This window comes from Zonotrichia leucophrys, chromosome 1 (genome assembly GCF_028769735.1).
Source record: "Zonotrichia leucophrys gambelii isolate GWCS_2022_RI chromosome 1, RI_Zleu_2.0, whole genome shotgun sequence".
Lineage (NCBI taxonomy): Eukaryota > Metazoa > Chordata > Aves > Passeriformes > Passerellidae > Zonotrichia > Zonotrichia leucophrys.
The window spans coordinates 21,040,582-21,328,939 of NC_088169.1; the positions used below are offsets into that span (position 1 = coordinate 21,040,582).

Here is a 288,358-nt window from a genome sequence, read left to right on the forward strand (position 1 = left end):
CTTTACTCTCAGACCTGAGGCCATTCATTGTGCTGGACATCACAGTGTCAGAAGGGCTTTGTTTTTTCCCAGAAGCCAAGAAATTTGAGAGATGTAGAGGCTCCTGACTCATAGTTACAGAGTAAAGAACTGAGGTGAGGTAAGGCTTTACAACCTCCCACTTTGTCACCAGCCCTTCCGGAGCTAACCACCAAACATCAACAGGCTGGTGAAGAGACAAAGTGCCTCTGCCTCAGCCATACAAAATCAAAGGCTCATGCCCTGCAGCATGCATAGTGCATTGACAATTTAAGTTCAGATGCCAAAAGAGAAAAGCTGATCCATGCTACATATTCTGAGAGAAATACAGGATCATGGAATGGTTAGAAGGGTTGGAAGGGACCTTAAAAGATTATTTAATCCAAAGTCCTGTGGGAAGGGACTTTTTTCACTAGATCAGTTTGCTTAATGCCCCATCTAACCCAGCCCTGAACACTTCCAATGATGGTGCATCCACAGCTTCTCTGGGCAGCCTGTTCCAGTGCCTCACCATCCTCACTGTAAATGATTTCTTTGTAATATCTACTACCTCTTCCTTGCCTGTCCCTTCTGAGTTTACAACCACTGATGGCAGCCCTCCAGTCATGCAATTCATATTCACCACATTTCAGTAATAGTGATTAGACTATAGCTCTCTAGTTGCACAGTGGCTTACAGCTCTTTCCTGTTTCCAGCTCTAATGTCTTTGAAAATTATCATCACAAAGACCAAAACAACTGAAATAGTGATAAGAAGTTCCTGCAACAGAAGTGGATGGGTTTTTTGATCAAGCAGTTCAAGGTTTGTCAAGCTGCTGGCAGTCTGTTGTGGAGTCTGAAAGTCCTGAGAACCTGGAGAAACAGGTTGAGTAGCAGCCCGACAGACAGACATGCTGGCATATCTGGGAACCAGGAGGCTTTCCTTTGGAAACCTGCCATGCTGCTTCTGATGCATTCAGCATAATCATGCTCTTCTGCAAAACACTTTGATTCCAACAAATTACCCATTTTCCCAGAATGAAAAAGACCATGTTGTAAAGTTCCAGCAGGATGTCTCTGATTTAGTCACCTTAAAAACCTTTCCCAAGTGTGTCTTGTTTCTCCTGTATTGCAAGTAAGGCTTCATCAGCACATAATTAGTGCTGGAGAAAACCTTAGAAGTTCTCAACCTTTCAGATATATATAACTCAAATACTTGATGAACTCTTTATTTCTTTACAATTAAAATAAAATCTGTGTTATTTATCTAAAGCTTTCTATAAAGGTGAAATTCATGCAAGAATACCAGTTCAGATGATGCTCAGATATTTCTGTCTCCCATGATGATTTTGATTCAAACTTTGTTCAATTCTCTCTTATTCTCACAGCACATGAGCTTTGTACCTCAAAGCAATTTTCTGAGGGTGACAACATGAACTGTGGAAGAAGGCTGAGAACTGAGGCTGTGAATGGCCAAGAGAAAAAAATATTACAATTTGCTACAAATAATATTCTTGACTCAGATCTGGAGACCTATTTGACCTGTAGACAAGAAAAGGGAGATGAGTATAACACAGAACTCCTATAATCCATAGCCTGCTTAAGGACTTATAATTTTCACAACACTGCATGATAAAAAGACTGAAAATCAAAGAAAAGGGCAACTCCTCATTTGGTTGCAGAGTCAGAAGATAGCATACAGCTAGCAAGAGGAGGTGAATAGTAACCAGTTTTCCCTGGAGATGTAGTTTTCAGCTTATAGTCAAGTTCAGGCGCATGTTAAGTCCTGCCTTGGGCCACATTCCCTCTGGTATCAGTGCATTTGTTCCCTTTCCAGTTCCTACATTATTGCCCTTAATCAAATCATATTACATCTCAGAGTTCCACTTTACAGAGAAACCAAAGAGCAGAGTGAGAGCACAGAGGCTGAAATACTGGTACGTGACAGTCCTTACTGTTTCATTGTCAGCAGGCTAACTAGGCAGCACTTGGACACAGTTGGGGGGATGATGTGGGCCAAGGACCATTGCTGTGAGGCCCTAAGGATGCCGTGCTTTTTCAGTTGTGGAAGAGAGTCCAGCAGCATATGCATATATACTGCATTTGATCATATGTATGTGCATTACAGCTTCATTAACCTGGGAATTTTTTTTTTGCTTCATGAAGTTTCATCATTTCAGTGAAGCATCATTTGTAATATTTATTCTTGCTACCAAGTTTCTGATCATTGTACATTAGGGAGTGCTTTTCATGGTCCATCTTCTTTGATAACACATGTTACATGATAACATTCTCTGTACAAACTGTACTGTGCTGCTTCCTCTCATGTACCATAAAACACTGACCTATTTTAAATACGTGAGGGATAGTCTCAGAGGCTAACAAGAGTCTTTAATGCATTTAAGCTCTGCTATCACAGCATGTTATATCTGAATTCTTGCTGAAGATGGTAAGTGGAGCCGAGATGGTCATGGAAAATGAAAAGGGAGGGTTTCAAATGCTCTTTGTGCAGAGAATGCTCCCAAGGCTTTTAAAAGGTAAGATAAATAGCAAGAGGCTGGAGTATGCATGAGAGTAGACAAAAGCCTTGTAATCTGGTATTTTTCACTTGGACTTTGTCTTCATTTGCTAGCTAGCCCCAAACAGACTTTTTTCTGCCTATCAGCCATGTATAAATAAATCTCTCAGTGCTTTCTATAAACAGACACAGTTTCTGCATTACAACTGACCTTTCTACCCTCAGCTTGATTACACAGAACATGCACCATGTCCAGGTGAAGGTCATAGGATGCAGAACCTTGTGAGAGTCCATCTAAGCATGCATAAGGCTTGAAGTGCATGTTCTTTTTTTGTTGCAGTGCCATAGAGTTTGCCCTAAAGCATCAGGTGTGCTCAAGAGGCTGTGGTCAGCAGTGGCAGATGCAGGATATTGCATGAATGTGGTGATATTAAGGATGATGTAAGGCTGGTTTGGGCATGCCCAGGAGTCCAGGAGGCAGAAGTTCTTTCTATGCATGCCTCTTCCTCACAGACTGCTATGCCCCTTTTTGCTGAAGGTATAGGTGTGCTCTCCTCTCAGTTCTGCTAACAGATCTGCTAGCAGTTGATAGGATATTTGAGGGAATCCTTCCGAGTTATACACATGAGTAAAAGTGCAACATTCAGATTAGCTTTCCCTGGCTGGTGTTTGGCTTAGAAAGGATGAAGCTGTAGAAGGTACTGTTTCCTTAGCTTGAATTTTGTGTAAAGCAGACTCATGGCAATGGAGCATTGTTAATAAAGTCCTGAGGAAACAGCTTTGGGGTGGGGATATATTGCCCCTCTTCTTTGTTAACATAGATCCTGTCAGAACCTCAAAATTTAATTTATTTTGAAGATCTGAATTTGTGGAATATTAAAGGTATGCAGAAGATTACTCTCAGAACACTGCTTTTCTGAAGCTGTTTTAGGACCAATCAATTTATTGGAATTGTGCTCACAGGAAACTGACTAATAGAAGTAGCTGATGTAGCCAAACTGTAATAGAAAAGTATAATGTAGCTATATTGCTCACCTAAATATATATCCAGTAAACTACATTGGATGCTCATTACTTTTTCCTCCCTGGACTGTGAAGTCCACCTCTGACAATGGAGTTGTGATCTTTAGTCCTGAAGAGTAGAAAAGTCAAAAGAGTGGATCACAAATCCTTTCTGCACTACAATGTTTCTGCTGCTATTACTGCATTTCCTCTGGATTCTCTGAGCAAGCTAAGCTGTGTTTTTTAGCTATCTGCTCATTTCAGAGACTTCAAGACTGCAGTTTGTGGAATAGAAGGTTGAAACTTTCCTTCACCCATTCTCAGGATGCTGCAGGTCTGACTGCTGGCCATGCAACCGCCGCAGAGTTAAAATCCTGGTGAAGCTCATGGGGTTTCCAAGAGGAACATTGTCTGGTGTCTGTGGTCTGGACCTGGACTGTACATTTTGTCTGATTTCCCTTCAGTTACACCTGTTTACAGTGTCCAACAAGACCATCAATTAGATGGCTATGGTACACTGACATTTTTATCATTCAATAGAACCCTGGAGAGTTCTTGCTCTGTAAGAGCAGTGAAGTTAGTGCTAAAGTATATTTTGATTAGATTACATAGACTGGGCTGAGGACACAGGTTTTATAAGAGAAGTTTTTGGTGTTAATGGGCTTTGAAAATATAACTGCTGGATGGTGGGAGATGTAATCTAACAAGATCCAACCATCTAGCAATTGTATCAGGGATATGAGAGTGTCCTACCTAATTTGTCCTGAGGGAAATTATTCTTCCTTTGGAAGACACTGAGGACAGGATAGGCATGCAGCTTTTGTAGGTCGGGGTACATGCCTACAAACATTACTACCAATTTTCAGTATCACAGTGTGTGAGAGACAATATTCTTTCTTTTCACAGTCTTCTTCATCAATCATTTTCTATTCAAACTGGGTCTTGTGGTGTGCATAGGTGTGGCACAAGGTCTCTTTATTACACATTTGCTGAAACTGGGATATTTTTGTTCTGTGAAAAAGTGTAACAATGACAGTGACTAAGGGTGGAATTAGTTGAGAAATGAGTCTGGCCCCAAAAATCCATCTCAATGCAAGTTCAAAGACTGTAATATTCTCAGCATTGGCCTAGAGAATTGGGGATTTTTTTTTTCTTCTAATCTCTAAGCAAAAATAGTTTTCTTCAGTTTTATGGACACATTTTTCTACTCAGTTATTTTGTACTTCGTCTGTATAAATCTTGTTTACTAGTTTAAATACATTAGAGGTACACTTTAAAAAACTAATTTGTGTATGTTTCTTCACAAAAGCCAGATAAGATAACATTTCCCTGGAGAAGGTATGTTGTAAATCCATATAATACAAGTAACCTGATTGCACCAGTCAAATACACACAGTTATTTAGATGCTCAAGTGCACACTCATTTGATATATTTATGTTTTTATTCTTTGAGAAAACAAAAATAACTCAAATATTCTTACCTTTATGCAAATGAGATACATTTATCCTCAGCCTTTGAAATTAATATTCACCATCCTTAAAAGTAAATTGTTATTTTACAATTCTATAATTGTATTTAAAAGACAGAGGGAAGGAAAACGATTCCTGTTTTTCTTTCAGTAGTTTTTAATGGAGGCAGTAGCTGTTATAATCTGTTATAAAATGTTACACCTTGAGTATCACTATTGTTCCAAGAGCCCTAATTTTACAGACAACTAGGAATAGCAATAATGGAGTGTGAATTTCCCCATTCATTTCAGTTATGCATTAAGTTAAAGGTTTAAAATTACCTTTTAAAAACTAGTACAGCTAATTATGGGACAAACATGTCTCACAGTTTTTTCCAAATTAAATCTAATTGCAGGAGGTCTGGGTAGATAAAATAAAGAATGGTGCTAAAGCATGTGAAAGATTTGTATAAGGAACATTTTGCAGGATCTGTTGCAGATATCATAACTGCATCCATTAAGCTTGAAGACTGACCTAGCTTTCTTCAGTTTGGGAAATGTTATGTCAGGTAATGTGTAAAAGACTATGAGATCCTGAACTTTGACAAAGTATAGCTTTTACATTTGTGAGGTGGCTAAGATCTTTACTGGGACCTGTCCTGCAGTGGTGCATTGAACTGTATGCATAAACAAAACCAAACTATCCTCTGTCTCTATATCCACAAATTTCCTTTTCCTTTGTAAACCAGTGCTATAGTCCCAGACTTAATTAAAACAGTGATTAAAGTATGTGCAGCTGCACACTCAAACATAAGCCATACCCACACTCCTTAACAACAGAAGTGCATGCCTGTCATATTTTTGTAAACCTGTTGCTTTCCCTTTGAAGCAGGCAAGCCAGTGTTTCATCTTAGCTGGTCACAGACTGGGATGAAAGGTTGTGTTCTGGGTCCAAGAAGAGAGTGAGTAGATATTTCTAAAAGTATGGAGCACATAGCTGTTTCCAAAGGAACACAGTATTGTTCTCATCCTTAAGCACACTGTTGCCAATGTCCAAAATCGTGACTGGAATTTTCAGTGCTATGCAGTGTTGTGCAATGTTGTACTTGTGCTGTGAGTGTGATTGATTGCTGTTTGCAATGCCAGGAGGGGTTTATTTTTAGTGTTTCTTGTATGTGTGCTAATGGTTGTCTCCAAGCTACATCATTTGCTTAGCTGAGATCCTGTCGGTGCAGAAATGAGACATACCATGTCTGCCTTCCTCATACACAGGCAGAAATGAGAATTGTTTCAATAACTTCAGAGAGTAGGGAATTAGGACCTGTAGAACGATGTAAGTTTTGTAGAATACTAAATAAAGGTCCTTAACAAGAAAAAATAAGTATTCTCTTATTTGTTTCACTACTTTTTCTGTTTCCTTGCCTTTGTCCCCAGCTTTTATCCTCTTATTTTCATAATCACAAGAAGCCAAATTAATCTTGAGTATAAGACTGCCAAACCAGTTTTGAATTTCTTTGACTGTTCTACCTCTCTATACTTTCAGCCCAGCAATGAAAACCAGAGACTAGCTAGCTCTTACCAGCTGAGGTATTGCATGGCTCATTAATTAGGTAGATGAATCTCCCACTCAGCCTCAAATGTTGGTGTATTTTAGACACCTCTACTTCTATCATGGTAAGTATCAGTTCATTCATGGGTCACTTAATTTTCCTTTTTGCATTAGGTATGCTACAGGTCATGTGCTTTGCTTCCAATAAAAACCACGTACTCCCTCTGAAAGAACTATGAAATCAAGTTCTGAGAAATTACAGGAGGGAAGGAACCCAGGAGAAGAGGTTAAAAACCAATGCTCCACTCAGAGGAATAAAGCAATAAAAGGAGTGGGCACAGCTGGCAAAACTGTGGCAAGAATAGAAGGGACATATAAAAAAATTAATCTCCAGAGTACAGGAGTACAATTGAGTAATGAAAGTAGTTTCAAAGTGGCTGAAAAAAAAGGGAGAGAGAAGTTATAATAATACAATGGTAAATCCACATGGACAGAGTAGAAGATCACAGTCAAGATCAATGAAAACAAACAATAAGCAGAAAAAGCAAAATACACAAAACATTCCTATCTGTAAGCCAGAACAAACTCAAACAAAATCAGGATAATGACTTGACATGCTTTTTAAATTTTAGAAAGAAAGAAAATGGCTACAGAAATAGTGAAGGGAACAATTTTAGAAACTGATATTGGGAATGAAAATCTTTTATTAAACAGTTTCTCTCTAATATTTCAAAGCTTTTATCTTCTAAGTATAAGCCAAGCAGTATAAATTTTCCTTCAAATTAGAGCAAATTTTTTTTTTATTTATATGTCTTTGAGTTGTGTATGTAGCATACGATGGCCTAATTTTAACAAATAATCTGTGGACATTAATTCCTTAGTTCTTTAGTAGCCAGGGAGGTTTCAATGCAGTATCTTGACAGAAATGTGGCAACTCCATGCACTACTGCTCTAGCAGAGGTGGAATAAAGTCTGAGGAGTCCCAGACTTGTACTGATGACAGAGCCCTGTATTGACAACCTCAGCATGAGTTTGTATTTCTGGAGCAGAGCAATCTGATTTTGCAATCTTGCTGTCCCCAATATGTTTTTGTATACATGGTAGCAACAAACTGTAGGATTGCAACATCCAGCTCACTCACCTGTCCTCATCCAAGGAGCAGGGAAATCTCTTTATGCTGGAAAGCAGCAAAAACACTTGGCAAAACATTCAGCTCAGCTGCCTGTGTTTCAGAGTCTTTGATGACATGTATGCCTAAATTCACATTATGGTCACTGGAGCCTCCTCAGCTCACCCTGTGCATTTATTTTCAAAAGATCTGAACAGCTCTCTACAGAAAGTCTAGACCATAAGCTTTGCTGCCTAGGACCTCAGCTGACTGCAGCAGGAGCCCAAACACCTTGTTGATGTATGGCCCTGCAGTGTAGGAGCCTGGCTTTGCAGGCTGACACTCTGCTCGTCGAGTGCCAGTGCCCGAGCAGAGCCCCGGGAGTGCCCTGGCACCAGGATGGCTGGGCACACATCAGACCTGGCAGCTCCAGCTGCCCCCTCAGCCCTGCCACCACAGCCCTGCCACCCCAGCCCAGCACTGGGAGGCTGCACAGCCCCCACCAGCAGGCTGAGGAGCTTGGTGGAGTTTGTTCTTTTGCTGGGATTGAGTGCATGAGGTCTCTTGGCCAATGTGTGCAGCAGGCACCATTTCACCCAGGGCTGCAGCTGATTTCCCTGCTGAGGGCAAACTCACTTGTTCATAAACATTGCACACAAAACATTCCACTGTCATTCAGGAGCCCCTCATAATTTCTGCCAAAAAATAAGCCAGACCATTGGGGAAAAAAAAAAAAAGGTTAGGTCATTTGTTCTTACAGGGACTAATTATAAAATCCATGACTGTTATTTAACATGCTGATGACTTTGAGTCTTTTGGCAATGTTCCTTCCTGTGTTTCCTGAATGTGTCCCTATAAACAAATTTTCTGGAAGGGTGAGGGCTGATACAGGGAGTTTGAGACTTAGTTTAAAGGGAAAAATTACTTTTTGTGTTTATGATTGTATTTATTTGCTGCTGTATCTAGCAGAACCCCTGTCATAAAAGATATTGTCAGACTTATAAAGGAAAAACAAATATTGCAGGTCAAGTTCCTGTTTTCATATTAAATCCTTACCAAATTAAAAAAAAAAATAAAAAAAGAGAGAGACAGAGAAATATGTTATTGAGAAATCCTAAGTCCTGGAATTTTCCCTGTCAAGCTGATCTAATGCAGACAGTACTGACCAAAGAAAGGATTTTTTGTGCTTGCAATTTAAATAGGATGAGGTTAATATTTTCTTCCCGAGTGTAATCTCTTTCTACAGTGATAGGGTATCGTGCTTCTGATTTTATTTACAGAGATGGGTGGGTTGGATCACTAAAACTGAGATTTGTGTTAGGGTGTGGATTTACATCCCTGCTCTTCCCTGTAAAGACTGGGACTGCTTGTGTCTGGACTCATCTTTTCAATTAATTTGAGGTAATTAAAGGGTGCTGTGTGGGATGGGGCTAAAGAGAAACACAATTAAAATGTAATGCTTCCACTTTGGTATCTGCATCCTTATTTATTTTAAACCATCTTCAATGCTCTGATGAGTTTAAGTCTTCCTGTATCACACACTGTGCAAGCAGAACTATGTGAGTGAACTGCTGCCAATGGCTCTGAGCGAGCATGGGGCATGGTTCAGATTACACTGTGGTTTCTTGTTCAGATCTGATCTCCTTGCTAGGAGAGGCTGAGAAAGGCAGCTCTAGGGGATTTACTTCCAGCAGCAGCAGCAGCAGCAGCAGCACATGATCCATCAATCGCGTGATTCTCACCACCGAGGACTAATGGGGAGGGTGAAGAAAAAGTGAATGCTGCCTTGGGGAAGCAACAGCATTTTCTTCTGCTCCTGGGGCCCCTCCACCAGTCGGACTTTCCATGGCTTCTCCAAGGTTAGAAACCTACTGCTGCCCAAACAGGGATGCAGCCACACAGCTGGTGATGCACTTCCAGCCTGAAGTCTTCTGTGGAGTCTGCATTGGCAGTGCCTCCATCAGCCTGCTACTGACCATCCTGCAGCTCCTGCCAAAGAAGGGACAGAGCCCACGGAAGATGCCCAAAGCCTCCTCCTCCTCCACCATCCTTCTCCTTATCTCCATTTGTGACATCCTCGGGGGCGTAGGTAAGTGCCAGCTTGATGGCCTTGCCATGGCTGTAACAGGTTCTTTTTGCTCTGAGGTACCACAGACCTCAGAAGCTGGTGAGTGGACAGCAGAGATTTCTGAGGGAAGCTGTTTGTGTTCACAGGAAGATTTGGACTAAGTGAGATCAGGAACTTATGGATTCTTGGGGAGAAGGTTCTTGTTTAATAGTTATGCTGTGGAAGGGAAAGCTCCTGACAAATCTACAACAAAATCTCTGCTTTTAAACAAATTAAAATCTAGAATGGCAAGTGCTTCTCAGAGTAAGGCATAAAAGTGGAGGTGATGCTGCACGTTGGAAAATAAATCTGACACCAAACATTTAGCCAATCCATAGGATGGCATTTGAAAACCACTGTCCTCTATGCCCTCAAATTCTTGTGGACCAAGTGTGCCTCTTGCTCATGTGCCAGCTGCTTCTCTGGGCACATCACATTGACAGAAAATGAGTTTGACTTGCAGCTGCACACAGATCATGCTGGGCACAGGCTTTTGAAATGTGAGTAAAGCTACCTTATCAAGGGCAACCTGCTGCCCAGACCCTGGTGGATAGTCTGGAGGAATAAACCAGTGAAGACTAAAACAGAATGCATGAGTCAAAATAAAACTCGTATGTGTTGAGCTGTCCCATCAGTCATTTTGTAATTTTTCCCATCAATCATTAATTGTCAAATTTGGTATAAATTATCATGACACATGCTATGAAAATACAGGACAAGTTTGTTTCTACAGTAGCATTTCCCACCTCTCATTAGGTAATAGAAGTAGCAGTGTTTTGTCTCACTGCTGGGGGCTGTGTGTGAGTCTGTGTGTCTGTGTGTCTGTGTGTTTCACTTCTCTTCCCCTTTCACACCCAGCCAGGTTCTCTCACAGTACCTAATAAGTACCAATACTAAACCAAAGATTATAAAGGAAGTAAAGAAAGAGATATGGAAAATACATATGGCCATGCACCTGGCAAAGGTCCTTTCAGTCAGATGAAGCCAACAAAGTTATTTTTCTCTCTTCCTCTTTCACTGGCAAACTCAAACCAGTTATCCATTGTTGTTTTTGTATTAGACTCACTTCAGTGGGTGAGTCTAATACAGTTCATTCTTGGTGGGAAACCAGGTCAATTTGTTCTGTTTCCTGTTGGTACTTTATTTCAAGCAAACGCAGAAAACCTAACTAACAAACTCTAAGTTCATTTTTTAAAAGAGCCTTGTTGTTAAAGCACTAATTCAGAAGTGCTGCTTTTTTTCAGTCCTGTGACAGAGGAAAAGGGCTGTTTGTAAAATGAAGGCAGAGAAAAATGAAAAATAACTCTTTTTCTGCAGTGGGGGGGAGGGGTTTATAGAGAAGTGAATATCAGTGTATTAATATATGCTGGTAAACAGTTATTTAGTGTTTATGTTGAATGCTACCCAGTTTATGTTAGGGAAGCATGTGACACCATCTCTAAGTGAGATCCTAATCTCTGTAACTTTTAAGTCCCAGCAGCTTCCAGCTCTTGGGGCTGCTTTCCCTGGATGATCCCACTGACATTTAAATAGCACAGTTGTCCCTGCTGTGCTCCTCTGCAGCCGTCGCCTTCCTGTAGACGCACAAAATCTGGGCTGCGATGTGAAATATGTGGCCAGGGAAAAGCATGTGACTCAAATCACCCCAGCAGATTCAAAGCATTAATACATTTCTTTTTCTTTAGGTATAATCTTCAGGTCAAGTGTATGGCTGGGCTTCCCAGGCTTCATAGCCAACATTTCTGTGGTGAACGGGACTGACGTGTGGCCTTCCACTTTCTGTGTGGGGAGCGCGGTAGGTACCCAGATCATCCCCCCTTTCCTCTGCTCCCAATTAAGGGTCCTTCCACAGGGGGAATCTGAAAGGAAAACTGCTTGCTGTGTCCAAAAGGAAATGTGGCTGTGACTCAGAGCCTGGATAAGACGGATTCAGCCTCTGCCACACCCCTGCAAGTGCATTCATGCCTCCCTCTGCGAGCCTGGGTCAGGCAGGCAGGTGCTGATGGGGCTGTACGGTGGGCAGGGATGTAGGGCAGCTGGGTCACACTGATCCCACGAGTTCTGAGGTGTTCACTCCTCCAGGAGTGCCAGGGCAGTGGAGTACACCAAAGTCAGGGGTGTGGAACCAAAAGGATACAAGCAGCCCCAAAAGGCTGTGAAGCATTGTTGGCTTTGTGCTGGCACAGCACCACCAGTGCCCCAGTGGCTCTGTTGCACTGGCAGCACGAGGTGTTCTGTCTGTCTTCTCTGTCAGAAACTGCAGCTTGCGTGGTGCAGCAAGGACCTCCTGAAACCAGCGACGTGGGCAGCTCAAATTAGCTTTTGTGGCAGGAGAGTCTGTGTTTTAGACAGAAGGAGAAATATACTCATAGCCACAAATCTGCTGGCAGGTCTGTCCCTGCCATGTGGGCTTGCAGCTCAGATTGCTGCGCTGCATCTCAATGACTGCATCTGCCCAAGTCTAATTAAGTATCTTCTGGATTAAAATGCAAGAATAAGAAAATGTAAATGCATTCCAAAAGTACACATTGAAACTCAGTTCTAAATTTTATAATAAAAACACTGGGAAATAGAATTTGAGCTCACTGTAAAAGAATAAGGTCACAATTTTTACCAAAACATTGACAATGACAAGTAAGACAGATCATCACTCCACACAGATGCAACAGGAATGTGGGATTTCATATGAATTAATGCATGAGCAATAGCAGTATAAGCTTTGCAATTCAAAGCTTACAATGTAGAAGGGGATAGGTTGCATGTAAAGAAAATTCTTCAGCTCCAGTAGTTTTAAAAGCAAGCAATGTGTGCCAAATTGAACTCAGTGTGCTTTAAATTCCTATATAAAAGCAGCTTCAAACAGGATAGTTTTGTGCCATGGACACAAATATAAATTGTATACATCTATCAATTCTCAATTCTATCACATCTCTTTAAGTTTTGCTTATTAGATGCAAATGCTGTTGTTTTTTCGTTGAGAAAGAAACAACAATCTCAATATCATGCAGCAAGAATGTCCTACTAAAAACCCATTCCTCCTCATGTTTCACTTTCTTGCCCGTAACACATAAAAACGTATTTTTAAACACGACAGAGTACTGTATGCAGACTGTTTTTCATTGGAATTTCAGGTTAGATGGTGAGCAGTATAGTGGTCTACCACAATTTTTATTTTCCCTTACTTGTGCTCCAGGAAAATGCTGTAATTTGAGTCATTTTAAATTCAGATTCAACTATACTGGAATGAAAAATAACCCTTCTTCCACTCATTTCCCCTAACGTATTCTCATGTGAGTTAATAAAATGTTTCCGATTCTATTTTATTTTTCTTTTAGTGCTGTTGTTTTATTTCTCTTAACCACAAGCCTATACAAACTGCAAATAGTGAAACTTTCAGATATCTCCCTTGAATGGTTTGCAGAGGGGTACTCTTTCAGCAAGCTAAAAAGTAAGGTATCATATGAAGCTTTACGGTTTAAGTGCATCTGATTTATATTATTTTTGGAGACAGTTTTGTCTGTGTTGGATTTTCTGAAAGCTGCAGTTTATTTTTGTATATGTGTGTTTATGGGTAGTAAATTGTGCATTTTCGAAGTGCAGCAAATCTGTCCATGTGATGATGAAGTTACATGCTGAGTTCTGTGGGTAAAGTGCATTAGAAGGAAGACTGGGATTTTATTTTCTGCCTCCTGTGCACTAGGAAAATATCATGATGTTTGAATTAAATACTGAATAATTCATGCCACAAATTACTAGAGGTAGGGTCTACACCCATGGTGAAAGGAAATATTTCCCAGCTTGATTTGCCTTTTGGAGGAAGGAGTGCTAGATCTCTATTCATCAATCTTTGGCTTAGTAACAAGTATGTTGATTTCCAGATGTAAAATGATGCTACTATGGAGCTGTGATAAAGGATATTCAGATAAGAACTGAGAGACAGCTTGGAGGGAAAATAGCATGAATATTAAAGCACTCCCAGACTACTACAAAGAGCCAGCTCCTATGGGGAAGAAATGTGGAATTTATATACAGTGGCAAAGAAAGGTCACTTTTCCTATATAAGCTCATGGGAAAAATGCATGGGGTCAACTCAAGAATGCTGTGGAATTTGGCTTGACTTGAACCTGTTTGCTTTGGATTTTTATTGAAGAAATCACGCAGGGAGTTCAGTAGGTGTATTCTTCCAGAGCGTGAGTGATTTTCTCATTAATGAGTTTTTCTCTTGATAACCATCTTGTGCATGGAGAAAACACCCAGCACATGCAGAACCCACAAATGCATAGGCACACTGTGGTTATGACTGACCTCAGTTATATTTTTATGCCTCAGTTACTGGGAAACAACTGCAATTTTAACCTAAAATTAAAGCATCCTTGCTATAAATTTCTTTGGGCTTCACTTACCACGTTCAGGTTAGGAACAGAGAGGTAAATGAAGGTTTTCTAAACCAGAAAATGAGCTGTGAAAGCACATGCTGTTCAACTTACCTGCAATTTGACCCATAAGCCACAACAATGCTGTTCCTGTGATTTTGAGTAAGATTTGATACTTCATAATCTCATCTGTAAAATGCACACATTTAAAGAACAAATCAGCAGGCCAAGGTTTGAATCCCTTCCCTGCCCCAGTGGTACTGGAGGAGCAGCTGTGACATTTGGCACTTCTTTCCCCTCTAGATGTGGATCCAGCTGTTATATAGTGCTGGCTTCTGGTGGTTGTTTTGCTATGCTGTTGATTCTTACTTGGTGGTGAGAAGATCAGCTGGACTGAGGTACCAGAGTTATAGCTCTGAATTTGTTTTTTTCCCTCCAACACTGTATGTCTCTGTTTGCAGCTGCCTAAGAGTATAAGTGAGTCTTGTACAATCATCTGATGCTCATATATAGCTACCAGGTAATGATAGGGATGTGTGGTGTTCTGAGTGCCTAAATTGTCAGGGCAATGCTCAAATACTGACTTATGTCCAACTTCAATTTAAATGTAACTGAATTCATTTAACCTTTGGAAAAAATATGGTGCAAATTGTAGTCTATAAATTTTATGGCAATGAGATGACTATTTTTGTCCCTACCCTGCATCTGAAATTGATTTTTGCAGCAAAAAAAATAGTGTTATACAGAAAATGAAAATTTGGAAGGGGAAAGTGCTGAACTTCATGCAGTTAATTTCATATAGTTAATTCCGGTTTTTTCTTTTTCTCTGATACTTTTTATTTTATCAATTTCTCAGTGAGTGTGGTCATTATTGCCCTTCTGATCACACTTTTAAAATCCCTCAGAAGAAAAATATGTATTTATCATATATTTTTCTGCAATGCCTGTGACAGAAGAGCCTAAACCCTTTGGAAAGTACCATGCTTTAATGCCAGACAGGAAAAAAACCAAAGGAGTTTCTAAGTTGGTTGTTAGAACAGCAAGATAACCTTCAGTTGCTGCTGATAAAAGTGGAATTATGTGACTCTGTTCCCAGATGATACAGAGCAGTCAAATACTAAAGATGTGATTCTTCTGCAGGTGCAAACAAAATGAGGCTTTTTGAGTTAACATTGCAAAATCAAGTTTATCCTAAACAGTCTAAAGCCCCATAGTTCTAGTCAAACAGCTGGGACCTGCCTCCTTCCCCCATCCCTGTTAACCAAAAAAATCATGTGTATTTGGGCTTGATTCTGAGATTAGAGTAAACAGCAAAAGCTTTCTACAAACACAGATCTGAATCTCCCTAAGATGGGAGCAGTATCCAGCTCTGAAAGTTAAATATCATTTTCTACAAATCACAAAAGGATGGTTTATTTGACTGTTCATCTCCATTCTTAGATTTTAATCAGCTACTTTGCTCTCTGCAGGAGAAATGAAAGATGCAGGGGTTCCTTCTCAATAATAGGGGTAGGGAAGAAGTCTTGTTCCCTCCACCCTGCAGGCAGGAAGGGACAGGACTTCCATGTGCAACCCTGAATAACTGCTTTGGCTCATTCTTTTTCTGAAGAACTGCCCCCACCCACCTGCTTTCCTGAGTTTAATGTATTGCCAGTGCTGTTCTGCACAATTTCCTGCCTGTAAAGCTCTTTTTCAGTGAGGGTCCTGTTTTTACCTTGCAATGTGGGCATTGTGATGCTGGATGTCTCTAACTGTGCCTATGGTGTTTGGTGCTTGCAGTACCATTGTGCTGTACCACATGATGACCTGGGGCCTGGCAGTGATGCTCTGTGTGGAGGGGATTGCTCTGCTTTACTACCCCTCTCTCTCCAGGTAAGCAGGCTCTGGAAACACACTGTGAAATCAGGGCACTCTCTGCTCATTTGGGTGTCTTTTGGTCAGCTTTAGAGGCAGATATTCAAAAGTTGAGCATTTTATTCTTTACCAAGGATGTCCCACTGATTAATTTCAGTGATTATGCTTGAAATACCTGCCTGGGCTTCAGGGGGCCCTGAAGGAATATGCAAGGCAATCCAGGCACTTGGGCTTGCAGTGACACAGCTTCTGTGAGCCACCCTTCTCCCACTCCTGCCTTTAGCTTTCCTTTCAATTTGAGAAAAACCCACTGACAGTGCATGCTTAAAATCAACTTTATGTCCCATGTCAACTGGTGGTAAAGATCCATAAATTAAATTTTTTGCATCTGTTTTCTTCATTCTTCTTTTTTTTTTTCCTAAGTTAAAGCTGACATAGATAAAATAGGCAGAAAAGCGAGCTGTGGGGGAAAAAAATGCATAATCTTTTAATGATTTCTTCTCAGCTGTGAAAATGGCTTGGAACATGCCATCCCACATTACATCACAACCTATGCCCCACTCCTGCTAGTGCTTGTGGCCAACCCAATCCTGTTTAGGAGGACAGTATCAGCAGGTATGTTCCTAATGGCCAGCAGCAATCAGTCTGTGTTATTTAGCAACACAGTACTGTAGAAATCATGGCTTTGTACTCAGGGATGTGTGACAGCTCCTTGGGAAATCATAGAGACACAGCAAAGGGTGGGAAGCAGTTGCCTGTGGAAATGAAAGCACCATTTTTATGGGGAATTTGCCCCAGAGAAAAATTCTGGTGACACAAAATCTCTTCTGTTATTAACCTCTAACTGCAGGTGGGCAAACATGTTTCCATGTTACTTGATTTAAAGCTTTTGAGGCAATGTACTCTGGATGCTTAACTCTACTGGAGTTTTGGTACCAACCTCAACTTTGAAATGTAATTTATTCTAGCTGGTGAGATCAGAGAGTTGGTTTAACTTCTTGGCAGCCCTAGAGCAAAAAATGTAATAAAATGTGATCAGAATTTTGTCACTTCTGAGATTATGAAACAGATGGGAATTGTACACAACTCAGATGGGATCTTGACCTTCCAGTTCAATTTATTATCCAGTGCTTGGAAGAAGTGAGACTGAAAAAAGTCACAGATTCAATGCATTCTTTGCATGTAATATGATCATGCCTGGATGTTTGCAGTACCTGAATTCATCTATGCATTGATTATATAAAAAAGCAGGAGAAAATAAAGTATTCTCAGTTCAATCTTTATCCCATTCATTCTCTGTCCCTCAGCTATACTCATTTTCAAAGAAGCAGTTGTTCTTTTAAGAAGACGTTTCAATAAAATGTTGTTCTTTGTATATTTGTGCTTGCTTGCATTTTTATATGCCTTGTGATATCTGAACAACATGAAGTGTAATTTTTTGCTGACAATCCATCTTCCTGTTTTAGAGGTGTAACTAATGCTGTATCAATGACACAATGAAAAACAATGTGCATAATAGGATAGAAGATTCTGTTCAAACATCACATTATAAGCATATAATTATGTCACACATTATATAGAAGGTGCATGGTACCTTTTGTTATGAAATAGAATTATGTAGGTCATACTATTTCATATTTTCAGTGGGATTAAGAGAAAAAAAAATAGTGAGATATCTTTCATTTTAGGAATCCAGCTGTGTGTAGTTATTTTCCTAAGTATTAGGCTACATTTCCTTGAAAATGGTCCTTCCAGTTTCTGAACAGCTGCTGGGGACAAATCCATCTATTCATTTGTTCCCTCTTTAAGGCTTCTATCTTCTGGATTTTTTGTGCCTAAACTAAGAAGATGTGCATACATTAATGAACATAATTGTATAATTTTCAGTTGCCTCCTTACTGAAAGGCAGACAAGGAATTTACACAGAGAATGAAAGACGTCTGGGGACAGAGATCCAGATGCGCTTCTTCAAAATTATGCTGGTATTTGTCATTTGGTAAGAGGTGCATTATTTTCTTTTAAAGTGCCTTTTTCCCAGAGGGAGAGAGTCAGGGATAGGAGAAAAGACTGATGGGTTGCTTCATTTGTTTGTCTTTATGCTTGGAGGGGAAGGTATCGAAGGAAGAAGCAGTTCTAAACTAGCTCACAAAGGAGCTGAATCACTCCCAAGGCTGTGAGGAAATGATAAAATGTTTAACCAACAGAAAAGCAAAAGCAACAAGAAACAATAGCAAAAAATTCCCAATAGGTTGGGCATTGGCTGAAGCTGTCTGGTAGAGCAGGCTCCCAGCTCTGTGGGCTGGTAGATGGTAGCTGGCTTTCTGTAATCAACATTTCTCAGAGCCTCTTGGCACCAAACACATCACTACCTACAATAGAGGACCTACAATAAAGATGTTTCTAAGTCTGGCTTCATGGCTCTGACCATGATCATACAGTGCAGCCACCTCTGTGCTCTGCAGTTTTCAAGTGCCTGAAAAACACATGGATACTGACTAGAAAATGAGGAAATGCCAGAAAAGAAAACTCCATATGATTGTGTGTGAAATTTCTTATTATTTCTTTTTTTTTATATTTCATCTTTCCCCATGAAAATAGTACTTTGGCATAGGACAGAAAAGAGATAAGGAGGAGAAGAATGGGACAACAAGAAATGGTTCTGGAGCAGTGAAATGAGAAGGCCAAACTTAGCAGTCTCTACATCCCACTTAACTTCTTTACACACAGGTGTATTAATGCATGTTACATTGCTTTAACAGGCTGAGCAGGGAGAAAGGCTGCCTCTTTTATCTTCTCTTGGCTGCTGTCTACTGGAGTGCTCTGGAAGGAAATGATTGTCTTTTTGGGGGAATAACAGTGCTCTTGGCTTGGAAGTGAAGTTTCCAATGTGAAGGGTGGGGTAGGCAGCAGAGGAGGGAGTGAGAGACAGCAGCAGGGGATCCTGCAGCAAGGCTTCCTGGAAATTGCTGAAATAATAAGGAGCAGAGATTCAGCCAAGCTCCCAAAGCTGTGGAAAGAAAGAGCCCAGAGGCACCACAGAAGTGCATTGCAACCTAAGGGATGCTGGCCAGCTTGATTATCTGGGAAAAAGCATGAAAGGAAGGGCCAATTTCCCATGGACATTGTGGGGACATTTGTTTATTTCCATTCTGTCTCATTCTGGGGTTTCCTAATAAAAAAATAAAATCACAGCTCTGGTTTTGGATTTTGCTCTAATAAAACATAAGCTCTGGAGTGTAAAAACTTTCTCAAAGGTTACTGGAGGGAAAGACTGAGGCAGTCTCATCTCAGAAGCACAGGGAAGATTTCCTTCCATCCCAGAAGTCAAATATGGAATGCTTTAGTGAGAGACAGCAGGTTGGGGCAAAATAGGATAGAAGAGATGCCTACAGATTTGGCAGAGCAGGAGGTTTTACATTGTAATAAAGATATAATTGTGCAGAGGACAAATATTAAACCCCTTAGAAAGTATGACATGAATGCTGATGGTTTCATTTCTGAAGCCACAGTACAACTATAAAGAAAAAGAAATGCTTCTCTCACTGTTTAGTTGCCATAAGAACTTACAGCCACTTGCTATAATCTCTATTGAAACACACTCAGTTTCTTTCAGTAAATGAGGCTTGATTATATCATCCTTATTTGGAGACAGATATTATTAAATTGAATAATAAAAATAAAATTAAATAATTAAATAATTTTAAAAATTAAATAATTAAAATAAAATAAACAATTAAAAATAATTGTTAACATTTTCAAGGATTTAAAGGTCAACTTTTGTGTATTTTTGGTGTTTTTAATGGACATCCTGGAAGTCTTTAATCTAACCCTGAAATTCTAACTCCAGCTGGAAATCCTGCAGCCTTTTACAACAACATGTGATGTGTCATATATTTGAGTTCCTTGTCTGTGAGCACAACTCTTCTAAGGCACAAGTGAAAGAAATCAGCATGCATGATATTCCCATCATGGGTCACACTTCCTTCTCATCTCAATTTTATTCTGCAATTTACTGTTCTGCAGCAAGTTAAAATTATCAGATTTTTAAAATATTGATTTATATTTTCTAGGCCTGGGTGAGTAGGTAGGTCCAGTCCTTGATTGTGATCTCATAGACCTACAGGTCACTTCAGATTGAGATTTAACAAGAAATCCGACCATCTTGGACTTGATCATCCTAGAGGTCTTTTCTGCCCTTAATGATTCTATGATTTAAAAAGTCTCACTGTCCTTAGAGTGATTTTAATTTCTATATTTCTAAGGTAAAGCATATTTTGCATGCCCATCCATATGTAACTGTCCTTTTCTTCTTTGCTCCTGCCACAGCTGGTCATCTAACATCATCAATGAGACCCTTCTGTTCTACCTCGAAATGCAGCCAGACATCAATGAAATGCCCCTGAAAAACATCAGGAGTGCTGCACTGATCACCTGGATCATCATGGTGGGTCAGCTGGGACATCTCCTGGGCTTAGAAAGGTGTTGTAAGACTGGTGGAACAACACCTGTGCAGTGTGGGGTTTATGATTTTGAGGCATATAAACACTCTGAAAATCAAGGAAGAAAAGTAGAAAATAAGAGACAGGAATGAACAGTCAATGGGAGGGTTTTTCACATGTAAACTTTGCCCAAAAAATGTCCTAGAGGCTAACTTTTAACTGGAGTATGCTTCCTCTCTGTGAGAGATCACTACCAGTTTAAGGTCCAGAACAGATAACTACAATGATTTCTATCCTCACCTTGCTAAACTCTGCCTCAATGCAAGCTGCAAAGTTTTAGCTCACAGTTCCTGAAGGGATTCCCAATTAAATGGCCATTTCATGGAAATTCTCTGTTTGCAACTAGGGTGGTTTTTTTGTTATTATAAAGAACGATTGCATGTTATGTCATGAAATTTGGATCATTATTTGGGAAGAAATAGGTGAAAAATCTTTCAGACAAGGAACCAAAAATAGCTGTGAGATGCTGGTCTCTTACTGTAGCCTCTTTCTCCTATTAGAATATTTGACAAGGGATTTTTTCAGTGGTGACAGTGCAGGTTCATTTTCCTACAGAATTTATTCTGGAGTTGTTAAACACATGTAAGGCCTGAGCATGATTTGTGTGATTAAGCATTTGAGCAGTTTGATATTGGAGGATTAAGTGATGCAATGATGTGATACAACCTCCTCCTCTGACAAGGAGTGAACGCATTCATGTGGCAGGGACCTTGCCCTTGCTCACCTGGAGAGCAAGAGGTCAAGTCTGGGGACTGACCTCTGCTTTAAAATGGCTGTAAAAAGAATTGCCTTCTTTTCCTGTGAGAAAAATAGAAGCATCTAAAGCCATTAATTTGTTAAGCCTCTCATGGCACTGGGAACAGAGACAAATTTTTTGGCAATCACTTGGGATTTTCTTTTTCAGTGCCTTTCCCAATTTTTCCATCCCACTTTGATGGCCATTTTCACTGGCTCAAGAATCTAAAGCAATTCCAGACAGATCAATTTCTGCTATTTTTAAAAGCTTGACTGTCTATGCTAGTGTCTCCTCTCATATATTTGACTTGGCTTGTAATGAAAAATACACGTGCTTTTGTGAATAAATTAGTCCAGAGCTTGTGGGGAAAGTTAAAAGCACACCAAGGGATTGACTGGCTAAACTTAATGCTAAAAAACCATTCTGTGCTAACTGCTTACTGTTATGGCCTCAGCATTTTGGAAAACAGGTCGTGGTATTTTTCTCTTATTTGTTTGTGTCTGTGCTGACTAAATTTTTGAGTGCAAATAGTGTATTTTAAAGTCAGCAATCATTCAGTGAAAGGGAAGATTTTAATGCATGCAAATCATTTTGCTAGAGTTGAGGATGAAGCCTTCCTTGCTGGTGTAACTCATGTTGCCCTTCTCTTTCCCAGGGGGTTCTTAATCCCATGCAGGGCTTTCTCTTCACATTGGCTTTCTATGGCTGGACAGGATGGAGAGTGGACCTGAAATGGAGAAAGAGAGAAATACCCTGGGAATCTATGTCCTCATCAACTGTGGGGGAAAATGCCTATCCCTCCCCAGTGAACTACCAAAGCAACATCCACGACTCCAAGAAGATCTCGACCACTGACAGCCAGCAGACGGATGAGGCCATCAGCATGTTGTCTGAAGGTAACACCAGCAGTGACGAGAGGTTAACCAGGAGCTCTCCCATCTACCAGGGCTGGTAGTTCCTGTGTGCACAGCTGGATCTAACTTTTCCTGGATCTAACTTTTCACATTGTCAATACTCACAAATCCACGTCAATGTGTGAATCATTGTGTACTCTGGAATTAGGTTTGTGCTAGGTGGCTTGATGTCATTTCCTGTAATTTGAGACACTGTGTGAGAGAGTGCGTGAGACAGAGATATGGTCAATGTCTTCATTTCCTTCTAAAACATGTATAAAGACTTTTTCAGCAGGAGTATATCTCTGCAATGATATTTGTTACTTATGATTGATTTTCATTCATTTTCTTTTAATCTCTCTTGTAACCTCCTTATGGTAGAAAAGTCTTTTGTTTTAATAAATGGACTATTCATATGTTGGGTTTTTAAATGTGTTGCATTGCTTGCCTTGCTCAGCATAAAATTCCTCATAGAACACAGCTCTAGGATTTCTGAGACACCTTCATTCCCAGCCTTTACAGTCTGGTAAAGCATTAGTGACAGCAAACTTTTGACTTCAGGACAAATATTTCCTGTTTGTGTTGACTCTCACTGACATAGTCTTCTTTTAGCTTCTGTATGTGAATTTTTGGTGTGGTTTTATCCAGGGAGCTGAAAGGCTTTATTTAAAAAAAAATTGAGCCCAGCACAGGCTCCACAAACACTTCAGAACAAAGATTCCAGTTCATGCCAGGTTCAAGAAAAAATAAACTCTCTAACTATTTTTTAGTACAGATTCAGTCTGATCTTTATGTGTAGTTACCTAACAGGAGAGTGGCTGCTGGGGCAGGTACATTAAGAGACAACATTTGCATTAAACACTTCCCTGCTCTGAGTGCTCATCTAAAACAGAACAAGTAGAATCAATAATCCCTTCTCTGAGGAGGATTCTGTTTTATACCTTCATGTGCTGAATGAAGAGACATTAAGTCCATTCTCCTTATCCTCTCAGATACAGCTCTTTTTGTGCAGTGCCCTAGGTACCTACACCCAAACAATTCCCCAGAATGGCTGAAAGTTAAGAAACAATAATTACTATGTCTACCCTAAGCTTTTGACTTCGTACCAAAAATAGAAGTAATCTGATTTGTCTGGTTGTGCTGGAAGCAGTTTACAGCACAGTTTACTGATGGCAGGGTGGAAGCCCCTTGAGCCCAAATAATCACCCTCCTCTTCTTCAGCATGTGACCAGGCCTGGGCTTTCAATTCTGCTAACATCCACTTTGGCTGAACTTTCCTGGCCGTTTCCAACACAGGTCAGTTTCAGCTGTTGTAAAAAAAAAAAAAAAAAAAAAAAAAATTATAATAATCATAATAAAAATTAAAGGCAGCTGAAATGTTAATGCAAAAATAACATGAGGCTTAACTTGCTGCGTTACTCAGAGAAGTCTTGGGAAGGTTAGAAATTCAGGATCATTCCTTCACTAAGAAATATTGATTGGCTAATTAAAATAAATCAGCTTCTTGAGCTAATTGTTTGATACAAAGGTGTTAAACAATGATTGGGCAGCTATTTAGGCAGATCATGACAGAGCTGTGCTTGGTTTGTAGCAAGTTTTACACTGTGCCCTTTGGAAACCTTTGTGGCTTTATGGCTTTTTATTGCTGCTCTCCTTGTCAGAACTACTGGCAGATCACCAGACCCTTTATTTTAATCACAGTCATTTGTTACCTACCAAAGTATGAAGAGACAGCACACTTATGAGCAGATTATATTGAGCCTTTTGAAACAGAGACAATTTTCAGTGCAATACTCATCACAACCGGGGTCAAAAGAGCAGGAAAAAGGTGGAGGTGGATTTGTTAGTAAACCTTTTCATATGCTGTGGTGTGGACCAAGCAGTAAAACCCTAAACCAAAATAAACAGTCTCTGCCTTCACTGGAATAATTATGTGGCATGAAAGCACTTGGGAGGTGGCAGGCTGTAGCAAGAGGCCCTGTGAGATGAGGGAATGAATAATCGCCCCCTCCCATCCCTGCTCAGGGTATTTGTGTGGGACAGGGACAGGGGAGATGCCGCAGTGCTGCCCCCCAAGCTGTGAGCAGCCCCTGGCAGTGCCCTGGAGCTGCTCTGGGACAGCCTCCTGCAAGGACCAGGCTTTGCTCCTCTCCTCTTCTTGGTCTCTCCAGGCTGTTGGTGGGGTGAGTATGGTGTGTCTGTGTATCAGTTATCTCTGGGACGTCATCAGGAAAAATTAGGATTTGTCTGAGCACCTAAGAAAGAAAACTGACCTAATTTTGATGTATCTAGAAATTGATATGGGGCATTGCATAGCACACTGACAGGGGGTTTTGACTTATTAAAGAATTGTGTGTGAGGAGAGTCTCCTTACCTGCTGCTCCTTACCTCCAGTGGACATACAGGAGGATTCCTTCACAGCTTAAAATTGGATGATAATTGATTCTACTCATCTGTAACCATGGCCACATTTGATTTCACCTTACACAAACCTTGTTCTTGCTTCAGTATTCAACAAATCAGGCAAAGCATTGCCTTCTTCAAGGACTGCAGCTGATGCCCCTCCCTTCCCACCAGGAATATATTTTTGAGGTCCATCTCCTGACTGTCCCCACTCAATGTGTTTGCTGCATGCATGTGAGGGAGCAGCCACAGGCCAGCGTCCCCCAAGGGTCAGCCAGGGCAAACTACAAACATAACATCCTGGACAGTCCAGCTCTGCCACCACCACTGCCTTCTTCAGTGTGCCACCACTGCTGAGAGACCCTTGTGCTCATCAGCACACAGAAACACATCCTGCCTTCCATTCTGATGGTGATTTCTATCTGCTTAGCTGTCATGAGGGCTGCCCTGGTGAGTGCAAGAAGTGCTTGTCTCTGGCCTGCACATTTGTTTTCTAGGATGAGTTTCAAACATGGCTTGGGCTGACAAGTGACAGCTCTGGTCAGTCCTGAAGCCCATGGTGCAGTCAGACTCTGGTCTCCATCTCACACTGCGGGAGGAATTGCTCCCAGTCCTTGGGCAGGAGGGCAGCAGCTCCTCTGGAACAGCAAGGTGTGACTCAGAGCAGGAGCAAACAGAAGTAAAACTGGATTAAATACTGTTTAATAAAATACATGTAGCTAAAGTGTTGTTTCATGAGTACAGCAGTTGTCAACTATAGCTTCTTGTATTCTGGGTGTATTAGAGCACAACAAAGCCTTCCTGGAATTATCAAAAGGAAAAAAAATGTTAATTAGAATAAAAAGATAGTTGAATCCATGCACTGAAATATAATTAGTGTAGTGGAATCACATAGAGAGGATATCTCTACATGCAGTGTGGTATTGCCTCCATTAAACACTTTCCTGGCCTCCCAGTCAGCTTATCAAACCCAGCCACACACAGTAACTTCTCTCTGTATTCACCAGCACTTATTTTTAAGCACTCCGTATTTGACCTGCCAGCCTCATACATTTAAGTACTATTTTATTTGGCCAGATGTTCAGGCTAATTACAAAGCTGAAATATGAACACTAATAAAATAACAAACAATGTGAATAGGCAGATTTCTTGCATACCACAGTTCTGCATTTATGAGGTGCACCACATGTCTGAGTAACAAAACCCTAACTACATCTCTCACTAAGCCCTTCCTGTAGCCTGAATACATGGAGCTAGAAAGTGAAATATTAAATGTGATCCCCCCATCCTCTGGATAACCATACTTGACTTATACTTCAGTGTTTCCCTCTGTGTTTCCATGATAATAAGTTATCTGATCTCCAAAAATTTTCAAATTTTTATGGAATCTCAAGTTCACAGTAATCCCAGAGGAAGATCAATAAACCACATGATCAATAAACCACAACAGTTGACATAAGACAGGTCAGATGGTGTCTGGTTGTTAATTTTTTTAAGGAACAGACATGCACATGTGTGGACATTGAAACTGGCAGCTGAAGAAGATGCAATCTTACTGAAAGGAGAGTAGGGAACAGAGTCCAGTACAGGAATGCAGGCATGAGTCTGTTCTCCTGGTTAATATTCCCTAGCATGTGCTCTGAGCTGGATGGAAAGTTGGTTTCTTCCTGCACCTTTCTAAGCAAACTCTTGATCATTCAGGGCACTAAAGCCACATGGAGTTTTCTAGGTAAAGCTTTCAAAAGGCTGAGAAAATTTGAGCATGCAGCTACAGGGAAACCATTCAGTGATGAAAGTGATGGGAAGACTTTTTGCTGCTCCAGCATCTCTTGGTTGCTGGGTTTCTGTTGTCATTACGTTGCAAGGGTTCCATATGGCTAGAGTTTTGTACCTTCTTGATAAGTCTCACAGACAGCTCCTCTAGGCACTGCCTCTTCCTTCTCACAGCAGCCAACTGACTCCAGTTCCCCTCAACCAACCAATCCACTCTTTTATAACACTCTTCTTATTGGCTACAGCTGTGGCCTGCTAAAGTCAGGCCTGCTCCTAATCCTTAGTAATTGGCTCAGCTGCAACTCTTCAGGGGGTAAGATTACTTTCTATACTACCTTTATTTACTTATGTTCTATCCCCCTACAGGTTTCATCACATTTTGGGGCAGCAAGAAGCTTTTGAAGCTTTCAGGCTTCTCCACAGGGCACATTTGAGTCCTTGCACAGCCAGTGCCCGCAGATGAGAAGGCTGGCAGGGTGGTGGCCACCATTGCCCTGGCACTATTGCCTCCTTGCTCTGTCCTGTGGCACGTGGCAGTGCCAAGGGCACTGTGGGTCTCTTTGTGCCCTGGTGTCACATTGGGATGAAATTCAGGCAGATTCTACCCTCAGTTCTATGGGGAGGAAATTGGGCCTTAAGGGGTGAGAAGAGCTGTGAGGGATTGAGGGGTGCTCCTTCCTCTGGGGAGTGGGACACTGACAAAACTGTTAATAGAGACAAATTGTGTTGATGAATCCCTCTCCTGTCATAGTTTTCCACCAGCTTTTCCATAGCTGGGAGGGACTCAGAGGGTAAAGGGAGGCCTTGGATCCTTGCCCTCCAGCTGGTCCCACAGAGTACCCACCCACCTGAGCATCTGTGAACCTCCTGGAAAGCCTTGAGAGTGAGGAGAACTGAACACACTGTGGGTGTTACTGAGCTTACTGAAAGAGGCACATTTTAAAGACATGGGTGTAAAAGAACATGCTGGGGTTGGTTTTGTGCAGTGTGAGGAACCAGCTGCGTTGGGTGGGGTGTCCTTGCAGCATCCTCCCCCCTCAGAGCGCACCACAACTCAGGACAGCAGAAAACACTGGCAGCCATTCATTGCAGCTGTGGCCACATGACAGCATCTGCTCCTGGTTTGCTGCTACAGCAAATCCTGAGTGAATTTCCTGGAGGAAAAGAAAAAAAAAAAAAAAAAACAGGCAACAACACAAGTCCCTCCTCAGGCAAAAGCACTCAACTGAGCACCATGTTTTATGTAGCAATGAAAGTCCTTCCACCCTGCCTCTGGTCATGTGGCAGCATGTGACAGGGAGCACAGCATTCCTCTCTTCTCACCAGCCTTTCCTCAAGGCTCCAGACTTGGCTTGCCAAGGATCAGAAGCTTTCCCCCAGCCACACTGAGTGCTCTGGGTAACAGCCCAGCTCTGCTAATGCCCGTGTCAGGCAGTCAGCCATCCCCATGGAATGCAATCACACCCAGAGCAATGCAGGGGAGGCCAGATAAGGCAGCTTTTCCTTAGTTCCCAGGGGGTATTTTATAGGCTGAAAGCTGATATACCCAGATTCTTTCAAGTTAATATCTGAATTTAAAATGGAAAAAAAAAAAGTCTACCTGAGCAAAATACATTTTGCCAAAGACATTTTTTATAAGCATCTTCAAGTGTCACAGAGGCCTTTCACCCTTGTTTGCTGGGCTCTGTCATAGTGAGTTCCACCACATCACTGGAAATGGGGCCAATGCTGAGTAACTGGAAACCTGTGGAAGGCATGAATGAGCGAGCTGCAGACACAGGGGCAGGCACAAGGCTCCAAAGGAGAATTGTTCCTCTCTTCCAGATGCCTTTATCATCTCACAGGGAATGGGGCAGTGGGAGCTGCTGCCCCTCCACTGTGCTCACAGAACTAATGTTAATTCTGTGCTCACAGAATTCATTCTCTGCTGGGCCAAAAGAAAGGAGAAATGCCAGCAATACTGGCCTTGGTGGCAGGACACCCCTCACCCCAGTTTGGCAGTGTTTTTACAGGGGAAGCCCCAGGAGCTGCAGCCCCTGCTCAGGGCTCCCAGTGGGGCTGGGGAAGATGCCTGGGTACTGCCTGCCCCTGGCACCCTGTCAGCAGAGCTGTCTGAGCACCAGCCTGCTAGCTTTGGGTCTGCAAAACCTCAAAAAAAAGTGTTTGTTTTTTCATGGCAACATCCTCAAATATTAGCTTTATTGGTACATTACTGGGAGACAAAAATGGCATGTACTGTCTGCATTTATTTTGTGAAGATACCATGCTGTAGATAGTCACTGAATGGATTCACTTTATTCCTGATAAATCATACCTGTGAAATTGTGGGTTGGCCTCTTGCCTTGCTTCTGCTTGTGAAAGGAACTGGTAAATATTCAGGTACAACTACCAAAAAACTCTGATGTCAGAGAACACCCACATCACAACACACACATATAAGTACTCCCTAGGTTTTCAATTCATAGAAACATGGTTTCTGCTGATGGATAAACAATAATTTAATTGGCTTTGGTTTAGAATTTTTTTGTTTTTCTTCTCCAAATGTTATTGTATTTTATTAAAAAACAAGCACCCCAGAAGATACTACCTGAAGCGATGAACAAATATTCTGTTTAAGAATATTTAAACTTTCATAACAATAAAATTCATAAAAATAACTTTCATAAAAATAAAAATTCAGTTCAGGGCTCACAAATATCCTTCAAACACACCATCAAAAATTCCAGCAACATTTTCTCATAAAATTGCCAGTGCTTTGCCTTCTCTAATTTTTTTTTCAGGGCTATTTTCCAATGACAGTTGGGGTGTTTGGTTGGTTTTGTTTTATTTCAACCAACTAAAGCAATGATTTACTACATGGGCCTCCAAGAGGCCACTATATAATATTTGTCCAAATGGACCTTCCATTTCAGAAAAAATCCAGATACACAGCGCTAACTGGGTAATGGTATCTCCCCCAGCCCAAAGCATGCAGGGTATAGCATGGAGAAAGAACATATTAATGAATTAGGCCAAAATAGTACAGGAGAAAGCAAGATGGTTTTCATTCTCTCAAATTAATTTCATTTTGGGAGCTGATCAGCTTATCATTCCACCAAAGGAGGAATGAGCACCAACCCTTTTGTGATTCAGACTTGGGAAGGAGTGGTTCAAGTGGTGATATGTAATAAAATTAAACAACTTCTTTTCTGCTAGGAGTGCTGCTCTTCAGTTCCTACTGGAACAGACTTGGCTCAAGAAATAGATCAGGCAGTTGATGGTTGTTTTTAAAGTAAAAGTTTTGTAAGGTTTGGTGATAAAAGCTGTGGGACAAGTTCTCAGCTCAGAGCTGCGCACACACCAGTCCCTCTCTCCCCACCAGCTTGCTTCTCTGTCAGTGCAGAAACCAAAACCAGGCAGAAATGTGCTATTTTGCACAGACAGGAATGCTGAGGTTTGTATTGATCAGGGGTCTGCAGGGATGGATGCAGTTAATCTACTGCTCCCCCAGTCTCCAGGGGCTGGTGGAACTTGCGCAGTGATGAGAAGTGCTGGTTCTTTCCCATATCGACATCTTCAGTTTCCAAATTTGTATCTGGAGAAATACTCCTCAATTTATTAATCTTTTGCAGACTCTCGTACAGAGTCCAGAGCTTTTTTTAAAAATTATTTTGTACCAACACATTTTTTTACTACTCTATATAGAAGATCTATAATTTTTATCTTAAAAACTCATGTTGCTTATGAATAGATTTTTATAGCTCTTACTACAGTCTTCATCAATGTCTTTGTGCTGAAGCAGACCTAAGTCAGGATGCCACTCTAAATGTTGGTGGATTAGAAAGGTTGCATTTTAAAAAATTGCTTTGATATGTATTCTTTGATCAAGTCATGAGACATGGACTTTTAATGGGGATATTAAAGAAAAAAAAAAGGATGTCTGTGTGAACTGACTGGAGCACAGGCTCTCTGCCTTGGTCATCCTCTGTGGAGGAAGGTGAGTGGTGAATGATTAGACACGGCCATTTCATGGCACACAAATTTCTCATGATTCTCCCCAAACCAGCCTCTGGGAAAGAAGCTGACAAGCAGCCACTGTCCAGGGCTTCAAGGAAGGAAACACCAGCTGAGGGCTTTTCCCATCAGATCTCTGTCTTGGCAGTCTGGGTTGCCTGTCACATGGAAAGGGGAGGTTTTCTCAAACCCTTAATGTTTGATTCCTCTGTCAATGCCCTTGAAGGACTCACATTAACAGGTTACAGAATAATACCCTTTATTAACGAAGCTATGACAGGGTTCAAGGATTGTTGGGGGATAGTGTCTGACTGAAAAATATATCCAAAGCAATGTATAATTAAAAGCAACAGTGACAAGCTCCAATACTAACAAAACTTAACTCGAGAAAATCATTCCATGAACATGGAATACAGATCTTGCCCAACAGGTGTCTCCTGTGGGAGAGAAGAAGGTTCATCCCATCAACTTGCTGTCATCATAGTGTGAGAGATCTATTGTCATTGCATTACAAAGGTTCCATATTGCTAGAGTTTCATACCTCCTTGATGTTTCTTGTAGAGAAGCTCCTCTAAGCACTGACTCTGCCTTGTCCTCACAGCAGCCAACTGACTCCAGCTCCCCTCAGCCAACCAATCTCCTCTTTTATAGCACTCTTCTTTATTGGCTACAACTGCAGCCTGTTAACATCAGCCTGCTCCTAATCCTTAATACTCGGCACAGCTGCAACTCTTTAGAGGGTAAGGTTACTTTCTATACTACCTTTATTTACCTAGATTCTACTCCCCTACATCAACTGATCCCAGAAGTTACTCTGGAGACTTCCCTGACTTCTTCCCATTCTTAACTTACTTTTATACTATTTCTTTATATTTAGGTGGAGATGGAGTGACTTGAGCCACACACCTCACTCACTGAGGGTGTGGGACCTTGGGGGTGGGAATGTCAGCAGAGTACCTGAGATAACCTTGGGATGGGGATGTGTCAGTGCAAGGAGAGGGATTTTGTCATGGTTGCTAATTCAAGGGCTTCCTTTTTCTCCCTTGTTTTTCAGGTGCTAAGCAGCTTTTCAGCTAGGAAGTACCACTGAGTTCCCTTCTCTGCACAGGTTTGAACAAACCCTGGCTGTGGTCTCTACTCTGCTCCATGCTCTGTTTAGTTCCCCTTAGACTGTGTTGTGTGTGGGAGGTCAGATGTGCTCACCATGCTCATTCCAGGGAGCAGCAGCTGCATTTTCCCTGTAATTTCTGCACCGTTTCCATTTTACCCTCAGTCATCTCCCCATAGTGCCCCCACTGACACTGCTCTCTGCAGGCACTCAGCCACTTTTCCAGTCCAGCTGGCAGGACACCATGACTGTAAGGATTGCAGGGTACCTCAAATGCCCTCTTGTATTTCCCTTCAAGAAAATACTCAGAATTTTTTCAGGAACACAGCGTGTAGGGATGTGATGCTCACTTGACACCACGGATTTTCAGAAGCCTAGAGAGGTAATTCTCAGTTTTGGAACTGCAAATGGCAGTGCTTTGCAGCCAAATCCATTTTTGTCTGTTGTGCATTTGACTGTGATGAATTACTCTGGTGAAGGACAAGGATGTCAACTTTGTCCCAGTATTTAATGGGAAGGATAGCAAAGTGATGAGCAGAATCTTTTTTTGATCTCTTGTATTGAAATAATGACTAATAAATCACATGGTGAAGTCAAGGCTTCTTCTTTGAAGATAAATGATGTTAGACCTTGCAGCCATGAAAGAGGATATAGCTGCTTTCCTGCAACCATTAGGTTTTGTATTCTTTTGGTTTTTTGAGTATATTCAAAAGGAAGTGGAAAAAACCTATCTCTAAGGAAACAAAAGATCTTCCTTCCTATTGGGAAAGAAGTCAGCAATGATGATAAATTCCTTGCCAAGTGAGTAATTTCTTCACTTAAAAGACTTCAAAGCTCTAAAAATTATTTTTTATACCACAGAGCTTCAATATGAAATTGCATGTGCTCTTAATGGTCTGTGCTGATCTCACCCTTGGCTGGAAATGATACACAGAATGATGGCAGGGAAAGGAGTTGTTTTGTGTGAGATGCTGCAATATTACATCTTCCCAGAATAGCTCTAGAAGTGCCCTTAATTGTACTGCACACTGACAGAAGTGAGAAGCAAATGTTTGGGACTGCTCAATGCTTCCACTGTTAGTTGTCACATAATTTTCAGGCTAAGTAAATATATATATAGAGGATAAATGCAGGAAAACTAAATGACAATTTTAGCTTGACAGTCATACATTGTCTGAAAACATGCCTGGAAAATAACATGACTAAGAATAGGACCATGACATAGCATTTATTTAAGAAGCAGGTAAAGTGAGAACTTTTATATAGCACTACCCCTGCAGCTCCAGCCCCACTGTAGCTGTCTCCTTGGCTCTCATATTTTTTATTTTGAGAAGCTGTTATGAAGATGTAAGTGCTGAGTCAGAACATGAACTGACACAAATGTCATGGAAGTGCATTGCATCCTCTTATTTTGAACATATGATATGTTGAGGTGCTCATCACCAGCACACCAGCTTTTCTAGCCCCTCTGTCTTTCCAAATGTTATATATCAATCCTAACTTAATGCTCTGGGTCCTTAAACACCTCAGAGCTGGATGATGTGACACACAGGACTGGTTTTGCTCTGAGCACTAATTCCTTTTGAAGGCTTTGGACAATCAGCCTTAGCTCAGGTCAATGGTTCAGCCTCTTACATGGTCACAAAGCCAGAACCCCAATTCATGCTGAATCCCCCCAGGTACCATGGAAACCATTTGCTGGAATAAAACCCAACCAAAATCTACACAACACTCAGCCTGTTAATGCTGAGCAATCCCCTCCCCTTGCATCCTTTCAGGTCAGTGCCTTAAGCCCTAAGCAGAGAAAGAAGCCCATGGGAGCTCCTGACACAGAGGATGACTGCAACAACTTCAGAATATTCCACTCATATCCAAATTCTTCAAAAACTTCCAACTGCTGAAGAAAGGTTGAATTTTAGTCTGGGTAAAGAAAAATTAACGATTTACCTTGATCAGAACTCGAGTTCAATTTATTTTACATGGAGAAATGTCCTTTTCAGGAAACTTATTTGAAGGAAACTTTAAAAAGTACTTCAACAACCCAATTTTACTCAAATTGATTCCTTACCAGCTGTATAAATTTCCAATAAATACAGCATTGGAGGAAATAAAATCAAACAGTAAACGTGTGATGGGAACAGCTACAAAGGTGACCTGATTCAGAAGGGAAAAGTACTCAACAGGAGAAGTCTGCCAAAATTCTGGGAGAGAAATGACCAGCCAGCCTGGGAGATGTGAGCCTGGGCACCAGAAGCTCTTGAGAAGTGCAGCCAGCATCTCTGAAATGCAGCTGGGTACCAGAGACATCCTGAGATACCCTCAGAAAGTGCAAGTCCAAGTAACATCACCTGAAAAGCTGAAAAATAGTCTGGAAAAAGGGGATAACATCCTGAGAAAGAATGTATTGGTAACTTCCACTGTTTCAACTGCAAGAGCAGGAGAAGTTCCAAAACAGAACTGAAATAATAATCTGTCAGGTGTCCCAGGTAAAAAACCAGAAATTAACTACATCCATTGACTGCTCAAAGTGGTGGCATCCTGAACCCTCCTATGTCTCTATGATAGAGATGATTTTCTATCCAAATCAGCTTCTCTTTCTCTTCCTGCACTGCACATCCTTGTCCCTTTCCTACACAGGTCTGCAAGACCTTGAATCATTGTTGGGGAAGCCTTGCTGACTCCAAAATCTGTGACATGGATTGCTCCTGAAGGGAGATCCTGCCTGTTCTACTGCTCCCTCACTCAGCCCAAGGCTGGGGCTGGCCTCTTTCATCCTCCCACCTCTGGGATGCCCCTTCTGAGATCTACAGCTTGGTGTCCAATCTGTACATGTGATTAACTTATCCTAAGTTTATCTGCTGTTGTATTAATGCCAAGTTTCAGCAGTAACAACTTAGTTGTAACCTGTAATTAGTTTATATATATATATATATATATATATACACTTAATTGCTACTACTATTGGGTGCTGCTATATTTGATTGTTGCTATAAATTTATTGCTGCTGTATCACTGATTGTTGCTATATCAATGCTGCAGATACTACTCAGTAATAGTAATATATATATATATATATATATATATATATATATATATTTGCTTTCTTTATTATAGGTGTACTTGCTAATGGTGAGTTGTGGTGTTTGTGGTAATCTGTAATAAAGTAAAGAAAAATAGAGGCTAAAGTGTCCATGTCCTGTGTACTACAAAATCCTAAACCCATGGTCAAGGTTTTTAAACATCCACAGGCCAGGGACACCACATCACAACTTAAGCTGTGACACCACATCACAATTTCAGTCACTCAGCCCCAGCTCTTATGTGCAGGATGCAAAACAACCAGAAAAGAATAAGGAACAACACGCACAGAATTCTCTAATATCAAAATATAGCAATTTATTCAAGACACTGAATATGATCTGTTGATTCTCTCCTTAAAACAAATGAGCTACAATACACAAGGTGAATTTGAAGAAAGTGTGGGTGGGGGAGAAACAAAATAAGGGTTGATGTTGTTTCAACAGAACCTGGGAAATGCTTAAATGAGAACCAAGTCTGGCTGCAAGTCTGACACAGACAATAAAAACTGCAGAAGCCAGAATTCAGAATTTCAGTGAGTGGCTGAAAGAACATTTCTGCAATTGACAAAGAACCACATCTTTTAAAAAGGCAGTAAGAGGAAAAAAAAGGAGGAAAAATTAAAAAGGGAAAAAGAAAAAGAAACCCAAAAACAAAGCAGACCCTTACATTTGACAAAGTGCACTTCACTTGGCTCTAAAATTAGCTATTTTTTTCTTTTTTTTTTTTAACAAATTAAAAGGAAATTTCTAAGATGTAGCATGGGGTTAATGTGTGTATAACCCTGTAAGTCAGGCCCTTTATTGCCCCATAAGGGACCCAGTGTTTCCTACATAAAAGATTCAGTATCCTTCTAACCCACAGAATATAGTGGTTTTTCAGAAACTGGGTTTTTTTTCACTCCCAGGCCAGTTCCAGACAGCCAGCAATAATAAAAATCCAGCAAGTCTCTGGATGGTTTCACAATCCTGTTTGGTCACTTAGGTTTTCCATTTCTCTTCTGTTACAAAGAACTCTAAACAAAATTCTAGGAAGAAATCTTAGCAAGTGCCGTGGGCTGTTGCTTTGTGCAGCTCTGCTGCAGGGGAGTCACGGAGAGGCTCTGCCAGCTTGGGAATGTGCTGCTGCTGGAGGGAGGGAGGGAGGGAGAGCTCCCAGGAGCTCAGTGCTGCAGGCTGGGCTGAGACTCCCACCTGGAACTGCAGCCTGGAAAAGCTCTCTCCCCCCACTGTTTGTGTCCTGAAGAAACCATGTCCTTAGGTTAAGATTAACCTTTGCAACCCCACCTCCTGCCTTCCTTAACAGCTCTCATTTCAGTTGAAAACTAGCTACAAAAATGCTACTACAGCATCTTTCCAGTCTTCAGGATTTTGTGGAAGGTTAGAAAAGTGAATTTTCTTAGCTCCTCACATACACTGCTTTTAATTCTGATGGTCCATCTAGAAAACTTTCTGGAGCAGCAGCCTCTCTCACACATGAGTTTTGCAAAACAATTGATACTCAAATTTTGTTTCTCTTGCTTTCTTACCTCCATGTAGGCAAGCAAAGTGGTGTTCTGACAAATTAAAAAAATGTTAAAAAAGGAACAAGTGTCACAGACACTGCCCTGTTTTCTACAGTAGCTATCCTGGGAACAACTGTGAAGCACGGGCTGTGGAGCCAGCCAGCCATGGAGCACTGAGCAAATGAACCTCTTCAAACCCTGAGGTCTGGCCTATTCAGGTGTCACTCAAGGGACAGAGGCAAGGTCAGAGCCCCATCAGTGCTGCCCTCCCACAGACCAGCAACTTCTGCTTGTTATTCTCAGAACTGCCCCAAAAGCAGCGCAGGAATTTAACCGTTTACACGCAATGACTGCAGTCAGATCATTGTCCCAACAACGCGTCACAAAACCACATTGTGCCTTTGTATTCAAGTTCAAGACTCTTTGAGCAAGTCCTCTTTTTTTCAAAAAAAGGAGTGACTTTAAATTAGCAGGTACATGTGGTTATTAGGAAAGAGTGCAAAACTGCCACATGGTGATCTACAGCCATGCTCTTGGTGCAAAAAAACTAAAACCAGCACATAAAAGCATTTAACACCAAAAATAATCCTTGATACTGCCTGGCATCCAATTATTTGAGATAAATTACAAACAACCTTAACTATCATTAGTAACCATAATTCCACATAACTGTTTTCAACTAATACTTTCAGCAGTTACTTCTTTCCATTCTTTTCAGCAGTTACTTCTTTCTATTCTTTTCTCCTTTCCCAAGGTGTATCTTTAGGAAATGCAGCTGAAGCTAGCAGTGTCTAGTTCCACTAGAAGGAGTAAGATCCCTACAGATGCAAGCATACAGAGAAGAAAGCTCCAGAGAAAAGATGGTGTTCAGATTCCAGGATGATGCCCTGGAGCTCAGCAGGTCTCACATCACCAGCTCAGTCCGAGGGCTCTGGATTTGCTCAGATCAAATCACACCTCCAGCAGCTGTGGTCAAACCAAGGGGATGATGCTGTGTTACAGAGACTCTGGGCCACAAAGTTCTACATTTGTTAAGAGGTTTGTGGCCTGTCTACTCTCTCCTACAGATCCTAGCCTAGGCTGTAGAGAAGACACCTGCATGAGTCAGCCAGTTCTCAGGATCTAAGTCATGCCTGACACCACCCCAAGGCTGCCTTATAGTTTACAGCCCTTTCAGTAAACTCTGCCTATGTGTCCTTCTTTGCATTTGTCATTTCCTCAATTAGAGCAGTGCAGTCTTCAGCTGGCATCTGTGCAGGTGTCACAGCTGCAGTAAGGAAATCTTGTCCACAGTGGATTGGATTCGTGGTGCTTTGGAACTCTCCATTGTTGTTCTGATCATTTCACCTCACAACTTTCCAGTGGTTTACACGTTGAGATGGAATTTATACAGGATGTCATAAGCTAATGAATTCATTGCTCCAGAGCACCACATTGAGGACACCCTCGAGGCCAGACCAGTCTGGGCAGACCGTGACCCTGCAAGTGCAGACCCAGAGCTTTCCCTGCAGGATGCAGCACACACGTGGTGACAGCAGCATCACCCACTGCAATGACAGAGCCTTTGGGTGTGTGTGGTCCATGGATCGACAGGAGCTTGGTGAGAGTCCATTCTTCAGCAGTGACAGATGCAGTCAATGGATTTCAGTCCACCTGGTCTCATTAAGTCAGTGGCAAAGCCCCACTGACTGGCTGGAATAATGAACAGTGGAAGACAGCACTGCTCAGCAAGGCCACCGGCAGCAAAACCCATATTCTGTCAAAATCTGAACTATCTCTCAAGGAAAGAAGACACACAAGCATTTTCTCCTGGTTTCTGAAAACAAACAGAAATACAGACTAGAGAAAATGAATGTTATAGTCTCAGGCTTCTGAATCTCTTTGAATAAGTTTACATCATCAAACAGCCATAAAAAAATGGAATGAGACTATGCAAATGGCTGGCTGCTGGAAAAGGACTTTAGTAAAGGACTGGTATTTCTTGTATCAAACACCATTTTTTCTTACAGCACTTTCTGAGAGAGGAGAGAAAAAGGATACTGCGCCTTTCATGTTCCCTGGACTCTGTCATTCTTTTTGCTTGAATTACACAACTGGTCTACATTTTGTGGCCATTTAGGCTTTTAAAACTGTTTAACATAAAAAATATTTTTTTTCCAAAAATACACTGGGTTCTTTCTGTTAAAAGTCATCTTTCTCCTGTAAAAATCTTCCCCAGCACTGCATTCTTATATAAAGCACTTATTACACAATTTGCTGAAAGTGCCCTTGAGACGCTAAGATCTGAAGCATGGAGGATTTTTTTTTCTTTTAAATGGAGAGAAAGAAAGGAAAAGGAAGTTATAGAGGAGAGGAGAGGAGAAGCAGTCTGTCAAAAATTTTCATTGTCATGTCCACCTGGCTGCATCTACTATGGGCATACAGGGAAAAGAAAAAAAAAAAAGGGGGCAAAAAGAAAGAGGAGAAAAAAAAGGAAGGAAAAGCTGGGAGTGGAAGGGAGAAATAAAAGGAAAACAAAAGTTTCATCCTAAGCCTGGGATCCTCCAGGCTGCAATATTCCAGCTGATAGAAAAACCACTGAACAAAAAAAGTAGTCTAGAAAATAGAAAGTGTTGTGATTACAAAGTTGAGCATTTCATCAGTACAAACTGGTCTTTGAACGTCCTTTGGGAGAGCAACTGTAGTGTCCAAATTGGAAGGAAAAAATACAACACCGCATGGAGGAGGATTTTTTTCCCTTTTGGTTTATCACAGCATTTTTCTTTTTTTTTTTCTTTTTTTTTTTTTTTTCCTTTTTATTAATTTTTTTGGCACAGCTTTTTTTTTTTTTTCCCCAGCCATCAGAGCAAGTTCTCAGATGCAAACCAAACAGTGCAATGCCTAGCTGGTGGCTTCATGCTTCCAAGGCTGAATGTTCCAGGTGGAAACCATTCCCTCCCCCTCTGAAGTGACTGCGATTTTACTCCTTGATGAAGGTTACGGACAAAATACAAGTCACCTGTGGCCAGGGAGAGTCGGTTTCACGGTACACTCTAACTTTCTTCAAGTTTGTACAGTTCTGGAGCTGTTAAGAATAGTTTTGAAGAGTGCTTCTCCCCACACATTCACTGCTGGTCCATTTGAAATTTCTTCTAAAACATTTCACTTTTACTTCCGCAGGTCTAGAACACAAACCTGTGGAGAGAAGAGCCCGTGTTAAGAACATTTGTGAAGGTGATGTGGAAATCCCAGTCATGCACCCTGTACACAGGTGGACCAGCCAGCTGGATGTTACACTCCCCAGCCTCAAATCAGCACACAAGTAAAGGGACAAACTGACATGGCAGAGAGCCCACACATTTAACACTTAGCTGGGCTTTCACTGTTTACAAACATTTTGGTGTAAGATTATGGGATCTATTCAGTTCCTAAATATCATGTCCACTTCCACTTCTGAAATATATCCAGAACAGACGCAGGCTTGGCAAGCATAAGAGTGGACAGGTGCCCATTTGGAGCAGCTGTTGGGAGCCAGGCATGGCACTGAGAAGGCACAGCTAAGCTCAAACGACTGAATCATGTCATAGCTGTTCCCTTTGTTAAAATCAGATGAAAAATACTCTCTGAAGTAGTTATGCCAGCCAGCCAGGTGTGTCCTGCACAAGCTGATCATGCTACAATTGAATTTTTTTAGAAGTAACATTAACAGCAAAAAAATAGTAAGGAATAATCAGTACCCATGGCAGTATTTCTCTTTTACCACATGACAAAATCTTTGGGTATCATGCTGAAAATTTCCTCCTTTATCTATTCCTATTCAAAGGAATAGGAATATTTTTCTGTAGAATCAAACTCTGAAAGCCCCAGGGTAACTATTTGTTGCAGAGTTGACTGCTGTGATCTGCTCTTCATTAAAGCTGACAGATAATGATAGAAACAACACTACTGTTGTTTTTGTCAAATACGTATTTAGAAGTCATTGGTATCTTCAGGAGTATTCACCTATTCCACAAGCATTCTTCATTTCCAACAGGAACACCACCTCCTAGCATTCAAAACCTTTCAAAGCAGGAGCATTTTTAATACACCACACAGAGCAACTTATTGTGTCTTGAGCTGCCTCTATCTTCAGCTCTGTCCCCAAGAGGCAAATACAGCACCCTGCTTTTTGTTCATGCTCCTAGAAAAGAAATCTCCCCCCGCTTTTTGCGCTGCTGATGATCCTTACCGATCCGTCTGACGCGCTTGCTCCCACTTTGTCTCCTCTAGCATTCCAGCAGACTTCAAAGATGCCCCCGGTGCCTCTGTAGCTATGGACTAGAGTTCCACTCTACAAAGCAAAACAGCATGCACACATTGGATACAGAAGTTCCCCTGCTTTTTCTCTGTCATGTGACACTGTGTTAAAAGGGGGAGCTTTTCACATCACCCAGCTATGGCCACCTCCATATTGTGATGGAAACTTGTTAGGAAACAGTCAGGAAAGTGGTCCTTGCAATGAAGAGCAACAGGCTCCTCCAGAAACAGTAGGACTCAAGACATCTTTTTTTGTCAGCTCTGTAACAGTAAAGGCCTGGGAAGTTAGGTTGATGTGTTCTTCTCTAGAGTTTGCTGCTAATTCAGGTTGTGAGGTACCAGTGTTACATCTGTGGAACTATGACATCCCACTTTTCTCCAGAATATCACCAGTCCCCTGCCTGTACATTTTTGTATCCATAGATCCTCTTCACAACATCTAAGCAAGGAGCATTAGATTCACAGCTGAGGTCAGTTTGTAACTAAATAAAACTATCCCTTATTTCTAACCTACACCTTTGCTTCACAAAGCTGATGACCCAAAGCAACATACCTATTTTCATGCATGCTACCTGTTTTAGCATACAAAGCACAACTGTTCTGGGCAGTCACCTCACTGCACCTGAGTGACTCAGCTGCCATGGATTTGTGCCAGCCAATACCAGCAGGCTCACCCTGGCAGGCAGGTCATGCATGACCTAGGTACACACATTCTCCATTTAAGCTTTTGCTGTTAATGTGTCACCTAAACCAGATGTGCTTCACACGAGGCAAAACAGTACCTGAGTATTCCATATATGGACACATTTGTCAAAGGATCCACTGGCTAGATATTTTCCATCAGGACTAAAAGCTACACTGTAGACAGGCTCTTGATGCTTTGTTAATGTGTGGATGCAGACGCCTCGGTCAACGTCCCACAGCCGAACCGTGGAATCAAACGAAGCACTGCAAGAAGCATTCAAACACGAGAATGTAATCATCTGGGTGCTAATCAACTTGTACTGTGAGACTGTAGATGGTAAAAGAGAATACCACAGGGTTTTTCTTTCCCCTTGGCTAAGCAAAACATAATGTTTCAAACAGAAAAGCTGAAATGTACCACAGCCTGTATGTTTTTCATCTTAAGAACTACAGCTGTAGAACTGAATTCTTGTATGAGGACCCTTAAGGCCTATGTAGGTGTGCCCTATGTAGCCCTAAGAAGGCCAAACTCCCCACTTTTGAGATTCTGCCTCCTGTTATTCAGGAAGGTCAAATATATCTTGTCATTAATGGGCTAAATGAGTCCAGAGAGATCTTATTCCTAATAGATTCACCCTGTTTAATGAATTAGCATTTTATACTTCTCTAGAACTGTGGCTCTTTTCACTTTGTTTCAGTGATATTTTTCATATATTTTTTGCTACATTCCATTTCAATCCCAAACTGTGGGCTTGGAGAAAGACAAAAGAAATAATTTGCATTAAAAATAATATTAAAAGAATAACTCCAGGAAAGTGAGGTTCTTCCAGGTCCACTCCCAGACTAAGGAGTTTTGATACAGCTTCTCCCCACACTGCACACACCATGAGCTGATCTGATAAACCCACTGTACTACCATCAATTGGCATTCTACAAGTAAATGTATTTCCTAAGCTCAAAGAAGAATTTTGCACAGATTTTCAAGTGGAACTTCAAAGACTATCCAAGCTTTTCTCTATTAGCTAAGAAGGCTAAAAAAATTTTCTCCAACTGCCCAGGTGAGTTGCATGACTCCAGTTACAAACCATTCCAGCTGCCTGAATCCTGAGAGCACCTGCCGCAAGATTTTCACTCCCAGCAACGCAATGCTGGATGTGAAAGTGCAATGCCAAATTCACAACCATTTCATCAAGGCAGCTGAAAAGTCATACCACATGACTCAATTTTCTTTCTTTGTTCCCCTTCTTTTTTCAAATATGAATCTTTTCCCTTTGTATCCATCCTCCTGACTTACATACACAGATACTTTTCAGTGGAATTGTCTGCAGGAAGACTGATGGCGAAGTGATAGTAGGGTTACATGTCAGAACGATGATCCTTCTTGGCAGGCTAGAAAGAGAGGTATTTTTTACCTTGCTAACATGATGTTGGAGTTTGGGTTGCTGGTGCCTGGTCCTGTAGGGCTCCATTTGATAGTGTAAATCTCTTTGCTGTGAGCCTGAAGATCGTGTACACAGGTGTCTTGCTTCATACTCCATATCTAAATCAGAGGAATAATGGAGGAAAATGGCAACATTATTAATCTCTTCTCAGCTGAATTATTTCAGTTCTATGTTATTCTTACATTTGTTTATTTGAGATCTCGACTCACCTGAATACACATTAATATAATTTATTAATGCAGCAATTTGGCACATACATTAAAATGATTCCAGTAGGGAGAAGAGTTACACATTTAATAGTATTTATTCAATAGATAAGAACTAAAGAGTTGCTGTAGTTCCAAAAGGCTGTAACTATTTTCACACAGAAGTTTATCTATTTGAAGAAGTTTAACCAGAATTTTATTCATACATTGCAACAGCAGTCATTTTAAAGGACAAGAAGAAAATTGCAGCAACTGCTTAGAACACAGCAATTTTCTCTTATGCTAGCAAAATTTTCCTTTTCCTCCTGAACTCCATTTGTCTTCCACCTGTTTTTAACAGTATAGAAGAAGGAAGACAATCAGCTGTTTCTGTAGTGTTACATGGCCAAACACTTCAGTGTAAGATGAGGAATATGCTCAACAGAGATGACAGGTAATTTAGTACCTCTTTTTCTCAGCTAACTCAGAAAGTAAGATGAAGGAATTCACAGCACGGAAAACAAATTTAGTCAAGTTGGTTTCAGAGACATACTGAAAATGTTGTAATGATTTAACTCAGTTGCTCTAAGTCTGACCACAAGAATGATGTGCTCTTATGCTGAATTCCCATCAGTGTACCTGAGACTGCTTTTGGAAATGCTACACAAAGCTCAGCCATGTTCTACAGCTGACAGCACGTTCCAAGAAGTTATAGGAAAAGCTTGTGAATTCCAAAAATAGAGAAGAAAAAAGTTGGAGAGGACTGATTTACAAAGGAAAAGGAAGAAGAATAATGCCTTAATTTGGAGCATTTGCTGTCTCTGTCACGGAAGGTTTTATAAACAGGTGAGGCCAGGGATAGCAAAGCACTGGCTCTTGTGCCAAATTCAGTGGTCAGGAACTTGAACTGGCAACAACACTGAACCATGGTGGTTTTTAAAACACAGCATGCAACTGGGCACCAAAGAGATGTGTCACCACTGGGTCAGGATGTTTCAGCACAGCAAGAACAGTTATACAATAGTGCATTGTGGCAGCGTGACAGGCAAGCTGCTGCCTTTTGCCCCTGTTTTCTGTAAATCTCCAGCTCTGTCACTAGCCTGCAATAACACATCTGGAATCCAGAATGATGAAAACCTCAGTGGGTATGTGGCAAAGACAGAGCAGAAGTCAGTCCACCTATGAACAGGAAATATTCATAATGCTGATATTCTCTTAGCTCTCATCTGCAAATTCTGCTGCTGTCTCAGTTTCAGGTCCTAAGCTTCAGCTGTGTCAATCAGCAGTGCAAAGAGATCTGAGTCTTAATTAACTCAACCATACTGCAAGGAAACTATTGCTGGTACAATTCTAGCCACAAAGCCAAATCCTTCCTGGGATATTTGCTTTCGTCAAGGAACCAGCATAAATCAGCAGTCCAGCAGGAGGGCTTTGCTATAACATCATATAGCTACTCCTACACAGACAGCCTTCATTTGATGTGGCTGGAAAAGAAAAATGAGAAAGGGTTTTGAGCTGCTCAAGCTTTACATTATCTATACTTAAACTATGACTTTTTTGTGACAATGGCATAGCACTCATGTAACACTTATTTGAACAGGATGCCTCAATTTCCCCTGTGTTTGCTTCTCTGCCTTCAATCTTTCAGATTTGCTTCAAGAAATAGAGGACAAAGTGGAAACTTCTGTTCATGCAGAATTTGAAGTGATACACTAACATATTTCTGGAGAATACTGAAAAAGAGACATAGTTTTTTCTCCTCACTTCTTGAAAAACAGGAATGGAAATTGTTTTACCTTTAATGTCATGTCATCAGAGCAAGATGCTAGTAGCATGCCAGATGGGTCCCATTTGATTGCATTCACCTCGTTCTGAAATCAAGAGTGAGATTATTAAGCAAATATTCCAGTCACTGCATTGTACTGGGCACTCAGCAGAGGGCACTCAAGGTTTATGCATGGAACAAGTTCACCCACAAATTACAGTGCTGGTGCTTTTAGGGGTGAACAAAAGCACTGCTGCCTCCCCAACATGCTATCTAAGTGGCATTTTGGAGTGGAACCATCCTGTGCTTGTGAACAATATACACAAGCAATCTTCTGACGTGTGTTCTGGCTCAAAGTTACTCCTATCCTTTTATCATTTCCTAGGATTTAAATAAGCCCAGACAGATTGATGATGTAGCATTACCTTCTTTTTAAAACTGGGGCATTTCTTTCATTAATGTTCTGTAGACTTGGTGATACAAATTTTCAACAGAAAATAATGATACTGGTGGGGTGTTTTGTTTTATGGACTTGACAATTCTTCATATTGTAGCTCTACAACAGTGCTGATCTCTCTAAAGAGAGGTTTATGTGTAAATGAATTCCATGCTGGAATATTAAACAGTTTAGGATGCTTTCTCTATCAGTCTTTCTAGCACTTTGTAATTTACTAAGCCTAGTGTATCCCCTTGGTAATGAGTAAGTTTCCCATGCTCTTTCACAGCTATAAGTAAAGAGAAAAAAAGTGTTTTATAAAAAGGGAAAGACTATTTCTTAAAAATATAAATTGGCCCAGGGTCTCAGTGAAAACAATCCTGGAATATATTTAAATTTTTCTTTATACATTTTACAAGTTTCAGTAATAATTAAAAACAAGTATAGATATATTTGAAGTGAAAATCTGGATCACGTACAAAGCAGGGCAGTTCACATAATAATAAAAAGCACCAGTCTATTGTTAGGAATGTACAACCTGTCACAAAATATCAGTTTAACCACAGACTAAGATAAATGTCTCCAAATGCATAGTTCTGGAAGCTAACATCTGAATTATGGATCAGTGAATGATCACAGTTTTTCTCACAAATGGAACCTAGAAAAAGCAACCTCTGACATCCAATAAATTCCACCAAGGAAAGAGTGGGGAAATCTTTAATATATCTTATTAGATTAAATTGATTCTAAAACTGAACAATGGCTGGAGGTAAACTGTTCTCTCCTTGTTCATAAGCTGTCATTTAGTAAAGGACATTAAGCCAGTGGAAAACAGAATCTTATTTATCAATGTGCCTTTAAGTCTGCAGCTCAGAAACACTCTCACTGTTTAAGCCAGAGGTGTTGCCTCCTGTAGTGATTTAGAACATTTTATCCCTTCCACAGGCAGTGAATCCCTCATTCCCAAGGAATAAATATACTTCTAGGGAAACAAAGGGGTGTAACACCTTTGCTGCTAGAACACAGTGTGCACACCCATCATCTGCCATCATTGTAACATTTGCTGTGACTTTACCACCAACATTTTGGACTCCTTAAACTTACTGTGTGTCCTTGAAAGGTTTTCACGGGACGATCACAGCCAAGTCTGCACACATGGATGCACATGTCAGTACTGCAGGAGGCAAAAGTAGTGTTGTTCTGCCAGTCTACATCCAGAGCAGGAGCTGTGAATACAAACAACAGAAGGAATATCAGGGATCACATAAAAAAACAGCTCTCCCAAATAATTTTCCTCCCATCTCCTATCTGAAACAGACTACAGGCTAGTTCTTGGTCTGTCACCTGCAGCAGTTACAGGGCTGACAGGGACTGTCTGAAGGACACAGAGTATCTTTTCTATTCCCATGGATAATCTGGATACTTGGCACAGCATCTACTTATGAGAATCTTTTGGGTCAAGTTACATGACGGGGCAAAACACTCCCTCCACCCTCTCTGCTCCCACCTATGCGTATCATGGGTTATGTCTAGCATTCATCCCTCTGTAACCCAGTTCAGTGATGAAACTGAAAGAAAACTAACCCAGAAAAAGTGTGGATAATTCCATCTGGGTTAGACAAGCATGTTCCTGTGAATGCCAGACACAACACATGGGAAGGTGGAGGAGCAGGTGGCTGCGTCCCTTTGCACTAGAGCTTTATGCACCCTTTATACAAACCTATCATTCTGTGCAGGCACATGGATTAATAAGACTAAAATTCAGTTTAATTTGCTTGGGGACTGGTTTTAGGCAGGTACATTGATCAGCCTCATCTGAAATGAGAGGAAGGGTTTCTGTAGAGGGTTTGGCATTAACTAGCACTGACCTAACAAAACTCTGTGCACGGAGAGCACGGGAGCGTGTGCATGTGTGCAACACACACACATACACACACTTTGCAAAAGAATGGGAACAAATCCCCAACAACTCTCCCAGCATGTCAGTGCAGAGTGCAAGCAGGAGCAGGAGGAAGCTCCTGACAAACTGCCTGCTTGTGTCTCTATGATTGCTGCTCAGGCTTTTTCCCTCAGGATAGAGTTTAGCTGCCCTCCAGAGGATGACATAAGACTTGCTAAAATAGAGAAATCTTCATTCACACTCTTGTGAGAAGCAAATGTGCTGGAATGAGACCAGCATATAGGAAACAAACTTGGATCTCTTCCTGGCAAAGATATAATGCAAATTCGTCCTTAAAATGAAACCAAGAAATTCCTTACTCAAACGTGTTTAGAAAGATACTTTGGTAATACAGAGGTGAAAAGATATCTGTTCTGACAAGCCTGTTACATTTAAATATGTTTTTCCTATTATAATTTTTATGAACTACAAAACAAAATAGATCCCTATCACCATCTGAGTCATCAGGTAGCTCCCTAAATGAGAATGAAGGGCTGACACTGTTTCATAGAAAGAGCTTTTTTCAGTATTAATGAAAAAGCTCAATAATTCTCTATGACAGGTAAGGAATTACTATCTTGCAGAAATAGAAAGGAAAAATGTGTGAGGAAAGCAGACTGCTTTTGAGTTTTCCAATGAACATGAATGAGGATTAGGAAACAATCAAAGATCTTTCTTTAACTGCCTGTTTGCCTTTCTTTTTATGCTACAAGCTTTGTATTACTATTTCAAAGCAAAAAAAAAAAAATCATCATTAATAGCAATATGCCTTCAGGGCTAATATCTAGTATGAGATGTATGAGTCAAAAACTAATTTTCAGAGAGCTACTGGCACCTAAAGCTATGGATTTACATTGCAGCATAATTTGAATCATAAAGTGCTGATAATTAATACTGATTCATTTATTGGTGTACTCAGTCATATCTTTACTGGATATGTAACTACATAAAAAGGTTTGAAAAAAATCAAACAAACATGGCTCCTGATGCAAATAATCAAATTGTCAAAGTATTTCCAGAACCACAGGATACCAGCCAATTGCATAGAAACAATTAGAATATCATAATATATCATAATAGAAGCAGCATAAATCCTTAAAAATTACAGCTAAAATAAAAACCATAAATGGAAGTGTTACAATAATTATCTGGCATTTTAGCCTTTTTCAGAACGAATTTAAGTGTGATTCAGAGCACTTAGATCACAGACCTATAGAATGGGTTAGGTTGGAAGGGACCCTAAAGAACACCCAGTTCCAGCCCCCTGATGTGGACAGGGACACCTTTTATTAGACCAGATCATCAGAGCTCCATCCAACCTGGGCTTCTCTGGGCAGCCTGATCCTGTGCCTCACCACCCTCCCAGTACAGAATTTCTTCCTGATATCTAATCTAAACCTTCTGTCTTTCAGTTTGAATCCTTTCACCCCTTGTCCTGTCACTACACATCTAGATGGTTAGAACTGGCCACACAAATACCTGTTTTAGTGTCTATTTAACAACTTGCTCCTGCAAGCCTAGACATCAGTCTGTGTCAATCAGTAAATGTCAAAACTGAATTACTTAGCTCCTTTTTAAAGAAATAAGTTTAGTGAATATGTATTTTGATCGAATGCCCCATGATGATTCATACTTTTGCAAAAAATAACGAAACCCTAGAAGCTACTTATCTGCATAGTTACATATTTTGAACAAAAATCTTAAAAATTACATGGCAACACCAATAACATGGAGGCCTTCAACACCCAGACAAAGAACCATTTCTTCAAATACTTTAGGATGACAGTTTTGTCCATGTGGTGTAAACTAAACCAGTTGTTACAAAGAAGCAGACAGTATAAAAACCTTATGTTTTTTCAGGTCAACTACCTCCAGACTTCAAAGAAGTATATGTTAAAGGAGGTGCATCCTGCCTAGACTAGACTTTTAATTGTTAAAATCCACCTTTAATCCTAGTGTAGACAAGGTTTTCAGATTCCAGATATGGAAAGGAATTTGCTGTTAGTTTGTCCTGGTGATGCAAAGAGGACAAGGTGAGGTTTGTGGCTTTAGACTTGTGAGAACAAAGTGAATAGAGAGTCTGGCTGATTTTAAGAAGGTTTTGTAGGATACATGCTTTCTCCAATCAAAAATTTCCTCAACAGCATTTCCTCAATAACTGCTTTACTTCCTTATGAAAACATATAAGAAAGAGTGAAAAAAATTAAAAATATTAGCTTCTCCATATCTGCATTTCAGTTGTGTCTCATGTTCCAAAGATATACAGTATGTGCAGTAAGAATTTTTTAAAAAATCTTTTCATGCACAAGGACATATTGCATTGGTAGATACAGCTGAGCTTTCAACTTGCTAAGAAGGGGATGGGGTGATTTGTCCTTGATGCACATCACTGCTAAGACAGCTTATGTGTCAATGAACAAGATTCTGAAGGGGCAACCAAGCTCTGAATCCACAACTACTTAGATTACTAGTTAGGGATCAGAGGATTAATATCTCATTAACTAAATCACTCTATGTGCACAGTTTGCTGTTATGGTAGATAAATAAATGCCACAGTGAGAAAATCTGTCAGCAGACACCAACTCCTCTAAACCAACAGCTGCATTAATAAAAGGGAGACGAGTGACAAAAATGCAGAGTATGGATTTGCTGTGCCCATGGACACACTTTTTGTCTACTGCTGAATAACCATTTAGATTGCTACTGGATATTATTCACATCAGTGTAAATGTGAGAATAAGAACAATTTGAGTTGAAAAGCATGTGCAAAATAATGTTTTAAAATTAGTATTGAAATGTGTTTTTAAATACCATTGTGAAAGCTTGTTGTATTTAAAAATGGATTAGTTACACCTCTAACATCAGAATCCAGAATGTTCTCATGGTTTTAAACTCAGTTTTACTATACCCCTTAAAATTCTTCACTATGCAAATGTAGCCACTTTAGTTCATGAATTCAGCCATCATCTTACAAGTCTGGTCTCAGGTGAATTTCAGATTTTGTCAATGACTGTCTGTTATTCAAGATTATTTAGTATCTGTGACATCTCCTGTCCTCTTAAAACAGTTCTACAAGTGACCATCCTAATAGCATTTTGGAGCAACAAGGTTTTGAAACTCAAGGCTGGCAACTGATTTCCAATAATCAGAGAAAGCAAATATTGAAGAAATTCAAGTTAAAATTAAGAGTTTGTGGTGAATGAAAGGTGCATGAGAGATCTGCCTGCTTTTGCCTCAAATCAGCCTCACTGAAACAGGAGCAGAGAGAATTGAAAAGATCCCAGACACCTCCACTGAAAATTCTCTTCATGAATCCCCACCTGGTATTATTCAAGCACATAGATAACAACAGGATTGCTCAGTTAGGTAGACATGGCTGGTGTACAAGTCCTCTCCTAAAATCAGCTTTCAAAGCTGATTTTCACAGAACTGTGTCTTTGTGAAATGAGAATAAACCAACAAGCCATGATATTCAGGATAGTTAAAGCACAAAAAAACGTGATTGAAACTTTTCTGTGGCAGATATGGATAAAGTACATTGACAGAATTGAAAACTGCATTTCATTTTCCTAACAAGAGTTACATGAAAAGTACCTGAATGGAAAGGAAATTGCTGTTTAGCTTCTCCTGTGTGAGCATCCCAAATTATTGTTGTCTGCATCCAAATAAAGGGTGGAAAAAAAAAGATTAGTGGTTGTTCAGCTCAGAGAAAAAAATCCAAATAGCACCCTCACTAAGTAGCAATTCTAAATGATGAACTGATAAAATTATTGACTACAGAGAGCCTTGCGTGCTTAACAGTGGGAAAACCAGAAATTACTTCTAGGTATTACAGAATAATAATCTAAGTGTAGATAAAGAAGTATCATGCCTACAAAAGAAGCAATATAACTGTGAAGAATGAGCATAATCTATCTGAATAATGTTAGAAGACAACACTATACATTTTTAATAAGCTTATTGAAAAAAAAGTTTCAGTTATGATCTTTAAAGAACACTTTTTCCCTTTTCAAAAGATGCAAGTTGCATTCTACTTCAAAATGATGCTGAACCCCATTTGTAACAAGGCAATAAGCGAAATGTTTTTCTATCAGCAGAGTACACAGCACTTCCTGCCACTGAGGTGGGACAGACTCAGGTGTAATTGGCTTACTACAGGTTTAATCCATACCCACAGCACACGTGAGTGTGTCCCCTCTCAATACCATCTCCTGAGAGAATTATCAATTTATTGGGAGTATGTATGTCCAGAAAATAAATTAGGGATGCATCATCTTGCTGATAATGGATCACCTAAAGAAATGCTGCTTTTATTGAGAATGTAAGTTTGCCAGAGTAATGGAATTACAGTTGGGAGATCAGCTGAATATAAGCCAGTATTAAAGCTTCCATTTTCACAAGGTTATGAAAATATAGGGACTCACTGAGCTTACAAAGTACAAATCTCAGCTGGGCTCCCCTCTGCCAGCTACTGGAGAGAAGCACTGTCAGTGCATCTCACTGGAACATAGGCCATGCAGCTTATCCTTGGAAGTGACATTTTTCTCTCTGAATTCTGTACAGGAAGCCAAGGATGACATATGCATCTAATTTTTAGACACTGAAAGTTAGGCAAGATGAATGCTGTGTACTTTCCAGTTTCAGTTTTAATGGATCATCAGTCAGCTGTTCATTTTAATCTCTAAAGTGCACTTAGCTGTAACTACTGTGTTTTGCTTGATTTTCAGTCAGAACCATATTTTTTTGCATATTTCTAGAGGAAGTCATATATATTTTATTCAAATAAGTGTTTCAACAATTAGATGAGCTAAAAGGTGGGGTATGTTTAAGATCCCTTTCTTCCTGTAAACAGCTGATAAAACTACAAATATAAGTACTGGAAGCTGTTCCTTCTGTAACAGAAACACACTCCAGATAACAATTTCACACATTTTTTAAAAAGTTAAACATTTTCTATGAAAATAGTATACATTCATGCAGCCTCAAAAATGTAATCAACATGCGCTAAAATATATTAAAGAAATGTAAACTCTCCAGGGTGCCTGGAGAAGAAGAAACTAATCTTAAGGAATTCAGCAGCACAAGCACACTCATCAGCATACTTATATGTTAGAATAATGTATTTTTAAAACTCACTTTATCAACACCAGCACTTAAAATATAATTCCCCTTTTTGTTCCATTTCAGGGCAAATATTGGACCTTTATGTTGACCTAAGGTGCTTGCAAGGTTACCTGGAATAAAGAACAGGTTATTATTACAATTTCTTTATAAATTGGTCAAATTACAGATCACTGCTGTTTGATGCCTAAAGAACAATAAATGTTTGACTTACCATCTTCTGTCCATATTCTTGCAAAACCATCATATGAGCCTGTAGCCAATAGTGTTCCATCACTCTGTTGGAATATATAAAAATGGCAAAGTTGGCTATGAGATAAAGTCTGTTTCAACCAACCTTCTTCTTTCTTTTTAAAGGTTTGCTAATTGTGATTTATGATTTTGAGTCCACTCATTGGGAGAGATTATGCTATGATTTGAACTAAAGGTTATTACTTCAGACAGCACAGAGGAAATAAAATCCTCTAACATACAGTGAAATACTAGCCTATACCACCAGATATGAGACATTTAATCAAAAAGATTAGAAAAAGAAAACAAGATAGAACAAGTTCTGTGGGCTTCTTCCACTTAACAAACAGATACTACTTCTTAGACATAAAGGACCTACCAAACATCAACAGATGACCTAAACCAGACTAAATCCCAGTTCAGTGAAATTCAGGCACCTCTACTTGAAAGAAAGCCCTAAGCCACATACACTCAGGGTGGACACCTCAAATGTTATCCACCACCAAGGAATTGCTTTCCACTTGTCTAAACACAGACCCACGTGTGCTCATGGGCACAGTACCATGATGAAGAAACAGATTCATGGGTCCCAATCAGGAGGAAAAAAGCCCATGAATCTGATCAGCAGATCATATGTATTCTGGAAGGAACCCTTCACAGGATATGTCCTGTGCAGCCAGTGAAGCTGGTGTGATTAGGCCAGAATAATTAAAACACAACTTTGCCATCTGGTGACACTGTTGAAGCAGAGTATTTAGTTTTTCAACATTTTAGAACCTGGATTAAGAGTGAGATTCATCCCATTTATCTGCAGACATGCAGAAGTTGGGAGTTAGTTCAGGAGTGCCCTCCATTACTAACAGCATCCTGTCACCACAACTCTGAAGTGTAACTCATGAACTTGTTTGCTTTAGATTATGCCCAGTTCAATATGAAGGCATGTGTCTCTGTTTCTGCTGACTCAGGGTGAGTCTAGAGAACTAGTTTAGATGGGGGTGAATCCTACCCATGGTATCAAAGAGCATGATCTGAATATGACCTCCAGAAATAACCTTTCCTATAACCTTTATGACATGTAAGTCACACCAGAAGAGAACTAATTCAATACCACCAGTGTGAAGATTTCACAGGGAAATATGATTAATATTGTGGTTCTAAATAAACTATAAAGGCAGATGGCATTTCTAGCTTGATGAATAGAAAATTAGATAAAAGCATGAAATAATCCTTTAAAACATATGCCCACTCCAATACTCCAAAAACATTGACTCAGAGCACTTTTAAATTTAACTTAAATATATAATAATGTAGGGGGGAAAATATCATAAGCTAAGTGAAGCTCACTGTGATGCACACTTCTCTGGACCACTGATAAGAAGAAAGGTGATAAAGGACAAAAAGAGAAAAAAGAAAAGCTCAGGAAATTAGACATACAGTTTATCTAATTTTTTTGCTGGTAATTCACATTCTTTGGGAAATTCAAAGTAACTTGGAAGCACTTGAAGTATTTGAATTAGGAACATTTCCCTACCTCAAGTACTAGTACAATGCAAGGGAAGTACCAACGAAGTCTGGAAGGTAAGAAACTACTACAGGAAATACTAGAGGATGCCCTATGTTTTGGACAAATTTTCTCCTAACTGTTCTGCAGTCATTGCATATTTTCCTCTTAAAATTTCTCTTTTCTTACTCCTAGAAGAAATTTTTTTCACAACTATGTTTCTTCACTCTAATATCCACAGGAAACAAGTAATGAACATAAGCTTGAGTTTTATTTGCTTCCTTGACCCACCTCTACTTTCTGTACTATTCACCAACTTCTTCCACTGTGCAAATATAAAATACACAGGGGAAAGGTGACTTGTGCAGTGGCCTTATCTTTTACTCTGTGAAACCTGAAGGACAGAGTAAACTAGAAACCTAGCTAGAAACCTAGCTCACCTGAAGGACAACACTGCAGTAAAGATTAATCGAAACTTGATCTCTGGCCAGCAACTGAGACTCTACATAACTGCTGAAAATCCCTTCTGGTACTTAATTAATCTGTCTTCCTATGAAAACAAGACTAATGTGATCACTCTGTCTGTACTAGTATCAGCAAAACAGGCAGAATGAAAATTACCTTGAAGTAATTAAGTTTTCTGTAGGATCTTGTAAGTTTTTTTGGCAACAATTAGAGCTGTCCAAAGGCACTGCCCAGAGACTGGGGATTCTCAACAATACCTGTCCTCTCTGCTTACTTCAGTATTCTTTGTGCATGAGCACATTATCTAAGATAGGAGGTTTTGCAGGATGAATGTAAAAAAGGGATCAGACAAAACAGTTTCATCCAGAAGATAAGGACAGAATAACTACACATGCTCCTACCAAGACAAAGAAAATAATGTAAACAGATTTTGCTGTGCACAGCATAATTCAAATGAGAGAAGCTGGAGTCCAACCTCAGAAAAAGCTTCACTGGTGCTTTTATCTCCTTACATGCCAAAATAAAGTATCTATGAGATGCAAATACATTATTAATGAGGCTTCAGTATTACATAGATTGTTTGTTTAATCTTGGTTCTTAAAGCTAACCAAGTTTATTTTTACCCATGCTCCTAAAATAGAGATATATCATTGTTAAGCTTGAAGATGGCCACAGTCCTGGAAAATTACAGCATGTAGGAGAAAGTTCAGCCTGCTATGAGTATTTGAAACAAGAGGTCAGTAGGTTAGGACAGCGCTTCTGGTCACCTCAGATATGAAAGATATGGAGCAGAAACTGTAATTGCCTTGGAATTAAATTTAGACAGTTAAAAACCATGCAGAGTCTTAGAAGTTAGCTTACATTCCAGTCCAATGAAGTCACATCCTTATTGCTGGGGACATCATGTCCTCCCTCTCTTATGCAGTGCCTCAAAACCAGCTGAGTGGAGCCGCTGTTGCTGTTCTCGTTGAGATTCCATATCCTGGCCGTGGAGTCTCCGGATCTACAAAGCAATTATGCAAATAAGTGGAAAACTCCTCATGTTGACCCAGCAAACAGTGTAGAAGCCTGTATTTCTGTTTTCATTGAGACAACATGACAGCCTTGCAGGAGATGGGAGGAACAAGAGCTGCTGGCCTGGACTGTAACGGGACCGTCTGACTGCACGGGGCTTCTGGGAACCTCCTGGCTCTGTGCAAAGCACAGGTCTAAGGCTTTGGTGCTGGAATTAGCAGAAGCTCACCCACGGGAGGGCCCTATTCTATTGAAATGTTCCAGATTTTGCAAGTAGAAGTTGTTTTGAACCTCCTGAGAATTTTGATGTTTCTCCTGTGCACTGCCCAGAATAGATCCAACCACTCTTCCCTAAACCTGCTGAACAGATCAGGGCATTACAAGCCTTTAAGAAGTAAATTTTATTTCCAACTCTTTGTGTACTTTTCTAAAAATGCTAACACATATTTAAATTATACCTGTCATAATAATTTTGTTTATTCTGGTAAGTTCTATCTAAAAACATGTAAACTCCTGTCTACATTTTGCACTACATACCTAAAGCTGGCATCACCATAACTGAGTTACTCTGGGGCAACTTACAGTAACTGTCTGTAGCTTGGTGCTTACATCATACTGTCTGAAAAAATGCAAAATAAGCACTGCCATGATAGAACAAGACCGAGGCAGCATCAGGATTTTGATCTATTTTTTAGAACAACTATTCTCTACAGAGGTGTTTTTAACACAGGCTGAAACCCTGATTTTGCTTAGAAAAGGTTTTGAGAAGGAAGAGCTCAGCATTATCTACTTGTAAATAATATATGTATTTTGAATTTCCATAAATCTTTATTCTACTGAAAAATGTCTCTGAGGTTCTGAGATAAATTTGCCATGGAGTGGAAGATATTCCACTTTAAAAGTTTACTGGGATTTTTTTTCACATCCCCTTTCCTTACGTTTTTGAAACAACAACAACAACCAAAACCAAGTTTCCTGGATTGCTTGTTTTGTCCAGAAAGCAATTTTCATTTACATGCAGTTAAGTAGAAGCTTGGAGTGGAGTTAGCAACAATACTTGCAAGAATTCATACAGTATAGATGAAATTTCATTGTTGATACATCTGATGTGTTAGGTTTTCCTTTTCTTTAAAGTAATGACAAAAAACTTTCTTTCCTATGCACTATCAAGGAGAAAAAGTCTTTCTTCAAAGATCCATTTTTGAAGGAATGGATCCACCTGTGACCCATTTTTGCTTTGATAAGCCATGTTTTACTGAGAAAGAAATCCATCACAATAGAATACTAAATTTTCTTTTGGTCTACTAGTAAAGCATTTTAATTATTGATACTAAGAATACCAGGCAAACTTTCAACACTTGACATGTCTTCAAATGCAAATATTGACCAAGCAATTATCGAACTCCATTGATCTCTGGGTATTATTTTACTAATAATTTAGCCTAATTTTATACAAACATTTCAACTGTAAAAGCAAACACCTCTCTGCCTGTATCAGGAGCTCTGAGCTCCTGGGGAATGAGCCCCATCTCCTGTGAACCTTTTCTGCCAAGCTGAGATGTGATGGCTGGCCAGGGTTTTGAACCCAGCTACTCCTGTAAAGCCACTCTTTATTTCTGAGACATATCTTTCACATTAGTAATTAAGAAATAATTCAGATCAGGGTAATTTTTGCCACCACACCGCTGTGACTGTAATATGCATCCTTATTTCTTCAGAGGTCTGGAAAATTGACATTTTTGCATATGTTGGCTAGAAAATGAACCAGGTTAATCATGAGACTCAGAAGTTAAGAAACATTTTAAACTGTGGTTATTAACAATGATGGGAACATAGATCTTTAAAGGACTGCTCCACTGGTTAACATGCTAAGTAGGAAATTCCTTCAGGGCTGGCTTCTCTCCTATATACAACTGCAGGACCATCCTGCATTCATTGTAATAATTCAGTTTGTTATTGCACTCTGTGAATAAAGTACTCAGTCACTCGGCCATCAAAAGCAATATCCTATTTGCTAGTTCTAAAAGGGTTATGTTTTGTTTTTCAACACTTTTATTTAGTCAGTTTTTTGGCAAGGCCTAGGCAATCTTATTTTCCAGTATTTTAATTTTGTTTTTTCCCTTTTCTTCTCCCAAAGCTACATAAGCTATTATGTGTCCCTGCAGAGAGGCTTTATAAGTCTACCAGTGTGCAGCAAGGGTATTTGTGTGTCTTCCCTTTTGTTGCTGGGGATAAAAAAAAAGAGTCCAGAGAATGCTCTGGAAAGTATTCTGATTTCTGGTGAATGATTCAGTGAACCCTGCCTTATTAGAGAAGCACAGTTCAAGCACAATTCAGAAAGATATTTAATCTCCTTTGCCCACAGAAGCATTTCTATCTACATGATAAAGCAGCTCATTCCAACATGCAAGTCACGAACACTTGAGTAATAGGTATACTCCTCTGCCCTGTGGAAGAGTACTGCCAAATTTTAGGAAGGCTAGCTCTGAAAGGATTTTATTTCATGCTCTCCTGCCCCAGTATGTTCACGAATCAAGGTGGAGAAATGTTTGTGGAATGTAATTTGTGACATATAAAATTACCATTCCGTAACTGGAAGCACAGAGGTTTTAAGTGCTGCAGCTGGGTAAAGAATTTTGCAAGATGGTTGTTGAACCTTGGTATTTCTAATCTTCAGCTACAAGACTTTAAATCACTGTTATTATGAGATGCAATATTGCTAATGTGTATTTAATACTTCTGGCTCCAACAGGTTAGAGGTTTTATTTTTTTATTTTAAAATATATTATTGAAAGAACTATGGGAAGGAAATTCCTCATTTTTATTTTGACATCTAACATTTCCTTAATAAAGCTGGTTTCTTAAACTAAGTGCTTACTCCTCCTAGGCAGTTAGTAGAGGGAAGTGCCTCACAGGTGTCCTGAATAAGATCTCTGCCCCACTGATTCTACAACATTATTCTCTGCTAGAGGTTATTCAAGTCGACCTCCCCCAAGAGCTGACCATTTTGCATTCATGGATTTGATGCACTGAGGAAACCAGTCCAAATAGTCCCCTGCTAACAAATAAGCACTTAGAGTTAGCAGAATTAGTATCTGGCACTGACACTGAGAAGTGATGTCTGAAATTAACACCCTCAGCCTGGTAAGTCAAAAGGATTATTCTGAAAGGTAATTTACAGTGGATCCTAAACCAGTGATATGAGGACTGCAGTAGCCTGAAGTACTAAATATATAAAACCCAGAAATGATGACAGCAGATAGCCTGAAAACATCTTCTCTTGCTTCTGAGAGACACAGCAAGAGCTGAAATATCTCAGACAGCAGCTTTTATGGATAATTACTTTGCTGACCAGGGAGAGCAAAAGGTGCACAGAGTGGTTTGGAAGAGACAAGTCACAGCCTCTCTGTGTGAGAGAGGCTGCCACAGATCAGCTGATAAGCAAAGAAACCTACTGCTGGTTTTGGGACTGAGGCCAGGTCCCTCTGCTTCATGGCTGTGTGAATTACTTGAAGGGCATGGCTGGATGTCACAGAACAGAACACTTTTGGAAGCAGCAGTGGAACACAAGGACAAAAACATCCTAAGTTGAACTGAAAAAGCTTTTGGAGTTCAAGGCTCTAGCAGCCTTGACATTCACAGTCCATCCACTTCCACACTGGGAAATTCAAGCACGTTCAGAACTCTGTCTCACTGGACCATGGTGACCTGTGCAAGCAAACTGACAGGTTATTCCCTGGCCAGAGTTTGGCTTGTTTTAATTAGCACTCTTGCTTGGTCTCTGATGTTCTCTCTGAATAACTCCTGGGCATGGCTTGGTGGTTACAATGTCCAGAGATGATTCCCATGTGCAGTTTGCTTGGCAGCCAGGGCCGTTTGCTAGCACAGACAGCAGCCATTCTGTGCCAGCTGGCCTCAGTGCCCAGCAATATTCCCAGGCACAGTTACTTTACTAATGTGGATGCAGCTCTAATGGATTTCTGCACTACACAGGGAACATAACCATCTGCAACAATTTAAATGTGTCATGAAATTAAAACTTAAGATATTGAAAGATAACTAGTGGAAGATATCAGCCTTTGGGTTTATGGCTGGGAATGACCAAATACTGAGATTTAACCAAGCACCTATTTTTTTGGGTATTTCTTCACCTGTCCAAAACACTCTATGCAATTATTTGCTTTGGAATGTTGACTTCCTTCATAAAGTGCAGTTAATCATCTCCCATGTCTGTATGCACACACTTCACTCTATTATTATAATGCTTCTGTTCATAACATCTAAGCATTCTTTTCATAGGCATCTGGTGACAGTCATGCCTTTGATAGCCTTTACTGGTATTTCTAGTCTCCCCCATCCTCAGCTTTAAGGGTTATGTGTGTGGTGGAGGGGGAAGAGCAGCTGCAGAATATATTTTTCTAGCTATTTGATCAGAGAAATTCCTGTCTCTCTGTTTTATTTTGAAATAGCTGTTTGCAAAGCCTGAAGAGTATATATTACTGTGCTAGTTTTCACACTCTAGGAAAACAGCAGCTGAGTAGATATGACATTAAACATCAAAATCCCTTTCTCTCAGTGGGATAGTCACTAAATCTGGAAACCAGTGCTCTAGTTTTGGGTAATTCATTCTACATTTCTTTCAAACAGCTTGCTTCAGATTAGGTTCTGAACCTGCATTATTCTTTTAGCTGAGGATTACATCAGGTTGCTGTCTAAACTGCTGCTGCTAGTTGTTAGAAAAATCTATTGCCTGTGTAACAAGGCTTCGGGAAAATACTTTGTCATTAACTGAGATTCAATTAGTCACTTTATAAACAAAACAAATATGTTATCTTTTCCTGTATTTAATAGCTAGGTTTTGAAGTGTATTTTTTAGATGGGTACAATCAAGCAGATGGGAAACTCAAAGAAAAGTATTGACTGGGCAGCACAACATGGCTGTTACAGAATCTAACAATCTGACACACATCAGACTAACTGCAGTGTTCTTTTTTTAATCATTACTTTGTAAAGGGCAAACAGAGCTGCAGAATACTGTGGATCTCAGGGAATTTCTCTCCCTTGTTTAACTGGTGCTGTAACATGGAGTTCACCTGTAGATAAAAGCTTGCACTGTTATTACACGAGACAACGGCTTCTTTGTGCAGTGGCATAATCACTCACTTAGCTCTCTTCCTTCAGTTTCACTTTCTTCTGGGCATTCTTTGCCATTTCAGTCACTCAGCTTCACCAGGCACTGGCTGCTGTTACCCCAATTCCAGCTGCAACCCTATCTCATTTCTTACAAGCAGGCTAAAATCTGACCGAGATGCACATGGATTTAAATTATTTGCATTGTCAGTGCACTGCTATTAGTCTGCTAAAGCACATGATTGTACTTTGTAACCACATGTGTATTTATGTGCCTCCACGGTCACTCGCAAAGCTCATTACAAAAGGCCTATTACACTGAAGGGCAAAGCTTAATGGAATGGCTAGTGAGAGGGTATTCCTCTGGCTCAGGTACCTGACTAATAGTTCTGATTATCATCCTCCAGGTTTACCTGTAAGATATCACAATCCAGGCATCCATCCACCAATGCTCAGCACCCTGAGGCAAAGTTAAACACACACTGCAACACATACTTTGGTTTATGAAATGCTCCACCATTTAAATTAGCACACTAGGACTGTGCACCAGGGATCCTAGGGAAGCAGTTCACTGTGGCAAGCACTCACTTGCTTAAAATTGATAAATGAAGATATAAGTACTACAGATAATAAAAGTAGTATCAGACCTAAATATTAAAAAAAAAAAAAAAAAAAAGCATACTCAGCAGGATTCTGGTTCCCAAAATCCCAGTTTGTATGAAATTATTTTTTTGAAATTTCTATCTTCACTCTCTTGGAGATCTCTGCTATTCATCCAACACAGAATTTATTTTATTTTTCTTTTCTATTTATACTGTAATTCCTTGTTTTCATATACTAAATGAATTAAGTAAGAAGAACTATTCTGATAATCTTGTAAAAAAGCGAGAAATAAAATAAGGACTCTCCTCGTCCTTGTGAGGAAAGTATCCTAATACTGATAAGTAACTCTGATTTATCTCCTCAAACTATGACCAGCTTTACTCCATGTTCTCAGTTAGATTTCTTAAATCTAGTCTTCATGTTAAGGTTTAACTTTAAGCATGAACAGGGTTCTCCCAGTGCCTGCATACAGCTCCTGGGGTATGTTTACAGCTGTGATTTTGTTTGGATCAGAAGTGCTTTTGTAAGTCAGTCTCCTGATCATCCCACTCAGGATGCTCTGGTGGTCATTGCAGAGCAGTCCTGCAGAGGATAAACTGGGCTCTCTTCCAATGACACTAAAGCACAACACTCCCTTAAACCACTGCTTACTGCTCAGCTCACTGAACAAACTTAGGCCCAGTCTGAAGCACCCCTATCTCCACACTTTTGAAAAAACCTGGTGGATGCCAATGACTTTCTGAGACCCCAGTGTGAACCAATAACTAAGAGCAGTAGACTGCATGATCTCCAAATATTCTGAGAAATTATCCAGAATGATTAAAAAAATATTTCTAAAAATTTGTGTGTATTTAGGGCCACAGAATTTACATCTTAAATGTACAAATTCTTCATATTTGTCATCACCTTATAACTATTTAGCAGTTATACAGGTATGGTACTGCTGAAAAAACACCGCTGCAGGCTGATAAAACACCCCAGAGAGTACTCATTCACATCCCAAATACATTTGCAAGTTCTTGCATCTCTAAATATTCTCTAATTGCAGGAGCTGGTTTGAGTCACTGTCTGTCTTACCCAGATGCTAGCAGGTCACTGACAGGGTTCCAGGCACAGATGAACACTTCTGATTCATGGCCCCGAAGGACTGTTGCTTTGTTAGGAGGAATTTCAACATCCCCGTCAATTTCCATTGGCTTTGAATGATTATCTGGAAGGAGATATATCAGAATAAATAGTTTACAAGATGCAGTTAGTTTTAAAATCATGCTACCTTCCCAAGGCCTGAAGCTTACAGCAGCATATACACCAAAATTAATACTGTGCTGTGTCACTGACACTATTACTCTATTTGCTTCTCTTCAGCCATTCAAATTTATGACAATTCCCCAAAATGCAGAGCTTTCCAAAACATTCTGTATAGCTTTTCATCCCCCAAATACTCAGGATTTAGTTCAGTGTAGTTTTTCTTTTGAAGCTGGCCTCATTAAAAATGACTTACAGATTTATTACAATAATTTTTTAAAATAACAGAAAGCATTTATATTTTCTTACACAGTCTCCTATAAGTAATATCTCTGCTACTCACAGACAAAAAATATACTGAGGAGGGGCTTCATTCCTGGAGCACATCAGGGCAATGGTGAATGATCACCTTCTCAAGGATATCATAATACATACAAAGGTACTAAATGAGTCATAGATCTACTTAATCTGTGTGCTGTAACTCTGCAGTTCTTTAGACTCATCGCTTTTATAAAAATCCTTTATTGTCTTAAGCAAGAAAAGTGAATTTAAAATGATGGATTTCTCTTAGTAACAACAATTCATTCCAACTTGCATCATGAACCATATTTTTATTCCAGGCTTCCTCTGCTTCTGTATAAATCTTCCTCATTAAGCTCTGGACACACTTCCTGGCAGCATTACAAGATTATTATTCTCTGCAAACATGACACCATCCAAGGACAGGTGACACACTGAAACAGCAGACACCAGATGCTACTCTGCACACAAGTGTGGCCCATTTTGCAGAAAGCACATCCAAGAGCAGGTAGCTGGCAGCCTCCTGTTACCCAACCAATGCTTTGGCCAGCTGATCAGCTCTGACTGATCAAAATGCAAGTTCTCTCTCTGGGTTAAGTCTTTCAGTTAGTCATTCTTCAATCACATATGAAGATCCATAGGTTTGCAAGTAGAATAATTATGCTCCATTATTGCTGCATGTTTATGGCATTTAAAATCAGCCATCTGTCCTGATACTTCAGCTCTGCTAAGCTACTGCCCATCAGCTGGTGAAGCAGACTGTGACACTGCACAAGTGCCATCAGGAGGAAGATCTCCAGATTTCCACCCTTACCTGGGCTCTCACACACCTGGTTTGGCTCTGCCTAACTTATGCTGAGTCACACAAATAGCACTTCTCACTGCATATTTGGCTAGCCCCCTAAAACTATGTCTGTGCCACATCTACACCACAGATGGAATTGAATCTAGATGAGTTATACAGAATCAAGTATTAAAATCAGGAAACAACTAACAGTAGTTTGACAGCTTATTTTTAATGAAAAATATCTATATTTTAGCTACACTCATTACCTACAGACTTGCTGCATGAATACTGGAAATGCCTATTTGTAAAATCCATACCTAGGCTGAGTTCTTATGTTAAGCATTGTCCTTGGCAATTCTCTGTGTATGACTACTAAACTGAGTACTGCTGAGATACACCAATACTCAAGATTTAGCCTGACACCAACAGCTGGGATCTTTGATTCCAAGCAGTCAGGCACTGAAGAGTGTTAAAACCCATCAGAAGATACAAGCCTAGAACTCACAATCCTTTATTGCTCAGCACAGCACAGATTCACCACACTTAAAGCATATTTTCAAGAGAAAAGCAGCAGCATGACAATGGCTATGCATTCATCTGTGTCCTCTTCACAGTGTGAGCTGGAAGCTGGGGGTAAATCAAGATGTTTCAAGCACTTTAATTTGAAAAATTTAAATGAGATGTTATGCTTACAATACAGGATCCTACTGTCACCTGCCTGGCTCCAAGGGCAGGGCTGCTTTACACTCTCCATTAAAACCAAATGACAGCTGGGGAGCAGCATTTCTCCAAGGTTCCACAGTCAAGAGGAGCTATCAGAGCAAACCTATCTGATACTCAGGAATATTTTTCGTTTGTATGTGGCCAAATGGAAAAACCTAGACACACACTTTGAATGCTATTAACTACTGTGAAAAACCTCCACGAATAGTCATGCTGTTAAAAAGAAACCTTGATTAGCTGATACCTGAATTAGTACATGCAAGACCAACTGGCCTCTGGGAGAATGAAATACCTGCAGAATTATTTTGTATTGTATCTTCCAGTAATGATTTTTACAGAACAGTTTTGGTGGTTTATGAGAAAACAGAGGGAAGGATGAGAAGCCTTTAAAAATAATTTGCCACTGTTCACATTTTATGTGTTTTTTTCCTACTTGCATCAGTAGTCAGGAACATCCATATTCAGAGTGTTACTGTTCAGCAGTAAACTTAAAATGCCCCATTGAACAAACAGGACAGTTGATGCCTCTGTGATACTGCCTCAGGCTCTTACCAGATTCACACAGACACTTGCAGGATATGACTGATATGATAATGGTAACAACAAAAAGCTGCAGAAACCCCTGAGAACAAACGGGGACCCTCTCAAGAGTGACAAGTTCCTCACCCAGAACCAGCTCTTGGGAGCCATGGTCTCACCTGGAAATTTGGCTTTCCTATGGGTGCAGCTGCAATGTGTGCATGGGGAATGAGAATGAATAGATAAGAGAGATGCAGTAACCATCAAGAACAGGCCTCTTTTGTTCTGAAGTACCTTCCAAGCAGAAAGCTTTCAGTTAGGATCTTATTTGCACAAAATTGCCCTGGGGGGGTTCTCTGAAAGAGAAGGCATTTCTGCTAACTGCAGCAGAGCCTCAGGTGAAAACCGAAGTCTGCAGGTCACATAGGGAAGGACTCTGTCCAAATGTTAACACAAAACATTTTCTAAAGGCCAGGGCATCTTTGATAATAGTCTACATTATAATTCTTTTCCTCAAATGTATTGAAAATCTCAAACAACTGGAAATTAGAAGTCATATTACCCCAAAGTATTAAGATTGAGGGGGTTTTTTTTAGTCTAAAAGGAAAAAGTATTACTTACTTACTGGTAAGTAATACTAACTATTTCCTCCAAGGAAAAAAAATAGATATTTTTAAGATCTTGTGAGTGCTAACCCTGTCTTTTTTTCAGGAAATACATTTTTTCTTTTTTTCTTTTTACTTAAATATTCAAGAGGCCTTTCACTAAATTTGTTCTTTATGGCTGTAGTTTTAATAAAGGAACACAGCTTACTCCTCTTTCCAGAGCTTTATTTTTTATAAACCTAAGCCAATCCTTCCAAATATAACGAAACAAATTACACTAAAAATATTTGTGTTGGAAAACAATCCAAAGTTTGGCTCCATTTCTACATGCTGACTTTTATTTTTTCCTGTAACATTTGAAGTGACTTAAAACTGAGAACATTACTTGGGAAGCAACAAGAAAAGGCAGCAACATTTTTTATTCAGTATTTGAATCTGCACCTCAAACTATTGTTACTGTTTTCTGTCTCCTCTCTTTCTTAAATCTATCATATTGTATTGGTGATACTACATACAAAAACTTATCATATAATATTAAATATTTTAAAACCTTTTTGGAAAGATTTAAGGGTGTCAGGGAGAACTCCATGCCAGAATAAATGCGAACTAGGTAATTTCTCAAAGACATCTCTTCCTCCCGCTCCACCCATTCCACCTTTTTTGAGAGCCTGGTATTTGGGTGACTTCCAGGTTATGACTAAGGACTAGCACATTGTTTAAATCTCTGCCAATACATGCCAGGTCTGTGGAATACAACAACAGTAAAAATTAAGGTTGGGAAGTTTCTCACAGCTTTCATATTAGCAGTCTTTTCCACTCAAGATTATTTCTTTCTCCCAGGAAAAGTCCTTCTCAATACTCCAAGAAAAGATCTGCAACTGTTTGTGAAAATCCCCCTATTAAATATAGCTGTGAGAATTATTTTTCGTTTTAATTAGAAAATGTCAGATTTGAGACATCAAGGCTTACAGTGTGGCTGTAAACATGAACTGATCTTTAAGGCTTTCCTTTTGTTAATACAAAAGTAGGTATATTTTTTTGGATCAGAAGGAAATATATCTGAGTGGTTCTCTTTTAGTGATGAACCGATGGATCAGTTTTCTACCTTAAGAATTTGGTTTTTTCAGGCCCTGAGACAGCAAGACATTCCCCTAAAATTTTCACAGATCAGCTGAAGATGTGTCAACAAACAAAATGTCAGCATTTGATACATTTAACAGTACTTTTATTTCAGTGTGTACCTCTTCACATATAAAATTATTAAGGTTTCAAAGCAGAAGGTTAGTTGAAAGTAAAACATACGCAATCCATAGTTTGAGAACAGATTATATTTTAAAAATGTTCAGATCTTTCTTACATTTGCTTTCTCAAATAAAAATGTTATTTAAATAAGTGCAGTTTTACTGGGGGAAAAACCCTGTCTAACTGGAATTCTCTGAAGGAAAACCGGTTTTGAAAGTTTTCTCACTGACCCGCACAGGAATCTATTCAGATCAAAGAGAAGGTGGAAACTGATAACTTTATCTACATTGCAGAACTAATAAAATCTGTTACATGACTATAGTCCTGACCTTGTCTAAGCCAAAGAGCTGTTAGGACTTCCTACAAAACCTGCCATGCATGTTCCTCTGGAGTTTTCTTGTAAGACAACTGGGCAGTAAGGGCTGGTTTCAGAACTCAGCCAGTATGCAATGGGCCTTGCACACAGAAACCAGAACCAGTAATCCATCTGCCCCACAGTGTTAGCACAGGCATCAGGATCTAGTTACACAAGCAGGTAGGACCCACTCCATGCTGGAAATGTCTGACTTTGGATGATTAATATATAAGTGCAGTGTTCCTTAGTCACCCATGAACAAAGGTGAATTCAGCACTCTTGAGAACCAACTGTTCCCAAAGACTAAGGAAATCTCAGGAAGGTGGGACCTTGAAATTGATACTTGCACTGAATTTATGAATAAGCACATGCTATTAAATAAAAGGCCAAGGAACAATTTTGCTCTGTGTTTTCAAGACAGGTTGGCTGCTTCCAAGCAGTTGGCTGGGAATGGTCCTTGGCACATGTGCTTGGCAATGCTGTTTGGGAATGGACAGCTGGTACAGTCCAAACTGGACTAATGACCATGACACTAAGGATAGGGATGCTCCTGTGCTTGGCCACACCCTACACAAATGGAAGCTGGAACATGCCAAACTGGGCCATGGACCATGCCAAGGCTATGGATAATCACAGGACAGCTACTGCACAAGGACAGCTACGCACTGGTCACACAACAATTACACAGATAGGGCTTGTAGGGCTGTTGGAGGTTAGGATTACTCCTTTTGTTTTCTTTCTCTCAGGGAATTATCTCCCACGTGTCCTAAAGGGACAACAATAACAGGCACTCAAGAGAGACAAACGAAGTTGCCACAATACAGGGGAAGGGTGTGGCTGGCTACTCTATTAGCTGGGTGGTTTCTCTTGGACCTGCAGAAATAGCAGGAGATTTGGGCTGGGGGAAGGGGCTGAGTGCAGTTCCTCGCTCTCTCTCATTTGTCTGCATAAGAAGGGAAACAGGCCGAGATCGCTGCGGGGAGAATTCACCACCACTGTGAGGCTCTGTCTCCTGCTGTCTTCTCCTACCCTTGCTGCTTCCAAGGTTCCTGCAATAGCTCATTTTGCTCTCCAAAGAGGTACAGGGAGCTACTGCTCCTGTGGGTTTGTAAAGCAGGCCCCTTTTCCCATCCCTTCTGTCAGCTGCCATCACCGTGTGGAGAGGCGGCTGAGCTCGGCCCCTGCAGGAGCGGGGGAGCCATCGCACCCGCCCTGCCCTGCCTGGAGCCAGGAGCGCCCCTGCCGGCCGTGCCGGGAACTGCACCCACAGGGAAAGCGCCTGACAGCTGAGAGAAATCTGTCACCAGGTTTGTGGGTCTGTCTGCTGCTGCTGCCAGAGTGGTTGGTTGTTTTGCCTGTATGTTATACATACCAGGAAACAACTGTTACTCTTTTTCCCATATCTTTGCCTGAAAGCCCCTTAATTTCAAAGTCATAATAATTTGGAGGCAAGGGGGCCATATTCTCCATTCCAAGGGAGGTTCCTGATTCCCTTGGCAGATATCTGTCTTTCAAACCAAGACAAGGTCCCAGCCTCTCAACCCATCTCTCTCCCAGCCTGGCCAAAATGACAAGCTTTGGCTATAGCCCAGTTTTTATCCAATATCTAAAAGCATCAAGAAGGCTCATAGTAAAGTCTGGGTAGCCTGCTCCAAGGTGAGAGTATACAGCTCCACCTCTTGATTTTGTCTTCAACTTGCGATTCTGAACATATCTGAAGTTTTCAGGTTGTTAGATAAACACAGCCCTGTGATATGAAACATCATTTTTAATCAACATGCCCTGGAATGATTGCCCTTAATTCTACCACCATGCAGAAAGCACACCTTGCACCCCATGCCGTAACTAAATACAAGAACATTATTGAAACACAAACAGCCCAGTGATGGCAGGCAGCTGCATGTTGGCTTACTTATTGCATGTGCCCCATTCTCCTCTCCATTCACAGTGGCTTCTCCATTCTTTGGTGTGTTCTGCTGGGAAACAGCAGTCGTCGTGGCTCCCGCTGTGGCCGCCGTGGCCGCCGCGGCTGCTGCGGCGCTGGCCTGCTGCTGCGCGAGCTTCTCTCGGAACGCTTGCTGCCGCGTCTGGACGACATCAGGCATCACCGCGTCTATCAGAGACAGGGACTCTATAGGCCTGCCATCAAATACTGTACCATCCTGCAGGGAGAACAAGCACAAGGGAAATCCCAGGGTTAGGATCTTCAGGCGGCAAAGAATCACAAAATGAGCCCGTGTGAAAACACTGCACTTTGACTGAACCAACAGGACCACAGGACTAAGGACTGCCTCTCTCTCAGATCTGTGATGGTGGCACTCATGGTCCACTCAGAAATCTGATTGGTCAAAAAGTAATTTGTTGGAATTTTATAGGAAGTTCTACCATATAAATGCTTTATAGATGCAAAAGAAGTTAAGCTGTATTAAAAAATACCTCTGACCAATGACAAAAAGTTTCACTTTGTTTTCTGTTTGAAAAAACAAAGTCATGGCTAAAGCCATGACAAAGGCAAACAGGCTTTGGTTAAACTGTTTGTTTCCTACACTTGTGGGAGCATTGGGATGGAATGGAAGCAGATGATGTATAATGAACCTCAGCCAAAATATGATGTATGCATAAATTCAGTGGTTTTTTACGCAGTGTTTTTCAACCCAGCATCACCAGTTGTAGCTGATCATACAAGACAGCCTTACCATTATTTTTCTTTTATTCCACTATATTATTAATAAGAGTTATGACTTTCATTTTGATTTCTGTAAATTCAACTTCAGCTTCAACAACCAATTGAGTAAACTTTTAGGGGCTGTTGAAGACTTAATACAGACTATATTGACTTAGCTTTTCTTCACTTTCACTCTCCTATTATCTTAAATATAGGGGAAAGATTGCAGTAGTCCTTGTAAAGTGCAATTTTGGCAATCTTTGGCAAACCCCCTTTAATTCTTTGAAATAATAATGATCTGTTGGTGAAAGATTTGCTCTTGAGAAAGAGCAAGTAAGAATAGGATACAGACAAGATGATGTAGCTGATAAACAATATAATCTTCCATAGGTGAGAACAATTAATTTAGAAAAACAGCTGCTTGCCTGACTGGTATGTTTCCGCTGACCTAGTTGTTGCATTACCCCTTATAATTACAATATTAAGATCATACATATTTGTTTCCTCATGGGGAAGAAAAAGGAGGAGACAGTCATTAGAGAAGAAACCATAATCTCTTCTGCTCAACATTTTTTTATGTGTCTGCCAAAATTTATTTGAATCTTGACTCAAATTCTTGCTACACAAGAAACAAAATATTTACCAACAGATCCTGACATCTTACATTTTCATCTGTAAATGTGGTCACTGGACTACTTACATGACTGCCCTTTAATAGATCACAAACAATAATTTTATACACACTACTTTACAGACTCACTGATTACTTGTCACTCCTAAGTAATACACACAGAAAAGTAACACATAGGGAAGCATCTATGGTAGCCCTTCCTGGGATTCAGATGTAGCAAGAATGGCCTTTGCTTTGCTGCAACATACTTAACAGTATCTATTAGAACAGGATCAGAAAATGGCTTGGGTTGGGTTGGAAAGGACCTTAAAGGCCATACAGTTCCAACATCCCTGCTGTGACAGGGATACCTTCCACTAGATCATGCTCAGGGCCCTGTTCAACTTGACTCAAACCATGATGAGAGAGCAACATAAATAAATCTTAATGGTGACAACAGGAATATTTTCAGATTATTCTCTCATTTTAGAGAAAGTGTTGAAGCTGGGTAATGCAGGACCCTACAATTTGACCTAAGTGCTTCAGAGCTGGAACTTTTTAACTGTGTAGCTCCAATTTCAGGCATGGGGCAAAATGTTAAGTAGCAGCAAATTAAGACAGCTTCCTAACACTGGTTTGTTATTACAACTGCATCAAAGTGCAGCTTGGCGTGAATGTCAAATGTTATTGCCCCATCTACAAAATAACACATATACAAATCTTATACATGGTATTGAGTCACAAGAAGAAAATACACACAGAATGTCTGAATAAAACCAAAAGAGTTTCCAAACTACACATTGCAAACAACACAGCCTTTTCTCTATTTTATATTCCTTTGTTCTCACCCATGCTGTTCACGTGCTACATTCAGGTGTAGAGGAAAAAGCAGTAGCTTCTCTGTATTAATTTTTATTTCCGATGTTTGTCAATCTATCATAAAAATCTTGTAATGCAGCACTTGCTTATCTGTCAGGCTTCATTCCCTCTCAAAGCACCTCTTCTTTAAGGTTGGAAGGGCAAAACCACTGGCTCTTCCCACATCCCCTCTTTGTTTCCACTGGCAGCTCAAGGAGAAGAGAGACAGTCTGTGGCTGTTCATACAGTATCTACAGAAAACCTGCACCCCAGCCACATTGAGAATTTACATGCAACTGTTTCACCATGTACATGATGCCTCATCTCATATGATCTAGGCCAAAGTCACTGAAATCACTCTCCGGTGACCTCAGTGGATTTTTGATCAGGCTTCTCATGGCTTGTGAACAGTGCTGCCTGTTAGGAGGTGTCAGGGAGGGATGCTTTAACCCATGCTGCAGGTTCTTCCTGCCAAATTCTGCTATGACCTTGAAAACACAAGGCTGTAAGCACAGGCACGTTTTCTTGTTTGCTGGAAGAACCTGTACATCCTGGATTTGTTGGCTGGGGTAGCAGAAACACCATGAAACACCAGGTAAGGAGCGCAGAGAACACCTCCCTGCACAGCTGAAAAACCAGGAACACGTTTCCATCTCAGAGCTTTCTGGCTCTCTGCCGGGATGGGGCAAAGTATGAGGAATAAAATGAAACCAGATGAGGAGAAGATGGGCAGTAGCTCGTACTGGGGCTGCTGGGGTGTCCTGCCTGGCACATCCCAGCGGTGGCAGCGGTGGCAGCTGACAGCAGTGGCACTTACTTCGTTGATGCTGATCTCGGCCTCCACATACTGGAGCCCCTTCTGGAGGATGGAGATGAGTGCAGCAGGTGGCACTAGTGTTCCGTTGATGTTGGACTGGCTGATGTGGCTCTCGATACCGAAGGTAAAGGCCGAGTGGGAGAAACCTGAGAGCAGGAAAAGGAAGCCATGATATGAAATCTAAATGCACCAGTCAGATACACCTTCACGGTCTAAAAATAATTCTGTCTTAAGATCTAAGAGACGCTGCCGTGTAAGCAGGAGGGTGTGGGCTGGCTGCTCGGAGCCGGGGAGGTCAACCTCAGCCTGCCCATCCCCCTCCCTCCCCCACACACAGGGCAAGCCATACAGAAATGGAAATGCATGCACAGAAAAATAACTGCACTAACCGAAACGCAGCCCCCCAGAACACGTAAACACCAGCAATTGCCACAAGGGCAGTTCCAGCTAAGAAAAGTGCCTCAAATCTCCATTTCCCTTGCTGAATTTCAGTGCTGGGTGTTTGTGAAGCTGCACACTTAAATCCCTACTAGCGTGCAAGTTGTATAAAATCAAGGCATAGATGCAGCTGACACAGAGGAGCCATTCCCTTATACCAGCGAAAAGATTTCCAATACTCTGCTCATTTATTGCTTAGTACAATATGATGGGCAGAGCACTGCTGTTAAAACGTGAAACCACAGAAAGGCCACCTCTGTAAACCTATTTTCTGTATGTGAACAGCAATAGCAAAAGTAATTAACTGGGATCTGCCACACAGCAGATGACAAGCTGAGGTGGCCTGTACTTCAGCCAGAAGTCTCTCTCTTCCCTGTTTCATTTTTGTCATTGTCTGCGTAAGTAAGTGGCAATGAAGGCGACAGCACTAAAAATTAAAGAATTTTGGCAGACAAATTTTAAAGAGTGCTGCCTTAAATTCTGTCTGAAGCTGCTCAGAACTGTTGCTGGGTATGGAGGCGAGCGCTGCAGAGAGACTGTACAGAGGGGCAGCTGTGGGAGGGGGAACAGGATGTAGATATAACTGTAGGAACCCATTTATCATCACACTGTCTCCAGAGCATTAATCTAACATAAAAGCCTTGGGGAAACCACCCATGCACTGCCTCAAACAGGAAGAGCTCTCATCGTCTCCACCAGCTAGACAAGAAAAAACAACAAACAACAAACCCCCCCAAAAAAGAAAAAGAAAGAAGCTTTCAAATGAAAATACTTCCGTTAAATATAGCTGTGCCTCTTCCCCTTGTCAACACCAGTTTCATTTATAGTTCTGTCCGTTAAGGGATTTCCCCTATATCACTGCAATGTCCAATTGTGTGCAGGCTGGGATGTGATTTTGGGCTCGCTTGACAGTAGTGCTTTCTTTCTCTCTTTTCAAGATGCTTTTCCCAGCTAGCTCAATTATTAACACAGATAGCTAGCAAAAACAAGCTCAGAAACAGAATGCCTCCCACATTTGAAACCAAGGTATGTATTTCTCTGATTCTCCCCCTCCCCCTACGCAATTTATTTTGCTGCTGCTTTTCTCTTTTTCCTGCTAACAGCTTCCACTCTCTCCCCTCCCACCCTAATTTTCCTTCCTGGCACTCTCCCAGTTTTGGGGGATGATTTGGACACTTTTTAGGAAATGGCAGGTCCACCTATGAACAGAATTCCATAGGACCACATGGCATTAAAAAAGGACAGATAAAAAAACCCCACTGAAAAACTGCAGTATCATTTATGTAATCCCTAGGCCAATTTCTTATTCTGTATTGCTCTTTATGTCCTGGTCTAGTTTATGAGCTACTGGACCTCCAGCTGTGAAATAGACTGTAAGATCTGCAGGGCAGTGTTTTTCCCTGGTTATTAGTTTTGTAGGACATCTAAGCACATTACTGGGAACCACAATGAGGAAGAGAAATCAAGCACTGAGCATACACAGCCTTCACCTGAGAGGTCTATGGCCTAATCACTGAACACTGAAACCTCTATGTGTATCTATAAATATATGGCATAAATCTAGCCAGAATTAGAGAATCAGATTCCTCTTAATTTATATTTATGTGTATTTGAGTTAATCAACAATGGTAACACAACTTTCTTAAAACAGAATGAACATAAAAATACACAACAGATAAATCGTAAATCTAGGAAAATTGAGATGCCGTACAAGAGCACTGAAGGTGACTGCTAAAATGCCCAGCAGCTAGTTTCCAAGTCAACAGCTCAGAAAATTGTAACATGGTCTCTGATTGAAACAACAGGAGGATGGCACAAAAATGGCAATCAACAAACATGGAAGGAAAAAGTAAAAACGTGGAAAACCATGACTGTGGAGCTATGGCAGACATAAAATCTTAACTATGACATTTTACATCTCATTATTGTATTTTGTGTCTTACAGATTTTTTAGCTGGCTGCTGGCATATCTCAAGCCCCATCTTTGCCAGGAGACAGATGACTGTGCACACAGATAAACCTCTTTGTTCAGTGCTGATCCCCAGAGAGCAACACAACTCACCTCACAGCATGTAAGAGAAGAAACTTCAGTACAAAATTCAGTTGTGTTTTTGCAATGAAACATGTTATTTTACTGTTTCTCTGGATGCTGAGAAACTGTCACCAAAGCACCTGCTGGATGAGCGAACACAAAACTCCTGGTACACTGTCACTGAGGAGCAATCTCACTCACACACTTCCAGCAGCTGTGAGCAACTTTCCTAAGATTTTATCAAACAAGATCTGATTAACAAAAATCAATGGCACAAAACTATTTAAGTAGGTGCTGCTGGACACAGCACTCCTCATACCTCTTGGAAAAAAAGCAACCAATACAATTGTAATTAAAAAAAGAGCCAAAAAACCAACAGAAATATGCCGACCAGTCCTCCAACAGATAGCTAATTCCCTCCGGATTTCTTGTACTACCACAGCAGTTATGTAAGGCTCATTTGAAAATAAACGGTTTTATTACCACCTCACACAGTCAAAAAAAAAATCCTCAGTGAAGCTGTACCTACATCAGGTTTCTGATAACACTGAAGAATCACCTGAGCTTTACTTTTATAGTTACCAGATGTCATCAGTTCTCTTCAGGGCTCTGCACTGAACTACACTAAATTACACAGCAAAGCTGCAGCTCCATAGTTCAGTCTTATGAAAAGGTGATTTCTATCAAACAAAGGCAATTTTTAAAAAATGTTAGCTTGTTAACCTGGCCCTCCTTCTAAGATTGTGAAATACACTGGGGACGCAAAGCCAAGACACAAGCACCACCCCCAGCCCCAGTCTGCCAAGGCAGTTGGGAGCGTGAGCAGAGACAGAAGGAGCTCTGCAAGTGGGGATCTGAAGGAAGGATGTGGTGGGGGAGACATGAAATTACAGCAGACAAACTGAAAATGCCATGGCAGCAGTGAAATGAATGAAAATTGCAAATCCGTGTCTGCGTGCATTCCTTCTCATAAATTCTGTCATTGGTGACTGCAATAATCACTCCACAAAACAATAATTTCCGTTCAAATAGCACCAGTAAACAAAATCTTAGTGCAATATATCCTTTGAAGACACATGCAGTGAGACTATGAGCTTTTGAGGTTAAAAGCATGAACACAAAAGGCTGAAGAGGAGAAACAGGTTTCATAGCAGTGAGCCAGCTGCTATTGCTGTGACACGACCAGTACCCTAAATGGCATCTTTCAGCAGACTTGAGGGAATGGCTTCCAGGTTTTTTCAGCCCCAAAAAAGATGAGAAAACAGAAACCATCAAGCTATGCATAATTTGTAACGACCCTATCATAAATGAAAAATATACCCATAGGAATAGTGCAGAAAAAATTCTTGTGCAGAAAAAGTTCATCTTGGGACGATCTTGGTACGATTGGAGGTGACTTATAGTTGGACTTGAAGTAAAAGCGGAGAAGAAATAATGAATGTAGAAAACAATTAATTAAATGACCCCCCCAATCTCAAAAATTGTTACACAAGTCAGAAACAGACTTGGAAACTGACTGAAATTCCTAATTGAGAGATTCCCACAGTTTTTTTGTACTGACAGTGGTAACAGGTCCTGGTTCTGTGCTATATCTTTTCCCACACTGAGGTGTCTGTATATACTCTCAGTGGTACATACACAGCCGTTTGGGAATTCTTGCCCTAGGCAGTGCCAAAAAATGCATATGTAGGACTGTGTTTTGCAAAATTTCACTGATAGGTTTTGCTATAACTGCAAAAACGGAGATGATGGAGGGTTTTTCCTTTGGCTGTTCCTTTTTCAGTTAGAAATGGCTTCCCTTTGAAGCTAGATTTGTCATTGATCATAAAATGACAAGGTTTTATTTAATGAACATAATGACGCTTGTTGCATGCTTGTTTGATCTGAAGGCTACATAGTTTTAATTGTTTGCAATATGCCTGGCTCACATCAGAAATGCCTGTCAATGTAGGTGTAGAAAAGGCAACTGGGGAGCCACACAGCCCAGGGAATGACTCTTCTTCTCCAGTGATGTGTCTCATCTCTTCTGCGAGCAAAGCATTATGCCTTCTTTTAGACTCACACCTGGGGTGATGCTGAGTATTCCCCACGCTGGCTCATTTGGCACTCACAGCTCCAGGTAAAACTGACATCTACCAAGTGTTCCTTTCATTTTCCAATCTCTTTAGCACCAAAAAAGCTTGTCTTTGTAAAACTACAACCTTGAATTGTAGCAGCTACAGTACCTGCTGCTGTATTTGTACAGGTGAGGGGAATGACGAAGAGGGGTCTGTAAAAGCAAAGAACTTTGAACTGTTTCAGTCCTTACTGGTTACTGGGGAGTTACTTTGGGGATGCCCTGATGAGCAATAGACAAGTGATCTGTTGAACAAAGTTTTCTGTTTGTGAGCTAAGTGGTCTTAATTTTCTCTGGTTAACCTAAATAGTTTGCTGTACAGATAATTTTTAAAACCCAGGTGTTTTTCAGTTATTTGGGACTTGGTTCAATTACTCACACTGTAAGATCCTTCACTGAAACATTTGCTACAGTACAATAAAACAGAGAACAGAGAATTATGAAAATCAAATTGCCTTTTTCATACACTTTGGGCATCTTGATGATGAACACCCTCTATCCCAACATTGAATACAAGTAACAAGCCACTACTACAAATCTTTGTATAACTAATGCTGAGTGTGGCCCTCTTTTCTGAAAAATAGTGACATTTCATATGGAGATCTGTGTCATTTCCTTCAATAAATTTTCCTATTTCTTTAACTCAAGCAGTCCAGACTGAGGTTTGCATATACAGAGATCTTAACTTCAATTTCTGGAGATCACTAAATTAGTGATGCTATTACTTTAAAAGAAAGAGAGAAGAAAAACAAAAGAAAAGGAATAAACTACTTGACAATCCCTTCTTTTTCTCCAACAATTAAACATCTCCACATGGAAACAACCAGCACTTCTTCCTTAATTGATTTCTCTGCCATTGTGTTGCCTTTCTTTTTTGAAATTTCCAACACAAGCTCCTCCAGTCCTCACCTCTGAAGTAACACAGTGTTCCCTTTTAAAGTATTTGGCAGGTAGAGGAGACAAAATTGAACAAGGCTTTAGACATTATTAAAACGTCTGGCTCAGCAGAATCAACATGAAGCTGCTATAATGGGATCCACCCGCCATCTCAAGTTTTCTGGCTGCAGTAGAGCCTGTCTTCTTTAAGGTAAGTCTTGCACCTGGCACTACTGCTGAGACTTTGACCAAAGGACAATTCACACAAGAACAGAAGGCCTGTACAGCTATACAGGCTGCAGGGCAAAGGAAAGTCATCTTTATGACCATAAATGGGTATATGGGCAAAATTCCCAGGAGATTCAGACACATCAAGTAGAAATATTCCACTGCATCATGAGTCAAAAGAAAATCACGCGCAGGAGGAGCAGACGTCCACCCGCAATCCCGTCAGCTGCTCCGCCGCCTTACCAAACCCAAGGAGCTCCAAAGCCGCCTGCACAACTGCTTGCCAAAGAAACCAGATGCAAGCAGTGGAAAAACATTCATCCCAAGTTTGACGTCTGGTCCTGGGAGTGCCATGGGAGCAGGAAGGCAAGAAGGGCAGAGTGGTGCAATGTGGTGTTTTGAAATAAATTAGAGCTCCAGCACAGCAGCTAAAAGAAGGTCCAAAAAGTACAAAAAAACCCAGTGAAATATGACCATGAACAAAATAATTTCCTCCAAAAACTAATGATGGACAAACAACACAGTCAGTGTTAAATGAAGACTTTTGTAGGTCTAGATTTATCAGTGTACAGAAGCAAGGCACATGTATCACTGAGAGCAGATTTGAATGCAATTTCTGTATGCAAAACCAAGGGCAAACAACTTAAGTTAGAGCAACTGTATTTTCTTAATTCAGGGCCTAGCACATGCTAGTTCCTGAGGCAAATGATGTAATTTCTTTCCATTGCCTGAGAGAATGCAGTGATGCTCTTCACTGTACTTGACTGTAGTTGCCATTTATATGATGCACTGAGAACTGAGAATGCAACATGGATCGCTATCCCTGCTTTTCCTGAGATTTTTTGTCTAAACTGAATTATGTATCCATAAAAGTATGGCCATAAACTCCCAGTGTACATATATGTGAAAGCTTTACAAAAAGGGCAACTGGTTTCTTGGAAATATGTTTGGTCACACTAAGTGTCTGGTGCCTTAAGCCACTGGTAAGATTCTATTAACAATTACAAAAAATAACAGTGGACAAGAATCCTCTGCCAGTTCTTGTTTGTCATTCACAGCAGACTGAGATTCTTCTCTTAGTTGAGGTTTCTGTTTCTCAGTAATACATCCCAAAGTATCTCTCTGTTTTTGGCAGTGTCTGCTTATTTTGAAGACTTACCTTTGCAATTACATAAAGGGCTTAACAAGGATACACATTAGCAATTTAAAATAGAGAACTGCAATTGAAATATATTTTTAGAAGAACCAGTTGAACAATAGGGCTTGCACATTCGTTTCAAGATTAGGATTGCTAAATGATTAAAATTATTTCCAGAGCCCTGGGAAATGTGTTCAGTATTACAAACTCTTTCACAGTCACTGGGAAATATAAAGAAAGGATTCCTAGCTGTAGGTAAAGTTACAGTATGTCTAGCTACCCAAAGTTTTACAGTCGTGATTATTCACTAATATTAAACGTTACGCCCTTTTTTCTTGGATATTGGACCTGTTCACCTTCTGCCAAGAATTCAGAGTAAATGTCTGCTACCCAAAATTATTTTATTATGTGCCAAAGAATGTTTTTGGCAGGTACTTTTTTTTCTTTTTCATGCAGGAAAGTATGTTGGAAAAGATTAATACAACTTGGAAATGATCTTTTGATGAGTGGTACTTGGCACTTGTTGTTTAAGCCTTTCTGAGGGCTACAAATTAACAAAGAGAGAAATACGATACAGACAGAAAACAGAGCACAAGCAATGGAAAGAGGAACTTATAAAAAGCTCTTGAAAACAAGGTCTGAAGTAATCCTGTTTCACTCACTCTGTGTAAATGAGAATGAACAAGTAAGTATCAGTACAGATCTAGCAATTTACTGCAACCATGGGCAAAGTTTGAAACAGCTTACGAAAACCACAAGAACGAAAATAATCTTTAATTTCTGAATTCATGGGATGCTGTTATCTTTTAGCCCTGTGTGTGCAACCAAACATCCAAAGAAAGAGACACACATAAAATTAGGGATCATGTTTATAGAACAGACTTCCACAGTCGTATATACTTTCCTTAAGCTATGCTCTAACATACACCTCTGAGTGGCGGCAAGTGGGACACCTCAGGTGACACTCAGGGGACACTCAGGAACCTGACACCAGGAAGGGTTTTGTGGATGGTGACTACAAACAGAGCCCTAACACAGGATGGCTGTGAGGAGGGGTGTCTGTAAGCACCACAGCTGAACATTCTCAGCACAGAGGTTATTAGCAAAACTTGCAAAGCTCCCCTGGGCCTGGAGACTCAAACTGAAAAGCAGCAAAGTGAGAAATGTGTAGGACTGCACTGGTTTTACCAGCAAAGCCATCTTGACCTTTAGACATCTGTCTTCTACCCCACATGCTATTTTCTTAATACCCTAAAAATACTGTGTTTTTGCAAGCTTTAAAAAACAGGACATGAAGTGATCAGAACCAAAATTTGTGCCATGGAATAAATTTGTAAAGGTGTAATTGTTTATGTTTGTGTAACTTCAAAATCGCTGTGTTTGCTCAGTGTCCGAGATCCAACCCTGAATGGGAACTTTCAGGCCAAAGAAAAATTGAAATAGCCAAGTTTAGAAAACTGTGAAGAGACCTAGACGGAAATATGAGGTAAGCAGCCTCATATACAATATGAGGCCTCCCAAAATACAGTGTATTTCTTTCCTTCATATGAAGTTAAAAATTCTGCACCAATTATGAAACAGGGTAAATAGAAATAAATTTTCAAACACACCTCTTGAACTGCACCACAAAGCATTTGAAAATATTGTTTATGCATTTGTATATAAAGAGACATCTGGTCACAAAAGTCACAAGTCTGTGCATATAAAACCATAAAATGGGCCTCATACAGACTATTAAATTATTTTGAAAATTTACCAGAACAAAGTAGAATAAACCCAAAAACCTCTTTGCCTGTAAAAATATTTTGTCCTCACCATCACAGAATTTGGATTTTGTGAAGCCAGCCATTGAACACTGCTAGTACATATTTATTGCTCTATGAAAAAAGTGTCCAATTTGCTTTCGACTTGCACAGGTGCTCAGCTTCATCCTTTCCAAGATCTGTAGCTTTGTTAAGTTTAAACAAAAACGTTTTGGGAACTGCAGCTCAGGAAAGGTTGTTGCTTTCTAATGTTGACCCTGATTTTCTTAAAATGTATTTATTGTTTACAAAGAGAATAAATCTTTACCAGTAGAGAAGAAACTGCATAATAATACAGCTCTTGTTTTAGAAATGGATTCGTCTTTCCAGCATAATCCATTTTCAAATAATGAAGTATAATTTCAAATTCAGAGTAAGGCCCACTGTTTCTGGAACCATACAGTCACTACCTTCCCAGTTTAAAAGAAATACAGGAAAAGTAGAACAGATATAAAAAAAAAAGGAGTTGTGGTTTATTAAAATCCCTTATATACCCTTTTGATAATATACTATTTTACTACAAAAATATTATGCTGGAGGCATTATATATATATACATATAAAATATAATATTACATGAAATATGTATTATTACAGATGGTTTCATGTCATATAGGAACATTCATTTTGAGGTGACTTTTATGAAATTCAAAGCAAACCCTTTTTTGGGTCAAATTTCTTAATTGTTCTTATCCAAAAGTCACTTTAACATGTATTGTATTACTAGAACAATACTGTGGCCTTATTTATCTAAAATAATTCATGAAAACTCTAGTGACTTTTGGTTGTATGGTTCTTGGCTGGTTCTACAGCCAACTTTCAATAAATCAGAGATGTGCACCAAACCTGAAGTTATTTTATTTTAATTGACTAGGCTGGCCCTAAAAAGGATAATGCATCATTTAATAGGACTGCATGCCCACAAATCATGGGCTAAGCCATGAGAATTAAAAGTAGTGTTTGTTTTGCTTTGAAGTCTCACTATTGTACAGCTGAAAAGCTGAAAGAATCTCTGCCTTGAGTTTTAACACCAGTATAAGTGTATAAAGGTATACATTTTAATAACTATTTCCTGAAAAATACTATTAGTATCTCATCCATCCTGCTTTTAGGGATATATATTCACCCATAAATTCATAAACAGCACTCTGATGTAATTGAAAAATAATGTTAAATATTGTCCCAGCACCCATGTAATATATTTTACTCAGAGGATTTCAGTACATTTTAGGACTATAAACATTCAACATCTGCTGAGGTACTGTTCATAGTATTAGTATTAAATTTGCTTTCAAACAGGAAAATTGAGGGACAGAAACTTTAGGGTGAAGTAGAAACACTCAGTCTTCATGTATGCCCTTGAAAAATGTATCATCACGTTATTTATCAGTAATGCCTGGCCAGCACAGAAGGAGCTGTGCAAAGGGAAGTCAGAAGTGTCCTTACTCTGTGAGCCACAGTCACCCTGTGCTGCAAGCAGGACACACCAGGCCCAAGAGACTGTGCTAACACACATATCAACACAAATAGGGCAGCCACCACAGATTGCTACTGGATCAGCACTAAAATGTGTGTTTTATCTTTGCCTGGCAGGCTGTCATTTCAAGGACGCATTTTTCCCCCAGCAAACACAAGGTCTCCCATCACTGCTGCCTTTAGAGCATAGCTGTGTGCAGAGCCTTGGGAACACAGCAGTGGCTGCCCTGCAAACCCTCCTCTACAGGTTGTTTAAAGGATCTTTGAGGCTCTCCAGGGCTGAGCAGGAGGTTGGACGACGAACATGAGCCAGCCATGTGCCCTTGCAGCACAGAAAGCCAGGAGCATGCTGAGCTGTACCACACAAAGCACTGCCAGAGGTCACTGGGGGATGCTCAGCGCTGCTGAGACACAGGAGTGCCATATCCACATCTGGGCTCCCCAGCATGAGAGAGACAGGGATGCACTGGGGAGAACCCAGTGAAGTACAATCCATAACCATAAAGATAATCAATGGACTAGTGCATCTGCCATGCAAGGAGAGGCTGAGAGAGCTGGGGCTGCTCAGCCTGGAGAAGAGATGGCTCACAGATGGCTTATGCTCTGTGCAAAAATACCTGAGAGAGGTGCAAAGAGGATGGACACTTTTTCCACTGTGATAGAAGGCATTCAGCACAAAATGAAACATGAGACATTCCTCTGAAACACAGCAAATAATTTTTTACTGTGAGGGTGATAGAAGCATTGGAACTGGCTGTCCAGTGAAGTGGTGGACTCTCAGTCCTTAGGAGATATTCAAAACCCAACTGGACACAGCCCTGGGCGACCTGCTGCAGCCAACCCTGTTCTGAGCAGAGGAGATGGATTAGATGATCTCCAGTGGCCCCTGCCAACCTGAACTATTCACTCATTCTGCCATCTCCTGAGATACTATCCAGACTGAGCCCTCCTACGATCCTAATGAGCCAAATTGCAAGAAAACATATAAAAGGCAAAAGAAAAATCATTATCCAGTGACTCTGCCATCAGTGCACACTATTGCTTTTACTGCCACACTGGACAATTGCCTTTATTGACCAAGTGATTCATCCTTCTAATGAGTTATTCTTCAAGGTTTAAATTTTAATAATTTCAGAAAAAAACATTCACTGTGTATTCCTCTTCTACCTCGCAGCAGTCTTCCTACACAAAGGAAGCAGTTAGCTTTGAAGCAAATTTAGCTGACCTATATATGCCAATCTTTCATGCTTTGCTTAATCTGAATTATTTTCAACATGCACGTCTCTCGTCTGTGACTCAGGGACTCTGTGCCATGCACAGTTGTTCAAAAAACACTCTAAACATACCTCATGCAGGCAAAGTATGGACTTCAGAGAAAAATTACACAGGCTTATGTAAGTAAAGACTGTTGCATCAGGCACCAATTCAAAAGAACAGAGAATATCATCTTCAATCATTCCCTACTGCCTGAGAACTTACGCAAGCAAACTGTGATATTTACATTTTCTGTAAAATTTCTAGGTCGAAAAAGAAAACTATTCAATAAAAAAATGTAGTTTTCCTTCAAATTTTGTTGCTTCCTTTTCAAAAAATTGCAAATGTCATTGGGAAAAAAAGTAATTTAGTACTATTCCAACTATTAGTATTTAGTTTCATCACAAGGATGAAATCCCAGAAACATCGTAATATCCACATTTTGGATAATTTCTCTCATAATTTCCAAAGGCAAAATGACAGCAAAATGCCTTGGATGTGGTCAATAGCAAAGGCCCATATTTGTACATGCCTAACTACAAAGAGTTTTGTGATTCACAGAAACCCTTTGCTCTGTGCCCTTGAATCAATGCTTAAAACCTGAGAAAAAATCTTTTTCTCTAGGAAAACAAGAAAATCTGTCAACTATGAACCAGACAGACCAATGTGCTGCTAAAATCCTGAATTTACAGAGGGGGAAAAACTTTTTTTATTAGTTGCATTCATTTTCATGGCTGGGAAGAAAACAAATGAAAATTCCAAAGTAAAATGGTAAATTGTCCCAAGTCAGCATCTAAAAATGTCATTGATATCTTTTTTTACAAAAGCATCTAGCTACTGTTTTTATTGTCTTAGATGTGGTACAGACTGTACATGGTGCAGATTATACACTGGGGAACAGTTATCAAGGATGTGTCATAAAACATGGAAAAATTCAAATCAAAAAGTAAAAATCTGAGCAAAAATGGAAGCTTACACAATCTTAACTCTAAGCAGTCATTGCAAGACATTTTTCACAGTAAGTGTTCTACTAGAGAACAGTGAAAGCCACAGGCAACTGAGGACCTGATTTTCAGACATGAATTCCAGACTGCAGCATGCATATAAATGCTAGAAAAGGAACACTGTTAAATGACCAATGCATCAAAAATACTCCATTTGAAAAGCTTTAATAACTGAATTGACATGTTGGGCTGGGTAGGGAAGGTAATTTATTGTAGCATTTGGACAGACAGGATTTGCACTTGCAACAGATGGCAACACATTTTAGATGAAGAAGTATGTGAGACATTTGATTTCCCTTTGGTTTTGCCAACCTCCCTCAACTCTTAGAAATTTCCTTGGGATCCTCATCACTCCTCGTTGCATTGTACTGCTCTGACTTTCATTCCAAAAGACAAGTAATTACCTGTTTCTCTTTTGGAAAAAACAGAACTGGAAAACTCTACATTATGAATTGTGTACTTTTTTTTTCAAAAACTTTTTTTTTCAAAAACATTTTCTTTCAAAAAGAAACCCAACAGAAAGTCTATGTCAGTAATGAAGATGGCTGCTAGCAAAAACATGCTTCTCAGGTGTTGAAAGAGGTGCAAAGTTAATACAACTAATATTATTCTTATATTATGTTAGTCTTAATATTAACTACTATTAATTGTAATTAACATAATTTGGATGCCAGAACTGTGGCTATACTTTGGTATAGCTTGTTTCACTTTCATCAATGGACCTGCTTTGCTGATCTAACTGCATCCAGCACAGTGTGATTTCGTGTGCTACCATCTCCACACTGGCTGTACACTCTAAGATAGATGCACCCAACTGAGGCCAACATTTCTTTTAAAGGTACACTTTGTATCAAGACACCTACAAATAAATGTAACCTGACTTGAAGAAGTTTGACTCCTGAGATAAACAATGGTTGAAAGGCCTCAGCACTTTTAAGAATGGCCTTTAAATTGTGCACCAAAAATACTTGACTTTGGATAGGAAGAGATAACCTTGAAAATATACACTTGAAAAATAAACACTTTTTCTCTTTGTATCTCAAGAAAGGGGCATTAATGGTCTTACTGGGGAAGTGGTTAACACCTAGTCACCTTCATGGTGAATTTCCTAAGGCATTACGCCACGGAGCATAAATGAAAATTATGATGGACTGCTTTGATTTTCTGGGCAGAGATAAGCACTGAGACAGTCACCTGTGAGAAGACACAACAATTTACTTAGTTATTTAAATTATTTTAATACAGCTACATATTTAGAGCCTTAACTTGTCCCCGTTCTGTCCTGTAAGGGAGGAATTTGGCTGCGCAGCCCCAAGAGCAGGCAGCCCCTGGAGCATCCTCTCCAGCCTGCTCCTCCAGCAGCAGGCAGCTCAAAGCAGTCTCCCTGGCTGTACTTTTTTCTGTTAAGCCCCATTATCAGTCAGTGTAACTCACTAAATGCCACAACTTACTATTTCATTCCATCTGCAGATGTACTTGGTAATCATTTTATATTTCCTTCCAGGTAACCAATAAAGCTGATGAACAGCCTTATGCCAAGAAGAGATTCCTGTGAGCTCCCACTACAAGTAACCCTTGAGATGAATACTCCCCAGCTATAATTACTTTTCAAGATGTTTCTGTTATTCAATTTTTAATCCATTTGGTAACTCTGAATTACTATTTTTAAAAATAGTAATAAAATTACTATTTTTAAAAATAGTAATAAAATTACTAATTTTACTCACTGTTATTTCATTTTGGTTTTAACCACTGTGTCAACAAGACTAAATAAATGTCATAAAGTAGTCCAAGTGTATTAATGACAGCACAGCTATCTCTGTCAATTTCATTTCTGATCTTGGAAAAAAGCAGTATCAAGTATGTTTGACAAGATCTATTATCCATAAAAACATGCTGGCTGGCATTTGGCGTGATGTCATCTCTTCAGATTTGGTGGAGATATTTAGTCTCTCCAATGACTGTCCTTGACCTATAGTTACCTGTATCATCTTATTTAACCTTTAAAAATTCTGGCACAACATTTGCTTTTTCCAGTTCACTGAAACTCTTCTCAGTATGCCAAGATTTGTTAAAAAGCAACAAAAATGGTTTAGACAGTTCAACTTTATTAATACTCTCCTGTGCAAGGCTTCTGATCTGACAGAAAATTAAGGAGGAAATAAATAGTTACTGAATTTCACTTCTAGCTTCAAGTTTACAAGGGTTGAACTCCTACTAGAATCACCTGCCAGCATTTTCATTATGAACTTTAGAGCCCCTTTCAGCATCTTTGCTACAATGCTTCAAAGGATCTCAAGTACCTGTACCTCGCAGATGCAAAATACATGAAATAGTATAGGGACATTTTGCCTTTTTTTTTTCCTCCATTGTTATTTCTCTCTTCCTCCCATCATGGAAGGATGTTATGGAAAAGCCTGGAAGTTTTACATGATCAGATTTTTTCAGATACCTGAAAAAAGAATTGAACTTTTGTGTGGTCTTGTAAGCAACATTCATGGTTGTGTCTGATAAAATTTTTAGAAGCTTTGGGTTCAGCTAATGTTAACAAATAATCAGTGTAATAACCCTGCTTTTGGGAAACTCCTTAAACTATAGGGGTTTGAAATCAGACTGTATTTAAACACTAGCCCTTTAAATCTGGCCTGCATTATTTCTGAAGCTGTGGAGTAAATCTCTTTCATTTGCTGTTGTGTCTTCTGGCATTTATAGTCACCGGTGGAAAGCCAAAATGCTGAATAACAGTTTCTGTCTTATTGCCTTACTTCATCTGAAAATACAGATATAAAAACCTTTTGGAAAAAACGATGACAGCAGTAAAAAAGATTCAAACCTAATGTAAGAAGCTTTTTAACAGATTCATCACTGGTTACAGTTCTAGTTTGCTGAATGGAATTCCTAACAAACTGCCAGGTATATCTACACTACATCCATATCTAACATCTAGATTTAAATATGCTCAGATTGAAGCATATTGGAATATTTCTTCAAATATTTAACCTCAATTTCCACTCTGTGTATAAAACACACAGAACAGTGGAAATATGATGTTTTTGTGTATGTCTTCAGTATGTGTGGATCAAATAATAGAAATTTTTGACCCTCTAGATCTAAAAAATGTAAGATAGTACAACTTGCCATTAACATATCAATATGCAAGTTAAGTTCTCTGTAAAATGGCAAAAGTGATTGCTTGCTTATGGGACATGTTACCTAGAGTAATTTTCCCCTCGCATTTGGCTGATCCCACCATTCTTGATTGACTTTTAAAGCCTCCTGAATCACTACACAACACTAACTCACCTCCTAATGTATCAAGAGGGACAAAAAAGGTTGGGTTTTTTCCACATCAAGAAAAGCTACTGCATTAATACACCGTTATGCAGAATTTCCTACAGCCCAAACATAACAATGTAAAGTAACTCCAGGATTCTTTATCTTTGATTACATCCATTGGTGCATTGCTATAATGTCTAAGAGCTCTCTCCAGTGCTGGACACAATGGCTTGTTTTTAAAAGTAAACTTTGTCTGGACAAAATTTTAGTTTTGTTACTTCCTCTTTTTCTTTCATCTGTTTGCACACCAGATCTAGATAACTTTTTATAAGCTCCATTATTAGAGAGTGTGAGACAACAGCTAACACAGGCCAACTATGGACTCCCAAAGAACTGTTTCAAAGAACCAAACCATGCAGAAGTACAATAAACCTTCTTCATTTAAGTGGAGATTCTTTGCATAGGGATTCTGTTTCCTGGGATTGAAACAGTCTTGCAAATGGAAGAAACAACTTAAAATAATGCATCTACTGAGTACCAGTTATAGTGACCAAGGGAAGCAGGCTAAGGCAGTACTTTCTACCTGCTGGGATTCTCTGTACAAGACATCTCTTGGGTCTTGAGGGCTTATTCTAAAACTGGCTTCAAATCTTGTAACAGGATGACATCTATTTTCCACAGATTTGTTTGTTTGTTTGCTTCAGCATATGAAGCATGAAATATTTTTAGTCAATTCTACTTTTACCAACACAAAACAGAGGGTCAGTACCAAGTAAAATGTTGGTGATGCTGGTTACAAATCCTTTGTCAATGTTTCTCAGCTCCCCCATCATCTCTACAGTAACAGAACGTTTTCCATTAGCTAAGAGACTTTCAATTTCTTGCAAAGAGTGGAAAGAAGACTACATATATAAAATAAACCCAAAATGTAAGTTCAAATTTTTTTTTAAGATTTTGAAGCCCTATGGTATTTTCCAATATGAAAACAGCTAGAGGTGGAAGTGTATGGAGACAGAGCCATGAAGACACTGGTGCAGCTCAGTTTGCATACATAATTACCCTAAGAATGGTCTAAAACATCAGAAACTTGCCACCAAATTTCTCTTTAGAGCCAACATAAACCCAATGTAAACAATTTCAAGTATCTAAGAAAAAAAGAGATACAAGGCACGTGCTTTTTGCCTGTGCTGCCAAAAATTACTTTGGCTGACATGATATCACTACCAAAGCATTTGTTAACATAATGTTATTTACTTCTTGTTTTGCCAAACTGCAGTATTTTGTACCTCTGCATGTTTGCACTTTTATTGTGTTCTAGACCATGATTTCAAAGAAACAGGGGTTTGTGCAAAAGTATTTAGTCTATCAGTCTGAAACACTCAAGGCAACATCCCTAGAGCAACATCATGCAAAAAGGCAATTTCCCCATTTCATTTATGACCAGAAGTTATGAAGAAAGACCAAGAATTTACCCGATTCCTGGAGATAGCGATACACCAAAAAATTCACTTCGTCACTGGTTATGCTCATCTTAGCCCAACCTCACTATGATGAGGTTTACGAGAAGTGTGATCCACGCTCTGTTCAGAGGGAGAGAAAAGAACAGGTTTTGTTTTATCTTAATTTACATGAAATGTGTTATCAAAACAGAGGTGGGAATTGTTAAGTTATTTAAAGATGCCATACAGTTATTAGAGCTGTAACGTCCCCATGTGAGGCATCCATTACGTATTGGGAATCAAGTACTCAGGCTGTACTGCACCTCCTAGTACAATTCAGAAGTAGTATTTAACATAAATGAGAGAGTCAGAGGGAGCATTTTAAATATTGGAAGACTTTTCTAATGTCAGCTCCTTTACTTGTGTGGCTTTCCTACAGGTTCTTTGGAGACTCCTCTTTACTGTGTGAGCGTTTTCAGAATTGCTGGCAATTACACACCAAATGATAGTATTTCTGCAGCTCTGAATTTGTAATCCAGTTTTTTGTCCAGTTGTTCATCCACTGAAGACAGATTCTTTCCTTACAAAACTGTGTTATGCAATGAATGGGGCCAGAGGGAAGAGAAAGAGAGAGAATACCATATACCTTGAGCCAACAAGGAAGACAAATACCCTTGCGTTATATAAAGCTGTAATATTATAATGTCTCTGTTCATTTATGTTGAGCAAGAATTAAACTCCAATTTTTCATTTAAGTAATTGCAACCTTGAGGATGACGGTTTTACATTACTATTTTGGGCATATACCCTACTAATAAAAACACTGGGTTTAGATGATAAATTTGTTTTGAACGCTTTCCATTAAATCTTGATGATTCACTCCTGTTTGGGAATCTGACTCAAGTAGTTTGGTTTTAAAAGACCCAAGCACTCAGACATAAACTGTGCAGCTGTGTGAGCCACACCATACCTGTGAGTGAGTGATCACACAGAGCTTTGGCACGCGGGGCTCTCACAAGTGCAAGACCGTGGGCGTGTGCTGGGTGTTTCGGTTTCCCGTTTGTCTCTTCCTGGCAAGTGGAAAGGTCGCCTTTGTTCATGGAAAACCTCCTCAGTAATTCCTGCTGCCTAAAGCAGCACCTGCTACTGCAGGCGATGGTGATCGACGACGCTTCCCCCGCTGATGGCTTAAACCAGCAGGTCACTCATGACTGTAACAGATGTCTCTGCATATTTATGTAAATGGAGGTCTTTGCAACCCTGGTAAGCCTCTTATTATCCCAGGCTGTATTTCATCAATAGCTTGGATGCTGGTTTTTCTTACGAAGCCGTAGCTTGCTAATTTGGCAGACATCTTCCTCAAATACTTGAGTCTTAATTGTTACAGTCTACATTTCATGGAGAACAAGAAGAAACAAAGTACTGAAAATCATTCAGTCTCCGTAAGGAAAATTTCATCTCCTTTGGAAAGGATGAATGCTTTCTGCTAAGATTCTGGCTGAGGAGAGCATCAGCTGTATCCAACATCCATTCCTGTCACACATGCCACGTATTGCCCTGGGAAGCCACTCAGTCTCTGTTCTCCTCAATCCCTCATCTGTAAAATGGTCTCAAACTGCTCTGCCACACGATTCGGAGACTGGAAGCACGGGTAGTGGTTAGGACTGAAGCTACCAAAGCTGGAAACTTCATGCAGTGAAAGCACCACTTCCAGTATAACTTTATTCACACTTCTTCCAGATAAACAGACTTGGACCTGAATTATTAATAACCTCCTGTACCCTTTTTACATAATCATTGCTGTACAATGAAGAACAGGACAGACATTCACAGCAACAGTTAAGGCCATTTTCATCTCTGAGTGCTAAAAATACATCTGTATCGTTGCTATGGCCATGATAGTAATAAATCAAAAGATAATTTGATCGCTGTGGGTTGAAAAAAAAAAAACACCCCACTTTTAAAAGCATTTTAAAAATAGCTGCTTCAGAGTTTGGTGGTAGGAAAGTTGGTAAAGATGAAACCGCTTACAAAAATTCAGTTTCAGCAATGATGTACTCTGTGGTAAGATGAACTTTATTAAAAAAAAAATCAAAACCTTCAAATGCCATTTCTGGGTGCATCCTGACAATTTTAGATATTAACATGGTATTTCCCACATACAGAGGGTTGCTTTGGGAAAAGGGAGGCAAGGGAAAGGAAGATTGCTGGGTTTTGTTTGTTTTCCTAAGATAACTTTTCTTAAATTAATTAAAATCTGAGAAAATCAGTGTGATTGCAAAATAGTCTCCCAGCTCCAGGAAAAAAACCCTCTACAGCAGCTACCCTTGTATCAGAATCCCAAATACACCCAGTAATAGTTGAATTTACAATGCATTTTCTCTGAAGTCAGTCAACAGGAATTACTTTGACACATGTGTCAGATCATATCTTTATACACACATTGTTACCGTGCCACAAATAACCAGATGATCTCCACTCATATATTTAAGGTTTCTTCTCTCCCACAGATGTCAGTGTAGCAATCAGATACACAACTGTAAAGCTTTTACCCGTCCAAAGCAAGACACAGATTTTGCCTTTTACCCAGAGAAATCTATTAATTAGAAATCTGGCTGACCACACTCCATTTCATTAATGCTCTTTTGATTCCCTTCTTCTCTGCAAATAAACAGTACAAATAAAACTAGCTAAAAAAGACGTGGTGGGGAGGAGAGGAACATAAGGAACAAACAACTAGCCTCTCCCTCAATATATCTTTTAAATGCAGAAATGTAAACTTCTGTAGCAAATCACAGACACTTTCAGTCACACTGTGATTGATTTATTTCTGCTAATTGATGGTCTCCTTTTGTTACTGACAACTGGTATTACCTAGATTAATAGTTTTTTAAAAGAAATGAAGTGCAGTTTATAAACAATACTGATGTGCCTTTGGAGACATTTCACATTGAAACCAGCAATAACATCTTAATTCTTCAAAATGTCAAGAGGATTAACAAAAAGCATTCAAATGTGTTTGAACTTTCTTTACTTGAAACACTTTCTCCTGCAGCCAATTACACATAATGGGAAGTTCTATTTACTTCAACCTCTAAAAATTTGGCTTGTGATCCTGTAGATATTTAAGAATGCCCCAAAATGTGACCTGAGCCAATTAACACTTCCCAAAGTATAATAGATGCAAAACATACAAACCCTATCTGTGGATGGATGGGTTGTCAAGATTATTCAAAATTAAATCAAACACTTATTTTAAATAAACAACTCTTAGTTCTATCAGACAGGTTTGCAGAAGTGCTTCCCATATAGGGTTCAAAATCTGGGATATTACCTCAAACACCACCATTGTGCTTCTAGGGCTGCTTGTCTTTTGCTGAACTAAATGTTTCACCTGGTGCTGAGCTGGCTCCAGTGGAGCTGGAACTGCAGCACGCCTCCCTGTGCTTGGGCAGCCAGGCCAGCCTCCTCCAGAGCAACCACAGCACCTGGCCTGGCTCTGCTGGGCACCCCATACCACTGCTCCCAAATTAAACCTGCCTGGAGCACTGGGAATCCTGCTAATGGGCCACACACGTGGCTCTGGAGAGGCAGCCTCATGTACAGCCATGGCTCAGCACAGTGACAGCCAGGGCGGCTCAGAATTGTTTATTCACATCCCATCATCCCCTTGCTCAAAAGGATTGCTCTTCCTTTGCCAGGCATATTTTAGCACTGCTGCCATAAATAAGGGAGATCTGGCTGAAGAATCAAGGGAAAATGATCTTTTCAATTTTGAAATAGCCTCTGAAGACTCAACTCCTCTGCCTCTTTTCCAAGTGATGGTCACTGGGTCCCCCAGGGCCATGTCCTGCCCTCCAGGCCAACCCCAGGGCAGGGGACAGCCAAGGTTATTCTGGGAAATGAATTTACAGTTGCTACTTGAACCAGCATGCCATCCATAGAGACTGGGAATTACCAGTCAGTCTTCTCCTCAGGAAGACAGAAACAGGTCAGACCTTTAGGGAAAACACCTAAACTAAAACCTAAACCTGAAACTTAAATAGGAACTTGGGCACTTCCCATCTGTGCACCCAGCCCTGCTAACAGAAATTTATCAGATGGCTGTTCTGGCTCTCATCTTACACCTTCAAAAATTCTGCAAGCTCCAGTCTGCTTTAAATGAATGGTGGGCAGTTGTCAACTTCTTGGGAGAGATTTTTTTGGGGGTCATTGTGGTAAAATAAACACGATACTCCCTTCTTCCCCCATGCCCTCCTCTCCTCCAAACCCCAGCTGAAGCACTCAAATTTTCATTTATCTCCTGCAGAGATAAATGAAATGTCTTTTCACAACTGAAAAGTTAATGATGACAACATTGTCATTAAAATGACAGGGAGGTGTAAAGAGAAATTGTATTTGCTTTGGGGGAAAAAAAGGCAAAAAGCAGAGGTTCCATAAAAATGAAAACATTCCAGAAAATTCAAACATTTAACGTTGTGCACTTGATGCCCTGCTGCATGGGAACCAGAGTTCACACACTCATGCTCCCATTTTCTCACCCAAGACAGATCTGTGCACCAAAGTGCATCTCTCAGGACCTAAGACAGTCTTCCCATCTCAGAAAAGAGAACGTGAATGTAATTACTGAAGCGGACTCTAGGAAGGCACCGTGGCAGCACAGCCAAATCAATGTGTTACTGTTTTGTATATGCTCCGTAGCTTAATGAAAAACACTTCCCAAAGCCAGAAGCCACTTCTCACAAAATGAGTCATTTAGGCAATCTCTGTGTTTTCTGTTGAAAAATACTTTCATCAGAAAGTTTCAATGAGCCCTACGCTTCTGTATTTCTGGGATGTGTGTTAGTGTGGAGCCAGAACAGAGGCAGCAGCCAGCAGCTCTTCCCCAAAGGCCAACGAGCTCTGCTTGGCCCTCACCAATGCATTCCTCAGTCTTGGCTTTTATCACAGCTGCCTCTCCTCTGGAGAAACTCCAGCATGCTGCTTTCTCAAAATGCCAAACCAAACTTCTGGGAGAGGAAAAGAGCAAACTCTGCCTCTTCTCCCCTCACAGTCTCTCCTGCCATTTCATGAGCCTAAGGAGCAAAATGTCTTTTCTTCACAAGTATCCTGACAATGGAACTGAGACCATCACACTCCTCCTTCTGGTTACAAGGTATAAAGCACAGAAGAATGATTCTTCCTAACTCCACTATTAGCGACCAAATTAACAGTGAACCCTTTTCAAAATGCAGCTTGAGCAAGCATGACTTCCTGATTCCTCCTTGCAAGGCTTGATCAAGACACCTTGCTTCAAAACCATCAAATGTAAACATAAACAGCAACCCATTCTAGAGATCTTGCACTTAAGAAAGCAAATCAAGATGTGCTCCCAACAAGAGCTGCACAGTATCTCCCTGGCCTTTCTTAATGAGGACACAAACATGTTAACCATCTTCACTCTGTAAATGATAACCACATGTCACCCAAACCATTTAGTGACAAAAATGAGGTGATTCAAATATCTCAGATCTAATGTACCACACTTGTTACAAATGCTCACAGACGTGAGCATCACTTACACTGTTAATATTTTGAAGCTTTCTTTACAAGAGCAGTAGCATATTTATTGTTTTGGGGAAAACAAAAGCTGAGATTCCCCAGAAGAGAGTGATTTCCTCTGGGAATGGTTATTGAGTTGTGCAGTATGCACTGTCTCACTTAGATGTCTCTCACCCATGTTAACAGCACATCACTAAGGACAGGGACCTCAATGGCAGAAGGCAATAGGCTTGTCAAAAATCCTGTACTGCCAAATGTTAAGCCCGGCTCTTATTTTGGTTTTAAGTCTATTTATTTACAGTGACCTTCTGTTGATTTTTAAAAGACCAAGACACTAAACCAAAGCAAACCCAGGGAGCCACAGCTCATTCCTGTCCTCACTGCTGCCTGTAAGACACTCACATGAAAAGTTGTAACCACTAAATCTGTACCTGAGAGCTTCAGAAAAAGTTGGTCAGGATATAATAAAAGCTTGCCTTGGGTCCTGACACATTAGGGTATCTCATTCTACTAGCCAGTGAGCTCAACCATATCAGTGTTCCAAATCTGGTGCCAATCAGAGGAAAAGGAGGAATACCATCTACAGACATGTGCCAGTGATCAATTAACCTGCAATTCTGTCTTCAAGAGGTCACTCTTGATGAATCAAATGCTGCATGGGCAAATCTGGCAAAAATGAGGTTTGCATTTCAATAAAATCAAAATGTTGTTCAGGGAGAAGGTTGAATTACTATGCAACATCTAAAAAGAGTTGTCTTTGAACAGATTATTCTTTTTTTGAGTAGTAACTGTTCCTACTGTATTTCTTGTTTTAAAAATCTGCAATGAATTATCAAAATGGTTGTCCTGTCCAGGAAAAAAGGTTAACAAAATAACACATCATCCAGTAAACTATCAAAAAATAAAATCAAGGAAAAAAGTATCACAAAGATATTTATAAAAATCATTTGGCCAGTTAAACACTTTGGTGGACATAATTGCAGAAACTTTATTTCTGCATGAATACTACTTTTCAATAAATTAGAAATTACTTTCAAACTGAAGAGCCATTTGGAACCAAACCCACATCTATTTATTTAAAGAAAGGGCAACGAGAGATATTCCAACAATTTGTAAGTGCTATTCAAACATTTTTCAATTAATCAACAATTCCCAGAGCAAAATAACTAATCATCAACAGAAGATAAGCCTTTAATCACCAAATTCCCAGAAAACTTTACTTCCTCTATCAAAAGGTTCTGAACAGTGCATCAGATCTTGCATAGTTATAATCCCTTAGTTTGATCAGGTTGTTTTTCAGTTCTCAGCTGGTTTGCTTAATTACATCAGCTTCCAGCATTTCAGTTCTAAGAGTTCAAGTGGATCTTTTCCAACTGCCTTTGCTGCAAAATGAAATGGGTTTTCCAGTATTGATTTTTCCTCTTTGTCTCTTTGCTAAGGGGAAAAAGGAAAAAAACGCACATTCGCTCTTCCTAATTAGTGCAATTGTGTTTCACCTCTTTCATAACTTTGTTCTAAGATGAGGCACCTTCAATTTTTTTAAAAAACAGAAATGTCATTTACATGAATAGATTATATGGAAAGCTCTGGAAAGCCACAGAAAGACAAATGGGAAAGCAATGGTTGACAGTAGACCTAGAGCTTGCAAATGAAATGAAAATAATTGTTTTAAAATAAGAAAAGAAGGAATTACAGAGGCTTGAGAAATCAAAACACATGATTGGATTTAGTTTGAGAACCAAGATACCTCATCAGTCTTGGAACAACTGAAGTCAATTGGGAATGCTGCCACTAAACAGAACCAAGGATTTTCTTCCTTACATGAGCACAAAATTGCAATTAGGACCAACCCAGGGACAATGGTATGTGTCCACTCATTTCAAACCAATTAGGCCAAAATGCATGATTGTCTGATGGTGCAGTAACCGATGGTCTGTGTGCGTTTCCATGCACGTCATACAACTAAAATGTGCTTTAAATCTTACATGTTCAAAAACATTAAGGAAGATTGCAACTTTAAAGAGATGGCACAATTTCTCCAAAGATAACTTCTTTTCTTTAATTTTTGAGAGAGGTCTTACGTCAAATTTAGCTTTTCACTTAATATACCTGGATTTTCAGTAAAACCTCAACAAAACATTAGCATTTAAAGTTTTCATCTTTACTTCATATTCAGAGTTTTGAGGTGAAATGAATGCGATGGCATGAGTTCCTAACAGAAATGACTGTACCTGATCTAGATGTAAGATAACACAGCTGAACTTTTAGAAATAACATTCCCCACAAAAATCCAGAATAAAGTGTAGGGTTTTTTTTTCAGTTGGTGTTAAATAGTAAATATACAGTAAAAGAAATGTGAAGTATTTTGATTTCCGAGCTGGTCTGTAAGAATGGGCACTGGCAGGCATCAACTGTGATGAGACAGGCCATGGTCTAGTAGAGGATTGGCTTTGAGGTGACACTGTGTTGCTGGGACAAAAAAGGAGCTTCCAGAAACCTCCAAAAGGCTCAGCCACCTGCTATATGGGCAGTGGGGATTACCAGCCATGGCACCTATTTTAAATGAGACAATTGCAGGGCAAGGAACACAAGAGTGATGGGCCTGGAAAGACAAATGAGACACAGTCTGAAGGATTTGCCCAAAAGACAGAATATCTGAATAAGGCTTTTTTGATTATTTCTGATTTTTATCTTTGCTGCTAAAAATGGTTCATCTGGTAGCTGGGGTCAAAATCTTGATTTCTCCAAGCACATCTGAGTGCCCCACTGCAGAACTGGGCTGTGCATTGATTGTGCTCCTTATTTTTGAAGAGTGAGGTAAGGATAAAACATCCATGTGTGTTTTTTTTACCACATTCCTTACACAAACTGTTTCCTACACCACCCTGAGGGTAAATTCCCATTACAAAACCCAGACCACCACCACCTCATGGCTGCAGTGGTGCCAGTGCCCAGTACAATGGTAGGTGCTTCCAGAACCCAACATGCTACAGACACGTGCCCTGAGCACTGCCAGACCATGGATGTGGCATGCAGAGGAGTGAGTGCAAAGGGCTTTGAGACTTGCTCCTGCACCTTGTCCCTTTGTCCCACAGCTGTGAGGCAACCCCACAGCTCTCCAGGCAAGTGGCAGCACAGACACAGCACTGTCACCACGCAGGAGGGCCTGCTCATCCACTTACCTGCAGGTTTGTGTGCTACATCCTCCACAGGACCTAGATACCCAGTAAATCTTATTTCAATTCCATGCCTAAATGAATTTCATCCTGGCTTAGTATCCCTCATGACACCTTGACACAAGTACAGTTGGAGAGAAGCTAAGAGTGAAAACCATTCTGGTACTACTGTCTCATGACAACATTGATAACTTGCATGATAAAGGCTTCTCTTGGACTTAGCAAAGCTCTACCTGAGAGGAACCATCACAAATCTGTGCTAGGCTAACCAGCCTAGAGCTTTCTAGCCATGCAGGCTGGCCCCACACAGCTGGGGGTTCCCAGAAGTAAAGGACAGAGAAGGACCAGTGTTGTCCATGGCATGTGGGAGGTGGAGATGGGCACATCCCCGACCTCACAGTCTGGGATCTGCCCATAGGAGAGAGCCACCAAGGTCCAGAGAGCAGCAGGGAGCTGCAGCAGCTCAGCCAGCTCATGTCTGGATGGCCTCAGGCAAAGGGAATGTGCAGGGATGTCATTAAGGGAGTGTGTTTTTATTAGTTTCTGCTAATAAGCTCAGCAGATGTTACTGGAAAGAGTTTGATGTTATTTTTCCATCATTTTCAACGGTTTTTTCCCCCTCAGAAAGCAAAGGGAGTAGATCTTGCCACATATTTCAACCTTCCCTTGTTCCCCCTGTAGTATTGTCAAAAATATATCTGAAGATTTTCTTTATTTTTATTATTATTATTACTGTACAAAGGGAAAAAGCATTTTCCCCATTTGTCTATAATTCCAAAACAGCTGAAAGGATTATACTCCAAATTAATGAGGAAAAATACTTTTAAGACTCACAGCATGGAAAATTTAACCCTCCCCAAAATAAGTATTTTTCAAATTTTAGAATATATAAAAACAAAGAACTATAATGGAAACTATTTCAAATTTTTATTACGGCAGTTTCTATTATAAACTATTTATAAAAATTTTAACTATGGCTATAAATACTTCATGTTTTCCCTTAAATAATCCTAAGAGAACGTCAATGTTAAAAGCTGCAAGGACAAAGATTACATAGGGTGGCACAGTGGAACAGAAAAATATATACATAAATTCAGCGTACATCACTGCTGTGTATTTAGTTCTTAGTGAAAATCTGTTGCAGCGTTTTTTTTGTGTGTTCATTTTTTTAAACATAGCAATAGAGCCTAAATTGGTTTGAGTTTTGGATAGGGGTTATTAAATGTCTCAATTTTATGGATGTTATAGGACTATTTTCCTTGTTGGAAGGTGGAGAGGGGAGGAAGATGGATGGAGGGAAATAATTGGCATTTAAAGAATGCCTGTAGAAACTTCTAAGCAATCACTAAAGTAAAAAGTTTGTGTCTAGGTTATTCTTATGCATTCACATTGCTAAAGATGTTATAGAGAATCTTCCCATTAAAAATCAATTCAAAGAATTAAGGGTGAGAAATTTCTGTCTAATAAAAACTACCTCAATCACCAATTTCAGACACTGATTTGTCTTCAACTTTTCCTCTCAATGTTCTATAACCAGGATTTAAATAGCTAAGAAAAATTAATACACAGTGTATCCAGTAATATAATCCAAGTTGTACAACACTTTAACATATATTATCTGCCTTTTCACCCATCCTCCCCCCTTTAATGCTGTAATAGTCCAAGAGGGGGTGAGGCAGTCTCTTCAGTCATTTCAGACTATCCTGGCTTTTTGGGTGAAGAATGAACACCACAAAATGACAGAGATTCACATTTCTGGTGGCAGCATCATGAGGTCCTACACAGGCCTAATATAAATAGCAAAGTCCATGGATTAAAAGGCAATGCTAAGAGGAAAGCTTTCTAACCTCCTTTTAGAAAAAGCCATACAGCCTAGAAAGTAAGATGAACTAAAAAATCCTTTGGGAGTTAGAGACAGACATGACATAATCTAAGGTTTTCACAAAAAAATTCAGTTAAATACTTCTCAGGATGGATTTCAATATATTATGACACAGCTATTAGTTAGCTCAGATTAAATAAAAAAAGCACTCCCCTGCTTTAAAAAAATCAAGATACAGAGAACTGAAGCCTTAAATCCATACATAGAGAGTTTGAGAAGCTTTTAAAGGTTTTAATCCCTGGACAAGAATCACTTTATCAGAGAATAAAATGATTCTACATTTTTGGCCTTCTCTCTAAGGAGGACTCCAGGGAAGCTAGAGGTGATCAGGAAGGCTGAAGTAGGTGTCAATCATAGGCTTGCTATTAGAGAAATATTATAAAAGCTGCTGAACACCAGCAGGATTTTGGATACCTACAGGCTGGGGGGGATCTCAGGTGCCAGCCCAAAGCAGGGCCAGCTCTGAGGTCAGACCAGGCTGCTCAACAGAGCTCAAAACCCTCCTCAGACAGGGATGGCCCAGACTCCTGGGGTGACCTGCTCCTCTGCCTCACTCCATGGGAACACTTTGGGAAAAGCTTCTCCTTAAACCCAGCCCAAACCTGTTGTAATTTGCTCCTCCTGTCCCATCCCAAGGACTCCCTGTGGGTGCTGGGGGCTGCCAGGTGCTCCAAAGCCATCCCTTCTCCAGGCTGCCCCTTGTCCCCCCATCCTTCTCACAGTGCCAATGTCCAGCCCTGCGTCCTCCCAAGCATCCTCCAGCTTGTCACATCTTTCCTGCGCCAGGCGACAAGAGCAGATGCAGTGTCTGGATTTGGTCTGACAGGAGTCACATAGACAGGGACAATCCCTTCCTTGATCAACTGGCTGTGCTCCCTCTCCCACTGCCCAGATTATTTGTGTCTTCCAGCTCACACAAAAAGAACTTAAACCAGGGCTATAAAGAGGCAAAACCTCAATACGACTCTAAAATGAACATCAGTACCAGCAAAAATTCAAGGGAAGCAATTTTTCCAAACTGGAAACAATATTACTCATTGTCCTCTTTACTAATTTTATTTGGAAAAAAAGAAATTTTATTTGGAAAAGCCATGCAGGAAGGTAGATAGGGTAACACTCCATACTGTCATGCCTATTAGATCTTCTAAGGATACTGAAACCAAGTGGGTATTTCAGTCATCCAGCTCCTGGAACATAATTCTCCAAGCCTAGTTAGCTATGAAATTCCCTCTACAAGGCATAGGGAGAGTTATGTGCCTGTTCCAAAGATTTATGTGTTTTCCTGTAGACGTGGATTAGACACTTGTCTGAGACTGGGATTCATTGCTTCAAATTTCCGCTCCAAATCCAGGCTCCAATCTGTATTTTTGGCTGTGGAGAACTGACTCAGAACTTTTATTTGAAAAGGGAAAAAAAAGAAAGGAGAAAGGTGGCAGTGGAAGTGGTATAATAGATTTAAGAGACTGAAGATTAAAGTATTCACTGAAGAATTAGCGGGTTCAAAGTTGCATTTTCCAGCTCCCAGGAGAGCACACTTCACACCTGGTTACAGGTTGCTGAAACAAAACCACTATGGAGCAAAAATTGAGAGACTTAAAAGGACCAAGAAAAGCAGCAAGGATCTGTAACTATTCTTAATTAATAAATCACTTGTTTATTGCAAGTATCTGGCTACTGAATCATATACATTTCAATATTTTTCAGCATCAATGAAAAATTGATCTAAATATGAGCATTTGTCCCAAGATAAATTTTCTTTCATCTTTTCCACTCTTCAGCACTCTTTTTTACATATGTTTTACATTTCCTTATTAAGAGAAGATAAAATTGGTCTCCTTATTTCTACAAGGGCCTTTGTAGTATTATGCAAGGAGCAGACATCAACACCTATATTTAAACATTACATATTATAAGCTTATATTATCATTTATAATTTGACTCCATTTTAACTATTTGGACTGTAAAGCTCCACAGTGAGTCTTTTCCTCAGGCAAAATTTTTTTTTCTGGAAGGCATAAGCAAAAATATGTCAGTCGTTTCAGTGTGAAGGTGGAGAAAACCCATTTTGCCAATATTTATACAGTTTCAATATTTCAATGAGAACTTCCAGTGCCTCTATATTCTGGAGCAGGGATTTGGCAGAGAGGCAGGTCTCCTGGCAGAGCCTTTGTTGTCACACTGAAAATCCGTGCAAATTTGACTAAAATAAAGCTTTCTGAAAGTACTACTTGTATACACATTGCACAGGTTTGTTAGAGGCTGTAATTCAATTACGAAAGTATTTTCCTTGCATTAACTTTGCTTCCTGCTCAGGAAGGCAGGGCTATCTCCGACAAAGGCTCCTGTCAGATCAGAGCCTTTTTACACAGGGGAAAGCAGCCACAGGCGGATGGCCAGGAAAGGGTGACAAGCTCTGGGAAGGGCAAAGGGCATCATGGCCAGCTGAGATGGCAGTCTCAGATGTCTCATCCCACCAGACAGCAGAGAACACCTTCTTCCCAACAAGTTCTTCCCAACAAGTATTTCAGAGGAAAGAATATTATAATAAAAATATAATTTTGAAATTTCTCTGCCGCCCTTCACACTAATTTTTATCAGTCACTTTTTCCTGCAGATCTTTAATGCCCTGCAGCTCTATTTATTTACATCTTACTTTTATTATTTTTATGAATCAAGGATTCTTCTCCTAAGCACTCAATTATAAGACTTAATTACTTTATGGACCTATTTTAAAAATTTTGAAAAGTATAATTTAAAAAACATAGAGGAAGATTTTTTTTTCCTTCTCCCATTTGTTTCTTTCTCAGTTAAGCACAGACTTTAATAGCATAGCTGTTTGCTTACAAGCACCTATATTTTACTTGGATCAAATTTAATTTGAAAAGTGCTGAAATTTTCAACTCTTAATAAACTGCTAATATCAATCAACTCCTTTGACCATAAGAAATGCACACAAACATTGTTCAATGTATACTTATTCTAAGGGACTGCATTCAAAGTCAGAAAAGAAACAAAACTTGTTTTTGCCAATGTTACTTATAACATGGCTCTGCTGCCAGTGAGGAATATTTTGGTACTATAAACTAGAAAAAAGCCATCAAACAAAATCCATTAGTGAAGAGCCATCACCTAAGTTTTTTACTGACTACCAACTACAGTGTTGGCCTGGAGCTCTTGAGAAAAGGGATATTCTAAACTCTAATGCCTGCAAGGAAAACCATATGACTCACAGTGATGCAAGAATTGATTCTTTTCTCTCCTTTTTACATAAATGCCTCACAATTAAACCTGATGTTTATCAATGCTTACAATCCAAAGGACAAGTTTGCCACATCAAATACACTGATGAAGATGATTCTACTTCCAGTCAAAAACCTTGTGAAAAAAATCTTAAAAACAGAGAAAGTTTCACCTTTTCTACATTTCATACTAATACATCACTGTTACCTGACTGGGTAATAGCTTTTTGTTCTCTTTAGGAAATGGAAAATAAGACTGGAAAAAGGAAAATACTACCGCAGGTATTTCCTTAAGAAATGTTCCTTTTTAGCCACTGACACTTTAAGCCCTACCCTATGCACAAGTCTTCCATGACTATTAAAACTGCAAAATACTCTCGAAGACATGCAGTCACTGAAATGTAATGGAGACCTTTTAAACAAACAACCTTAAATTGTTTTATTTTGTGTGATCTAACTAGTAATAGGATTGTAGCATGTCTCTTTTTAAATTCTCAGCTTTTCAGTTTTAAGACCTGACATGGACATTCCAATACAGCATTTATCACACACCCAGATCAAGCAATTAAGACTTTTCTGGGAGAGGGCAGGAGTTCAGGCACATTTCACTGAGAAAAACAACTGCTTATAGCTAGTAATAAACTTTGCATTCCTTTTGGAAGGAATGCTATATAAAATGTAGCAAAATAAAACAATACAGGGTTTTTATATAAAATCAACAATGATAATGATAATCCAAGAAAAGTATAGTTTTATGCACATGCAAATGGCAATTTTCACATTAAGAGATGAACCTCCCACCTCAGAAGCTCACAGTGTCACCATTAATGACTTTTTACTGTTCAGTATTTTGAAAGAACTCTTAAAACATTAACAAATACATCTTAAATGTGTCTTTGTAGGTTTTGGCATTGCACAGAGGCTCTCAGGATGTGTCATTAACCATTATGGTTCTAAGGCACCACATCCATTCCCTTCCAAAGGGAAGGACAACACTGCATTACTGACACAATGTGAACACAAATGTAAAGCATGTTTCATAAGTTCATATCTCTAGCCCCTCTGGTAATTTCAACTGTTAGCAACAAGAACAAAATAATTTCTACTGTTCCTCAAAAAGCAAAACCAACAGCAGCCTTTCTAGTTCCACGTCAAATTAGGCCACCTGCCTAATAATGCCAGTGTGTAAGAACAGCTCTTAATGCTTCTGATGTATTAAAAAAAGATCAGAAACATTCACCCACATGTCAGCTGCTCACCTGTGCCCCCCAGTCCTGCTTTAACTTTCAGCTCCTCCTGGTTCTGTCCTGGTTACAGCAGCAGCAACCAGCAGAGCTGCACCCATCCTCTCCACTGAACTTCCACAAAGCTCTAACTCTGTGCAGAGAGTGGCTGACATGCTCATGGGGATGGTCTCAGTGCTCAATCATGCTCCAATCACTGACCTCTTGACAGAGCTGCATATTTTTTACTATAAAAATAAAGTAGAAGTAAAGAAAAGCCTGGGGACAAGAAGTCAAACATATTTCTGCGAGTGTGGAGGTAGAAGTAAATAACAAATCACTGACTTAAAATGAGTTATAATGAATCCCATAGCATCATAAACGCACACACAGTGTTGCTGTAACTTCATCACTAAGTATGGTCCAGCTCTTTATATTATTAAATTTGCAAACAATTCTGTAAGATATACGAAGTCACTAAGATGCAATGGATATCAAATGAGACCCTTAAACTTATTTTACTTCACGTGAGCTAACCAGTGAGAGAATAATACCATGTCTCAACTCTTATAATCACTTTTCTAAGGAAATACTCTGTTGCAGCAGGTGTAAACTGTGGCAATTAGCATATAAAAAGTGAAATTATAACTTTTACCTAATTTTTGTAAGCATCCTTTTTGCTTATAAAGACACTTCTATTTAATTTTTGTGCTTATATGAAGTCATTTAAAAGCCAGTTGCTAGAATGCCTATGAAGTGAAGCTGGAGGGGTAAGCCATTTACACTTGGTGCCTACATCCACTAATCCATAGGACACAGAACCATGTAACACACAAACTAGCACAGAGACATGACACATCATCAAGGATGTCACAATGGGAACGTTAAAATTAAAGCTGCAAAGGTCACCAACTGGTTCATCCTCTCCTGCCACCTATTGCTGGAGTCACTTTCTCTCCTGCCAAGGCAAACCCCATTCCCTGAGTTTCTCCTTGGAGCCAACCAGCTGAGCCTGACAGAGACACCTGAGTGAACTCTGCACGTGGGGCAGGGTCTGAGCCAAGTTTGAACTGCAGGGCTGAAATTCAGGAGATTGGTGGCAAATTGCATGGATTGAGAGAGAGCTGATGGGCAGGACTGAGCACAGGGATGTGCATCCTGGGGACATGGAAGAAAAGCTGCAATGACAAGGCAAGGACACAGGCACAGCAAAGAGGGAAGAGGCTGCCAGGTGAGGGATATGGCCCAGTGAGAGCTGCGGTGGATGAGAATGCCAGCTGAAGAGAGAGGCTCCATTCCAAGAGCAAAGAAATGCTTTCCTATTTAATTCCTGCTGTTTAATTGCACTCTATAATGGCATTTAGGAAACATCATTTACTTTGATTACAGGTGAGGCTATAAAACAGGAAAGTTGCACAATTGCTTCTTCTTTAAGTCGGTATTCCAAAGATTTCACAACTGCTGGAACACCCACACTACATTCCCTCACTTGAAACCACTCAAGAAACCTGGGAAAAAACCCAGCTTCAATTTCTCCTTCCCTGCAAGATCACACATGAATGAAGACTTGTATTCAGCAAGTGGCATAGATGTGTTACATTTTTTTCACCAGGAAACGGGTGCCTGTAACTGCATCTTTTATTCCTCTTACGTAAAATGACCTTTTTGTCATTCAAGAAATCATCCATTTTCTTTAGCAGAATACTCACTCATCTCACTTTCAGAAGTAAGGGATGAAAAACTACAGGGTAAGTAAGTATTCCCAAGACAAGGTCTGAAATATAAGGAATATTAAATGTGGAAAAAACTATTCTGAAGATTTTGCCTTCATTCAGACAGAAGATCAAACTATCCCTGTACAAAGAAAGAACAGATTCTTCAACACTAAATCCTCTTATACCTCTGGAAAAACAGAAAAAACCCCAAGTTTCTCATGGTTACAACTATATCCTGTATGTTCTTTCACATTCAAAAGAAGTGCATCATTCCTCTTTATACAATTATAACAATGAAAAAAAATAAACCAAACCAGGAGACCAAAGAGCTGTGAGTACATCTCAAATCTTGTGTTAATTCAGAAATAAAATTCCCTCTGAAGTCTACAACTGTTCCTGTTTCCCACAGATCAGATTAAATTTTGGCTGAGTCTGGCATAGGTTAACAAATAAAATTTGTTAGTGCAGGCACTGGGGACACAAAGTCCTGGCCCTTTCAAATCTCCAATCTCAATCCAAGTTTAGCCAGAAGTGTGAAAGAAAGCACAACTGTAGTTAGTTTTTGCTCAATTAATGGGGCACGGCAGAATTCCCTGTCTGTACACACCACTCTGCTGTTAGGTAATATAAAAAAGTGAGAGAACAAGCCCTTTGAGGACTCACAATCCACTTAACAGAAACACATCCAGGTCCTTCAGACCATTCCATTGTCTTCAATATAAAATGGCAGCTTTGAAATGTATGGCAATAATTAGATGCTCAATGTTAAACCAGGCCAGGTTTACAGCTATTCTCTTAATAGCATCTCCTAGAGTTCCTAACAGCATTTAAAATAGTGCCTGGACTGCCTGATGTGGCTGCAGAACACAGCTTTATCCAGCATATCCATTAGCCATAAAAACCAGGAGACAGACTTGTCACAGGTTACAGTGTTCAGGTTAAGGGCTTCTACAGAAGTCATTTTGGTATGATAACCTCATTAAAACTGTGCTCAGAAGCTGCTATTGTGACACCTGTGACACATTAAATACTCATCAGAAAAACAGTCATCACCAATATCTCTATTTCTTCTACAGAAAGGCTGAAATTGAGTTTCACTATTTATAGATATGTCTGTTAGTTTAGAATCATCCTGCCAAGACTGAGCTTAAACAAAAAAATCTGGTCAATGTTACCCAGATATAAGATGTATGTCTTGCATTCCTGTAGGTCAATTAAAAAATCTCAGTCCTGCTTTATAAACCATCTTCACACAAGATCATTATATAAACCATTTGGAGATAACTGAATAAGGCTGACCAGCTTGTGGTCAGTAGTTTTTTGTATGATAAATCAATATAAACTCATAAAACTTTTTGTAAGCCTATTTAAAGGTATAAAAACTTAAAAAAAAACCAAAACAGATATGAGTTAAACTCTATTATTGCTCTAAGTCTTCCTCAGATACACCAAACCTGAAATCTTAAAATATTAAGAATAATCTTAACATTTCCCACTGCTTGCAGTGAACCACTTCAGTTCACAGGGACTCCTTCAGGGCATTCGGAAACCATGGGGCTGAAAGTCTCCTTGTGTATTTGGTTCCATGAGATACCAGGCCATTCCCAAGGATGAAAATAAGCCTGGTTATTTCCCAACAAGTTTGACATTGTTTTGCCATTTCCTGAATGAGCGTATCAGTCCTTGGCCACCACACAAATCATCCAGCCAGGACAGGCTATTTTTATCATTCCCAGATGGTCTTTATGTACTTTCATGCATGACATGAGCTTCGCAGGATACAACCACTCTGTTGACCTTGGTGCATGTGAAACTGTTTTCCCCAAGTACAGAGAGGTAGGGGCTGTGTCCCACACATGGGTACATCTATTCTTAGTTATGGCATGCACTTCAGCTAGCACTGCAGCGCTTCATTTTCACAATGTACCTTGAAATTTGTCATTGGCAGGAGTTCAATTTGTGTCATAAAAAACACACTGTCTTCAGTTTCAGTTTGGTCTAGTTATCTGCTGCTTCCAAGGGGAAATGTGACAAGGCATTTGCATTCAGGAGTTGAACAGTACTTTTGACCCCATCTCTATTTTGACAGAAAATGCTCAGCCATTATCAACCTTTTCTGAAATTATATTGGAGATACTATTGACAGTCAGCATCTGAATAAATTCTTCCCCAAAATTACCCTAAGGTTGCCTTCACATAGTCTTAGAAGTAGTAAGAGAAAGGTCCACACTCAAATATTTGACCTCAGCATTGTTAAAACTACCTGACTGAAACATAACAATCAAATACCTCTAGGAAAGCCAACAGAAACCACAAATTACATTCCTTTTTGAGGATAACCAGTTATTCATAGAGATTGCTGCTTAGCAAAATGGGTAACCTACCACCTGTACAGCAATTAATGTAAGTGGACGTACATGGTGTTAGAAGATGCAATAAAAACAATTTTGACACTGCAAAGATGCTGGTAGCCTTCCACAGTAAAGTACAGCAAAGCACAACTGTAGTTTGGGATAGCACAGAGAAAGTGAAGCCCATGGTACAGAAGTAAAGAGCTTATCCACCCAAGAATATCAGACTGGGAAAGAACCTGAGGTGCCCTTGGTACTCCAAGTGCCCTGTTTGGCTCATTACTGTGTAGCTCCAGGCCACAACTGAAACTAAACCACACATCAACTGGGGCACTGGCACATGGCAGAAAATGCCTGAGGACTTGGACCTGTAACTAAGGCAGCAAATACAACTTCTGTACAACAGCTATTCCAGGAACTTGCTAGACTGGTTTTCATATTCTGCTCCTGCTCTGGACATTACATAAACTTACAACAACTTAAAGAGAGATTTTTGATGTGGATGATGAATGGCATGCTGGTTTCAAATACTTTTATATATGGAAGATGAGAAACATTTAATGGAGCTGCAAATACAGCAAAAAAGTGACACAAAAAGCCATGGGACATACACAAAAAAGATGCAACATATCTTTCTTCTGTCACTTGGAACAACTTTATAACTTTATTACAGTGCTGTAGCAAAATTCACCGAACAACACTGTTTTTTGTCTCTGTTAGGGCCTCATGGGAAAACTGCTCTGTCTGAAGTCCAAATTACATCTTCCAGTATTAAACTCCTTGGTCTATACTTTGACAGAGTATTGACATTGTCCTTCACTGTGTTCTAAACTCTCTATGGTTTTAAAAGTACATCTGGTATTTGATACAGTCACACATTAATCTCTCTGACCTCACAACCAAGGAAAATAAACGCCCCATAACATACTGCAAGAGAAAATGCCACTCTTGGACAGCTAAGTGTGCCTGTAAACTATTACTGGAAGCAGAGACCCGTTTGTTTTGGTTGGCTTAGCTACAGGGACCAGGGCTGAAGGCAGAATGAAGTCCCCAGGTATGTGCTCGCTCTGGGAGCCTCACTGCAGAACTTCGCTCCTTCTCCTCAGCTCTCCCTGCTCTGGGCAGGGATGGACACTGGTGTGTGGGTGAAGGTGTGCCAGGACAAGGAGCTGTGACAAGTCTGTTCTGGCTGGGGATTGGTGTCCCCAGGGGCCCCTGGTGTCACTACTCAGGTGCCAAGTCTGAGCACCACATGAGGTGCTTGCTACCTTACTGTAAACAGCACCAATGGACAGAACAAAAGGCATAAAATCAGGATGCCTGATTCTGAAGTCTGGTTCAACTGCAGATTTGTTTTGTAACCTTGCTTTTGTCTGGAAAGGTGCATTTTATCAGGTTCAGTCAGCCCTAGGTAAGCTGGGCAGCCCTGAGGACTCCTGCCAAGGCTCTGCCCACTACAGCACTGCTCCTGCCACTGCAAATGTCTCTGCTCAAGGGTGAATGTGGTGCACAGGCAGCAATGCAGGTGTAAGTTGTATCTAATAACTAAAAAAAAAACAAAACTGAATGATGTATTAAGAGATCAACATGTACTAAATTATTTTTCTGTCCTTAGGTAAAGAGAATTCCTTTTTTTAGAAAAAAAAAAAGTGCATGGGTTTTACAATCACTCTTACATTAAATAATGCAGTTTGACCACACAAGTGAGTCAGGCAGTAAATGAAATTCACAGTAAATTCAGAGAGCAATTACTTGGTAAAGTCTGTATTGTAATTACCTGTTAAAATGTGTCGAACAGAAACATATTTGTTTTCATGTCCTACACAATTCATCTTGCCTTAAAAGCCTGGAATATAAAAAAAATTCATAAGAAGCCACCAGTATCTGTAGAAAAAACCAGTCTTATCCAGAGATAGTCTTTGTTACCAAGTCCTATGTTTGGTCTTGTTCACTCTCTAAGCCATTTTTGTGCTAAGAGAAAGAAAAACACCTGCAGCACTCGAAATTGTAAATAGACTGTTCTTTGAGCACTGAAACAAAGAGAAAATATTTCAATATTATGTCTTAATGAAGAGTGTTTTGTAATTCAAAATAATGATAAAAACTACACAGTTTAGGTTGAAGACTGATTCCCACAGATTACATTTGATTCTCAACTCCAACTCTGCAACCTTGGGAAATACAACTCAATCTTTTTACTTAGATCTCACTGTAGACTGCTTTAGAATAGCTCACTTAAGATTCATTGACCTTACCAGTGTTTTGTGGTAATCAGCTGGACAAGACACACAGAAAAAATGAAACAAAATCCCAAAATGATAGAACAAACTTTATCAAACTACACATATCTTCATTTTCAAAATTCTCTTCAAGACACTTCATCTTCTACATTTAAAAAAATAGCCTTGACTTTGAATTCAAGGTTGATTGAATTTTGTCACACACACAACCTTCCAGATCCTGCTAATTCACATTATTAACTGGCAGATAGCCAGAAGAAGCAGGGGAGGGAAAATCTAATTTGTGCATGTGCTTAGACAACCAAAAATTCCCTTTACAATTGCTTATCTGCGTATTCCCTCTGTTCATCTTCCAGAAAAGCAACAAAATAAGAGCAGAAGCACTGCCTTAGCAGATGAGAATGAAGTGCCAGAAGTATACTGCATTTCCCAACAACTGCAGCAACACACATTCTTGCCTTTTTTACCCTCCTTGTTTTCACTGCAGGTATTAGCAGTTATTTTTGAGCTGCTGCACAATATGGCAAGTCCCTCTGACAGGAGATGGAAAGCCAAAGCCTCTTTCCCAAAGAACTTCCATTAAAGCACTTGACTAAGCCCAATGGAGCTATTAAAGTAAAGGATGAGACTTCACGGCTCTCAAGTGAAGCAGGGGCATGTCAGGGATCCCAAGGAACCCAGAGAACCTCACTGCTTTCAGCTCTAAGGCAGGCACAGTTTATAAGGACAAAGAGGAGGGATGCAGGGGGCTACATGTAAGCACACAAAAAAATGTCCCATCCCACAATTATTTTTGCCTTTTCTCATTTCTTTGTCATCCTTCAAAACTTCATTATTTCTCCTTAGTTTTTGGGGTATTCAGAATGAAGGTTATCTTTACACTGTGGTGGCTGAAAATTTGCAGTTTTCTATTTCCAAGACACAGTTGACTAAACTTGGCAACATTTACAGTGTCTGCTGATCAGTGTCACTGATTTGCTCGACCCCAAATAGCATTAACTAGATAACTAACAGTAAAATAAAAAAAAAGAAAAAAAAAAGACAAAGATATGATGATCACTGTCATCATACTTTTGATAGCAGTCACTTTTTACTACTACCACTGAAAGAGTGAATGGTAAAATCTGGAAATATCTGTAGCATAAAAAATACACAGAAATTCATACTCAATTTTTACAGGTAATGCAGGCAATAGAAGATCTGGAGCTAAAAGCAGGATGTGAAATGAAAGAATCATTTAGGATGGAAAAGACCTTCAGGATCATGAAGTCCAAGTGCACAATAATGGTATTCATGTGCCTTGTGATTAGTTCCTTGCTGAAACCCCTGTGGAGCCTGACAGAAGCCGGGAGCCCGGAGTGTCCCAGCTGGCACCAGAGTGCAGGTGACCCCAGGGGGCTGCAGGACACTTATGGAGGGGCAGAACCCCACTGTGGGGAGCTCAGCCATGGCTGGGCAGGTTTAACACAGCACTGTGGCCTCACCAGCCAGGTTTTGCACTTCTTGCTGTATGACCTGCAAAGCCTTTTGAACAAATGGCATTACAGACCTGGGATTTTATGTTGCTCTTCACTGTATTACTGCCGTAGCCAGGGAATAAAACTGACTTCAGGAAACCAAAGGTCAAAAAGGTCAACCTGCTGCAGTTTTTGTTTTTTTTTTTTTTTTTTTCTTGCACATTACTCCTTATAAGAAGGTGTGTCAAACTGAGATTAACTCTAATTTGCAGGGACAGTGCTTCAATATCCCTTTCTGCAGTGCTGTTGCCATAGAGACAAACAGCTGTATCTGACCAAAACTTACTCAACCATTTGTCTGTTTCACAGGGAAGGTGAGCTAGATCTGACTGTCTTTTATCAGCATGGACTATGATTAATAGTCAAAAATGCAGCAAACACTCCCTTGTTACCATGTGCACTAGCACCAGTATTTGGGGGAGACACTCATATATGAAAGATATCTCAGCTGGAAGCTATGCTGCTCTTTTCCAAAATCTGTATGCAAATTCAAAGCCATAATTTAGCCTTTAATGTAATGAAATACCCTTGAAACATGAGGGGAGTAAGTTTGTGTCAATAGGCTCAACATTCAATTTGAATCTCCCCAAAGATAGGTCACCATTAAGAACAGCACACAGAAAACCATCTTGCAATTGCTCCCCATGCTCCCAATTCTTTATGTATTCAGAAATACTTCAGCTGTCCTGCCAGCTCCAAGAGGTAAGTAATTTCAATTGGAAAAAAGGGGCACCCTGTCAATCCCTTCCCAAGAGCCAGGCTTCTGCAAAATCCAGTTCTATCTGTATACCATGCATAGTAAGAAACCACATCTTGCTTAAACTCTTGACCTCATCTTTGAACCTCTGTTCCAGCTTGGCGGGCCTAATTTAAGTAGTGATTTACTAATTAAATAAAAAAGCATTAAAAATGCCTGCAAAAATATCAGGAATTGAGTCCCAGTGACCACTTTCAATTGCCTAATTTCTGTAGCTGCCACATCAAAGGTATTGCAGATGGCACAGACCCAACAGCACAATGCAAACCTGAGGATGGATTATTGACAATTGAGTATCACTGATGAGTAAACCAAAACTGAAAAGGACAGCTTTTCAAATGTGCAGGGGAAGAAAGAGGTTCATAAGAATTCTCCTAACAGCCCAGTTCTTTTCTGCTTCCAGGTCTGTTCAGTTAGTATTCACTGTACTGGTCTGGTGTAATACAACTGGGGATGGGGGAACACAGTATTGACTGGTTTTATTCCAATAGCGGGCTGAAAAGCCTATTCACTATGTAGAGATTACACACCATCCACAGGAAATGACTGTTGTTTTCAAGTGTTTAATTACTATGGAGGAAAAAGTAACAGTGCTTTTAAAGCAATGCCCCAGCAACTTCTTATATATTGTCTATTACCCATAAGGAAGTGAGGCAATTCTAAGGGCAGAACATTAACTTTTATCTGCTATATTAGTTAATATGAATGAAAATAATTAATATTTTCACTGAATATGAAAATAGGAATTATTTTCATTCATAATGAAAATGAAAAGCTATTCTGCATTGTTCTAAACCAAACTAAGAGTGGCTAAATAAATAGAACTGTTCAGATGACAAGGCACCTTGTATGAGGCCGTTTTATTCCTTGTTTTTAGGCTCAGACAATACAAAAAACAAGAGCAGGAAAACGTGCTCAGAGATGTATGAATTTATCTGTTTTATCAATTCAGATCTAGTTTAAAGCAGTTTAAATGAGCTTTGATAAGGCACTGGGAGCAGATCCAGTGGCGCTGGTGATTTGATTAGCTCCCTGCTAACCATCTCAGGCAGATTTAATTTGGAACAGAGAGATCACGTCTGACTGTGGTAAACAGCTCTGCACCTGCCCTCCCAGGTGACACCTTCACGGGAGACTGAGAGCTGCTGGGTCTGCAAGGGCTTCAGGAAAATCACCCATTCTAAGCTTCTGGTGTCTTCTCAAGACAAAATAAAAGTTCAATAAAGAGAATGATGCAAGTTTCCAAAATACTAAGACATCCCACAGTGAATAAAACCTGCTGTGTAAAATCTCTCCAGAGTCACTGAAAAGCTTTATTACAATTATCTGAACGAGCCCTGGGGCTCACTTTAGTAGTTAACTCGAGCAACTGGGACAAAGCCACAGCAAAAACCTTACATCTGAAAGATTTCATCAACAAATCCACTCCAGGAGTAACAGACTTGCCACAGTACCAGAAATTTTCTTTCCTCCATCCCTGTAAAAACAAGGTCACTCCTATTTTGCCTTCTCTTTCAAAGGAACATACAATTTTTCAGCTGCACAGTAGCAATGGTTTAAATCAATACAAATGCAATCTCATTTTTCTCCAATATTCTTGTGTCAAAATATTAGGAACACAAAACTTAATGATGCAGACCACTACCTATCAATGAGTTCTTAATGCTCCCTCTCCTGTGAAATCCTAACCCAAACCAGACTTAGGAGTCCAGAGAAAACGTGCCAAGAGGCTGGACCCCAACAAAGCTGACATACTCTTTATCCAAGCTGCGGTATGCAAGGCAAGAGATTACAGGACAGATGATCAAAGCAAGGGGACAGCTCTGAGAGACAAGGGACCACGAAAGCTTTGGGGAAGGATTGAAATAATATCCACAAGATAAATGGAAATTCTGTGTAAGGAGATTTTGCAACTTCTTAAAACATAATTTTGATGAAAAAAGTTTATATTATATACAGAAAGATGGTTAATTTATAGGAAAAAATAGGAAGAACAGCTGACAAATTTATGTTTATATAAAACTGGTAATAGGCAGTAACAGCAGGCTTAATACCAAGACTTTTTTCCCTTATTCTTTGATTTTGGCCACACTAGCTAATCAAACATCTGTGGAGGAGAGAAATTCAGAGGATCCCCGGGCTTAGACCTCCCAGCCAAGGTTGTCAGACCATTCCCTCCTCCTCTTTCACTTCACTTCCCTGGCCCAAGTGCATCCACTGACTTCATTCCTCAGAGCACAATTTTCACATTGATGGCACCACAAATAGCTTTACTCCTTAACTTTTGCTGCTCTGGCCTAGGGTTACTGTTTAAAAAACTGATTAAGTATTTGTTACTTTTCTGCTTTTAATGATCTTTGCATCATTTTAAACACATACTTAACGGGGAGAATTTTCACTCTTTGAGCTTGCAAAGACTGTATATATTAAGAGACTTCCAAAACATTATCTACTTAGGTTAAATTCAAAAGATTTGGGCTTACTCTTAAAGTAGATAATTTATAAAGATCTATCAGTTTCTAGAAAGAAATCTAATGCATGCATACATTACAAGGAAAAGCAGCTTCTCCAGTTTACTACTAAACAACGATTTATCAACTCAAATTGTTTAAAACAGTCATCCAGCTATGATGAATAGCTTGACATAAACCTGGTGTTCTTTAAAAGAAGGGAATAAACAAAATATTGGAATGAAATAATTTATCTGGAAATGTTTGAGGCAGTGTTTTGTGAAAACATGGCTGGAAAGACCTCATGCCATTTCAGATACTAAGTTTAGACTTCGCCATATTTTAACACAGCTGAACTTTCGACTTAAAAAATAAAGAATTTGCAAAAAAAAAAAAGGCATGAAACTAGAAGTGCAAAATGAGGTTATTGTTCTAAAACCTGATGTAATTTATTTTTAAACATGAGATTAATTTACATTTGAGGTCAAATTTTGAAGCAAATTATTGAGTCTTAAATGACCAAAGATATTTAATATCTCTATTCATGGAATGGAATCACATAAGGAACAAGAAGACACACTGTTGTTAAAGGCCACATTACAATATTTATTAAAAAAAGTGTACTTCACCCTTGTTTTCTGCCAGTAAAACAATTATTATTTTTTTATAATGACACACTAATTTTAATATAGAGGAAAAAAATTCATCTCAATGTCAACTCCTTGCTATACCTTGACCTGGAACAGTATTTCTAAACCAGCACTCCAGAAATTGGCAATGACTCCTACAGTAGGAGTATTTCTTCATACAGACTGCTGTTTTCCTAATATTATCAACTGCACTTAATGGGACATATTGAACTTGCATTTTGAGATAAACCTCTGAAAACATAAGGTTTCCTTGATGTATTTTGCAGTTCTAAGAGGCAGAATTGGTTACCAAAGGCAAAATTGCACTATGAAGCAGTAAAATGTGACTGCAAATAAATGTCATGTTTTGCACACTATATATTTTTTGTAATTGCCTATCTAGACATAAGTACTACTAAATGTGTGATATACTATATATGTATAAAATCAAAATATTAAAGACATTTGATATATAGGGATAATATTCAGCATAAAAGTTAAAGCACCATTTGAAGGCCAGTGACCTAAAGGAAAGTTTTAATTGTTTTGGCTTTTTCTAGCATCTCACACAAAGCTAACCTCAGGTTTTGCTTGGCACTTTATAATTCAATGAAGAGAGAAAATGTCTAGCCAGAGTCCTGGACTCACTTCAATCAGTAAGAAAGATGCCTCAAACCAACTATTACTGAAAAGGATGAGCACACAGTACAAACTGTTCAAAGCATGGTACCATTGCCATTGTGTTTACAAAGAGTTCTCCGAGTCAGACTGGCATTCTTTTGTGCAGCAGAGAAACAAAAATATCTTATACTTTTAAAAGTATAAGATATTTAGTAATAAAAAGTATATATACTTTTATATATATTGATAAAAGTATATATACTTTTAAAATTAGTTTTACAATGTTGAATGTAATCTTCCTTTAAACATGCAAACTAAAAAAAATATTTTTTTCTACCAAGAAAGGTAAAAATGATTAAGTTGAATCATTATATCCAGAAACCTTGATTACAGGGGGGAATAAGTAGGGACTAGAGAGAAATTATTCTACATTTCCTTGATCAGAGATATACAATCATGCTACAGATGAAGGCAGCTATGATTGATTATTCTGTTTATTAGGACTGCAAGCTGGTTAGATAAAAGGGAAAATTAATTTGTGCATGCATCAGTTGAACTAATCTTATTTAAACTGATTTAGGTTGACGATAAACACAATTCATGTTGCAGACATTTGGGATGCTTGCTGAATCACACTGTAGCTCACAGAGCAACAGATAAAAACGTTAACCATTTCAGAGATAACAAAAATCACAAATGCACCTTGTTCTGTTGCAACAGAGATGTTTGGGAGAGTGCCTTCCCTGTTCCCCAATATTCTGTGAGTAGGTGCCCAATCTCCATATTACCCCAATCTCCAGAATCATTTACTAGAAGATCCAGCACCACAGAACCCTGGCCAGCCATCTCACATGTGAAAGTCTGACCAGAGCAGAGATTATTGAAATGCTATGGGCAAGTCAATAAAAGACTATTTTGAGACCTACCACACAAATGGTGGCACTGGGGTAAAACCAGGCATGCTGCAGCTGTTTGCCTCTGCTCCTGACCTGAGCTCACTGTCCCTGGCAGCTGAACCAGAGCTGCTGACTGGTCTTTCATTGCATTCCTTAAAGTTAGAACTTCCTGGTCAGTTACAGGGATTTCAGTAAGAGCTGGCTGGGAATGGACTTTGAGTGCTCTGCTTTTGCAGCTCAGGTGTGGGCTCTGTGGTACCTTAAACACCTCGGCTTTTTCTGTGGTGACCACTCACTCTCCAAATATGCCATTACAAAAACTTTACTAATCCTTGTATTCACATTTCTGAAAAAAAAAAAAAAAAAAAAGAAATCAAGCTTGGACCAAGGTCCTTGATAAAAAAGGCAAGTGTGAACCTGTGACTTCAGTGAATAAGTAAAACACAGTATCAGTGATGACCATGTTAGCAAATCCATTTTGATTAATTACGCCAGAAATATCTCCAGTTTACACCAAAGAACTGCTCTTAACTTTCACCACTACATTAATTAAACTTTTGAGAAAAAAAAGAAAAAAATGTCTCTTCATTTACAGCATTTAGTGTGATGACTAGACAGGAAAATACCAGGTGAAAATGTTCACAAGCTGCTTGAAGATGGAATTTCTTCTGCAATTAACTGATGTTAATCTGTATATTGGGCACAAATTTTTAGCATGTACTATGCATATACCAATATGTTTATCCATCAATTATATTAATCTTCCATTAAATCAAAGCAGTTCAGATAGGAACAAGGTCATACAAAAATGTACATGGAAATATAGATTCTGTACATCTCCAAGGCTTAATTAACAACTTATTGGAAAAACAATTATATTACCTGTCCTCTTTCCATGTGGGATGGCTGCATGAGACATTCAAATTATTCAGGAGCATGTCTGACTGGACTGCCTGTAGTAATTCCATTTCCCCACCATGATGTGGTAAAATAATTCATTTTAAAATAAAAGCTTTATTTTAATCAACCTTTAAAAAGCAGAAAATCCTATTTATCTTCAGAGGAAAACTGTCCTAGCTGTGTTTGGGAAGCAGCTGATTTACTACACTCACACAGTCCCTCATCAGAGGCAGGTTGCAGAAGGCACCGTGTGCCCAGAACGTGCTACAGACTCAGTGTGTGCCCAATGCCTGCACACTCAGAGTGTGTTGTCATAATATTGTAAGAGTTCTATTGCCATCACATTGCAAGGGTTCCATAGTGCTGGAGTTTTGTACCTCCTTGATGTTTCTTGTAGGCAGCTCCTCTAGGCACTGACTCTTCCTTGTCCTCACAGCAGCCAACTAACTCCAGTTCCCACCAATCCACTCTTTTTTAACACTTGTTCTTACTGGCTACTGGTGTGGCCTGTTAACATCAGGCCTGCTCCTAATCTTTAGTAATTGGTTCAGCTGCAATTCTTTAGGGGAGAAGATTACATTCTATACCACCTTCATTTACCCATACTGTATCCCCCTACAAGTGTGTGCCCAGTGTCCAAAGAAACAAACCCCTGAGCTTCCCAGGAGTGCTGCAGCCCGAGCTGAGTTCACTGGCCCGGGTGTATTTCTGCAGCTCAGCCCAGACAAGTTAAGCAGACTTTGGGTGGATGAAAATGCATTGCTGACCTGTGTGAAGTCTTTGCTGGGCACACTCAGAGGAGCAGTTCTGGGCAAGGCACAGCTCCACTCCCCCTCCTTGTGGCACAGTGGTTGCTCATGAAGGCAGGAACCTTTCACTGCAGCCAGCATTCCTAAACATATACTAAATTTATACTATATGAACTAAATATATACTTATTAATGACTACAAAAAAGTCTGCCTTTTCCCACTTTGCATATCTCTTATTAGCACTTTCAAGTGACTGGCACAGTGAATGTGGTAGCGTGATGTGCTCTACAAATCAAATAGCAGAGTATGGCATTATCACAGTTCAGTCCTACAAGGTCTGAGCCAGGTCTTAAATAATCACCAGATTAGTTTAAAAATCAAAGGATAAAGCATTCTGCCACCTCTATTTGCAATGCTAGCATCCTCTTTACTATGATTGAAAACCTTCCTTGAAACCTTAGCTGTTTTAAAGACATAAGATTAAAAAAAAAAAAGGCAGCATAATAATTTTATTCCACCAGCAGTAGTTTAAAACTGTACTTTGTAAGAGAAAGGCTCAAAGGAAATATTTCAGAAGTTAGCCATGACTGGAATACTAATTTAATCTCTCTACCACAATGTAAAATACATAGGTCCATGTTCTAGCTACATATACTTTTTCCTGACTTAGTTGACAGCCCAAAAACTACTGATTAATATTTCATTAATAAAATCAGAGTTCAGTTAACCACGACTCACCAAGTAGCAAGAGAAATACCAGGGAATACACAAATAAAACTCAACTTCAACCATGAAACAGCTGCAAATTTAAAGAATGTTCATGTTCTTTTAAAATATGCTTATTTAAAAAATATTATTCCAACAGTTAACTATTTTTCAGTGAACAGTTATGATGCCATTAGACTTTTAAGAATAACCACTCTATGAATAGTTCATGTGTACACCCTCAGGTGCAATATTTGATGGCAGCACTTGAGGAATGATGTTAGAAAACAAAATCAATACAGAGTTTATTAATTAAACCTCAGAATTATAAAGGATATTGCTTAAAAGCGGCTTGATTTTCTAGTCCATAAATCTAACTGACTAGTAAAATTATTTGGTGGGATCAGGTGCCAACAGTAACATCAGTTAACATACAGAAAGTCTCTGTACCCTATACCTGTGCAATATAACTTATGAACTCTAAATAAATTGGAAAAAAAAATCATTAAAAATTAGTAACTGTAAAAAAATTATAAAAGCTGTGTACAGAAAAGTATGCATGGGGGTATTATGGTACTTTTCCAAATCATGCATTTGCAAGCAAACTTTTTGTTTATAGTTTCTCTTAATTTCTTTGTATAAAATGCAGTGTTCTTCTCATGCAAAAAGAAGACACATATTTCCTCAAAATAAAGTATCTCAATGCTAACTTTTTTCAATCACACCAAATAAATGTTTCTGAAAAAATACTGGAAGCTTTAAAAAAAAAAAGAATTTTTTTTAAAATTAATCTGTGCCTCTGCACTTCTACCGACAGTCACAACTTGCACTACCACATTTCATTTGTGATATTCGTAAACTGAACTTATTCCAAGCTCTTTGAACAACAGAAATCTGTTGATATGCTGATACATTTGAAGTACCTTGCACTACATCCTATCTATTTTATTCTTAAATTCAAAGTAACTAATTCATACGAGAAACATAAAACTAGGAAAAGATGACCTGTTTCTTCCTAGGCATCACGTGCATACATCTACTTTTCCTACTTTTTCAAACTGGACTTCCCCAGCCTTTCATTTTTTGACATCTAATTTCACCCCATCTCTTTGCTTTAGTTTGCTTTTTACATGGTTTTCCAGTCAAAATACTGTCATTCCCATAACATATCCCACATGATCCTGATAGAGCTGACCTTTTACCACTGTCACACCTAGCATACCAACAACAGTTAATAACAGCTATCATTCTAACTGCTGGGGACATCCCCACTAAGAGCCAGACAAAGGTATGGAAGATGGTACTCTACATTATTAGCACCATTATTCCTCAAAGTTACTGATTAATTCAAGATGTCAAGGTCTTGAACTTCTAGCAGACCCCAGAAGGATGTACTCTTGCAATCTGAGATAAGCAAAGCACCAAACTGTGTCAGAGAACTGATGATCTGCTTGTGTTTGTGAAACGCTAAAAGAACTGTGAATCTCATTCATCTGAGAGAAGTAGAAATGCCATGCAGTCAGTAGTAACTCATCAGGCACTCCCAAATTTAATTGCTAGAATACATATTAAATGTACAGGCCCAGAGTGTAATTACAATTTGGTATCTGAAACAGTTTAGTTAATAGCAAGCATGGAAGTTCATTAGCCTAGTAAACTAGGGAAAAAATTGCACTTGGGAGAAAGTACAAGGGTAAAAACGTGCAGAGCTCTCACTTCCCCACTGCCACCAGGGACCAAAGGTAATGATTAAATAGCCCAAAAAAGGCAACCTGTGGCAAAAAAAAAATCATACTCCCATTCTGGGTTAAGGGTGTAATTAGCTTGAAATACAGATTATACTTGAAAACCCAATGAAATTAATTCTAATGGGAAAATTGGGCTAACTGAAACAGCACAAGACCTCCAACTTGGGATTCATGTTTTAAAGGAATACAAATATACTACACAAAAAGCCCCAAACAAGCAACATATACTTTCTTTTAAGTAGAAGAAAAGCATTTTTAGGGATAAAGAGGCTGTTAGTAACCAAAACAAATGTTAAAAGTCAACTTTAAATTAGTACACTGCAATAGTTTGTGCCTTAAGAGTCTTCAGAATGTTTGTGAGAGGATCATTTCAATGATACTGATTTTCAATACATTTTGGAGCATCACAGAAATTCAGTAAGACTGCTAGCATTTTCTGCTAATGGTTGAGGATGGTAAGCAGTATGTTCTCAGTAATTATAGAGCTCTATGCCATTACTAATCTCAGGGAAAATAACCACGGAACTTTCAAAGGATAAATTCACTGGGAAATTATATGAACAAAACTGACACCAGTCAACACCATTTTACAGAAATTTGCTAAATAAAATAGAGAATTTTATTTAATCATCTGATAAAGTTACAAACTCTGGTCAGCAGATGTTATTCCATAAATGAAACACACAGACTTTTGAATGGCATTTACCTTACAGCCACACAAAACTCAGAGTAAGAAATTATTATCAGTATCATCAGATGTGATGATGATATACATATGAAAAAGTAGCCGTTACCAGGAAATAATAACTGAAAAAGTGCTCTACATTCCTCCAACAAAATCATCCAGTACTTACTCAACACTATTTAAGAGTATCATCAATTGTTCAGAAGTAAATACTGTTAATGGCAATAATGGCACAAAAATTGTCAAACTGCTCAGTAAAGGTACAAATTGTTATCCAGAATACTACGGATTTCTTTGTATGATGGGCACAGTGTATTACAGCCAAGTGGACTTATGTAGGAAGCAAGAAACAATGCAGGTAATACCCAGAAAACAGTGCACAGAAGCCACAAACTTACAAAATACACACAATCTTAATGGCACAGAAACAATACAAACGACAGTGAAGCCTGACAACAAAAGGGAGCAACCAACTTCCCACACATCTAAGTGCATAAGACCAGCAATACTACCCTAGTCCACAGCATTAGCAGTACTGGAGAAGTGAATAAAGTTATGTAGTCCCTGCACTGTTTTCCCAAAATGGCAAACATCTTGTTCTTTCTCCATTATTCACAAAAAAAAGAGGAAGAATTCTGTACCTTCTTAAGGTGCTAACCAGAACGTCCCACGTGCTGCCACTAGCACAGAAACTCATGTGGAAAGAGCACAGCAGCAATTTGAAAATGCTGCAGAAAACCAATGAATGTTACATGAACAAGAAGCTGTCTCTGGTCTACTGTAGAAGAATAGGATTGCTCAGGCCACAAGTTACAGCTTGGGCAGCAGTGATGGTGGAGCAGGCACAGTGGAAAGTTAGGAGTTACTGTTGATGTGTTTTGGGATTGTTTCCCACCACACCAATTACTTAGGACCAAAGCCTTAAGAGTTAAAGAATTGTACAGTACTTCTTTGTTTTGCTTCTTCAATCTGTATCTTAAAAACCAACCCTGAACAAATGCAGATTTTTGTCAAATGTATCTGCTCAAGTGAGCGGGACTGTCACAGCCTTAAGTGACAACACTGGTAGGAGTCCACCATCACCTATGTGCACAGAGCCTGACTGCCTGGGTGAGTTCCCCAAGGAAAAGCCTGACAGGACAGGAGTGGCACACCAGAGCTGAGCTCTTATTTGGTGATTCCTTTTGGCTTACCTGGTCGTGAGACCCTTGAGCTGCTGAATGCTGCTCCTCGCAGGCTGCTGTCCAGAGTCTGGGGGTTTGAGTTACCATGGAGATCACCACATCTGACACATGAGGGGGCTGCAACGAGAGAGACAGAGGCACCCATCAAACCAGTGCCCATCAAAGCAGTGCCCATCAAAGCAGTGCCCATCACCTCAGCAAAACACAAGCACTTGACTCCGTTTGCTTTTGGCATTCATCAAGGTCTAAACTCCCAGATTAGGAGCTTTAGCTAAACTGTAAGGGGAAAAAACCCAACACCCATCACCAAAAGAATTAGAAAGGTGAGGGCAGTCCCCAGTGACACACAGTATTTGAGCTCTTTGCAAAGCCAGGTACTTTTTCAGGAGCTTGGAAGGATCCAAATAGACCATGAGCTTGACTCAACAATTTTCAGCCTCTCTGGTCAAGTATAACAACAGCAAGCAATCCACCCAGAGCCACTGCTGAGCACAGGACTGGAACAGCAGTGCACTGCCTCAGAACAGTGGGACACACAAAAGTGCTCCCTCAGAGAGCCTCCAGTGGGAACCTGATGGAGTATCACCTCTGGGCAAGAAATAAGTAGACAAAAGGAGTCACCTTCTTGAATGTTTTTGGGGCAATGCTGAAGGCAAACATTTATGAAAATCAAACATGAAAGACAGCCTCGCATTCATCTGCAATAATAAACCTATCTGGAGACTTTTCCAAGCCTGCCAACAAGCATGATGAATAAAGCCTGATTTCTTATTGCCTTGCCATTCCAGCACCACGTACATTGACTAGTTTCTTATTCTTCTGTTTCAAGCCTTAAGTCTTATGCTCAATTTCTGTCAACATAATTTAATAATTAAATGCTGTAAAGTGAAATGAGAAGTCATTGGAGACTTTTAAAGTAATTATCCTCTTCCACACAAATGTCTGACAGCTTTGAAAACTATTGTCCTGGTTTTGTCTGGGACAGAGCTCATTTCCTTCCCAGCAGCTGGTACAGTGCTGTGTTTCAGACTCAGTATGACAGTAATGTTAGTAACACAGTGATGTTGTAGCTGTAGGTGAGCAGTGCTCACACTGAGTCAGGGATTTTCAGTTTCCCATGCTCTGCCAGTGAGCAGGTGCACAAGAAGCTGGTGGGAGCACAGCTGGGACAGCTGTGACAATGGTGACAATCCATGCCATGCAATGTCACAGCCAGTGTATGAGCTGGGGGGAGCTGGCTGCGAGGGGCTGCTCACTGCTGGGGCTGGGCTGTGAGCAATTGTACTGTGCACCACTTGTCCTTTTTGGGCTTTATTGCTCTCTCTTGGTTTGTTCTCTCCCTTTTAATCATTATTATCTTTATTAATATTATAATTAGTATTAGATTTTACTTATTAATTACTTATTTCCATTATTAAACCCATCTTATCTCAACACATGGGCTTTAATTTTTTCCTCCCCATCCCACTGGGGTGAATAGGGGGATGGAGCCAGTGGCTGTGTGGAACTTAGTTACCAGCTACAGTTAAACCACAACAACTATTCATTAAGTATAATTTCATGATGTAATCAATTTAATATATAACATATTTGAACACACCATCAGGAAAACCTTTCATAAATCCAGTTCTAATTCTCAGTCTGCAGAACTACAACATGTTCTCATTTACTTCATTGTGACATAAATACACCATCTAACCAAATACAACTACTCACTTCAGAAAGAGTTACATCTATCCTAATCAGAGGTGAATGACTACACAAGGGACAACACCTGCCTACTGAAGCATCCCAAACTATTTGCAGTACATCAGCTGGACATCCACAGGTTTTTTTTTAGTTAGTCTACTGAATGCATATAGATCTTCATCTATGTGGCTACGTACCTAACCACCTAATGCTCAGATGGCATTCTGAGTTGACTGTTCTCAACTCTCCATCTTTTTTTTTTTTTTTCAATCATAGAATCATTGAGTGGCTGGGGTTTGAAGAGACTTAAAGATTATCTCGTTCCAACCCTCCTGCCATGGGCAGGGACACCTCCCACTAGACCAGGTTGCTTAAAGCCCCATCCAACCTGGCCTTGAGCACTACCAGGGTTGCAGCATCAACCATTGTCTCCCATCTCATTTTTCCTGTGAAGCATGTTACATTTATGCAAAACACAATTTACTCAAGACGCATAACTGTGTGTAAATATAAAATCTGAAAATCCAAGCAATAATTAGAGGATTTCCCATGTCTTATGGGAAAAAACTTAAGAGTATTATTATACTAAAATTATCTCTATTCAATACGCCCTACATTATGCTATGCAACAGTAACTAAGACATACTGAGCCTGCTCTCATGTCAAATACCAAGGAAATAACTGGCTCATCTGGAATGAAGGCTTCTACAAGACTCATGGAGTTTAAAGGACACTGAAGAATACCAGATACTGTAGCACTGTAGATGAATCAAGGTTATTGAAGAAATTCTATTAATGCTTTCTGTCATAATTCCACTCATAAATTGGTTGGGTCATGTTTTCACTTGTTCTGTTTACAAATCTTATAAACTGGATCACGGGTGGTTTCTGTCGGCGACAGAATCACTCAAGGCTACGATGCTGGAGAGGCAGGAGGCAGCAGTGCAGGCAGCACTGGGAACACAGGCTGGAGGAGCTAATCACATCCTTTGGGAAGGCCAGCTTTGGTTACCTTGCAAGACAACTTTTTGGCAAACACCAGCTCTCTACTGAAAAAGTGAAAAGTAAAGTGAAAGAGACATTTTAGAGGTAAAAAGATGTGATTATTATCATTTTATTACCTGTAAGTGTCAGTGAAGCTTAAAAGTTACATATATTTCCCTTATGATTGGGTGAGAACATACATATATTGATGACTGCAATAATCATATAGTATCATATGGCCCTACCCACAATGGTTTACTCAATAACAAGAGTTTCTTCAAATCCAATTTCATACAGAAGTAAATACTAATATGAGATGTGAAATAAATACTAGACAAAGACAAAAATGTTCCTTTAAACATTCATTTGTAATATTAGCATTACAACCTATAATTACTTACAGTAGAATAAGGTCTTCACAATTTACAAAGAATTGAAAAATAATCCATCACCAGAGATCACAGAATACAGCTGCAAAAGTGATTAGAACAGGGTACAAAGTACTTTAATATGAAATATCTGGAGAGTTCCACTGGTATAGTTTATAACAAAAAAAGAAAAAAAGACAGATGACCTAATTACAGCACCTAATATTTTCATTGGGAGAATACACTAAGCACCAACTGGCTTGTTAATCTAGCAAATGGTTTGCAGAAAACAAATCAGCATCTGGAAGTTGACAGGAAATTCAAATGAGAAATAAAGCCCATGATTTCCATCACCTGTGACTAACCATTAGTGCAACTATCCAAAGGAGAATGCAGAGGTTCTCCACTGGTTGATACCAAGCTTTAGTGGAACTTTACCAGAAGATGAATTTTTGTGAAAACACAAGACATCCCACAGCCATACAGAAGTTACTCTGTTTCATACAGATAGACCAAGTCTGCAATACAGAGAAAGGGAGATTAGGTGCTGCAGCCATCCTTTCCTGCTCATAAATTAAATATATTATGATGAAAACCAATTGTCTGGTTTTGTAACTAAAGCACTGGGTGCTGATGAGCACTGTGCATGCTGAGCTGCAGGTGCCAGCAAATACTTGGTGCATACATGTGCACACAAACACACATGCAAAGTGACGGAGTGTGTTCAAGCCATGTAGGGTCACAGAGCTACTGCCATCCTTCCAGAGACAGGTGGACTAAATTCTGCTGGGATAATACTCCGACTTCTAATTTAGGAAGCTTACTGTGTCCCCCATGAGCTGAAAGCACTCAGTCACAGCAGAGTGGCAGCAGGAGCTCTCTTCACAAGGGTCACTTGGGGCATCAGTCAGATGACTGAAAGCAGGCAATACAAATGATGCTCTCTGAATCTGTGCAGGGAGCAATAAACACAGTTTATTCACATTATTAACTACCTGCCAGTCCTGTCCCTGTGGACAGTAAGCTTTCTGGGCAGAAAAACCTTCTTAGTGGGGTATTTCAGTGGGTTAGCCAAGCAGTTCCCCACCTCAGCCAACACCCAGGAGCTGCTGCGGCCTCAGAGCTGTTTGCTCACAGCTCCCTCCCTGCAACAGCAGCTCACTCTGGGCACACAGGTAACATGGGCTTCTTGTAAAGGGACAAAGAAAAAGAAAAGGAAATAAAACCAAGTTAAGGCCTAAAGGCTACACTGGTGTCACAGTGAGCAAGCTTAAAAATTTCACCCCTTTAGCAGAGGACAGGAAAGTTATTGGATGTCTTAATTTAGCCAGCATTGGTGCTGTTGCTAACCTATGCCTTGGGCTGCTAAGTGCCAAGAAATGTAACCATGTTTAAATGTCAACCAGAAATAAAAGTTTAATTTTTTTTTCCTTTTTACTAATTGTACATCTGGTACACAAGGTTTGACTTTGGATTTGCACTATGTCTGAAAACACATTAGTCAACCTATGCAAACACTTTCATGGATCTCCTTATCTCAGCTCCTCCCCTGGACACAACCTCTGTGGAGCAAATCCATGGAAAACCCTGGCACCACCTCCCACGTGGGCAGCTGATGAATGCAGCAAGTCACCAACCCCCTGTGACTGTCCCCAGTGCCAGCTGAGCTTCAAGAGAAGCCCTGAGGCCTCTCCTGCCCCGTGCCAGGGACAAACTGCACAGCACCATTGGCACTGAGGAGCCAGGGAAGGGATGGAGGCTCCCTAAAGGAGGGCTGAATTGCTGGGCCACAGACCAAAGAGTCCATTTATCCTCTGCTTCACATGTAGGTTTCCTTTTGCAGGCACCTGAGGGACTTTAGGAAACTGAAACTGGGGGCCAAATTTATAGGGGGCACTTGAAATTTCTGGCTGGGTGGGTGGCTGGGGTAAGGGTACATAAACAGTACAGCAGTTTTATTCTTGATTTAAACTGGGAATAATCAGTCACATCATTTTGGAAGATGTTATAGTAGTTCTACTCAATTCCTCTAAATACTTTTAGCTGTTTAATATTTTTCCAATCTGATTTCTGTTTAAGTACTATTTCTGCATAGTTTCAGATAAACAATTCATTTCTTTTTACTAAACAATACAGATGAGGAGAAACCAAACCACTACCATTACTATCCTGTTTCAGCATATTTCTCTTAACTCTTTCATAATGAAAAGAACATTAACTGGGTAACTAATTTATTATCCCACTCCCTTCAGGCCTTTAAAGGCACAGTAAAGTTTAAATGCTAAACAGGCCATCTTCAAAAGACACTGAATTACAAAAGCAGGCATTGCATTGTATCTCTGGGAAAGAAATGCAGGATACCTAGTGCACAATATTTTGCTTTCTTTCAAATTGATGAACAGCTTCAATATTTTCAAACTACCCCCTGGTGGAGTATACTATACTATATGGAAGTATACCATGACTATACAGAAGATTATAACAGGACATCAATAATTATGCAACCCTTCTGCAAAAAATAACCTAAAATGCATTTTCTAAAACAATTTCTAAAAAGTGTACAAGTCAGTGAAGAGAACATTTCAACATTTGCCAAACTCCTGGTGATGTGCTGGGGCTTTAGTTCCTTTATGGATTAAGATAATGTATAAATATAATCACAGCAGAATAACCACAGTGGCTCCCATGGGGCATGACCAGCAATCAGAGTGTACAAGGATTGTGGATAACACTGCAGACACAGAGCAGAAAGCAGGACCATCATTTTTGGCACAGGACAATGTGCTGGGCTGCTCTATCCTGTTTCCAACGAGTACCTATGCACTGGAACTGCAATCTCTGCTCAGAAAAACCCACACAATCTCTGAATATTAATGAATTTGCCCTAAGGCCTTATAGAGTAAATAAACACCAGTTTATGTCTTGCTATGATAAAAAATTCCCGCTGTAGACACTTATGTATCTATTACTGCCCCACAGCTGCTTCCTCTTAAAGGAAGCTGTGAGAGAGTTTTTATTTTAAACATACCATAGATGAATGCCCAGATTTGATGAAGTGAAGCCTAGAGTCAGTTAAAAATCTGAAAATCAATGTTAAAATAAATATTCATTATAGCACTAGTGCAAAAAGCTTCCCCATGGTAATACCTAAGCCAAAACAACAAAAATACCCTCAGAAATAACCCACATCTTCCCACAAAAACTTAAAATACTTAAGCCTTGAAAGTCTTTCCTCAGGTGCAACTCACAGAGCCTGGGCTGCCCCTTTGAAGCAAGTCTCTCAAGCGAAAACAAAACAGCAGGTGGAAACTCTTCTCATGTTTCATCTTAACTAACTCTGTCAAAGCTAGTGGACATCATGAAATTAAGAGTTCCAGAAGCATTGTCTCAATAACTTGGCTGTATTATGCCTTTTACACAGGTCCCTCCCAAGACAAATTAACTCTTAGCAGCCCAAGCAGTGACTCAATCCAACCAGTCCTGGAACCAGACTGGAACTGACAGCAACGATTCTCAAAATCATTTACCACTGTCAGCACTTTGCCTGCACAGACACTTGGGCAGCTTCAGCTATTTTCTGCTTCACCTGTGTATTTGAGTGCAGAAGATATTTTCTCTATCATATGTAATAGTTTCACAGGAGATACATGAGTTATCTACCACTATTTAATAGGCCAGAACATTCAGTGATAATAATAATGGATTTATGAAAAGCTTAGCTGTCAGCAACCAAACCTAGCACCAGCATTGGAAATGCTTACTACTGTAAGAGGACTTTTTGCAGTATGTGGACAGATTCATGGGTGCTGTGGCCAACAGCACAGCAATTCTGATACTCTTTTTATCAGAAAGATATGTGAGTATCAAATAGCACAAGATTTATTTTACCAACCCTCAGGCAAAACAAATGTCATTCTTCTAATTAACAAGTCCAGATTTCAAAAAACCCAAACCCCCAAACTTCTCTCTTGACAGTAACTCATGAGATTTCTGCTGAACTTTTTAAACGTGAAACAAACCCCACAGTCTAGGACTGTTGTGATGAAACATAAAGAAGGAGTTTAATTACTAATTTTGTGATAGTACAGGTAGGTGAAGAATTATCCCTTTCAGAAGCATTGAACTGTAATACTCTCATTTACCTACTTAGCTCTACCTCAAGCAAAAGCACAGAGGAAGAAACAGGAAAGAGGAAAAGGAGCCTCCTCTTCACTGCCCTAGCAGTCACCATGACCAGATTTAAAAGTGAGTGCAAGTTTAAAAAGAAAACCACACAATTTTGATTAATTCATGTAACTTTTACCCTGAGTAGATCTGTCAGCCCAATGTAAGGGATAAACTTTGAAGTCTTTGGCCCCCAGCTGCACAAATGCTGCACTGCTTTCAGCATGCACACCTTGGAGGTGCCCAACTGCAGAGCACCACAGTGAAAGGGTTTGCTGTTTCCCATGTCTGAATGACCCAAAGCCTGCAGAGCTTTCCCAAAGTGCATCAGTAATGTGAATTGCAGCCCACGGCAAAGACAGAGCCAGTACAACTCTCCTAAACAAGGTTAATATGTGTAGCCAATATAATCACTTTTGTTTTGGGTTAGCTGTAGCTTCCAAGAGATTTGGAAGGTGGGATAGCATGGGCACCGTGGTAATACAATCTTGATGCTGCAGAGGCATCAATAAACACTGCAAGGTCAGGCTTTAGGAGACATTTCTGCAATCAGCTCTGGGGGAGCAGAGGTGGCAGGCGCTTGGGACATGTGGCACAGCATTAGAGAGTAGCTTGTCCCTAAAAGACCTTCTGAAACTTCATCTTGGATGGAACCTCAGCTACACATCACTGTAACAAGATGAATATATATGTGATAATTAATATATTTTAGTCACATTTTCCTCCTTACATTATAGCAATTGTATGAAATGCTCTAGGCTAGAAGTTGCTGAATCAGGAAATGGATCAGAAGCAAACTAAAATGCCTTTCTAGTTATTGATTCCTGCTCTCTGTTTCATGTCAGTTTCCTAGAATCCATCCAACACAAGCACGAAAGGGTAATGAGTTTCTGAACCCACACTCTAATAGTGCACACTGCATCAAAGCTTTCAGTAATTGCCTGGATGCTGCTTCCCAGCAGTACTAAACAACTTAAATATAATTAGCTGGAAGCCCTATGGGCTTCATTTCCCCACTGGAACACCTCTTACACTAATCCATTTATCAGGCTGACAGATGACTGAATCACTGGCTATGGACCCATTCTACTAATAATATTTCTCAAGCCCACATTCTGGTTTGTACTTTATCTTGTATATTTTTGCAAAGGAAAAACCAGTGTTAAGAGTGGGGAGAGAATCAGACAAATCTTCCACTCATGCCTTCTCACTACTGACCAATGTTATTTGTTTGATTAGCCCACTAGATATAAAATGCTGGAGCTATCAGGCAGAAAATGAAAATTAAATATACGCATTATGGAACTATACGATGCCAAAAATAATAGGGAAACACAAAAATATTGAAAAGACTTTTGGAAGTTTTCCAGCCATTCTGAAGTTTCAAGAGAAGTTTGCATAAGAGGACAATTTTCAGCATATCCCCCTGAGGATGGCCTGACTACAGCTGTTGAGCTAAAATTTCTTCATATTACTTACTTTGTGTACATCTTTCTGAACAAGAGGTGACAAAAGACATTTTAAAGCTGTCTAGAGTTATACTGAATGCACATGAACTGAACATCATGCTGCTACAAATCTAACCACTTTGCAAGCTGTGAGAGAATTCTCATGAAAGTACAACAATTATTTATTTAATTTCTTGGGCAGAATTTTCTAGTGTTGCAATGAAACTCGTTTTATCCCCGTGACTTAATTCCAGACAGATTTCAATAAGTGGACCTCTGCAGAAGTTGAAATTATAGGGAGCCAAGGTCTTCCAAACTGTGCCACACTTTGGAAATGAAGTAATTGTAAAAATGCTAAATTCTCATCAAATTATTTTAAATTATTTAAAAAATTACTCTAGGATGTTATATGCTCGTAGTTCCTTTCTAAGAAGTTGTGGGAGAGGAAACAAAAAGCCACAAAGCTGGTAATGACCAGTAAGAAAGAAGGTTTTAAAAGGTGTCCTTCTTCTAGATCCATTATATTGTGGTCAATAATCCACATTCTGGCTTGGAATCACAGGATCCAGCTAGAGTAGTAGCACTGTTTCATTGTTTATTTCCTCTGGATGTTCTCATCATGGACACAGAAAATACTGATATTGAAAAACAATAAAACAAGAAGCTTGTACTTCTTGTACTCCACATAAGCCTAAACAATGTGCTTGTAGTAAAGCCAACAGCCAAAACACAAAAATTCTCTTAAAAGTAGTACCACAAGTTAGAATTAACTGTGGACACCAGTCTGAATTCAAAGAGTGAATAAAAAAGCTATACTTGAACTTTTAACAGGAAATAGATAAGTAAAAATATATTCAGTGATGTGCCTGACTTAGCTGGTGAATCAAGCAGCAGCAGCAGCAGGGTGAGGTACAGCCAGCAGTCCTGGAGAGCAGCACCAAGCTCAGAGCAAGGCCAAAAAGGACAGCAGCTACTTGGACACTACTTGATTTTCAAAAATGCAATCACAGGTCTTTACACCACCTGCTAAAGTACTAAGCAGGTTATTAAATACTGAGCTGCTTGAGATTTCTTCATGAGAACCCCAGAGCAGAAATCTCAGTTTCACATGAACTCTCCACCCACTCCTTCCCTCCGGCCTGAAACTGGAAAACTCATCCCAGAGACGCTGACACTCGCACATCAGCAGTCAACCTGTCTGTCACACAAGGACAGCCTCTTCCTTCCCAGCCCCATCCTCTCTGTTCAGCGTATTTGCGCATTTTCTACTCCCACAAAGGGCAGACAGTATCCTGAGCAAGGGTTGCCCCAAACCATATGAACCTCAACACTTGTCAGTCACACTTCCACATGAAATGCAGAATTTCACACTCCTGTTAACAAATACTCCTTTGAAATGCAGTGGTACTGAGCAGAGCAAACATCAGATCTAATCAAAAGAACATTCTGCAGTAAAAAATGTAAAAAAAAAAAATCTTCTCCTGTTTTTAGTCATCTTCAATAAAACAGACGATGGTCCTGAATTTCCTAACAAGGAAACTGTCATTGCCAGGTAAGAATGAACATTGCCTTCATTTGCGTACTTCATGAAGAAACTTGCTATACTGTCAGTGAAACTGAATTTCCTGGGTACTAGCTCTGAGAAAATTTTTAAATTCTTGAGGTAAATAGTATCTCTTTAAAGCACTGTCAGAATTATTATATATACAGATTCTTCCTTGTAAATCAGGGGCAAATGTACAGCAGCTTTGTATTTAAATGGCTGCACTGAATTCTCAAGGTCTTTTAATAGAGGCAGCAAAGAAGAGTTTGGGGAAAAGAGGAATCATCTAGGAATGAAACATCTAAAAATGACTGTAGCCACAGTCCACTAACATCCATGCTTTGTATGGTAGGAAGTGTACACTTGGAAGGACATGCCATGTTAAGCAGTCAAATGCAAAAATGCAGAGCATTTTAGGAGTGCAAATAACTGCGTGTTCTAAAAAGCATGGCAGAAGTCACCTAACACACTGATCTACAAAAGGAGCAGCCTTAGTAATATGCATTTGAAAAATCGTTTTTATATTCAGTAATTATTATCTTTAGCATTGGAAAGATAATCAATTTTATTGAAAGACAATTTCTGTGCAGTCTCTATTTTTGGATTCCTGACTAGATCAGACCTAGAACAGCCATAACTAACCCCAAAGCTGCTCTGCTTTAACCTGGGTGTTGGGCCTTCAAAAGTCCTGAATTATCACAGGATCCTACAGTGAGAATCTCTGCACACTAAAATTACAGATGATTGTTGTGCTATTTACATAGAAAATATGGAGTTAAATAAAAAAACACCAGGGCACCAACTTGCATATTGAATCCAGACAGATCCAAGGTCTTAAAGATACCAAATGTGAGGCTTTCCTTCTGATGATATAAAACTTATGCTGGTTAAGCAACTATAACAAAGCCAAGACTGATGATTAAAGATACAGAATGCTTTTGTTACACTGCAGATTCTCTTTCAACATTACCTTTTCCTTTCACCTAAATCACTGTAGAGACATAGGAATAAAAACTATTTATATTAAATTACAGCTTCGTGGTATGTATGTGAATTTTAATCTACACCCAATTAAAATGCAGGACAGATTAATAGGTTATACTGTCTGGATATGAAAAATGCAGCTGAGAATACTGGCTAGAGAAATACACTAAATTAAGAAAAGAGAAGGAATATGAAATCATCTGCAGTAAACATGGCTGTGAAAAAACTGGGCATTTCAAAAGATGTGGGTGAAGTAACAGGTCAATGGACATCACACAGACTTGGTGGTAAAGAGCACTCATCTGAGGAGCCCAGTCCTTGGACTTGGTCAGTAACACAGGTAATTTCAACACACTGAAACTTCTTAATAAAATATTTTAAGAGTCAGCAGCAGAAGTGAAATTTCAGGGAAAGCACCCTTCAAAATTACCACCTGCACGTTAGAGAAAATAACTTTGATAAATTTTGGTCCTGTTGATTTGTTACTCTGATGGTTGATAGTAGCCGGTTAATTAATCTGATGGTTGATAGTAGCTGTCTCATCATTATATGCCATACAGGAGTATGTGAGTATCCACATCTCTACACTGAGACAAAATTCACCTCTTTTGATAGCACATATGATAATTTTGACCAATATACATGTTAGAAAAGTTTGTTTATATAAAAAGATGAGCATAAATTCCTTTAATGAATTCAGTAAAAGATTATCTCTCAATATACCTATGTTCTGTGCTTTAATGCAATTCTGACACCATAAATTGTATGATCTATTCATCTTTGCTTTCTCTGATTTCAATTTTCTATCTGCTTCAAGAGGTATTCAGCTAATGAAGCTCACAGATTTACAATGATTATTCAGACTACTTCATTGAAGGGACACACAGAGAGCATACTCAATATCTCAGTATTAGCAACTGGAACCCAAGCCATTTGGTCAATACATCATTCTACTTCATGGTATGTTCACATACAGTAAAGCTCCTCAAGTATTTTCTAAAGCCATGATGAAAAAAAAAACCTGCATCAAGGTTCAAAACTCTAATAAATTCAAATCACACAACAAAACAAATGTAAAACCACATCAAATTCTGAAAATTCAACTAATTAGTTAAACTTGTTGAGGAGGGAGAAGGACTTTTGAAATGCAGAAAACTGCAAAGCTACGTTACTTTCCTTCTCTCTGAAGCTTTCCTCAGCCTTGCTACTCCAGCATTAGGGTCCAAAGGCACTGATCCTGTTGCTGCAAATGTTATTTCTTGAAAACTTGCAAGGAGCTCAAAAGTGGAAAGGGGAAAAGGCTTTTATTACCTCCATCAACGTGAAGTATTCTGCAGCATTTCATGCTTACCTGTGCACTAATGTTATTAAATAAATACATTTAGGTCTGTTCAATGAATAGTAGGTCTGCTTTTTGAAATGCTAACTAATAAATAAGGAACACCTGAAAGTCATACAGATCAGAGTAATAATTCCAATTGCAATGCAGACTATTCATATTTGTATATATACATGCATGCCCAAATACAGTACTACACCTGCATGTACATTTATATCACTGAACTTTATGCAGACAGTATGTGATGTTACTTTTAGTCAGCATTAAAAGGTGATTTTTCCCAGGGTCTCATAAGTACAATTGCCACTGGCTTCAAAACAAAAGGGAAGTGGCCTGCAGTTCTGGAAACCTGTCAGTCTTTTCATCTTGCAAGCTAAACTCTACTTCTGCAAATCAAGAAAACTATGAAAAATCAGAACAAGTATTTGCACAGGAAGATAGCTAGTTTTATTTGCTGTAATAAATGAAAAAGATCCTTTTTATATCATGACAGAACATGTCAGGGATGCTCATGCCACTTAACTTTGATTCCAATTTATGTATATGGATGCTAATGCCTAAAGCTGGGTGTGAATATTCAGTCTTCATTATTATAAGTGGTTGTCTTGCAGGAAAAGAAGGACCTAATACAAAGACTTATTGAAGTAAAAGAATAATTATAGCAAAAAATGATTAAGAGACCTTTTGCATCTCAGTTTACAGATTTTGTTTACATTAGAGTGTTTTAGTGAGATGCAAAGGTGTTAAGCCACTTTTTGCCCTGGCCTTTGAAATTATTTAGGAAAACTCTGTGGCATAAGCTTAGAGGCTTAGAAGCTTGACTTAGAAATTTTGGGGAACAAGTATGAAAAAGTAAATTTTCATCAGGGTAAGTCCAACTATCTTCTCCATTCTATCCACCACAGTGTGCAATTTCAGTGTGTCATTAAGTTTCTTGTTCTGAGTGAAGCTTCACTGGTGTAGCATTATTCCCTTGCTCCTCGTAATCCCTCTTCCCTTACACTCCTGCTGAACATGGCTGCCCCTCAGCGTGTGTGGAACAACTGCTCATGTCCAAAAGATTCTTATTAAAGAGTTCAGAGAGTTAATGTTATAAAGTGTCCAAACTAAGCTAGATTATAGTGAACCAGTCAGGTTAGAGAGTGACTACATGATCAACCAAATCTCGTGAAAGCAACGCTGAACAGTTTTGAGCAGTGGGGGACAGGAGCCTATTCAGCCAGTTCAGCTGCTGCCAGAATAAATTGTGGGAGACAGAGAAATGCTTTCATGCTTAGCTTTTCTTCCTTTCTTTGCTTTTCCCAATATCTAGCATCCTGAAATTTTTACTCCTGATTCAGGCTACCAAGTTTCCTCAAAACAATTTTTCTCCAGCAGAACCTGTGTTCAGACTTGTAAGGCACATCCACATGGCAGGTAAAAAACCTCCCAAACTACATGTGCCCCACCACCCTCCCCCCAACACCACCTCAGCAAACCAGCAATGAGTTCAAACACAGTCATCTTGGCGTCCTCAGTTCACCTTGTTATTGCACCTCCAGTTGCTGCAGCACAGATGGGATGCAACATCTCCCACTGTTTGGGGACTGCCCCTAAAGGTGAGCCATATGTTTTGCAATACCTAGAAACAGCAGGATAAGATAAGGAAATCTCTGCAGCCTTAAGGCAGAGCTGCTTTGATTTCACTGCTTTGTGCCCTGCCTCCTCCCCACCCCCTCCTTTTTTCTTTTTTTCTTTTCTTTTCTTTCCTTTTTTTTTTTTTTTTTTTTTTGAGGGCTTTGGTAATTTAATTTATCTGGGTTAAGCCTACAGAAAAAAAATAATCCAAACAAATACTGTGTGTGCATGTGTGTATGTATGTGTGTAATGCCTCAGAAATCTCCTGCGTTATCTGTCTGTGCAAAATTTTACCTTCCACTAGACAAATATATTTTTAAACTGTGTGGAATCAAAACAACATTCTCAGCATTCAAGACATTCTGTCATCACTGCCCATTTGTTGCCCTCTAGGTTTCTCTCAGCTGGCAAATCTCCCATTTAAGGAATTATCAGATTCATCTGCTTAGACAAGGCTGCAAAATAGAATGAAAAGCTGGATTATTCTAGAGAACTCATATTTTTCTTTCAGGGTAGAAAAGCCAGTGCATGAGAGCTGAACATTAACAGCAAATGGAACCAATCTCTCAGACTTCACAGTTCTACCCCCCTGTAGGCTGTGAAATCTAATTTTGATTAAGATGCTACAATATTTATTTTACTTTTATCCTTTACTTCTTTAAATATGTTTAGTGCCATTTATTATGTTAACCTGTTTTGAAGCCTTAAATATTGTGCTCATATATGATGTTTATTTTTAAACTGTAGTTCTAGTAAGCATCCCGTGCATCCTGCTGCTTCTATGCAATTTGTCATAAAGAATTACCAATTGCTTTGCCACCATTTTCCCTACTGCAGATTTTTTTGCAGGGTGAAAGTGTGAAAAAAAAAAAAGGGAGAACTGGAAAAATCAATAAATTGACAGTTTTCCACAGCAAGATGGTTCACGATTTACTTGAGTGATGGAGCAGCTTTCATGACAAAGGCTGTGCTGCAAAACCATGCTTGTGTTTCTGGGCCCGCTGGCTGCAGTGCCAGAATTTCTGGAGGATGTGCCACGGTTCCTGGTGCTGTAACCTTCTAAAACTCCACACAACCTGTTTGTACCAACATGTGAAATGCTACTCTTTGCCCCCTAGGCAGAAAGAAAACTGTGGTATGATCTGCAGAAATTCTCAACACCAGCCTTGCTCACTGAGCAGGTTGGTTTTGTTTTCCTAACCCAGATGAGTGAACGAACCCAAACTCCATCAAATTCACGAACGGGTTTCACGTGCTGAGTGCACACACAGGTGTAGGTGCACCAAGTTAAGCACAAGATGAACATTAGAGAAATCCGTAAGTAATTCTAAAGTAATTAACATACCTGCAAGCTCATTACTGAGCCAGACCTGCTTTATGGAGACTACTGCCATCCAATATTGACACTAAACCACTGTCTTATGATGTTCACCCAAGTAAAAGTATTTTGAGGTGTTATATTATCTTAGCACAGTGATTAATCTATTTCTTTTTAGAGCATCCTATGAGAGCTTAAAAATTCATGATTCACATTATTAGTATTCTGTACAGCTTTCTGTATTCTTTGAGTGGTATGATTAAATTTATCTGTGGTTGCTAATGGCCACAATATGAAATATGAAAGTCACCATTCCACAAACACCCAATGGGTGTCCTTAAAACATGCTGTGAATCCCAAACAAAGAGGACTGCAAGCCACAAATCCTTTCTCTTTATTCTCACAGGCTATACACTGTTTGTGCAAAAGGCAGACAGGATGGATTTGTGATGTAATGCTGCAAATGGAACAAATAAAATACTCCATTATATTTGTCATATTTTAAGGCTGGAAATTAGTCCATAAACTCAGCTGGGTTCAGATCTTACTGACTCACATTTTACAAGATAAAAACTCATCCAAGCTTTCATGCTGTGATATAAAGAATACCCAAAAGCATGATGAACTTGGAAAAATGTTCCAGTTCATCACTAAATTGAAAAGATTACATACCAGGCTTGAAGAATCTTGATGCTGCCTTATTTATGTAGACCTTATGTTCTACTAGTCCAGGCTTGGTCATCAAAAAACAGTGAGAACTACCCTTTGCCACTCTGGGCATAAAGTATTAAAAATTTATCAAAGAAATCAAAGTGACTGTCTAATAAGATTGAATCCATCATCCATAGAAATTGCCAGACACACAGACCTACAAATGCATTTTGGGTTTATTGAATGTAGCAAGATATAATAGCACATAGTCTGACTAAAAGCCAGTAGATAAATACTGAGCCATCCAAAATGACAATTCTTTCTAAAACCTGACATCCTGCACCAAATAATTGTGAGATACACTGTAACACAGCAAAAACTGATACAAGCAGAGCAACATATCCCAGCATCTATCATTAAATAAAACTATTATGAGGTTCTAGCAATATACACCATGGTCAATATCTTAGTAATTTTCTGTTGTGTGCACTGCAATGTATACTCTGCATTGCAATGAATACTCTGGAAGAACAAAGTTCTACATTTACCCAAAAGTTAAATTATCTGTTGTTTGTCCTTTATTATTTCTGTGAGCTGCTGAGCTACTCAGAACTATGTAACTCTTTGTTCCAAACGAGGGAGTGGTGTGACTTTTCAGAATCACCACATTAAAAACAAACAATCATAAAAATGGCACCATATTGACTCTGTGACCCCAAAAATGTACTCTAGACTGTCACTATCACGAAAGGCAATGAATCTGCTCTAATTAATGGGTGATCAGTTTTTTGGGTACAGGAATTCCTCCATCAATGCATTTCCCTACTTTTCTGGGAAAAGAATGCTTAAATATTATCATCAGATGACAATGCAGACCCACCACAGGGCAACTGAAGGGGCACTTCATTAGGAGACTGCTGACAGATGCAAACATTCTGACAAATTCTGTAAAGCAGAAGCATGCCATTAATTTCAATATTTATTACTTTCCATGAAAGATAAGTGACTCGATATTGGGAAGGGTTTTAAGGCTAATATTTCTTCTCTAATATGTTTTTTTACTTTGTGATGTACCTGCCTATTATGAGACTAACTTATTCCAAAGAACAAACTAAGCAGCAAGACATGACAAGCAGAGCATTTGTATGCAATTTGCTCACCACCTGAGGCATGCCAACAGCTCAAGGCCAAAGGCTGAGCAACCCCAGCCATTCAATAAATGCAATAATAATCAAACTGAATGCACAGCACTGGGGGACCTACTTCTAGTACAATATGGAATTCATACATAGAACCAAGTGTGTCTGTGCACTTAACTGTGACTGTTATTTAAAGAAACTATTCCACTGAGAAACTTTCTAACTGTTGTTCTGAAAATACTATCCAATACAAATGAAATGTAGAGGATTATATACCTTATTCTACAACCAGACAATGCTTGTGAAATGACACCCTGGACTGGGGGTCCAGTAGCAGTTTTAAAATATCCATGCAGACCATATATATCCATTTACCCATCTATAAATATTAAAGGACTCGACAGCACAGGGCAGAGCAGAAAATCAGCCACTCTAGAGATGTAGCAGTCTCTGCTACCCTGATCATGTACCAATTAATTAAGGTCTAGCTGGGGAAGCAACAAAGAATTAATTTAAAATAATTTATTTTTTCTAACAGCACTACCTCATCTCATTCTGAAGAGACCGTGCACAGACATGGGCTGTGCTAGTTTATTTCGCTGCTCCAGCTTTAATGAGTAAAACAATGACATTATTTAGGTCCCTGATCCATTTGCCAGTCACAGTAAAGTTCATCTCTTAAATAAACAATGAGGCAAGCTGGCTTTAATTTGTACTCACATACCAACAATTGATTTTCCCCACAAACTCGCTCTCTTTTCGCTCTGCCTTGTGACTACACAGTCTGATCCCACTGAACCCTGCTGCAGAGAGCTGCCTTCCATCCACACTCCTAAAACCACCCAAGAATTAACACAACTGAGAATAAAAGATGTGAAGATCTACTAATGAGGTGGAAAGACTGGGCAATAAACTGTTTTACAAGAAAGCTCAGCACTTGTTCCATTCTGACATCTTCATTCTGCTCCCATGAATCTTAATCTGTACAGAGGAATTATTTTTAAAGACAAAGATGATGATGATAATAATAATTATTATTATTAGTATTAGTATTATTTTAAAACCTAAAAACAAGCTATTGGATTCTCTTTTCCTGTCTTTTCTACCCTACTTCCCCCAGACAAGGGAAAAAAAAAATCTATCCATAACTGAAAACTGAATATGAACATAAATAAAACCAAAACCCTTTAAACATCAGCACACTGGTGGTTTTTGTGTTCATTAGCAATGAATAATATCACATCCATGCTCTTGTGTGGTAAAGACAGAAGCATACTGCTCTGGAACAGGTTGGTTGCTCCCAATGTTGAACTACAAAATGTTATTAAAAATCCAAACAAGGCTATGGTTACTTTCTGATTTAAGAAATAACATTCTATTAAGATGTTTCTTACAGTTCAGTCCAGACAAAATGTAACTCACAATCTCATATTATAAGATGTGTTATTTATGTTCCAATTTACACATCTTATGAAGCATTTTAAAGATTATGTATTTCTCACAAAACATAATATCCACAATATTTAAAATTATTTTAAATACAAATTAAAAATTAATCAGACTTACTACATGAACTCAAACATCCACTTTGGCCAGTATCTCCTCTTTAACTGTGACAAAAGTAGCTGTCTAATGAAGAATGTATGAATGGAGCAGACACAGTGGGGTTCTCCCAGCCCCAGCAGCTCTGGGACCTCCTCATGGTCCCAGCACTGAGATGCACCAACACTAACACAGAATAATGCTGCAAATTTGTGGAAGGCTTCATTGGCATGTTATGGTAAAGTAATTTTAGGGATCTCAGCTCTATCTGATAAATACAACAGTGTCCTTAATTTTTGTATGCCTTGTTCCAAGCTTGAAAAATATTCCATCAACTCCTTCTTTTGAACCCAGCCCAAATCCAAAACCATACAACATGTAAATATTTCCACAATCAATTTGCGAATTGAAGCTATTCATGAGAATTAGGGATTTTCACAACAAATGTGAAATATTCATGTATATCTAGACAAATTAGATATATTCATTTACATCTATATTATTATTATAAACAAATAACCAGAAAAATACTCTTCCATGTTGTCCTTTTTGAAAATCTGACTTTAGGAATATTGTGCCTCTGGTAAAATGGTGTTCTTTTCATGTGAGTACAATCACTTGGCATTGTGCCTAAGAACATACCCAAAGAATGGAGTTATCTTGAGGACAAGCCCATCACTCACACATTCTCAAAATATTCAGTCTTTAGATTTCTACAAATTTCCTTCGAGGCAGGAGGAGAGAATTGCTGTGTTATTACTGAACAATTCTTATGTTTTGGAGATGAAGTACCAATGACTTATGTTACAGCTGCTGCTGCTGCTGTGCTGTCTTCCACTTTATTGGAGCTGAATAATTAAACACCCTGTAGTCCTTGTGACAGTCCTAGACTCAGCATGGCTGTTAATCAATATCACATAAAAGGGAATTAGGCTTAGGCAACTGTTGCACAATGCAGGATGGATAAGACAGAATGGAGAGAGATCTCCTTCACACAGAAGACTAATTTTCTGTATTTTTAAGTCTTGAGAACAGACAATATACATACAAATATGGCGAAATCCAAATTAATCTCAGAGATTTGTTACACCATAATGGCAATCAACAGTCACTTCCATTCTTTCCTAAATTCCCTTCTCCACATGTTTTTGGGATTGAAAAAAAAAAAAAAAACAACCAAACCCTCAGCACCAACAGATTTAAAGTACTCAGTTTATAGAGAGAATTTAACTGCATGGAACCAGTTCAGAGAATTCTACCATACACTTGCAGAGAGAAAAAATAAACTGACATTTCATAAACACTATCTCAATTCTGCTCAGTGCAAAATATTTAGGAAAACTTATGTTTCCAACAGTCTGAGGAATAATTTTTCTAGAATCTAAAAACTGTCCACAAGTTATGTATTTTTTCATTATGTTCTTGCTCTGCAATGAACCAATACATTATTACGATCAACCTGAGGCTGAGAGTAACCAACAAAAGATTCACATGAAGGGATGCAAATTTTCCCCACACTACCCTGCGTGGTGCTCACCTCTCCCCAGAGAAAAGGTGGCACAGCTCCCAAGTCTCTTCAACAACTCTTCCTTTCTGATGAAATATGCCAGTATTGAATTTAGAAACACCTCAAGCCTCCTACTAGGTCAGGAAATGAACTCAAAAGCCAAACAGGTTAATTTCAGGTGGTAATTAATTAATAATGATGATGACACCATCAAGCCATTGACACAGAGGTGGAAGACTTCATGTACCCTTTACACTCCTCTGCTATGGGTGGCCTCTGATATTTTGTGTTTAAAGACCTGGTATTTATAAAACACACTAATTCAACTTTAACCCACACACATTGTAAAAAACTCTGAGTAATGAGGAACAGTCAGCAATTCAAATGGAAAAACCTTACAAAGTAACTGATTATTCTTGATACTATACTTTCTGAAGCATTTCACTGAAATTCAATTTTGCAAAAAGCAAGAACGGCATTTTCCCTCCAACCCCATTGGTAACATGAAGAGAACATGCATGTTTTAGATCTAATTTATTACTTATTTCAATTTTTTCCTGTCTCATCAAGATTCGCTTCAAGCTTTAGAAAGCGTGCTTCAGTTAGCACCTCCCTCAAAACGATCCAGAAAACACATTCCAGAAACAACAGCCAAACATTTTTCCAACCCACCTGGGCTTTTCCAGCTCCTGCAGTACCTCCTGGCAGTGCTGAGCCCCAGCAAGGGCCAGCCTGTGGAAGCAGTGCCCTGGGAGGCAACAGGGCCAGGGCACCCAGGGCAGGAGGGATGGCCACGGCTCCAGCTCAGTGCCCACAGCCACCCAGCCCTTCAGGAGGGATGGCCACGGCTCCAGCTCAGTGCCCAGAGCCACCCAGCCCCTCAGGAGGGATGGCCACAGCTCCAGCTCAGCGCCCAGAGCCACCCAGCCCTTCAGGAGGGATGGCCACGGCTCCAGCTCAGTGCCCACAGCCACCCAGCCCCTCAGGAGGGATGGCCACGGCTCCAGCTCTGTGCCCAGAGCCACCCAGCCCTTCAGGAGGGTGCCCAGGGCCTTGCTGCTCTTGTCTTGCCCTCCCAGAGCTAACCCACTTCCATTCAGCCAACACCCTACACATTTTGTGGATCTTGGCCAAAATATCCTGGAGCTGCACAGCCATCTATTAAACTGATATTCTCGTTATTCTTTTCAGTGTTTCTTACTACACACTGATTACCCCATAATGAAATACAATCTCTAGATCAAGTCAATACTGCAGCCTGCTTACCATGAAGCTGGGTCACATACATACCTAAGGAAGAATGTGTGCTAACCTACATTTACTATTCTTACACACCATTTAGCTGGAAATAATGAATGAGCCCTTCTTACATACACGGCCATAATTTTTTTAATGGAAATTTAACTTCAATTAAAATGAGAAAAAAAGAGAAAAACCCATGTTTAAACACAAAAGGATCTTTTCAAACAGTGTTTTACCAGTTAATAAAGGTTTATGTAAAACACGTATGATCCTGTAAACTGTTCTGCATTTTGAACTAATTCAATACATACAAAAGAAATTATCTGTAATTAGAGAAACTGAGTATTTCTGGACCCTAAGCCCTCCAAGATTTCAAAACCAAGACATCTCAGCCCTTCTTTCTTGGTTTTCTAATGAAATTACTAACTGGGAGAAAATAGGGGCTTTCCTGACTAGTAATCTCCCCAGCAGTTTCTCAGCTTTGAGCTTTTCACTAAACTGATAAGCAGAAATGAAGAAAACCTGCTGGAAATGTTACTTTTGCCAGATGGGGGTTTACTACTTTGGCTAGATCCAGGTACACATTTAAGTCTCCTCACAATTGAGCTGATACTTTCTCTGACACTCCAGCAGCAAATACCAAGTACTACTTTCACTAGATCAATGCAAATAACAATTCATTAGTTAGTAGGTCTCAATTTGTAGGTCATGATTTTGTATTTTTTTTAAATTTAACATTAAATATCTGTTTGGTTTCTATCAAACATTTTCTTTTTAAGCTGGTTACACTGAGTTGTGATTCAGCAGAATGTCCTCCTGATGCAACAATTGCAGGGAGTGGAAATCCTGTGTCAAGCAGTACTGCTAGACTTGCAGAACCTTGATTTAAAAGCATGTCTTAAAAATGGAGTGGTAAGCACAGCTATAAAGAAAGCATCCAGAGAAATCCAAGCAAAAGACTAAAGACAAAAATACAGAAATAAATGTATAGCTCAATTCCTGAAATAGTTTGCATTACCAAACTAATCTCTCCCTCTGTAGGGTCACAGCCAAGTGTTCTTCTACTTGTAATTTAAACTGAAGCCAAAACCAAATATACACCAAAGTAATATTCAAAGTGCACAAGTATACATGTAATTGATTTTCTACGAAGACTTTAAGAGATGTCTAAATCCAAAGTAATTTTTGGAAACTGTGTTTAATAGAAATACCAACGCTTACTTAAATTTGGATCTCCCCTAAATGCCTTTATTTAATCCAACTGACCACAATGTCTAACAATTTCAATGAGTGTGAGCTTCCATCAAGACTGCCACAGAGACCAGTCTGTTAAAGAGAAATCTTCATCACTATAAACAAGTTTTCCTCTGACATCTTCCTCTTTTCTATATTACAGAGGTTCTCTCTGGGATGGAAAACTGCATGAGATGAAGCTTCCTTTAATTAGGGTAGATTGCTAAACCACAAATCAACAAATACATAACACCAGTGTGACCACTATAGTTGTCTTTGTCTTGAAGGTCTATTTGTTTGCCTCCAGATTCTACTAGAACTCAGCTGCCTTAATCCCCCATATGCTACTCACCCTTCTCATTTCACTGTGTGCCAATTCTTCACACTAAAAGGCAGTCTGTACATGTATGGAAGTTTTTTTTAATTATGTTTCCAACTTACCAGCTGTCAAAATCTACTTGACATTTACAATAGTGTCTACAGAGTAACCTGTCTTTATTCCATTTTTTCCCCACTATGAACTGCCCTTTCTCTTAGTTTATAAATTCACTTTCTTTGTATACTCATCATATAAAAGTTACTGTTTTTTCTTTACAGTTATATTATGGCTGAATATGAAATTAGAAATAGAGAAACAGTACATTTTTATTATGAGGATGAATTGCATAATATGTACTGAACATCTTCATTTTGATAAGCAGAAGGCATATTCTTGCTTTGCTGTTCAGGCATTCAATTACCACTTTGGACTTTAGGAAAAAAAGCTAAACTAAGTTTTTGGTGAAGATTTGCTATACATCTCCGCTGTAAAGTAAAAGCTGTATCAGGAAACCAACAGCCAGCTTAAATCCCAAAGGTTTTCATGTTTTGCATTTAAGCTTGTATGGTAACTTTGCTCTTTTCCTTTACTGCAGCTCTCAACAATGAACAGTCTCAAGAGATGAAAATCATTTCTTAATCTGAAAATCATATGGAAAAAATCAACTGCCCTTAAAAAAGTTATAAATGTCTGGACAAACTTTTCCCAGATTTTCCTTCTTCTGTTACTTAATGAACATATGGTTATTTATAATGTGAGTTACACTTGTAGTATTTCAAAAATTAGTTATACACATGCCTGGAGCTACTCAGCTACTCCCTACTGACCTCACTCAATACCCTTTGAGCATTGTTTGCTTTGGCACATCTTTAACAGTGAAACCATGCTCTTAATTATGTGTCTTCTCTGCTTTAAAAATTTTACCTTAGCTTTCTTCTCTTAGCAAGTACCTTATAGCAGGTCATTTTAATTTCAGAAAGAGGATAACATCAGATATCAATTATGATGAATAAAAACCTTGGCCAGAAGGGCACAGCTGATTGAAAAAACATATAAAATGAATGCAAGCTCAGCTATATTTTAAACTAAGTATTTGAGGGACAGTAAGGAGTAATTATTTAGGTTAGTGAAATGCAGGAGAAGCTAATAATTGGGTTGATGTCTTTTTGACAGGTATAATATAGACATGTGCCAAGGGCAGCTTCTCTCCACCTCAGGAGACAGGCACTTGTGGGGCATGATACACCTGATGGCTGAGACTTTCCTACAAGGAGAGATGCCACGTGCTGGGAGCAGCTAAACCTGCATCTGGGATGGCTGCAAAGCAGACAGACAGCTCTGTCATACCTGACATCTACATAACAGCTGTGTAAAAGGGTAGGTGAGATGATCCCACCCAAAAGAACGGATGCTCTAGACTAGAAAGACATGCTTCTATGCTCTTCTCTCATGTATGTGTGCATGTGCATGTGTGTGTGTGTGCATGTGTGTGTGTGTGTACGTGTGTGTGTGTGTGTTTTGTTGGGGTTGTTTTCAAGGAAAAGGAGTTCGGCAGCATCACCCTGAAAATCCAAATTCATCTCCCATGTTTACACCGTTTATTTACCTACTGGGTTTGATCTAACTTTTCATATAAATACACTGATTTGTTCAAATTTTCTTCCTGTTCAATAGATTTCATTCCACCCAGTGTATCACTTAATAAATGGCAAAATGACAGGTTTTTCTTTTACAATCCACAGAAACTGCAGATGTAAAATGACAGAAGGGCTTTTCACTCAACACCTAGCACATCCTCAAGTACTCTAGTATACTGGTTTTTCCACTTGTGAATTCAGTTCTTCAGTAAAGAAACCACTGACTGAAACGCGACTGGTGCATATAACCATGTCTTCAACTGAAAAAGAAACTGCTCATTTTTTACATTTCTTACAGCACATGGAATTACTTTTTATGGATATTTCTATTCACTATTAATTGCATTTTACATCTCATTTGGGGAATCCGTGGAGCTCTGTCCTTGACTCTCTATGCAAATGATTTTGATAATCACGTATGAAAAGATACTTTGTGCTCCAGACTTACCTCTCTATACTGAACACTAGAATCCTTATCCATTTCTAATGTGATTATTCTCCAGAATTATTCTGAACACTCTTTCTCCCTTTGCTCTGCAGCCCTTCTTGCTGCACTGCTTCTATTCTTAAGTACTGTCAACCTCAGAGTCTTATTTGCACACTGACTTGCAACCTTTGATAATATTACTTAACCTATTTAACCTTAACATTTGGAAAAATCTCCAGATTTATGTAAACAATTTTATTTTTGTATAAAACCATAGAATAGCTTGGCTTGAAGGGGACCTTCAAGATCACCTTGTTCCAAACCCCCTGCCATGGACAGGGACACTTTCCACTAGATCAGGTTGCTCAAGGCCTTATCCAATCTGGCCTTCCACACCTTCAGGCATGGGGCATCCACAGCTTCTATGGACAACCTGCTCCAGTGTCTATTGTTTTCTTTTTTTAATGTCCTTTATAGCCCTTTTCAACCTTTTTTATCTGACTTCCATGTCAGTGCCCTTGTTCACTTACTACATTTCCAAATGGTAATCTGCACATTCTTTACATGCTTTCTTTTCTACTGGGAAAATGTTTCCTATAAACATCCATCAAGCTACTTCACATTCTTCAGATCATTAGAACAGATGAACATTTTCTATTAAAAACATTGCTTTGGTAAGAAAACCAAAATATGATATTTTAACGAGAAAAAAATCACTTCTTAAAGTCAAACAGAACTTACAGATGTTTTATTCCTTCAGATATGCCTTCAAAAATGCATGGGAAGAATGGCTGTAGTTAAGGCACTCCAGTCACTTGTCACTGAATCTGTTCATTCCACCAGTGTTATTCCAGATTCACATCTTGCAAATTAATTCAGGATTTGAAAGTCAAACAGACTTACCCTGTTATGTCTAACCAAAGTAATCATGATTTTCCACATAAAACTTTTTGTCACCACACCTGTTTTAATTCCATCAACATTACAGAGGCAGCCAGGATATGGTTTGGCTCTATACTTGGAATTTAATTAATGACCTAGTTGATGTCTGATTCAGAAAACAATTTCATTTACAATTCCATAAGCACTTCTGCATGAATAAAAAAGCAGCAGACAGGAACTCTGAATTAAAATATAAAGGAAGTGGGGAAATGATCCACAGAATAAGATTTGAAAAAATTAATCTAGAGTACAGGCTTTCAGTTTTGTAAAACAAAATATTCAGTCTTTAACTTTTTGTACTGCATACTCACCTGAAAACAACATGATTCCTTGCTTGCTCATGTTCCTACTGTGCCTGATTTTACTGTGTGTTGTTAAAAAAGCAAAACCTGTAATTATATCCAAGTTTTATGTTTTATGGCAAAAGGAATCTCTTTGAAAGCCGGGTCTCTCCAACACCTTCACAACCCCCTGAGCTGCTGAAATCAGATTACACTGCTCTTGGTCATTTCACATTTAAACAAGCTCACTACCCCAGCAAGGAAGGAATTCCAAGGTGTGGTTCATGAAAAAAAGTTCTTCTGACAAATGTTTTATGTTATTATGTGTTTTCCTAAGAGAAGCTACACAGTCCTGAAAGCCAATGCAGGCAGCTATGAGCCATGGATGGAATTTCTACAAACCCGTGTGTGACTTTGTGAGAAAGCTTTTGATCATGGCCACTGGAAAAGACAATAGCCTGTCTTTTTGTCCTCTGCTGTTCCTCAAAATTAAGGACAGCTAACCAATCCTCCTCCAAAAAACAAAATAAAAAACCCCAAACAAAGCAAATAAGGACAGGGAACCAGGTCCCTATCAGTTTTATTTAGGTAAGCTTCTGCAATGCTGTTATTAGGTCACAAGGCAAACATCAAAGCAAGCTTTTAGCTATGCTTCCATAAGCTCTTTTACCTTACCCTCAACTTCACCTCTTATTTAAAAGAAACTGGAGAAAAAGCTAAGAGCAAGATTGGAATGACACCTCAAATGATACACTTAAACACGAAATATCCCCAAAATCACAATGGATTAAGAAGACTTTCCTAATGGAGTTACTTAGTTTTCTCTTTCCTCACAGGAGTTAGGAGATTTTCCCCCCTATGTGTCCCCTTCTCCAAATTCAGGCAGGTTATTAATTTCAGGATTAAACACTACAAAGGTACATTGTTTCTTCTACTCTTTCCTCATCACACATATTGCTTTATTGGCAAGGTAAGTGTATAACTCAACTGGCTTTTTGTCTTCCTGATCAAGATGGAGAAATAAATCCATTGAGAAGACTGACAATAAATTGAATAATTAATAAGTGTTCTGGACATTATTAAATACAAAAGCATATGACAAGATCATCATATTGTTACAACTGTAACCCCACACTCTTAGTTTGCTCCAGGTTATGAGAAGGTTTGTGCATGGGCAGGAGCTGTTGGACTGGGGGAAGATTTTGTTGATTTTGTTTCACTGGGGGTCAGTTATGGAGATTACACAATGAGGAGAGGCCCTGGGACACACACACACACACACACACACACACACTCCTCCTGGGATGCTTGTTCTGGGTTTTAAACAGATCACTCAGAACTTACATGAAGACACATTCTGCTTTAATTTAAATTAGACACTTCTTAATTTAGAGAAGATGTTTTCTAACATGTGAGCTTAAACTTTTCTCTTAGAACCAGGCTGTTTCCTATTTTCAGTTAAAACAAATACTTTATTCTTTAGCTTTACTTAAAAGAATTTTTCTTCCCTCTCCTAAGAAAGTGTGCACCATATTTTCAGTTCATGTATAAGACTTTGGATAATTGAATTGTAATAGCTTTTAGCACAAGAAAATCAAAGCTTTTTATGCACTGCAGTGTATTTCACAATATGATATATGACAAACACTTACAAAATGTAAGAAAATTTACCAATTTATATCCTATATGGCCAACTAGTGGTTTCTAATGGTACTAAGAGAAAAAGATAATAAAGCAAAGGTGTATCAAATCCACTGAACAGCAATTGCTGTGGCCATATTGAAACGGGGAGCATCCAGAGTTGATAAAATTCCCTATTTTTCTGCTCCAGCCCCATAAAACCTGCACACACGTCAGACTCCTTTATTCTGGAAGGATAACAGTAGAAATTAAATGCTATCTCTTATCTATATGCTGTGAATTCACTAGAAAAAAGCTATCAGGCTCCCTCTGAAAAACTGGGGGGAAAATTCCAGAGCCCAAACTTCTTCTAAATACAACTTTTCTCAGGCTGAAATGGGGTTGGTACTTTGTCCTGTTAATTCCTCACCAACACTTGCTTCAACTGAGAGAAGAGCAACGTCTGAAATGGTGTCATTTAATCCTGGTGCTAACAGACTACAGCAGCACTGGTCAACACCTCACAGCACTTTGGGGCCATATTGTTTTGTTTATTTTGATAAAGACAAGCACAAGTACACAAGAGCTTCCCCAGCCCAGCACCACTTCAAAACAACAACAACAACAAATCCACAAGAAGAATCAAAGACTATAAAAAGACAAACACTGTAACAAAGTACCAATCAGTCTTACCGTTCAACAAAGGAAAACCTTAATCAAATAATAAAGAAGTAACCTAATATCTCCTTCTGCCTTAAATCCTTCCCCATTCCTTGCCAACCCCCACTTCCCTTGAAAACCAGATGGCCCCAGCAATATGCCCTGAAGGTCAACAGATGCACCACGTCTTTGGATGAAGAAAAGGTATATAATGTCTTTAATAATATTTCCAGATGATAAAACTAGAAAACACAAGATGAAAAAAAGCAGAGAAAAATCCACAGCACGGAAACAAAGCAAGCACAGTTACTGTGTTAAAATATTCAAGACACCAATGAAAATAAAAGGGAAGTAGTGAACTCTTATTAATGCTATGAATAATAAATAATAAGTGATAAGAAGATTGATGTAAAAAAAAAAGTAGTGTAAGAAATTACATAAAGAAAGGATACTAGATAACTCTGGGGACTGGTAATGGATACGGTTGCTTATTTGTCATGGCTGTCAAATGTTATGAATTTCAAGATTTCCTTGCTTTTATAAAATGTGCCCCTGTCTTTTGGCTTCATAGGAAACTGTGTCAGTGGGTGAGTTGATGCATGTGTTCATAGGTGAATAAACAGGTGAACAATTTAGCCTGGAGTGGGTTGGCTGAGGCTGCACTCAATTCCAGCAAAGTATGCCTGGAGAGACTCAAATGAATTACAGATTAAGCTATTCCAGATTTTCACTGTCAAATCTGAGGTCCAAAGCAAGGTCTGTGAGTCTTAAAATGTGAAAACTGATTCTAGTGACATTATTGTGTCTGTTGCTTTCTGTGTTCTGCTACTTCCAGATCAAATTTGTCCAATTTAACAACAAAACCAATTTTTTACCCGCCAACTTTATCAGAAAGCCAGGCCAATACATTCCTTCAGAACATCCATGGCAATGTATTTCATCCTGCTCCCTACCACAACTGGGAAATCATAAGGGTTTTATCTTTAGTGCATGGGTATGACTGCTATTATCACTGACAGTAATATGGCTCCCTATGTTGGTTCCCAAGACAGAACTGCATTTTAAGGCTTAGTAACTGAGGTTCTGTAACTTACTAGCTGTAAAAAGAGGTAGTATTTATGTAGATATTCTAAGCTCATAGCACATAAAAAGCAACACAAATTAACTCAGCACTCTTTCCTCAACACGAGATAACTTTTTAGCCCCAAGTAATGTGTTCATGTGCTCCTGTAGAAGACAAGGGGTTGGCTGATGTTTATTGTCTGACCCAGGCACTGATAGCTGAGGAGCGAGCCAAGGACTGGTGATAACAACCAAGGATTGCTGGCATTAACACTGCCAGAAGGAACAGGATGTGGCTGGAGAAGGGGCCACACAGAGGCAGGGCAGCCCTTTCCTGGGAGAAATGTCCTTGTTCTGGCTTGAGGACAGAAACACAACACAGAACAGCTCAAGCACAGGGATGAGGCTGGGAAGAAGGTATGGACAGTAGTGGGGGATAAAGGCTACCAAAGATGCCTGAAGCCCTCTGACTCATTTCCAAACAGGTCTAGAAGAACAAATTGCACATGATAGCTAACTTGCATAGAAAATGAGAAATTTATCTCCAGAGTGGAGAATCCTATCATTAAAAAGGCACCCAACAAAGCCTAGGGACATAGGCAGCCCAGGATCCTGGCCACACCATCAGCTGGATCAATGCTGGAACCAGGACTGGTGATCTCTCTATTCCTTCTTTACATCCCATGTTTCTCTCTCCTCCTCTTTAATTAATCTCTGTCACTCTCTCTTCCCTTGTGCCCTGACCCTTTATCCACATTCACTGCCACAGGTTTATACCTGGAGATAAGGGACTAATGAACACCAATTCCCATGCCAGGTGTGTAATGCACTAACACAACTTTGTCAGCTTTTGCGGAGCCTCTGACTTCTGTCATTCCTTTTGATCACCAAGAATCTACTTGGTGCTCCCTTCTTTGGTGTTCCTTCCTAAGGGTGGGACACCACAGTCCTTAGTTTAAAACTCTATGAACTGGGGCTTTTTTCTGGGTCAGTTTTATTTCCTCGTGGATTCAGAACTAATAAAATTACCAACCAACAAAACTTCTCCCAAGGGCATGCATTAATGAAGCACCCTGAGTGGCTACATTTTAAGAAAAGTGGCCTATTTTTACTTAGATTTACACTGCCTTTTGAAATGAAGCTTTCTGAACTTGTACACAAACAACATCACAAAGCCTAGTCCTACCTGAAAGTACAACCACACAAATCAAAAAGCCTTCAGCCATCTGCTGCTGAACAAAGCACTGGAGTGTGCCACCAGGGCCAAAAGGTTTTAAGAACCTTTAGCCTTGGAGAGGTATAAGCTGTGCAAAGTAGTTGCCACCAAAGGAAATGATGGAGATAGATGGTACTTCACTGGTAAAACAGGCAAGGACAAATAACACACCCACTTCAGCCTCAAGTCTGGTGGCCTGAGTTTCAGCAGGCCTGGCCTCCAGATCTGAGGAGCTGTGTCCATCACAAAGCTGCTTCTGGCCCAGCAGAGATGCTGTGAACACAAGCAGCAAGCGCTGCTTCGCCATCACGGACCCAAACACCACCAGGTACAGAAGCAGAAACAGCCACAGTTTGGCAGACATGGCCTCTTGCTGACATTATTTCTGGCCCTGATGCTTTTGAAGAGAGTTTACAAGTCCTGAAGAGAGTTTTATTTTCCTCTTCCCCCATCTATGGAAGCCTGAACACACACTATCACTTCAAAGCCCAGCTAACACATAGGCCAGAGGAGATAAGTATCAGACTCCACACATCCCAGAGCAATATTACAAATGTGTACTCTATTTCAAGAACAAATAGAATAAAGTGATGAAAAATGAAAGCTATTAATCGGAATAATTTTATACATTTTAATAATTCCACCATAAAGAGTGAAATCTTTAGAGAGACTTTATTAGATTTTTTTGGTGTGAATAATGAATAACTATCATTGTGTCAGTGGAGCAGCATTACAACCTAGGAAAAGCCTATTACTGATGAAATTGAAAAATAAAGCAGCGTGCATGTCAGCCCAGCAAAGCAAGCTGCTGATTTCCAGGTATGATTGCATGGAAAGGGAGAAGTTATATGAGAATAAAAGACTGTGAAAGCTGCTCCATTTTTAGAGCACAGAAAATGCAAAACTGTAAACATTTTACAGTGAGTCAGGTTTGGTACCTAACATCAGCAGCATAGCAATCACACTGTGTAACAATAATGTCAGCAGCAATCCCCCCAAAGCAGCTCTACATTATCAGTCCACTGAAATATTTATTTAGCAAGACAGAACATCAATAACATTATCTCATAAGTTTTCTATTTTAAAAATATTTGGAATTGCATTATATGGCCCAACACTCAAACCACTTTGTTGCAACATTTTTTAAAAAGAGAAACAAAACCTCCTAGCCTCATGTGAATTATTTATTCTTCTCTTCAGAATTACAAGCCAGTGAATAACAGTATAAAGAAGCTCAGAAGCATTCAATCCAGCTAGCAGTTTTTAAGATACAGCAGGAGACAGAAAACCTTGATCAATAATAAAATATCATTATTTGTACTAAACTGCTGCTTAGAAATGCTAATTGTGAATATTATATGGAAGATTATGTTAAAATCTAGAAAAATCCCAATGAAAAGAGAAAAAAAATAGTTCTTGCCCCCAGAAGTCATAATTTAAGAATAAAATCAGAGATACAGGATGGATTGTGTTCGATGAAAAGCATAACAAAACAATGAATGTATTTCCAGGCCACACTACAGAAGACATACCCACAGTAGTTTGAGTACTGCAGGATATGCTACACTCCACAGTTTTTCCTTTACTAAATTATGACTGAAGAATTGCCCTAAAGAAGATATTTTGTTTACCATGCTAACTTGGACTTCTGCACACTCCCCCCCTACCCCCACCACGATGGTGCAGCGCTGTTACAGCCAATAAACAAACACTGTTCCGCATTTTCAATGCAATAATTTGTTCTTTTTTTTAAAGCAGATACCTCCAAGAGTCACCTGATCAGCCTGTCACACTCTGCCCACATTCATGTTATCACAGACATTGTGGGGTTGTCCAAAATAAGGGACATAAGGAAAGCAACCAGTCAGGTTAACAAGCCTGCTCCAAGAAGCACTGCAGTGGAGCCTTGCTCCATGCTGGAACAGCAGTATCAAGCAGGTATTCTTTCCAAAGGGCTTTTCAAAACAAAACCTGTGGCTGTCTTTCCAGTTCCCTTTCAGACTCTTCTGCTCCAGCTGTTAAAAGAGAAACGACAGTGGCAGAAGGATAAATGTGAATCAGACAGCAGAATCTCCTACAAATAGCATTCCTCCTATTCCTTTGGCACACACATTTTGAATGCACAGTTCTTTGAAAAAGCCTTTTTTTCACCAGTACAAAAAAAAAGGCTATCTGGACAGCTCTAGAAAATACAAAGAGAAGAAGTGAGAGTTTGATTCACAAGAACACATCCTTTGTTTGATATTGGTACAGCTGCAGTGTGAAGTGTTTTCTCTGGGCTTGCAGTGACACTGAGCAGCACAGCTGACCTCTGGAAGAGGGAAACAGCTCCATGGGCTCTCTCATGTTTCCAGCCCTGGCAGCAGGCACAGAAAGAGAAGAGAGCTGTGCCAGCACAGGTCTGACAGTGCTTTGTTTAACCCAGAAAAAGGGAGCCCCAACCCTGGCAGTGCTCAAGGCCAGGCTGGACAAGGCCCTGAGCAACCTGGTGTGGTGAGAAGTGTCCCTGCCCATGGCAGTGGGGGCTGCTCACTAGCTCACCTGTAAGGTCTATTCCAACCTTTAACATTCTGTGCTTCTATTAGAAAATGAACAGAACAGACTAACAGAACCTTTTGCCTTTAGCACTAATGTGAACTGAGTAAATTGAGATAATGCTCAAAAGCAACACTGGTTCCACAGAAAAAGCTCACTGCTTATTGTTTTAAAGGGAGGCAGGGAAGGAGACAAGCCTACTCAAGGGAATACAAGAAACCTGTGTACATCAATACCACAAAACTGGTAGCTGATATCTACCTGAAAACAACACTTTGGAAACACTGCTTGGAAGCTGGTAAGGAAAGTCCACTGCTAAAGACAATGTGCCTGGCTCTGACTGGAATTTTGGTTTGGTTGTTTTGTAGGGTTGTTTCTCAACTCCTATTTCCTCTCCCTTATTACCATAAACAGATGCAGGTAATTAAGAGCCTAGCAGTGAAGAGCTCTGGCAGGGCCAGGCAGAAGGGGTTACATGATCTCCAGCCACTGCTTCCACAGGGCTCACAGGCTGGATTGCATTTTCTTGAGCAGCTGATGAAGGATTAAGCCCAGCAGATGACTACAAAGGATAACTGTCACATCTTAAACCAGCACAGCTAAATCTACCAGTGTTTATGAGACAGTAGTTTATGTTAAAGGTCCAAACACCAGAGAAGCTAATCACTCCTTTTGAAAGACTTTTCATTATATTCTAAGTAAGTGGCTTTCTTACTCTCTTAAGAGTTTGTAAGTCCTTATGCCACTTCTGCCTTTTCCAACAGGATACTGAGGGAATTAATTCATTAAAACATCAAGATCATTTGAAGAATTGAAGGAAACAAACTGCTGCAAAAAGCTAGAACAATTTGCTAAAAATTGTTTTCATTATCCCACTTAATAATGGAATAATGCACTTGAACAGCAGAGAATTTTCTAGTGGGTTATTCAGGAGGAATTGTTTTGTGCAGCTCATTTCTGTGTTAGTATTAGAACCTTTCTCAAGTTACTTCAATGTAAGGGCTGTATGCATTTCTATTTCATGGCACATAATGTCTGCTCATAATGCAAGGCTGTGTCACTCAAACCGTGAGAAAATGAAGAAAGTAATTTTTAGGAGCACTAAATACTTAAGGAAACAACACTTCATTAATATAATCACTAAAAAGCAAGTGATTAGATTACCCCAGGAGACAAATTCCAAGCCTAAAGTTGTACCTTGTATATACATTTATTTATATACCTATATATGGAGAGATCTGTGTGCATGCACCCCTGGCAGGGAAGGGTTCCCCAGGAGTGCTGCTGAGGGTCTGGAAAGGCTCCTTCCTTCCCCTCCTCCCACTGTGCTGCAAGGACTAATGCAAGGCAGCTACCTGGAGAGAAAAAGGAGCCCTCATAGCATATTTATAAATGTTAAATGGCAGGGAAAGCTGCTGAGAGATTCCTCAAGCTCAGATCCTCATTTTCTCCTGCGTGGCCATCCCTGGGACACGCTGGAAAACAAGGCAGCCATTTTCTCATAAGCTGTTCCACTCAGCAAACCAGATTGAAGGGCTTGATAAGCTGCTGCTCTCTTCCTGCAGAGATCGAGGGCAAAAACAACCCATCACCCACTAACAGGTACAGGCACAGCCATCTCTGCACCCAAAAACAACCCATCACCCACTGACAGGTACAGGCACAGCCATCTCTGCACCCAAAAACAACCCATCACCCACAAACAGGTACAGGCACAGACATCTCTGTGCTCCGGCTGTGAGCCTGAGCAGGCACAGAGAGGGAGGGAAGGAGAGAAGGAGGGAAAGATAGATGGATGGATGGATGGATGGATGGATGGATGGATGGATGGATGGATGGATGGATGGATGGATGGATGGATGGGAACTCATCCATATTCCTGGGCTGTGCTACCCTACCTCTGTGCAAAACCTTACGGATGTGCGACATGGTGCTGCTTGCTCATGGTTTTGTGTTTCCAAAAATAAACTGCCAGTGTGAGAAAATACTTGGCTTTTACAGAACCTGTGTCTGTAAGACACTGCCCTGTGAGGAAAAACCTTGTGGTCCTTATGGAAGAGTGATTTTAATTGCATTCAGCACAGGTATACGTGCACCTGTATGCACATGCATACATGACACAATTTTCAAAGGCAACCTGGCTGTAAGTAACTTTTCTCACATGTAACCTCATTCAAAAAACTTTTCTGGGAACCAGACTGTTAAAAACAGTGAGGACCTCAACTCTGCACAGCGTACAGATTGGAATATTCAGTATAATAGCTTGAGAATAGAAAGGTCTGACTCTAGATGTAAAGCAACAATTCATGACGCCTATACTTAGGTTTACTTCTTGTCTTCTACTATAACCCAGTTTCTTGTCATTTTTATAAATCTCCCTGTTTTATAGGAGTGTTTTGAAACTGGGCAGCAAGAAATCCTGGGAGATGCCATTTCAGTCTCAGCAAAATGTGTTCAGCCTTTGCTATGCTCAAATGTGATGGGAAAAAAGAATTCCCACTTAGGTTACATCAACAGAAACTACTAAAATCCATCTGCTGAAGTCCTCCACTATTCTCTACATGCTGCCTGCCCAGCCCTGGCTCTTATTTCAACACAAAGCCAGGCTCTAGCCAGACCACCCAGCCAGGCCCAAGGAAGTGCAGGAAGGGGGGTACATGTCCCCACTTGGCCACTCCCAATGGCTCCTGCCTGGCTGGCCTGACTGTGCTGCACTGGGCTCCCTCCTCTGCATGGGGCCTTCACAAACAGAAGGTGACTCCTTGAGCCACTGAAGGTCCCAGGCCTCGGGGACAACCCACACAGGCTCTGGTGTACGTGCCTGGCTTGGCTCTGCAGGTGCAAAGGCACATTTAATTCATTCCATCCAGCTTGGACATCTCTCTCCAGTGGCTGGTCCACAAGAGATCGCAGCACAATCCCATTACCTAAGGCAATCCCTTTGGTCAGCTTTAAGCAATTTTGTCACAGGCTATCAGTGGCCAGGAGCACCAAAACTAGGACTGCTGTCAGTACTGTGATTTGTAAGCACTACACCTAGGAATTTTCCTTTCTCTACAGAAAACAGGAGAACAGCCAAGGAGATGACACACAAATGATAACGCTTAAGACTGTAGAAAACCTAAATGTGAGAACAGCAGACCTGAGCTGCCAAAACCTAAGACACTGCCTCTGCTTTGCTTTTCCCAGACAGAAGCAGAGTCTGGCTCTGACCTCTCCCTTCCTATTGCCTGCAGCTTCCCCCACCACGTGCTGCTGCTTCCATGTTGGGCAAACAGCAGCAGCTGAACTCAGCAACACTAACATGACATTTTGTGCCCCAGTACCTGCTCCAGCTCTTGAGCACAAGCATTAACTCTGTCCCTGAAAATTTTGCATTTGCAATTTCACACATGCTCACTAAGGATGTTAAATAAAAATGGTTCCCAAACATCAGTCCTAATTCTGCAAACTTCTGTAACTGTTTCCCAGAGTCACTACATGGCTCTGCAATGAGCCTAATGTAAAGGATGGCTGTACACCAGAGATGATTCTGGCCAGCTTTTTAAGACAAAAAGTCAGAATAAACACAAGTAGAGCACCAGCACTTAAAACATGTGATACCCTCATCAGTCATCAAAACTACTGAAACAAAGCCCTGTTCTACACGATAAGCTGGCGAAGAACATGGTTTTTTCTGAGGCCATTGATTTTTACTGGGTAAAGTAATAAGTCTTGTTTTTCTGCCAAGTATTGATGCACTAAGTCATTTTTTAAATATCTTTTATTTTGAAATGCAAGATAGCTTAAGTTTTAGAGTAGAAAGTCTCCTCACTCCACTAAAATTCAAAGTATGTAAAACCACAGCTCTATCAATCATGTCATCTGCGCTAAAAATGCCTTTCTTTTATTTTTTTCTTTTTTTTTTTTGCCACAAGACTATGATATCATGTGCAGGTGGTAACATCTAAAAATGTACATATAGAAGACATATGTAAAACGAGACTAGTCATTTTCTTGATCCAAACAGTAAGTAGAAATGAGCCCATGCTGATATAGTTCATACACCTCTCGGCACTAGAGGCTTCTCACTAGACCTGCAACCCTCATGCTGAAACATCATTTCCAGAAATGAAGCACACAGCTCCCCACACCTGTTTCATACCATCAAACCAGATAAAATGGCTTGATCTCATCCAGGAAGGAAGGAGCTCAGCACTGGGTTGAGGAGTCAGACAAGCACCATATGGCTAGAAGGGATGGGAAGACAAAAGTGAGGGCTGAACCACCCCTCTCAGTGGCAGCAAGAGTTACACTGGCTCAGCTGTGTTGTCTAATCAAGTATTCTAAATCAATTAAGAGTGAAGCCAATTTGTACACATGAATCTTTGTATTTATAAATGAACCTAAATATTCCACAGTAATATTCCATACGGTTTATTTCCTGTAGTACATGGATAGAAACCAGGGACTGACTGAGCTCATTAGCCATGAAAACATGCTGTTTTATCAGGCAAGCTTTTGTCCAGCAATAAAAAATGAGCAGTGAATGGATGAACCCTTCCTGCCCTATAAAACAATGGTTCTCCATGCAGGAATGCCAGTTAATGCGGGTTAACAGCAAACATGCTCTCTCAGTTGTTTGGAATTGTCACCAGGTTTGTAAATAACCCTCATGCATCTTCCCAGAATACTGCATTTCTCACAGGTTTTAAGGGAAACAGAAAGACACTTTCTGTGTGTGGAGATCATAATTTAATGGCCCAGGACAGTGAGCTATAGCCCATCCTAGGCACACCTGATCTGCCCATGGCTTGCTTTACAGAAGGTGCACAGCAAGGTAAAGCGTTTCAGCAGTGACTCAGCACTGTGTATGCATAGCCAGCCTAAGCTCATTTAAGCTGTGGCTGCCCTGTGTTGGGGACAGACTGCCGAGCTGGCTGGAAGCTCCTTGTGGATTCTTCTGCTAAGAGCTGGATTCCCATGGTCCACAGGAGGATGTGGAAGCTGAGCAGCTGGTGGAGTTGTGAAGAATTAGGTGTCTTTATACCCTCCATGCAAAGTGAGAGGAGCAGAAAGCACTGCTTAGAAGAATCTTGTATATTCTGTATGCATATACATACCCACGTGCAGAAATGAAGTACATGCTTTTGGTCATGGTGGAAAGCACAGGGAGGTAAGAAATAAAGAGAGTCACTATAATCTGATTAGCTGTGTAATTAAGACTAAACTGGGAGATCAATGAGGGAAACGGTAAGGAGGGGTTTTTTCAGCACAGTATGCAAGAGAAAAAATGAGAAATCTGGTGGAAATCTAATGGGATAAAGGAACAGATGGTAGGTGGACACCCAAGGGACATGAAATATGCTTAAAGATGATAATGGCTAACAATATGATTAAGAGTACATGCAATCTCACAAAGCACTGTATGGAACTGAAATGTAAGTACTAAGGCCATAAACCCCTTAATATTACAGATTAGATTTACATACTTTCATAGACACCTACAAGACAAACAGGAAGAACACTCCCAGAAAGGTTCTTTATAACACAAGTATCTGGGCTATTTAAGGGAATGGCTCATGTTGTTGTCTTGAGAAACTGGCAAATAACTGTCTACAAATATGGTACCACAGGACACATATAACAATAAATAATTGACTCACTACAGAAATGAACAAGTACAAACCATCATCCGAGGCCCACCTCGCACTACCTCACACTCTACCGGCCTGTGAGGACTCTGGGGAATCAGGCAGATCAAACCCTACCCATTTTTTCAATCATGACTATATCAGCAACTTTCAGCAAAACCTTCCCCATAACACACTGTTCTCCCAGTTGGTGCACATGCAGGAGCAGGGATTGTGATCTAAGAGCTGGACACACAAGCAGGTCAAGATGGCCACTGATGCTCAGGCACTGCTTTCAATTATTTTCTTACGCTCTATCAAATTTGCTACAGCAGTCTCATTGAACTATGGTGGTAGTGTGCCTTCTAAATATTTGCCAATTATTAAATAATACCCATAAACAATACAACCCAGCTGTAGAATTATTTCTCCACAAAGTAAATGAACATTATATATAAAAATGCCAGCTATATACAGATAGATAGATACATAAGTACACAAAACAGTGTTAAACGGAGTAAATGCAAACAAATAATAAGAGATAAAAACCAATGCTGCATTTATTATAACCCAGTTACTTATGTAGATTTATTTTAAAATATATCTGATTGCACTCATAGCACTGATGAAGACAATAGTAATGCACTAAATATCATTGAACACTTAAACTAAAATTCCTCCTTGATCATCCCTACACAATCACTTTGATTTTATTTTGCCTCCCTCGGACAAGAACAATCTCATAACCAGAAGGTCAGAGAATTCTTACTGTGTTATGAGAGCAAACTAAATTATTTCCAAAAGCAAGAGTCCTCTCCCAGGCCCAGTCCTGCTTTTGGCTCTCCCATCTCCAACTGGCACTAATTTAAATGAGGGGCCTGGTAGGTTTAGCACTTCAGCTGATATCAATTACTGCTGTATCACACAAAGCACTCCCTGAAGTAATCAAGAACTAAGCTGCTTATGGCAGTAGTGTAAAAACTGCACTCGAAATTAAACAGAAGCCAGTCCACAGCAGAGACATAACCATCCCCTCTGTAAGAAAAAGAGATTTAAATGGGCAGCTGCATTCTACATCAGCAGAATTACAGCCAGTTCTGTGAATGGTTTTAAGGTGCATACAGAGGTCACTGTGTTCCACAGATTGGGTTACTGCAAAGCCAACAGATAATGACTACATAAAAGAAATAACTGGGCACTGGACTGCCTTAAAACAACTGAAGAGAAACAGAATAAGCCAGAATGATGCTGACTCTGATGCAGCTTCAGAGCAAGCATCATCCTCTAATTTACTCACTACTAACTTAATGAAAACTTCCCCGTGTTTTTACAATCGTAAAATAAAAAAACAAAAAAACCACGTCACAAATCACAGATTTAATTTTTTTTTATCCTAGCACTGGAAAATGGTGGGAGGTAATGGAAGTGAGCCCAATTAAATGTGATGTAAGGAACCAACAAGACACAAACTCTTCAGAAGCCTAAGTTGTAACAGCTATCTTGCACTGTTGTGCTTTTGTCTGTTGTTGGGATCCCACCTCAATGGTTTCTGCTCAAGGACAATTCTGTGTAAGGATGCTTCAAGCTGTACTTGTCATATAGGGCAGGCTCACTCAGCTGAGCTCAAGCCCCTGCAGGCCCCCCTCTCTGCACAAGGGCAGATACAGATAGGCTTCCTGGCACCTTTCCATCCTACAATTTCCTACTGCTATTACACTGATGATTCAAATCTAATTTTAGCAAGCAAGCAAGCCTTCTGCTGTCAGCAGCCATTGTTCCAAGACAGAAGGAAAATACTTTAAGCACATTTTCGTGCCTTTCAACATCTGCATTCTTGTATTGCTTTTGTTCCTGGAGAGGGGCACAGAAAAGGAAAATAAGGGGAGCACTTCCCAAGATAAGGAGCTAAGATATCAGTGTTGCCACTTATCATTTTCTAAACAAATTAAATTTTCCCAAACACTGCATGGGTGGCAGAAGGGTATTATTCATTTAGGAACAAATGCTTTGAAAATCTAACAAACTTGCTACTGTAACAAAGCAAGATTCAAACCATATTCCCCTAAGAACACATAAAAACAATGGGGTTTTTTATTTTTTCAATAATAAAAAATATTTTCCACATACTTTGGTATAATTCAGTCCTACACAGACACAATACTTATCTTTTTAAATAACTAAATATATTAATCTCTTCACAGCTAAGCTTGTGTGTAAAAGAAACTGCTTACCAGTTCAGAAAGAATAAAAATTGATTATATACTATCTCACAAGATGTGACAATTCACCATGTTTCTAAGTGTTGGCATAAGAGATCAAAAAAAGGAAAGTATTTTGAATACTCTTTTGCATATTTTTAAGATGGCCTTCAAAAGCCAAGTGAACACATAATAACATGCTGAGTTATTAGCTGTACAGCAAAACAAATCATCCCATAAAATGAGTATTATCAGTGAGAAGTTGCAAGGGATAAAATATTCACTGAACATCCTTAGTTCTGAAGATTATTGTAGAATAAGGGCATAAACTCAGTTCCAATAACCAAGGATAAAATAAGCATAGAAATTCTTCCAGGCAAGGAAGAAAAAGGCCAGTTTGTCCTGAGTTACAGCACATTCAAGTTAGATGTATGACATGTCCTGATGTTTATATTGTATGATTTTAATAAATCTACAATAGAAGATTAAATATATCTGCAGGTCTCCTAAATAAAATAAATGCTATACTGCGGTGCTGAAATATGCATGGGTTTTCATTACCTAGAATTCATATCATAGAAGGTAATTTATACATTGGAACAGGAAATATTTACTAGCAGTTAACACCCTGAAAGGCGCAGAAAATGTTACCTGTGCTATACACTGCTATACTGTTGTCTCAATGGCAGCAGACAGAACACAGGGATCAAGTGTTGCAGTCCCCTTGGACAGACATTGTGTAACCTGCCCAAGGAATTTAATTTGATCTCTTTGTTCAAGTCAGTGACATTTGCATTCATTCACATTCAGCAAGTTATTACTCTAAAAAAGCTAAGGAGTCTTTAATTTCTTCTTGTCTCCATACTCCATTTGTTCTTCTATAAAATTAATGCCATAAATAAAATGTTGCATTTAGACCTGCTGTGATACTGCCAGCCAATTTTGCTGCAGATAAAGGTCGAGGAAAAATTTATTAAAAAGCAAAATAACATTTTTTTCCCAAACTCCCGATATTAAAGAACAGTGCCAAGTATTTAAATAAACTCCCAACATAGGTCAATCCTTAATGGGCTTGTAAGTGAGCTGTGTGTTTTAAGAGGTAGCCTTTGGAGCATAACTGAACTATTTCTTGCACAGCAACTACTGTGTTGCAACTGCCCTCCAGAAACCTGTGACCATCATCTGAACTAAATAACCAGTCTGGATGAGTGCCCAAACCCTAACTGAAGGCCTTAATAACTACAAATCCAACAAGAGACAAAAGTTACCTGCTACCTCTGCTGCGTTTCCTCAAAAACACAAGTTTTGCAACTCAAACATTCAATTCTTGCATTAAACACACTGAAAGAAATTGTATTTTAGAAATTCACCTGAGCTGGATGTAAAAATTTCAGCTAATTTCTTGTCTCAACTTCAATGAATAAAAATCTGGTTCCTGTTTGAATCCTTTTTCTTACTTCCAGTGCATCTTTTTATTTCCATAGCATCCAAACAAGAAGAGCTTTCTCATATCATAAACCTTCACATGGTAATTACCAGATGATGGCCAACTCATAATTTCAGTCTTCTTTTAACAAAAAGGATTGGATTTTATGTTTTCTACTATAAAAATTAGCTCCTGCAGAACCACCAAACTATTTCTGCAGTAAACCCAAATTCTCTGAGCTCCTGGTATGAGTACCACTCATCCATGTTGCACTCCCACACCAGCTAAATATCCTCCATTCCACATGGACAGCAAACTCACTTTTTATTTGTTAGTCTTGTAATCTTACATCAAAACATTGAATCACTGACTGGGACACCTTCAGGACACACAAATGACAACTGCTGAAGGAGCTTCAGATATTATGGGCTTGCACAGATTAACACAAGAAGACATCACCTTGCTATTCCTCATCACTATCTTTACAACTGAGTAGGGTAATGTGAAATTATGAATGGATTAAGAGTACAATAATAAGAAAACTAACACCTAAGACCTCCTGGAGACCAAAGCAGGCAAACAGGAACAAAATGTTGATATTTAGCTCAGAAACAGCTCAACATAGCTTTTTCCAGTGACTACAACAGGAGCCAGCAACTGCTGTATTTGCTTACAGATTCAGTTGGTACTTTGACAGCATGCAGGACAGGCTTCTGCAAAAGCAGGCAAGCACTTCCCATGTGTTATTATCATACAGAATTACCAGAGACACAGCCCTGTGCATCTGGCTTCAAAGCACAGGAGATCCTGCAACCACTGCCTTCCTCATGGCAGGAGTGCACACAAACCAACAGGCAACTCTGGATGGATGCTCAACATTGACTTGATAGATAGGGAGTTGCAGACACAAGGTCTTGGGATTTAATGCAATGAAAAGCAAAAATAGAAATACAAATAGAAAGCAAGGTATGGCTTGGGAAAATGCAAGACTTAACATGTTTGGTACGAAAAAAATTCAGATCAATAATAAGGAAGGTAGAGAAGGAAGGGAGAGAGTGCACTGAGATATACATGATGTAGGAGGTAATAAGGGCAGTCAGTCTAGAGAGTAAAAATTAAAAAAGAAAAGCACCAGAAATCATGATAATAGAAAAAAAAAATATTCTCTACAGATTTAGGAGAACCTAGACTCTTGAATCTCCTGATTAAATGAAGGTGGGTCTCTGGAAAGCAAAAAGGTGAAGAACTAACATTTGAGTAAAGAAAGATTGTTTTTTTGCAGGTGAAAAATGGTAAAGTAGGCAAAGAGATAGTGGGATAATTGTTTACAAATATCTAAAGGAAGAATGTGCATAGAAATAGGATAACATTTTCTAACAGCTGTGGAAACTCAAAAATGAGTACATGGAAAATGAGGGTTTTTTTGGTGGTTTGTTTTTGTTGGGGTCTTTATATAAAAATATTGAGGAACTTGAATGAAAGGCTTTTTGGAGGGAAATGACTGCTGGCCTGTAAAAAACTGCCAGAGGGAATACTGCAAAGATACTGCTGGACTAAGTAACAGAAAATGAACTGATGGGAACAGTCCTGTACCAGAAAGAGAAATGCTTTGGATAATGCAAAAAACCACTTCCCAGTCTGCTTATCTGTACACTATGTATACAACTAAGATATATTACCTGAAAATTTGTGCTCCCTTTTTAATACAACAGTAATGTACTTTATTACTGATTTTAACAGGCTTTAATAGGAGGAAGCATACATTCAATTATTTTATTACATGCTTTGAATATAAATGGTGAGCATCTGCACTCTAGTTTACTCCTCTTGTCCTCATCCTCTCATAAAAACAGCACTGGCACATTTTAGAATTCAGAGCAGCCCTCCTCAGCCCAGCCGCTTTCTTGGCTGGTTTGCTGGGATCTATATATCCAATCTAATTATTTTGATTCCCATTTCCAACCCTATCAGTGGTGCAGTGGTGCAAGAAATCAAAATGCCAGTCTCCTGAATGTGTTAGAACCTAAGAGCTAACAGCTACTCATTTGCAGAGGCATCACTGCATGGCCCAAAGCCTCTGTCACCAAGCAATTTACGTTCAGGGTTCTGGATGTGACTCGAGAGGGGTTTCCCAGCACACCAATACAGAGCATTTCATAGAACACTTCTATGCTACAGGTTGTTGCATCATCTTATTTTGTCACAGCATAACTGACAAAAAAACCCCCAGCAACGCTTTGTTCAAATTTTGTCTCTTTTTAATGACTCAAGTCCTTCTTCTTTGTTATTTTTCCCTTTGTTTTCTTAAAAGGCAAAAAAATAGAATCATACAAGTTAATCTTCCCTTAAGTGATCAGAAGAGAGAGTCAGCAATAATCCTGCCAAAACACCTACTACCCTCTCCAATCAGGGGGATCATATGTTGCTCAGTAGCTGAATTTCCCTGTGGATCTTTGCTTAGAAGCCGTCCCCTTCTTGAATTACAGTCTTACTTAGATTACTAACGCTCAGCATCACCAAAAATATTCCCATTCATTTCTGCAGCTTTTACAAACATGATAACATGATTTGTGTTTAAATATAAGCGTCACCGTTTTACTTTTTATTATGAATATCATATGTTTGGCAAGCTGTCTGACCTTCCTTATGATGATGAATGCTGCAGCAAACAATTTGCTGTATCTTTAAAGAAATGGCCAATTCAATTACATTATGCCAGAAGCTTTCAAATCCCTCTCTGCCAAATGTCTTTGCTATATCCTGCCACAGACAGCCCATTTGTATTCCAGCACAGTAGGACACTTGTTTTGTTGAAGCACACAGTTCCAGTTAGGTACTATCAACAGAGCAGTATTTCAGTTCTCCAGCTCTGTGCTCCTTCCACCCCCTCTACCCTCGGTTATCAGGATTTTCAATTTTACTGACCAAACGTGTATGCATTACTAATTATGTGCATGAAATGCAGCAGTTATCGACTGCTACAACAAAATACATTAGTGGCCAATTACAGGAGTTCTTGGCAGCAATGGTTATCATTCTAGTGGATTTAATCATTGCACTTAAAGTGAAGCTTGAGATTCCCTTTGAGATTACACCACTAATTGCTTCTGTTTTGCCAGTTACTGCATGAGCTGTTTGCAAAAAGGATCACTAAAGATGCTTTCTAAATATGGGAAAGCAGCAAACAGATGAAGCCTCCTGTAATGAGTGTCCCCCCCCCAGAAAAACCACAGTGTCAATTTATTCATGCCACAATTCTCCTCTCAGATTCATATCCCCCCGTCACCTCCTCTTTCTCTCTCATTTCTTGCTATTTGGGCAGACAGCAGCAATACAGCTGCATTGCTATTCATGTGAATCATGCCACACACTATCATTTATTTATATAGATAGAGAGAATATTACACTCCAAAAATAAAAAAAAAAGCTTCCCCCTCTCTTCTGTGTTTGCAGAGAGGATGCTACTAATTATTATTATGATTATGACAGAATGTTTAAATGGTCTTAGACCTTAAAAAAAAAAAAAAGTTAAAAAAACAATTTAGGCCAAGTACATGAATTATTAGACATACAATATCGTCCTAATAGACTTCCACCCTCCAGGAATTCCTAAAAACAAACACTCCCCCTCCCAAGGAATTTGTAATATAACATAGTGTTCTTTAAAAGCCCACATCTACCTCCAGGTTGTCAGTAGTGATGAATTATCTGGTTTACAGCCTCATAAAGCAAAAGTGTCTACATATTTTAATGCTGAGGCCCACCTCAGGACTTTGGTACCTTTCATATGTAGTGATCTACAACTTTCCAAACATGAAAGAAAGGCTTCAGGTGAAACAAAGAGATATAATTGTCATCAACATTTTAGGTCTGATCAAAATAAGTAGTCTTTCAAGGACAAAAACAATGGGGAAGGATTAAAACTACAGTTTTGTTAGCTGAGAACAAGCTATTTTAATCAATAAAATTGTTTAAATAAATTTGTTTGGCTCCTTTTCATTAAAAATTTCAGCTACTCAAGCTTTCCATTATTCAAACACCACTCAGTGAACAACAAAGAAACACTCAAAAATATAAAAAAACCCCAACAATCCTCAACAAAAATTTTCTCATGAGATTAGAAAACCTCCTATGTTTGTCTCAACAGACGCCAACACTTTTAGGATTTCAATAGATGCTAGGCTGATAAAACTTTAATTAGAAACTTAATTGATCTCTGTGAGAGAGATACTGTAGAGAAAGTTTTAAATCCCCAGAGACTTCTACACTATAAACAGCAGAGCATATGACATCTTTAAAAGCTGTCAGAAACCATACACTGTGATTTACAAAAAAAAAAATAGCAATCTCTGTGAAATTAACTGGTAAAAGAAGTTGAAAAAGCTTCATCCTATGGTACCAACAGGCTACAGCACCAGCACCAGGCGGCTTCACTGCAGGCTCTGAGCAGGGCACAGATAATACCTGCACAGATAACACCCTGGGAAAGAACACTGGGCAGCAGAGCAAGGGTTACATCCCTGCTGCACTTATCTTGCTCCATGCCCAGATGTAGATTTGCTCAGAACCAGTTGATCTTTCCAGAGCAGCAGGCACGAGAACTGCTGCACACAGGATGCTCTCAAACCAAGGCCAGTTCATTTTCATGCTTAACAGAGAAAATCTTGCCCCAAGGCACTCAATTTCAAGTCTGAATGAGAAAATCTGTAGGTGATGCAGTAACTACAGTAACTGGCAAATAATAAACTGGGTAAAACACCCAGAGATCAATCCTATATTCATGAAGGAACACACTACACAATGCAATTGGATTATCTCCATTTCTTAGTTCACTAGTTCTTGATTTCTACCTTATTAGACCACAATTAAGGACCATTTTCAAGTACAAAGTAACACAACAGTGACACAGTATCTTTGTCACCGTACCCACAGGTCCTCCAGTCCAGCAGAATGACTGCTTTCCTTTTGTTTGGGCAAGCTCCTGTCTCAAAATCTAAATTACAATTCCATGAACACTGCAACTGTATCTGAGATTTCTAGTGCTGCCTTTCAAATGAGGAAACAGGAACAAATCAGGAGAAGAAAACATTCCCAAAATGAACAGCTGAGCTTATGTAGCACCCAAAATACAAAAGGTTGGGAAATAGCTGCCTTTCATCACTGTCAAAAGCAATAGACTAAAATATGCAGAGTAGGACTGATAACACAGGAAATAAATGAAAACATTTGCTTCATGTTAGTATAGAAGTTAAAAGAAACAAGGCAAATACCTCTCTCAAAGGTCCCTGCTGGATTTAAAACAGAGCTGTTGAGCCTACTGGGGTTTCAAAACATGCCACTATCATTTAAGAACACTGAACTTTTCTTCTTTAATAAACCTTACACCTGTTCACTAGTCCAGAGACTTAATTCCTAAAACTATACACAGCAAGTGCAAGGCAAGGAAGCAGAACTTCAACGAGAACTGCTAAAACAGGAAAGCAACCAGTTACTTATAATTCAGTCTCAGGCATTATTGTAATTCACCTAACTTACAAATAAAAGAACAATAATACAAAATGCTACCATGACGTATTTCTTAATGAATTAAAAGTCTTATGTGTGCACAGCTCCCAAAGCCTGGCAGATTTTTAGGTTACATATATAATTCTCTTTAATATTGAAAGCAATGAGAGACATTTTTGTCTACTACTCTACTGCAGGGATAAGCACAATAAACACTCTAGCAAAATGAAATACACTTTTTTATGCAGTGATATGATGGATATCAATTTGTAAGTTCATTAATTAAGTAGAAGAATACGAATAAACCACAGCAGAGATTTGGAATAATCAGCACTGGTAACAAGTTTAGGCCAGATTACACTGAGAGACTTTAAGCTGGTAGGTATTGTTTTCAAAATTTAATGTAGATACCAGTAAGGATATTCAGCTTAGTAAAGCTCTCTAAAACCAAAGATAATTCTTTTAGCATGACAAATGCCAGTAGGAAGAAAGGCTCCAGCTCTACCAATTGTTTCAGAAAACTCAATTAACTTGCCCATTTTTAAAAATATGTTATGAGCAGAAAGGAGTTTCATGCTATGAAAAATGTATCTGCTTATTAATATTACAGACATTTCATATATGAATATGTATGATTAAATAAATGCTTTAAATAATAAGTGACACATCAACGTACCTTTTCAACATGTAAAATAATTTTTTTCAACCAGAATAACGCTTGAGTTGCCAGGAAAGAAAGCTATGTGGATAAATGGCAAATACTCTTCCTGCCTTTCAGAAAACTGTGTAGGCTGGGTTTGGGACTGGGGGACTCCAGATACCAAGGAATGTCTTCCACATGCCCCATCCAAGCTGATGAAGAAAAGCTGTCACTGTCCTGTTTTAGTGAAAGCAAACCCCAATCAAGACAATAGGTTTTGTCTCAAAAATGAAATGAGCATTAATCCTTTCAAAGACAACCTTCCACGAGCTCAGCTTCTCAGCCTTCAGCCTCTGCTGACCTCATATTTAACCTGGCCTGACCTTCAGCTCTGCTGAGTCTCAGTTCCTTACTATGATTACAAACCAGCAAGATCAAGTTTTAAGAAACTCAGACATTACTCTGAAGACAAATAACTGCAAAGGCAAAACATCAAAATACCAAGAAATCCTGTTCATAAGCTACATTTCATTCTGTGGAGACTTCAAGGGTAGCAATAAAAATAAAACATACCACAAAGCACTGCAGGCTCTACAGCACATTCCCTCCCTTGCAGGTAACCCAACCACTTCTGGTCTTTGTCAATGCAAAAGCCAAATTTTTGTCTAAAGCTACAACAGCAATTAGGCACGGAGATGCTGAAAAATATTTCACAGTTTTAACATTTTGTAAAACTGATTTCCACTAAGTATTCACTTACTCAGGTGCAAGAACAGGCAAGGTCCCCAGTTTGCCCCAGATTTTCCCTTCAGGCCAGTTTTATCCTTAGGTACCTGTGCACAATAAAAAGAAACAAATAAAAAATTAATTTACATTACTCCTCATAAGCTCATTTCTTGAGTATATCAACTTTTATGGCCCCAATTTAAGAATTCAGATCTCCAGTTTTTCTCAGAGGATCATTTCCCATCAATATGGTTAACCTGAAGCAAACTCAAAGCTGTTTTCCACATGTAAAAAAATTAGTTTTATTTGACCTGTATATATATATATATTTAGATTTACCACGACCCTAAATGAAAGAGTTTTCTGTAAGAAAACTCATGTAAATTCAACCTAATAGATGGTGGGATTGCCTGGTTTAGGTGTATTTCATCACTTGTTTTTAGGAGAATAAACAGAGAGCACACAGTTAAGCCTTTGTCAGCCATATATTTAAACCACCTTAAAGCTGTTAACATGTGACAAGCCAATCCTACGTATGCAATTACTGCTTTAAAAACTGAAAGAAGGTTCGTGTACAGGTGCACTGTCACTTAGTTAAGGAGCTCAAAAAATAGAGTTATTCTTTCTCCTGGCACTAGTATAAATTAAAAAAAAACATTTTCAAAATGTGCCGTTCAACCATATGGAATCAATTTTTGCAGACATATGGAGCGCCAATTAAATAAGTGTGGCTTTGCTGACACAAAAGTCCACCTGCACGTATTCAAATTTTCCAGAATTAGACCATCTAATTTAGAGCAGCCCATTTAACAGTAAGAGAGTAGAAAAGCAATGTATTTGATATGACACCACCTCTGTAACCAGCCTCCTTAAATAGCAATTGCAGCCTTACTTTTGGCCATGGTAAGGATATAATCAGATAAGATTGAATTAAGCTCCCTTAAAACACAGCTTCAATTACATCAGATCAAAGGAAAACCATTTTTTGTCTTCTCCATCACGTAAGTAAATATATAATTGGGAAATTAATCAAGGTACAATTTTTCAAGTAAGATTTTACCAGAAGTCAACAGAAATTTAAAAACTCACTGTAACCATAGTTCCTAGATTTTCCTAGGTTTTCTGCACATATTTTCCCACAAGAAATGTACAGAAAGCATGCCATTTAAAGAAACAGAAGTCAACAAGCTATATACACACATCAACACCCTAAATAAAACCCTAATATAAGATAGGTATCATCCAATGATGTGGAAACTAACAAATTTTTAAGGTAAGCTCTTCTAAAAAACTAAGAAGTTTTTTTCCAAGGATTTGCAGTTAATTGGGCACCCTTGTTCAAATCTAGTTTGTCTGGTGTTGTATAAGGTGACAACAAACAGGGTTTTTTCCTCAGGACCCCAGCCTTACTCAGTGAATAAGCAGCTAGAAGAGAGTCGTGAAACTCAACCCAGTGGCTGCATTCCACATGGTCACAGCACAGCTCCGCACACTCCCTGCTCCAGGTCACCCTGTGCTCTCCAGAGCAGCACTCTGAGCACAGAAATGCCTGTCCTGGCACAGAGCTCCCTTTGGTGCTGCCAGGTAACAACACAGCCCTGCCAAGGGCACCATGTGATCCCAGAGACAAGAAAACTGCAGAATCAGGAGCAAAGTTACAAACTTTGCTGTTCAACCAGGTTCCTAAAGCTCATTTTTTCAGAGTATTTAGTTTTCTATAGTACCTTAACTAATTTCCTGGAGAAGCTGTATCCATCTAGTTTCCTAATTAAGGTGACACACATCTCCCCTCAGTTGTGAGCTGCCCCATTCACTATCTGTCTTAGGGTTTCTACAACAAATAAAAGCAGGTTTCCAGAGACCTGTCCTTCTTTGCTGCAGTCTTCATACACATCTGTTCCACTTGGAAAGAGCATAAAATTCTGAGATCATAGAATTTAAAACTGTATCATAATGCAAATGTCCAGGGGAGCTCAGTTAGCATATTTTAGACAATCTTAATTCTGTGCCTTCCCAGCAGCTCTTTACTCATGACAGCTTTCAGAGCTTGGCTTTAAGACAGTAGCCATTGAAATGGAGGAGCTCCATCTTGCTCAATACAGATATTCAAGTTTCCTCAAAACTCATCCCAGCTTCATTGCTGCCAATCCTGTAGACATGTGCTACTGCCCCCATCCAGTCTTGTCTTTAGGCTCAGTTTCTATTTGGGATCCCAGTCCTACCTCCTTGCCTCCTTTCAATGGCCACTTGAGCACTCTCAACCCCTTCATTACACAATATGTTGCTCCCACCCAGTAACCAGAGTCCCTTAGCTTCCAGTTCTCCTGTACCAGCACTCCTTTCCATCTCTCACCTTTCTGCACCCTTCACAGATCTGTTCCTGTTTCCATACCACTTTTCACCTTCCAATGTTTCTCCCATTTCTCTCTTGCCCTGGCAGTTTCCAGATTTCTTCTCAACAACTAACTCCATGTGTTTTGCTGGCTCCTAGGCAGTCTTTGTGATTAGCATGCCACAGCCATGGCTGCTACGCTTTGTGCAGAACTCACTCCTAATGACGGGTGCTAGAGAGATCTGTACAAGGGCTAATCAGCAGGAACACTTCACTTCAGGATCCCTGAAGAACTGGGGCAGAAGAAAAACCCAACCAGCAGTGCAGAAATAGAATTTTAGGCATTTAAATACCTCACTACAGACACCTATATATTTAGATGTCAAGGCAGCTGTATGAAGGCTTTGTGGACTGTAGCTACTTCTGTCTTGCTGTTAGATTAACACCATCCACTCTTTTACATCTAAAAACAAATTGCTTCTACAATGAACCACAATAAAGTCACTTGGAGTCTAAGTCTCGACCTAAACTCAATCTACATCCAAATTAACAGCAAGTTACATATACTTTCTTAAAACATTTTTTTCAAAGAAAAAACAGTCCTTGATTCTGTCAAATATATTAAGTACTATGGGGGAGGGAAAAAGGGGTGTTAATTAAAAATAGGGTTTTCTTGGCACTATTTACCAAGGATAAGTGTTCTTATTATTATTCTACAGAAGAAAGTAGACTGTAGCATACTTTCATCTATTTTTGCCAGAAAGTATGAGCTAAACAAAGACATCTTCCTATTCTGTCTCAAACTTCCCTGCCTTTGGTGTGTGGGTGGGTTAAGAGTTCTTAGGCTGAATTCAAGATGATTCTAGAATATTACAGAATACCAGGTTGGAAGTGACTCTTGAATTGCCTGATCCAACCTTCCATGGCAGAAGCCCAGTCCAGGTAAGATGGCCCAGCACCCTGTCCAGACAAATCTTAGAATATCCAATGCTGAGGAATCCACAGCTTCCCTGGGGATATTATTCCAATAGCTGATTGTTCCCATTATGAACATTTTCCCTCTCGTGTTCAATCAGCATCTCACCAAGAGTAACTTTTAATTGTTACCCTTTCACCTTTTCCATGGGACTGCAGAATAGTTAGTTTTTTATATTTAAATAGCAACTTATCAAAAATATTTACATACACTACAACACCATAACCTTCCCACAACCTTTTTTTGTCCAACATAAAAAATCAGGTATAGATTTAATATCATTAATGAACATAGTATTTACAAATAAATCACTCATTCCACTGTTGAGCCACACTGAGTTAAGTACACTTTCATGCTAAAGTGGTGTCTAATTGTCTTTATTTGATCCCAAATGCAACAGGGAAATAAAAATGCTCAAAATATGAGGATCTTGATAAGCATTCAGCATTGAAACGTATGTGTTAGGATAATGTAAGATGGTATTTTTTCTTACTGTTTCTGAAGAGGTCTCAAACAGTCACATGAATATATTTAATTCAGAGAACTGCTTGTTCTTCCACTTCTTATATTTCCTGTTGGTGTTGAGGGCAGAAAGAGATTTAGTTATCCTGACTCCCATCCCCAGTATTGCCTGACCCAGGAAATTCACCACTGTCACCTCCCATGGAGAAAGGAGGACAGTCAATATGAATCATGCTCTGGGAACTGGGCTTCAAAACCTAACTAATGCCATGACTACAACTCACACAGAAGCCAATCATCACTTGTGATCTGAGGCATTACTCCAAAGCTGGCACTCTGAGTATCCTATTAATCAGTATAGTCAAATGGGTTTGCTAGCTAGGATAACAGGAAATTAATAACACAGCTATTAGTAGTAGATTGATTCTGAATTAAATAAAGAACAAAAAAACGAACACATACACAACATGAAGCCCTTCAAAATAAAAAAAAATCACCAGTAAACCAATCAAAAAGTCATAGAACAACTCTAAGAACTTGTCTCCTTTTATTTTAAGAAATCTTTTTACTCTGATTTTTTTTTCCTTCCTCACAAGACCCTGGCATCCCTTATACCATGGTGTTTATAGTCTAGTTTCCATCACCAGTGACACAAAAAATACACTTAGTTCACACCCACACATAGGTCCTTGCCAGAAAGCTCAAGACAATAATTTACAAATGAAGGTCCAACATTTTCCCCTAAAAACCACAAATACCAAGACAAAATCATCTCTTTTCCCCACCTCATCAAAATCAGAAGTGCCTGTGCCTCCCCAAAGCCTGCAAGGAAAATAATGATTCTTACCATCTAAGGGTTTCCTGACATGGAAAATTTACCATTGCAATGGTGACAGAATCACACAATGAATTAGTTTAAATCTTCCATGAAAGGGTCTGGTGGGGAGGGTTTGGCAATAAAAAGGTTTTTTGCTTAACAATCTTCATCCAAAAGAATCCCAGCTCACCTCAGAACATCTCTCTTTATAGAGCAAGCAGATTTCAGCATCATCACTACAGCTGTCATAGTCTGGCTGGTGCTGGTTAGCTTGGTCACACAGGTAAGTCCTAGAACATTCCAGCAAACAAACCATCTGGGATTATACTTTATACAGCCTACAGCCAATATAGTTAACATTTCTTTGATCCTTGAGCTTCACACTTCAGAGAGCTGAGGGAGAGAGGAGGTGTTGATACTTTCAGGAACCACTAATTACAGGAATTCATAGTGAAGGGCATTGCTAGAAAGTAACAGAGATGTTTAAATATAAATAGTGCAGTTGCTGTCACACAATTGTCCATGGAAGGTTTCAGTGCATTCTTCCACCCACACTGATGATCTGTAACATGTTGAACGGAAATAATTTTTCCATGGTATAAGTCCCTTCAATTAAAACACAATCTCTAGCACATTTTTTGTATTTGACACCTCAAAGTAAATTATAAGTCAGATCCATTTTAACAGTTTAATGTAAATGTTATGGCCAGAATTCTTGAAAGATTTGCTATTACATTTAGTCAGACAAGCAGAAGTACAGTCTTCTGAACTCAGTTCATTTTTGAAAGAAAATTCATCCTGAATGGGAGCTACTACTTTGTTATGGTACAAAATAAAAGTGACATTCAACTGGCCTCAATTATAACATTAATGATCTACTCAAAGTTATTTGTCTCCTTTTGAAATATGTGTAAAACCACATGGCAAGTTACTAGTAGAAGCAGGAACAATATCCTACTTTACTAGTTCTCTTCCTTGAGAGTACACCACTGCCTAACAAGGTATGGTACAAATACCCAGGCCCACATTATAGCCATTCCCTAAGATTTTTTTTAATGACAATAATCACATAAAGCTTAGAGTCTTTTCACAGCCAACTGAATGTTTGGTGGTGGACTGAGCCTATCCACACCAGGAAGTTATACCTTACTTTTTTATCTGGCCCTCCAGTTAGACACTGAAAAGAAACCTTCTCTTTAAATCCTGTCTGGAATAAAATCTAGATATCTGTAGCCCATCCTTTATCAGCCACTTATTCACTTACTAATTTAAGAACAACACTTCCTCCTGTTGCACACTTACCAGGAAGCAGCTATGCCATGAATATGTTATAAATACTATGCCCCTCTCAGACTGCAGCTTTCTGAAAAAAACAAGACAACCTAATGGAAGCAGTTATTTTTCTTTGCTTCCTGCCCACATTCTGGTTACCTAATACCAAATTTAGAGCTTTTGAAAGAATTTCACATCTCATTTTGCTTCTGTGGTTCCCTCCCTGAATCTTAGGTCATTGATGACATGCTGACTTCCCTGCAAGTCTGCTTTCTCACAGAAGGGCCAAAAATGCAAAGGCAGAGTGATAACCAAACTGCAAGCCATCACTGAGAACGGTTCTTCTGGGCTACAGGAGGTGACAAATGACTGAGAAACTTCTCTGCACCAAACAGTACAAGTTTGAGTAGCAGAAAGAATGCTACAGCTGTGCTGGACCACCAACCCAGCATTGCCCTGTGCCTCAGCACAGCTCAGAGACATGGGATGACCCTTTTGGGATGAACATGCAACTGCAGGCAAGCACACGATGAATGCTCAGTTCTGCAGTTCCCATAGTGTATCTAAACCCCACAAACTGCTTCTCAATACCCTACAAAAGGCAAAACAGCTATAGGAAAGGCTACAATTGTACTAGAGCTTTACAACTTGCTATTTTCTCTGTCTTTGCAATAGGTGCTTGTTTTTAGTAATTGCTAAGTAGCAACTTCTCCTAAATGATCACAGTAAGTGAACTGTGTTTAATACAACAAAAAAAGAACAAAATATCCATTGCATGTTCCCTTTCCTGAGGGGATCCATTCATTCCTGACCCCAGACCTAGTAATTGGTTCCATGATGAATGTTAGAAGGTGGGGACTAGAAGAGGACAAGTAAAATACGTTGTTATTAAAGGGTTATTAAAAGGTTTGGAAGAAGAACAGAAAAAGCGAACTTCTCTTATCCACTGGCAACCACTGAAAAGACTGAATCATGTTGTTAATGCCAAATACATATAATCAAAACAAGCAGTTTCAGTCTCCCTTCAGACCCCTTGGAGACCTCAATACTTCAAATCCAAATACTCATCTCATAACTTAAGTTTCTACTGTCATTCCAGAACAAATCTCCTGTGCAGCTTATGAAATTGCCCTTGCACCTGCTCCAATCCAAGTCCATCCTTCTGCTCACTGCAAAGGACCATTGGACACAACATTACAAATGAGGTCTCAGGAAGGCTTTAGGAAATGCTGTTAGCATTTCTCTCCCTCTACAAAAGTATCATGTCTAATGCATTGCAGAAGCACATCAGACTCACAGCAGCACCATACTGGTGGCTTTGAGCCATGTTAGAGGCATTATCACAGCACTGTACCTAATTCAGACTGCTACAACCATTAAATCATCTACACAACCTCCTATGATCTTAACAGATGTTCTTCTCAGTTTAGATATTTGCATATTGAGATAAAGATAAGTGTGACCTGTCTCAGACAAGGCACTGAGGGCCTGCAGAGCTGAATTAGCAACTGAGAATTTCAGATTCTTAACCCTAAATATACACCTCTGAACTGCAGCAGCAAGCAGATGAACTACACAGTGCATAGTAACAACCACTCTTGATACTCCACAGCAAATGACTGTGTTTGCACTCAAAAGTAATTTCTAAATGAATGGTTCTACATGGCCACTTGTCTGCCACACCAGCCTGCTGAGAAGCCACACAGAAGACACCCAGAAAGCCAAACCCCCACCTGCTTTGTCTCTATGTCCTCAGCCAGCACTGAAAGTGCCTTTTTGTGGCAATTTTATTCAGACAAGTCACGAGGTGCTAGGCCACCTCCTCTCACACATACTTGCTCTCAGCTACCAGAGCCAAAGCTGCCCAGTGATAACCATAACCACTTCTACAGAAGCTCTCATCAACACTAATATATTCTCCTGAAAAATCCATACAGAATTCTGAGTTTATAATTTGAATGTTCTTTTTGTTCAAAAGTTTAGATCATACTGGAAGTCTCAGTCTCCTGGTTTCACAAGAAAAAGGCATAGAAAACCTAAAAATGCACAAAGTTCAAGAATCATGATGGACAAAGGGACTAACTGGTTGGTACCAAACAGCTTTGTGGTGCCCACACAAGTCAGTAGGTTTTAGCCACTCACATCATAGGGTTAGTTTCACTATTACAATCAAATACTCCCAAAAATCCTATCTTTGTGGAAAGTTTGCCCAAAACATGAACATTACTAGAACTAGACAAAACAAGAACAACTTTCCCTTAATGCTCAGGATCTCTTATTTGCCAAGAAATTCCATGAATGTTTTGCAGTCACATTCCAAAAAGTATTTTTTTCTACCAAGCAACTAGCAGAGCCAGAACTGTCCTGTGAGGTAAGGACATGGGAGCTTTTTTCTATAAATAAAGCAAGCATTCTAGTCAAGCAGAACACTACCTTCTCAGAAAATAAATATCTTAGCTACACTCAAACTTGGTTTCTCTTTTTCACTCATTATCACATATATACCTTAACCATTTCCTGTTTAGATCCAGCTTCACAGGGTAACCCACTGCTGGTACTGGAAACAGCTCAGAAACAGCTAAGGCACACAGGATCACTTCTGCTAATAGCCCATGGTGTAGAATTCAATGTTTATAAAATTAAACACTGCAGCTGTACACTACACCTCAGAGAAATTGTAGACAACTCTCTACATTGCTTCCACAGATGAAATATGTACATTCTAGATATTTATGTTTTCAGAGCATTTTCGTGCATTGCTGAAGGAAGGTATGGACCAGAAGCCACTGAATTGGCATGACCCAGCACGTTCCTGCTGGCCAGCTGAGCTGAGTCAGCTCCAGGAAGAGGCAGATTCTGTTCACAGCTACCTCACTGCCCAGCAGCAAGGAGGGGGAATCCTGTCCATGCTGGCTTGGGTTTCATTTTACAGCAGAAATTATGAAAATCCCTCCTACACCCAGTTCTCCCAAGGCTGATCACGACCATCTCATACAAAACTGCAGCATCACTCAGCATTCTATTAAACTGCACTAGTGTAATTTGTCCCAGCTTGCAAAATGGTTTTCTGTCCTCTGTGCTCATTAGCAGGATCTGAATGTATCAGTTTAGCCCTTTGGTCTCTGATAATGGAAAAGGTTATGCTTCCCTGAAATTGCAGATAAATATCAGGCACAATTCTGGTGAGGTTCCTGGTCTATGACACCTGGAATATAATATACACATACTTTTGACTGGAGTGCATGCTTAACTCATACTGACAAAAAGCAGGGAATCTGCAAACCAGGACAACTATTTCCTGGTGTTTGCAGTTGGGATCTATGTACATTATATTTATATATCAAAATTTCAGTATCCATACAGATACTACTAACTATCAATGCTAACAGACACCAAGATAGATACATCCTACTATCCACACTAACAGACACTACTTTTAACTTCTAATATGGAATAGCCATGCAGAAAACTAGCAGCATATCCAGAAGAATTAAAAAATTACTTCTATCTGAACACAAATGTATGTACCTCTTATAAAGTCCCACCAGTAAAATCCACTTACATTCCTAATTGGAAAATACATTTGTCAAGATACATTTGCAAATAAGGCATACGGGTTGCATGTACAAAACAGATACTGAGATATTTGTACGTTTATGTACAAAAAAGAAGCAGCACAGTTTGCAAGCAAAAATGAGCAGGCAGTGTTTCAAACTGACAATGTGATATGGTGTTATCAGGAAGGACAAGAATCACAGTGATTTACAGTAAATTGCCCTTACTGGCCAGGGATAATACACATTTATGAGACTAAATTAAGGAAGTTTGCACTGCTGCCTTATGGTGCTTGATCTTTCAATTAATGTCTCAAGAATACTGAATTATCTATATCTGAGCAGTGTTTTTGATGTTAGCATGAAAGAAATAGCTTTTTCAGTCTCAAGAATACTGAATTATCTATATCTGAGCAGTGTTTTTGATGTTAGCATGAAAGAAAGGTTTTTCAAACCACAACACACTTGGACAAATTCTCATCAATACTTCCATTTCTAGTCACTAGGTCCCACTCACTCCTTCTGACTAACCTTGCAACTTTACTTTTTAATCTTTATATCCAAATCGACAAAAAAAAAACCAAAAACCGTAAGCCCAACACAGAGCCTATGCCTATATTAGCAACCCTAATGCCCTTCAAATCCAGGGAATCTAAAGCTCCTAAACATATGTTTATCTACAGCACACTCCTTTCTAACACTGAAGAGTATCTTGTGATTAATGTATTTTTAAATGTAGTGTGCATCTACATGTATGATGTGAAAGTATAGATCTAACACAAGATGTCTCAGCATATGCAGATGGCAGGTGGGATAATAACCTGCAAACCAGAACCAATATGGCCATAAAAAGGAAGAAAGAAACTACAAGAGGAGCACTCAAAACTTCTATGAGTGGTGTTTTACCAGGTTTGCTAAGGGCATGACTTCAGTAGTGATTTTGGCTTGAGTTTCCTAACTTTGATAAATTTACAGTAAACTTTAATTTATTCAGAAGATCAAAAGCAAAACACACAAGACCAAAATTACTTCCTTCAGTTTACTCTCTTGAATTTTGCATCAAAGCAGCAGCAGAGCAATTAAAATTTCCTAATACTACTCATTCCACAAAGATCCACTGAAGTTCTCCACACAAAGTAACCAGCTGGCCACTCAGACATGGTGCAGTGGACTATCAACTACATCTCCCATCATTTTTAGAACTTTTATGACATCCTAGTGGGATTATTCAGTGTTATCAAGTAAATTCATCACAGAATGGGTATGGTTGGGACATCTCATCCAACACGATTGTGTCCAGATGGTTCTTGAATGTCTCCCATGAGGGAGACTCCACAACCTCTGGGTAACCTGTTCCAGTGTGTGGTCACTCACACAGTAAAAAACTTCTTCCTCGCATTCAGGTGGAACTTCCTGTGCTTCAGTTTCTGCCCATTGCCTCTTGTCCTACTGCCTGGCACCACCAAGCAGAGCCTGGCTCTGTCCTTGACACCTCCCAGCAGATACTGACAGACATTGTTTGGGTCCCCTGTCAATTGTCTCTCCTCAAGGCTGAACCTCTCCTTGCTCTCCTCTCTCAGCCTTTCCTCATAAGAGGCTCCTGTCCCTTAATTATCTTTGTTGCCCTCCATTAAGCCAGTTCTAGGAGCTCCATATCCCTCCTGTCCTTGGGAGCCCAGAATTGGACACAGCACTCAGATGTGGCGTCACCAGGGCTGAGCAGAGGGCAGGATCACCTCCCTGCTGGCAATGCTCTCCCTAATGCCCCCCAGGCTCCCCCTGGCCTCCCTGGCCCCCAGGACCCACTGCTGGCTCATGGGCAGATGGTTGTGCACCAGCACCCCCAGCTCCTGCTCCACAGAGCTGCTTTCCAGCAGGTCACTCAGTCTGTGCTGGCACAGAGGGTTGTTCCTTCCCAGGTGCAGGACCCTGCCTTTGCTGAATTCCAGGCAGTTCTTCCCTGCCCATCTCTGCACCCTGTCGAGGTCCTTCTGAAGGGCTGCACAGCACTTTGGGGTATCAGCCACTCCTCACAGCTCTGTGTCCCCAGTGAACCTGCTGAGGAGGCATCTCCCCTCATCCAAGCCATTGATGAACAAGTTAAATATCACTGAACCTTGTGGAACACTGCTATTTACAGCGAGGCACCAGTGGTTCCAGGCTGTCACAGGTGACACTTGGCAAGGCTGCCCACAGCCAAACCCTGCTGAGCCTCCACACCAAGCAGACTCAGAGTCCAGGAACACAAAACAGCTGAGTATGAGGAAAGACACTCAAAGTACAGGGGATTCTCCCCAGAACAGAGCACCCCATATTTAGCACATGAAGTTGGTTGTTGAGATACAAAGTTTTTTTTTACTTTGTTGAAAGATCTGTAGAAATATTTGCCTTACATAGAAACTGAGTAACTCCTAATACGACTTGGCTGGACCTAAATACCTGATACTATTGCTGAGCCAAATGGTGTGTGAGTCATTAAAACCAAAAAGTATCAGTATTGAAGAAAAAACATTATTGTGATACAATTTTATATTACTCCTGCAGGACCTACGGATGAAGAAATTATTTTTTTTAAAAAGGTAATATTAATCTATTTATATTTTATTTAAGAGACTCTAAAGGTGTATATCAGAATAAACTGCCTCGTCAAAGTCTATGAAAATTGCTCTAGATACAAGAAGAGGAGTATTATGCATGGCAAGACCTCTGAGAAAGGCCTTTAAAAGAAACACTTTGGAGAATTCGTATTTTCTCTGATAAGACACTTGGGAGTGCTTTCATTGAAGTAATTATTTATATAAAGGTAAAAAATTTTAAAGCTGACGATTGTCAGATACCTTCACACTTCTAAGAGCCAATGATTCTACTCAAGGATTTCTTACTATATGCAGGGAAGCACTGTTCACCTCAGCAATCTCCATGTCAGTAAAAATCCTCATCTGAGAGAATTTCTTGCATGCTTTGCTGTTTGAAGGATTAGATTTTTGATTTGCATCCACCTGACTTATGAGTCAAATATCTCTTTAAAAAAAGAAAAAAAAAGGCCAGAAAAGATTGTGTTATCTACTTAGAGCAACAGGAAAATGATGCAAGATACTGATATTTACTTAAAGACCTCTACACCTTCCTGATGATCAAGCATGCTAAATAAATTTTACATCCCAATTATCCTAAATATCAAAATAACACTAAAACAACCCATGCTATCTGAAAGAGCTATGACTCCAGGCAATAACAGTAAAACATTTCTTACAGGTAATATGTTCACTAAAAATGTTGGTAAATAACTGGAGATACCCCCAGGGAGCATTAAAAAGCAGAGCTTTCCAATTTCCCTGAAACATGCTCTGTACCAGTGACCAGCAGCACACACTGCTCTGAGCCAATTCCAGCCAATCCAATACTAAGTCAAGGTTAGTCCACTGCAGTACCAAAAGAGACTAAGAAAATGAGTCAGTGTATTGTTTTGGGGTACACCCTGCTGAGATGGGGAAAGGCAAATATGAGAGAGCAGAAAGACTCCACTCTGAATTACTGCAGGATACCCACGCATTTCAATGTACCCAGAACACTGGAATTTTTCAAGGGAAAATTCCTTTAAAAATACTTATTGAATCACCAATGACATGATGTTTTTTTCCATTTAAATTACTTCTGTCAAAACTTTTTAATATTTTAGAACAATATTTTTAATATCTTTTCTCCAGCTTTGGACACTCATCTTTTAAATTCCCTCCTTGAAAGACAAAGGAAGGAAGGAAAGTGCTTAGAAAAAGGGTAAGACAGAAATTAAATCAGGGGTCTAAGTAGTCTATCCTGTTAAGTTCAAGGAAATTAAGTATTTTCTATCTTCAGCCATTTTATTCTTTGCAGCAAGTCTTTTTGCATGTTGTCAAAACAGCCCTTATCAAAATAATTGCAATTTAACAGTCACATTGACCCTATGCAGTTTGAAGGAAAGAAGAGGTGAGTTGACTTCTGTGCAACACAAAAGTCCAGACTGTAACTATGCCTGCAAAAGTCAAACAGAAGACAGAGAAGTATAACCAGTTTTGAAATAACAAGGTGATCTTCACCTCAAAGAAGGTGCTTGCATTGTGGTTAAGATCTTACTGGGCAAAGAGAAATGGAGAATTTCCCATGATTTCTTATGCTATGCTTTCCACACATTTTTGTCAGTATTGTATAAAGTCTTTGTTAAATCCCTCCCCAGAGCTGCTGCATAACTCCAGTGACTTCAGGTCTCACTGTGGCCACCAGTAGAGATGAACTCTCTTGCAATGAGTCACAGTTTATCCTCTGACCTTCTCTGACAGCAGGTGGCTGAGCCCTGCAAAACACTGAATGAATTGCCATTCATTTCCTAGCAGCTCTTCAGAACAGAAGCAGAGCTCAGGAAAATATCCAGAGAGAAAATGCAGATTTAGTCACAATGGTCATGAACTAAAAACCAAAATTTTTCCAAGAAAGGCAACCTCACAGAAAAAGAAGTGCTACTGTTAACATTATACATGAAATGAGCACTGCTTTACATATTTCAGTGACATTGCTGATCAAGACATGGTATGTGTTTATACAGAACCAGTTTAATCCCAAATGGAAAGGGAAACTAGAAGTACTTGTAAACATCATTAACACTACAGGCTGTAGCATAATTACAGACTTCATAAAAGCCATAGTGATTCTGACCAAAAGAGCTTTTGTTTTCAGATCAGGCCAAGTTAAGAGCATGTCTTTGTCTCACAACAACATAAATATTGCATGTGCATTCCTGTATTTAGCCATCTTATGCAACAGAGGTTAAAAGAAGCAGGTAAATATTGACCATAAATGATTTTCTTGCCCTTGGCATAAAAATAAACCAAAAGAAGCCATAGTGGACAAGGGCAGGAAATGAGTTTTCCTCTTTCCATCACTTAATCCTTTTCTTTCTTTTCCTAGTACAAACGTTGACAAAGCCAGTATAATACTACCCCATCACTCTGAGTGCAGGCCCTCAATTATTTTGGTAATGAAGTATATGCCAAGGGTTCAGGGATCTTGGAAACTGAAACACACACATGAGGTTTATCAACCTATCTTCTCTAATTAGCAACTACCAATGGACCAACAGCACACAATCTGAGAAGAGTGAGAGCCTACAGAATATACCCACGATCCCCTGAAGTGAATGAGGGATACAGAAATGGCCAGTCCTCCAGGGCTGAAATGAAATATGACCTCATAATGAGTTCAAATAACATGTAATGGATAGATTTTTCAGGCAAATAGGCAGCTAGAAACTATTCTACCTGCAAGATGACCCTGGCTAAAACCCAGGAACACTCATCTTTAACAAGCTGACAAGGCAGCCTTCTCCTACTCTGGCATTCTCCAGGAGCAGAGATGGAAGTTTGTGGAAACCAGAGCAGAGAGCCCCCATGGCACCAATCTTTCACTGTATGGCCCTGCCTAAGAAACACATCCTATGTGTATAAACTAAAGCAAACCTTAGGCCACCATGACTTACAATTACTACAGACACTGCACAGGAGGTGTTTGCTGCCTGGAGTCCTGACCATCCACATGGTGCATCTGCTGCTCCAGCCAGGTACACCTCAGTGGCAGGACAATGCCTTGCATCAATCACACTCATCTTAAAATACCTGAAAGAATAATGCTTATCATGAACTACAACTAATTTGAAAAATAATTCAAATGGCCAAAGTTTACATTACAAAATAAAGGTAATAAAACCACATTTCTTTTTAGAAAGCCAACAAGTGAAGAAGTAGCATGTCTGCCAGTTTTAATTTTCAGTTTCACTACGTGACACTGGGAAGTCCTGATTTGGTTATAAAAATGCTGCTGTCAGATCTGGGTTTGGTAACTGATGGAAGCTTGCTTCTGTACAGACAGCAACCTATATTAGATCCCCCCAGTGGACGAAAAACAATTGTTTGTTTGCTTGCTTCTTTGTACTTCACCAATTTTCCATTTGCTAGTGCTGGCCCAGCAGGGGAATGTTTTATTCTGGGGTGACATTCTGGTTCCAGCCTCACAAGTAGCTCCCCTTTGGACCAGTAACCCAGAGAAGGGACTGCAGCAGCTCAGCAGCAAGTGCTGTGCCCAGGCGTGTAGGGGGATACAGTATGGGTAAATGAAGGTGGTATAGAAAGTAATCTTATCCCCTAAAGAGTTGCAGCTGAGCCAATTATTAAGGATTAGGGGCAGGCCTGATGTTAACAGGCCACACCTGTAGCCAGTAAGAAGAGTGTTATAAAAGAGTGGATTGGTTAACTGAGGGGAGCTGGAGTCAGTTGGCTGTTGTGGGGACAAGGAAGAGTCAGTGCCTAGAGCAGTTGCCTACAAGAAATATCAAGGAGGTACAAAACTCTAGCAATATAGAACATTTGCAATGTAGTGATAATAGAACTCTTGCACTATAATGACAACACAGGTGTGCCAGAAACCAGGACGTCCCTACAGCTCCACAAGGAGAGGTTACATTAAGTATTCCCCCATTTCTGTTAGCATGCAGCAGAATGTGACTGTCCATGTGTCAATGCTGGGGGCCAACTGCTCTCACAAAAGTTCCAGCACTTTCACCAGGGTGTCCCCTCTGTGGAATTTAAGCTGAAAGAGCTGGTGCCTGTGAAGTTCCCATCTAATACAGGTCAGGAGGTTTATGAACTCAGATTCTACCTCAGAGCTTGGAAGTACTCCTGGGCCCACTGCACCACTACAGGAGCTTCCTTTATAGGAAATGCTTAAGTGCTCTATTTACTCATAGTTTCACTCCTGTTTTCTCCCCAAATACACATCTTTATTTTTGGTCTAGCTTCCTAACTGGAGGACCCTTTAATCCATCCCTTTGGTTTCCTGTTCCTTGCCCACAGGTGTAATTATTCCTGATCATCGCTTTTAGCTTCCATCAAAAGCACGTGTTTTAAGTAAGCATCACTGAAATTTGATTTGCTGAAGAAACAGTCCTTTTTAGTCACTGAAAGTCCTGTCAGAGGCAATCACATAATACATTTTCCTTCCAAAAGTGATCAGTTGCATCATTACTGATGATAAGAAGCCAAAATCTGCAATAGGGTGGGGAGGAGGGGGAATTTTTTTAGAACAGAAAACTCAACACACTTGTTTTTAAGGTTTTCATCTAGAGATGACTGAAAATGTATTGTGCCCAAGGGCATCTGATACTAGGTCAATTAGCTCTCTGCACTGTCTCCATTTCAGTGTCTCATTGTCATCAGCAACAAGATTTCCATCAGACAAAAATACCAAAAAATGTCAAGAAACATCTCAAAGCAGACTGTCAAAGAATTCTTAATGAATGAAAGCTGCTCACATGAGTAAAGCTGTAAGGTATTCAGATGCCAGAAGAGGAGGAGAAAACACACACACAGCCCCATACTGTGAACACTTCCAGTTAGAAACATCAATTAAATGCATTTCATAAATGCAAATGGATCTATACCATAAACTCTTAAAAGCAAATATGACTGGCAAGACTCTAATCCAATTATCAGCAGTAACAAAATATATGTATATGCTGCACATTTTCAATGCATCAGACACAAAAGCAAATTTTATAGCCCATGAAATAACAAAAGCCAGGTATCAGCCATGTAGTTGAAAATTGAAGATAAACAGAGGCTTAACACACATGGATGTGAATTTGTCTGGAAAAGTACTTCCCTTTATCACAATGGTTTGAGAAGTGATAAATATTTAAATATTATTAGCAAAAAGCCATTATTTAACTGACAGTTATAAAATCATACTCTGAATGTAAAGTCTTTGAGACAAAGTAATTCTGTTCTAGCATGGCAAATGTTTAGTTACTACTGAACACACAGCAACAGCAGAACACTTCACACTTGGCAAAGTTTGAAATAATATTATTCTGCTTCAGTAAGAATCTATAAGTAAAAAATGAGATATTTAACAAGCTATGCAGGATTTATTACCTTTGAAATGTTACTCTAATTTGCAAGATATAATCAGGTTTCCAAGGAACAATGCTAAAATGTAATAAAGGATCCAGACCTCATTCCTTAGCAACTCCTTCCATTTAATCATAAAAACAAGATAAATCCAGTTTGCCAAAAATGAAAAGATGAACGAGGCAGATAGGAAACAAATCAGTTAAGTACAGGCATCAGAAACTACAGTATGAGATGGCATACAAATCTTGTGGTTGACAGAGATAAATCTGTCAGATAAATTCAGAAGAATTAGAACTGACACTAAACCTAAGGTTTGAGCAGAAGCAAGTAGCAGTGCACAACAGGAAGAACGAAGCAGAGATGTTTCAGACTTGTCCCTGCTTTGAAAATCCCCTAGCTTTACTGATTTTTGTCATCACTTGATCATAATTTTTACAATAACATATTTCAGAAAATATCATATTCCCATAAACTGGGATCTTGAGAACTGACAGTATTTGCATTGTCTGATGGTGCATTCTGGAAAGTAACACTATTGCAGTGCTCCTGAGAAATATCACACATAGCAAGTTCAAAGGAGACCTTACATAACATGCAATAAGCAAATGGGTAACTTTCTCTGAACACAAACTTAATTTCTGGCAAGGGATGATGATACAGTTTCCCTGCACCTCAAAATAAGGCACCCCTGCCTTAGCAAATAAGGGTAATATCTTATGTCTCAGAACTACTATGCAAATTAGAAGCAATACAGAAATTACTTATTAATGAAAGTATTTGTGAGCCTGTTGCACTTTTTTCCCCCCCTTTTTGGGAGAGCAACAAGGTCAGAGAATCTTGAACAGCTACTGCTACTGGATTGCCAAAATGATGTTTTTGCATTGTCTGAAGACCATGGCAACCAACATCCTCCAGGCACCCTTTTCCCACTAAGCCTACACAGGCAGGAGCTCACCTCAGTTCTCACTGCCTCTCACACATGAAGTGTAAATAACTATTCCTCCATGACTCAGAGAGCAAGAGTACAAAAACTGAAAAACCGAGTTAGTTACCATCAAATTAAAAAAACTCAATGAGGTTTTTCTTGCAATATGCTTAACCATCACAAGGAATAAACTGCAGTGGCTACCATATTTACTACCTCATTTTGTCACCCTATAATGCCTAAGAGATTAAACATCTAAACCAGTTCCTGGCAATGCAGCCTGATCATCAAAGGAGATGAAGGAAATTTAAGAAAGGTTCGTTAACAGTTATTTGACAAAAGGGGAAAATCATCAAGGAATGCAAAAAAGAGTAAAAACCTGAATGTTTATGTTTATATGCCTGGTGTAATTACAAATGAAGAATATATATACAGCATTTTCTACCTCCTCCTAAACACCATGTTTCTGTTACCATGAGCAATGAGGTATTACAAGCTCAGCATTCCAGCACACCAGAGGGACTAATTAGGACAGCACTATGTGGTCCATGAGCTTCACCAGTCCGAAACAAGCACCTCTGAATTGTTTCTTCAACTATTCTTCAAGTGGAAGACCCATTTATGAGCTTCTTTGCATAAAACTGATTTCAGTATGATCAGGTGATGTAAAGCAGCACTAAATGTAAGTATTATTTATCATAGATTTAAAAGGGAAAAAACTACAACAGCATTATCAGATCTACTGAAATGTAAATGTGTCACATAAAGAGTTAATGCACTCCTACTCAACTACCTTAATTTATTATTTGAAGCAACAGCCTTCTGTTTATTGCAATATTTATTTCTGTCGCAGAAGGGAGAAAAAAACATCATGTGCCAAATTTTTTATGTGGCCAGATTCCTCCCTATACCAGAGATAATCTTTAATTCAGTTTGACATACTGTTTTCATTACAACAAGCTTACTTTTAGCATAATCATAACAGGTAAGGATTATGTTAAACCTTTTTCTCAGCTGAAGGCCTAGCTTTTCTTTAAGTGATGTCATGACCTTCTCCAAATAAATTAACCTGTCCAGTACAGATGTTGACATTTCATAACAAGAAAGAGAACCACACTGTAAATAAAGAGCTACAGAAATATGTGTCAGCAGTGACTTGGCAAAGGTTTAACACTGATGCAAGTATTTCTGGTATGAAAAACAGAAGAAAGCTGCAGGTGTGAAGAAAGCTTCTGTGAAGAGGAAATAGGGCAAGCTGACACTTTAACACTTAGCCAAATACTGTATTGGATGAGAATGCAGAATATCAGTTAAAATCTTTGAAGCTACTACATTTTAGAGAGCAAAGCAGGAAGAGAATACAGAAGAAAAACAGTTTCTTAAAGAGTTTGGTCTTGTATGTTTATGTGTGTGCATGCATGTACATGTGTCTGCATGCACATGTGTACACGTGTTTGTGTGTGTAGAAAACATCTCTGACCAATCACTTAAAACAGCTTGCAGCAAAAATAAAGTACATTGCATTCTCTCCAAAACGTACTTCAAACAACAAGAAATAGAGACTCAAAAATATTATAGAAAAGCATAAACTTTTGTCTTCCCTCTCCCTAACACATCAAAACGGCAAAAGGGAAAAATACATTTTAAATATTCACAGAAAATTTGGCAAAAATACAGAACTTCCATATTCAACAAAATTCAGACTAACACAGTACAGCAAACATTCACATTAGACTTTACTTGAAAGATCCTAGAAAAATAAATAATAGATCTGAAGCATTATCAGTGAGAGGCATTAGACACACAGCCCAGCCTTTTGCCTTGGGATTTTGGGGAAGGCTGTCTGGCCCTTTCCACCATTTCCTCTTTTGGCTTTTTACAGAGGAAAACCATCCACCAAGGGAGCCCAGGAGCTGCTGGTGAGGTCACCCAGAGAGCTGTGGGCAGCACAGTGTCCTGGGTTGACTATATGATGCTTTTATCCCCAGTCGTCTCATTCTGATTATGTTGAATAATAATAAGTTTTGCACCTTTAAGAGTGTTCCAGAGAGTGAAGGGGGAGAGAAGAAGCGTGCAGTTTGTTTTCAGACACTGCACTCCTCCTCCACATTCCTGCTCCTGACTGTGTTGTCTGCGGACAGACAGCAGGACAGAGCTCTTCCTTTGCTTTTTAGTTGGTTAGCTAGCTGAGGCAAAGAAGTGCCCTGGACTGTTTTTTTTTTCCTTTTCTTTGGACCTCTTGGAACTGCTCTGGACTGAACACCCAGGAGAGCACCGGCAGCTGCAGCTGTGGCCCACCGGGCCGGGCCTGGCCTGCGACAATTCCAGCACTGAGGGACTGATCAGAGACTGAGTGAGCTGAGCTTCAACCCGGGGTTTTCTCAGTTTGTCATCTCTTTTAGAGTGGCAAGGGTTCTCATTGCTTGATATTGTTTTGGTTTTATTGTTTAATAAACAGGGTTTTTCCACCTTTCTCCAAGGAGGTATTTTTTCCTTGGGGACCAGTTGGGGGGAGGGGCCGAGTGGATCTGCTTTTCCCACCAGAGCTCCTTTGGGGGATTCTTCCCCAAATTTGCTCTAAACCTGGACACACAGGCACCACCTATAGCCCCACTCTGCTGTTCCCAGGGGAAGCCCACAGTGTAGGATGGAGATTAAAGATAAGGAGCAGCAGAGGAAGACTGTCCAGCCTAAAATGACTCACCCAAGTTAAAACATGGGGAAATACACCAGGGAGTGTTTCCAGCTAGCAACCCAAACTGGTCAAGACAAGTATTGTTCTAAATTCTTCTAAGATGGTGATTACTAGTGCCTTGTATGAGAAACCTTCTTTCATTCTCTTCAAACCAGAGAATTGCAACTGGGCCTATTTCTGTTTTATTTTCTGGGGAGTTGACAGAGCACTTTTTCTGGATAAAGTTTCTATGGAAATGAGAGGCATTATGTTCTAGAGTAGCAAGGGAATAAAATTATAATGTCCATATATTAAACCTGTAAACCTGTTCTATCAACAGCATGAGAAAAACTTTACAGAATGAGCAGAGCTATGAAACAAACTGCATTACCAAAACTGCCTGGCCTCACAAAGCCCTTCCTATTGAAGGGAAGTGTTAGAAAAACCAAACCCTTTGTGGTCTTAGCAATAATCAAGGTCATTGTAATAACTGTGAAATGTCTTCACTGATATTTTCAATTATATTTTTTGGTCCTATTTTCACTGGGATACCTTATTGCTAAATTATCCACCCAAAAAAAGGGAAAATGGAGTTAAACAGCCGATATATCTGGCATATAGCTAGAGCTTAGCAACTGTAAATGGCCTCCAAAAGAGGAGGAAAGTAGTTTCCATGAATCATCCTGCTATTTCTTTTATTAATATGTGATTTCTTTCTTTTCTAGATAGGAGCAAGGCTTCCTGCCTCCAGTTTTACTGGGATAGGAAGTTCAATATTGACTCCCTAGCAGAGCATAGTCCCACACACAGCAGAGGTCCCTGCAGCTCCTGTCCCCACGCATGGCCATGGCAGCGCTGGGGCTCGGGCCACTGCGCACACCAGCCCTGCCCCTTCCACACAGGGAAAACAACTCTGCTTTTATTCTTGGCCTTATTTTGCACACTAATATTTGCATAACTGTTAAGATTACAGAATAGCACTGGCGGTTGTAAAACATATTTTCACAGAAATATTTTTAAGTGGTTTGTGGATATTAGCACTGCTGCATTTTTGCTGCTGCAAAAATCCTTTCCTCACTATACAGGTTTTCATTGTTATCATTTAGGCCCTAAATATTTTGCGTACATGGTCTCTCATGGAACTTTTCTTTTGCAATGTAAAACTAACTGGGAGAAACGAGAAGAGCCCACAAAATTCTGTAAGATCAGGCTGGACTAGAGGCAAGACCTGTTTTATCAAACATTCTCATTTAAACTTCTATTAAACTGACAAATTTTCTAAATTTCAACAGCTTATATGAATTTAAATGTATTTGGCCAAAATAGTCAACACCAATGCCAATGCCTAAAATACTTAGGAAGCACTGTTATAGAGTATTTATTTTGGAAAATGTGCATAAAATTTCCAATAAATGTTCTGAATATCCTGCTGCTGATAGGCTTTTCATTAAAAAAAAAAAAAACAAAAAACAAAAAACAAAAAAAAAAACAAACAAACTTTCGAAGACCAAGACATAAACAGTATTAGCAATTCTTTTCCCAGGCTTTCCTAAATTATCACCTGTTTGTATCTTGGTTTGCCCAGAACTGAAAACCCCACTGTAACTGTGATGTGTTCCCATCTTAATCAAAAATACAACTGAGTGATCATGCCCAAAGGTAAAAAGAGCAGATCACAGCACCACAATGTCACCCAAGCAAACCTAGTATTTCTTCTGCCTTAACCAAAGATAAACACAATTCTCATCAGCAATGAGCAAACCAAGAACAGGTAAAAAAATCATGTTTGTTAAAACACTGAACCATTTACCTACCATTAAACGTGCACAATCTTTCCCTTGAAGTGCTAACTATTCAAAGACCAGAAATAACTGAGTTAAAAATGAGCCTTTTTGTGTAGGAATGCACTCAGTTTTCTTTTAGCCCTCCTTGGCTTCTGAACTCTTCCTGCGCGTCTGCACCCCAGGCAGTGGCTGCAGGGCTGCCATGCACAGCGTGCAGCAGCCTTGCTTCCTGCTGCAGCTCTGCTCTGGCTACCCACAGGCGCAGCACAGCCCCTGCAACTCCCCACATTGCACCAGGTATCTGTTTGGCAGCCTCACAGCTGCCTGTAGCTCAGACTGCCAGCTAACTGCACCCACAAGCACCTCCTGCCCCTCAGACCATTTCTGTTCCTCGTGCTGTAGCAAAGTCTGCCTTTGACAGACAAAGGTCAACTTCTCCTTTCTAGATGTGAAAGATGGAGGTGAGGCATAACACAGGTCCAAGGCTTTATTTACTGTCCTACACCTGCAATCAGGCCTGAGGAAGCAAGGATCAGATGGGGAGAGGAGAAGGGAGCAGAAATAAAGATATTTATTTTTTCTATGACAAGAAAGACTAAGAGCACCATTTTCTGAAGTAGCTTATATCAGCTGTTCTCCTTTTAGTCAGTGAACAAACGTGACATCATAACTAAATCAGAGAGGCACTTCCATTGTTCTTCCTCTATCTCTAGGAATGGCAAAAATTATCAGGAAGCCTGAAGAATCTGGAATTACTGCAATACTGCCAGCTTCTGCAAAGAAGCAACACGTAATAGTTCACCAAGAAGGTAATACTGATGTCCATGCATCTTTTAGTGAGTTAAACATTCTACTCAACTCATTTCTATATTCATGGATGGAAAACAACTTGACATAAGCATATTTTATTTTTTTTTGTGCGGTAGTACAATTTCATTCAAAATTCCTTTTGTGAGAGCACTGCAAGAAAATGGCAGAAGGATCTCCCACATATGTGCACACGACCACATACAGTAAGTAGTCTTTTTATAGGTAAATCCAAAGACTGGAAAGATCAAGTTCTTCATGAGCACTTAAACCTGTTCTGCCAGTGACAGTTTTCAGCACTCAGAGGATGCCACTGTGCTGAAAGCACTTCAGTTCAGCCCTCATTATCACTGCTATGCAAGGATGAATGTAAGGCATGTTATTCCCCATCTCTTGATGAATGGATCTTGAGTACAGGAAGCTTTAGGTTTCTGTAATAGCCAGACTCTGGTGGCCTGTGTTATGCAACACTTAGTAATACCTCCAAATTCAGAAATGAGCTTTGCATGTCATAACTATGAAATTCTTACATATTGGTATGATCAAACAGATTTTTATGCTATTAAGTCAAATGACTTTTTGAGGAATCAGCCAGTAAATTACAGGCTATGACTTTATATTCAATTGTAAGGCCCTGGTGTATTCTGGAGTAAGGGAGATACTTTATTTTATACAAAATTAGCAATCAGAAGCTTAAAATGCTTTACCATTGTCCCACTACATTATTTTTTAGCAAGTTTTTTTACATTAGCTCTCCATTCTTTAACACGAGTGCCTGCCAGAAGGATCTGACAAATTTGTGACAAAGCAGGAATAATTTTCCAAGTGATTCCTGATAACTGAACAACACCTATAAAACCAGCAAGGATGAATGGCCCAAAACCAGTTCCAAAATTCACATGGTTCACTGTTCAACCAACTGGGCACAGAGAACAGAGTGCATAAGATGAGACAAACAAATCAGAAGTCACAGTTTTTAGAGAGCTGTCCACACCAATAAGATCCACAGCTCTGTGAAAGCCAACCATGCAACACAAAACTCTCTACTTTTCTCTGTAATGCTCCTGAACATGTGGAAATCGTAGGGCAGCTTTATGTTCTTTGGTATATTTTTATACCACTCAGAAACACATCAAGAGGTTCCATGGCATCTCAGTCCACAATGGAAACAGACAGGTTTCAGGAAAAGGTATAAAGATGTGGTATCTTTTGCTGCCAGGAATATTTTTTTATTATCATTATTCCTGGTATCAATGCAAAGTAGTTATTCAAATGTCCATAAAATGAAAAATCATTTTGCTTTTAAAAGAACTGTAACTACATCTGGTAAAAAAATTTGATGGAAGAACAGTTTCCATAAATACATAGGGTAAATACATTATGGAACATATCCTGCAGAAATGTGATGGAAGAAATACAGAAATGTATGGAAGAAATGGAAGAAATACAGAAATAATTACAAAGATGTATAATCGAAATCAAGCTGAAATATATGTTTAAAAACATGTAATATCGTTAATAATTTCCTTTAAATTAGTACCATACATGCTTAACATTGCAGAAACAGACAAAGAAAGTAATCAACATGACAACTGAGACTGCTAACTTGACTTAAAAAAGAAGCATTTTGGTTGCCTCCTTTTTAGTATTGAATTTTAAAAGATCATCTTTACACTTCAATTCATATTAATAAAAGAATAGAAAAACAGAAAAAAAGGTTAGCATTTCACATTGCTGGTGTCTGGTTGAAAAACTTGCATTTCAAAACACAGGCTGGGGAGCAGGCATTTCAATCCTTGGCCCCGACTGGCTCACAGGATGGTCTGGGTTGGAAAGGGACCTTGAAGTTCATTTTGTTCCAACCCCCTGCCATGGGCACAGACAGGTTCCAATAGACCAGGCTGCTCAGAGCCCCATCCAGCCTGGCCTTCTACACCTCCAGGGATGGGAAATCCACCACAACTTCCCTGGGCCACTTGTTCCTGTGTCTCGTCATCCTCACAGCAAAGAATTTTTACTAATATCTAATCTAAACCTACTCACTTCCAATTTGAACCTGTTCCCACTTGTTCTGCGACTACATGCTCTTGTAAAAATAATTTCATGCAAGCACACTGAAATTTAGGATAGAGTCTTCAAGAAAACAGCATGGTTAAAGATGAGATTAATTGCATCTGTGAGGACAGCCAACTTACAAAGGCAGAATTAGAGTAACACCTGAACTGTGACCCAGAAAACACCAAGAGGAAAAATGGAAGGGAAAGTATGCCAAGAGGAAGGACAACAATAATTACATATGATGCAGTATCATTTGATCTTGCCATTTTCTTCACATACTGCTATAAATCACAGGAGAGTTGAGAACATCTGTCTCCCTTTACCCACGCACACATTTCCCAGGAGGATGCAGACTGAAAGAGACAGGTTAGTGCTGAACTGAGGTGGGAGAGAAGCACAGCTGCCAACATTAAAATATACGTGCATGAGAAATTTTTTTTCAAAATAAATACACCACCAAATATATTATTTACACACAAAACTCTGCTGTGGTGTGAGAACACACACACACACACAAAAAAAAGATGGAGACAAAACTGATTTCTTTCTGGATTTTTTGTTTCCCTCCCCTTTCCTTCAAATAATGATACAGACTCTAAGGAACCTTTCTGGTAATATTCAATTTAAAAATCTGCAGGTTTTTTAATATTGCTCAGGAGTAAAAAAAATACTTCTGAGCAGAAAAAAAGAAGTCATATTAAGTCAGAAGTATTACACAACTGAATATGGCATTTTAGAACAGACTTGTACAACCACAGCTGCAGATGTATTTACATGTTCCACCTCTATTAACTGTAACACTAACGAGCACTGATTGTTGTGAAAAATGCACAATATACACAATATTTAGAGAAAAAATCAGCCAAGTCCTAAAAACATACAATCATCCACCATCTATACATGAGTACACACATGAGGCAAATCTTCCTCGTTGATCACATGAAACAACAACACAGCACATGAAACAACAACACAGCACAGCTCCTATTTTGAGTTTGTTCTCTAAAGTAACGACGGCTGGACAAGACAAGTGGAGCCTTGTTTCACCTGGGACAAGCTCTCAGCAATGCCACAACTCTGACCTGGCAGCTGAGTCAGTTCAGCTTTAATCAGCCACAATTTCTGTGTCCAGCTGCAGGGCTGAGCCCTTCAGCCCTGACTCTCAATATCTGCCAAACACTTTCTATAAACACACTACCTCAATATTCTTATAATTTGCCAGACTACCACCATTCATAATCCACTTGGAACGTTTTTGCTTGGTTATTAAGAGTTCAGAACAGGCTGAAGGCAGGACTTGGTGTTGTTTGTTTTCTGGTAGCATAAACAATTCTGGTTTCACAGCTCTCACAGCACTGAAGCTCCAAGAGTTTGTGTACACACACAGAGCACTGTGATTTGTGGCTTCAATTTTTGTCATGCATCTGTTGGGACAGTGGAAGGCTTGAGGGCTTTGACATTGAAAGACTGACCTAATTAAAGGTGAATCACTCTTCCCAGCTATAGAGCAGCCAAGTTTTGAAGTACCACACCCCAACATATCATGAGGGTGGAAGACTAGAACCTTAGAACAACTGCTGACAAGTTTATACCTGAAAAATAATTCATTTGATATAGGAGAGCAAGTATGCAGCTATCCTTGAGAAAATTCAAATTGAGAAGGATTAGTCAAACTCTGTTTAGATGCATATGTATATTATTTATATATTAATATGAAAACTGCTTACATGTGAACTTCCAGATCCTATTTCCATGCCCTCTTCCTTTGGTTTCAGGGGTTTTTTTTATCTCCTCCATATTTTTGTATCACTTTTATGTTTTCCCTGTTTTGTGTAACTATAAGCACTTTGCTTGAAAACACTATATTGTATAGCATATTCATTATTTAGTTCATTATTTGCCTCCTGCTACTAAGATAGGAAAAGACAGTGCATAATGAACATTTATGCAAAATATACAATCATAATTTAGAGGTTGTAGTACTTCTTCTTTAATATATATTGTAATGATAAGAAATGGCGCTAAAACTTTTTTTTCTCCAGCATCAGCATATGGCACTTCTTAATACAGAAAAAATATTTTAATTTCCAGGGAAATAACATTTTTATATATATATACACACACACATATGTATTTCTGTATACATACACAGGGTATTTTACTGATTCCATAAGTAAGTCGATGCATTTTTAAAAATGAAGAGCAAGACTACTTCCTCTTCCTTGAGTTTATTTCCAGTATGTTTCACTCTATCACATGTTTGTTGACTTCAGTCTTTCTCCAGAAAGTGCTACAGTTCATACCAGTCTGACATATTTGATTTTTCCTGAGTAGCCTATAAATGAATATGCTTGTGTTTCATTAGATTATTTTAAAAAGTATTTAATATATTTTTCATTATCCCACTGTTCCCTTTTTGGAGTTATAAGATAATTACCAAATCTCCTAACTTTCAATCTTAGTCTCCCCTGAATTTCAGTTTTAGGATTGCACGTACTAACACAATTCCTCAAGATCAGAGCTCAGGGAACAAATGCAAATTCTTTTAAAAAAGTCATTATCCTGAATTTGGAAAATTCACAGAACCACTGCATAGGACAATACAATTACAAGATAGCCCTACCCTGAGATTTCTGTAAATGTACTCCATAAAAAATCCAGAGGCAGAACTAAAACATGTGACATTACTCCAGTTTCTCTATCTACAAAATCAGGTAATTATATTTAACTACTTCACTGAATACTCTCAAGCCCTTTTTATATATAAAATTTGTGAAGCTTTTAAAACTGTTGAGACACGACAGAACTGGAATCAGAAAAGAGGGGCTCCACGATTCTCCCATTTAGAAATAAACACAGAAGTTAAGAGATTAACACATTAAGAAGGCTCAAAGAGAATACATTTTAGCTTTTTGTTAAGCTCAATACCTTAAACTCAAAGAAGCTTTTTACTTAAGGCTTCCTTCTACCCTTTAATCTTGCAACTCCTCTTTGAACCTTCGTCTATTTTCTCTTTTATTTGTAGTCACTAGAACTGGAGTAAGCAATCCAGCCTTACACCTCGGAGCCAGAGCACCATCTCCCTTCCCATTCCCACACTTCCCAGCTTATATACCTGGGCTCCTGTCACCCCTCAGCTGGAGATGTTCTACACAGGATGGAGTCTACTGCTCCAAAAGAAGCTCTACATCCTTGACTCCTCATGTACATTTGCTGTGTTAAAGCAAAGACCTTGATTTGCCCAGTTTGACAAGCACAATCACTCATCCATTTGCTCTATTAAATTATTTTCTCCATCTTTGAGTACTCTATAAACTTCTTAAGTGATTACTTCAACGTGGGCCAATAAAATGTTCAAGTGTGGAGGACTGGCAGCCCACTGGTACACACAGATACTCAAGGACCACCAAAATCTTCCCTTAGGTCTAATTCACCTATTGTGTGTCCTCACTGTGCATCATTCTTGACTCTTCAGGAAAATGCTGAAGAGCATTAAGGGAGTAAATTTATGGAAAACATGGATTTTTACACTCTTCTTTGTCAACAGGCCAATGTATATAAGCAGCTCAAAAATATAGCAAGATTAGTTAGTGTTACAGGGCCTATTTTTAACAAACTCACCATGACAAGCATTACCAATATCCTGTGATTCTCCTCTGCCCTTTACTTACCAAGCCCTGTATCAGTTACTCCATCATTTTACCTGGATCATAATCTGGGTTTATAACTACCTCAGTTATCTAGTCTCCAATGCTGGTGCTCAGCCAAGTTTCTCCTGTCCTCCTCATCTGCCAACACTTTTATAAATCAACAGTGAGAGCCCAACATTAACTTCTTCCTCAGCTCTGTTTGGATTAAAATATCTTCAGACCTCGAAACAGCCACACTGAAAACTGGACTTCTACCTAAATTCCTGCTGTCCCAGACTATGTGCCTCTGGAAGGCAACAAATTTCTTTTCCACATTATTCTGCATTTTAAAGAAAACACCCTCTTCCCATACAACCATCAATCTGCTCTCAAGCAGGAAACTCAAATACAATCAACAATATGTGATTTTCTTTCTCACCTAAGCAGTCCATATAAGCAAAGGTACCTCAAAAGAAAGTCCTACCACTGCATGAAAAGAGACTAACTGCAACAATGACATTGTTCCCACTGCAGGCTTGGTTTATTCCTTCTATATACATATGATTGCAACACAACACAATAAAAATGTCAGCTGGACAAATGGAAGAAAGAGGTGCTTTAATATGTTTGTAAAACTATGAAAAGTTAGAAATGTTTCTGCTCAAGGAATATATGCTCAGAAAAATTCAGAGAGAATACTGTTTAAAATATGTATAAGGCAATGTAAGAGAGGAAGAGGTTGTTACTTTTTCATGTGAATTACTGGAGGTACCATAAAAAAACAGGCAGAAAATTAATCTCCTATTCTCTGTGATATTTCAGCTTATCTGAGAAATAAAAGTTCAAATGGAGCAACTTTGGCATCCAAAGTAGCCAATCTTTTGTGCTAGCTTGCATCACCATTTAAAAATGAAGGAAAAAAAATTCTCAGAACAAATATTGATCAATTGCTCTATCAAAAGTCTGTTGAACTCAGAAACATCAAAATGCTCTGCTTTTGAGGGTCCCCTTCAATATTTATGTTGCAGATAATCAGGAGTTTTGTTTTATTAGTGAGTGGGTTTTGTTGCTGGGGACTGGGATGGAGGGTCAGGGAAGAGGGGGGAAGCAGGGAGATTTCGTGCCTATAAAAGCTCAATTGAATATCAGACTAAAGCTCATTTAAAGACTTCCAGTAAGAAACGGTGACCAAGGCTTAAAACACACTGAAGAAGCAGCTTCATCTTGAACTTTGGGAGCAGCTGTGCTCTCACTGCCCTTCCCCCAACACAGGAAACAGACCTAGAAACAAAAATAAGACAGGAATGCTCCTGTGCAAGCTAATGTTGTTGGTTTCTTAAACATCCACTACTCTTGTGCCAAAAAAAATGAAACCCAGGAGGATTTAACACTTCAAAGGATAGTGAGACACTGCTTTAAACACAGAATTTTCTACCAGAGACAGATATTCTTTCATTTTGTAAACAAACTGGAAGAATGTTATCGTGAGTGCATGTTGAGACTGATTTCATTTATATTCCTGTACTACTTATGCACAAATACACCACTGCATATTACACTTTTACCCATTTTAGACTACAGTTAATGCTGTAACAGTGTTATCTCCTATCCGGAAAAAAAAATGCAGCAGTTCAATCTTCTGATACTTTCCAAAACATTCTATTACACCATGCAGTTTGAAAGCTTAACAGTACAGAGAAATGTTTGACAAAGAAGTTCTCTCCTTATTAAGCAATGATACATAATTATATGTTCAAGGAGAATGTAACATCTTGCCAAAGGAACGTATGGCCACAAATGTTACTCACAGTATTTCCAACTACAAATTATAGTTACGCTTTCACTTGTGTTATTAAGAACTTGGCCTTTGTTCTGTCTATTTATTTTTCTAAACAAAGGCAAAAAGATGGGAAGGAAAGTGAGAGGTAGGCTACATTCTCTGTCTAACCTAAAAATCCAAACCAACAGCTTTATCTAATTTTGACGAGTACAAATCATCTCCATGGCTTGCTCTGCTTCACTCACCACAAACAACTCATGTTTTCAACACTTAATTTAATATTTTGCAGGCTAATGGAAACTTTACATAATGCATTCTCCCTCATAAAGCTAAAATGTCAACGCAAATGGGATTGAGATCTTGATATGGAGAGAAAGCAAATGTTATCTTTTCAAAATCTACAGGCTAACAAACATGATGTGGAGGATGGGGTGGGCATTGATGCAAAGCAAAGAAGAGAGGAAAATAATCTTACTTAATTTAGAAGGGTGTCTTTATCTCTTTCTGAGCATAGCACCCCCAGCCATACCTCTCTCAAGAGTATTTTAATGTGTGATTACAATAGTTTCTTGGTCCTTCCTCAGTCTGCCAATGTCCTCCCTGTGGCAGGACAAGAAAAACAGATTGAAAAAGAACGGTCGATGTGGTTATTAATAGTTACATTTCACTGTCACTGAAAATTCAGTAAGTATTGTCAGGTTAGTCCTCATTCACAACAAATTCCAACTCCAGTAGTTTCCTTTTATTTAAAAAAAAAAGTGTGTTTGATCTTTTCTTTGTGCATTGAGAGTTCAGGGCAGGCAGCACTCATGCCTTCAGCACCTGTTAATAATTTCTCAGCAGAATGTACAGAGCAAAAGCAGGTGAGGGGAGGCTTTCAAGTTTTAACCATTCCATCCATGTACCTCATTCCATCCAACCACTTTGGATGGAATGGTCCCTCCATTAAAGCACCACTTTTTTAGAGCTATAACTACAGCAAGAGGGAAATGACTTATTGTGGGTGTAGCATTTAAAAAACAGTGCAAAGTAATGTAAATGGTTTCCAGTTTCAGGGGATTTTGTTCTAAATGCAGGTAATTAAATCTCAGCATAATAAGAAAACAAAAGCAAGCACTGATCACACCCTGGATGTGTCAATCCAGGAAAAATCATCATCAGACATGGTGAGCTTAACCCTGTACAACCAGTATTTCTCTTAAGCTTTCTGCCAATTACCAATATAATCTGTTCCCTCCAGAATAAAGAACTGGCAAATTTTCTGACAGAAAATCTGCATGATTTCAGAATGCTCTGCTTATTATACCAAAATGGAACATACATAGCAGCTCAGTCAACCACTCCACTGCCATTTCACAAGTCCTTTCTCCCTGTTTTCCATTAAGTCATATTTATATCCATTACATTTTCTGTAACCACTGCTGAGAATAAGCACCTCATTATTAGAGAAGGGTTTTATAATCTAATACAATGCAGTTCAAACCACTTGGTACTTGCTGGGTTACAGCAAGGGGATAGATAAATCGACTAAGGTTTAAACAGGTTACAATTACAAAAAAAAATAAACATGGCAGCACTTTTAGCAGAATAGCTCCACCTACACACATGGTACTGGGCTATTGCACTGGTTTTTACACCAACATCGTTACTGGAGAATAAGCTTCTTATACCTGGAAAACAGTATTGAGAACAGATTGCAACAAATGCTTTTACTTACTCTCCAGAGCGGACACTCAAAACAGCTGAACCCACACTCAGAGCAGTCTTTCATGAAGTCCAAATGTAAAGGAATGCCCAGGTACTTTTTTTTCCTTCTGTTTAGCATGGTTACAGGATGTATGTTCAGCCCGATCTGACACTAAGCTCTACAGGTCTAGTAACAAAAATAAGAGGGGCTTCACAGCTAAAGGACAGAACAGAACAGAAGGAAGGCACCTACAACTCTCCCTAGTCCCAACCTGGCCAGTTCAGGACTAGCCAAGAGTTAGGCATATTGTGAGGGTACTGTCCAAGCACTGTTACCCTCGGGGCACTGACCACCACCCAGGAAGCCTGTTCCAGTGTTTGACCACCCCTCAGTAAAGTAATGTGTCCTAATGCCGAGTCTAAAGTGAGCCTGGTGCAGCTCTGAGACATTCCCACACATCCTTTCAATGCCTTGAAGGGAGAAGAAATCAGCACCTCCCTCTCTGCTTTCCCTCCTTGGGAAGCCATCCAGAGCAATGAGGTTGCTTCCCAGGCTCCTTCTCTCCAAGGAGACAAGCCCAAAGTCCTCAGCTGCTCCTCTCAGGACATGCTTTCCAGCCCTTTTCACCACATTTGGTGACTTCCTCTAGACACATTCAAAGACCTTCACATCCTTGTTAAATTCTAGGCCCAGAAGAGCACGCAGTGCTCAAGGTAAAGCTGAACCAATGCTGAACACAGAGGTAAGTCACCTCTTTTGAGTGGCTGGTGATGCTGTTTGATGCACTCCCAGGATCAGTCTGGATGAGAACTGTACCACAACTGATTTCAAGAAATGTATATACTGACAGAGGTAGGCATTTTGTTACATATAAGCTGTATTTTGAAATGTCAGCTGGACCATAATCAAAAATAACCAATTTAAATGTAACAAAAATCCACATTCCTATTGTAAGTTAACATGAAAATGTGGTCTAAAAATAAATTAGCCTTTATGTATTACACATCCAGCCCAATATCACAAAAGAAATTTATACAAGCTTTTCTACATAGCATAGTAACAAAAAGTCCTTGTGCAAGGGTCACAGAAATTAACTACATAAGAAGTCTTAATTATCAGCATAAACTCTCTAGCTGCATGATAAATAATAAATTTATATGATGTTTCTGCAGACATTTAGAATTGTGCTACACTATAATACTATAGCATTTGAAAAATACTGCACACCATTAGATTTTAAAACATCATAGTGAAAACAGAAGGTTTTAAATTTACATCTTACAAAGCTGCTTCATACCTCGAGCACGTGGTATATGCTCATTTTCATCCAGCTAAAAATATCACATTTGTAAAAATCTAATCTCTGGAAACATGACTAGATGGCCTTAAAACAGTCAGTTTGCTGATGGATTTATAACTTTATCTGCATTTCACAATTACATTTAAAAATGTATTTTAAAAAGAGTAAGTTCATGCCCCTTCCGCAAATAGGCGTTTGCAACGGGCTTTGAATTAAGTTCATACCAGACTGCAGCTCACATAACAAATAAATATGTTGTTCTATAAGCAACAGAACTAAAATAATTCGTCCCCAGGCCTGCTGAAGGGCCTCACAAACTCCTGCTATTATCCCGAGGATCCATGTGATACCCGCCCAGTCAGTGCTGCCCATGGAATGAACCACGAACCAACCAGGAGCTCTTTCCCATTGGGAGGGAGTGGCATCACTTTGGTCTCCTTTACCCCCTCCCTCAGCCACTAATCCTTCCAACACCTGGAGGAATTCCTTATCTTTGAGCACATTAACACTGTGGAATGTGGCTGATGCTTAACAGAACCAAGTGCTCTATTCTGGGAGGAATGGAGTGACAGACAATGGCAATTTGCACATCAGGAAAAGGTTATTCACCTGGAGGGTGGCTGGGCACTGGAACAGTTCCCCAGGGAAATGGTCACAGCACAGACCTGCTGGAGGAGGCATCTTGGATGGGGCTCTTAATCCTACAGTTTGATTTTAGGCACTCCTGTGAGGAGCACGGAGTTAGACCCCTTCTGGGCTCCTTTACACTTGAGATATTCTATGATTTTACAAATCCAAACTACAGATTTTGTTTCTTAGGAAAACCTCGATAATGCTCAGACAGTGACATGCACCTACTCAAGATGCCTGAACTCCCGCCCAGCTCATGCTACACAAGGCAGGTTTGTGGGCTGACCCACCTTTCAGTTTTTACCATATAAACCCTGGATTTGGCTGGAAGGTGCTGAAATCAGACAGAAGTCACTCTAGCTGTAGCTGTTAATGCCCCCACAGTACAGAAACTGATTATTTCAGTTTTTTTTTTCCCTCTCAACCTTTTCAGACTCTTACATTCAGGCAGTGTGAGCTAGGATCCAGTGAAAGGGCTCTTTTGCCAGCAGAGCAGAACACCTCAGTAACAAAACACTGCCCAGCACCTGAGCCTGGCAGGCCACTTCACCAGGGAAATGCATGGTGCTTTACATGCACTTCCCAGTTACACAAAATACTGTATTCCAGTCTGCTATTCCAGTCTAAGCAGCTCTATTCTTAACAGACAACCAGCTCTTTCATTGTAAAGGCAGTAATACTGATATTTTAATCAATTCTTAAATAGGAATTCATAAAAATAAAGAGTCATTTGAACTGAACTGTGCTGGTGACTAATATGCCTGTTCCTCGATGTATGGTACTTTTGAAGTCACAAACACATACAGTAAATGAAGCTCCGGATGATGATATTTAGCTGCCTCAAAATTTCCTTTATGTTCTGCCAACTTCAATTCTGATTTGGACTATAATGGTAACTGGTAAACAATAATCTGGCATGCACTCATTAGCAGAAAAACAAACAATATATTTTTAAAAGTACAATATACCAGATAAATTTCCATTTCACAGTAGAAGACTTCAGCTTCTAGTCCAATGTATTTGCTTCATTTTGTTGCTGACTGCAAAATGGCATAAAAACACTTTATTACACATTAGGCTCTTAGCTCTCAGACCTTTCATTTAGCTAATGCCACTTGTTTTCTTTCCCTGTCCCTCCATTTTAAGAGACATCGTCTCTGTGAAATCTTCTCAATTTCAAACAAGTGGGGTAGTTTCACAGCTTAAATCAGTTGTAATTCTTATGTTTGCTTTTATGGATTTGAAAATTATTTCATGTTACTATTTAAAAAATACCTTCACCATGGGGTAAAACACTCAACAGACTAGATGGGAAAAACAGTGACCTTGGAGGACTACAATGACATTGAATGAGACAACAGTGTCTCAAATAAGCAAGAGACAAAAATGGAAGGAAAAAAAGAGGAAATTAGATAGATTTCTTTCTTATAATAATCAGCTATCACTTACCAAAACATTTTTAGTGAAAGTCTATTTTTAAGTACCTGGAGGTAGTTACAAATGAAGAAATCATGTATTGTTTTAAGCTTACAATTCTTAGCTTCTAATTAATAGCATCCTTGTTATTTTAAGAGCCTCATGGGTATTTAGAGGGCTAAACTGCAATAAAACCAAGATACATAAATGAAACCTATCTATTAAGGTCGTCTTGGTCAATAAAAAATAATTGCATCAAACAATAGCCACAAATGATGGACGGCCCTTGCCAGTGGGCAGGAGAGGGGGAGAGCACATCCTGCAGCCCCTAGCACCCAGGGAAGGCTGTCATCCATCCCTCTTCCCCAGCTCATGTCTCCTCCAACCCCAGCCCTCTTGCCCACCAGCAAGAAGCGATTTGGCAGCAATATTTCAGCAGCCATATGGCAGTGCCAGGCAAGTTCAGCCTTGCTGCCTCTCACTGCTGCTGTTCACCTCCTCCCTGGCTCCCCAAAACGCCTGCTGGCTGATGCCTTCTGCCACAACAAACACCCCTGGCAAAGTCTTCTCTTGTTCTCTGGGGAGAGGCACAGAGGCTCCACCACACGTGTTACACTGTCCCAGGAGATGCCTCACCTGGGTCAGGGGAGAGCTGTGAGCAGCAGCCTGCCTGAGGAGCCAGGCACGGCACAGAGGAGTGCCAGCAGTGCCTGGTAGGCCAGCACAGACCCTGCCAGGGCAGGAGCCTGGTCCCCAGCACTGGGGACAGACACAGCCCCACAGACCCTACCAGGGCAGGAGCCTGGTCCCCAGCACTGGGGACACATGGCTGACACAGCCCCACAGACCCTGCCAGAGCAGAAGCCTGGTCCCCAGCATTGGGGCAGACACAGCCCCACAGGCTGTGTCACAGCAATTCTGGAAAATATTGCAAACCAGTCCTTTAAGAAAGGCATTCAGGTTGTTTCTCAAAATGGCTGGGTAAATGAAGCTTAGTGCCTACCTTAGACAGAAAGCTTTTGAAAAATCCTGCTTCACACAAGCAGGAAAAAGCACCTAAAACACTTATAAATTATCCAAACTCTGCATATACACTGTCTGGGAACTCCATGAGTCCCCTTATTCCTACATTATGAACCAGACAATATTTACAACCATTTCCTTCATCTGACTAAAGCTACATCTGCAATCCCAACACCTGTCTTTTCATTCTGCCCTATGAATACCACTATAATTTATTCAATTCCTTTGGTGACAGGCCTCCCTCGTCTCAGAAGGGAGCATTAACTTCTCTGAGGATTGTAACACGAGGAACCAACCGTGACTAGACAATGTTTGAAATGTACACTTCTCCATTTAGTTGTAGAATAAGTCTGCAATGCTGGTGGATATAAAATTCAGACCGGAGATATGGAGAGAACTTGAAAGAAAATTTCAAAGCAAATTCTACACAGGTATGTCTCATGAGCAATTAAGAGAGTTGCTAACTTCCTCATTACTAAATGCTGTATATTTACCTAGAAGTCTCACAGACTTGTTTTTCCCTAAGAGTATTGTGGGCAGCAGTAAAACATTCCCCTGCCCAGCCCTCACTGAGAGGGGGCTGGGGGTACCCAAAGATTAAACATGAACCACAAAGACAAACCAGAAGGCTCAACAAGTAGGTGTTCACTGCCTATAGAAAACTCTTAGTTACCTGGTACTGGTTTTAAAATCTACAAAGTAGAAGTAAGATGGATTTTAAAACATTTCAGCTTCAGACAGGAAATTCTTAGGAATTATAAACCAGCAATGAAGGTCAGGTCCTAAACATATACACATAGGAACATAAAGCTTTCTGCACACAACTGCTGTTTATTCTATTCCTGTGAAACCATTGTGTATGCAGTTAAGCACAGACATAAATATTGTACACCTACAGCCTTCCCATAAGAAGGAAATGTCTGGTCTACAATAAAGACACATATTTCATAAAAATAAGTACATAAATACATTTGAAAGAGATCTTCCTTTCTGTTTTTGTTTTAAGTCAAACTATTTAAAATTCAACTTCAACATTCACAGAATCATAGAATGGCTTGGGTTGGAAGGGATCTTATAGATCATCTGTTCCACCCCCCTTGCCATGGCCAGGGACATACCTCCCACTGGACCAGGTTGCTCAGAGCCCCATTCAACGCAGCCCTGGACACTTCTGCCTATCAAAACACAGCTAACAGCACTTTGGTTTTAATGTTTAAGAACTGAAAGACTAAATATTAAGGGGGAAATGGCTTTATTAAGTTAACTTCTACACTGAAGTATGTTCAAGGAGGAAAAAGACATTTGTAACTGGCAAAAACATCAGTTCTCAGCCATAAACACAGCTCCTTTTTAGATCAGTGTCAACTTGTACAGTACTGAGAATCATACAACAGCCAAAATAGTCTGCAAACTACTGCAGAAAGCAGTAGAATAAAGGTATATATGTTGATGCAAGGAAGCATGATGGATAGTGTAAAAATTTTTGCCTAATTCTGATCTGGTACCATTAAGCCTAATCAGTTCCTTTATATAAATATTTTTTTATTACTAGTATTTTAATTAATGTGACTGAAATTATAATGACAAAATTAATTTTTTTTTAAATAAGAAAGCTTATTTTTAATGGAAAATTAAGTACAGCTGTCCAGCAGACAAACACCTGGGTATGATCCAAAGACTTCATTGCTTAAGATAAGTAAGGCAACTCTTCGATTTAGATGTGAAAATACTAATATGTGATTTCCCTTCTCCCCAAACACACACCTACATGTACCAGAAGAACCACGAATAGCAACTGTTCTTATGAGAATGTTTTTCATGAAAAGTTCACTTCCCACACACATCAAGTTGACAATTGAGAATCAATTCAAAAAGTAAGCACCTATGTCCTAAGGGAACCTATCAGTGCTCAACTGACAAGTGTGTCATCGGCTTAACTTTGTTTTGGTGGGGGATGTGGGGGTTGTTTTTTTGTTTGTTTGGGGTTTTTGAAGGGTTTTTTTGTTGGGCTGGTTGGCATTGTGGGTGGAATTTTTGTTGATGTTGTTTTGGTTTTTTTTCTTTTACTTTTATTTTGTTCTGGTGTATTTTCATGGAGTTTTATGTAAAGACTCACCAACAGAACAATTTGTAGTAATGTATGAATGCTTGCAGAAACAATTTTCTCTTTCAGAAAGGCCAATTCTCAATTAAAGGCTGAAACTGGTGCTGTGTAAATTCCTACCTTTACAGGATCAGTCTCTTTAAGCTACTGTTGTGCTACCAGCATCAACCAAACCTACCATGGTTAAGAATCAGGGAGAGCAAACCTGGGGAAAGCTGGCAGGCATGCCTCTCTGTCCAATAAACCACACCATATCAGCACTGTTGTTGGCTCCCTCTGTCTCGCTCCCTCTCCCTCTCCCTCTCAAAAGGAACATTAAATGTAATAAGTGAAGCAAGAACTGCAGGATGAAAACAATTTACTTCTCAGCAGCATGATGTAGCACACATGAACACCTCACCAAACACCACTTTTCACAGGAAGCAGCCTAGCTGAGAATCGACTTTGAAACTATCAGGTTCAAAAACTGTGAAACCAATGGTGAGAGAAGCCTTCTGGAAACAACAATTGCCTAAGATGAACAGAGATCTGCCAGATAGGTGAGGGTTCCTCCTGCGAGGCCCAGATTGTGCTCCTTGTCTATGAATCATTATGGTTTACTTCTTACCATTTCCCTATGAAAGGTCTCTTGAAACAGTAGCTTGCTGATGTACTAGAAGTGTTGTTATGTTTCCATCACTAGAGATGAAGAAACAAATTAAGTACTAGAACAGCCTCTTTCCATTACAAGCTTCATGCCCCTGTGACTGCAGGTTTTTCACTGCATCAGCCAGACTCCTAACTAAGATTTCTATGAAATATTCTGAATTTTATACAAAGTACTAAATAATAATTCTAGAGAAAGCTATCAGGCTGTAAAATTCAAAAAATTAAACCAACTGTTATGCTAGGTCAACAATGCAAATTTGGCTGTTAAAGACTTGTTACCAGCAAAAAAGCATGAAAATCAAACCTTTAAATGTATGTCTAAATTTTCATGTCATAGGTTCTGTGGCTTGAAATTAATGGTCAATATTTAAACAGCCTACAGTATGCTTCACACAGGCCAATATTCTCAACCTACACAAAAATAGAAAAAAATGAGAAGTCTAAGCTACTATCTTATAGTTCCTGAACTCCACTGTGGACCAGAACAGTACATCACATTTTGTTCTTCACATCAAATTACTTCCAATAAATACCTTACACTAAATTCTCCACTAGCTTAACAACACTTCTAAGCTAGAGAAAAAAGAAGAAACCTCCAATTGCATGTCATTCTTACATAGTAAAGTTCATCATTTGATATTGATTTCTAAATATTTACACACATAATAAGTAAATCTGTCTAATTTTAAAAAGCATTTGGGTCTTTATTTTTTTATTAGGTCATTATACCACATATTGCTTATTTAAAGAAGAACGAGATTCGCAGTTCCTACTATTTCAACCACAAAACAAGTTCTCATGATTTTTAGTTCAAAAATATTTGTAACAAACAGTAAACAGAATCACTACTACAGTAATAGTACTTCTCACTGCATCAAATGTTACATTAAATGAAACTAAACACATATGGTAAGCAAACTTGGTACCAATTTGCAAGAGAGAACCTCTAACCTCTACACAAACCAACTATCACCTGCACAGTCACCCATACAGTAAATGTGAGAAGCTGCTACTGAGAATCAATGTCAAGTTTTTCCTTTTCAATAAACTTATGCACATGGGAAAAAACCCACCCATCTGCATACAGACTGACAGTAGTCACTTGGTAGGATCTTTTTCTTTAAAATATTTTTTAACATAATGCTTTATTTAACTTTGGGTAGAAAGATGGAGGTGATCTTTTGCTGTCAGAATGTTATGATGCATCCCTGCACTAAGACAAATTATTTATCCAAGCACTAAGCAGCACCAACTCCTCTGACTTCAACTGGAGCTGTACCTATCCAAGCTTCTGATAAACAAGCCACTTATTTAGCTATTTATATTCAAAAACGTTGGCTTCTAAATCACGCAGCCAGTACACACGCTACAGACACCAATCATTAACAACATAATCAGCATGAGCCATAGCCACTATACAAACAGTCTCGAGTGTCTGTCATAAAAGCACAGAAATAATGAGGTGCAGGTAATGTTCCTGTTTACTTCCATTTAGGTTAAACTCAACAGTCTGATCTCGCCTGACAGCAACCCCAAAAAACCTCTGGCTTTAGATCCAGGTTGCTACAGGATGAGAACAGCACTTTTTTCCTAAAAACATAGTCAAGAGAAACATCACCAGTTTATCCAATTTACTGGTGATGTAGCTGAAGAAGCCCACAGCTTTTCCAAAAGCAGTTTAATGCCTCTAAATGCAGCTTAGATGGCAGTCACAGCTATGCAAGAGTTTTAAGCAATTTGCTGCCTTTGGAAAAAACCCAACTGTATGGTCTGAATTACCTTTTGCACTGTATGTGCTAGAATGGTCTAAGACTGAAGGCAGCAGCTGTTACCTCAGTGGGACTGTCTTTTTTGTGTTTGCCACTATGATATGGTAACATTTCTGTAGGGCAACATGTTCTGTTTACAACAAGAAGTTGGGCCATGTCAAGTCCTAGTGACAAAGCAAGTTGCTGGAGTGACAAAGTGGCATTACTGCACCACTTGGAATAAAGCAATAATCTCACACATAGCATACTGCTTTAAGAAACCCAAGAAAGCAAGCTTCAGGGAAGGAAATGGCATGTATACAAATATTGATAATAAATAATAATAAACACAAGGTCTGTTCATTACATTATGCAGAACCTGGAAGAAATCATTATTCATCTGCTTGGCTGCTCAGTCTATTTCAGTGCAGGCTACAGGAAATAATTTCCAATACTGGGGGGGAAAACAAAAAAAAAAAAAAAGTCATGCAGGTGGATGGCTTTCTGTATCTGATTTCATCAGGACTCTGAAATAAGTGCTGGAAACCAGAATGATGAAATGAAAGACTATAAAGCAGATTAACCCTACCACAAAATAAATTTTAAAAATACATGTATATACACGCATTACATGGAAATGAGAAAAAGGGAGTCATCCTCAGCTCCTTGACCCAATGGTTACCATGCTGAAAACAGAAAATCTAGTTAGCAAAAATATTTTGATTAGGCAACTTTCCCTTTGGAGCAAACTAGCAAGACAAAAGGAGTCAAATTTATTTTGTCCTTTTATAGGCAACTCTTTGAGAAATTATAGCAATGGTCCTAGCTTCTAGTATTTCTAGAAATGTCATATATTAATTATAAAGTGCAGTTAATATTTTCTTCTTATGCACACACATGCAAAAAGGTAAAACAGTTTATTACATTTCAATCTAAGAGATTAACACATCACTATTTACTTTTATTGGCAGTGTGCCCAAATACCCCAGATCTGCAAGACTGATAGTGCAAAGGAAAATATTTCAGGCCTCAAAGAGAGCAGATCTATGGTTGCCTGGAATGTGTAAACAGCCAGGGCCTGTTTCACTTCCCACCCCCACTCTCACCATACACACCTCCTCTACCTCACCCCTCCTAACATTAGCAAGGAGTGCTGCTCTCAAGCACAGGAGAGAACACAAATGTAGTAACATCAAGTAACAAAATTCTTGACAGTTTAAGATGCAAGAATTTGGATTTACTGAAATCAGATGTTGCCATATAAATAGCTGTAGTCTAAAAACAAAACCAGTGCTGCATAAGACCCTGAAAATAAAGATCAGTTGAGCAGGTTTCCTATTATGACAGACCTGGTAAACACAAACTAAGGGAATCCAAATGCTTCTCTACAGATTATTCTTTGTGCAATTCAGGACCAGACAGATCTGTATTCTATCAGAGAAAATACAGTTCACAGTCCTACATAAGAGAACGGATATTTTCATAAATATCTACACAACGTAACCAAACTCATGCCAAAATGTAATGTTGGTATAAATTATCTTCTGAGAAAACAAGGATCATTACTTGCATAACGATATATACACCCACAAAGCAGTAAGTCATAAAAATAGATATCATCACATCCTAAAGAAGTTTACAATATAATTAGACCATTTTTTAAAACCCTTTAAATTTGTGGACCAATAAAGATACCCTGCACAGTAAAACCGAACAATGACAACAGACTTCCTTTTTTTTTTTTAACCTCACAGCTCTCTATAAAAACAATTCTGTGTACCTCAGCAGCTTGCAAGCCATGGTCTGAAACTACAGAATTACAGAACTGGTAAATATTACTGTTGTTATTTACCTAGTAGCTTTCGCCTTCAAAACCAACCAAACCAAAACATGCCAAAAAAAAAAGGTAACTAACATTGCTGAGAAAATGGCTGTATATCATGGGAAGCTTGTAAAACCCAAACGAATAAAAAGGGAAAACATGGGGGGAAAAATAAATGTAGTGGTCTATGGTCAAACACTGAAAGGCAGCCTCATGATGTTGTTTACAAATAACAGGTCACACAGCGCTCCCACTTTTCCTTCTATTAATTTCACCGGTTTTATGAACACATTTGGCAAACATTCAAAAGAACACATCCATAGACTAATGAGGGTAAAATCCTGGCTCAAAGGAGACGTGAGCAAATGCTCTGTCAGTAGACTATTTGCAAACAGTTGAAATCAATAATAAATTCAACCTAAGCAAATGCAATGCATACAAACAGAAATTAAAAGACTGAGGCAATTGGCAAGTACATGAATGATGTTTCAGGCCACAGGGCACACTTTCTCACATACGTTAGCACTTAAAATAGGCTGGCAAGACAGTGGCTCCACTTGAGACACCAGAATGTACCATATGTACTTCCAAAGACAAAAATAACAATTAAGACAATGCTAATAGCATAAGTAGCTAAATATTTCTTTAAGACAACTATTTGTAGGATGTTTTGAGTCATCAAATGAAAAAATGTTAGAAAATGTATATTTAAGGTGAAAAAACAAATGTCATGATCCTTCTGTGTAATTTTCCTTATCTACTGCAGTCAAACACAGAGCAATCACCCCAGAGAAGAACAGTAAATTAGAACAAAAAAGGTTGACATATTCTCTCCACAGAGGCTATGGTGCATGCAGCCCTTACACGAGACAAGCATCCAGTGCCAGTCCCAAGGTGCTGGGCTTTGGATGTGGTAGGTCACATTTGGCAGAACGCTTTTGAGACTACCCATGATCCAGACACGCCACGAGACCATCCTGCCAGTGCTTGCCAGCCACTGCTAGAGTTTGTTAACCCTTGTGACATGGCCTTGCCTGAAAAACTAAAGGTGCTTCACTGAAAAAAGGCCACAGGTTCCAACCATCCACCTGTGCAGGCCACTTTTGAATGTATATGTTTGCAACCAAGTCTCACACTTTATACTGCAAAATATTTAGCCCAGTAAATTTTGACATAGCCAACACAGCTCCTGCACATCTTGAAGAAACCAGGCTCTAAATCTCAACTTCACGTCTGCCATCTAAAGAAACTTCCAAGAACATGGAGAAGATTCAGATAAGAACAGAATCCAAAACAGACCATGGAAGTTATGCCATACAAAAAACCCTACTTATGTGGGCTAGGGGAACGGAGAGGGACACTGCAATCTCCACTTCATTACAGGAACACTGCCTGTTGGGACTAAAGCTAAAATCACACTTATCATCTGCTGCTATAAAAAAAGGCTCAGAAATGTTTACTTCATCAGTCAAGAATCTGTGCTGCCATCATATAAGGCCTGGCCCCAGAAAGCTCCTGCACATCCAAACACATTTTTGCAACACCAGGCCATAGATACAACAGGCAGTGCTGAATGTTCAGAACACAAATGTATCATCAACTCTGTCCTTGCTGCAGTTAAAGACTGTGTTGCACAGAAAATACCCATTAAAATGAAACCTCCTAAATTCCACTGCAAGCCCCAATAGATTTTTTGCTGTGGTGGAGGGAGGTAATTAAATGAAAGGTTTAAAAGCAATACAAAAAGTTTGAAGAAAAGAAAAAAAAAACAACAAAGACTTGTTCTGAGGCAAACTAATACCCTAAACCCAACTCTGTTAGCCAGGAAACTAACTTACAGATTAATAGAAGATTAACAAATTAAAGCAGTCATTACTTCTAATTCTAAACTGAACACTGAAAGGGAGAAAGAACCTTTTTGTTTCATAATTTTCCTTTGATACTTTGCTATCCTAATGGATAAGCTGATGGAAAAATGGGATTATACTTTATTAAGTACAGCTGAACATTCACATGTTTTAATAAACTAGTAACAGAATAAACTGACAATGTGTTTTGCTGTTTAAAATTCTTCAGAAGCTGTCATTCATAAAGCCTTCATAGCAATTCTGTAGTAAAACATTGCACTATAAGTTGAATGTAAATTATTTACCCAGCTGTGAAAAGGTGTGCCCTATCAATTGCCTTGTGTGGTTGTTAAAGAAACAGATTTTCTTTCTTTTCACAGATATATATACTCAAATTTACATTTAAAAAAAGGAAAAATGTTGTCCTTCAAAAGCTCATGGGAAAATGAATACAGGAGCAAACAACTACAAAATCATTCACTGCAATTATCTGAGCATGTTTTAAACAGGTAGAAGATGCAGGTCACTATATTATTTTTAGTAAGAGGAAATTAAATTTCTTTCACACTGGACTCCATGTACACAGACATCTGCTGTGCACAACAAATCTTATCTACAAAGCCATCATTCACTGCCCATGATCAAACTGACAATTTATAACTGCATTTAACATGTTGTCATTAGAGAACACAGAACCCTTCCATGTTTCAAGTGTTTTTAAAAATTTTTTAAACTTATTTTTTAAAATACATGCTGCTGGTAACGTAGATACCATGAAGAATTTACCACTTGGCCTAAGAAAAATTTAAAATAAAAGATTTAATTCACAGTGAGGCACATATGCATACAAATATGTAAAACATTACAAAAACCAGGCATGCACCAAAAGCCATTTCTGTAACCACAAAATAACATTTTATAATGTATCCACATATAATACCATTATACTACCATCAAAACGCTGAAGAAATGCACAGGAATAAGTGTTTTGAAGACATGCCACCTTAGCCAAGCAAAAAAAACCCCCAAAAAACCAAAATACTTGTCCACTTGATGGTCAGCAGGTTAAAAACAGTGGTGAATCCTAGTTTTGAGGTGGCCTACTCCCATTCATCTTCCTCTTCCTTGTAAACTGCCCAGGAGGGCTTAAGCCACATTGCATGTTTTTTTCTAACCTCTACCCAGCACTACCAGACTAGGTAGTAAAGACAGGCTGGTGGTCTCCCAGAAAGTAATTTTCATTCATCAGCAGTGAGGGAAACCATTATGTTAATGCTTTAGTAAATTTGACCTCTATGTAATGATTAGGTTCTTTCCTTCCACTCCAATACTGCATTTTGGGCCACCCTTCCAGCTTCAGTGTTTTTTTTTCTCCAAGCACATCAAATCCTGTGAGAATGAAGCTGGATGAATTTTTATGATACACTGTCATGCACTAATTTTAAACTAATTGGCTCATTTAAATTAACTGATTATGTAAGACATTTACTGATACTAGCAGAAGTATCAGAGCTGAGTGTGTTTGCGTATTTTAGTACAAAACCAGATTCCTCCAAATACAAATTAGCATTGTTACTGAGTTACAACACCAGCAGCCCAAACAAACCCAGTAGTAGTCAAAATGAAACTAAAGGAACCTTGAATAGTTTTCACAGAATGATATAAAATCTGTCTTGTGAACACCCTGCAATGTTACTAAAAATGTACTTGCTTCTGCTCCTTGCTTTCATTTTTTGAGAACTGGCATAGGAAGGAAGATGTTTTCCTCATCAGAATAATCCTCAGGCATGCCTTTTATCTGTGCCTCTTAGATTACAGTATTTTAGTTTAAAAGTCACCAACTGAAAAAGTCAACTATACAAACTACAGAAGCCCTTACATTAAAAAAGGACAAAACTAAAGCCAAAAAGTAAAAACAAACAAACAAACAAACAACAAAACCACCCAAAAAGTCAAAACAAAACCAAAGAGGAAAGTTAAGATACAAGGAGAGATGTCTGAGTCCACATATTTAGTAGCATTACCAATATCTTCTGAAATATTTAGAAAATATTTAATGTGTTTCAACCAATTCTATATCCAAATTCTTAGAGGTCTAACTCATGTGTGCATTTAAAATAGGCATGAAAAGGGTTAAAGTTTGTTTTGTGACTGTAAAAAGCAACAGATAAATATCCTTGGAAACTAATCCCCCCCATATGAACCGGCACTGTCTGTGCCTGGATTCCCAGCCCTGACTTGTCAGCAAAGCTCACCCTATCTGTGGAGAACACTATGGAGGAGGGCAATTTTACCTCCATCTCTGTCAAGATCAGGGTTTAAATTTTACTTCTAAGAGCAACGAAAAACCAAATAAAAATAATAATAAAAAAATTTAAAAGAAGGAAAAAATGAAGATAACATAATTCTGATGTTTGAATGCATGTTGCCTCCTGGTCTCAGCAGGCTCAGTCAGAGGTAGGAGCACAGTATGCACTCCTGACCTTGCCACATCTCAACGAGCACATAATTAAAGGGCGCTGCACCTCTGCCTTCTCCAGAACCCGACATCCAGCCTGGCCCAGCCTACAGTCATTTCACTGGCTCTGCAACACCTCAGGTGCTGCTGACCTGAGCACATCCTAGCTCAGGGTGTGAGAGTCAAGCACTGCCACCACTCTCCAGGGTCAGGGCTACACCTTTTTTCTCCAAAACTACTTTTTGGCCTACCTTAAGGCTATCCATGTACGTGTATATATGTGCACATGCATGCACTCACACACAACAATTAGTGTAGCTCATTTGAAACAATTAATATTTGTGAAACTGACTCCTGTTCAACAATCCCAGCTGAGACTATGTGCTAACACAAGTCTAATACTAATGGGTCTCTGGACACACACATCTCCTCTGCCAGTAGCAACCAGACTAAAACCATTGATACAATGAACAAGCAACTTGTAGCTGCTAAATGACACTGAAACCATCGTGTTGTTATAACAACTCCTCATTCGGCTACCAACACACATGAGTTTACAAAAGAAAAAAATCCATATTTTTACTTCACTTTACAAAAATCTCCTGTATTTATTAACTGCACACTGTGCTGGTCAATTCTTTTGGAAGAACATCTTTCCAATTATTTTGCTGTAGGCTATGGGGTTGTGTTCAAATTAGCACAAACTCAGCAGTGGACACTTCTAAGCATGAAGCACAATAACACTGTATACATGTTAATCACATCAATGCAACTGCTCCCTTTCAGCAGGGCCTCTGTAGCATGACTCTGATTTGGAAATATAAATCATAAATAATTTGCTTCACTCTTGAACCAGAGAATATTCTACAGGGTCTCTATTCAATGGCAAAGGAACGATGAAGAGCTGATGGTGCTACACAGCAAAATACAGCAGAAGCCAAAGTTTGTCACTGTACATCCAGTGCAGTTTGCTGCCTTCAAAAAGGAGTACAACAAATGCATTAGGCTGCAGAATGACAAAAGGAATCTATCCACCAAAGTAAAATCCTCTTTGTTTTATTGAAGACAATGTCAAAGCATATTTTCCAAGTAATTTAAATGTCTATGGGAAAAATGATGCTTTTTTGCTCTATCAGTAATTTATTGGAGGTATGGGAAAGTTGTATTTCAATACAAAAAACCCCCATAAAATCATGTTACTACATTTTTTCATTTAATAGAGTTATGATTTTATATAACAGAACACCTTCTAATGTCTACACAGTGATAAGAGGTTAAACTGTAACTAAGAATTAGCAGCTGAAATGAAACTTAGGTCAGTAAAAGCAATCACACTTTGAATGGCACTGGAGTGATGTACAGAACAACTGTTACACAATAATGCAGAACACGGGTCTTGTTCCACCTTCCAACAGCAAAGGGTTACTCACACTCCCTACTTACTTAGATGAGAGTATTTTGATACGCATATATAGAGAATTATTAGACATTGTTAGTACTACTCATCTGCTCAGGAACAGGCCCTAAGCTGTGTCATCTAAGCATCAAGGCACTGTTCATCCACATGTTCAGTGTGCTGGGTAACTCAGCCTAGCAAATGACTAAAGTTCAACACCCAAGCCAAAATATAGTTATGCAATGCACTTAGCTAAAATATTAAAATAATTGTTTCTTCCTACTACAGTACTATCATCATGATTTTGTACTGCAGGGTTCTTGGCAGAAATTTCCATTGCAACTTCACACAAAATTATGACGTTTTACAAGCACTCCAGTTTAAACAGGACACATATTAATTATTCACACTAACAAAAGAGACAGCCAAGAAATGAGGTTAAACATCATGATGCCCCTTTAACTGCATAAAGTGGACAGGATTATAAAGATGGAAGCCACATCCTCAGATGCACCCAACCCCAAGCTGCCCAAAGTATAGAAAGGGACTGGTGGCTGGGACCCCAACAGAAGATAACAGAGGCAGTTTAGTTTTCTCCTCTCAAACAACAAATGAAGAGATGCAATAACTATTGCTACAGGCCAGTATTTTTATTATCACTTAAAATAAATACAAATACACATAGGAAAAGCAGCTCAAGAAAAGCAGTGTAAAAGGCCTGTGCACCTTTACCTTCAAAAACTGTCACATACCCATTGTGGAGTTAAACGTGCTTTTGGTTAAACTAGCAGAAGCAAATTTATATTTCTACAGAATTATTAAACATTAGTAACTATAATTTATAAATCCCTGTCTAGGACAAAATCTCTACACATGAAGACAATTGTTCCTGTGACTGTAAGACAAAACACTATCAGTCATCCTTAAATGAAATTCCATTATATTAATAATCAGAGAGCAACAAACAAAAAATCCTTTAAAATATTCTCTTGTACACTGAAGAAAAATAACCTAAATTGTACTTTTCACCTTTGTATGCTTGTTTCAGTGTCATTAAAATGACAGATTTTGCACTGACAGGAAGGCTGCTATTCCTATGTACAGCCGTAGTTCCAATGTTTTTGTTTAATTTCAACCAACTTGTCCAAGTAGGCCATTTGGTAGAAACCTATAAATGGCACCCAGGGGGTCTGGATTCTTGTTGTAAAGAGGTCAGCTATTTCCTCCTAACTAAAAATAGGCAAGATGAGGGAGGGGAAGAGGGAGTGCAGCTTTAATTTAGCAGCTGAAAAAAGAGTTTACAAAATTACTTCCATCTTGCCTCATAATGAAGATTATAAAAAAAACGAAGCTGTCCCAAGAGTTACAAAACCTGGATCACTTTATAGGTAGGCTGGTGTGCATAATCTAAAATACTAGGAATTAGAAGAGCAGTAGTAAAGGGAATCCAGGATATGGATCACGTTATGACGCCCACCCCTCTTTGGGCAGAGCACACAGATTTACAAGCAGCAGTGCTGCCAGGTGTTAACAACTCTCCTCTCTCCTGCCAGCTGAGATCACACCGTGGTCCTGCAGATAAAGCACTACAATCAGCTGCCGTTCCCCTGAGTCAGTTTTTTCCAGCATTTTCCCTCCTGGCTTTTTGTTTCCCTCACTTACATTGCAACCTGTTTAGGGTGAGAATCACCATCTATAATATTCCCCAAATGGCCCTGATTTGAATGGGGGCCCCTTGGCACTACTAAAATACAAACAGCATCAGTTTAACACACGATGAATTCTTACTCTGGACTCGTAGCAGCAGCAAAGAGCAAGGGCTGGTGCACACATCGACCCCACTACCTGCAGCAATCACCCAGCAACCTAAAGCTAAACCTGGGAGGGCTTTTCCAGCCTCACCTCCACAGGGAACCAACCGAGCACACCGCTCAATCCACTGCTGACTTAGCTCAGCTACTGAGAAATAAGATCCCATCCACACTGAGAGACATTCTTCTCTACTTCTTCCAAGCAAAGGGATGACAGGCCTTCAACAGCTGCTGCTGCCACAGGACGGCTCTCTGTTCAGGAAGCTCTTCAGGAGCCATGGCACATTACACATACCGAGCAGACAGCACATCTACTTCTGGTCCCTGTCACCACAAAAATGAGAAAAGCCCATCTGACAATCAGTGACAGGACCAAAACAGCATGAAACGGAATCAGGGGAGGTTTAGGTTAGATAGCAGGCAAAGGTTTCTCACCCCAAGAGTGGCTGGGCACTGAAACAGATTCCTCAAGGAAGAGATCACAGCACCAAGTGTGATAAGAGTTCAAAACATGGTGGGATTCTTGGGGCTGTCCTGCACAGGGTCAGGAGCTGGACTCAGTCCTGGTGGGCCCCTTCTAACTCAGCATATTCTATGATTTGGTGAAAACTGGGCAAACTGGTGGAGCGGAACCTGACAACTCCAGGTGCCCCCTCCCTAGCAATGACTTAACTTAGTTTTGCTCCTTAGACACTTACTGCAGAGAATATCTGCAATCATTTAAAGCAGTAGCATAACTCACAGCATTGACATAGCAGAGAGCAGTGGAGTCATCTTAATCAGATGGGTGGGGGGAGATGTATTCAGATGCCAACTTATCTCCCGAGGGCTTTTTTATGTCCTAAGAAACCTGGACAGTTGTACAGTTGCCAGTCTTCACATGTATGTGTAATTTTTAATCCTCTTTGCTTCTGAGACACGCTTTTTCATCTTAGGGGGTGAAAAAAACAACCTTAGGATCACAAAATATACTGAGTTGGAAGGGGCCCACAAGGATCATCAAGTTCAAGTCCTGTCCCTGCACAGGACATCCCAAGAATTACACCATGTGCTCAAGAGCATCGTCCAAATGTTTCATGAACCATATCAGGCTTGGTGCTGTGATCTCTTCCCTGGGGAGACTGCTCCAGTGCCCAACCACCCTCTGAGTGGAGAGTGTTTTCTTAACACCCAACCTAAACTTGCCCACACACAGCTGCAGGCCATTTCCTCGGGTCCAGTCACTAGTCACCATAGAGAAGAATGTCTGCCCTTCTGCTTCCCCTCGTGAGGAAGCTGTGGACTGCAATAAGGTCTCCACTCAGTCTCCTTAAAAATGAACAAGCCAAGGGACTTCAGCCACTCCTCATTCATAGGGTTTCCTCTCAAGGCCATTCACACCTTCATGATCCTCCTGTGGAGACTCTCTGACAGCTGAATGTCTTTTGTATATTGCAGCACCCAAAACTGCCCCCAGCACTCGAGGTAAGGCCACTCCAGTGCCGAGCAGGGCAGGACAATCCCCTCCCTTGCCCAGCTGGCCATGCTGTCCCTGATGCCCCCAGGACAGGGTTGGCTCTCCTGGCTGCCAGGGTACTGCTGACCCATGGTCAACTTGCCATCAACCAGGACCCCCAGGTCCCTCTCCTGGCACTGCTTTCCAGCCTCTCCTTCCCCACTCTGTACATTCAGGATTGCCCTGCCCCTGGTTATTGCATAGCTCACTGAACGTGTTATACACTGAGACAACTACAGCAGCTCGGCTCAAATCTGCCCTGTTTTTATCATTATTACATATAGCACGAGAGAGCTTTAACGCATTTTTAATGTGATAGCATCCTCCCCCTCTTGCTTTCCTTTTTCCTCCCACCTCCTCTACAAATCTTCTGTGGGAAACCTTCCCTGTTTTACTACTGCTGTCGTTGAGATGTTGCAATTATTATCTGTAATTGTTTAAAAAAAAGCCAGACAAAAAAAACAACAATGCCAAAACACACACTAGGACAAATCTGGCTCTCCTTGCCAACAACATCTGCTATCACAGAATGGATATATTTAATTTAAAACCTGCCCAATGTCCCTGTACATGAGAGAACACTGACTGCAGGACGGGGAGAGGCCTAAACCCAGTATGTGCAGTCACATGGTGCACAAGGTAGATGATGTTAAAACCTTATACATCCACACGAGTAGTCTTGGTTAAAAGACCACAAATAAATGGGGTAAGGAAGAAAGACATGACATTTTATTTGTCAAGAGTAAAGACCTCGTATTTATTACCTACAATCAGATCTCCCTCTGGCACAACATGTTTATTTTCATACTATTAGCCTAAAACACTAATCCGGAAATTTTAATTTTACACTCCATTTTATTTCAAATCATCAGCCTTTTCAATGGAATATTTTCGGTTCCTGCAAGATTATGCTGCAGTATTTTCTGGTTTTGGAGGAGGCGGTGGGTGAGCCCCACCGAGCAGCCCGCCTCCCCTCCCCCAGCGCACACATCCACATCCACACCGCCCGGCTCGTGCGTCAGGAAGGGAGAAACGCCGTACGAATCCTCGTGGAGAACAGCACAGAGGCATGTTAAGGCACCACATAAAGGGCAGCCTTTATTCCGTCTAAAAGCTTACTTTGAGGAATTAATATGCGAGCCGAACTTTTAGGGTGTGGCTCGGTGTTTTTGCCCCTTGTTGCGCCGTGCAGGATGCCTGCCCAGAGCCCAGCAACACACCATAAATAGGTCAAGGGTCACTCGCTTTACACCGCACCGACACTGAGCCGCGCACCGAACCCATCTCTCAGCCCCACGGCCGGGGCTGAACGCGCACCGCAAAATGGGGACCGAGCCCGGCCCGCTGACAGCGCCGGGGGCAGGGCGCCCGCCCGCCCCGCCGCCCCGGGGCTGGGCTCGCCGGCCCGGGACGTGCAACAGGTCGGCGGCCCCGCAGCTCCGGCCCCGAGGGGCTCCCCGCAGCCCGGCCCCGCCGGCGGCCGCGGCGCTGGCAGCGGGGCCGGGGGCAGCGCGGCTCGGGGGGCTGGGCCCGGGGCGGGGGGCGAGCAGCGAACTTGTTTACCTACTTGGAAGTAAACTTCGGTGTAGGGGAGCGACCGGCCCCTCCGCCCGCTGCTGATTCAAGCCCTGGCGATGAATGGGATCCCCTCCCCCACCCAGGCTCTGCAAACTCCACACTGGAGCGTGAATACCTCGCATTTCTCTCCCCCCCTCCCCGAGCATTTATTTAGTCTTTTAATAAACCCCCATACATTAAAATACTGTCTCAGAAGTAGGGACAAACTGCCCCCCTCCCCTCTCCCACGCCCTGGGGTCGCTCTGCCCGGGGGCAGCAGCAAAACACCCACCACGGGTACGGCAGCCCCACACACACACACATCCCCTCGGCCCAGAGAAAACACCCCCAAAACCCCCAAACAGAGCCCAAAACGTCCGGGCTGAGAAAACTTCGTCATAACAAGCGGCGGTTGAGCGACCCCCTCCCCCCCGGGCGGGTCAGGCTGTAGAGGGGACGCCGGGGGGCAGCGGGCCCCGGGCTGGGCTGGGCTCGGGGGGCTGCGCCGGGAAGGACAAGCGTAAGAAAAGGGGGAAATTAAAAAAAATTAATAATAATAATAATAATAATAAAAAAAGACGGGGGAAAAAGAAACCACAACAGGGTCCCCGGGATGAATAATCCGCCTCGGGAACTCACCTCGCGGCGCAGCGGGCGTTAAAGGCACAGCTCCCGCTCCCGCGGGCGGGGAGAGCCCCAACTTCTGCGGGGGGCGGCGGCGCTGCTGCTGGCGGAGACTTTCCCTCACTTGCCGCGCATGGTGCAACTCCTCTTCCCCCGGGGTCCCGGCCAGCCTGCCAGGAGGCTGCGAATCCCCCCTCGCCGCCGCCGCACACGCCTCCTCCCCCCCCTCCGCGCGCACGGGCGGCACAAGGAAGTCCCGGAGAGTGGGATGGGGGAAACGGAAAGTTTTGGGGCGGAATGGCGGTGAGGGGGGGCTGGCGGGGCCGGTGCGGACGCGCGGCGGCGGCGGGAGCAGCACCGAGGGGGAGCCACAGCCGCGCCCGGGGCCGCCGCCACCGGGCGGGAGCGAGGGAGGGGACGGCGGGGGAGGGGGCGCACCGGGAGGGCCGGGGCGGCTGGGGGGCGAACCGGCGCGCCCTCCCCCACCTGCGTCGGTCCCGCACGCCGGGACGCGCGGCTCGAGGAGGCGCCGCCGCCAACGCCCCCGGGGATGCCCCGGGGTGCCGCCAGCCCTCGCCCCGCCTGTGGTTATGTTGTGCTTTGACACCCCCCCGCAACTGAAACCCGGTGACAAACCAGGCACACACACACGCGGAGGGCGGCCCTCCCCTCCCCCGCCCGCGGGCAGCGCCGCGTTCCCCGGTGCCGGCCGGGCGCGCGGTGCCCGCGGCCGCCCTCCGTGCCCTGCACGCTCGGCCCCGCGGCCGCCCCGGCCAAACTCGAGCGGCCCGCGCAGGGCCCCGCGGGGCGCGCTCCGGTGCCCGGGACGCGGCCGCTCGTCCCGCGCAGCGGCGCGCACGGACCGCCCGGGCGGCGCTGCGGGAGCGCGCCCCGCGCCGCCACCGCTGCCCCGGTGCGAGACGGGCGGCAGTGCCCAGTCAGCGCCCCGGGGCGCGGGGGCCGGGCGGGCTGTGAATCAGCACAAACGGGCTTTATCGCATCTCGCTGGGGCTCGACACCCGCGGGCGGCAGCGCCGCGACTCTTTAGCCTCCAGCGCGCCCGTCCCACGCGTGTCCCCGTGTCCCGCCCGTGTCCCCCCCCACCCCTGGCGGATGATGCAACGCGGCTCCATGTGCTTCCCCTCCCCCGCCCGGCTCCGGTTTTTTTGCGCCTGGCGGGTCACCCGGCGGCTGATTGATTCTCCTTTCGCGCTGCGCCGTCACCCGGCGCTGGAAGGTAAATAACAAGCTGACATCATTACCGCGCTCCGCAGGGCCCCGCGCCGCCGCCGCTACCGCACCGCCGCGAGTAGCTGCGCACCACCATCCGCCCGCCCTGCCCCCGCCCGGCACGGCACGGCCGCCACCGCACCCCGCACCACCGCCAGGGGCCCGCCCGCTCGCCCGGGGCCGCCTGGATGCTTTTGGCGGCCTTCTTCCCCCTTCCCCTCCCCCACCCCTCTCCCCATCCCCCCGCCTCATGGGTAATGTCATGCAAATAATAAGATTATCGGGATGTTGCCGGGGTGTCTGCCTCGGTGGGCTCATCACGGTGACAGCCAGACTCAGACGGCCCCAAAAGTCATATTTATTATTGGAGGTTTTTTCCCTATGACCTTTCCACTCTTTTTTCTCCTTTGGTTTTATTTTGACATTAAAGGGAATTTCATGCTCGTTATACATTTAGCCCAAAGCCTACAAATGTGCTGTCACCCAGTATCCTGATGGAAAAATATGACATCACCCAAGTCAGGACAATGAAGATCATTGCTACATACATTCATATTTGTGTTGAAAGCAGAACTCTCAAAACGCTGGGAAATGTTGCGGGCTGATGTGATTCATTTTCGTATGCAGAGCCTCGAGACTGCAGTGCAAGGCCATCTGCGCTCAGACAGACAGGCAGACACATGTCTCTCTTTCCAAGTAAGCTCCCATTCGCCGTATTTTTCTCCAAACGCAAAACCTACATTACGTTTTTATTACTCGGCAATGTAAACAAACAAAAAACACCCTCCAGATTCAGAGCGAGATGGGCCAAAAATTTAAGCTCCTGCACTTTATTGTTTGCTTGCTTGCTTTTAAAGTGCCGTGGGCTGACAATGAGGTAAACTCATCAGAAATGGTCCTTGGTCAAGACCTGCAGAGCTTCCAAGGCGCGGTGGCCCAGCAAGGAAGCTGAGAGCTGTCACCGCTGTGACACGTCCCGTCCCTGTCCCCCTCACTCGGGAGGTGGCTCAGCATGGCCGGGAGGGCTGAGGGGGCAGCGGGACAACGCCATGCCCGGAGCCGCAGCACTGCAGGTCTGTCCTGGCAGCCTTCCCAGCCTTGTGCTGGGCTTTCCGCTGCTGAGGAGCAGCACACGCTCATCCTGCGTTGCCTGGCCTGGACCTACCGCAGTGTTCCAGCCCCCAGCAGGGAAAGGCCCCGTGTCCCGGCCGGGCTCTCGGGCAGCTGCGCCCAGCCTGGCCAGGCCTGGCCACACGCTCTGCTGAGCGGGCAGGGACAAGGAAAGCTTGGTGGGCCACTGAAAGCATTGTGATGGCGAGGAAATTAAATTGCAACGCCATACGGATGCCAGGAAATGACTTTTCCTCTTTTCTGACTGGGCACAGCCGCCGCTGCCTGTGTCTGGGGGAGTTTCAGTCAGTCCTGCAGGGAGCAGGACAAGCCGGGGCTGCACCGCCTGCCCCCGCTCTGCCAGCCGAGGCTGTGGGCAGCGCGGAGCCCTGGCGTCTGCAGCTGTGCCGGGGAAGCCAGGCAGCACCCCCGGGATGGGGTTAATGTTGACGTAATCCTTGCCGAGAACTTCAAGTGAAGGTTATCAAGGAAGGCGCTTTTTTTCAGGCTGTGCTTGGCTAAGAGGAGCTGCACAGACCCATGATAAAGACTTGGTTTTTTTCCAGGTAAAATGAAATAAAAAAATCCCCAACTATAAAGTGACGGGAGAGTAAAGGATAGAAGAGTGAATCACTACTCTGGCCATTGCAATAATTTTGGCCTTGGTGTAAGAGAAGACTCCAAAGTGACCATATATAAAGAAATCACCAGTTTTTTTTAAGAGCCTTGTTTTTCAGCTTCATGACTTGTGTCGCTGTGATGGTGATCAGCAGCAGTGCCACAGCCCTGCAGCTCCAAATGAAGGGAGCCAGAGCTGAGCTTTCTTACCCTCATTAAAATGGAAACCCTAACCTGAAACAATCAAAGTCAAGGGCCAGCAGGGTTGGCCTACTGGGGAGATAATGGGATCAAAAGGCAAAATATTTTGTATTTTACAAGATGAAACCTGTTGTTATTTTTCTAGTGCTTCATCATCTTGTATTGCAGTGGTAGCTGTTTCTATGTTTTCCCCTCATACCATGTTTTCCATTGTCTAAATAAAAGTAAGTTCTCTTGAAAAAGTGAATAATTACAAAGTAAATAATTGTTTCTTCCATTACATTACCTCTGTTAAATAATTCTTGCAATAAAAAAAAGAGCTTCTGAAATGCAAATTATGCAGATTAATTATTTACTCCTATTATGGATTGAAAAAAGTATCTGCTGCTAATTTAAGTTTTTAAGACAAATTCATATGCAAACTTCAGGTACAAGAGTGAAAACTGAACTTGAACAGATATCCCCACACTACTGGGACAGAGGGGCACTATTCCATTCTCACATTGCAGGAGGTATATTCTATACATGGAAATGTGACATGGTAGGCCCTTGCTCTGTCACACTTAAAAAAATGTTAAACCTCATCCTTCCTATTATGAGGTGTCCTGCCAAACTATTTGTGGAGTGAAAGTAAAGACTTTCGGCATGTTATTATTACTATTTTGCACTTCTGTAGCAGCAAGCTTTGACTTCTATTTTGTGAGCGTCTTTACAATATTTGATATTCTTCAGGTGAATGTTCTGATGGAGTCACTGGTGAGCAACTGCTTCGCAGCACCAAAAAAATGGTTTCTCATTTAGTCACTTGTTAATACCAAGAGTTTCAATTTTAGAAGGAAATTCTGATTGACTAAGATATTTTCAGGAATTGAGACCATCTCTCTTTGGTTTTTTTTCTTCACTTATTACTTCATTGATATATTTGGATTAGACTGGAAGATCATGACCACTTGTGCAAGTAAACCTCTTGAGTAAAACAGTATTATCAGGAATAAAAAAGTAAAGTGGAAGGCCTTGTTTCAAAGTTTCTGGAAGATAAAACTGTCAAAACTTTTTTGATTTTGCAAAGGAAGCATGGTCTGATCCTTTTTCTATCATATTCCTCTCTTACAGATTGATTCATATGGCCTGTAATACCTGCACCTTGTAGTGATCATTTTTATTCCACCTTTGAGATGTGAAGGCTTAGATTTCTCAGGCTTTAACAGGAATTCAATCCAATCTAATAACCTCTGAAAAGAATTTTGAGGCTGTTACTCTGTTGCAGAGGTTGCAAAGAGGGATGCACTATTCATAGTTTGTACATAGATGTACAAACTGTGCACACCTGATGCTGAGGAACACTGTGTATTAGGTAGGCATCACACCAAATATGTTTTTGCTTCTTTGTATAAGATCATAAGAACAGATTTGGAATTAGATTTTCCAAAAATCTACATAAGTTACCGCAACACTCCTATCTACTATATGGAAGATATTTAGTATGTTGAACACGTACTTGTTATTACTTAAGGTAAAATAAATCAGAAACTTTGATGTATGAAATCTACACTCCTCTGATCTATTTAGTGGGCTGACACGAAGGGCTGAGCTAGCAGTATGGGTCCCTTAGGATCCTCAGATGGAACAGAGATTTTTTTATGTTGCTCTAATTTACTCTTAGAGCCAGTTTGGCCTCCTGCCAGTCTGGAATAGAAAGAAGAGAGGGGTGATGATCTCTTTTCTTGTCTTTCCTCATCCATGCAATGTTGCATGGCCCCAGCTGTGCTGAATTAATGTCTGGGACAGTTTATCATTTCAAACCTTTTTTACCTCCCATGAAAGGTTTTAGAAGATAAAGTAGTTCTACCTAGGAGCTGGCTGCAAGAGAGTGAAACACCTAGAGAGTGAACAGGATCAGTTCTGTGCAGAGAAGCCAGACTCAGCAGGAGGTTGTGCTGTGGATGTGAGAGGTGTTAACTATGCATCATCACCCCTAGCTGCTCAGGGTTTCTGGGGGTGTATGGATCCTGAGTGTTGTGAGAGTGCTGTCAGATGTCTCCCCTGGTCCTGTGAGGATTATCTGAGCCTCTGAGGCCAGCAGCAGCAGCAGCAGCTCTGCTCACACTTCTCAAAGTGGCTAAAGTGAGGTGGGAACCAGGAGTCTACCCTTGGGAAGGCCTAATCTTCCTGAAGAATTCCTGTTGGTCCCCAGGGGGGACTTTGTCAGGACAAGCCCCAGGGGAGAGCCCAGTCCCTCTCATGAGGAGGGTGCATGCAGAGGAGCAAACAAACAAGACACAGACATGTCTATGGGCAGTGGACAGGATGAAACAGGGATGCAAGGACCAAGTGTCTGTATTGCACCAACATCAGCATCCAGGTGCTTCCTGTGGCTCTCCAGCCAGAGGCTGGTCCTGCCTGACAGGAGCACCTTGGACATCCTCTCAAAGTGCACTGGTTGGGCTGGTTTCACCCAAAGGGAAGGCAGTTCTCATGCTCAGAAACTGCTCTGGTCTGTGTCCCAAAGCTCAGCATGGGGAGAGGGCTGGAAGATCAGTTTCAGAAGTGCACTCCTGTTTTAGACTGAGAGTGGTGTAGATGCAGCCTGTGACAGTTCCCTGTTTATATTGACATTGCATTGTATAATATTTTACACTTTAGAAGGTTTCACTTAATTCACTAGGATTACTCAGGATTTAAAGCATGATTCACTGTTGCAAAATGTAAGACATATGGATTGCTTCCCTTGCCAAATGCAAAATTTTTGGTTCAAGAATTCTAAAATAGTTTTTCTTTACACAATCTCTATGGCTACTGAAACACACAAGGTATGCTGTATCATTTCTAGATGCAAGCTGCCCTTTTTGGGGAGCAGTGAATAGAGAGGAAAAGGCTTCTGAAGAAATTCATCTATGTGATGGTAATGCTGGAAGAAAATTAACCTCGTGTGGTGCAGTGGTCCAAGAGCTGCTGTAATATTGGGCACAGAGAAATGGATGTGTCAGGAAGGAGAGCAGAGTCTGAACAATCTCTGCTTGGCACTGGGGGTGTGCTGTCTGCTAAAGCAGTCCCATTCAATTATCTGCTCTTCAGGAAGGATGATGGAGGAGCTACAGAGTACCGATAAAGACAAAAGGATTGTCTTATTTTTAAAGAAGTGATCCATTTAACTTATCAATGAAGTAACTCAGCTCTCTGGAAGAGTGAACAGGAAGGAAAAGAGCTATCAGAGAACTTTTCAGTCAATCCCACAAACACAGGAAGATTACAGCTCAAAGTTACAGGCAAGAAGCAGGTTTTTAAGGAAATCAACCAGTGAAGCAGCTGGTGGGGATGTCCTTTGACTAGAATCTTAAAGCAAGCACAACTACTGAGCCTCAAAAGGCAGCAAGAAGTCCTAAGGTTTGACATGATATGCTTAGAGCAAACCATCACAATGGTATTTCTAGCAAACCTTTGAGCGCAGACCTCTGAGAAGCCAAAGTGTGATTGGCTAAATGTTTACCTATTGGTTATTTGATACACATTTTCATGGAACATGCTCTTAATACCCTAAAAACAAAGAAGTTTTACTTTGCCACCCCAACTTGCACCTGTGTTACTTCTGCAGGTGTGTGGAAAGTGGACGTGTTTCTATTTTTAACAAACATTTAAAACAACATTAAACATTTAAAACAAGGTTGTTTTTTGTTGTTTTTTTTTATAAAACAAACACTTTCTCTAAAGTTTTTGGCTTAGGGTTTTTTTCATATTCCAAAAGTTTTTCCTAGAGCTTTATTTAAGAAAGAGAAGAAACCAAGGATAATCTCCAAACCTCTTGCCCTAGCAGTAAACCAAACTATTACACAGGCTATGAATCAGGCCTGCCTTTCAGCCCTAATTTCTATATGGCTGCAGTTGACCTGGTACAGTTCAGAGGCTCTCTTCATGAGGCCAGTGCTCTACATGGGCACAAATGAAAATGCACTAGAGGGAGAAGAGACTCGGTTCATTTTTGATTATTAAATTAAAAATAAAGAACTAGGAGATGTTTAAAAGACATTATTATTATGACATGTGTATTATGATAAGGAAAATGAAATAAAAATTAATATTTAATTTTTAAAAAGATACTTCTTAATTCCACGCTTTGGCCAGCTATGTTTAAAAACTGGATATTCAAACTAAGACATTCAGGTAGAAAATCAATTTTTAGTTTCTGTCTTGTTCCTCTTAAAACCAAAAGTGAGTTTGCCACTACTTCCTTGGGAACATAATAAGACCCTTAATTTTCAATACCTTATAACTACTGGAAAAAAACTGTATGCAGTAGGGATGAATGCACCCCTAGTGATTAATGTTTTGTGGGGTGCTTTTGTTTTGTTTTGGAGTTTTTGTTGTTTGTTAGGTTTTTTGGGGTGGTTTTTTTGTGTGTGTGTGGTTTGTTTTTTGTTGGTTGTTGTTGTTTTCTGTTGCAGTTCCTAAGTAAGACAGAAAATTATTTGAAAGACTAAGCAGCAAGGGAGAAACAGGTTCAATAAATCAGTACAAACCTTCATTACAACAAAAAACTATTCTTTCATTCTTTACCAGGCCAACTCTCCTTACTCTCAATTCAACGATCCTTCCTTCCTTCCTTCCGCCACTTCCGCCACTTCCGCCACTTCCTTCCGCCACTTCCTTCCGCCACTTCCTTCCCTCCTTTTTCCCTCCCACCACAGATCCTTCTTTTCCTTGAATCCTGCAGTGCTGGGTTTTTCCTCCCTGATTTCAGCAGTTCCTTTGATGTTTGTATCAGGAACATAAGTTAGGGGGGATCATGGGAATGAGGCAGTTCCTCAGTGTCTCTTGGCCATCTCCCTTCAATATCTTCCTAATGTCACTAAGTTTAACTATGCATTTTGAGACTTCCAAATTCAGATTTGACAGCTTGGGCTTCAAACTATAGCTTCCTCTGCATTGTGTCATGGTAAATTTGTGACTGGCAATATTTCACAGGCTGCAGTTGCTCATGATTTTTCTGTGTAATTTGCTCTATGTAGGCTGTTGGCTTTTTTTTCTTTCTTTTTTCTTGATTAAGAGGGAAAATATTTAAAAAACATAACTGATTACATTGTTTAGTGTTTTCTTACTAGGATCTTCTTTTATTTTCAAGACTCTAAATGTTTCATTTTCGTTAAATTAAAATTTGCAATGAAGGATGAAAAACTGTGAGTCAGCTTGGAATATTTTGAATAATTTACATTAAATTCCTCATTCTAAAATATTGCTTTACTTACCCTTAGAGTGGAATTAACATGTCAAACCTAAGCTTAAGGTTTAAGTTTAGCTTAACCTTTTTTTGTATTCGTGTGGGTTTTATGACTTTTTTTAAATTAAGGCTACTAACCATCTAATGCTATCTACCTTATCTAAAATAAATCTCTAACTCTGTCAGCCATGAAAGACTGGAGAAAACATAACTGAGATATGCAAGGTGAGCCCAAAATTTTCATAAATATAAAAAAAAAAAGTGGAACTGAAAGTACACTTGCATTTATAGTTATTAAATTTACTATGTTTCTTCCTTTTTTTAAAGAAAAACTCTGAATTGAATATAAACATTTCTACATTATCAAAAATTAAATGCTTTTGAAATAAAGATTATGTGGAAAACCAACATTTTTACAAGAGTTCTAGTGTAATGCTATTTGCAATTTCTTCTTCAGTTAGTTTTTCAATCAAGTTTTCCATGTCTGTATATTAATGATTTTAGATCAGTCCCTCTGTGGTAAGAGTAGAAGTGCCTTTACATATTTACCATGGCATATTTGTACATTTGTTCACTTGCTTCCCTACTAGAGCATAAAGGGGCAAGATACTGAAATTATCCTGACCAACATGCAAACCAACATGCAAAGGATTTTTACAACACAGGGATCCCATCAGGTTAAAGAGATACCACCTAAAATGGTGTCTAATTTCGGCATTAATTGTTCACAGTATCAGCTTCAAGATTAGGGGAGAGAGCCTGTAATTTTTCAAGCTGATTGCTCTGTACTTTCCAGACAGAGAAAACACTGGCTAGGCCTTTTTTTTTTCAGTCTTTTGGACTCTCAGTTCTACATTTTCTAGTCCCTCCAGATGAACTTGGGCTTGCTTGGGAGTAAGAGCAGCTGCAAGATTTTCAGATACCACAGAATTTCCGTAACAGTCTATGTTTGCACTCATCAGTGTTTATGTTTACTTTTGTAAGAGTAATGAGTAGTCCAGCTAGAAAGATTTATCTGCAAGCCAGAGCCATGTGAGCATTTGCAACTGGAGTGTGGTTGCTGAAATAATATAATTACTTTTTACCCCTTCCATTTGCCCAGTGCCAGGAGAAGCAAACCAGCTTGTGTTCTATAAGGATCAGCTTCCATGGAAGATTCCTGATGGCTTGCAAAGGCACCAATTGCCTGAATCTTTCTGATGGGGTGATTGTTAACTTTGGTGTTATCTTCTCTTACTAAGTCTACAGATTTGCTGCAAACCAACAAAGCAATCATCAGATTTATCAGCCAAAACAATCCCATGAAATTACTTATTTTCCAGTAGTGTGTGAGGGCTCAGAACCTAAGTGTATTTTTGTGTGTGTGTATTTGCAGGAGAAACACACAGACACAATATACAAACATGCTTCATTTAAAGCACACACACCCTGGACCTCACACATTAGCCTTTACCCTCACAAAGACCCCACTGAATTCACCAGAACCAAGGTGCCAGCAGTCCTTTGCTGCATCCTGTCAGTTCAATGAGAACAGCTGTGCTGTCCCAGATGCACTGAAAGATGTCTTTGTTTAGTGCTGTACCAGGATCCTCATTATCCTCATTAACACCCATCCAGTTGTGGCCATATACTCTTTACTTCTCAGCAGTAACCAGAACTCAAAGCTTGGGATTAATCTGTGCTCAGTCCCTGACTACCCAAACCTAGGAACAGAGCAACAATGATTTCTCCATGTTTTTACTTCTTTTTGAGAGTAGCAAATTAGTTTTATCTTGAGGTTTCTGGTTTTTTTCTTGGAAGACATTGTAGTGACAGAATTGTAGAGAAGCCAATTTCCCTTCTGATTTCTAAAATAAAGGCAGCTAGCAACAGGACAAAAGGAATGGCCTTAAGCAGTGCCAGGGGATTTTCAGGCTGGATATCAGAAAGAATTTCTTCAGAGAAAGGGTTGTTAATCTTTGGAATGGGCTACCCAGGGAAGTGGTGGAGTCACCATCTGTGGCAGCATTCAAGAAATGACTGGACATGGTAGTCAGTGCCATGGTCTGGTTGACAAAGCGGTGGTGAGTCAAAGGTTGGATTCTGTGACCTTGAAGGTCTTTTCCCACCTTTTAATTCTAATGGTTCTATGCTTCTGAAACTAAAGCCCTGCTCTGCAGGTTGGCCTGAGGTCAGCCATGGAGGTGTTTGTGACCAGCCATCAAGGGCCTGAGCTCATGCAGCAACACAATGCCCCTCTCAGAAAAAGTGCTATCCTACTCATCCCTCAAAGGCATGTCCAAGCAAAAGTGAACAAGTTCTTGCCTAGAACTAACTAGAATGGGGAACTAGAATGGTTGCATGTTTAGTTTTCTTATTAAGTGTCATTTTAAATAAAACTTTCATGATGTAGAGGTAGCTGCAGCAGTATGCCTTCCCTTAAACAAGGGATAAAATAAACTGAGTTTGGGTAAGGTACAAGAATTTATGATGATATAAAATAGTTTAAAGTATCATGTTCCTCATGAATGTAATTAAGGCAATGTGGTTTTCCTAAGGTGGATCAATCTGAAACGACTTCTGAGAGACAGCAAAGAGAAATGGTATCCCAGGCTCTCCCTTCCCTTTTCCATGCATCAGAAATGCTTCAAATCATAGGAAGCATGTCCAGAAAAGAATTGCAGTGCAGCAGAGCACTGCTACAGCCATTGGAGTTATTCCCATTTACAGCAGCCAAGGGGCTTGCCCTTGTTTTCTTTCTGCAGAATATGCAAAGCAAATTTCAGATCTTTATTATGAAGCTGTGGACAGATTTCAGGCTTGATGTTTTGCCTGGAGATGGTTCCAGTGTATGAAAGAATGAATGAGAGAGAAAAGGGCATCTTGTAAGTGATACCTAATTTGCTTTTCCACCCTCTAAACTGAATTTTGCATTTTTTTTTAATTTTGCAGTGAATGTAAGCATTTCCTTTGCGTGATTGTATTGCTCATTAAATGGGTTACTAATATTGAGTAACGCTGTCAATAAAAAAAGATCCTTAAAATGCTTATAATTATCTCTACAATTAGTGTCCCTTTAAAGAGAGTATTTACATCATCCATCAACAGATCAGTTAAGCACTTTCAGTACACTTTACTTGCATTTGGCAGAACAATTTCTTTGCAGAAGTACACCAATGAGTGGGAGCTACTGCAGCAGCAAATAAAGTAGAAAGAAATGTTTGTGGATTTTTTCCCCCTAGGGTTTATAAAGGAAGAAAAAAAACTTCAGTTTGGTCAGAAAGACCTCACTTGCCTAACTCACACAAGCTGCCTTTCTGTTTTAAACCACAAGCCTTTACAGCTGTGAAAAGAGTGTGAGCTCAAAAAGGAAAACAGTAAGTCCATTAGGTTCAAAATTCTGTGTATAGTCATTCCCCCAATTTCTGAAATTTTAGGGTTGAGTTCTGGCTTTGTTAAACTCATGGTAAAATTACCACAGGCAGGAATACAATTTTAATCTTTGTTCTAATTAATGACATTTGGCATATTACAGAATGTATAAGATTTCATGACAACACAGACACAAAAGGTAATAAAAAAGTAAAATTAAATGAACTTACCCAAGTAAAACTAGAGCTTCACAAGTGTTTATCTTAAGAAAAACAGTACATTTTTCCCCCTAAAATGGTGGACAAAGTCACAAGTAAATGTGACGTGCATAAACTTTGCCAATGAGGTCTTTAAAATCAGGGTTAATTACATTTTTTTGTCTGCATTTTTGTTTTAAGATTTATCTTTCTTTCCTTCTCTGTTTAGGAGTCTGCAAGCTTACTACAGACAAAAAATATTTCATTTCCTTTGTGAGAAGGATGTATAGCTTCTGAATAATTTATATTGTATTCATAAGATAATTCATAAATGTTGGTGCTTCTCCCCTCCCCCAGATCTGAACACTGCCCAGATTAATAATTCGTTCATCCTTCTGATCCAGCTGAACTAAGGTGAGGGTATTATCTTACACAGAAAGTGGCAAATGCACACAACAATATTTTTCTGGCCATTGTTAGAACATGGCCTTGGTCAGGACATTCTGCTGGTGACTCACTCAGATGAAAGCAGGGTGTGTGTGGTGTGAGTCCGTGGGCAGTCACTGTGGAAGAGCATGGCATGAGCAAACATTTGGGAAAAACTTATAGAAGCATAGACTCAACTCTGTAATAGACTCAGCTCACTCATGTGGATGGGATCTTTTAGTTCTCAGCAAACATGATCTGGATTTTAGTGGCACTTGTGATCTCCCTGCATGTGGAACAGGCAAGGAAATTGAGCTGCTGTGGGATGAAGTGGACAGGAATGGAGTGATGGTCAAGGTGCCACAGGCAGCTGCAGTCCCAGGGCTGGAAGAAGCCCCTGCAGCAGAAGGCAGATGGACAGGAGAGGGTGGATGGGATGGGAGCAGGTCCACAGCTGCATCTCAGGGCTGTAGCCCACCCTGCTCGAGGAGAGGATGGGGGCACAGTGCTGGTTCAGCCTGGAGAAGGGGAGACCCTATGGCTCCCTGCAAACAAACACCTGGTGGAGAGGAGGAGGAGGAGGAGGAGGAGGAAGCGTTGTCCCAGCTTTGCACTGAGCCCAATTCTGCACAAGGGCTGGGACAGATGATCCCCTTTCCACACAAACTGCTGGAGTCCATGGTTCCAAGTTCACAGGCTGACTCTGCTGGAGCCCTGAGACAGGGCAAGAGCAGCAGCTTTATTCCAACAGGATGTCCTCAAGAGCCTAATTTGAGGCTCTTATGTGATGGGAAAATGTTTTACTTTGCCTTAAGAGTCTGCCGAAAGGCAAAACCATCCTACACATGCCATAGGGGAAGGCAAGAGTTCACCACTTCCAACAACAATAAAAAAGGAGAATGTTTCTTTAGAAATCTGAGCATGATTTTAATGGACTAATATTAATCAGCCAGGATTGAAAATGATGGTCAAATTATAAATAGAGCTGAAAGGCACAGCATACAAAAACACAGTTATATTTGCATTATAAATTTTGTATAAATAGAAAGAAAAATACTCCCTGAATTTTTTCAGGCTCAAATTCCAGTTGCTGTGAAACCTGTGAACATGAAACCTGTTCTTTCTCTTGTTATTTTTGATTCCTAAGCCAATGAAGCCTTGGTTAAGACCAGCCACCTCTTCCAGTGCCAGCTCCTCCCTCTGCAGCCATTGCAGCCCTAGAACTGCTCTCTTGCTTTGAGGAGAGAGATCAAGAACAAGTCCAATGTTTCTATATGCAATCTGTCCCTTCCCATGCTAAAATCTAGTGTGAGATCATTAACAAGAGGTTCCTGTGGAGATTTTGGGGTCCAGCATGGCCACAGCTGCCTGGAGGAATATGTCATTTGATTAAACTTCTAAGTGTCCCTTTTCCAGCCTGTCCTCACCTGTGTGCAAGCTGCAACAGCTCAGATCCCCTGGTAGCTTGCAGGCAGCCACCATGACTAACAGGAAGACCCTGATGTTGCTGTTCTCTGCAGCCCTTCACACCAGAAGAATTTGTAGTCTGCTTGCTACTTGATTAGCCTCTGAAAAAAATTGAAAATATTTTGGCAGCACTGCCACAAAAATGCAACCTTCACACCAGAAGAACTTGCAGTCTGCTTGTTACTTGATTAGCCTCTGAAAAAAATTGAAAATATTTTGGTAGCACTGCCAGAGCTGTCCTGGACAGCAGGAACCTGTCTGGAGCTGGGTGGCTCTGGAGGAAGCCCTCAGGGTGCCCTGGTGTTGAGCACAAAGGGGTTTGGCTGTGGCAAGCAGCTGGTACTGGGCTTCTCACTTCTGGGTGAAACCTCAGGGTGCTGACAGCAGCAGATGTTGCGGCTTTTACTTCAGTGAGAACCAGTCGGGATCCAGAGGCTTTGGTGAAAATGTACTTGAGCTCACAGAAAGCTTCTCTTACATCTGGGAGGTTTCTTACTCCAACAGGTTGTGAACTAAATGGTCTGGATTGTAAATTTATTTGTCAGCCCGAAATAAGAGTATTCTGACTTGAACTGGACAAGAGGGAAATGTGCTATCCATCAGATCACAATGAAACAGAGCATCTTTTCCCTGAATTTTGCATTGATTAAGCCACACTAAAGGGTACAGTTATACACTTACTGCTCCTTGCTCTTCCCATCACCATTGTCACCCTTTCTTGCTTAATTTGTTCACGGTGGGGGCATCAAATCCAATTTTCTTACACACTCAAACATATGGATTCAAGATGTGGGCTGGTCTTAGAGAAGGATATTGTGTTTTTACTTTCTCTAAAACTGAATAAGCAATTGTCACAATCCAAGTTATTGTGCTGAATTACGAAAAAAAATAAGATCATAAAATGGAAGAATGTGTATGGGTGGCAAAGCTAGGCACTCCATAAATGTGCAGAGCAAGAATATGCTTATTAAATAGGCATCAGAGAATTAGAGGAAACTATTTCAGTTTACATTCAAGACTATAATGGGATTGTTTATAGGGCCCAAAAGAACTTCCCAAGCATTAACACATGCAGTATGAGATGCAGAGGTGGTAGAATCTGTATAAAGGTGAACAGACATGTAAAACCAGAATAACTTGTTAGCATTTACATTGTTGCTGCCTTCAGGCTATGGCAACTATTTCACCCACCTTTTAGAAAGTCATTCAGCATTTTTTTGCAGTGGGGTGGATTAAAAGACAACATTTTTTTAAGGCCAGGGAACAATGTCAATGAAAAATCAAGCTAATCTTGTGCTACTCTTTTAGATTAATGAGGGGCACATGGGAGAACCCTACAGAAAAAAAAGATACTGTTACTAATAATGCATTACGAAAGGAGGAGGTGAAAGTTTCATTTATGTTCTTTTTCCTTGTCTTTAAGGGCAAATATCAGATGACATATTTACCTCTGGAACTGTACATTTGTGTTGTAGTGACAAATCATCTCTTACTACTCTTTCCTAGGTGACTCCTCAGAGTCTCCAGACTTCTGGACAAAGAAGAGGAGGAAATTATGGCAGCAGGAAAATCTATGCAAATAAATCCTCAGTAATGAGAGGGAAGTTGAGTTTCACACTGTTTGATTTTGACTTTTAACTTGATTACTGAAAAATACTCAGGAGAAAATGTATCTGTCTTTCTTCAGGGCAGAAAAGGTTCAAAGTGAACATGTGAGGTCTCCAATGGCTCCTCAAGCAAAGTTATAAGAAAATTAGATTTCCTGGTAGCTTAAAGGTAAAAAGAAAAACAGAAAAAAATCCCATCCTCTTACACATTTTATCATGCACTTAACCTTCCTCTTAAATTATTGAGAAACATGCCAATTAAGACTTTATCTTCTAAAACACTCTTATCTAGATGTTTCAAACAAACATAGATTTGGATGGGCATTCATCCATGTTTTTATTACTTTCTTCCTCAAATTAGGAAGTGCTATACATTCTCACAAGCCATAACAAAAGGTCCATTTGCTGTGGGATTAGCTTTCAGTGGGGACACACACTGTGGTATGTCACTACTACCAAAAAAATGTCTGTTTTAAAGCAAGGAAACCAGGATGCATTACTGTCCTGCTCTAAAATATAGTGCCAAATAGAATTTTTACCGTCCTGTACCTCAAGGCTAGCACTGAACTTTACAGCAAGAGGTGTCTTCATCCAAGCATTTTAGGATAAAACCAAGAAAGATTAGTTTACTTGAAGGTTTTACCAGAATGGGGGAAGGGAAGAAAAAAAAAACTCTTTAGTTATAGGAAAAACAAAATAATTCTTGTTGAGAATGGTGAGATCTAAGGTAGATTGGAAGCGGAGGGAAAAGAAATGTTCTGTCACTTGCCTCTCCCTGTACACCACTACCTCTTGAGTCTAATGATCACAGAATCTCAGAATCATTTAGGTTGGAAAGAACCTCCAAGATCATCAAGTCCAACCTTTGACTGATCTCCACCTTATCAACTAAACCACAGCTCTAACTCCCACATCCAGCTGTTTCTGGAACTTTTCAAGGGAGGGTGACCTGGCCACCTCTCTGGGCAGCCTGTTTAAATTTTTAACAACCCTTTCAGTAAAGGAATTCTTCCTGATGTCCAGTCTAATGATGTACCCACTTAATGGATTCTGTAATTTTAATATAAGGCCACTTTCAACAAGTGTGTGTGCTGCTATCACTCCCCTGTAATACTGCCCCTGTAGGAGCAATGGCACTTATAGTAGTTGAAATCTTGACCTCTTCAACTCTTACTCTTGTCTATCTCTATGAGTGTATTTTCCCTTTTTAAATGCCTATTGAAACATAATAATATTAATTTTTAACAGCACTTAAATTAATGTTTCTACTGACAGCCTCTAATAAACCTTGAACACAGATGTATTCATATATAGGATATATTAAACTTTTAGGGTGTATTAATTTTGCCATTAAACCTTAATGGCTAGTAGAACTTTGTCTGTACCTGAAGGGACATGCCTTTGAAATTAAAATCACAAACCTTGCTGCTGGAGTTTTTTTTCTTGTACCACAGAAATAATTCTCTTTCCAGTAGATGCAAACTATCTCCCCAGACCAAGACATGTTGGTGAAAGACACGTGTTTTGTTTGAACAACTCCATCTATTTTCAGGTTTTGTTAGTTGTAACAGCTCAAGGGAAACAAAAAAATGCTTTCATAGATCAGCTTCTTGCTTCAAACTTATAGCAAAGCCTTCATAAAACTTTTAAACTTGAATAGAAAGAAGAGCAAGACAGTATTAGTGATACCTGAGTTTGGTTGCTGTCATGTAAGTCAAGTGAAAAGAAATTACACCTACTCTGGGTGAAACAGTGATTCATGTTGTTCACCTTTAAGTTGAAGAGCCTTTAAAAAGAAATTTAGTTCTGCCTCAAAGTGGATGTGTGTGGGAGACTGACATTAACACCTTGCAGTGGAGAAACTATTCTCTTGGTCCCTTTTCACAGCTAACTGAACACACACAGTGTGGGGTTAGCAAAGAGCCTCAGGCAGCAGGGCTGTTGTAGCCCACACTGGAGGAGAAGCTTGCTTCAGCAAGGTGAGTGGGGGGCAGATACCCATGGATCCCAGCTTCCCAACCCACCAAAGCCCTTACACTACCTTATATGTGCCATTGTGCTGCATTCGCTTCCAGAACATCAGCCCAAACCTGGATTCTCCCCCAGCCCCATTAGCCCTTGGAGCAGTCTCTGCTGATGTCCATGCCCACACCACCTCCACTGCCAGAGCAGCCAGTGTGAAAATACATTAAAGGAGCCAGAGAGCAGCACAATTTAAAACATGTCAGTGCCCCTTTGCTGGCTATTTTGCTGAGCCATATTACCCACAACAAGAAAGATTTCTGTATTTAACAGGACAGGTGTGTAGTTTAAAAGATCACTTGACAGTTACCTTTGACAAATGTTCTAGTAGCTCAGGTCACCTAATTTGTTCTCCAAGTCGAAGGTAACAGCTGGCATTAATCTCTCATTTCCCTGCTCTGATGTTGCTTTAAGATAACCCTACCTGTTCCACTGCATTTTTTCCCAATTAATCTCTTAGGTTTGACTACATTTAAGGAAGTAAGGACTTCTCCAGGAGAAGCTACTGACATTCAACACTTCAAGCCAAATATTTTTATCATGATCTTTCTCATGAATATAAAGTATTTATGGCTGTACTGGGGCCAAGAAGAAGGCAGCACTCAGATACTTCATCTGAATGGTTTCTGGTTTTAATCGACAGCACAACTCTGCTCACTTAACATTATGTAGAAAAAAAAATACAAGTGTCCATTTAAACTCTAAATTCTCTGTTTCCCAAGTCTGCCTGAAAACTGGGAAATCACAGTGATGTACCTGAAAGCAGTAGAGGTGTCCTGCAGATTCCCTCCCAGAGCTGGAGACAGCAGCTGCTCTCTGCTGCTGCTGCAGCCAAACTGCCTTGGATGTCTGTGTGTGACTGCACTGCTCAGGGTGGATACAGCTCTGCATCCATATGGGTGTAGGAGCATTTATAGATAAATCTTGAAGTGGTATAAATTGGCATAATTGTACTTGATGGGAACATAGCCATTTACCTTAGGTGAGTACTTGGCTCTTTTTTGTTCATGTTGTGCCAAGACTTTCTCACTCTCAGGGTGCTTTAATTAATATACTGCTAGCTATTTATTGAGCCCCACCTGGCAGGGTTCAAGGACTTCTTCAGAGATGCTGGAAGTCCTGGGTAGACACTGGAAACAGTGCACCTCAGAGGCTTTCAGAACTGGCCAGAGCATGTTTTATACTACAGAATACCAAATCCTTTGTCTTCAGTGAAGTTGATGTCTTGCATTTTGTTGTAAAGTTTCACATGTAATGACCCTGATGGGTTACAGTGAAAGATGACTAATGAGAAATATTTTGAATAGCTGAGAGTACTAGAAAACACATGTGGAACAAAAGGACAGATAGCTGTGTTTTGGGGCTATATAAGTCCCTTTGGACAAAGACTACAACTTCTATTTTCATTTTTTTTTTTAACACCTAGCATGCTTAGGCCTGGATCTGCAGCGGCAGTATTTATCAGTTTTCACTGCTCAAATAATATAATACAACACATATGCACATCTGACACTTCTCGCCACATTTTAAAGCAATATCTAATTAGGATGCAAGACTAAATTCTAGTTAATGACTGGAACTATATAGGTGTTTTTGAACACTGCCAGAGCAGAAAAATTGAGGAACTCATTAATTCTGAGGTTGGTCACTACAGATAGGACACATTCTTCAGCATGAAGAAATTAATATGGCAAACACTTGACCCACTGTTGAGCCAGGATACTCCTCTTGGAGCTTTAGAGTAGGAAGTGAAGGAGGAAGCTGGATAAGGCAATATCAATCCCCACTTGTTCCCACCTACACAACAGTTACAGGAAAGTTCATTTCCCAGAAGGCTGGGTTTTATCTGAAATTGCAATATTAACTTAGAACCACATCATGATTTATTTAAAAATCTTGCACTACAGGGAATTAGTATGGAAAGGATTGAAGCCTGGGTCACTCATAGATACAAAATGCAGTTGTTATAATTAGGAACATACAAAAAAAGGCTGGCCTATTTTAGTCTGCTCCCTACAGAATGGTTCCATCTGATGAAAGATCATTCTGGACATTGACATTGTATCTGTGCTAATCATGTGTGCAGATGACAGAGAAATTGAGCAGGGTAGTGAATCAGGTAGAGAAGTTGCTTGTGCTGTGCAAGCTGAATGGCTTCATTAGGTTGTCATGACGAGCACAACGTATTTTAATAAAACTAAATAGAAAATAGTACACAGGGAACAAAATTGCAAGTTCTCCTTTGAGGAGGGGAGGATGTCTTGGCAAGCAGTCACACAGAGGCATATTTAGTAAGCTGTGGTAATTGCCTCGAGGTGCATGCTCAGAGGGGCTCCAAAGACAAGAAAGCAAATCTCCCACAGGCATTTGCAAACATCTTGGAGATAAGAACCATGGCAGAGAAGTGGCTGCACCTATACATGTAATGATGAGTGTAAAACATTATGTCCAAGTGAAAAAGTTACATTTCAGAAGGAAATTGGAATTTTGAGAAAAAGATAAAAATACAATAAAATGGAGTAAAAACTACAAGGCAAGTTCCATTACGTGTAAGGAATTAGTTACAAATTTAGAAGAGAAGATTACCATGGATAGAGATTTAAACACTGAACAGCTATTTGAGGCTGTGAGCTTTTTGACCTTTCCATAAAGGCATAATAAAATCTAATCACTGGGAAGTGGAGTTTGAGAAATGAAACATCAGAACAAAATGTAATTAAGATTATTAACTCCTGGTATCATCTTTCTACTGGATGCCCCATTCTGCCATCATGGCAGAATGCATCTCAAGGCATTATGAGAAATTTATGTCCAGCCACAATTTCAGATTTGATTTTAATTTATGGAAGAAATCTGCATATGCTGATTAAAAAAAGAAGATGCAAATAAGACTAAGCTAAGAACTTAGCTAAGAACTAGCTAAGAACTACCTCTGCATTATTTAAACCTCCTTGGTCTTTATCCACTTGTTGATATTATGCTAATGATCATGCCAAGCAGCTAATGCAAAGGATCACACAATTTCAAATCCTAGCATTATTCTTTATGACATAAAAAAGCCTAAAACTAAACAAAATTAAGCCTACAATAATATCTTATTACAAATCCATTACTCACCCAAACTAAAACACTCATTTACAGGAATATCTAACCACAAGAACTGTTTGGAAATCTTCTGGCTTTCTTTGTGTTAGAGCATATTTCACACCTCAGCTCCATCCATCAACTGTTTGCTTCAGAATGCCAGGCTGATTATGTCCTCTCGTTTTTTACCATCCTATAAGAGCTGTTTGTCTTTTACATTTTAAGGAAATACAGTAAACACAATATTATATATATAACACAAATCATAAACACAATATTCACTACTGAAGATGAAATTTTCCACACTGGTAGGAGTCTTTGTTTCCTCCTTTAGAATAAAGCTAGGAGTTAAACCTTTAAGTTAGGTAAAAGTTCCTAAAAAAACCTCCTTAGAAATATATTGAGGATGGATTGACCTTTGTAATATAACTTTTGTAGAAGTGTTCAAGAATTTTTTATAAAGTACGACCCAGCTAGAAGGCCACCTTCCCTTTTAGCAGAGCAATCATTACAAAATATTGATCCAATAAGGGAGATACCTGTTACTATGTTGTTAAGATGTATGTTACACTATCCAACTTATTCCTTAGCATCTGCATGCATCTGAATAAAAGGCATGAAGGCTCTGTCATATTTCATTCATGTCAGGGAGACATCATTGGATAGAATCATACAGTCACAGCTTTGTGAAGGCTGGAAAGACCTCCAAGGTCGTGGATTCCAACCTTTGATCAATCAGCAGGCCACTGCACTCAGTGCCACATTCAGTCATTTCCTAAACATCTCCAGAGATGGTGTCTCCACAATTCCCCTGGGCAGGCTATTCCAATGTTTAACCAGCCTTTCAGTGAAGAAGTTCCTCCTGATGTCCAGCCTGAGTCTCCCCTGGAGCAGTACATGGCCATTTCCTCTCATCCTGTCACTGATTTCCTGGGAGAAGAGGCTGACCCCCATCATACTCTAACCTCTTTTGGGTGGTTGTAGAGTGATAAGGTCACCCCTGAGCCTCCTTTTCTGCAGGCTAAACAATCCCAGCTCCCTCAGCTGCTCCTCACAGGACTTGTGTTAGACCCTTCACCGGCTCCATTGTCCTCCTCTGGGCACTCTCCAGCACCTCAGTGTCTTTCTTGCAGTGAGAGACCCAGAACTGGGCACAAGACTTGAGGTGTGGCCCCACCAGTGTTGAGTACAGGGTGACAATCACTGTCCCGGTCCTGCTGGCCATACAACTTTTGATACAAGCAAGAAACTGCTGAAGGAAGTAGATTTAGCAGCAATGACATAGAGAATAGGCTTTGCTGGTGATGCAGCATTCCATTACATTCCACTTGTTACCCAGCTCCCCTGTGTCCACATTATAACACCTCCTGATGGGAGGTGTAAGATACACATAGAGCTAAAGTTCCTGGTTTTGAAATTAACATCTCCATTGAGCTCCTTTAGTGAGAGCTAGACAGTTGGTTGATTCTTCCTTCAGCAAAATACTAGTTTAAATTATTTGGGTATTAACCCAGCTTCTAAGATGAAAATTACTTGAGACAGCACCATGAAAACTGATCTATAATTGTGCATTGAGCCAGAAAAGGTAACATATTTTTTTTTAAAAGTGCCCCTGTGTGATTGCTGGTTCTTCCAATATTGTAGTTTGAGTCTGTATTTTCATGAATGATAAAATATGAAATTTTACATTGCAATATAATAAAAACCTGTCCTCAAAAGTCATAAATTATTCCAAGAAACCAAATACTTCTGTGTTTGTGACTCTGTGCACATGCACATGCGTGTGCTCATGTGATTGCAGGGGATCTATGTGATAACATTTCTGATAGAGGGATATTTTTCTAACAAACCACAATCAGACAGATCTCTACTTTAAATAGGACTGTGACCATAAGATAAGGCACACAAAAGGCTATCTTGCTATCTGGTATTATCAGGATATAAACATGAAATTCTTATGGAGAATTGCTCCAGCAAAAATATTTTTAGCAAAATGCAGTGTTGAAGAGCAAAAGCCAGAAAAATTAAGAATAAAAATCAGAAGCACAGTTTGTGTAATGAGGTGAATTAACCACTGATACTACTTAATAAAATGCAGTTGAGTCTTCAGAACTTGGAGTGTTCTCTAAAATATCTGTCTTGCCCCAGACTATGAGCTTACAACAAGAATCTATGCTGAGAGTCTGATCTTTCTACAGGATGATTTCTTGGCCTTAAAAATGGACAAATATTTATTTGAAATAAAATTGACGAGTGTATGAACTCTGAGCACTGCAGTCAGTGCAGTCTGGTGGAACCATCTCCTCTCCTGGTTTGTGGTGCCTTGTTGAACTCACACAGAGAAGCTGATCTCAGCCCATGACAGGGAGAAGCACCTTGGCCAAAATTTCAGATGTTCTTGTTTTTTCTAAGAGGAAGTGCTGTATTGTCTTCATCAAACACTGTCATGGGTAAGGAAGAAACTTCCTGGCTCTGAGTGCTTTTTTGTTACTCAAAACCTCTACAAGCAGAAGTTAGTCCTATATAATTAGGACTTTACATGTCATTCCCAAGTAAGATAATCCAGACTTTGGTGACAAAACATTGTCAGCTTCCTCCAAACTTACGTAGAGATTCCTTATGCAGTGTTCAAAAATTTTGTGCATACCTGGAATGAATGGTGCATACAAGTTTTTATACACTCTGGAAATTAGGATTTAAAGAAAAAAATAATAAAAAACTCTAGTTCTGGATACGAGTCATATTTTAAAAAATTACTTTTAAGTGCCATACTTGACGCTCCTTTAAAGTTTTTAATATTAAAGTTATTTTTAATGCTTTGTTGAAAACAAGAACTAGGTTTTCTGGCCTATAAATACAGATTAAAAATATATAAAATTAAAGTTTACAGTCAGTTACTGACCCAGCATAGTACTTTTAGAATCTGTATTTCCATTTTGGCTTTGTATATCCTTCTACCCACAGAGCAGAAGAAAAAGAGCCACATATTGTGGTCAATCTTTGATGGGAAGATCTTCACAGAAACCAAATCAAAATCAGATTTTTGTATCATCAGTGTTTGAAAATCCACTGTAAAATGGATTCAGTAGGAAATCAAAGGCAAACCAGATATATTCTTGTGTGAGGGAACATAGAATGTATTACATTGTCTTCGTAATTCTTATCATCATAAAGATGATGAATCACATGTAAGAAATACAAATAGGACTTTCCTGTAATTGTCAAAAAATACTTTATGTATGGTTGTATTTAAAACTCTCGCTCTTTTAATATCCACAAGAGAACTAAAGGTGCCTGGGAAAATAAATCATGTGAGAATTTCAGTACTGGCTGCTGCAGAGCCCAGAGGAGGCTTGGACAATGCTTTGGAAAAGTGGTGTTGTGGAAAATATTACAGTGTTGTGGGAGAAGTAATAGTTTATTAAAAATAAGGGCTGCAAAAATGAAATGATGTGTGGTCTGGCAAATGTTTTATTTTTAAAGTTATGCATCCTGCTCATCTAAAAATATGCTAGAAGTCTGAGCTGGTTGAGGATCAGCAGCTGTACATGACTGCTGAGCACAACAGTCACAGGGAGTTGAAACAGATCTGCCCTTAGCACTTCTCTGATGCAGATCACAGCCACTTTTTTTTTTACAAGTAGAATAATAGTCATTAACATACCATTTTCAGAGATACATCTCTTTTAAGAATAATTTTGAAAGCAATTACTACTATTTGCAACTCTGTGAAAAATCCAAAATTATGTTCTTAAGTTACCTGTAGTCACAACAGCACTGCTTTATGTTATTACCACATTTCAGGATAGCAATCTGTGTCCTGAAGAGTGTGTGTGTGTGCTGCTGCTGTCCCCTGAGCCCAGGCATTTTCCACTTACTAATGTCCCTCTGGAGCAGAAGCAGGAGCTGAGGCCATGGGGCACACTCAGCCCCAGAGCTGCACATCTGCAGCACAAGACACAGGAGGAGTTTATCACCCAAACCTGTGGCTGCGGCTGTAGGCAGCTGGCAGAGTTGGGAGCTAGGAGCTGGCAAGAGGAGCAGGAAACACTCTCAGCCCCTGTGGCTCTTAATGAATGGACCAGCATTGCCTAAGTCCTTTGCAAAAAGCTGTTCTTACTAAAGTGCTGTAGTTCCTAGGAATGGCTACTGCTTTGTTAATTACAACATTTGCTGTAAAGTGCTTTTCTGTTTAAATTTGAAGACTTTCCCCCTGAAATTCCATAAAGAAAAAGGATATGGTTCTTGTTTTGTTTTGAACTTGACTTCCAAAGGCTTTCTGTGCAAGCTCATGAAGACCTTCACAAAGATTATAATATAGTAAATCCTGTTGGTGTGCTGGTGCCACTGAATTTTGAACACTTCATCAAACAAACAGCAATGTGATGAATGAAAGGAATGATGCACTTCCAGAGCCTGAATTGCAGTGCTAGAGCTCCCTGGGGTATCCCACCAGCACAGAGAGCAGCCTTCCCATTTCTTGACCTGTCCAACACAACTGGCTGTAGGAGGACTTTGAGGGAAGAATCTGATAAAAACTGAATGATGGCAGAAGGCAATTCTGAAGTGGAAGAACTGCTCTCCAGACCCTAAGGGGGAACCCTAAATAAGTGACATAAATGGCTGGTGTGTCTGAAGACAGCAGGTGCTGAGTGGGCTAGATATATATCATTCTCTAAATAAAATGGATGTCAAGAAATAAATTTAGACCATAATCCTGTAATGTATTCTTTCAGTGTATTCAGTGTTGTTATTAAAAAGACAGCTCTGTCTTTTCTGTTACCCAGAGTTTATAAAAACCTATTAGATTCATAAGTAAAATAATAAAAAACATCCAGAACTTTCAGACAAGTATCAGCTTCTTTATCTCTGCTTTGCAAAATTCAATTGTTTTGAAACTACAATTGTAAATGCAGCACCTCTGACTTCACATAAGTCACTTAGATAGGATAAGTAATATTCTAGTTAAATTGCAAATCTTAAATCTTCTTCCAGAAGTGAGGAGTCTGTAAAGGAAACATGAGGGGTTTTTGGGATAGCTGTTGTCATCTGCTGTTGATACCAGCCTAGGCCTGACCTTGCAAAACAATCTGAACTAGCAGAGCAATCCTCTATGTAGTGTGTGGGAAAGGGTTTTCCTCAGTAAGAAGACAAAGAAATAATTCAACAAGTCCCTTCTAGACTTATTTTCCCTCTGTCTCCCTGCATAATTGATGAAGATAGTTGAACAAAATCATCTCCATCTGAAGCTTCAAGAGCAAAGAAAAAATGGCAAAAGTTTCCTTAAACTTAGGAATAGTTTCTTTTGGATTAAGCAATGTTTAATGAGCATCAGAGGGATTCCAGAGGGTGCATTAGTCCTTGTGACAAACCGCGACGCTTTGGGGTCTTTGCAGGCAGCTCTGACTGTGGCTGCTTTGCTCCCTCAGAACTGGGATCTACACCCCCAGGCACAGCTGGGAAAGCACAGGGGTGGCCCCAGCCATGCTGTAATCAACCCCTGTGTGCAACCCTGTGAGCAACGCTTGATCCTAATACAATCACAGATGTTTGTACAGAAACAACATAGCCTCAGATATTTTGGTGATGGTGCCATTGACAAAGGCCTGGTGCTTCCAATAGCCTGGATGCTCCCTGACACATTGTCCTGGATTGCCAAGCAAATTCTATCTGTATTCTATTTGCCATCTGTATGGCAGCTGTCTTCTATTAAGTGGGCAGTTTTCCTTATCTATTCTACAACCACTCCTCTCTCTGGGGAGGCATCTGCTGATAACAGCTATTGAACGTCACTGCATGACTGATAAGAACTACAGCATGCCATTGGGAATGCTCTGCCCAGAGGGAGGAGCCAAGCATTCTTACCTGGATATAATCTTGAGGTTCTGAAACCAAATCCAGCTTCTCCACTGGATTTCCCAGAGGAGCAGCTGCCTCTTCCAGTGGATCTTCAGAGGAAGAATACACCTTTCTACAGGATCACTGATCCAACAGAACCACACCTGACACTCCAGGAGGACTGCAGCCACAATTCCAACAGGAATGCTACCAACACCATGACCCACAGGGTGTCAGGTTGTATTCTGACTCTGTCAGTGTTGTTTTAGTTTACTGCATTGTTTATTTTATCTTTTTATTTTCTTCCCGAATAAAGAACTGTTATTCCTGCTCCCATATTTTTTCCAAAGAGCCCCCTTAATTTCAAATTTATAACAATTCGGAGTAAGGTGGTTTACATTTTCCATTTCAGGGAAGGCTCCTGCCTTCCTTAGCAGTCATCTGTCTTTCCAAACCAAGACACACATGGGATTGCCTCTCCAGGCTCTCCTGTCTAGCACTGTGCAAGCTCCTTTGCGTCACAGTCTGGGGCCATCTTGTACAGATCTAAAGCATGAGTGCATGAGATCATAGAAAACTTTCTTTTGCCCTTTAGGGCAGAGACATTTAAAACTAAACATAAAACATTCAAGATGTTGCAATCAACAATTTTGCAATCATCAATCATTATAGCAAAGGACTTCAAGACACAGTGAGAAACATTTTTTCAACACCAAATTATCACAACTTAGGCAAGGAAAAAGAAGAACTGTGCCATGTTTCCGTAAATCTCCAGTCACAGTGGTTTGGGTTATGGCCAGTTGATTAATTTAAGCATGCTGTGAGAATCTGACCAGAGTTGCAGGCCCATTTTTAGTAAGATTTATTTTTCTTTCTTTAAGTGAAATTCTGGTTTCAGTGCTTCTGAAAGACAAACTATTGTGGCAAACTGTTAGTGTCCTTGGTTTGACTGTTTTTCAGATAATTATAATGGTGCATGCATTATCTCTAGCTATGCTTCACCTTCATGATTCACTGCTTTCCTGTGCTACTTTCTTGTTGCAAACCTATGTTTTACAAACAGTAACTAGCTAGATTTCATAACGTTTTTTTTGTGCTAATTTCAAGATTTCATTTCCATTTCCTTGATGTTGAAACTGTAAACATCTTTAATTTTATGCCAATTTTACAGCTAATAAAAACATGGAGTAATAAAACTATTGTTATAAAACTAATGAAAAGAGATCTTTCTGTATATTGCAATGAAGCGGAAGAAGTCAACATAAACTCTCATGAAAAGAATTATGTCAATATATCAAACAAATATGTTGCAGTACCTGCACTTGTAATAGCACTTTGGAGTATAAGCCCAAAGAGTATTATTTCATTTCAGATGTACTGTAATTTAGAGCTTGCTTCCCAGAGAAAAAGGCTTTAGAGGGATGCAGCTAGGAAACATGTTTCTGATGCCAGGGGCCAGGTTGCTTGCTGGAGATCAGCAGTCTGTCAGCTTGCTGCAGATAAGCTCTGTTGGAGAAACTGAGTTTTAAGTTGCTAAAAAAGGGTGATTTTTCTCTTGAGGTGGGAAGAGATCTGATATCAAACAGAAAATTTCTCAGCTCTTTAGGGGAGGTGTGGACTGGCGGCATAGCAGGCACTGATCTATCAAGCATCCCTGTTGTTTTGGTGGAAACGCAGCAAGAAAATTACTTTAATAATGTTTACATCCTCAGCCGCCGTTGCCACAGTCTCCAAGAGGAGTGACCAGCCAATACAGGGAGTTGTCAGGAGTGCATGGCTAAGCTATGAAGCCAAGAAGAGATTAAAGGACAACCCAGCACTGTTTGCTCACTTAGAATTTGTGCTGGTGACAAACAGGAGTTCTTGCCTATGTGAGGCCATAAGGATTTGGCACAGAGATTTACAGAAAAAACAAAGTCAATGAGATCAGTATCCACTCCCAGTTACACAGCAGTAAATTCAGAGTAACTTTACTCACTGACATCATAGGAGCTAGTCTGGATTTACACCAGCTTGAGTGAGAGCTTATAATGGTCTACTGAGAATTTGAACTTCATGCCTGAATGTGCAAGTGGGAGAATTGGCTGAGTTATGCAGAGCTAGGTACAGACAATTGTGTCCAAAGATAACACTGAGGAAGAGCTTTTTGCCACTGTTCTTATTGTGCTTCTTGCTCTGTTAAATTCTGCTCCAGTTCCAAATGTATCTGTAAGAAATAAAGACTTGTGACTACAAATGGACTATAAATTATTTATTGTTCCTGAGCTTATTTTCAGGATGATATCCAAGGGCTCATAGTTATTAATTTTGCATATTCCATGGATGGGTTAGATGACCCACTAGGCTTTCAAATGTCAATTTGTTCTTTTATAGAATCTATTATAGCAAAGGTATCAAGGGTAGTCCTTAACATATTATCAGAACACTTTGTATTGGTGTGTTAAATACTTCTTCAATATAAGTGAACACACTGGCTCTGCTCCGCATGACTGAAGATAAACCTTCCATAAGTCTTTGAAAACCAGTCTCTCCAAAGAAGAGAAGCAGTGAATGACCTATTTGGAATCACCTGTATTCTTCAGCTCAATATCAGCTGAGGATGCCAGGAATTCAAACTCAAGTCCTTTATGGCTGGATATGTGTCACACAAGATGTGAGCCAAGAAAGGATCATCCAGTGAGGTAGCCCTGTGAAATCTGATAGCTTTAACTCTACAACGTGTCTAATTTCCATACATCTATTTTTTCCTCCTGTTATCTCTACTAGGTAGAGGCAGATGTAAGCTGTCAAACTAGGAATCTGAGCAGAGGAGACTTTTTTTAGACAATTATATTTATGCCTTAGAAATTATTATCTGGCATCGAGAATCTGATTTGTATGAGGGTATTTGTTACCTGATGACCAACAGAGTCCTAGTGCAATCCCATGCTGAAATTACCTATTTGGGTATTTTATTTTTTTTTATAGGCAAGCCACCCTGTCAAAAGAAGTTAGGCAAAGCAGCCATTAAGATTTCTTTCTGAATTTCACTAAGCATGTATGTACTTTGGGCAATGCCCTATGTGTTTTCCTTGATCCTTTCTTAATCATGAAGAGAAAGTGTGTTTTCCCTAAGGAACTTGAAGTCTGTATTTATGGACATTCCCGAAGAGGTAGAAAATACTTGAGATTTCTTTCTACTATCTCTGCTTCAATTTAGAGTTTGCATGATATGGCTGAGGTTCGCTTTTACTTTTAATAAATATTTTCTTGGGGAAAAATGGCTCTTGGCTCAAATTCCAGTCCTTTGCATTCTGAATCAGCAATTAAGCAATTGAATTAAAGCCTATAAATAGCAAATGTTTCCATTATAAAACCACTAGCAATTCTACCTCTTTGAATAGTAGTGTCATAAAAATACCTCAGAAATTCTTCGTAATCGAATCTCTGACAGCTATCTAATCTTCCTCTCTAATATAGGGGGAAGAATGAGGTTATGCAAAACCCATGTGTTCCTTCCAAAACAGAAGGCTCTGCAGTTTCCCAGCTACCCAAGTTACCTTTGCAAAGCTCTACTTGGTATGTCAGTACTTCAGACAGGACTGACACTCAGGTGCTAAAGCACATTTGACTTAGGTTTTGATCACTGATAGAAGGTTCATGTCAATTTTTCTTGTTTCATCCCATCTACTTTGTAGTCTTGGCTGTCTCTTTCATTATAGTCCAGATGTAAATAGATTCTAACTGCACAGCCTCTCTTCTTTTGGCGCTGCTTTTTTAAAAAACAACAGCATTTTTGACTTTGGCATCAATGTGAGGATAATTACCATCTGGTCTCCATTTGCTTGCAGGTTGAAGACCCCCCACCCTAGATCAAAAACTGTTTCAGTTGACTGAAACAGCATTTCTCAGTGAGTGGAAATGATGCATATCTGGCAGCTTTTCAGTGTAAAATGAGTCATCAAAACACACTGACTGTAAGCATCTTCACCCTTCCTTCCCACATCTCTTAATCCAATGATGGCTAAGATTGGAATAAAACTTCATCTTCAGCATGTATACAAAACATAGGGGTACAGAGACAAACACTTGATTGCAAAACAGTCATGTAATGAAAAAGCATATAATTTGAATCAGATTGTGCTGAAATTAAAATTGCAACAAACTATTTGTCAGTTTCAAGCTCTGGAGACTAAATTCTCTCTTTAGTAATTTTTCTTTCTTCATAATTTCTCCCTGTCACTTACCCTCCCCTCTCTCAGTGTAGGAGCTCTGCATTGCTCCTTGTTTTTTGGTTTCTTATAAAAACAAGATTGAAGAAATCTACTAGCACTTATGCTTCAAATGAAAAGCAAAATCTAAAAATGAAAAAGCAGTAAATGTTTCTTTTAAGATCTCAATAATGAAATATAATCTGCTCTAGTTGATTCTGTAGCTGAAAATTGACATTCAGGGCAATACATGGAATTAAAATGGAAGGCAAAGCAAGGCAAGGCAAGGATGGGAGGGAAAGGGAAGGAAAAGGAAAGGAGGGAAAGAATGCAAAAACTTTGAGGCTCAGAAAGAGAAATCAGAAACATTCATGTGACACTTTAAAAAAGCTGAAATTTATAAGAAAGGAATTCTTGGTCTGGTCACCTTAGTCTCTGGACAAGTACATGACTAGTACTGTGTTGCAGACATCTTTTATGAAAAATCCTTTCCTTAGGATTTTTCCTCCTGAGAAGCTGAGAAGCCTCAGGAAAAAAATGTAAACATTGATTATTTGCTGCTGTGGAATGCAACAGGTGCATCTTTGATTGGCCCATGTTGGTTGTTTCTAATTAATGGCCAGCCACAGCCCAGCTGTCTTGGACAGAGAGTCCTAGACAGAAGCCTTTGTTATCATTCTTTCCTATTCTATTCTTAGCTAGCCTTCTGATGAAATCTTTTCTTCTATTCTTTTAGTACAGTTTTAATGTACTATATATCATAAAATAATAAATCAAGCCTTCTGAAACATGGAGTCAGATCCTCATCTCTTCCCTCAACCTAAGACCCCAGCAAACACCATCACAGTGCTGCGTTAGACTCACATCAGGGTTCACTGTTATGGAAAGCCAACACAGATGTGCCACTCCTGTGTGTATATATATATATATATATATACACACATAGGAGTATATGTATACATATGCATACTATACAAATACATACATATATATATATATACACATACATACATAGATATCTGTTTATCTATATATCTGTATATCAATATATATAAGACTCTTAACTCTTTAGGAAGGACTGGGTGGGTGTCAGTTGGTGCTAAAAGAGCCTGCTCATTAGAACCATACTCAAAAAACATGCCACGGTTCTGGATGATGTTTCTAGCTTCCAGTTTTGGATGAGTTCATGACAAAACTGTGATGAACCATTTCTAGAACTCTTGAGTTCCAGAGTTCCAGTTCTGGAATTCTTGAGCTCTGATTGTGACTGCAGAACCTGCAGTGTTTGTGGCTCCCGGCGAAGGAGGAGAACCCACAGTCCTGGCTGGTCCTTAGCTCTGTCAGCCACATGGATACCTTTGATCTATTTGACATTCCTACTGGCCTCAGTTATTTTTAAAGAGGCTTGTAACAATCCAATTCTTTGCATCAGAAATTCTATTGCCTTTCTCAACGAATATGCACACCTGCAGCACGGTCTGAAAGGACAGCTCAGTTGTGTAGTCTTTAGCTTGTGATGCTTTTTGTTTATATTTGCCTTTTTACAGTATTCAACATTATAATACAATTTATTAAAACTTCATAATGATCGGGGAAAGCTGACAAAAAGTGTTGTGTAATTTGGTCCCTCCTTTAGAGCAGGTTGGCAGCTGTGGGGAAATTACTTGGTAAGAGATGAACAGACCGTGGCACACCACACATACATACTTAGCACTATCCAGTGCTCACAACAACAGTACACACCCAAAACCTTGTGGTGATGGACAAAGAGTACAAGAAATCTGAGGCTGCTACTTCCCCATCTCTGATTTCCACCCTCCTTTTCAGAACCAGCTGCTGCTCCTCACCAAGGAGGAGAAGCTGTGTGGCTGCCAACCTCGAGCTGATGCACTTGGACTCTGCCTCTCAGCTGCATCTTCAAATGTTGTCACTGGCCTGGTGCCACTGGAGCCAGGAGAGCAGAGCCAGCAGGCTGAGCATGGGATTTGGCCTTGCATGTTTAATGTGGGTAATTGGTTTAGACTACGAGGTAGGAGCCAGTGACTATATGAATTGAGAAGCTAAACATCCTAAAGGGTGCAGGAGTACAGGAAGTATATCTGTACAATTTTTTTTTTTTCAATAAGAGGATTGTTTTATTTTTAAATCTCATCTTGTGTTACTTCTTTCCCAATCTGTAAACTTCTTTTCTTTTATCTAGCTAGTTTGAACTTTACAGGCGTTTTGATTTTTTTTTGTTTAAAACTCTGTGCTTAGTTTTAAAATTACATGAATATTTTAAAAAATATATATCTCCTTGCAAGACAACATTTTGCTTCAGAGTACACTGGCATTTCATGTTTTCTCTTATTATGGCTCACAGTCTGTGTCAGGGCTATAAAAGCTGTTACTGTTTATTCACATTTGAGGAAGGAACAAAAGGAGCTTTCTGCAGTCAGTGCACCTGGAATGTGAAGTGAGAATGGTAACTTCTGCAGCCTGCTTCTGCCGGGTGGCAGCCCCTTGCTACATCACCAAATCAAGAAAAAAAATAAAAGGAAAATGTTAAAGGTTTTGGTATATTTTATCTTAAGGCACTAACTTTGTTTTATGTTGATTGAAGGTTTATTTTTTAGATTTAAGAGCCATTCTGAGTTGCTTAGCCACCCTTCACCACAAAGCAAGAGAATCATCAGCTCCGGCAGGATTTTGCAGCAATGCTAAAATACACTAATTGTAAAGTTTCTGTGGAATTTGTGTTATCATAACACAAAAAGCAGACTGCAATTTATGTAGGCAGAAAAGGAAAAGCTCTCTTAATGGATTTAGATGAAACAAAAAGATATTAAAAATGCATTTGTGCTTCTGCCAAAACTAAATACAACAGCTACTTGTTTCCTCTAACAATACTCAGCGTTCACCTTTTTTCAAGGACTTTATAATAATATGTAGCTATCAGTTATCCAGTACTCAGAGAAGATTAAGTAAAAGAAATAGGTAGAGACTGTCCTTGCTTACCCCCAAGAAGTGGTGCAAAGGCAAAATCCAAGGCTGCAATATTTTCAGATGTGCTTTAAATTTATTCAAGTTTTATCTTCTCTTACAGAAGACTTGCTCTTACTTGAGCTGATGGTTTTGCACTACAATATTGGTAACAGCATCTAGCTCATGTTTCTCTTGAACTTGTACAGAAAAGAGCTTGCATGCCAAAAAAAGGCCAGAAAAACGTGCTATGTGGTTTTAGAAAGCACAGTTCAGATCTGACAGAAGCAAAGAGCTAAGAGCAGTCCTGGAAACTCTAGCAAATTACTTTTACTTCAATTCTAAGGAGACTGAAAACTACAGAAAAAAGTAGAAAATAAAGTATTTGGATAAATACAACTTTGGAATTGGTTCTCCAACAGCTTTTTGAAACCCAAGTCACAGAAATTTCTCCTGTATTCCCAGGATTAACATTTCATGTTATGTTTGAAAAGTTGTACTTCTGACTTTTATGTCTTCATGATCTAACTGTTGGTTTTTAATATTCTAAAGCCCCTTTCAGTCAATAAAATGTTCCCAGTAATTCAAGTGGAAGTAAAATTTGCCAAAAACTAAAAACACCTCATCAGAATCTTGAGCTTAATTTCCTTCAAATTATCAGATAAATATAATTTTTCTCTGTTTACTTTCTGCACATGAATATCTGGAGTTGCTTAAATCTTTTACCATGGCTTGATCCTGATTGCCTTTGAAAAACAGATTAAGACTTTCCTCATTGTCTTCTACTCCAGAAACACAGATGTGTTATTTTAGCAGCTTTTTTTTTTTTTTTCCCCTTCTAAACACATAAAGCCCACCTGCTCTTCTGGGACTCTACTGTTTTTTGGAAGCTCTAATTTGCACCTGGGCTGAAATTGTCCATGGGGGATAATCAGGTGGCTGGGAGTAGATCAAGTACCATGTGCTTTGGCTGTACCTATTAATGAGCATCTTTGTGTCCAACAGGTTAGTGAATACAGATAACTAGCTCTGGGCAAATACAGTGGCCTCATTAGATGGGAAGTCTTTTGTTAGGGAGATCTGTCTGCATTCTTATCCTTTTATTTAGCAGGGATGATGTAAAGAGTGTGAAGTTCCATATGCATCTGGCTAATATATTTTAAAACACTCTGAGCAATATACAGCTTGTACTATGGAGATTCAAAGAATTCCTTTTACAAGGCAAGTTTATTTCTCCCTCCCCCTTTCCATCTACTTATGTGTGTTTGGAAGTGTCAGCCCTTACATTTTGCAGCTAAGTTTTGTGTCTCCAGTACGGTTTGGTCAAATCTGATCAGCTGTGATGAATTTAATATTCAGATTCTTTGTGGATTAATGTTTTTTTATTCCTCCTATTTTTTTTGTCCCACTACCTGCATTACATACAGTACACATAAAAACCTCACCAGTGAACTCATTACTTCTTTTTTAAACCTTCTCCCCTATACTTCCATTTAGACCATACACTGCCTATTTCACCAGTTAAATTTATTTTAACTTATCTCCTAATTTTAGCAACCTCATTCTTGCCTTTTGTTCAGTTCTCTATGACATACCTTGTACTCCATAGCCACCATGCTCTCCCTTACCTCAAAAATAAGTGAAGCTTCGTGAATTGGCTTAGTCAAATTGCCTAGCTAAAGCCAGGGAGTGCTTTAATTCAGTGTAGTAACTCATGTGGAAAACAACAGAGCCACACTCTGATAAAGGTCCTCTGCCCATGGCCCATCCCAGCACCATTCTGTCTTTGCTGCTAGATTGGTTACAAATCTTTCTCTTTGTCAGTTTGGATTTCACCACAATTTGTTGAATGTGTTTTCATGCAATTCCAGTTGTCGGTCTACTCATTATTTCCATTTCTATGCTGCGGACACTTTTGTTCATCCCTTACTCTTACCAACTTCCTCTTTTACAGGTGTTTGTCTCTTCAGTGTTTTATTTCATGCACTATCCTGAAGAGATTTTGCTTCAAGCAAAAACCTTGAGCCATGCTTGAGTCTTACTGTTATTATTTTTACTGCACCATTCCTTCAGTGCAAATCCTATTGGTTATGCAATGCCTTTATGTTTTGCATACTCTTTGCAGAAATTGTTTACAGAGTCCTGGCATAGCTTCAGGCACTGTGTAATTTACAGATCAGTATAAATGAGAGCAAGCTGAAAAGTAATGCCATGTTGCCTTCTATTCCTACCTAGTGATTAGATCATCTTTATTTTGTCACCAGTAGCCCATTAGTTTTTGCTAATCTTTCCTTTCCACTTTGCATAGCAGAGGCTCTTGTGCTGTGAGGCTACTTTTCTAAATAATACTGGTTTTCTAAGTGAAACATCTCTGTCTTCTGTCCTGGCCACTGGAAATGCTGCTTTCAGAGCCCTACACACATTGGGGCTATATCTACACATGATTTATGTACGTGTATGTATATGTAGGTGAGGACAGATGCATGTGCCCACAAAACCACGGATAAAAGAAAGAAGGAAGGTGCAAAACAGAAATGTTGGTGCCTGTCAGGCCCTTGACACAGAGATACAGCCCTCTACTCTATTCAGTCCATGGTATCTACCTAGCACCTGCTCTGGAAAAGGTGGGAGCCATAACAGAGCAGGTTATTCAAACTTCATCAGTTACTTCACCAGTTACTTCTCAACACTTTCTTACCAAAATGTCATTCCAAAATCAGGCAACAAAAGCAGATTACAAACCACCAAACATAATTTACCCCTGGTAATCCAGTCCTTCCCCTATTTAAAGTCCATGCAACTTAATCATGGGAATCTATTTCTTTGACTGCCAGACATATTAAATCACCCATCTTCATGCAAGTGACCATGTTTACAGCCATCACATAATTTAATAATGAAAAGATAATTATTTATTCTGCTTTTGAAAAAAACTTCAGCAACATGTTTATGGAGAAAATGGATTTAATTTCTGGATCTCTGGTTTAAAGCCAACAAAAAATTGTCTTATTTTAGGTCTAGCTGGACTAGTAGAAACCAGCGTCAGACAGGACTATAGCTTTATTAAATGCTGATTTTATATTAACAGTTTTCTTAGAAAAGAATGCATTTTAATTTAAAAAATGCTTTACTCCTTGAGCTGGAAATGTATTATGTAGAACTATGGAAAAGCTCAATCCACCAACATGACAGTTGGCAAGCTAAAATAGACTGGCACAAAATTAGAGTAAGAGACAGGAAGTAATAATTGCTTGACCTGCAGGTTGAAGAATAAAGAACAAAAGATCAGCTCCAGTTATATGCTGCAAAGCTTCAAAAGCTTCTGATTAAATCTTAAGATTCATAGGTTATTTAAAAAAAAAATCAAATTTAGTTTATAAGAATTATTAGCTTGGAAACAGCACAGTAATAAATAGAGACATTCAGTAGACCACAGAGGAGAACTGTGACTGAATATATTTCCCTTAATATATATCAGCCAAAGGTGGTATTAAGCAGAGCTTTTGTCACCTCTGCGATTATTAAGATAGAGGGAAAACTTGCAAGGAAAGCAGGCAAAGCTTCAAGAGTTTAAAGCACAAATACATGTCTATCTGGCTATACATTGGTTTTTCTCATCTGCTAAAAGGTCACCTCTAAGTCCTGCTGATGGACAGAGGCTTCCTACATCAGCCTCCTCAGCCTCTTTAAACGTATTTTAAAACTTCAGTTGATTTGCATTCTACTCCTTTACCTGACAAATGTTTTACTCCTGAAGGTGGACTCATTCAGACCAAAGTGGGCATGCTTTCATTTTTCCTACTGCACATGCATTGATCCCATTTACAAATACCCGTGAGAGATGGGAAATTTTACTTCAGAGCTGTCCCACGAATAACATCGACAACTTGTGATGTTTATCTCCTCCACATTGGCAACCTGAGAAAGATCATGACTAAAATACACATTCGTGCAATAAATTCCCCTTAAAAAGCAGAAAGCTCAAACAGTTGAGGAGAAACAGTGAACAAAGGAAAAGGAATACTAACATTTTTAAAATAAAAATATTTTTCCAACCTCTCCAACCCTCCTTCCCAATACACCGTGAATGGGTGTTTCCCTCGCAGACACCATAAAGCTCTCCCTGTGTTCAGCTTCCTGGGCACTTTCCGTGGGCCCACACTGCAGGCTCTGGGACTCCAGGTGGCCCGGACACCCTTGTGCCACCAGAGATGCGTCAACTGGTGCCCTGGCAGGCTGGGTGGTCAAGAGGTGACACCCCCAAGCCTCAGCTCCACTTAGAGGCTGTGTCTCAGCTTCACTTGTGAGCACTCCGAGGCATCCCTCCCTCCATGGAGCACTGAGGGCCATGTCCCACCCTAGCCTGATCTTTAATTCTGCCATGACCTTACGTGCTGCTGGGCTCATGTCCACACTGCGCACTTTAAAGAGGAAAGGCACTAATTTGAAGGCCTGATATCCTTAACTCCAAAATCTGGACACACTTAACAGTCCCTGCACGTCAACCCACACAAGCACTGAGCTGAAGATGGATAGTAACTTAAGTGGAAAAATGACCTACTAAATTATACTCCTGGCATCTCTCTAGCAACACATTTCAAAACACTACTGAGATACTACCGTGGACTGCTCAACATCAACCCTACTAACTAGGGCATGCAATCATGTGACTACTCTTAAATTAGGAAAGACCAATCTGTATCCAGACTCTAAACAGTTTCTTTAGACCTTGCCAAGATTCCAGATATGTCATGTATTCTGCCCTGCAGAATATACCCTGCACATTTCAAGCCCCTTAGGAGAGTCTGCAGGCTGCACTCCTGACCGTGGAGTGCAAGCCATGGATACGCTGCTTTCCTATGAGGAGCTTTCTGTGAAATCAGAGCAGCTCTGTAGCAGTTGTTCTAGTCATAGTGAACTCTCCAGACAATGCTAAAGTGATGTTCCATTAGGAAACACAATCCATTTCTCCTAGCAAGCCTTTAGATTAGGAAAAAAAAGGTTACTGAACTGATGCATCTGGAGTTCGTTTACAGCTCAGCTGCAAGGTGTGTAAAGGAAGAAGGCAAGAGGGGTACCTTTTATGGTGGGAGAAGGAAATGGAAATATAGGCTAAGATCTTATCTGAGAGAGGGGACAGCTTTGTAGTGTTTTTGTTTGAACGCTGGAGAAAGGTAAAAGGCAGGATGCTATTTTTTTTTTTCAGATTTTATTCCAGTAAACAGAGGGAAGAAGCTCTATTGCAACAAGAAAACATTCAGGATCACATGAAACTGGACAAGAAGAAAGAAAATGCTATTTTCTATTTTTGAGTAGAGCTCAGCTACTGAGCGCCACGATACTTTTTTTTTTTATCAAAGATAGGTGCTTTGTCTGGAGTCACGCAATGTATTGTTAAGAGTTTGGCTCTGTTGGTGATGTACTCTTCATATGGAAGGACTGAGACAGTTTTCAAAGACATCATAGTCTGGTGAAGTAAAGCTGAATTTACTTTAACTTGAATAAAATATTGAAGTGAGACTTGTGAAGGGCAGCACTGGAACTTTACAAAGAGAATGAAAAATAAAACTTTGGTAGCTTCTCCATTTCTTCTTAATATATAAAATAACCTGTGGTTTCACACTTTCAATGTAATCCCAGTTTCCATTCACAGGTTTCTATACCTCTTTTCCATCTAATATATGTGAATTTGTCTCACTTCTCTGCTTTTACATGCACACAAAACCTGTTTGCTCTTGTTCTGTGTGCTGATGAGGGTTTTGGTGGCTGCATTCTCCTGCATCAAATAACACTCCAGGAAAATGAAATCTGAGAGATTTCTATGTGAACTACTTATTCACAAATAACTTGAGATTGTAATGTTAGCCTAAGATAACCAAGTTTAAGTAAATGGTATTAATTGATGAGATCTTACTAAGAACCTGAATCATCCCTTAGAAAAATGTTAGGGTTTTGCCTAAATGCTTGGTGGCCAGCACATGCCGAGGTTCTGTGGCTCTAGAAATCTAAGATGCTTCCCTTTCTCTTCTCCTTAGGACCTGCCACTCCTGCTTTCTTTTTTGCCTCCTACCTTAGCCTACTACATAGTCCCACCTTTCATTTTTCACTTTTCTCCCCCATATTGATCTGGTTTGTGCATCCAACAACCAACCCTTCTGTTAACTCTCATCTTGTTATCTGCCTATTTCTGCTCTGGATGACACTTCAGAGTTTTTTTCTTATTGCCCCTCTTCATTCTTCTTTGTTCTTAACTGTGTGTTTCTCTCCCTCTGCATTCAATCAAGTCACCACCTCCCTCCACAGAGACATTTGCCGGAAGCAGAGCGGTCTGATAAGCACAACAGACAATTCTTACTCTTAGTTTCAACTTCAGGCATCACAGTAGTGCTATTAGCTGTTGACAGCTAAAAAAAATAATTTCTGGGAAGGTGCTTATGCTACACTCAGTAACACACATATTCTATGGTGAAGGTTTGGGAATTTTCATGGAGGCAAGCTTGATCAGCATTTTTTGTGGAACAATCAAAGATGTCACAGGCACCTATCTCCATGAAACATTTTAAAGTTGCTTTACAGCATAGGAGTGCAACAGTTTCCAATGAAACTGAGGTCAAAACATGCTCAATATAAAAAAAAAGACAAAAAAATTTCTTCATATTTCATTCTTGGGAAAAGAGAAGTTGTGTTAGGTGAAACTTTCCAAGCAAATTTAACTGTAATAAAGTTCTGCTATTGTTTTTGCAGAAATGTTAACACGTGAAATGGTGCATTACTTGTGTGCATGTCCTGCAGTGAAAGGGACGCTGGTGCTGCCCAGTGCAGCGAGGCAATTTTAGTGCTACAAAGCTACAGAGTAAGTTTGGTGCTACAGAGGTAAGTTTAGACAGCTCAGACTATGTTTTAGTGGCAGAAGCAGAACTGCCAGGACTTAAACTCCTTGCTTCCTGATGTCATGAGTCCTTAAAACCAAAAATCTTTGTTCAACTATAAATTAGAAGTTGTTTCTTTGTGAACATTGTTAAGTATAGAGCAGGACACTGCAGGTGAGGTTTATGTAACCAAGTGCATGTATTTATGACTGAGCTGCTGTACAGATTTCCTTTATGGTTAGTGAGAAATATTATAATTTCTACAGTGGTACTCACCTCATCCTACTCTAGATATGCTGAGGGAACACCATAAAAGTCAGCTACAATCTTTGAATGTTCAGATATCATAGACACACTTCATAGGAGCCCCCAAAATGCTGAAGAATTACAGACTTACATCCTGACATCAAAGAACACATCTGCAATGCCAACATCTCCTCTTTTTTGCAGAAATCAACAATAGGTCTCAACAGAGAGAAAGTGCAAACTATCCTTTACATCACCACCACAGATGGACCAGCTTCAGAGGGACCAACTCGTGAGACCAACTCACCCAGGGCAGCAGCAGAATTTTCGCATTTGGTCCTGCACAGTTCTCAACTCTGAGCTGTGACCTCTGGGGACACACAGTGAGAGGAATCTGCTGTGACACCTCTTGGTATGCAGCTTTGGCTTGCTGCACTTTATATAGCAAAGTGCTGAGAAGAAACAAATCACATTCTTATTCTGGCTTCTCTTTCTCCTCCTTACTGCAAGAGCATTCTTACTGGCTCCAGCAAAAAGGTTCTCAAGTGCATTGTAGGCAGAAGCAGGAAATTTGCTCTCCTCATGGTTCAAACAGAGCCAGCACTAATGACACAGCAGAGTGAATGGAAAAAAAATAAAAGAGAAAAAAGAAATGTTTAACACTCAGCACTAGAGGAAAGTGAAAACTGAACACACTTTGAAGAATTTCCTTGCTGCAGTATAGCCCTGCATAGGAGACTTTCCACAGTCAGACTCAACATGTTTGGAAGCTTCTCTGTTTAATCTTCAGGTCAGGTTTGGCTCTATGCTTTTACTAATACACTATTAGTAAAAAAAGAATAAAGGCTCAAATAAGGCAAGAGGAAAAAAAAGTAGGAAAGCTTGAGACTTAGTAAATCAAACTGTCTAAGAAGTAGAGCAGCCAAGGTGCTTTAAGGACTGGGGCAAAATTTTGTCTTAGACAAGAAAAGCACAAGCATCTTCTGGAGATAGTTCTGATAAAACAAATGTCCTGGATAGGTTTAGAGCTAAGAAATTATCTCTGTCTAAAGGCCAGGTTGGATGGGGCTTTGAGCAACTTGGTTTGGAGGAAGGTGTCCCTGCCCATGGCAGGGGCATTGGAACTGGAGGATTTCTAAAGTCCCTTCCAACCCAATCCATTCTATGATTCTATGACTAAAATCAATCCTACTTGCAGGGTCTGTGCAATGTGAGAAAACATTACCTTCCATAAAAGATGAAGAATAGAACTAGAAGACAAAATTTTACACTCAGTGTAAACCATTGTTCTGAAAGTTTATTGTGACTCCTTGAGGGCACTGTAAAAAACTGCAAAAAATCAAAATCATCTTAATTTTTTGGTATCAGAGACTCCTTTTATTAGCATTTTGAGCTGCATGTAGGTCTGACCACTTGTGAACAAATTCTTAGGCAAACTTGGACTAAGTGAAGCTTCCCTACAAAAGCAATTTATCCCTTGTGAGCAGAAGGAATAAGGATCTCAGAAGAGCACTATCTCCCTGCAGAGGCATTGCAGCGCTCACTCATAGGTGGATTGCCAGGCAGCCACTCTTGTTTAGAAACAGAGGATTCAAGAGGAGGAAGGAATAGGCAGACAAGATCAGACAGAAACTTCACTGAGTCCAGTGACAGCAGCCTACAGCAGGGGCCCAGGGAAGAATATATGAATGGCCAAAATATGGTACTATTTCACCATAATACAGACTGGCCCAAAGCTGTATCATCTGAACCTGCTCTGGATAGCAGAGTAGGGCAGCTCAGAAAAATGTAAAGTACAGAAGACAAAATTTTATTCATTAAGCAAGAGGCTGAATCATGATGTATGAGTAATGTCTCCTATACTAAATTGGAAATAAAACATCTAATAGTAGCACAATCAAAAAGAGGAAACTTCCTTTTGTCTTCAGAGTATATTAAATTTTATTCCAGGCCCAAAGCAAATAATAATAATAAAAAGTAAGCCTACCTCATCTACAGCATTTCACATATCTTGTTTCACTGCTACAAAGAATTCCAGCTTCAGCTGAAGGCCATTTTTGGTTAATAATTATATTTTACTAATGCATTACTCACTAAATTTAGTTCATTCAATTGTAAACTACAGTAAAAAGCAGCACAATCAATAAATTACAAAGGGATGGAATCTGTTAATCTGTAACTACTGCTTTTCAAGGTAACACTTTGAAGTAAGTTCTCCTGGGCTTTTTCACTGCATGTAGAACGTTAACCCAAAAATTAAAGGGAATAGCGAGGGTCAGTTCTGTTTGGCTTTGCTTTTTGAATGCAAGTATCATTGTTTCTATCATAGCCAGAATACTTCAAAGTTTAATACAATAGGTTTTACATTTTATTTAGATCAGTTCTATTCAATTTTTACTGTAACAATACATTTCTGACCTTGTTGTAGAACCAGAATGATTTGGTTTGAAGAGAACTTTAATATGTACTTCCAGCCTCCCTGACAGACACAGGGACATCTTCCACTACACCACTTTCTCAATCCCCCATCCAGCCCAGCCTTGAACACTTCCAGGGATGGGGCATCCACTGACAAACTCCTCCAGTACTCACCACCCTCTGAGTAAAGAATTCTTTCCTGATATGTAATTGAAATCTCTCCCTTCTCAGTTTAAATTTGTTCCCCCTTGTCCTATCGCTGCCTACCCATGCAAAAACATCAGAATGATTTTTAAAAATAAAAAATTAAAACGCACTTACAAAATTCAGAGCTATTACAAAGCTGATAAACTCTGAAGTCACTACTGACATGAATAGATTTACAATGAAATAATGTCATTGTGGCATTGGGATTTGGCCCAATGTGTAGGTGCGTGGAGAATTAGTTTATAATGCAAGCATTTAAAGAATTGATACATTGTAAAAGCTCAGATTCCAATTTCTAGACTGAAAAGAATTACAACCATATTAGGACACTAAACCCCTTATTAACATGTCCCAAGCAGTAGCAGGCTCTTTTCTCAGCCAAGTCACAGATCAACCTTCACCTTTTTTACAGCTCAGTTGCAGCTGGGCTGGGGATTTGCACACAGTGGGGCTCTTGTCACCAGCAGGGCATGGCTTTCCACATCTCTGTGGTGACAGCCTCCAGGTGATGACTGGCAGTCAGGAAATCATTCTCTTAAGGTGGGTGGGTCTGACAGGTTTCCTTTCAGCAAAACAAAACCATATGGCAACACAGCTTTTGCTTAGGAGGAGGCAGGCCAGGTAAGAAGGGGAATGCCAGGAAATGGTGATGAAGAAACATCCCCAGACACCTGGCTTACCTGTTAAGCACTGCTCCATCAGATTGCTGCAGCAACCTTGCAGGAGCCTCCTTGCTCTTCAGGAGACTGCAGAGGCAGAATAATTTATTCCTGTGATGATCCTTGGTGAAGAAAGGCTGTGTAACATCTCTGTGTGTCTGTCCTGGTTCAACCAATGCCAAACTGAACATTTTGAGCTCTTGGTGATTCGGATAACAGACAAATGCTCAGCTTAGAACCACTTTATGAAACAGTGTATTTTGAAGGAGAAGGAGTCTCTGTTTCCATGGGACCTCACATTTACTGCTATGACCATATCCATTGAACTAATTTGCCAACACTACCACCAACAGAGCGAGTTTGTGGTAATGGCAACTGGAATAATTTCTATGATCCAAAGAAGTATTTTAATGCGAAGTAATAAAATTTTATATCATAAAATACACTTTATACTATACAAGTTGAATAAACCACCTTTGTAATTTACAGGCAATCCATGTTATGTGTCAGTCAAAAGTTTTCATCCATAATTAAAGAGCTTAGTAGCTTATTTCAATTCTAAATCCTTTAGTTTTTACCCAATGACTGTATGTAACCAAACTAAATAAATTCTCACTTTTGATTTGTTCCTTCTCAGGCTAGCTCCTTATGTCCCCTTGTCTTCAAATTTACACTCTTTTCTGTTGGACAGGAGACAATGAGGGGTATATTCCTGAGCCTATTTAGGCTTCTGATAAAGGTTATAGACCAGTCACTCCATGATAGGGTGATCATGGAAGATATATGTCTAACACACCTGCTTGAAAGGCTAAATGAATGTGATCTATCAGGAAGCTGATCCTCAGCCATAATTCTACTGAAATAAACAGACTGCAGTTGGAATTTATGCTAGCAGAGGATTTTTACTCTGCATTGCCTTGCCATTTCTGCCTAAAATGATCACATGAAAACTTTCATAACCTTGTCTTTAAGTTACAAATTAATAAGACAGAGAGGAATGGTGTTTGTATGGCTGGAGTCTGTAATTTAGGCTCTAAAACAGATTATGAAGTCCAGAGATATACATACAATGCAGTCAGAGATGTATCAAAAACGGGAGACTGTCAAAACAGATAAAAGAAGGAGTCATTTAGTCACACCACCTAATGCAGCTGGATTACTACAAAGATGGTGAAAGAGGTGATTAAAAAATCTATATATAATAGAATATGAATTTACAGTTCCTTACCTCACAGTAAGTACAGCCCCACAGCTTCAGGGGATTGAAGAAAGAAATAGCTGTGGTACCTGTGAAACATTGCTTGCTTTTTTGGAGCAGCCAGCTGGAATTGACTAACACTGACTAAAACACTGAATGTCACATCAGATCTCACACAGATGAGAGGTTTGCTTGCTTTCCAGTAGAGATAACAATCATGATGAGCCAGCAGAACTTAGTCTGCAGCAATATGAAAGACATGGAGTGTGAACATTTGCTAACTCTCAATAACAGGATGAGCCAACCTGCTAGGAACACCACACCTTTTTAGGGCCCTGAACTTATTAATTTCATATTTTTGCTTTATAGGACAATGCTAAGAGCATGACTTCTTTCCTCTTGGCTTTTGTGTACCCAATTCATAGCCTGGGTCCTAACAACATTGGTTTCCAGAGAATATGCTTTCCTGGCACTATGACAGAGTTTTTTTTTTTCTCTACAGCTTTGGAGAGCTTAAAAATTCTTCTTTCCCCCGTGCCTCTGAAATGGCTCACTTGAGTGCAAGCAAAATTCTCCACAGATGGGGGACAAGTTTGAAAAACAGCAGTAGGAGAGGTAATATCCTATAAAGAAAATGATGAATGATTCCAAGAAAAAAATAAAGAAGCAGAAATAATCTCAGGCAGATACGGAACCACATCATGATGCAATTGAAAATGTGACTGTATTATGGCCAGCAGTTTGATAATGAAGGGAAAGCTGTGAAGCTCATTTGTGACAATTTAAAAAAATAAAAAAGACAGAGCATGTTGATAATGAGCCTTGAATATGCTTTCTTTTCTTTTTCCCCTTTTTGTCACCTATGCTCTACTTGGCATTCACCCAAATTAGAAGACTGACAGTCATTTCTCTTTAATAATCACTTTTGGAGACTCAAGAAGCACTCGCCTTTCAGCTCTGTCAACAGGGAATCATTAACACTGAAAAATAAATGTATATATGCTTAATTGTTTTTACTGAAATAAACACACTGGCTACCCCCTGCCGTTTAATGAACATGCACTGGGTTAACTACAAGGGCTGCTACCACTGCCATCTTTGGTTGCTTGCTAGTGGCAGATGAAAGATTAAAACACACAGGTTTTTTTGACAGTAAATATGATTTCACTCTTTTGGCTTCCACATGAACCCACCCTTTACAAAGGGCTGCAGAACAGCAGCGGCTGTCAAAATAAGGCTAGCGAGTAAGTGGAGTAGCAGCTCTCTACAGTGTTTGATTATTCTTTTGTGAAAGAGTCTGTAAACAAAACCTTTAGGCTTTTGTCTACTAAGCAGTGCTTAGAAATTCTTCCAGCCTAGCATTTTTAATATGTGGGAACACGACTGCATAGGATTCAAGAGCACTCAACATTTTTGAAAGGAAAACAATTTATTTTTGTAACTAAATGTGGCCTCGGAAGCCAAAATGCAGACAAAAGACCACTTTTTAAAAAGAATATAAATGCTCTGTACTCTCTGAGCTGCCTGTGAGATATCTTTTCTTTGTCTTGACTATACATATCAAGATATTAACAGAGCAAAAATAATCTTCAATTATCAGTTAATAGAAATTTTGAGTTTGGAAAGTGCAATCTAAGTGAAAACATATTAAAGTTTTATTTTTACTTCCAGCCTTTGTGCTGTGATAATAAGCCAGTTAGTCTGAGGCCTGATATCCCTTCGACTTTGAGATGGCCAGACCCTTCGGAACATGCTATGTCCAGTACAGGGCATAAAGACTTAAATCTCTTCCCTTCCTTGAAAAAATTTGATCTAGGGCTGGGACATGCATTTCTTCACCAGATCAATTCACCAGTTTCTAAACATTGCCAGGAATTGGGTACAAATTTACACATGCCTTGAAACAGAAACTGGTGGGACACTTCCATCTGAGTTTCCTATCTCTATACCAGGATGCGTCCTGAAAAGGAAGTTAAACACTCCCTGACCTCTCCCTTGACACTACAGCCGTACCCAAATCCATAACGTTAAGCTCTTTTTGCCTCCAAGTAGAGCATCCACATCAACACTGTCAAGTGGAGACAGTCTCTGGTTTGTGCAAAGTCCTGAACTAAGCTAGGGAAATGTTCAGGATGGTGATGGTTGATCCAAACCCAGAAGAAGCTGAAGACTGCTGATTATGTAAAGAACAAATTATTTGAGTTCCAGTGCCTGGAATCTTTCCCTGGCACAGTTAAAGTCATTAGTATGGATGTGGCCAGATGTGTCCAGGTGATTTAGACAGCAGCTGAGCCTGGAGTTTGTCATTGCTAGCTTTGCCTAAATACCAGTCTTAGATGTCTTAAAGGGAAACCAGTGCTTAACAGCACACCTTGAATTTAACTCCAAAAGGCTGAGTAATAGATTTCCTACAGGTTCTTTGGATAGATTTGGTGTGAGATTGTAAAAGTTATTGCCAGCATAATTTTAGTTTGCCTCATACTATTTGAGATTTGCTGATAATGTCATTCCACCTCTACAGATTAATGACTAATTTTCAATCATCTTTTTCACATAGTTTTCCTTATCTATTATACAGGTAAGTGCTAGATATGCAATTACAGAGTCCCAAGTATAATGAAATCTTTAAAAAGTACTTACATTTGAATTCTTAAAAGGATCAAGATTTTATAATCTGGTTAGCTCTTCTTCACTTCAGGCTACTTGGTGAAAATTAGGGATTACTGCATCCTCCTAGTTTAGTCATCAATCCTTAAATACATCACTAGTGTTCCACCCACCTAGTAGGGACAGTTTTAACTCTATTAAAAATGGTAAATACCAGCCAAACAATTTTTGCAGACTACAAATGCTGGTGACAATGAGCCCCCTCCTTGCCTCAGCTGTTACTCCCAACCTCTTCAATGCTTCCAGAGTGCTTCTGGCTTCGTGTAAAAGTGATTCTAGAGACAAAACATTGGTACGATCAAAGGAAGTTACAACACAGAAAGGACTGGAGCAATATATGTGTGTTGCTTATGACCACGGCAACACCTAAGTTTTAGCTGTCTTGCCACCTCCTACAAATGACTTCAGCTGGTGTGACCAGACAATGATGACTACAATTCCCACCCACATACATATACAATGCTATCTGTTCTCCATCACTGGAAAAGAGTGACTTCTGGGATAAAACATGACTAACCATAGATATCTACATGAAGAATACTCCTGGCAAGTAAAGACTAATATCACAGCTATCTTCGGGCATGAAAAAGTAAAAGGTAAAGTATGCAGTTTGTGAAATATTCTCTCATTTTTTTGAAATTATTTTGTAAACTTTCACCTATTAAAGTTGAAGGTATAAAATCACTTGCATTTTCCTTTCAGATTTTCTTCCATGTAAATGTTGATGCAGCACAATCCACTGTGATCTAAAGAAAAGCCCTCACTTTCAATTTCTAGTATGTGTGTTAGAATCAGAGTTGATTTGAAATAGGTTTTTGATGGAAAGTGAAATTTTGCACTTCGATGATTTTTTAAATTTGATTTTTCATTGGAAAACCAAATGGATCCAGATTTCCCACTTCCAGATCATTTTAGGAGCAATGTATGACAATGAAGACTACTATATCATGGAGTTAAACACTGAAATAGGCCTTAAAGATATCATACTTTAAAACAACCATTAGAGAAGATTACTGTTAGATTTTTGTGAGGCTATCAGGAGCCCACAGATGGAATAATAATATCAAGATGGAGGTCAAAAACAAAACCCTCCCATGGCAAAAGGGAACTAGACTGCAATAGAGTCTACCAGAGCCAGAAGAGCAGGTCTGCAGTGCTCTTCAAGGAAATGCAACATTCTGCAGTCTCTCCTCTGGATGGCAAGATCCCCAGGGTCTTCCCCAATGCCTCTCCCCAGAGAGACATTTTCAAGATTATCTTGTGGATGAGGCAATTATTTCACCTTTGATAAAATGAAAGTTTTTGCAAAAGCTGAATCATGTCATTTGAGTATTCTCTATGTTCTCATTCCATTCTGGACAAAAACCTTTTATTGGAACAAGTTGAGAAGAGTCACATGAACACCAAATATGTTCCTTCCTTTCTATCTCCTAGTACCATGTGCTTCTCAGCATTTAATATACAATAGTTCTCATGTGCATTTTGGTACAGATTGTATTGATTTTGAAGGTCCCCTTCTTAGGCATATTCCTAGAGACCTAAACTGTCATCTCAAATGTCCTCCATCTTATTTTATTACAACAGAGCATGCCATGAACCAGAATCCTATAGCTAGCTGAGCCTCCTTTGCATCATGAAGATGTTTAAACCAGATGTTTTGGAAAGGATTTCTTACTCCCTTATTCTCTATCTGCTTTGTGTTATTTAGACATAGCACAAATAAAAGCTGCAAAGAGAGATACGTTCTACATTTCCAGTTTCCAGCTGCAATTATATAGAGACTCCTACTAACTGTAAGATCACACAACCCTTGTCTTAATTGGGTAAACAGGGTGTTTGGAGTACCACACAGCAGGACCTGGCTAATTAAATATTGTTCAGATTCCCCACTGGGGAGTTTATGCAACCACTGAACTATAAGCCATAGTGTTGCAGCTCAGAAACCATGTAATTAAGGTAGATATTCTGTGGAATGACTGCTCTTCCCTTCCTAAAGAAATGTTGTAATCGACCTGTGGCGCTTTGAGATGAAGTAAAGAAAATTGGATGATCTGAGCTGCTTGCTGGAAAGCACTGCAAACACAGATCTTTTAAAAAAAATCAAGTGAGCTTTTAGCTTACTAAGTCTTCGAGTGACGGTGTTTTCCTATGAGAATATTTGAAATTTTAATTTTGAGCTAAATTGCTGGAGGTGAATGAATTTCATCACTTGAGTTGTATTTCTCTACTGCATGTGCTAGAAAATCTTAATCCCACTCTTGGGCTGGAGATGTCCAGGAAGATTCAAAACAGCATTATCATGCAGGGGCAGACACATTTGTGCTGGATGCTCACACAGTGGGACAGTGACAATGGCAGAGAGCAACTCCCTCTTACAAGAACAGAAAGAGAAGACAAGAGAGCCATGAAAGGTGAGGCAATGAGCAGTCCTAGTGATGTGTGGTTCTTGTTTGCCTCATTTAAGTCTCTTCTCAGGTGTTCCTGGCCTTTGATAGGATACATTCACAAATGGGAGAGGACTGTGGATATCAGACTGAAGAAGATAACAAGAAATCCTCCTGTAGCACTTAGACTACAAATGAACTACAGAACACACAAAAACATCCTGACTGCTCAGGTATGTGAGCATCCTGTAGCTGCACCCTGTGTGCACACTGGAAGGGACCAGTATTCCCACTACCCCATTCTGCATCCCTGTTCTCTCCTGTGCATACTCCAACAGCTGCTGCAGATGGTGTGATATGGGATTGCAGGTACACAACAGAAAGTATCTGTGGTTCAGTTTAGCTGTATATTTGCAGACTGACTCAGTTCTTGGTACCCCATGGGCCTAAACTGGGATACAGACTCTTCAGATGACAAATATCTTGACAGTAAATCTGAATCAAAAGCTATAACTTTGAACAAAGACATAATCCCACTTATGTGAGGATGGCTATCCTGTTCCTGTGCTGAATGCTACCCTTGGAAAGCATAAAAAAAATTAACTCATTAGCTAAAGTAATTCCCAAATAATCAGAAAAAAGGTCTGAAAGGAAGAACTGGATTTATAGGTCTTTCCTTTACATACAGTTGTCCCCAGGGTCCTGTGACAGCTTTAGCTTAGATCAGTCAGGTGGAAGAAAAGCAGGACATGAGGCCTTATGTTTAACATTTAAGATGTCAAAGTTTGATATGGCACTCAAGACTAAGTCACAGATGCCAACTTCACAGCATAAGAATTCTTTGCAATATTCACAGGAATTATGCTCAAGTAATAAATAAGATATTTCTTTTTGAACACACTCAAATTGGTTTTTTCTTCATTTCAGCAACAGAAGATAGAGATAGGATGTATAACTAAGAACCTAGAATAGTTTCTCAGTTCCCCATTCAGATGCTTCCCAAAACATACTGCTGTGAGACTTGAACACACATTATTCTCCCTTCCCCCATCTGGAAAGAACCTTGAGTGCTTAGCTGGGGAGATAGTCATGGAGTACTGCAACAAATCCATGGGGCTGGAAGTTCTGCAAGGCATGACTGCAGGTCATACCATATGGCATAAACCTGCTCTAGAGTTTAGATGCAACCTAGAGATGCTTCAACTCAGTTCTCAAAAGGATTTAGTTATGACAATTCTTAGGTGACTCAATGTAAATGAAAAGTGAGAATTCCACAGTCTTTCTGAATGGCTTTGGGCCTGGGAGTAAGAGTCACTCAGACAACATGGCAGGTGCCCAGTAGGACTTACTGAAGTCCTTTCTGCCTTTCCCTGAATTTAAGCCCCTCTGTATAGGCTTGAGTTAGGTGCCAGGGTAGCATCAGCATTCACAGCCTGTGCTTTGGTGTCTAAATCTCCCTTTGGAAAGGAATTTCTATTCTGTACTTCTGTTTTAACACATGCCCTGAAAGAAATGAAATGTAGATGCCTAAGGAGGTCTGGAAGCTGAGGTTAAATCCTTTACAGGTCTCACAGGCAATGAGTGGCAGAGGAAGTTCCCGAATCTGTCTTCTGTGAATGCAGAGAAGCATCTTAACTAACCTGTAGACACTTTACCTTTGCTCATTGAGGATGATGAGCCAGTGGGATGGCTACAGGAATAGAGAACATCTATTCTGTAGGGCAGGACTGGCTGCCATGAGTTGCCTTCTGTGCCTGCAGGCTCCTAAACAGAACAGGGAGGAAAGGCAGTTAGAATAATTTTCCTGTAGCAACTTCAAAACTGTCACTATTCAATATTATGGCACCAAAAGAAAATCTGAGAAAAGAAATCTTTTGCAGTGCTTGCTGACCAGAAAAAACACCATTATACTACCAAATTCATATAACAAAAATTGAGGCATTTTAATGAAATTGGATCTTCATCTGCACTTGAAGCGACCAGCAAGTTTTAAGTAAACATTTACTTGTAAATGAGAAAATGAAAACTAACTTCTGTTTTTATGAATTCTTAATAACCACTAATATTTCAAATCTTTAGAGACCTGCTGAGGTATGGCTTTTCTCTCAAATACAAAGCTGTTTAAGAAATGGTATGAGGTGCAGACAATGGACGGCTGATCTGTAGCCCAAACGACCATAGATAATGCAGATTGGATACTATTTTATTTTTGGTAAAATCTTATTCAGTTGCAGATATAAAACTTCATTAATTAAACTCCAGGGCTATGAATACTGTAAACTCTTCTGTTTTCTGAAAACATAGTAATTTTTGTTATGGTTCTTGTTGATCATGTTTTTGTTCTCTTTAATAATTCCTCAGTTCTTCATATTTAAAGCAAACCTCAGACTAGTCTAAATAGGAGACTACAAGCCAAATTATGATCTCAGTCCAAAGTAAGTCTGCTTTGTTTGAAGTAGACAGACTTCACATTAATTTTGAGATAACTGTATGAGGGAATCTGAGCCAAAACCAGAAACTAAACTCTTTTCTGTGAGATCTACAGTGCCCTGCAACTCTGAAGCACAGATACATCTGGAAAAGCTGCTTTGCCTGGTGATCTCTTGTGCATTTAGATTATGATAAAAAAGTGCTCTTTGCAAACTCAAGTCCAGCTGAAGCATAGTCTGGCAGTCAAAGGAAGATGTTCCTCTATGTATTTTACTTTTAGAACACATCTGTCTGCCCTTGAGATAGTTTTCTCTCTGACTTCCCTTTTATCTGGAGAATACCTGAAATGTCCTTCAGTTATAGCAGTATCCTGACTCCAGCAGAGATTTCCTAATACACAGAACAGATGACAATCTATTTCTACCCATTTATTATACCTAGAGCATACCTCAGCAATCCCTTGACATTTCCTGTTTTGCTGACTCAAAGTACTAACAGTGAGTGGAAAAAGAAATACGAGTAATTTGAGCTATTCTGGAACTCCAGAGCCTCAAAGCAAGAAGTTTCTTCACCTTGGAAAAAATGAGAATTTTGAAATTGTTGTCCACTACTGCTGGAAAGAGAGTCACATTATGAAAAATAATGCCCTGCAGTGATGTAACATGCTCAAGAACTGGATACCACAATGTGGTTAGTGAAAAATTAATGGAAAATTTTGTGGTTTTTTCATTTTCATGGAATTTGCAGGAATATTTTTATAAATTACTGCATTTTTAAATGTCATTCTGAGAGTGTGCCTACACTTCCCAAGATGTTTTCCAATTGAATTTTGAATACATTTCAAAACATTTTTTTAAACAGAGATTAAAAAAACTAGTGACAATAAATATAGATGAACTCTGAAAAATACACTCAGCTTGTATAAATTCAATTCATTCCTAAGAAAATTAGAAAGGGTGAGGAACAGGCTTAGATGAGGTGGGGAGCACTGACTGCTGGTAAAAAAAGCAGTAGGCAGAGACCAAAGGACAAACCAATATGCAGGCAGCTATTATCAACACTGATAGAAATTAATGCCATCTTAAGTGGGATTTACAAATACACTTAGCACTGGCTGAATTTATTTCTGCTGCAGTGGATGGGACTTTTGCTGGTGGGATTAGTTGAAGCCAAGCTTCTGAAAACAGCACCCTGAAATCACCCTTACCTCTCCTACTCCTTGATCCTGGAAAATATCCACATCATCTCTACAATAAAAACTACAGGATGGAAAATGTTCCTTTGCTGTGTGACCTTGCAGCAGCAATTGCTCTGACACAAGAGTGAGTTTTTTTTAGAACTCTGTTTCACAGGTCATTCCCTCCCTGCCCCCAGCAGATGCATTTAACTTGGTTTCAGCAAAACCCACCAAACAGTTATTCACCTCTGAGAACACAAAATGCATGCAGCTGAGCTGAAACTGTGACTCAAGTCTCATTTTCTCTTTGCTTGGCCCCTCTAAGCCAGTTGTGACCTGACCCCATCCCCTCAGGGCACCAGGCAATCCCTGCTTTCTCTCCTCAGCCATGAGGGGGTTCCTTAGGCAAATCCAGCTGCTGCCCAGTTACTCCAGACATCTGGTTTCCAGCAGAAGGGAGGAGAGGTGGGCTGTCAAGGGAGCCGTGCTTGTAGCGCTGTGGCCATGGTTACAACCATGTAACGTTTTATTTTTGGTGGGAATGGGACCTGTTAGGATTTTGACTTTCCCATCTCAAACCAAAAGCAACCAGGCTGTTTGCCTCACTCCACCCCCAAGTGTAATTACAAGTGTGTGTAGTCATCACCCAGTACATCCCTCAGCATGGGAAAAGAACTGGGGGTGCCAGAGATGAGGAACCCATGAGAAGCTGAAGCACTGAGTGAAATCCTTGTTCATGTCACTGTACACTAGAAAGGTCTGGTTGAAACATGCATCAGCTGCATGGGGTGGCAGGAGAGCAACCTGAACACCTTGAATCATTGTGGCCATAGACAGACTATTTCCCACACTGTGGGATCTCTCTGAAGTCAAACACCATCCACCCTTACTACACATCTCCACATTACAGCAGCTCTTGGTTCATTCAGCTGTAGATCTCCTCATGAACCTGAGCTTTATTTTCCCTGCACACAGGATTACGTCACCATGCTGCAGGCAGGCACTCAGCTCCAGAGCAGACAGATGTGGTCAGGGTTAAGGGCTTTATTCCTCTTAACCAATGGGAGGGAAGGGTCTCATGTTTTTTAGACTCTTGGATTTAAGAGTGGCAGAAAGCCAAGGAATAGTGCACAGTGTGTGCACCTATGCAAACCAAAGCCAAGGAATGTAATTTTCTCATCTTCACAGCAGCCCTTCACACGACCCTAGAGAGTGCAGCCCAGCAGCTCAGTTGCCAGTTTTCTCAGGCACTCATCAACATAAAGTCACACATATAATATTTAAGCTCAAACTCATAGAAATGATTCTACTACAGAATTTTCCATTTTTACTAATTTTTTAAAGAAGAATCACACACATTTTGATTCTGATAACTTTTTCTCATCTGCACACCTAAAACCAGTTAGCAGCACTGTGATTTCAATACTTCTGACTTATTGTTTCCTTTTATGATTTGTATCATGAATTGGCTCTTTCCCCACGATTTTCTAAGAGAAAAAAAAAGCACCCTTAAGAAGAGGTTAAAATGAAATAAAACCCCTTCCTCTTTCCTACTTGCAAATTCTAGTAGATAAAATTTATTCTATTTCAGTACAACAGGTCATCACTGTGGTGATGTCACTAGGCATGTTCATGATGTTGCATAAAATTAGAGGAAATTACTAATTCTAACCTTAAGAAACAGCTATATATAAAAAAAAGTCATAGACTTATTATACAGGGAAGATCCTGAAAAAATAGTTTTAAAAATTTTCAATTTTCCTTTGAGTCAAAGTCAAGAAATGCCCTGACTTTAATGTGTGACTGATTAATATTTGGAAATTAAAAGCTTTTGCCCATAGGGACATCAGGACTTTTGTGCTGCAACAGGTTCCTGGACACAGGCTGTTGAAAATGTGGCCCACACAGTATAAAGAATTAAGGAAATGAGATAGCGGCATCTAGAAATCTATTGTGGTGTTACAGAATATATGCGTATGCTTAAAATCCAGGTTTCTTAAGGTTAATGCATTAAAGATCAGAGATGGGCACAAAAGTGAATCAACTGAGAAGTATCAAATGTATTAAGTTACCAGTGCTGAAAATAACAAATTGACTCTGACTTGTGCAAGTAGGCCACACCATATGCCTTTCTATTCTAATGTTTCAGAGAACTGCTTGAATAAATAAGTTAATCACACCATCCCAAGGAAACACACACAGAATTTGCTTTACCACAAGGCAAAGTGTGACTTGGTAGGTGACCCAAATGGATGAGCAACAGAGCTGTGGGGAGCTGCAGCAGAGTTCTTGGAAAGCCACTGTATTTGCTGCAACAGTAATTAAGCAAGAGCTGACGGTACTGCAGTTTTAAATAAAACTTGGTATTTGTTAAAGTGCCTTGGATGATGGCTGATACTCTTTGCTCAATATTCCTCATTGTTCCAACAGCCTTGAAAGAGGAGTTGTGAAAACTCCAAAAAAGTTCCCATAGCAACAGCAAGGAGATGGGACTATTTTTCTCCCGGCCCTGGGTGAACAGCAATGACACACAACTGTGGTAGCTGTGCTGAGCAAACCTACTCTGTTTTTCAACGTCTCACAAAAGGGCAATATTTTTATTGGCCCCCAAAAAGAGATAACTGACTTTTCTGTTAAAGTTATTACATTATTTTCCCTCTTAGGAGGACACAGAGGCTCTATTTACCCTCAGGGAAAAGAATGATGAAACAGCAGCCACCCTGCATGTACATCCTGGATAGAAAACAGGGCCAGCAATGAGGCTTGATGACCACCTACCCATAGAAATTTCCTCAACTGTGCCTAACCAGGTGGGGTTCACACCTGCCCACCAGCCCCAGCTTTACTCCCAGCCACTGGAATATTCCCAGGGAGTTTTGTGTCTCTGCAGGGATTCAGGGGTACCCCACAGCCCCCCTGTTGCTGCTGTGGTCAGCAGCGTGCAGCCTCCCCAGAGACCTGCAGTGTGTGGGCTTTTATACAGAAGCAGCAATGATGGGCCAGGCTAGGGTGAAGTGAAATGGCCCACCCGGACCTCCCTGCCCCACCCAATCTTTCCTAGCTGCCTTGTGATGGCTAACCACAGACCTTCAGAAGGCATCAGCACAGCCCTGAGCTTAGCACACTTCTCTGGCTATCATGAAAGTTTTACATAAAACAGGCTTTTACACACAAGTGCAGCAACATTTTATAATACAGACAGATTAAGAACTAAAACCAGAGACCTAGCAATTTGTGGATGCACACTTCAGGAAAATATTTCAAAATTCTGTCCACTCATACTTCAGGATCTCACAGTACTAACATGTCACAACATAGGTGGCAGTTAAGAAGCCCAAGATACACAGAATATCACCATACCACACCAGAAGGCTTCAAGCATCTGCCCACACAGAGCAGCATCACATCACTTCAGAAGGCTTCAAGCATCTACTCTTCTTGTTCTTTAGCCCAACCTTTTATACCCTTCATGTTCATGCATTGCACCTGTGTGTCCCTGTGGTGGTCAGTGCCCCGCGCACTCCGTGGCTCATTGCTGTCAATGCTGTTCACCTGCTTCTCACAGCTGTAGCCCATTGGGGATGGGGCTCAGCAGCAGCCCCACTCACAATTACCACACACTATGTGCCCACACTTGCAAGCAAACAACTATCTTCTTAAGAGGAAAATTCACTAAAAAATACCAATGTACCTATAACAATTTATGTAACCTCTGTGCTCTGTCTCTGTACTGCACCTATAGAGGTGTCTTCAGCACTCTTAATACAGTGAAATACTTTCTGCTTCATTCTCCCTGTTACCCAAAAAGATCATTGATTTAATAAAACTTTTGATTAACTAAGTTCAGTTTTTTCTTAACATATAACATTTTCCAGTTCTTTTCTCATCCAAGACTTCCAAGCAATTCCCTACATCAAAAGGAATTCCTTTGTTGGGGTTACCAGCCCTTGGGAATTGCCCACAACCCCAGTATGACTCCTCACACATGCAAATGCAGGAAATCCCTGGTGCTGGGATGTTCGTGGCACATTCTATGTGCCAGACTGGTGAATACTTGCCTGTTTTGACTTGGGGCTATAACTGTGCCTACACAAAGCCTTGCTGGTTTTTTTCTACCACTAACGAGCACAACTGGTAGATCAGGCCCTGACCCAAGTGCAAAGGCGATGGCACAGTAAGGAGAGAGCCGGGGCTCCCCCTGTTGTTGGACACCAAGGTGCCTCTTGGAATTGCCTCACAGTGACCAGTGGTTTCCTCAGGGTTTTTGGGAGTTTGTCCACAATTTCTTACCAACATGGAAAAAAAGAAAAAAGGTTCAGATGAAAAACTGATTGGAAAAAATACGATGACTTTCTACCCTCAGAAACTGTAGTTTTTTGAAAAATGTCCTTTGTCAGAAAATTCTAAAAAACTAATAATGGGAAATATTTTGCTTAATTTTTCTTAAATACATTTTCCTTTATTTTTTTTCTAAAAAAGCTCTGAAGAATTTCTAGGCATGTGAAAGAGTTTATTCCAAATAATTGATTTCTCAAAGGAAGGTTCTTTCTCAAAGAACCAACCAAATGTACCTATAGAAAGCCATTCAAACAAGGTTCTAGCTCCATGACTACCAGGCAGCTATTGATAACAAAGTATTCTTTTATTCAGACTTAGGGAAAGGTCTGCTCTCACATACAGCAGTAACTTCATTAGTAAATGGAGTCACAGTGGTGCACTTTGTGTAAAAAGCACAGCAGGCCTCTACTTTCTCCTTGACTTTATATGCTGGTGTTATAGATTAGAAATAATTCGGAAAGGAAGAAGTCAATATATTGGCTGACAAATTTCAGGGCAGCTTAAGAAGGGTTAAACCAGGCTGCAGTGCCCTCCTCCTCCTCCCTTGTACTTCTTCCTCCTTAAACAAGGGTGCTGCAGAGCTCCAGCACTGCCACCCCCTCCCCCAAAATAACTGAGCATGCCCCATAAAATCAGCCTGCACAATCCCGAGGGAGGTAGAAATTCCCATAAAAGGATCATTCCAAATCCCCAGGATAAGTTTATTTGGGATGCTATTCAAGCAATAGAAGCCTTGCAATTGTTTTCCTTGACCTTTTAACCTGCTTTTCTTATCCCAACAGAGGTCAGAGGACAAGAAGCGGCTCTCGCCCCCTCCCCTCTCCGTGCCCGGGCCCTGAGCGCACGGAGGCTCCGAGGGAAGGGCTGAGCCCCGGCAGCCACACACAGATGTGTGTAGCGCCAGGGCTGGGGGCGGGAGGGGAAAGAGCTGTAGGAAAGGCGACTTGAAGCTGGTATTTATTTAATTGATCATTAAGCCTGGAAAAGAGAGAAAAATCGAAGAAAGTTTTCTTGCAGGGAAAGAAAGCATTGGGGATTAGGGCACTTTGTGTATCGATATAACAACGTTTTTTCTCTGCTGGTTCCAGTGCGTCAAGTCTCAGCACGGCCTGGAGAGATCCCATTTGACTGGTGCTGCTCTCGGGGAAGATGGGCAGGGAGAAGCCTCTGCCAGGGGAATTCATCCTGTCTGCCTTCCCCTACAGAAGCCACACAATTACCTGCGCTCTGCTTACACTTTGAAGCCCCCTCAGTTTCCGCTCTCGAGGGGCTGTAGAGGAGGAGAGGGAGAGGAAAGGCGAAGAGGGCAATGCCCTCAGGGCGGGGGGCGGCTGTCCCTGCCCGCCCCAAGGCGTTTTGCTGAGAAGCCCTAAGCCCTCGCAGGGGTGAGGCCGAGCCCCTGTGCCTGCCCACGGGCGGACGCGGGGCCTGGCCCGCCCGGTCCCGGCGCTGAGGGCTGGCGCAGGCCGGAGTGCCCCTCTCTTCCAGCCTTGGCGGTAGCGGCGCGGGGCCCGAGCTGACCCCGCCACAGCGCGGCTTCCCCGGCCGGGACACGTGACCGCGGGCCGGGAGGGGCGGCCGCCGCCATGGCCCCGGCGAGGGCCCTGGGCCCGCTCAGCCCGGCGGGACCGATCCCCCGCCGCTCCTTCGGTCGGGACGGGGACCTCGCATCCAGCGCCCCGGGAACTGCTGGCCAGAACCCCGTGTCCCGGCGATCCCCTCACCGCCGGGCTGGAGGGCGGCTGGGCTGGAGAAAACCTTTACTGCTGTAAAACCCTGCAGGCTTTGGGCCGGTAGGGACCAAAGGGGCCCTTTGGCCCAGAGGCTCCCTCACAGCACAGGTGCTTCTCCAGGCTGTAAAGGATTTACTGTATCCTTGTAAACCACGCAATTCATTAGATTGGAAAAGACATGTAAAATCATGGACTTCCAACTTGTGACAGAACACCACCCTGTCAACCAGACCATGGCAGCAAGTGCCACATCCAGTTTTTCCTCAAACATCTCTAGCGATGGTGACTCCACCAGCTCCCTAGACAGCCCGTTCCAGTCAGTCACCCTTCTTGTGAAGAAATTCTTAATGCCTAACTTAAGCCTTCTCTGGTGCAGCTTAAGACTCCATCCTCTTGTCCTGTTGGAAATTATTTTGGTTCAAACACAAACCAAAGAATTGAGTGTTTCTGTATCTTGCAGCTTTTCCTGCTCCTCAAAAACTAAGCATCCACATTGTATGTTCTGGAGGGAACGTGTAGAAGGTCTTACCCCACAAATGCTAGATGGCAACCAGTGTGTAGGGACTGCAGCTTTACACTACCAGGGAAGATCCCTCACAGGAAAGTTCTGTCTGGATCACTTTAGGGATTTTAGGCAGTGGGAGTGTAAAAACATTTGGACAAGTTCAGATTCCATCCTTTGCTCACCAGGTCACGGCAACGACTGTAGCTCGTTGCCCTCTGAGGTGACTCATGACACAGAGCTGTGGAACAGCAAACCAACACCTGCCCTTCCTGTGCTGGTTACACTCTGTGGTACCAAAATCTGTTAATCCCTCTCCAGCTGGTCTGTGCCATGATCTTCCATGTCAGCCCAGAAGGAGGGGACAGAAGAAGCAGTGTACTGAGCTGCACAGCATCACAGAACCCCTTAGGAGTGATGCAGCTGCAGCCTTCTCTGCAATGTTGGTCAAAACAATACCAATACATCACCTCTTGTCTTTCTTGAAGTTGTTTCTGAATGTCCACCAAACTGTACAAAAGAAAAGGCCCCAGTGTGTCAAATGCTGTGTCAAATGAACAGGCTCCAGGAGGTCTCTCTGGGGATCCTGGGACAGATGAAACAGCCAAGTCAGTGATGGCATGGAACTGCACTGCGAGAGAGCACTGTGAAACTCATTCCAAGTGTGCAAGCCAGATTGATGTGAGTGATGTGGTATTTCATGGGGATGTAAAATTAGGATACACACAGAGAGCTAGTTTCTCTGCTGACTTAATCTAATGCCATTCCAGTAATCCCAGAAACTTCCACTGATTCATGCAAGAAGTGACTGGGATCCTGGAATGATGAGGGCAGGATTTCAGCAGAACCAAGTAAAGGGGACAGTAGAGTTCAGGCTTGGTGTAAGATGATGTTTACTTAAATCTACAGTAGTGTCCATAATAAACATAAAATCAGTTCTGCCTTTGAGAAGTTTCCAGTATGACTTAAAAGCTTTTAGAATCAGCTTTGAGTGTTAGACTGGCACCAGTGGAAAAATGTTAACATCTACCCCTTTTCTCATTAATTTAAACTTGCTATGAAGCTTAAACCCCAACTCTCATCACAGCTGAGTTTGACCACTTAGCATTTTTTGGGCTGTTTT

At 40.0% G+C, this 288,358-nt stretch overlaps 3 protein-coding genes and 1 long non-coding RNA gene across 4 annotated transcripts; 1 reads left to right on the forward strand and 3 right to left on the reverse strand.

Moving 5' to 3' along the window:
* Positions 1-9,466: 9,466 nt before the first annotated feature.
* Positions 9,467-22,145, forward strand: GPR143 (G protein-coupled receptor 143). Its single transcript, XM_064710086.1, has 8 exons — positions 9,467-9,710; positions 11,414-11,523; positions 14,405-14,499; positions 15,881-15,973; positions 16,461-16,570; positions 17,843-17,951; positions 20,282-20,399; positions 21,846-22,145. Exons 1-8 carry the CDS (start codon positions 9,467-9,469, stop codon positions 22,143-22,145), a joined length of 1,179 nt encoding a protein of 392 aa, XP_064566156.1.
* A 4,431-nt stretch (positions 22,146-26,576) lies between these two features.
* On the reverse strand, positions 26,577-30,861 carry LOC135446376 (uncharacterized). Its single transcript, XR_010439804.1, has 3 exons — positions 30,794-30,861; positions 27,860-28,003; positions 26,577-27,413 (listed from the first exon to the last, which is right to left on the reverse strand). It is a non-coding gene; the product is annotated as an uncharacterized LOC135446376 (long non-coding RNA).
* A 7,884-nt stretch (positions 30,862-38,745) lies between these two features.
* On the reverse strand, positions 38,746-227,078 carry TBL1X (transducin beta like 1 X-linked). The gene is made up of 17 exons (XM_064708721.1): positions 226,909-227,078; positions 172,355-172,427; positions 122,756-122,863; positions 88,571-88,678; positions 71,460-71,605; positions 68,422-68,671; positions 61,811-61,943; positions 54,848-54,989; positions 52,004-52,067; positions 51,805-51,902; positions 50,263-50,323; positions 45,834-45,955; positions 44,325-44,399; positions 42,314-42,441; positions 41,000-41,165; positions 40,150-40,251; positions 38,746-39,116 (listed from the first exon to the last, which is right to left on the reverse strand). The coding sequence occupies exons 4-17, from the start codon at positions 88,626-88,628 to the stop codon at positions 39,090-39,092; spliced, it is 1,572 nt and encodes a 523-aa protein (XP_064564791.1). The 5' UTR covers positions 88,629-88,678; positions 122,756-122,863; positions 172,355-172,427; positions 226,909-227,078; the 3' UTR covers positions 38,746-39,089.
* On the reverse strand, positions 226,666-228,220 carry LOC135450567 (collagen alpha-1(III) chain-like). The gene is made up of 3 exons (XM_064719255.1): positions 228,190-228,220; positions 226,909-227,862; positions 226,666-226,769 (listed from the first exon to the last, which is right to left on the reverse strand). The coding sequence occupies exons 1-3, from the start codon at positions 228,218-228,220 to the stop codon at positions 226,666-226,668; spliced, it is 1,089 nt and encodes a 362-aa protein (XP_064575325.1).
* Positions 228,221-288,358: the final 60,138 nt, after the last annotated feature.

Coding starts and splice junctions, on each gene's coding strand:
- GPR143 (XM_064710086.1), top strand. CDS start 9,467: ATGGCTTCTCCAAGGTTAGAAACCTACTGCTGCCCAAACAGGGATGCA. Junction 11,524..14,404: donor CTTTCTGTGTGGGGAGCGCG/GTAGGTACCCAG, acceptor TTTCCCCTCTAG/ATGTGGATCCAGCTGTTATA. Junction 20,400..21,845: donor TGATCACCTGGATCATCATG/GTGGGTCAGCTG, acceptor TCTCTTTCCCAG/GGGGTTCTTAATCCCATGCA.
- LOC135450567 (XM_064719255.1), bottom strand. CDS start 228,220: ATGGTGGTGCGCAGCTACTCGCGGCGGTGCG. Junction 227,863..228,189: donor CAGCTACTCGCGGCGGTGCG/GTAGCGGCGGCG, acceptor GCTGATTCACAG/CCCGCCCGGCCCCCGCGCCC. Junction 226,770..226,908: donor AACGCCCGCTGCGCCGCGAG/GTGAGTTCCCGA, acceptor TTCCCGGCGCAG/CCCCCCGAGCCCAGCCCAGC.
- TBL1X (XM_064708721.1), bottom strand. CDS start 88,628: ATGAGCATAACCAGTGACGAAGTGAATTTTTTGGTGTATCGCTATCTC. Junction 68,672..71,459: donor CCGAGATCAGCATCAACGAA/GTAAGTGCCACT, acceptor TTCTCCCTGCAG/GATGGTACAGTATTTGATGG. Junction 41,166..42,313: donor TCCAACATCATGTTAGCAAG/GTAAAAAATACC, acceptor TGCTTCTTGCAG/TGCTTCGTTTGATTCCACGG.